Genomic DNA, 288,358 nt, shown 5'->3' on the forward strand with positions numbered 1-288,358 from the left:
AGAGAGAATGAAAGAACAAACAACAAAATCTCAAGTTTTACCCTTTTCAAAAGGTGTGTAGGCTCTGATGCACTGATTTGCAGACTGTGTCCTGGGCACTCCTAGGACTCTGCTGCAGGAGGTGGAGGCCTGCGAACAGCTTGGCTTCTTTTTATGTATTTTTTATGTTTATACTTTTGGGTAAGATTTCTTTCAAATTAATGGTTCAAAATGTAAAAAGTTTGAAAGCTATAGATTAGTAGACCTCTAAGTTCACTAGTACTATTTTCAGACAAGTGATTCAAAATGAATCTTGTTCCTGCCTCTGCTTTTTTATTTGAGAAGTAAGTGTCCTGATTCACTGCTGCTTTCTTAAAAGAACCATCTTGCTAGCCTAAATGAGAGAATGAGTAACCTCCTGAGTTAGGGTCCCTCCTGCGCTTCATGGCTCTCCCGATTCCTGGTTGACATCTGTGTGGTTAAGGCCATGTGGCGTCAGATCACTTTCTGGTTCCAGCTCCAGAGGAGGAGCTGGTAAATAGCTGTTTTAGGCAAGGAAGAGGTTGAGGCACCTTAAGGCCAATGACTTCTTATCTTGCTTTTATTAGCAGTGGTGTCAACATGCACTAAAATGTTTAGCAAAAGCAATCTTGAGAAAGAAAAATGGAGCTGGAGGAATCAGACTCCATGACTTCAGACTATACTACAAAGTTACAGTAATTAAAACAGTATGGTACTGGCACAAATACAGAAACATAGATCAATAGAATTGGATAGAAAGCCCAGAAATAAACTCACACATCTATGGTTAATTAATCTATGACAAGAGAGGCAAGGATATAAAATAGAGAAAAGACAGTCTCTTCAATAAGTGGTGCTGGGAAAACTGGTCAGCTACATGTAAAAGAATGGAATTAGAACATTCTCTAACACCATACACAAAAATAAACTCAAAATGGATCAAATATCTAAATGCAATGCTAGACATTATAAATCTCTAAGAGGAAAACATAGGCAGAACACATAAATCACAGCAAGATGTTTTTTGATGCACCTCCCAGAGTAATGAAAATAAAAATAAACAAATGGGACCTAATTAAACTTTAATACTTCTGCACAACAAAGGAAACCATCAACAAAATGAAAAGGCAACCCACAGAATGGGAGATGATATTTTCAAATGATGTGGCTGACAAGAGATTAACCCCCCAAATATACAAAGAGCTCATGCAGTTCCATGTCAAGAAACAAACAACCCAATGAAAAAAATGGGCAGAAGATCTAAATAGACAGTTTTTCAAACACATACAGATGGCCAAAAAGCACATGAAAAGATGATCAACATCAATACTTATCAGAGAAATGTCAATCAAAACCACAATGATGTTTCACCTGGCACCATTCAGAATGGCTATCATCATCATCAAAAATTCTACGAACAATAAATGCTGGAAAGTTTGTGTAGAAAAAGGAACCCTCTACACTCTTGGTGGGAATGTAAATTGGTACAGTCACTATGGAGAACAGTATGAAGTTTCCTTAAAAAACTTAAAATAGAACTACCATGTGATCCAGCAATCCAACTCCTAGGCATATATCCAGAGAAAGCCATGGTTCAAAAGGATATATGCACCCCAATATTAATTGCAACACTATTTACAATAGCTTAGACATGGAAAAAATATAAATATTCATCGATAGAAAAATGGATAAAGAAGATGTTGTACATATATATATAATGGAATATTACTCAGCCATAAAAAAGAATGAAATAATGCCATTTGCAGCAACATGGATGGACCTAGATATTATCGTACTAAATCAAGTAAGAAAGACAAATATCATATGATATCACTCATATGTGGAATCTAATTTAAAAAAAGATACAAATGAACTTATTTACAAAACAGAAGCAAACATAGATACTGAAAACAAACTTATGGTTATCAGAGGGTAAATGTGGGGGGAGGGACAAATCAGGAGTTTGGGATGAACACATGCACACTACTATATATAAGAAAGATAACCAACAAGGACCTACTGTATAGCCCAGGGAACTCTACCCAATATTCTGTGATAACCTATATGAGAAAAGAATTTTAAAAAGAATGAATATATGTATATGTATGACTGAATCACTTTGATGTACACCTGAAACTAACACAACATTGTAAATCAACTATACTCCAATAAAATTAAAATATTTTTTTAAACTAATAAATAAATAAAAAGATTTAAAATGTCCTTGACCATATATCCAAAGAGAAGTGTGCAGGTGATGAAAGTTACAAGGATAAATTTGTGGAAGTAACATCATTGATCTGTGGTCTGGCTGGAGATGCAGATAATCCAAGTGTGGGAAGCTTGTGGTCAGGGTCTTGGGATCTACTTCCTAGGACAATGAAACTATCAGTCAAAACAAAAGTCAGTGTGAGGAACTTGGTTTCTTTAGATTTGCAATAGTTCCTCAGTTACCAAAAATTGATTCTCAAAGCCACTTCCTGGAGAAATTAAATAGAGGGCATAGATAAAGTTACTGGAAACCTGGGTGAATAGTTTAAACCAAAATGAACAGCTGGACCAACTGAATGAAGAGAGAAAGATTTGCACTTTCACTCCTCTTGACCTAGAAAAGGAGATGAAGCAGGTCCCACGAAATAGCCTGAGACCCCCAGAAATAAGGACCAAAAAGATTTTATAGCACATATGGAAACCTTCCTGTTATAATTTTACCACCTAAGTTTTCATCTAAGTTTTGTTACTTCTGACCATAGGACATTTATGCTACCAAACTAAATAAGTGAAGGACACATTTATTGTAATATTTAATTTTGTTATGAATTCTCATCACTTAGCAGACCTGCCAATCTCACCTTTCCATTAATATTTCTCAAAATTCTCAATATTATTGACTGTAGACAAAGAAAGAACAAAATATACAAAAATCAAGCTCAAACAGAGAAATAAAAGAAGCAGATGGCAAAACAAGATTTATTGTGCAAGGATTTTCTTGGGGATGCCTCTATGATGGAAAATAGGGAAAGACCCAGGAAAGGCTGCAAGTGCTGTAAAACTATGATACAAATCAGATGCCAAGTGAAGTATAGAGGAAGGAAATATTGGGTGGAAATATGTTAGGCTGTTATGCCAATCTTTCTTTGCCACAAAGAAGTTGTGGCAAAAGCATCAGGGAATTCCCAAGCCAAAGCTAGTTATCAGGAGGGTCCCAAGTTTCCAAGGAACAGGTCAGCCTCAGTATAGTCCTTTTGAGGTGCGGTCTTTTAGCAACTGCAGACATAGATTCCAGAATGAAACAGCTGCGGCTCTTGGTCAGTTATACTCCATAGAGTTGGAAGTCAGTGAAGAAGGAGAGTGAATTTTCAGGGCTCCCACATAATAGTTTATTTATATATAAGTTTCCCTGTGCAAAGTTTTCAGACTTTAAAGGATCCTTTTTGAGATCATAGGGAAGTCAGAGGTTCTTCATCACTAAATTCCATCTTCAACAAAGGAAAGAACTAGGGTTGAAAGATGTTACTTAATTTTCTCAACAGCACACCATGAGCTAGTTTTAAACCTAGGACATGAACCTCATGCCTGGCTTCCCATGTTGCCTCATTTCCATGCCAGCTGCCTCACTTTATACCTGACACATGAAATTCTGATTTCTGGATTAAAATGTATACACCCTTCACTCCTACTCTTTAGCAGAGTAATCAACCTCGACATCATTAACTATTAACCTTTTCTGTTTGCCTGGTAGAGCAGGTGAGAGAGGGTAGCAGGCAATGAGCTCTTAGGATGCTGGATAGGTGCCAATACAATTATGCTCCTCTGGCTCTCTGAACCGGCAGCTGTGTCTGAGGTTGACAAGAAGTGTGGGTGAGGCATCCCTGGGCACCAAGCTGCATGAAGACTTCACTCATCTCCTGGTTAGCCGGGGCTGGCAACCTGACAATCAGCACAGTCAGTTCAGCCTGTTATCCTTTTGTGTAGAGGACAGACTTATTGGGAAGCCCCAGTCAGATGAGAGCTACCTTCCTGAATCCTACATTTGGAGTGTTGTCCTCCAGCTGTCTCTCTTCTTATTATTGTGAGGAGTATTGTGGGGATGATTAAATAGTGATGGCAAGGCTGCCACTTCCATAATCACATCTTCTGACTTCTTGATGAGACGGCAATGATTGCAGATCGATTCCCACAAACACATAACAATGTGATATGATATTTTTAAATGTGATATTGTCTTTCATGAATATATAGATTAATCATATTATTTTTTCTATTATATAAATTCTAGCTGAAAATTGGAATAACTTGCCTATTCTACTATTCTATTTCCACATACTGAAATAAATATCTCTGTACTAAATGCAGTCTTGTGATAGACTCAAATCCACACAAATAACGATATGCTGAGAGTTCTGACCTGTTCTAGGAGCAGGTTGGTTTTTATGTACCATATATTTGTCTGCACTTAACATGTATAAAACCTAACTGAGATGTTAGAGCACAAATGATAGGAAAAATTGAAGTAGAATATCATAAAGTATTAAACTAAATATACAGATCCAAAATATATAGTAATAACCACTAAGATAATGTTATAATAATAGTATTATTTGTCATATGTATAATGCTTAGGAATGTCATGGCCATTTCACATAATTTTCTTCACTAGAGCTTTTGGAGATGAGTAGAGCAAGAATTATTATTTCTACACTAAAGATAAATTAACCTGCTCTTAATACAGGTTAAGAGATAAATAATTTTGTGAAATTTCATATAACTACAACATAAGAGACTTTGGACAAGAACTTTGTTCGATTCCTATTCTAATAATATATTTCATGGTCAATCATACAGTTACTACTGGATGGAGTTATCAGAATTTTTCATGTCAATGTTAGGAGTTGAGAAAGTAAAATCAATCAAAAAATATTACAGAACACTTTTATTCTGGGTCATTTCTGTACCAAGAACACTGCAAAACACAAGAGAAAGAGAACATAGAGAGGATCTCCATTGGCTGTCACTGAGGTGGCTTCCCATAGAGAGCACACCTAAGAGTCATTTTCCTAGAGGTAGTAGGTTATTATTTGCCCTAACTTCCTAATAGGCTTGTTCACAATGCTATTTCTTGACAATTCCACAAGCTCCTGATAGGATATTTTAAAGGTATAAAAATCTGAGTTTCCTAGAATTCTAGTGAGACTCTAACTAAATTCCATAAAATAATTAGAAAAAAAAGAGAAAACATGGTTTATTCTTAAATCTTAAGTTTGTAATCAGGAATGTGGAGCTATAGAAATCTAGATAATCCATTGTTTTGTATTCAATAAATGCCTCATAAGAGATGTGATGTCGATTTAACCTTAAACAATAGGTAAAATTTAGACAGGGAGGAAAAAAAAGGTATTCATGAGAGAAAGCTGTGTTCATGAGATGTGTTTGGTACCTGGTGTGTGCTGGGTTTAGGAGATTATTTAAGTTAGAAAATTTTAGAGAAAGTCATCTTCTGAGAGTGGAACATCAATTCTTACTACTAATCTTAGAAATACAACTTTTTCTTCCTTTAAAATATTCTATTGAAAGCTTGGGCAATTGTCAAAGAATATCTCTGTGGTTGGCCTATCAGAAAATTAGGACCAATAATCAACTTACCACCTCTAGGAGAATGACCTAAATGTATATGCTCTGCCTGTGTGGGGAGTTACCTCAGCAAATGCCAATTGAGAGAGAAACCCTCAATACTAAGAGCATTCCTCTTTCATATTTCTGTACATGATTATTTTTTCCAAAATAAAGGAGAAAAAACAAAAAAGGGAAGGATAGAGTACTAGCCCCATTAGTTAACACTAAATATAATAATTGTGTAATAGCCATATGTTTGATTCAAAAGCATCCCACTTGCACTGGTCACTAACTCACCACTCCAGACTAGATGCCTAATGTGTTCTACATAGCCCTTCTCCCAACTGCAGAAGTCATGGTCTCCTTTTATATCTTGTAAAGAATCTGATAAACAAATTACTCCATAGATAGCTCTGTAAGGTTGTGGGAAAATGTTACTGGAGTTAAAAATCAAAGGTATAAGATCCAGTATTACTAACTACTTATAAGATTGTGAAAGAAGAACAAAGAGCATTGCTCATCACTCAGTTCTGCAAGGGTTAAGTCACTACCCACTGACAGTGCACCTTGAGAGGAATTCAGAATGAAAAACAAGATGAAGCACTTAGTGCTTTGGATAAATGAACCCCTAGGTAGTTAAATGTATATCTCAGGAAGAATTTTAATGACTCCAGATTGTTGCATCTTCCCATAGATAGAAAAGCACTAAAATAATTAAATTGAGATGTCGGTTCATTGTGATTAGCAGTAATGTTTTACCAAGATGTATGCTAGACTACATGTATTTCCCAGCCAAAAAAAAAATTATACATAAACTCTCCCTTATCTCTTCAGAGCAGCTCTTTGGGGCTGAGTGCCTGTTTCCCAATCTATAGTTCTCTGTAAGAGCCTGAATAAAACTTAAATTCACAACCCTTATATTGTGTGTTTTTATTTAAGTCAACAGGATTTTAGCTAAACTAAGATCTCTTTGGATTTTAGTAAATGCAGGTGTTGGAGAAATGATCTCTAAGTAATTTTCCAACTCTAATATTTTATGATATTTACTTAGAGATGTAAGTTCCAAATGAGTGAATAAATACAGAAGTGCTCTGAATAGTAAACTGTATTCAATAAATTAGTATTATGAAAATTATCCCATGAAGTGTACTTGCTATATTCTGAGAGGAACAGAACCCTGGGAAAAGAATGGTCAGATATTTTGTTGCTTGTTGGCATCATTTGCTCCTTGGTTTTTTGCATTCCACCTGCCCAGCCGTGCATATTTCTTATTTCACCCATTTCTGCCTTCTGAACTTGGGGGGTTAATCCCCATGTTAAGGTCTCCCCATGTTAAGGTCTCATGTGGCCACAGAGCTCTACCTCCAAAGAGACTAAAGCAGGAGTTTTTGACAAACTGCCTCCAGCCATGGAGATTATAGAGCAATCCTCAGACTGATTTGCTTTTCAATAAAAAATGGAAATTCAAGCATCATGTTACAAGCACTATGTCTCCACACCACCACATACACTACCTCCTTCCTTGTTATCTGTCTCTGTCTTGCCTGTTACTTCCATCATAATTAATCAAGGTTAACAATGCAGGCATAGTGCCAGCTCTCATCACTCTCAGGTGTTCTAATGGGCTTGGATGTATGCACATGTTGAGGGGATATTTAAATGATGTTTGTGTGCTGCACAGTCAGAATAAACATTTCTGCACTGGCTTCTTTGGTCTCCTAAAAGCCACCTATCACAGTACAAGAATATTTTTTGAGTGGATATAAATAAATCCAGGTGGTTCCGCCCTATCCCACAAGGCCTCATGTGTCTCAATGGCTCATCTCAGTTTGTCTTTCCACAGATTTTAGTGGGCACAGTTATCACATTTCAAATAAGCTTGGGTTCCAACCACAGAATTAAAGACAAAAATGAAACCCTTTCTAAAAGGATTGTAAGGGGTTATTGCTAGAGCTGGGGAAAAAAATAGAAAGGGGAATCAGTTTCTCCCATCAGAAAAATCAAGGAGAGATTTCTGTGTCGTGCATTATTAGCAACTTTAGGGTAAAACAATAGATGTTCTTGACTCTAGTTTGAACCTGGTGCCAGGGTCAAAATGCAGATAGAACAAGTTGTAAATACTTTCAAATTGCCAAATTTATTTGAAGCAAATTGGAAGTGGGGGTAATTCAGAAGGGAGTTAGAATTAGAAAAGACTTCACAAACGAGGCATTTGACATGGAGAAAAAGAACATTTTAACATAGGAGAATCCATATAAGAAAAGGAAAGCAAACAAATCCACAACATATTCTGGGAATTGTGAAAAGATAATATGCTGGAGCACATATTGCATGAGGTGGGGGTGAATAAAGAAGAGGTAAAAGAAACTAGTAGGAATATATGGAGTCAGACTGAGAAATGATGAGGACCTTCAATAAAGATGCCCTTGAGAATGTAGATGACAGAAGAGTAAATCATTTGATATTTCTGTGAGGAGTAGGATCAGTGGAACCCAAGTTACAAATAACTATAAAAACTCTAGCTGGAGTTATTGCATGAAAGATAGGATCAAAATTACAAAAGAAAGTGATTTGATGAAAAGTTAAGTTTCATGTATACTGTGTCATATATACCCATAAGACATAGATATGGAATATCTAAGCAGTTGTTGGAAATACAGGCCTGGATGTGAGGAGAGAGAAAGGAGATGAAAATTTGGTGACAAGAGAAATACAAGGATTGGAATTTAAAATTTGTATAGTTTGGAAAGTGTTGGGAAGTCCCAAGGATAGATTAGGAAAGTGATCAGTGTGGTAGGAAATAAGTCAGAAATAAGTAAAAACCAGAAGTGTGTAGGGCTTGAAACCTAAGACAAGAGTTCATGTTGTGTACTGGACATTGCAAAAGTCAAAAGAATTACAGTATGAGAAATAAAGAGGATTGTTGGAGTGGGCAATTAAGTACAAGTGTAAGTAATTACAGAAGAGAAGGAAAAGCAAAATCCCAGAGGGAGAGTAGATGAAAGGTTAACTATGGATTTAGAGTGTAACTAATCGAAAAAAAAGTTTCAAAGTAAAGAGGACAGCAGTAGGATGATAATTCTGTGGTTTGAGAAGATTACAGGTGAGGGGAAGTGAAAGGTAAAATTGAATTATATCACAAGTGTCAGTTCCAACCGTCAAGTCTGATCACCTCTATGCCGATATTTTGGAAGAGAAGGTGTCTCAAGGGTTCTAGGTTATCACCTGGCTCTCATTTATCAATTGGCCCTTTTAGCTGTTAGAAACTACCTAGAACTCTTGAGCACATTTCCCCTCTATATTATGCTGCAACTTTGGCCCAACACTTAAGGGGGGAATGATGCAATTTTTCTACATGGCCAGAGGCTAAATGGGTGAACCAGTCTCCATTAAGATGTTGGAGTAACAAAAACAAAAAGCAAAAACCAAAAAACCGCCACTAAAAACAGGGAAACAAGGAGGGAAATCAGAATCTCAGCTGATGGGAGCAAGTAACATGACTGCTAAGAAAATTAATGTTGCATCTGAGTTGCCACGATGTACTCAATAAAAACAGAATGGAAGAGAAGAAGAGAAGATATATAGAATGTAGGGTTTGGGATTGAATTAGGATCCTGGAGCCAGAGAGAGGATTAAAAACCAAGATGTCTGGCAAAAGAGAGAGACAGACAGGCAAGACTGGAACAAGCAGGTAGAAGACTGATTTTGAATCAAAGAAGTGGGTTTATTAGGAAAGGGTACAAAATCTCTATGGGTACCAACCCAAATGAGGAAATAAGTAGTAATTAACACAGGTATCCAATACATTTTCTTCTGTAGAACTGTGGTTGGTCAAAACATCAAGAAATCATTTAAAGTTGCAATCATGGAGTCTCTAATTATAACTCTAGAAGCAAGTCGAATATACCCAAAGTAAGTTAGGAAAAGCTGGTAGTGGAGACAAATACAGGCAAGATGGGAATTAAGATGGATGAACTTTGAATACAAATACCTCTGTGCTTTTGAAGAGTGGTGACACAGACATGACCAATGGTGGGATTTTTGTAATAACATCACCTTTAATTTGTACACATTTTATTTAGTTAAGCTTTCCTCTCAACTGATCCACACAACAACGTTAGCAAAAACAAGGTTAGAAATAAGAATCACCATTTGTAGATAAGAAGCATATTAAAGTAATTATCTCAAGGTCTTGAAATTACTGGCAAAGTCAAACCAAGAACTGGTGAGTCTTAGTCCAGTATCTTTGTGTGTGTGTGTGTGTGTGTGTGTGTGTGTGCCCTATTTCTTTATAAATTCCAATAATTTTTTTTAATTTCAGATTAAAACAAAATGATTAAGGAGGCTGATGATAATTCTAATAATTCTTTTAATTTCTTTTTTCTTGGCTCCTTTCTTTCTCAGGTTCAAGACGTGAATGTGAGAGATAATTCTACATTTTGAAAAAAGTGAAAAACAATTTCCTTTCTTTTGCTATCTAAGATTCTTAATGATGGCCTATGGGATCAGGAAATATTTGAAAAACTGAAACAAACCTCATGAGAATAAGATGTGACTGCTTTTCTCCCTGAACACACTCTCCTTGATCTATAAACATGCCACACACAAGGACAGCAACTAAGTCACATTTCTCCCTTGTTCAGCCTTACTCCCTCCTTATTTTTTTAGAGTATTTTGTCATTTAGGAAATTAGACTAAAATAATGAAGCATTCCTTTGTGAATAATCTTGTAAAGCTGTTGGTCTAGTTGCTTAGGGTAATAGCTCTTCATCTCTGTGGAAAAAATAAAGAGTGAGTTGAAGAGGGATTGAGGAGACAATGAAAGTGACCAGTTAAATCTCAGAATATGTTTTTCATTACCAAAAAGAAAAGAAAAAAATAAGATGAACTGTTCTCTGGATGGTGGAGCTTTCCAGGAGACCAAGTAAGTCTTCTATAGACTGTTTTATCTTCCTGACTGTGATTTACCAGACAGACACCAAATTTGTTCTGAGCACCATTGATGCCTCAGACACAATGGTGGATGACAGCCCACATAACCTCTCTTTCAGCTTTCATCTCATATATTCCATTTGAAGTTGAGTCCTGACAAGAGAAAGGCATGGAATTAATATTACCTTGTATCAGCTCAGTCTCCAGAGAGAACAGCAAGGTTTTTCTGGAAACAATAAACCCTTTAAATATGACAGGGGAAATGGAACCTTAGGAGGTCTCTAAAAGTATCCATTATTAAAGAAAAGGGTGACTTTGATTTGTTTTTTCTTTTCAACAAAAACAGTGAACTAGTGCCAGTTTTACATACAAATTTAAAGATGTGGGATGATTTATGTTAAAAATCTCTTTACCCTCCCCTATAACACATGCAGTGGAGAGAAAGAATTCATTATGACCGTGTTTCTTATGACACTGATATTCCTTTCTTTTTTAAACTTTACCAAATAAAATTAAAATAAAACTGATGACAACTTTGAAAATAAAATCCAGAGGAAAAACATTATATCTGATCACATATGTAAAGGTCAGATTTAATAGCCCAAATATGCAGTCAAGAACATATGTGTCCATCTCAAGCACTAGAAAAATTGTTAAATGAAACTTAAATGTGTGGATTTCCACAAGATTTAAACAGGGAAAAAGAAATTACATACATGCACACACAATTGCATATGTGTATGTACATATGTGTATATTAATACAATATCTTACTGTAATAATTTATTACAATTAAAAATACATATGTGAACTCTATCTCACTAAATTTTTTTAAAAAATGAAAGTACTTAAAAATAAGAACATTCCATCCATATGCAGCAGAATACACATTCTTCTAATGTACACATGGAATATTTTCCAGAATAGATCACATGCTATGCCATCAAACAAGTCTCAATAAATTTAAGAAGATTGAAAACATAGCAGGCAACTTTTCCAAACACAAGGCTATGAGCTAAAAATCAACTACAAGAACAAAACTGAAAGAAACCACAAATATGTGTGAGACTAAAGAGTATTCTGTAAACAAATCAAAGAGTAAATTTAAAAATACCTGGAGACAAATGAAAACAAGAACACAATGATTCAAAACCTATGGAATGTGGAAAAAGCATTTTAAGAGGGAAATTTATGGTGGTGTAAGGCTACCTCAGGAAACAAAAAAAATCTCAAATAAGCAACTTAAACTTACACCTAAAGGAACTGGGAAAAGTAGAACAAAGCCCAAAATTAGTAGAAGGAAGTACTGTAAATAATAAAGATCAGAGCAGAGATAAAAGATATGGAGACTATAAAAACAGTAGAAAATATCATTGAAACTAAGAGCTGGTTCTTTGACAAGATAAACAAAATTGATAAATCTTCAGCCAGACTCATCAAGTGAAAAAAAGGGAGAGGTCTAAAATCAATAAAATCAGAAATTAAATAGAAGTTACAGCCAACAAACAAAAATACAAATTTAATAAGAAATTACTATGGTAATTTTATGCCAATAAAATGGACAACCTAGAAGAAATGAACAAATTCCTAGAAATATACCCTCTCCCAAGACTGAATCAGGAAGAAATAGAAAATAGGAACAGGCCAATTACCAACAATAAAACTAAATTTGTAATAAATAAACTTCCAACAAACAAAATTTGAGGACCTGATGCCTTCACAGGTGAATTCACCAAATATTTAAAGAGTAAACACCCATCTTTCTCAAACTGTGCCAAAAAAATTAAGGAGGAGGGAACACACCCAAACTCATTCTACAAGGCCAGAATCACCCTGATAATAAAATCTAATACATTACAAAATGAAAGTCACAGGCCAATATTACTGATGAACATACATGCAAAACTTCTCAACAAAATATTGGCAAACCAAATTCAAGAATACATTAAAAGGATCTTACACCATGATTAGGTGGGATTTATCCCAAGAATGAAGGGATGTTTCAATATCCACAAAGCAATCAATGTGATACACCACATTAAAAAACTGAATAATAAAAATCATGCAAACATATCAACAGATGCAGACAAAGATTTTGACAAGATTCAACATTCATTTATGATAAAAACTCTCAACAAAGTGGGTATAGAGGAAACATACTTCAACGAAATAAAGGTCATATATGACAAGCCCACAGCTAACATCATACTCAATGGTAAACAGCTGAAAGCATTTCCTTTGAGATCAGGAACAAGGCAAGGATGCCATATCATTCCACTTTTATTTAACATAGTATTGGAAGTCCTAGCCACAGCCATCAGACAAGAAAAATAAATAAAAGTGATCCAGGTTGGAAAGGAAGAAGTCAAACTGTCACAGTTTGCAGATGATGTGATACTATACACAGAAAATCCTAAAGACACCACCCAAAAACTATTAGAAATTATCAATGAATTCAGTAAAACTGCAGGATACAAAATGTACAGAAATCTGGTGCATTTCTATACACTAACAATGAACTCTCAGAAAAAGAAATTTAAAAAAGTCTCATTTACAATCACATCAAAATAATAAAATATCTAGAAATAAACCTAACTATGGAGGTATACAACCTATACTTGGAAAACTATAAGACACTGATGAAAGAAATTTAGGACAACACCCCAAAATGGAAAGATATACTGTACTCATGGATTAGAACAATTAATATTGTTAAAATGACCATACTACCCAAGGCAACCTACAGATTCAGTGCAATCCCTATCACAATCCAATGGCATTTTTCACACAAGTAGAACAAATAATTTTAAAATTTGTATGGAAACACAAAAAACCCCAAATAGCCAAAATGATCTTGACAAAGAACAAAGCTGGATGTATCACAAGTCCTGATTTCAAAGTATACTACAAAGCTACAGTAATCAAAGCTATATGGTTCTGGTACAAAAGCAGACATGTAGATCAATCAAACAGAAGAGATCCCAGAAATAAATCCACACTTATATGGTCAATTACTCTATGTCAAAGGAGGGAAGACTATACAATGGGGAAAAGATAGCCTCTTCAATAAGTCGTGTTGGGAAAACTGGACAGCTACATGCAAAAGAATAAAACTGGATTACTTTTTTACACCATGTAGAAAAAATTAACATGAAATGGATTAAAGACTTAAATATAAAACTTGAAACCATAAAACTTCTAGAAGAAAACATAGACAGTATGCTTATTGACATTAGTCTAGCAATGTGTTTTTTGTATCTGTTTCCTCAGGCAAGGTAAATAAAAGCAAAAATAAATGACATAGCTACATCAAACTAAAAATCTTTTACACAGCAAAGGATACTATTGGGTTGGCCAAAAATTTTGTTCAGGGGCTTCCCTTGTGGTGCAGTTGTTGAGAATCTGCCTGCTAATACAGGGGACACGGGTTTGAACCCTGGTCTGGGAGGATCCCACATGCCACAGAGCAACTAGGCCCGTGAGCCACAACTACTGAGCCTGCACGTCTGGAACCTGTGTTCCGCAACAAGAGAGGCTGCAATAGTGAGAGGCCAGTGCACCACGATGAAGAGTGGCCCCCGCTTACCACAACTAGAGAAAGTCCTTGCACAGAAACGAAGACCCAACACAGCAAAAATTAATTAATTAATTAATAAACTCCTACACCAACATCTTAAAAAAAAAATTCGTTCAGGTATTTCCATAAGATGTTACAAAAAACTTAATGAACTTTTTGGCCAACCCAATGTCAACAAAATGAAAAGTTTACCTACTGAATGGAAGAATATATTTGCAAATAATATATCTGATAAGGGGTTGATATTCAAAATATATAGAAAATTCATACAACTTAACATCAAAACAAACAACTTGATTAAAAAATGGACAGAGGAGCTTAATAGGCATTTTTCCAAAGAAGACATACAGATGGCCAACAGGCACACAGAAAGATGCTCAAGATCACTAATCATCAGGGAAATGCAAATCAAAACCACAATGAACTCTCATCTCACACAAGACTGAATTCTCATCTCACACCTGTCAGAATGGCAATTATCAAAAAGTCAACAAATAACAAGTGCTGGCCAAGATGTGGAGAAAAGGGAACCCTCATGCAATGTTGGTGAAAATGTAAATTGATGCAGTCTCTATGGCGTAAATTGATGCAGCCACTATGGAAAACAATATGGAGGTTCCTCAAAAACATTAAAAATAGTACTACCATGCAATCTAGCCAAAGAAAACAAAACAAAAACACTAATTCCAAAGGATACATGTATTACTATGTTCATTGCAGCATTATTTACAGTAAGCAAGATATGGAAGCAATCTAAGTGTCTATTAATAGATGAATGGATAAAGAAGATGTAATATATACATGTAAAACCCTTCCAAGGTCCATACAACACAGATGGACCTTGGAAGAATTATGCTAAGTGAAATAAGTCTGAAAAAGAAAGACAAATACTGTATGATTTCACTTGTATGTCGAATCTAAAAAACAAAAGAAATGAGCAAATATAACAAAACAAAAACTGAGTCATAGCTGAGTCATACAGAGAATAAACAGATGGTTGTCAGAGGGGAGGAGGGATAGAAGAGGAGAGAAATAAGTGAGGGAGATTAAGAGGTATAAACTTCCAGTTACAAAATAAATGAGTCATGGTTATGAAGTGTACAGTGTGGAAATATAGTCAATAATTATGCAATATCTTTTTATGGTGACAGATGGTAACTAGGTTTATCTTGGCTATCATTTTAAAATATATCAAAATATTTAATCACTATGTTGTGTACCAGGAACTAACATAGCGCTATAGGTGAACTATACTTCAAAAACAAACAAATAAGCAAACAGAGAAAGAGATCAGATTTGTGGTTATCAGAGCCAGAGTGTTGGGGAGAGAGAGAACCAGATAAAGGTAGTCAAAATGTACAAACTTCTCTTTATAAGATAAATAAATGCTAGGAATGTAATATATAACATGATAAATATAATTAACACTGTTGTATGTTACATATGAAAGTTAAGAGAGTAAATCCTAAGAGTTTCCATCACAAGGAAGAAATAATATTTTTATATTTCTTTAATCTATATGAGATGATTGATGTTCACTAAACTTATTGTGGTAATCATTTCATGATATATGTAAGTCAAGTTATCATGCTGTACAATTTAAATTATACATTGCTTCATGTCAATTATATCTCAATAAAACAGGAAAAAAGAAAAAAAGTACATTTACTCACTTGGCATTTAGCAAAGATGGTCTGATATTTTTCAAATCTCTTTTTGTTGAATAACTTGTAATATCTTCTCTAACTAGATATTGAAGAAAATAAATCTGAGTCAACACTGTATGTTGAACCTGGAGTCCAAAATACTAAACTTCCTACTTGTAAAAGTAGCTTATTTTTTCTGTGTGATAAAACCATTAACTGTAAAATGGGTATAATAATATTTATCTCACAACATTCTTTGGAGGGACAATCAAGTGGAATCATTTACATGAGTAGTTATAAATAACTAAAAATCCCTTCTGGGAATTCTGAGAAGCACTGGGGCTCCAGTTTAGGATGTTTACAGAATAAGGTTGAGCATGGGATTGACTAGGACTAAAAGAGAGAACAAGTAAGTCTTGAATTCCAGGTTCATTGGTGCTTATCTAGGATTGTAAGGATGAGGGCCAGCACTGGTGTCCCACTGGAATTGGGGAGACTGTTTTAATTATCTATTGTAGTATCACAATTTACCTCAAAATTCTTTGGCTTACTATCTCACAATTTTTGTGGGTCAGGAATCCAAGCAGTATGTTGCTGGGAGCCTCTAACTCAGGATCTCTCATAGTCTGTAATCAAGGTAATGGCCTGGGCTGAAGTCATCTCAAGGCTGGGATGAGAAGGATATGTTTCTAAGCTCCATCATTTGGATGGTGGCGGGCCTCAGAAGATTCTCTTCCAAGTTCATTCAGGTGACTGTTGACCTGCTTTAGGAGCACTGCAAACAAGAAACATCTGTTCCTAGCTACATGGGGCTCTCCATAGGGCTGCACAACATGGTAGCTTGTTTACGAAGAGCAATGGCTCAGAGAAGAAGCCAGTCTTTTTGTAACTTAATCTCCAAATTGACATCCATAACTTCTTATGTATTCTATTTCACAGAAGGGAATCACTAGGTCCAGCCTATACCCAAGGGAAGGGAGTTACCCAGGGCCATAAATACCAGGGACAGGGATCTATGGGGTCCACTTTAGAGGCTGCCTGCCAAACTGGGAGACAAGGAAAGATCTGTAAGAACCTGATGGAAAGCACCCTAGAAACCCCAGGAAAGGTCTACTCACAAAAGAAAGGGAAAGGAAAGCACATAGGTTCAGAAGTTAGGGCTTGGGAAATCCCCTGTCACCATAGTACACAAAGGAAGAAGGGTGTTTTGAGCCCCTGGAACTCAGAAGGACATATTAACAATTTTACATTTCCAGGGTCCCTCACTGTGACTAGAAGACTTGATGTTTGGGGATCTTTTTAAATTTGATTTTTAAGTTAAGTCATGGAGATATGTATTCCCTAATTGAAAGCTGAGGAGAGAGTCTCTGAGTTAGCCAAACACTGGCCTACAGCCCTGGTCACTGGTTAAACCAGGTCTGGAACGAAGTGTTATGATTTCCAACCTGTATTCTTCTGAGGTTGCCACCTTCTCCTTGGTGTAAAAGACACATGACAGTACAGAGCAGAATATTCCATGGCACGTGTGTCTGTGCCGATAATTGGTGTTTATTCATCAAGCAAAGGGGATCATAGCAAAGATGCTTTTAAGATCTCACTTATCTCGTTTTCCCCATGGGACAGGTAATTTAATACAAAGAGTTGCTCCAAGAAAAGCACTGCAATTTACCTTCACTTACCAGGTGCAAGGAAACTGCAATGAACAGGAACACAGCTGAACTCAATTAAGCACTCTTTTTTTTTTTCCCCCTCTCCCACCGCCAACCACCACCATCACCAGAATGTTCCTTTAAGAGGGAAGAGGTGAGCTACAGTAAGTGACCTAATATTTGTTAGCAATTTCTCTAAAAAAGCCACTTCCTAAGTATGTCCTGGGTCAGAACACACTAATTTAATTTGAAATTTTTATACATTGTTAATTGATGTCCCTGAGGGATCACAAACTTATTTATTCAAGGAAGATTCAGTGATATTCATCAGACAGGAGTTAATGAGGTAAGCACATAGAACCACACATTAAGAAAATTTTCCACAGCCAAATGGGATTAAAAGTAACTGGGATCTGGGGGCAGATCTTTGTGTCCCAGAATAAAGTGAAATAAAATAACCGGAGACTACTATAACAAATGACCTGTATGTAAAAGGTTGATCTCTTAAATATATTTAATAGTTTAATTTCTATAGGTTAAAAGTGATATCATTAAGAATTAAAAATTTAGTTAAATTAAATTAATGACATTTTTTTAAAAACGACACCTTCCATTTTATAAAACATTTTCACACACATTATCTCCAGCTAACTTCAATCATTTGTATTTGCCCATTGCAAAAACTGCCCCAGGTGAAAAGCTTTATCTAGATTTCCCTTTCTCAATACTATATGTTGTTGTTGTTGTCAACAACAATACTAATATTGTTACTACCTAACAACATTCCTCCCAACACATCAATAAGCACACTTCACCTGACCAACTCCTCCTTATCTCCTCCTTTGATCTCAACTTAATCTTCACTTCCTCTAGGGTCATTCCCATCCTAGACTGAATTTTATAATCCATCGAAGGCCATCCCCACACCAATTACTTCAAGATCACTTGAGACAGGGCCAAGCATCCATAAAGTTTTAAAGCACTCCAGGTGATTCAAATGTAATCATGAATTTGAGAAAATAAACCAGAGTTAAAAGGTTTTGCATGGGAGCAGTGTTGGTTTTAGTCAGACCCAGGCAAACAAGAATTCAAATATACTCTATCTTGTGACAAGTATCCAGAGTCATTTATCTGGACTGTGAATAGTGAGAAGATAAGGATTTACTGTAAGCCTTTTTGTTTATAATATCCCTATAACATGTAGCTCCTACATAGCTATGCAGTGAGCAATAGTAGACCTTAACAAAACTATCTGTACATCAGAATCTCTAGGGAAGTTTATGAAATGTGGAAATTCTTAGGTCTGACTCCACACCTATAGAATCAAAGTTTGTGGATTTAGATAATTCTGATACCATAGATTGAGAAGACATTAGTCTAAAGTGAAGGGACCTTGGAATTCATTTTCTTTGAAAATATATCCAAGAGCAGGAATCGCAAGTAAAACCTCACAACAGATGCTTGAACATTTCTAGTGACATGATGTTCACTATTTCTCCTTCAAGTCCACTTCACTGTTAGACCACTATGGTATTAGCCCATTCTTGCTGATCGATATCCTTTCAAAGTCTTTTTCTTTATAATGAATATTTGTTAGTCCTTGCTGTCTCTTTCAAAAATTTTAAGGAGTATGAGGTTATAGTAGTAAACATAATAAATTGCCTGGCCATAGAAACTGAAGGGTATAAACAAGTAAAAATAAATTAAGATAGTATGTTAAGTACTACCAAAGGAGTTCCAAACAGGATGATGACATGAACTTGTACAACAGGCATATAAGTCAGTCTTGGGGGAGTCCAGGAAGGTTTCCTAGAAAAAATGTGGACTGAGATGAGGCCTGGAAAGTTAGTAGGGATTATCTAGGGGAAATGTGTGACTAGAAGGGGAAGGGCAGAACAATATATAAGAGTATTGTAGAGCAGTATTCTAGGCAAATACTTTTTCCAGGGATTAAGGTGACCAACTATCCTGGTTTGTCCAGGACTTTCCTAGTTTTAGCACTGAACGTTTCATGTTTTGGTAAACCTATTAGTCTCAGGTTAGTAACCACAGAGGTTTAATGGACATTGCTGTGGTGAGATGGCCAAAATGATTTCATTTAAAAGAAGATGGTTAATAAAGTTTATCACTGATGCTCAGTCTCCAGTGTGCATGCAGAGTTTAAGGAAGGACTTCAGAAAGTATGGAAAAGATGATTAAAGAGATTCTAGAATGATAATAAAGACACATAACCCATTTTACAATTTTTCTTGCATTATCCTGTTCATATTTTCAAAATGACTCTGTGTGTCATCTCTAATACATGTGTGATAGATAGAGACCTGACTCCTATGCTAGTTATGTCAGGCCTTAGTCTTTGGACAGATCTTAGAGAAATACTCATCATATAGGAACTTATCAAGTCCAGAAATTGGTTTCACCAATATCAACTGATAAGAAAAGAGTTTTTTAAATTGCTTGGTCAATTTGAAGATTTAAGAGAAAAGATTACCAGGAAAAGAATACTCTGATCTCAGACTTAGAAAGAAGGCAGATGTGATGTAAGAAAAAAGACAGATATGAAATGATGCCCTAGAATTTCTTAGAACAGAGTTTAAGGCAAAGTTCTCTTTTAAGTGAACATGCTAGTGGAATTTTTTAAGTTAACTAGTTGACAAGACTACTTAGCATATTAGAACATTGTATACGCCAAAGTTAAAAGATTAAAAATAATTTTTTCTCCTACTGTCTCACAATCAATTGCTTTCTGCAGCTTGCCTGAAACAGCTGTTTCCTTATTCTTTCTTAATGAGGCTTGACCACTGACATGTAATATTCAATGCCAGTTTTCAAATGTGATTCGTGGAAAATTAAAAATCCCCTTTTCTATATATTTTTTCTGGTTTGCATGAGGAATTTGGAGATGTTAGTCCAAGAGGAAACATTAGGAACTCACACCTGGGAGCTCCATGCCCTAAGAGAAAATGTGAATCTCTTTGTACAGTTTAGCATTAAAGCAAGAGGGACTTATTCTGTTATTCCTTTAATGGATATTTGCATTTTAAATGAGACTTACAGACTTCGACAGTGTTTAATCTAAAGGAATTATTTTCATACTCTAGCAAGTTGGGAAGCGCTGAAGGAACTATTTCAGGTGTGGGGGTTACATTATGTCATAACAATATGGTATGACTAAAGAAGATGTAATCTTAGAGTCCATTATATTTATGATTTTTGCTGTTACTAATGTATAATAATAATAATTGCTATTATCACTAACACTCAGCATTGGATATGAGCCAAGCACTATTCAAGGAACTAAGGATGCAACAGGAACAAAGTCCATGCACTCATGAAACTTTTAATCTAACAGATAACTAATGAATGAACAAACCAATACTCAAACAAGAAAAATGCCAGTTGATGATAAATGTTAGTGATGGAGAGGGACTGGAATACTACTATTTTATTTATTGCCATAATTTGGTTGCCATAATCATAATTATGTTTACTCAGGATATCTGAAATCAGGTAAACTGAGAATAAAGGAATACATTATCTCACCATTCAACAAATATTTGTAGAGCTTTTCCCATATTGCAGGTAATGTATTAGATGCTAGAAACAACACTTTCTATTGAACTGTGCATCAATGATTCAGGTCCTCACCTCCTTTTGGGAACCAATTATTCTGGCAACATATGGAGGTGGTATGAGACTCTCCCTTACACTATCTCATGCTAGTTCCCTATATCCTTATTTTCTCTTTTTTTTTTTTTTTAACATCTTTATTGGGGTATAATTGCTTTACAATGGTGTGTTAGTTTCTGCTTTATAACAAAGTGAATCAGTTATACATATACGTATGTTCCCATATCTCTTCCCTCTTGCGTCTCCCTCCCTCCCACCCTCCCTATCCCACCCCTCCAGGCTTTCACAAAGCACCGAGCTGAAATCCTTGTGCCATGCGGCTGCTTCCAACTAGCTATCTACCTTAAATATATTTAATATCACACACTTTGTTAGTGTGTACATGTCCATGACTCTCTCTTGCCCTGTCACAGCTCACTCTTCCCCCTCCCCATATCCTCAAGTCCGTTCTCCAGTAGGTCTGTGTCTTTATTCCTGTCTTACCCCTAGGTTATTCATGACATTTTTTTTCTTCTTAAATTCCATATATATGTGTTAGCATATGGTATTTGTCTTTTTCTTTCTGACTTACTTCACTCTGTATGACAGACTCTAGGTCTATCCACCTCATTGCAAATAGCTCAATTTCATTTCTTTTTATAGCTGAGTAATATTCCATTGTATATATGTGCCATATCTTCTTTATCCATTCATCCGATGATGGACACTTAGGTTGTTTCCATCTCTGGGCTATTGTAAATAGAGCTGCAATGAATATTTTGGTGCATGACTCTTTTTGAATTTTGGTTTTCTCAGGGTATATGCCCAGCAGTGGGATTGCTGGGTCATATGGTAGTTTTATTTGTAGTTTTTTAAGGAACCTCCATACTGTTCTCCATAGTGGATGAACCAATTCACGTTCCCACTAGCAGTGCAAGAGTATTTCCTTCTGTCCACACCCTCCCCAGCATTTATTGTTTCTAGATTTTTTGATGATGGCCATTCTGACTGGTGTGAGATGATATCTCATTGTAGTTTTTATTTGCATTTCTCTAATGATTAATGACGTTGAGCATTCTTTCATGTGTTTGTTGGCAGTCTGTATATCTTCTTTGGAGAAATGTCTATTTAGGTCTTCTGCCCATTTTTGGATTGGGTTTTTTGTTTTTTTGTTCTTGAGCTGCTTGTAAATTTTGGAGATTAATCCTTTGTCAGTTGCTTCATTTGCAAATATTTTCTCCCATTCTGAGGGCTGTCTTTTGGTCTTGATTATGGCTTCCTTTGCTGTGCAAAAGCTTTGAAGTTTCATTAGGTCCCATTTGTTTATTTTTGTTTTTATATCCATTCCTCTAGGAGATGGGTCAGAAAGGATCTTGCTGTGTTTTATGTCATAGAGTGTTCTGCCTATGTTTTCCTCTAAGAGTTTGATAGTTTCTGGTCTTATATTTAGGTCTTTAATCCATTTTGAGTTTATACTTTTTTATGGTGTTAGGGAGTGATCTAATCTCATACTTTTACATGTATCTGTCCATTTTTCTCAGCAACACTTGTTGAAGAGGTTGTCCTTTCTCCACTGTACATTCCTGCCAACTTTATCAAAGATAAGGGGACCATATGTGCGTGGGTTTATCTCTGGGTTTTCTATCCTGTTCCATTGATCTATCTTTCTATTTTTGTGCCAGTACCATACTCTCTTGATTACTGTAGCTTTTTAGTATAGCCTGAAGTCAGGGAGCCTGATTCCTCCAGCTCCTTTTTTTTGTTCTCAAGATTGCTTTCGCTATTCGGGGTCTTTTGTGTTTCCATACAAATTGCGAAATTTTTTGTTCTAGTTCTGTGAAAAATGCCAGTGATAGTTTGATAGGGATTGCATTGAATCTATAGATTGCTTTGGGTAGAAGAGTCATTTTCACGATGTTGATTCTTCCAATCCAAGAACATGGTATATCTCTCCATCTATTTGTATCATCTTTAATTTCTTTCATCAGTGTCTTATAATTTTCTACATACAGGTCTTTTGTCTCCTTAGGTAGGTTTATTCCTAGATATTTTATTATTTTTGTTGCAATGGTAAATGGAAGCGTTTTCTTGATTTCACTTTCAGATTTTTCATCATTAGTGTATAGGAATGCCAGAGATTTCTGTGCATTAATTTTGTATCCTGCTACTTTACCAAATTCATTGATTAGCTCTAGTTGTTTTCTGGTAGCATCTTTAGGATTCTCTATGTATAGTATCATGTCATCTACAAACAGTGACAGCTTTACTTCTTTTCTGATTTGGATTCCTTTTATTTCCTTTTCTTCTCTGATTGCTGTGGCTAAAACTTCCAAAACTATGTTGAATAAGAGTGGTGAGAGTGGGCAACCATGTCTTGTTCCTGATCTTAGTGGAAATGCTTTCAATTTTTCACCATTGAGGATGATGTTGGCTGTGGGCTTGTCATATATGGCCTTTATTATGTTGAGGAAAGTTCCCTCTATGCCTACTTTCTGCAGGGTTTTTATCATAAATGGGTGTTGCATTTTGTCAAAGCTTTCTCTGCATCTATTGAGATGATCATATGTTTTTTCTCCTTCAATTTGTTAATATGGTGTATCACATTGATAGATTTGTGTATATTGAAGAATCCTTGCATTCCTGGAATAAACCCCACTTGATCATGGTGTATGATCCTTTTAATGTGCTGTTGGATTCTGTTTGCTAGTATTTTGTTGAGGATTTTTGCATCTATGTTCATCAGTGATATTGGCCTGTAGTTTTCTTTCTTTGTGACATCCTTGTCTGGTTTTGGTATCAAGGTGATGGTGGCCTCGTAGAAGGAATTTGGGAGTGTTCCTCCCTCTGCTATATTTTGGAAGAGTTTGAGAAGGATAGGTGTTAGCTCTTCTCTAAATATTTGATAGAATTCACCTGTGAAGCCATCTGGTCCTGGGCTTTTGCTTGTTCGAAGATTTTTAATCACTGTTTCAATTTCAGTGCTTATGATTGGTCTGTTCATATTTTCTATTTCTTCCTGATCAGTCTTGGCAGGTTGTGCATTTCTAAGAATTTGACCGTTTCTTCCAGATTGTCCATTTTATTGGCATAGAGTTGCTTGTAGTAATCTCTCATGATCTTTTGTATTTCTGCAGTGTCAGTTGTTACTTCTCCTTTTTCATTTCTAATTCTATTGATTTGAGTCTTCTCCCTTTTTTCCTTATGAGTCTGGCTAGTGGTTTATCTATTTTGTTTATCTTCTCAAAGAACCAACTTTTATTGATCTTTGCTATTGTTTCCTTCATTTCTTTTTCATTTATTTCTGATCTGATTTTTATGATTTCTTTCCTTCCGCTAGCTTTGGGTGTTTTTTGTTCTTCTTTCTCTAATTGCTTGAAGTGCGAGGTTAGGTTGTTTATTTGAGATGTTTCCTGCTTCTTAAGTGGGCTTATATTGCTATAAACTTCCCCCTTAGAACTGCTTTTGCTGCATCCCATAGGTTTTGGTCCATTGTGTCTCCATTGTCATTTGTTTCTAGGCATTTTTTGATTTCCTCTTTGATTTCTTCAGTGATCACTTCATTATTAAGTAGTGTATTGTTTAGCCTCCGTGTGTTTGTATTTTTTACAGATCTTTTCCTGTAATTGATATCTAGTCTCATTGTATTGTGGTCGGAAAAGATACTTGATATGATTTCAATTTTCTTAAATTTACCAAGGCTTGATTTGTGACCCAAGATATGATCTATCCTGGAGAATGTTCCATGAGCACTTGAGAAAAACGTGTATTCTCTTGTTTTTGGATGGAGTGTCCTATAAATATCAATTAAGTCCATCTTGTTTAATGGATCATTTAAAGTTTCTGTTTCCTTATTTATTTTCATTTTGGATGATCTGCCCATGGGTGAAAGTGGGGTGCTAAAGTCCCCTACTATGAATGTGTTACTCTCGATTTCCCTTTTTATGGCTGTTAGTATTTGCCTTATGTATTGAGGTGCTCCTATGTTGGGTGCATAAATATTTACAATTGTTATATCTTCTTGGATGAATCCCTTGATCATTATGTAGTGTCCTTCTTTGTCTCTTCTAATAGTCCTTATTTTAAAGTCTATTTTTTCTGATATGAGAATTGCTACTCCAGCTTTCTTTTGGGTTCCATTTGCATGGAATATCTTTTTCCATCCCCTTACTTTCAGTCTGTATGTGTCTCTAGGTCTGAAGTGGGTCTCTTGTAGACAGCATATATAAGGGTCTTGTTTTTGTATCCATTCAGCCAATCTGTGTCTTTTGGTGGGAGCATTTAGTCCATTTATATTTAAGGTAATTATCGATATGTATGTTCCTATTCCCATTTTCTAAATTGTTTTGGGTTCGTTATTATAGGTCTTTTTCTTCTCTTGTGTTTCTTGTCTACAGAAGTTCCTTTAGCATTTGTTGTAAAGCTGGTTTGGTGGTGCTGAACTCTCTCAGCTTTTGCTTGTCTGTAAAGGTTTTAATTCCTCCATCAAATCTGAATGAGATCCTTGCTGGGTAGAGTAGTCTTGGTTGCAGGTTTTTCTCCTTGATCACTTTCTGTATGTCCTGCCACTCCCTTCAGGCTGGTAGGGTTTCTGCTGAGAGATCAGCTGTTAACCTTATGGGGATTCCCTTGTGTGTTATTTGTTGTTTTTCCCTTGCTGCTTTTAATATGCTTTCTTTGTATTTAATTTTTGACAGTTTGATTAATATGTGTCTTGGCGTATTTCTCCTTGTATTTATCCTGTATGGGACTCTCTGTGCTTCCTGAACTTGATTAACTATTTCCTTTTCCATATTATGGAAGTTTTCAACTATAATCTCTTCAAATATTTTCTCAGTCCCTTTCTTTTTCTCTTCTTCTTCTGGAACCCGTATAATTCAAATGTTGGTGCGTTTAATGTTGTCCCAGAGGTCTCTGAGACTGTCCTCAGTTATTTTCATTCTTTTTTCTTTATTCTGCTCTGCAGTAGTTATTTCCACTATTTTATCTTCCAGGTCACTTATCCGTTCTTCTGCCTCAGTTATTCTGCTATTGATCCCATCTAGAGTACTTTTAATTTCATTTATTCTGTTGTTCATCATTGCTTGTTTCATCTTTATTTCTTCTAGGTCCTTGTTAACTGTTTCTTGCATTTTGTCCATTCTATTTCCAAGCTTTTGGATCATCCTTACTATCATTATTCTGAATTCTTTTTCAGGTAGACTGCCTATTTCCTCTTCATTTGTTAGGTCTGGTGCATTTTTATCTTGCTCCTTTATCTGCTGTGTGTTTTTCTGTCTTCTCATTTTGCTTATCTTACTGTGTTTGGTGTCTCCTTTTTGCAGGCTGCAGGTTTGTAGTTTCCACTGTTTTTGATGTCTGTCTCCAGTGGCTAAGGTTGGTTCATTGTGTTGTGTAGGCTTCCTGGTGGAGGGGACTAGTGCCTGTGGTGTGGTGGATGAGGCTGTATCTTGTCTCTCTAGTGGGCAGGTTCACATCTGGTGGTGTGTTTTGGGGTGTCTGTGGCCTTATTATGATTTTAAGCAGCCTCTCTGCTAATGGGTGGGGTTGTGTTCCTGTTTTGCTAGTTGTTTGGCATAGGTTGTCTAGCACTGTAGCTTGCTGTTCATTGAGTGAAGCTCAGTGCTGGTGTTAAGTTGGAGGTCTCTGGGAGATTTTCGCCATTTGATATTATGTGGGGCTGGGAGGTCTCTTGTTGACCAGTATCCTGAAGTTGGCTCTCCTACCTCAGAGGCAGAGCCCTGACTCCTGGCTGGAGCACCAAGAGCCTTTCATCCACATGGCTCAGAGTAAAAGGGAAAAAAAGTAGAGGGAATTAGTAGAAGTATGAAGAAAGAAAGAAGGAAAGGGGGGAAGGAAGGAAGGAAGAAAGAAAGAAAGAAAGAAAGAAACAAAGAAGGAAAGAAGCAAAGAAGGAAAGAAAGCAGGGAGGGAGGGAGGGAGGAAGGAAGGATGGAGGGAAAGAAGGAAAAAAGACAGAAAGAAAGAAGATACAGTAAAATAAAATAAAGTATAATGAAGGTATTGAATTAAAAAATACTTATTTAGAAAAAAAAAAGGACAGATAGAACCTTGGGACAAATGTTGGAAGCAAAGCTATACAGAGAAAATCTTACACAGAAGCATACACATACACCCTCACAAAAAGGGTAAAGGGGAAAAAATCATAAACCTTGCTCTCAGAGACCACCTCCTCAATTTGGGATGATTCGTTGTCTAAAGGAGGGAAGGAAGGAAAGAAGGAAGGAAAGAAAGAAAGAAAGAAAGAAAGAAAGAAAGAAAGAAAGAAAGAAAGAAAGAAAGAAAGAAAGAAAAGTATAATAGAGTTATTAAAATTAAAATTAATTATTAAGAAAAAAACTTTTAAAAAAACCCATGGACGGATAGAACCCTAGGACAAATGGTGGAAGGAAAACTATACAGACAAGATCTCACTCAGAAGCATACACATACCTATTCACAAAAAGAGAAAAAGGGGAAAAAATCATAGATCTTGCTCTTGAAGCCCACCTCCTCAATTTGGGATGACTCGTTGTCTATTCATGTATTCCACAGATGCAGGGTACATCAAGTTGATTGTGGAGCTTTAATCCGCTGTTTCTGAGGCTGCTGGGAGAGACTTCCCTTTCTCTTCTTTGTTCTCACAGCTCCCAGGGGCTCAGCTTTGGATTTGGCACTGCCTCTGTGTGTAGGTCGCTGGAGGGCGTCTGTTTTTTGCTCAGACAGGACCAGGTTAAAGGAGCCGCTGATTCGGGGGCTCTGGCGCACTCAGGCTGGGGGGGAGAGAGGGGCACTGCGTGTGGGGCGGGCCTGTGGCGGCAGAGGCCGGCGTGACGTTGCACCAGCTTGAGGTCCGCCGTGCGTTCTCCCGGGCAAGTTGTCCTTGGTTCCCGGGAACCTGGCAGTGGCGGGCTGCACAGTCTCTGCGGAAGAGGGGTGTGGATACTGACCTGTGCTCGCACACAGGCCCCTTGGTGGCGGCAGCAGCATCCTTAGTGTCTCCCGCCCGTCCTTGGGGTCCGTGCTTTTAGCCGTGGCTCGCGCCCGTCTCTGGTGTCAGCGCTTTTAGCCGCGGCTCGCACCTGTCTCTGGGGTTCACGGTTTTAGTCGCGGCTCGTGCCCATCTCTGGAGTTCCTTTAAGCAGCGCTCCTAAACCCCTCTCCTCGCATACCAGGAAACAAAGAGGGAAGAAAAAGTCTCTTGCCTCTTTGGCAGGTGCAGACATTTTCCCGGCCTACCTCCCGGCTAGGCGTGGTGCACTAACCCCTTCAGGCTATGTTCAAGCCGCCAACCCCAGTCCTCTCCCTGCGCTCCGACCGAAACCGAAACCCGAGCCTCAGCTCCCAGCCCCGCCCGCCCCGGCGGGTGAGCAGACAAGCCTCTCGGGCTGGTGAGTGCCGGGCACCGATCCTCTGTGCGGGAATCTCCCCGCTTTGCCCTCCGCACCCGTTGCTGTGCACTCCTCCGCGGCTCCGAAGCTCCACACTCCGCCTCCCGCAGTCTCCGCCCACGAAGGGGCTTCCTAGTGTGTGGAAACTTTTCCTCATTCACAGCTCCCTCCCACTGGTGCAGGTGCTGTCCCTATTCTTTTGTCTCTGTTTTTTCTTTTTTCTTTTGCCCTACCCAGGTACAGGGGGAGTTTCTTGCCTTTTGGGAGGTCTGAGGTCTTCTGCCAGCCTTCAGTAGGTGTTCTGTAGGAGTTGTTCCACGTGTAGACATATTTCTGGTGTATCTGTGGGGAGGAAGGTGATCTCCGCATCTTACTCTTCCGCCATCTTCAAGGTCCCCCCAATTTCTCTTTCTTTTGTTTACTTTTTCCACAATCTCTGGGCCATAATCTTGATACCAACTGTCCTTTGGCTAAAGGTTTTATATTTTGACTTTCTTTACATATGTCTCTACTTCCTCTAAAATTTTAATTACTCAGAAGGACAGTGTTCTTCCCATAGTTAGAGGGAGCATCTTAACTGAAAATATCCTTCTAATCGTCTGTTCCATAATATGACCCCGAACTGGCCAGTTGCTCTGCCTGAGTTCTCAGAAGATGGTCAGTATCCTTGTTTAGTGACAGTTATTTTCATACTCTGGTTTGGGAAATATATATTTTCTAGTGATGAGAGTTCATGCAGATGCCTCGAACCATAAAGTGTTTTCTTGACCATAGTTTTATGAAAACAAAAATCATAAAGGATTTATTCATGAAGGATTTATTCCTCCACCAAATACGGTGTTGACTATATGCTAGAAACTGATCAAGGCACTTGGGATAAAACAATAAAACTAACAGAACAACCAACCAAGTCCCTGCCCTCATGGAGTTTACTGGTCTGCCAGTGAAATCTATATGGATGAAATATTTTTCTTAGTTTTAAAAGTGTTTGTAAAATTTATTTGCTTGCTTGTTTATTTTTTTTTAGATTCTCAGAGAAATCTGAGAGCACTGTGTAACAAAAAGGACATTTCCCATAGTTTTGGTCAAAACCTGCTTCTTATTTTAATGCTAAAGGAACAAAACTGCAATATTTATGATGATATTAAAAGAAAGGTTCATTCAGTCCTCTTTCTAGACAAATGGTGGAGTTAAAAGAACTGGTGACTTCTTGTCTATGCATTAGACTATCTGTGTATGTATATACAAGCTTGTATAAGTATGCGTGTGTGTGTACAGATGTGCATATGTGTTTGCCTTCAGTTGTCCCTTATTAAGTGTCCAGCCATTATACTATAGTCTTCTGAAAGCTAAAAGGAAACTCTCAAACTCACATGATTGTCTCCCAAACTCAGTTAACATAATCTCAGGACTAGAGTCTTGCAAGTGTTGTTAGTATTCCTGCTATGAGATGTGGTTTTATATATATTTCCAATGGTTGGTTTTTCAACACATATTTATTCTATATTTCAAGTACATTTATTCAGTTACAAAACTAAGGTATCTATGTACTATTTTACCATAAAGTAATTAAGTTGATGTAGCTGCTAAACAAGGAAATTCTTTTTCATGTGTGAGATATCTTTGATTAGAAATTTGGCATCTAGGATATTTCCTTATTTTTATCACCTGGGCACCATTGTTTCTGTATTATCTGGTTACATTCATTTGGAAGAGTGAGTATAACAGAGGAATATAAAGCTGATCTATGATTGCCTGTTGCCAAGAGCATATATTCAATTGCTAAATCATTGATGGTCAACAATCTGCTACTTATATTACCTTTATAGGTCCCTCAGTTTTAAAGCATTTACCTTAGTTTCCTCTTACCTTAGTTTCCTCAGACAGAGTCAGTCTGATACTTATAAAGAGTAAGAAGTTCCCTGAGGGAGAAGTTTTTAAAGCACTAGGATGACTGAGCCCTACGTAAGGGCTCATCACCTTCTGGTGCATGAATGATGACTACAATTATTTTTAATAAAAATACAGTCTCTCTTTTCACCATTAGAAGTGAGTCTAAAATGAGTTCTTCCACGAGGGATAATGGAGTGACTCACATTCATTTTGGGGCACCAGGGGCCACATACCAGGTCTTTTCTTGACAGTGTATTTTTATGTTTGAGAAGGCAGCAATAGTAAGATGAATACATATTTCCAAAACACCAAAATTTGAAAAAATATTCCTTAAAAGAGCAGAATTAGAGCATATGTGACTTCTTCACTAGTGTTTTATTGATATCTGGTTGATTGCCCAGACTCATGTGTGGCCTTAATGAGTAGGACAGAGACACAGAGAACTTGGCTGGAATTGGGGGTGGTTGGAGGACTATGAGGGAACCACTGTACTCACCAGTAAGGAAAATGAAAAATGAGTGACTTCTGCCAGGTGACATTAGACTGTCAGTGGGATTTCTTAAATGTATAATGTCACACTTTCAATGATTTATTTATAAAAATAAACTGTTCCTTCACCTTCTGTTCATGACATGGACAGATTGACTCAGATATCATACACTCAGCACTTTTTAAATGTAGGTCAATTAGGTTTTCTTTAGCTTAATATACAAATAGCTGTTCATTTTAGAAAATCATTTAAAAATGGAAATAATAAAGAAAAATTAAACAAAATAAGTGGTTTTCTCTGGAGCCCAAGAACCTAAATATATACTGTGTCTACCCACCTGCCTAGAAGTAGATATATATGTAAGTGAGAGAGTTGGGTCAGAATGGGAGAGTACTGAGAAGGGGCCCAACTGTCTATTTCCCAAGCCTTAAGAAGTCCTGGAGGTAGGGTTTAGTGGAAACAATAGAGGAAGTGTGGGAGTGGAATAAAAGAGACCTAGAATACTCTTCCCTGATGTAGTGCTGGGAGGTAGCAAATCTTGAGAGTTTCAGAAGCTATTCACAGTGAGGACCAGTAAACTAGGTGTGGCTATCGCTGGGCTGTCTTTTATTTTAGACTGGATTATTGGTCCCAGTTTGTTTCTCTCCTATAATACTATTTTATGTTTACATGATTCCCATGGTCTCATGGAGGTTGAAAGATACTGAATTTGACCTTGGCTGTGAAAATTGCTTTTTCCAATGAGATGTTAGCAACTACAACCTGAACAAATGCTTGAAAATGAAACTTCTGGTTGAACATATCCTCTTACCGTGCTTCCTTTTGCTATGAGAAGAAAATTCCTTGGGTAGATGCACAGAGATTCTCTGTACTCTGAAGCTGAACCCAGCCTCATCTGAATTAATTAAACCTCAGTGGACTCCCACACACATGCAAGAAATAAATGCTCATCATTGTAAGCCACTGAGCTTTGCGGTGGTTTGTTGTACAGCACTGTTGCAAAACTGACAAGTACAAATGTCCAGTCAGTTGAGCTGAAATCATCTCCAAGTTCTCTAGCCACTAGTGAAGTGAGGGAAGAACCACCCATATGTTTCTCTATAGCCAAGAAAGATAAATATGAGGAACAGGGGAATAAGGCTTATAATAGGAAAACAATGTAAGTCACTTTTTTGTGTGTGTGAACTGAGAAACCTAAAGGCTTCCTAACAACAAAATAATTACAGATTTGAATTAGTGCTCTAAAACAAATATAAAATTTGGTATAATAGAAAAAGTTGGGGCAGACCAATTATATAAAATTAGGGTATAATAACCTTCAAAGTAAGCTGGTCCTCACATTTTCTGTCTTTGGAGTATGAGAGTGAAGGAACCACTTTACTCCTATATTAATGCAATTCAGTCAATGCAGCAAACTGGAGCTAAAATTATGGCAAGCTGAGAGCCCTGATGAAGGTCAAAGTTGTGATGGAGCAAAAATAGTGAGTTGGCAGAGATAGTTGGTTAGAAGGTATTTGAACACAGAAAAAAATCAGATATGCAAAGAAGAGACTTAATTATTAATCTGTATACCTACTTGGGTCCCTGTTAGTTTCATGTTATTTTTCTGAATCTTTTGATATTTATTCTGTCTATAAAAATCTCCATTACTTAAGTGAAGTTCACTGGTTCCTCATTATTAGAAACAACAACAAAAAAGTCTATTATTATGTAAGCACCTGAAACTTTAAAATAAGGCTAAAAACAATAACTTACACATTTCTATACTCAATAAGCTTTGATCATAAAACAAAACATTATATTACATAAGTGTTCTGTTCTGGGTAGCCGAGGGAACTCTTTATCTCATTATAAATGGCACCAATTTGTTCCAAGTGTCTCTCTTCATGAGGGGGTCTGTGTGAGTTTCTCCAAATTCCAATCTAACTCAGAATTGCAGTAATTTTATTTGGGCCTCATCCAAGGACTGTATATCATTTCTAGGAGAAATGGCAAACCCATATCTAGGAGATACTATGCTTAGAAAATTATCCTTAATTCAGTTCATGTTTTCCCACTCAGCAGACTGGAAATGCCCAAATCTATTTGCTAGTACCATTCACTCCTTAATTATGGGAGGCCTAATTTCCACTCCTCTGTGATATAACAGGCTTCTAAGTTCCCATTTCTAAAGCCCAAAATGGGAACTTGACCGTGTAACTGAACAACTCATTTAATTGGAGTGGAATAGAAGGGGGGAAAAAGAGAGAGATTGCACAGACTGCCTATAGAATATAAGCAAGTCAGATTAATTTACATATGTAAATTTAGCCAATTTTAGGCTTCTAATAAGCTTTCTTCCTTCCTTTAAATCAGCACTTTAGGGGAGACCATCAATATGGCAGAAGAGTAAGATGTGGAGATCACCTTCCTCCTCACAAATACATCAGAAAGACATCTACCTGTGGGACAACTCCTACAGAACACCTACTGAACACTGGCAGAAGATCTCAGACTTCCCAAAAGGCAAGAAATTCCCCACTTACCTGGGTAGGGCAAAAGAAAAAAGAGAAAACAGAGACAAAAGAATACGGATGGGACCTGCACCATTTGGAGGGAGCTGTGAAGGAGGAAAAGTTTCCACACATTAGGAAGCCCCTTCACTAGTGGAGATGGTGGATGGCAGTGGGGAAGCTTCAGAGCCACGGAGGAGAGCGCAGCAATAAATGTGCAAAGGGCAAAGTGGAGAGATTCCCGCACAGAGGACCGGTGCCAACCAGCACTCACCAGCCCAAGAGGCTTGTCTAATCACCCGCCGGGGCGGGTGTGGGCTGAGAGCTGAGGCTGGGTCTTCAGAGGTCAGATTCCAGGGAGAGGACTGGGGTTAGCTGCGTGAACACAGCCTTAAGGGGGCTAGTGCACCACAGCTAGCCATGAGGGAGTCCAGGAGAAACTCTGGACCTGCCTAAGAGGCAAGAGACAATTGTTTTGGGGTGCGTGAAAAGAGGGGATTCAGAGCACCACCTAAATCAGCTCCAGAGATGGGTGCAAGCCACAGTTATCAGCACAGACAATGAGACAGACATGAAATGCTAAGGCTGTTGCTGCAGCCACCAAGAAGCCTGTTTGAAAGCACAGGTCAGTAACCACACCTCCCCTCCTTGGAGCCTGTGCAGCCCACCAATGCCAGCGTCCTGTGAACCAGGGACAACTTCCGTGGGAGAACACACGGTGAGCCTCAGGCTGGTGCAGTGTCATGCAGGTCTCTGCCGCAGCAGGATCTCCCGGCATTCCATACCCCTCCCTCCCCCAGGCCTGAGTGAGCCAGAGCTCCCTAATTAGCTGCTCCTTTAGCCCCGTCCTGTCTGAGCGAAGAACAGATGGCCTCAGGAGACCTACACGCAGAGGCGGGACCATATCCAAAGCTGAACCTCAGGAGCTGTGCTAACAAAGAAGAGAAAGGGAAATTTCTCCCAGCAGCCTCAGAAACAGTGGCTTAAATCTCTACAATCAACTTGATGTATACTGAATCTGTGGAATTACTGAATAGACAAAGAATCATCCCAAAATTGAGGTGGTAGACATTGGGAGCAATGATATAAATATTTTTGTGAGTGTGTATGTGTAGGCTTCTGTGTGTGATTTTGTCTGTAAAGCTTTGCTTTTGCCATTTGTCCTAGGATTCTGTCTATCCTTCTTTTTAATTACTTTTTAATTTTAATTTTTAAAAATTAATTTTTATTTTAATAACTTTATTTTATTATATTTTCTTTCTTTCTTTCTTTCTTTCTTTCTTTCTTTCTTTCTTTCTTTCTTTCTTTCTTTCTTTCTCTCTTTTATTCTGAGCCATGTAGGTGACAGGATCCAGGTGCTCAGGCCAGGTGTCAAGCCTGTGCCTCTGAGGTGGGAGAGCCAAGTTCAGGACATTGGTCTACCAGAGATCTCCCAGCTCCACATAATATCAAATGGCAAAGTTTTCCCAGGGATCTCCATCTCAACGCTAAGACCCAGGTCCACTCAATGAGAGCAAGCTACAGTGCTGGACACCCTATGCCAAAAAACTAGCAAGACAAGAACACAGCCTCACCCATTAACAGAGAGGCTGCCTAAAATCATAATAAGCTCACAGAGAACCCAAAATGTATCACCGGACATAGACCAGCGTATGAGAAAAACAAGATCCAGACTCATCCACCAGAACACAGACACTAGTTCCCTCCATCAGGAAACCTACACAACCCACTGAACCAACATTAGCCACTGGGGGCAGACATGAAAAACATTGGAACTATGAACTGCAAACTGCAAAAAGGAGACCCCAAAAAACAGTAAGGTAAGCAAAATGAGAAGACAGAAACACGCAGCAGATGAAGGAGCAAGGTAAAAACCCACCAGACCTAACAAATGAAGTGGAAATAGGCAGTATACCTGAAAAAGAATTCACAGTAATGATAGTAAAGATGATCCAAAATCTTGGAAATAGAATGGAGAAAATACAAGAAACGTTTAACAAGGACCTAGAAGAACTAAAGAGCAAACAAACAATGATGAAAAACACAATAAATGCAATTGAAAATTCTCTAGAAGGAATCAATATCAGAATAACTGAGGCAGAAGAACGGATGTGACCTGGAAGATTAAATAGTGGAAATAACTACTGCAGAGCAGAATAAAGAAAAAAGAATGAAAAGACTTGAGGACCTCTGGGACAACATTAAAACAACATTCAAATTATAGGAGTCCCAGAGAAGAAGAGAAAAAGAAAGGGACTGAGAAAATATTTGAAGAGATTAGAGTTGAAAACTTCCCTATTATAGGAAAGGAAATAGTTAATGAAGTCCAGGAAGCACAGAGAGTCCCATACAGGAAAAGTCCAAGGAGAAACACATCAAGACACACATTAATCAAACTATCAAATATTAAGTACAAAGAAAAAAATATTAAAAGCAGCAAGGGAAAAACAACAAATAACATACAAGGGAATCCCCATAAGGTTAACCACTGATCTTTCAGCAGAAACTCTGCAAGCCAGATGGGATTGGCAGGACATATTTAAAGTGATGAAAGGGAAAAACCTACAACCAAGATTCGTCCAACCAGCAAGAATCTCATTCAGATTCAATGGAGAAATTAAAAACTTTACAGACAAGCAAAAGCTAAGAGAATTCAGCACCACCAAGCCAGCTTTACAACAAATGCTAAAGGAATTTCTCTAGGCAGGAAACACAAGAGAAGGAAAAGATCTAAAATAACAAACCCAAAACAATTAAGAAAATGGTAATAGGAGCATACATATTGATAATTACCTTAAATGTAAATGGATTAAATACTCCAACCAAAAGACATAGACTGGCTGAATGGATACAAAAACAAGACCCATATACATGTTGTCTACAAGAGGCCCACTTCAGAACTAGGGAAATATACAGACTGAAAATGAGGGGATGGAAAAAGATATTCCATGCAAATGGAAGTCAAAAGAAAGCTGGGGTAGCAATTCTCATATCAGACAAAATAGAGTTTGAAAAAAAGAGTATTACAAGAGACAAAGAAGGACATTACATAATGATGAAGGGATCAATCCAAGAAGAAGATATAACAATTGTAAATATATATGCACCCAAAATAGGAGCACCTCAATACATAAAGCAAATGCTAACAGCCAGAAAAGGGGAAATCGACAGTAACAAGATAATCGTAGGGGACTTTAATACCCTACTTTCACCAATGGACAGATCATCCAAAATGAAAATAAATAAGGAAACACAAGCTTTAAATGATACATTAAACAAGATGGACTTAATTGATATTTATAAGACATTCCATCCAAAAACAACAGAATACACTTTCTTCTCAAGTGCTCAGGGAACATTCTCCAGGATAGATCATATCTTGGGTCACAAATCAAGCCTTGGTAAATTTAAGAAAATTGAAATCATATCAAGTATCTTTTCTGACCACAATGCTATGAGACTAAATATAAATTACAGGAAAATATCTGTAAAAAATACAAACACATTGAGGCTAAACAATAGACTACTTAATAACCAAGAGATCACTGAAGAAATCAAAGAGGAAATTAAAAAAATACCTAGATACAGCCACTATGCAGAAGAGTATGGAGGTTCCTTAAAAAACTAAAAATAGATCTACAATAAGACCTAGCAATCCCACTACTGGGTATATACCCTGAGAAAACCATAAATCAGAAAAGAGTCATGTACCACAATGTTCATTGGAGCACTATTTACAACAGCCAAGACATGGAAATACCCTAAGTGTCCATTGACAGATGAATGGATAACTGAGATATGGCACATACATACAATGGAATATTACTCAGCCATGAAAAGAAATGAAATTGAGTTATTTGTAGTGAGGTCGATGGACCTAGAGTCTGTCATACAGAGTGAGGTAAGTCAGAAAGAGAAAAACAAATACCATATGCTAACACATATATATGGAATCTAAAAGGAAAAAAAAAAAAGGTTCTGAAGAACCAAGGGGCAGGAAAGGAATAAAGACACAGATTTAGAGAATGGACTTTAGGAGAGGGGGAGGGGGAAGGGTAAGCTGGGACAAAATGAGAGAGTGACATGGACATATATACACTACCAAATGTAAAATCGATAGCTAGTGGGAAGCAGCCGCATAGAACAGGGAGATCAGCTCGGTGCTTTGTGACCACCTAGAGGGGTGAGATAGGGAGGGTTGGAGGCAGGGAGATGCAGAGGGAAGAGATATGGGGATATATGTATATGTATAGCTGTTTCAGTTTGTTATAAAGCAGAAACTAACACACCATTGTAGAGCAATTATACTCCAATAAAAAATAATAAAATTTAAAAAAAGATAAATAAAAAAAAATCAGCACTTTAAAGGGACTTGCAAAGAGGTTCCCTGAAGTAAAATTGAACTTGAGAGTAAACAGTGAAATATGCTTATGTTTTCTCACTTGAATATTCTGAAGACATTTAGCATATACTTTTAATCTATAAAGTACACTTAATGATATTTTATTAGTTACATGAATTAATACAAGATTTTGAAATTAAATACTATTAGCCTCCAAGAATTATAGACACCATAAAGATTTATATCACTGGCATACAGGATACGGTTATGGCAGATAATTCAGATAAATTATGCCTTAAATCCTTCATCTACTTAATTATATGAATATTTCAGTCAAAATGGCCTGTATTAGAACATCATGGGCATAATTCTTTTTTTTTTTTAGCGTTTTTGGTTTTTGTTTTTGTTTTTTTTGCGGTACATGGGCCTCTCACTCTTGTGGCCTCTCACGTTGCTGAGCACAGGCTCCAGACACGCAGGCACAGCGGCCATGGCTCACGGGCCCAGCCGCTCCATGGCATACGGGATCTTCCCGGACCGGGGCATGAACCCGTGTCCCCTGCATCGGCAGGCAGACTCTGAACCACTGCACCACCAGGAAAGCCCAGGGACATAATTCTTGAAAGAAAAAATTGACAAGCTTAAATGCATTAAAATTAAAAATGTCTGCCCTGTGAAAGACACTGCCAGGAGAATAAAAAGACAAATCACATTTGGATATCAAATATCCAAACATCCAAAGAAGTTTTAGAATTCAACAGTAACAAAACAGACAACCTGATTTTAAAAATGGGCCAAAGACCTTAACAGACATCTCACCATAGGGCCACAGATGTCAAATAAACATATGAAGAGATGCACCACATCATATGTCACCAGGAAAATGCAAATTTTTAAATGAGATACCACTACACACTTATTAATATCACCAAAATGTAAAATACTGACAACACCTAAGTCTGGTGAGGATGTAGAACAATAGGAACTCTAATTTGTTGCTAGCAGAAATGTGAATTGTATATCCACTTTGGGAAACAGTTTGGTGATTTCTTAGAAAACTAAGCATACTCTTCCTTTATGATCCAGCAATTGTGCTCCTTGGTATTTAGACAAATGAGTTGAAACTCCTTTAGTTTCAGACAGAATTATGAACTTCACACAAAAGTCTCATGGATGCTTATAGCACACACCTGTAAACACACAGTTGTTTATAGCAGATTTATTCATAATTGCCAAAACTCAGAAACATCCAAGATGGCCCTCAGTTGGTGAACAGATAGGTAAGTTGTGGCACATCCAGACAGTGGGATATTATTCAGTTCTAAAAAGACATGAATTATCAAGTCACAGAAAGACATGGAAGAAACTTAGATATTTATTACTAAGTGAAAGGAGCCAATCTGAAAAGACTACAAACTGCATGATTCCAACTGTATGACATTTTGGAAGAGACAAAATTATGGAGACAGTCAAAAGATAATTGGTTTCCAGGGAATAGAGACAGAGGAGGGGGAAAGGATGAATAGATGGAGGACAGAGGAATTTTAAGGCAACTAGATTTGTCTGTCTGATACTATAACTGTGGAGACATGCCATTATACATTTGTCCAAACTCATAGAATGTACAGCACCAGTAGTGAACTCTAATGTAAACTATGGACTTTTGAGTTATGATGCATCAATGTTGGTTCATCAATTGTGACACAGGTTATCATGCTGCTCCTGGATGTTGATAATGGGAGAGGCTATGCATATATGGTAGTAAGGGGTAGGTGGGAAATATCTGATCCTTCCTCTCAGTTTTGCTGTGAATCTAAATATTCTCGAACAATTAAAGTTTATTTTTTAAAAAATGGTGTGGATTAAGAAGGCACAAATTTATTTTTCAATTATGTATATATTTGACCAATATAAGTAGAATGCCTAAATATGTTTTGATTATTGCTTATCTCTTCAGTTCACTGTTTGAGTGAATAGGCAGCTCATTCAAACATCATGAGTAGTCCGATCTTTGGAGAGAAAAGGCCAATGCAGAGAAGTCCTGTAAGTGGGAAGTTATCTGTTTAAATATTCTCTCATCATTATTATTCTTTTAATGAAGTGGAACTGGGGTGAATTTATTGCATGTAATAAACTCACCCACTCCCAGACTCCGTCCTTTGAGAGCATCTAAAGGCATTCCCTCCACAAAGTCATGAGAAGTGAACTGCTGAGAGGAGTCCTAACATCTTTGAAAGGTATTGTATTCATTCTCTGTAGGCTACAGATGAAAGTAAAAGAGGCTGCCATTGAGATAGGTTTCCTGATTGTGGGGCAGATGATGAAACTCCTAGGAGGTAGAAGGCAGTAGCACTTAGCTGCCAGAGACAAGGGCGGTAATCAGAATGTTTTGACACAAAGAAATCTTTGATGTTGTCTCATTGATCATGAGGTCCCTAGAAGAAAATCCTACTTAATATGATCAGAGTCATTCCTCCTCAACCAATTCTCCTCCACCAATATCTGTACCTGAAACAGTAAAGACCAGTTTCTCTTATGCTGGAGAGGCTTAAGGAAGACCCTTGCAATAATGTCCTGAGTATGTGCTCAAATTTTCCTCTGTGGTCCTCTCCAAAGTAATTGCTATTACATGATGCATGTTACAGGCATAATGAGATGGCTGTAGACTGGGGAAAGAGAAATACCTAGAATGTTTTGAAATAATTGAATCCTGAATCTGAGATACTGCTAACCTTTGGGGACCTGGAAAGCCCTAGTAGTCCACTGGTCAGAGTGAGAATTTATGGGGTTAGGTGGTAAAATAGAATTTTGTCTCAAATTCACTTCAAACTAAAATTACCACACGGTTATTCCCCAGTCCTTATGTATATGGTTAGACCAGATATACTCAGAAAGTTGCAGAATTCTTATATTGATTCTCTGACCCATTAGGTTTAATCTTTGAAAAAGGCCAAGTTAAGAAACAAAATAAAACAAAACAAAAAACAAAAAAACCCCAGGAGTTCCCCTGATGTTTTGAAAAACAGTAATACTTCATAGTACTTTCTTGGAAATTAGTGCCATAACCATTTAAAAGATATGGGTGGGCTTCCCTTTTGGCGCAGTGGTTGAGTCCACCTGCCAATGCAGGGGACAACGGGTTTGTGCCCCAGTCTGGGAAGACCCACATGCCGCGGAGCGGCTGGGCCCCTGAGCCATGGCCGCTGAACCTGTGCGTCCGGAGCCTGTGCTCCGCAGCGGGAGAAGCCACAACAGTGAGAGGCCGGCGTACCGCAATAAATAAATAAATAAAAGATATGGAGAGGTTATCCTTATCACATCCCTTTTTAGCTTGCTAATCTGGACTGTGCAGAAAATAGATGGATATTGAAGAATGAGAAGGATTATCATAAATTTAGTCAGTTAGTGACATCAATTGCTGTTGAATCACATTGAGTGAGTTGAGTGAGTAACCTCCTCACCAGAGCAAACCAGCACTCTCAGAGAAATCTGATATTAAGCTACGGATATTTTGTGTGCATTTTCCTCTATATAAATAGGCATAATTTAGCACTCACCTGACTTCATTCTCTCATATCAGGGTTATATTAACTCTGTACAATAATTAGTCTGCAGGAAATTTAATTCTCTCACATCCCTCAGGACACATTGTTCTACTACATTGATTTTCTCATGCTGATAGGACCTTGTAAGCAGAATGTAGCAAGAAGTATCATGTCTTGGTAATTTGCATTTTTTACATCCAGAGGTCAGAAAATAAACCCCATAAAAATTCAGGGGTCTGGACAATAAAAATCTGGTGAAAATTTTAGAAATCATTCAACTTTTAGATATTCCCTTTAAAAGGAAAGAACAATTGTATCATCTTGCAACCACAACTTCTAACAAAGTGTAAATTTTCTGGAAAGGATCTTAGAATTTTAGAGGCCACTTATAGACTAGTAGGTTGTTCTACTCCTAGCTATTTATTTATTTATTTATTTTTAAACATCTTTATTGGAGTATAATTGCTTTACAATGGTGTGTTAGTTTCTGCTTTATAACAAAGTGAATCAGCTATATATATACATACATCCCCATATTTCCCTCCCTCCCCCCCTCCCTATTCCACCCCTCTAGGTGGACACAAAGAACCGAGCTGACTTCCCTGTGCTATGGGGCTGCTTCCCAAAGCTATCTTTTTTACATTTCAAAGTGTATATATGTCCATGCCACTCTCTCACTTTGTCCCAGCTTACCCTTCCCCCTCCCCAAGTCTTCAAGTCCATTCTCTAGTAGGTCTGTGTCTTTATTCCTGTCCTGCCCCTAGGTTCTTCATTACCTTTATTTTTTATTATTTTAGATTCCATATATATGTGTTAACATACCGTATTTGTATTGCTCTTTCTGACTTACTTCACTCTGTATGACAAACTCTAGGTACATCCAACTGACTACAAATAACTCAATTTTGTTTCTTTTTATGGCAGAGTAGTAGTTCATTGTATATATGTGCCACATATTCTTTATCCATTCATCCAATGATGGACACATAGGTTGCTTCCATGTCCTTGCTATTGTAAATAGAGCTGCAATGAACATTGTGGTACATGACTATTTTTTGAATTATGGTTTTCTCAGGGTATATACCCAGTAGTGGGATTGCTGGGTCATATGGTAATTCTATTTTTAGTTTTTTAAGGAAGCTCCATAATGTTCTCCATAGTGGCTATATCATTTTACATTCCCACCAGCAGTGCAAGAGTGTTCCCTTTTCTCCACACCCTCTCCAGCATTTATTCTTTTTTTTTTTTTCCACATCTTTATTGGGGTAAAATTGCTTTACAATGGTGTGTTAATTTCTAATTTATAACAGAGTAAATCAGTTATACATATACATATGTTTCCATATCTCTTCCCTCTTGCGTCTCCCTCCCGCCCTCCCTAGCCCACCCCTCCAGGCGGTCACAAAGCATAGAGCTGATATCCCTGTGCTATGCGGCTGTTTCCCACTAGTTATCTACCTTACGTTTGGTAGTGTGTATATGTCCATGCCTCTCTCTCGCTTTGTCACAGCTCACACTTCCCTCTCCCCATATCCTCAAGTCCATTCTCTAGTAGGTCTGTGTCTTTGTTCCTGTCTTACCCCTAGGTTCATCATGACATGTTTTTTTCTTAAATTCCATATATATGTGTTAGCATACAGTATTTGGCTTTTTCTTTCTGACTTACTTCACTCTGTATAACAGACTCTAGGTCTATCCACCTCATTACAAATAGCTCAATTTCATTTCTTTTTATGGCTGAGTAATATTCCATTGTATATATGTGCCATATCTTCTTTATCCATTAATCTGATGATGGGCACTTAGGTTGTTTCCATCTCTGGGCAATTGTAAATAGAGCTGCAATGAACATTTTTGTACATGATTCTTTTTGAATTTTGGTTTTCTCAGGGTATATGCCCAGTAGTGGGATTGCTGGGACATGTGGTAGTTCTATTTGTAGATTTTTAAGGAACCTCCATACTGTTCTCCATAGTGGGTGAACCAATTCACATTCCAATCAGCAGTGTAAAAGTGTTCCCTTTTCTTCACACCTTCTCCAGCATTTATTGTTTCTAGACCTTTTGATGATGGCCATACTGACTCATGTGAGATGTTATCTCATTGTAGTTTTTATTTGCATTTCTCTAATGATTAATGATGTTGAGCATTCTTTCATGTGTTTGTTGGCATTCTGTATATCTTCTTTGGAGAAATGTCTATTTAGGTCTTCTGCCCATTTTTGGATTGGGTTCTTTGTTTTTTTGTTATTGAGCTGCATGAGCTGCTTGTAAATTTTGGAAATTAATCCTTTCCCAGTTGCTTCATTCGCAAATATTTTCTCCCATTCTGAGGGTTGTCTTTTGGTCTTGTTCATGGTTTCCTTTGCTGTGCAAAAGCTTTGAAGTTTCATTAGGTCCCATTTGTTTATTTTTGTTTTTATTTCCATTTCTCTAGGAGGTGGGTCAAAAAGGATCTTGCTGTGATTTATGTCAAAGAGTGTTCTGCCTATGTTTTACTCTAAGAGTTTGATAGTTTCTGGCCTTACATTTAGGTCTTTAATCCATTTTGAGCTTATTTTTGTGTATGGTGTTAGGGAGTGATCTAATCTCCTACGTTTACATGTACCTGTCCAGTTTTCCCAGCACCACTTATTGAAGATGCTGACCTTTCTCCACTGTACATTCCTGCCTCATTTATCAAAGATAAGGTGTCCATATGTGAATGGGTTTATCTCTGGGCTTTCTGTCCTGTTCCATTGATCTATCTTTCTGTTTTTGTGCCAGTACCATACTGTCTTGATTACTGTAGCTTTGTAGTATAGTCTGAAGTCAGGGAGCCTGATTCCTCCAGCTCCGTTTTTCGTTCTCAAGATTGCTTTGGCTATTCGGGGTCTTTTGTGTTTCCACACAAATTGCGAAATTTTTTGTTCTAGTTCTGTGAAAAATGCCAGTGGTAGTTTGATAGGGATTGCATTGAATCTGTAGATTGCTTTGGGTAGAAGAGTCATTTTCACAATGTTGATTCTTCCAATCCAAGAACATGTTATATCTCTCCATCTATTTGTATCATCTTTAATTTCTTTCATCAGTGTCTTGTAATTTTCTGCATACAGGTCTTTTGTCCCCTTAGGTAGGTTTATTCCTAGATATTTTATTCTTTCTGTTACAGTGGTAAATGGGAGTGTTTTCTTGATTTCACTTTCAGATTTTTCATCATTAGTGTATAGGAATGCAAGAGATTTCTGTGCATTAATTTTGTATCCTGCAACTTTTCCAAATTCATTGATTAGCTCTAGTAGTTTTCTGGTAGCATCTTTAGGATTCTCTATGTATAGTATCATGTCATCTGCAAACAGTGACAGCTTTACTTCTTTTCCGATTTGGATTCCTTTTATTTCCTTTTCTTCTCTGATTGCTGTGGCTAAAACTTCCAAAACTATATGAATAAGAGTGGTGAGAGTGGGCAACCTTGTCTTGTTCCTGATCTTAATGGAAGCGCTTTCAGTTTTTCACCATTGAGGATGATGTTGGCTGTGGGTTTGTTATATATGGTCTTTATTATGTTGAGGAAAGATCCCTCTATGCCTACTTTCTGCAGGGTTTTTATCATAAATCGGTGTTGAATTTTGTCAAAAGCTTTCTCTGCATCTATTGAGATGATCATATGTTTTTTCTCCTTCAATTTGTTAATATTGTGTATCACATTGATAGATTTGCTTATATTGAAGAACCCTTGCATTCCTGGAATAAACCCCACTTGATCATGGTGTATGATCCTTTTAATGTGCTGTTGGATTCTGTTTGCTAGTATTTTGTTGAGGATTTTTGCATCTATGTTCATCAGTGATATTGGCCTGTAGTTTTCTTTCTTTGTGACATCCTTGTCTGGTTTTGGAATCAAGGTGATGGTGGCCTTGTAGAATGAATTTGAGAGTGTTCCTCCCTCTGCTATGTTTTGGAAGAGTTTGAGAAGGATAGGTGTTAGCTCTTCTCTAAATGTTTGATAGAATTCACCTGTGAGGCCATCTGGTCCTGGGCTTTTGTTTGTTGGAAGATTTTTAATTACAGTTTCAATTTCAGTGCTTGTGATTGGTCTGTTCATATTTTCTATTTCTTCCTGATTCAGTCTTGGCAGGTTGTGCATTTCTAAGGATTTGTCCATTTCTTCCAGGTTGTCCATTTTATTGGCATAGAGTTGCTTGTAGTAATCTCTCATGATCTTTTGTATTTCTGCAGTGTCAGTTGTTACTTCTCCTTTTTCATTTCTAATTCTATTGATTTGAGTTTTCTCCCTTTTTTTCTTGATGAGTCTGGCTAATGGTTTATCTATTTTGTTTATCTTCTCAAAGAACAAGCTGTTAGTTTTATTGATTTTTGCTATTGTTTCCTTCATTTCTTTTTCATTTATTTCTGATCTGATTTTATGATTTCCTTCCTTCTGCTAACTTTGGGGTTTTTTTGTTCTTCTTTCTCTAATTGCTTTAGGTTTAAGGTTAGGTTGTTTATTCGAGATGTTTCCTGTTTCTTAAGGTGGGCTTGTATTGCTATAAACTTCCCTCTTAAAACTGCTTTTGCTGCATCCCATAGGTTTTGGGTCGTTGTGTCTCCATTGTCATTTATTTCTAGGTATTTTTTTATTTCCTCTTTGATTTATTCAGTGATCACTTCGTTATTCAGTAGTGTATTGTTTAGCCTCTATGTGTTTGTAGTTTTTCCAGATCTTTTCCTGTAATTGATATCTAGTCTCATGGTGCTGTGGTTGGAAAAGATATTTGATAAAATTTCAATTTTCTTATATTTACCAAGGCTTGACTTGTGACCCAAGATATGATCTATCCTGGAGAATGTTGCATGAGCAGTTGAGAAAAATGTGTATTCTGTTGTTTTTGGATGGAGTGTCCTATAAATATCAATTAAGTCCATCTTGTTTAATGTATCATTTAAAGCTTGTGTTTCCTTATTTATTTTCATTTTGGATGATCTGTCCATTGGTGAATGTGGGGTGTTAATGTCCCCTACAATGAATGTGTTACTGTCGATTTCCCCTTTTATGGCTGTTAGTATTTGCCTTAGGTATTGAGGTGCTCCTATGTTGGGTGCATAAATATTTACAATTATTATATCTTCTTCTTGGATCGATCCCTTGATCATTATGTAGTGTCCTTCTTTGTCTCTTCTAATAGTCCTTATTTTAAAGTCTATTTTTTCTGATATGAGAATTGCTACTCCAGCTTTCTTTTGGTTTCCATTTGCATGGAATATCATTTTCCATCCCCTTACTTTCAGTCTGTATGTGTCTCTTGGTCTGAAGTGGGTCTCTTGTAGACAGCATATATATGGGTCTTGTTTTTGTATCCATTCAGCCAATCTGTGTCTTTTGGTGGAATCATTTAGTCCATTTACTTTTAGCATAATTATCGATATGTATGTTCCTATTCCCATTTTCTATATTGGTTTGGATTCATTATTATAGGTCTTTTCCTTCTCTTGTGTTTCTGGCCTAGAGAAGTTCCTTTAGCATTTGTTGTAAAGCTGGTTTGGTGGTGCTGAACTCTCTCAGCTTTTGCCTGTCTGTAAACTTTTAAATTTCTCCATCAAATCTGAATGAGATCCTTGCTGGGTAGAGTTATCTTGATTGCAGGTTTTTCTCCTTCATCACTTTCAGTATGTCCTGCTACTACCTTCTGGCTTGCAGAGGTTCTGCTGAGAGATCAGCTCTTAACCTTAAGGGGATTCCCTTGTGTGTTATTTTTCCCTTCCTGCTTTTAATATGCTTTCTTCGTGTTTAATTTTTGACACTTTGATAAATATGGGTATTGGTATATTTCTCCTTGGATTTATCCTGTATGGGTCTCTCTGTGCTTCCTGGACTTGATTAACTATTTCCTTTCCCATATTAGGGAAGTTTTAATCTATAATCTCTTCAAATATACTCTCAGTCCCTTTCTTTTTCTCTTCTTCTTCTGAGACTCCTATAATTCAAATGTTGGTGCATTTAATGTTGTCCCAGAGGTCTCTGAGACTGTCCTCAGTTCTTTTCATTCTTTTTTCTTTATTCTGCTCTGCAGTAGTTATTTCCACTATTTTATCTTCCGTATCACTTATCCGTTCTTCTGTCTCAGTTATTCTGCTATTGATCCCATCTAGAGTCTTTTTTGTTTCATTTATTGTGTTGTTAATCATTGTTTGTTTCATCTTTAGTTCTTCTAGGTCCTTGGTAAATTTTTCTTGTATTTTGTCTATTCTATTTCCAAGATTTTGGATCATCTTTACTATCATTATTCTGAATTCTTTTTCAGGTAGACTGCTTATTTCCTCTTCATGTGTTAGGTCTGGTGGGTTTTTATCTTGCTCCTTCATCTGCTGTGTGTTTTTCTGTCTTCTCATTTTTCTTATCTTACTGTGTTTGGGGTCTCCTTTTTGCAGGCTGCAGGTTCGTAGTTCCCGTTGTTTTTGATGTCTGTCCCCAGTGGCTAAGGTTGGTTCAGTTGGTTTTGTAGCCTTCCTGGTGGAGGGGACTAGTGCCTGTGTTCTGGTGGATGAGGCTGGATGTTGTCTCTCTGCTGGGCAGGTCCACATCAGGTGGTGTGTTTTGGGGTGTCTGTGGACTTATAGGCAGCCTCTTTGCTAATGGGTGGGGTTGTGTTCCTGTTTTGCTAGTTGTTTGGCATAGGTTGTCCAGCACTGTAGCTTGCTGTTCATTGAGTGAAGCTGGGTGCTGGTGTTGAGTTGGAAATCTCTGGGAGATTTTCACCATTTGATATTATGTGGAGCTGGGAGGTCTTTTGTTGACCAGTGTTCTGAAGTTAGCTCTCCCACCTCAGAGGCAGAGCCCTGACTCCTGGCTGGAGCACCAAGAGCCTTTCATCCACATGGCTCAGAATAAAAGGGAGAAAAAGTAGAGAGAAAAAAATTAGTAGAAGTAGGAAGAAAGATAGAAGGAAAGAAAGAAAGAAAGAAAGAAAGGAGGGAAGGAAAGAATGAAGGAAGGAAGGAAGGAAGGAAAGAAGGACAGAATGAAGAAAGAGAGAAAGAATGAAGAAAAGAAGGAAAGAAGGAAAGAAGGAATTTAAGAAAAGAGGGAGGGAGGGAGGGAGGAAGGAAGGAATGAAGGTGGGAAGGAAGTAAAAAAGAAAGAAAGAAAGAAGATACAGTAAAATAAAATAACGTAAAATATAATAAAGTTATTAAATTAAAAAATAATTATTAAGAAAAAAAAAACAGACGGATAGAACCTTAGGACAAATGGTGGAAGGAAAGCTATACAGACGAAATCTCACACAGAAGCATACACATACACCCTCACAAAAAGAGGAAAAGGGAAAAAAATAATAAATCTTGCTCTCAAAGTCCACCTCCTCAATTTGGGATGATATGTTATCTAAAGGAGGGAAGGAAAGAAAGAAAGAAAGAGAGAAAGAGAGAAAGACAGAAAGAAAGAAAGAAGGAAGGAAGGAAGGAAAGAAAGAAAGAAAGAAAGAAAGAAAGAAAGAAAGAAAGAAAGAAAGAAAGGAAGGAAGGAAGGAAGGAAGAAAGAAAGAAAGAGAGAAGATAAAGTAAAATAAATTTATTAAAATTAATTATTAAGAAAACAATTTTTTAAAAATGGACGGATAGAACCCTAGGACAAATGGTGGAAGAAAAGCTATACAGACAAAGTCTCACACAGAAGCATACACATACACACTCACAAAAAAAGGAAAAGGGGAGAAAATGATAAATCTTGCTCTCAAAGTCCACCTCCTCAATTTGGGATGATTTGCTGTCTATTCATGATTCCACAGATGCAGGTTACATCAAGTTGATTGTGGAGCTTTAATCCGCTGCTTCTGAGGCTGCTGGTAGAGATTTCCCTTTCTCTTCTTTGTTCTCACAGCTCCCAGGGGCTCAGCTTTGGATTTGGCACTGCCTCTGAGTGTAGGTTGCTGGGGTGCGTCTGTTTTTTGCTCAGACAGGACCAGGTTAAAGGAGCCGCTGATTCGGGGGCTCTGGCTCACTGAGGCCGGGGGGAGGGTGAGGCGTGGAGTGCGGGGTGAGCGTGCAGCGGTAGAAGCCAGCATGACGTTGCACCAGCCTGAGGCCCACCGTGCGTTCTCCCGGGGAAATTGTCCCTGGATCCCGGGAACCTGGCAGTGGTGGGCTGCGCAGGCTTCCCGGAAAAAGGGTGTGGATAGTGCCCTGTGCTCGCACACAGGCCCCTTTTTGGCGGCGGCAGCAGCCTTAGTGTCTCCTGCCCATTTTTGGGGTCCGCACTTTTAGCCGCAGCTCGTGCCCGTCTCTGGGGTCCGCACTTTTAGCTGCGGCTCGTGTCCGTCTCTGGGGTCTGCGCTTTTAGCTGCAGCTCATGCCCGTCTCTGGAGTTCCTTTAAGCAGCACTCTTAATCCTCTCTCCTCGCGCACCAGGAAACAAAGAGGGAAGAAAAAGTCTCTTGCATCTTCAGCAGCTCCAGACCTTTTCCTGGACTCCCTCCCCGTGGTGCACTAACCCCTTCAGGCTGTGTTCACGCAGCCAACCCCAGCCCTCTCCCTGTGCTCCACCAAAGCCCAAGCCTCAGCTCGCAGCCCCGCCTGCCCCGGCGGGTGAGCAGACAAGCCTCTCAGGCTGGTGAGTGCTGGTAGGCACCAATCCTCTGTGTGGGAATCTCCCTGCTTCGCCCTCCGCACCCCTGTTGCTGTGCTCTCCTCCGCAGCTCCGAAGCTCCCCCCTCTGCCTCCCGCAGTCTCCACCCGCGAAGGGGCTTCCTAGTGTGTGGAAACCTTTCCTCCTTCACAGCTCCCTCCCACTGGTGCAGGTCCTATCCCTATTCTTTTGTCTCTGTTTTTTCTTTTTTTCTTTTGCCCTACCCAGGTACGTGGGGAGTTTCTTGCCTTTTGGGAGGTCTGAGGTCTTCTGCCAGCCTTCAGTAGGTGTTCTGTAGGAGTTGTTCCATGTGTAGATGTATTTCTGGTGTATCTGTGGGGAGAAAGGTGATCTCCACACCTTACTCTTCCGCCATCTTCCCCCAAGCTTTCCAGCATTTATTCTTTGTACATTTTTTGATGACGGCCATTCTGACCAGTGTGAGATGATATCTCATTGTAGTTTTGATTTGCATTTCTCTAATCATTAATGATGTTGAGCATTTTTTCATGTGTTTGTTGGCAATCTGTATATCTTCTTTGGAGAAATGTCTATTTAGGTTTCTGCCCATTTTGGATTGGGTCGTTTGTTTTTGTGATATTGAGGTGCATGAGGTGCTTGTAAATTTTAGACATCAATCCTTTGTCAGTTGCTTCATTGGCAAATATTTTCTCCTATTCTATGGGTCGGCTTTTTGTCTTTTTTATCATTTCCTTTTCTGTGCAAAAGCTTTTAAGTTTCATTAGGTCGCATTTGTTTATTATTCTTTTTATTTCCATTTCTCTAGGAGGTGGGTCAAAAAGGATCCTGCTGTTATTTATGTCATAGAGTGCTCTGCCTATGTTTTCCACTAAGAGTTTGATAGTGTCTGGCCTTACATTTAGGTTTTTAATCCATTTTGAGTTTATTTTTGTGTACGGTGATAGGGAGTGTTTTAATTTCATTCTTTTACATGTAGCTGTCCAATTTTCCCAGCACCACTTATTGAAGAGGCTGACCTTTCTGCACTGTATATTCTTGATTCTTTATCAAGAATAAGGTGACCGTATGTGCATGGATTTACTTCTGGGCTTTCTCTCCTGTTCCATTGATCTATATTTCTGTTTTTGTGCCAGTACCATACTGTCTTGATTACTGTAGCTTTGTAGTATAGTCTGAAGTCAGGAAGCCTGATTCCTCCAGCTCTGTTTTTGTTTCTCAAGATTTCTTTCACTATTCAGGGTCTTCTGTGTTTCCATACAAATTTGGAAATTTTTTGTTCTCTTTCTGTGAAAAATGCTAGTGGTAGTTTGATAGGGATTGCATTGAATGTGTAGATTGCTTTGGGTAGTATAGTCGTTTTCACAATGTTGAATCTTCTAATCCAAAAACATGGTATATCACTCCATCTGTTTGTATCATCTTTAATTTCTTTCATCAGTGTCATATAGTTTTTGGCATACACGTCTTTTGTCTCCTTAGGTACGCTTATTCTGAGGTATTTTATTCTTTTTATTGCAATGGTGAATGGGAGTGTTTCCTTAACTTCATTTTCAGATTTTTCATCATTACTGTATAGGAATGCAAGAGATTTCTGTGCATTAATTTTGTATTCCACTACTTTACCAAATTCATTGATTAGCTCTCATAGTTTTCTGGTAGCATGTTTAGGATTCTGTATGTGTAGTATCATTTCATCTGTAAACAGTGACAGCTTTACTTCTTCTTTTCTGATTTTGATTCCTTTTATTTCTTTTTCTTCTCTGATTGCTATGGCTTAAACTTCCAAAACAATATTGAATAATAGTGGTGAGAGTGGTCAACCTTGTCTTGTTCCTGATCTTAGTGGGAATGGTTTTAGTTTTTCACCATTGAGGATGATATTGGCTGTGGGTATGTCATATATGACCTTTATTATAAGTTACCTCTCTGCCTACTTTCTGGAGAGTTTTTAACATAAATCAGTGTTGAATTTTCTCAAAAGCTTATTCTGCCTCTATTGAGAGGATCATATGGTTTTTCTCCTTCAATTTGTTCCTATGGTGTATCACAGTGATTGATTTGCTTATATTGAAGAATCCTTGCATTTCTGAGGTAAATCCCACTTGATCATTGTGTATGGTCCTTTTAATGTGCTGTTGGATTCTGTTTGCTAGTATTTTTTGAGGATTTTTGCATCTATGTTCATCAGTGATATTGGCCTGTAGTTTTTATTCTTGCTGACATCTTTGTCTGGTTTTGGTGTCATGGTGATGGTGGCCTCATAGAATGAGTTTAGGAGTGTTCCTCCCTCTGCTATATTTTGGAAGAGTTTGAGAAGGACAGGTGTTAGTTCTTCTCTAAATGTTTGATAGAATTCACCTGTGAAGCCGTCTTGTTTAGGCTTTTGTGTGTTGGAAGCTTTTTAATCACAGTTTCAATTTCAGTGCTTGTGAATGGACTATTTATATTTTCTGTTTCTTCCTGGTTCTGTCTTGGAAGGTAGTACTTTTCTAAGAATTTGTCCGTTTCTTCCATGTTGTCCATTTTATTGGCATATAGTTGCTTTTTGTAATCTCTCATGTTCCTTTGTATTTCTGCATTGTCAGTTGTTACTACTTTTTCATTTCTAATTCTATTCATTTGAGTCTTCTCCCTTTTTTTCTTGATGATTCTGGGTAATGGTTTATCAATTTTGTTTCTCTTGTCAAAGACCATCTTTTAATTTTATTGATCTTTGCTATTTTTTCCTTCATTTCTTTTTCATTTATTTCTGAACTGACCCCTATGATTTCTTTCCTTCTGCTAACTTTGTGTTTTTTTTGTTCTTCTTTCTCTGATTGCTTTAGGTGTAATGTTAGGTTGTTTATTTGAGATGTTCCTTGTTTCTTAAGGTAGGGTTGTATTGCTATATACTTCCCTCTTAGAACTGCTTTTGCTGCATCCCATAGGTTTAGGGTCGTCGTGCTTTCATTTTCATTTGTTTGTAGGTATTTTTTGATTTTCTCTTTGATTTCTTCAGGGATCTCTTGGTTATTAAGTAGTCTATTGTTTAGTCTCCATGTATTTGTATGTTTTGCAGATTTTTTCCTGTAATTGATATCTAGTCTCACAGCATTGTGGTTGGAAAAGATACTTGATATGATTTCAATTTTCTTAAATTTACCAAGGCTTGTTTTGTGACCCAAGATATGATCTATCCTGGAGAATGTTCCATGAGTACTTGAGAAGAAAGTGTATTTTGTGTTTTAAGTGGAATGTCCTATAAATATCAATTAAGTCCATCTTGTTTAATGTATCATTTAAAGCTTGTATTTCCTTACTTATTTTCATTGTGGATGATCTTTCCATTGGTGAAAGTTGGGCGTTAATATTCTTTACTATGATTGTGTTACTGTCAATTTTCCCTTTTATGGCTGTTAGTATTTGCCTTAGGTATTGATGTGCTCCTATGTTTGGTGCATAAATATTTACAATTGTTATATCTTCTTCTTGGATTGATCCCTTGATCATTATGTAGTGTCCTTCTTTGTCTTTTGTAATAGCCTTCCTTTTATAGTCTATATTTTCTGATATGAGGATTGCTAATCCAGCATTCTTTTGGTTTCCATTTGATGGAATATCTTTTTCCATCCCCTCACTTTCAGTCTGTATGTGTCCCTGGGTCTGAAGTGTGTCTCTTGTAGAAAACATGTATATAGGTCTTGTTTCTGTATCCATTCAACCAGTCTATATCTTTTGGTTGGAATATTTAATCCATTTACATTTAAGGTAATTATCAATATGTATCCTCTTATTACCATTTTATTAATTGTTTTGGGTTTGTTATTGAAGGTCTTTTCCTTCTCTTGTGTTTCCTGCCTATAGAAGTTCCTTTAGCATTTGTTGTAAAGCTAGTTTGGTGCTGCTGAACTCTTTTAACTTTTGCTTGTCTGTACAGGTTTTAATTTCTCTGTCAAATCTGAATGAGATCCTGGCTTGGTAGATGAATCTTGGTTGTAGGTTTTTCCCTTTCATCACTTTAATAAGTCCTGCCACTCCCGTCTGGCTTGCAGAGTTTCTGCTGAAAGATCAGCTTTTAACCTTATGGGGATTCCCTTGTATGTTATTTATTGTTTTCCCTTGATGTTTTTAATATTTTTCTTTGTATTTAATTTTTGATCAATTGATTAGTATGTGTCTTAGTATGTTTCTCCTTGGATTTTTCCTGTATTGGACTCTCTGTGCTTCCTGGACTTCGTTAACTATTTCCTTTCCCATAATAGGGAAGTTTTCACCTATCATCTCTTCAAATATTTTCTCAGTCCCTTTTAATTTCTCTTCTTCTTTTTGGACCCCTATAATTCGAATGTTGCTGCATTTAACATTGTCCCATAGGTCTCTGACACTGTCCTCAAATCTTTTCATTCTTTTCTCTTTATTCTGCTCTGCAGTAGTTATTTCCACTATTTTATCTTCCCTGTCTCTTATCTGTTCTTCTGCCTTAGTTATTCTGCTATTGATTCATTCTAGAGAATTTGTAGTTGCATTTATTGTGTTGTTCATCATTGTTTGTTTGCTCTTTAGTTCTTCTAGGTCCTTGTTAAACATTTCTTGTATTTTCTCCATTCTTTTTCCAAGATTTTGGATCATCTTTACTATCATTACTGTGAATTCTTTTTCAGGTATACTGCCTATTTTCACATCATTTGTTATGTCTGGTGGGTTTTTACCTTGCTTCTTCATCTGCGTGTTTCTGTCTTCTCATTTTGCTTACCTTACTGTGTTTGGGGTCTCCTTTTCACAGGCTGCTCATTCGTAGTACCTGTTGTTATTGGTGTCTGCCCCCAGTGGCTAAGGTTGGTTCAGTGGGTTTTGTAGGCTTCCTAGTGGAAAGGACTAATGCATGTGTTGTGGTGGATGAAGCAGGATCTTGTCTTTCTGGAGGGCAGGTCAACGTCTGGTGGTGTGTTTTGGGGTGTCTGTGGCCTTATTATGATTTTAGGCAGCCTCTCTGCTAATGGATCAGGCTGTGTTCCTGTCTTGCTAGTTGTTTGGTATAGTGTGTCCAGCACTGTAGCTTGCTGGCTGTTGAATGGAGCTGGGATTTGGTGTTGAGATGGAGGTCTCTGGGAAATTTTCATCATTTGACATTACATGGAGCTGGGATGTCTCTTGTGGAGCAATGTTCTGAACTTGGTTCTCCCTCCACAGGCCCAGCCCTAATGCCTGGCCAGAGCACCAAGACCCTGTCATCCACATGGTTCAGAATAAAAGGGAGAAGAAAAGAAAGAAGGAAAGAAAAAATGAAATAAAATAAAATAAAGTTATTAAAATAAAAAATAATTATTAAAATTTAAAAAGAGAACAACGCAACCAAAAACCACATCCACCAAAGATAAGAAGCTCTAAAAACTATACATAAAAAAAAAGGACAGACAGAACCCTAGGAAAAATGGTAAAAGCAAAACTACAGAGACAAATTCACACAAAGAAGCATACAGATGCACACTCACAAAATAAGAAAAAGGAAAAAAATATATATATCTTTCATCCCAAAATCCACCGCCTCAGTTTGGGATGATTCATTGTCTATTCAGTTATTCCACAGTTGCATGGTATATGTAGTTGATTTTAGAGATTTAATCTACTGCTCCTGAACCTGCTGGGAGAGATTTCCCAGTCTCTTCTTTGTTCGCACAGCTCCTGGGGTTCAGCTTTTGATTGGCCCCCACCTCTGCGTGTAGGTCGCCTGAGGGCAACTTTTCCCCCCTCTTAGACAGGATGAGGTTAAAGGAGCAGATGCTTCCGGGGCTCTGGCTCACTCAGGCCAGGGGGAGGGAGGGGTACAGTATTTGGGTCAAGCCTGTGGCAGCAGAGGGCAGTATAATATTGTAACAGACTGACGTGCCGTGTGTTCTCCTGGGGAAGTTGTCCCTGGATCATGGGACCCTGGCAGCGGCAGGCTGCACAGGCTCCCTGGAAGGGAGGCATGGACAGTGACCTGTGCCTGCACACAGTCCTCCTGGTGGCTGCAGCAGCAACCCTAGCATCTCATGCCCGATAGATAGATAGATATCTCAGGGATATCTATCTATCTATCTATCATCTGTCGATTTTATTATTTCACTTCTATGCTGGTTCATTTGGCTCCTGAAAAAGAGATAAATTGTTTGTGTGTTCAAAAACAAGTATGATCCTTAACAAGGTCAATCTTGATACTACTACTGAATACCCAATCTATCAACATATCTGGGGAGATCACCCAGTCATCTGTTGCCAGAACAGTTGTATTGGAAACCATCCATTATGGGTTGGAGAATGGTTTGTCCTCTTTTGGACTTTGCTTATATTGGATATGGATTTGAATTAACTTTCAAAGACATCTGCCAGCAATAATATCTATGAACTGCCAGAATGCTTTATTCGCCACTGTAATATCCCAGACTACATTGCTTTTGATTAAAAAAATACTTATTTGGCAGCAAAAATGTGTAGCAATGAGCTTATGTTGAAGACATTCACTGGCTTTACATCACTCAGAAAAAAATTGTACTAATACACAGTGGACTGACCTTTTGAAGAATCAGTTACAAAGCCAACTAGGAATTGATTTCCAATATACAATGCTCCTTTCCCATAACAAAAGTACAATGATAGAGAAACATAGGATGGAAATGTGATGTGCTCCTCTAAATATTAGTACATAATGAACTATTTATGAAAAGCATGTTTACTAATAATTTGACTTTAGGCACTTCAGGCTTAGAGGTTTTGTACCCAAGAAAGAAGATGATACAATACTTCATTTTAAGTGGAGATTTGGATTGCCACTTAGCTATTTTTGGCTCCTCATGATATTGAACAATCCAACATAAAAAGGACAACTATTCTGTGCACTCTATGTTTGTTAGGGCACTCAATATTGACTATTATACAGAAATTGATGTACTGGTACATAATGGAAATAAGGAGGAATGGGTATGGAACACATGGGCTACTCTAAAGTTTCTCCTAGTACAGCCATGTCCATCAAAAAGATTTAATGGAGTAATGTAGAAACCCACATGTACAGAGGGCAACCAAATGTCCGGGTTTGCCTGAGACTGTCTTCGTTTATACACCTTATACTAGCATAATTATTAATAACCCTCTCATACTCAAAACGGCCTCAGATTAAAATGCAAAGTATTTTAGTATCTATATATCTATCTATCTATCTATCCATCTATCTATCATCTATCATCTCTCTGGTGATTTTAATCACATTGTGAACCATCAGAGACTTAGATTATTCAGGGTTTATGACATGAATTGTCCCTCCAGTAGAATATTCCTGACAAACTAGATGCTGGTTAAGGGCAAGAGGAATATTGAAAGAGCAGTGGAGAAAATAAGTTAAATATACTAACCTAGCTTTGTGGCCAGCTGTGAAAATGAGAACTCTAGAACCTACCCATTTTCTTGTCTTGCTCCCTATTATCTGTATGTATGTATGTATCTATCAATCATCTATCTATCTATATATATCTATAGATACATATCTCCATCTATACCTATATATAGAGTGTGAGATATATACATATAATATCTAGATTTTATATATATATAATTTAAATATACAGATCTAGATATATAGATAAACCTAAATAATATCTATTTATCTAATATATATCTGTGTATGTGTATAATTTATTTTTTCTTACCATTTTTATAGGGTAATAGTGATTATGATTAACTATAAATTAATGCAGATTTTATTGGCTTATAAAGATAAGCTTGAAGTTAATTCTAATTCCTGGAAAGAATAATAGATTTGACTTGGGCCATTTCATTTGTAGGAGAAGTTAAGTACCTTTTCATTTGTTTGAGGAAGATTTATGCTCTGTAAAAAAGCAGGTCCTTGCTGCTAATGTTCATTATCGAAAATAATGTATGGGAGAAGTGTGGGGGACATTCTTAAACATGTAGATCCCTTGGTACACTTTCATACTGGATTCAGTAGGTCCCTCAGTAGGACCTGAGATTTTGGATATTTAACAATCTCTGCAAAAGATTGGAAAACAGGCAGTTCCCAGGTTACAAATTGAGGAACCCTATGTTAGAAGGAGAAAGCAAAGTTAAGCAGAATTTGTCAAAGTTAGGATTCCTGATTCAGTGGAAAGCCAAACTTACAGGAGGGTTTTAGGATTCTCCCAACAGTGCTGAGAGTATAATAGGTATGTATCCTGGTGACTGCAAACCACTTCTCTTTCCTCCTGTGACATCTGATTTCCTGGGCTGAGATGTCATCTGCACAGAGGCTTTGATGACCCATCATGGAGGTATACTCAGTGCTTGGGGCTAAACAGAACTCAGACTATACATTTTTCTCCAAGCAAAAGTTATCCTTTCTCATTGGGGGCAGCCCCATCAAGATTTTAAGTTTTTGCTACAAGAGTAGACCAGATCAAACCAGCTATGTGTCACCACTTAGGCTGTTTTTAATTCAAGCCTGGAGCATAATTGAGGCTCCGGGAAATAGTAGATCCATTTAATTTAGTTTTGATCCTCTTTACTGCCTGCTGGAACAGAACCTTTGGTGAGAAAAAGATAAAGGAATCATAGGAAAAGAAAAAGTAATTCCTATATACGTAGCTGAATGAAGCTGTCATTTTGACTCTTCAGCAACCTGTTGAACATTTAAGGACAGACTATTTATTGTGTAACCACTATTACCATTTCATATGTTGGCTTTGCTAGTTGAAATGCACTAGGGTTGGGAAGGAAGAGACAAAAAAGTGGAGCCTCTGATTGATTTGGATTACTTTGGCTAAATTCTTGCTGGTCACTGAGGTTTTTTGTAATTTATTTGGTTAAATTTTTTCATCCTATTTTATTGACCTATAATTGACACATAACACTGTATAAGTTTAATCAGCATAATTATTTGACTTAAATACATCATGAAATGATTACCACAACTTTAGTGAACATCCATCATCTCATATAGACACAAAATAAAAGAAAAAAAATCTATTTTTCCTTGTGGTGAGAGCTCTTAAGATTTACTCTTTTTATTAAATAAACATTTTTATTTTTCCAGTTTTATTAATTAATTTGTATTATACAAATTAAATTGTATTTATTATATTGTATTGTATTGATTTGATTTGATATATGTGTGTATTGCAAAATGATCAGAACAATAAGTTTAGTTAACATTCACCATCTCACATAGTTACAATTTTTTTCTTATAATGTGAAGATTTAAGTTCTACTTTCTTAGAAACTTTAAGTTCTACTTTCTTAGAAACTTTAAAATATACAATACAGTATTTTAACTTTAGTCTCCATGCTGTACATTACATCTCCATAACTTATTTATCTTATAACTAGAAATTGGTGCCTTTTGACCACTGTCATCCACTTCTCCTACCCCCCACAAAATCATTGAGTTTAATGATTGCACAAAGTGGTTCAAGGTTAAAAAAAAAAATCTCAGTAATCAAAACTAAGCAGACTTTGTAACAACAGGTGGTAAATTTTTCATCCAAAGTCCTTCTTTGATCATATAACAAGGACTTCAGTAAGGGAATGAGGGGTAACAATTATTTTTGCTCTTAGTTTCTCCCCCAATAAGCTAGACAATGTAGAATTGTAGAATCATAGTGCCCTATTTTCAGAACTAGGAGAGATATCTGAGAACATTTGCTCCAGGTTTTATTTCATTGGTGGGAAAATGAGGCCTAGAGTAAAAAACATCATTTGTCCAAAGTAAAATAGCTAGTTAGAATAAAGTAAAATGAGAAAAAACTATGATAACTACTGATAATCTTGATATTTCAACCATATTTTAAAGAATTATTTTTCAGAAAGATATCATGTGTTAGTTTAAGTGAAGGTTCTTTGCTTTAACAAAAATAGTAACTCCATAGAAACTTTACTAGCATTGAAGCTTTGGGAAGATACGAAATATGTATATATGGAAATAGAAACATGTGATCTTTTCTTCTCTCACAGTTACTTATAAACCAAATGAACTAAACAGAATTAACTAAAACAAAGATAATTATTATTAATGGCATACATTTTTTATTCATCTTAACAAAGAATTTGCTAGTTCTTTTTTATTCTATGGTAAGGCACATAAAAATGTGCATAAAAGATGTCATAAAAACTATGATGGATAAGGGAAGGAGTAAAAAAGGAGACATACAAGTAACAATTTTTCTCTAATGGTTGAAGTTTCCACAAAAGAATTCAAATTCCATTATGGATTTTAAGTAATATAGAGCTGGATATGGACTTAAAAGCAATTGGAACATCCTGTGTGATTACAGTCACACTTAAGGTAAGCCCCAAAATGCTCCATTAGAATGTAATGTCTTTATTATTTATTGCTCTATGGAGTGAGGGATGAAATATAAAGAGTACTGTATCACTACAAACTTAGCTGGACATAGCTAAGGGGAAAGAAACTTGGTTTGAACGTTGATATCAGAACTCAACTGGACTAAAATGAGATGCTGGGTAGGGTAGCATTCTGGTGAGTGCTGAAAGTAGAAGGCAGAGTATAGAGCTTAGAATTCTGAAACAAAAAGCAACGACTCTGAATTATATTTATGATTAGATAATAATATAGTTTCCATAAAATCCAAAGAATTAATATTATACAGAGTAGTTCTCTTGAGAAAGCAGAATTAAATGTTAAATTAATAAGAAGGGGATATCTGAAACGTCCCCAAACATTTGGGGAAAAAACCCAAAACATTCCTAAATATACACTGGGTCAAAGACGACACTAACAAAAAAATATTCCAAAATATTTTCAACTGAATTACAGTGGAAAAATTCCTTTTATTTTTATTTTTATAATTCTTATTTTTGATAAAGAATGCTTATTTTATTTAAGCTACCTTGCATTTACATACAAAATGTCAGAATGAATGATGAAGGCTTTTTTGCTCACAGAAAATGCTCCAAATAAAAATGTATTTAACAAATATATTTTTGCATGCAGATGCACTTATAAATATGATATCATTGGTTTTGACCAATAGGCTCTATAACAAAGAGACACTGGGAATCTGTACCTGTAATTACTGTAAAAATATTGAGAACAAGGGCCACTACATCTATACCATCTTCGAGAAGCTCCATATGACACTTTTTTTAATATTCTTTTTGTTTATTTTTTTAACAGCTTTACTATAGTATAATTGATCAATAATGTGTTAGATGAGACCCAGAGCAGTATTTCCACTATTGATGTAAGTTCTTTCTGGGTTTTCTACCCAATGCCCTGTGAAGCATGAAAATTTCCAGTATAAGTTGTGGAAACAGGTATTATTTCCCCACCTGTGTCAGTGCCAACCAGTCTTACATCCCTGGGCTTGGATAGTTTTCTCACACAATTCACTGAGCAGCTCTTTACTGAACACTTTAAGGAAGGCCCTTGCAGATCTCCAGAGTTTTCCCTTTGAGTTCTGTTTTCTTTGGTGTGCTGTGAACTTTATCCACCTTGATCTCCCTGGACACTCAACTCTGTCTCTTCAACCCAAGGAATCCACTGGGTTTGGCCTGAGTTTCACTTCCTTGTGCTGTGTTCCAAAAACTCTCTTTAGTCAGTCAGGTAGGACAATCATAGGGTTTAGCTCATTTATTTTCTATTTCACAGGAATCATTGACCTTCACTGCTGATATGTAGTGTTCTAAAATCTATTTTTAATATATTTTGTCCTTAGGATGGGGGCAGGTGCAGTTGTTTCAGATGGTAAGATAAACACAGTCCCTGTTATATTACTTTAAGTTGGTCAGATGCAAAAGTCCACCTTCCATTAGTTTTAACTAAATAAAAAATGAATTGCTAACTACACATTCTGTATTATGTGCTTCTGATTCAAAAAAAATATTTAAAATAAATTTGATGAGATTACTCTCTTGTAGGGAATGTAAAACATGAAGGTTAATCATTGCAATAAAAATGCAGAAAAGGATAAGCACCTATTCAGTGGATAAAGGGCTGTGAAAGTCTGGATTTAAGGGCAGTGATACCTTCTTCTCAGCTCACGATATTAAGGTAAGTTTAATAGAAGAAAAGACTTTTGAGTTGGATGGGGACTGTAGAATAACTGGGAGAGGTAGAATAGTACAAAGTGAAGGTAGAGTGGTATAAAGCCAGGAAGAATGTTGGTCGCTAGACAAAAGAGCAGTAAATTCTATCAAACATTTACAAAAGAAGTAAAAATGTCTTTAAAAAACTCTTTTAGAAAATACAGAAGGAGGGAGCCCTACCCAACTCAATTTTTGTAAGTTGATCATAACCCTGATACCAAAACCTGACAAAGATATTGAAGGAACAAAATAATATTACAAATCAATATATGTCATGGATAGTGATGCAAAGATCCTCAAAAGAATATTAGCAACTGAATCCAGTAACGTGTAAAAAGAATACTACTTGGTCAGAAATGCAAGACTTGTTCAATCTTTGAAAATCAATGAATATAATCCACTGCATTAATATAACATAAAGGAAAATTTTATTAGTATCTTGACAGATCCAGAAAAAGCAGTTGACAAAATTCAACACATATTCATGATGAAAATCCTCAGCAAACTGTAAAAATACCTCAGTCTGATAAATGGCATCTAAAACTCCTTTAGCATACAACATTCTAAGGAATATAAAACTGAACTCTTTACCTATATGAAAAGAAACAAGGAAAGCATGAATGGTCATTAAACACATATAAATGTGTTCACTATTAATTGTTATCTGGGAAATCTAAATTAAAATCGCATTGAGGTACCATTACACATCTGCCAGCATAGCTAAAATTATAAAGAAACACAAACCCAAATTTATTGAAGATATGATGAAATAGGCACTCTACCTGTGATAGAGTTGAAACTCTATCAGTGGCAAAACCACTTTGAAAAAGAGTTTGCTAGTGTTGACTTTAAACAAATAGACTGCCAGTTATTTCTCCAGCAAAGATGGGTTTCCTCAGGATCAGCAAAGAATTGCAATTTGGGGTTGGACAACCAAGGTGAGCCAGGTGCAAGTTCCTATGCCACAAAGAGTGAACTCTTTATGGAGGAGAAAGGGAAATTGGGAGGGCTATAGTAAACAAAGAGTCCATTGGAGGATGTGAAAGTTCAAAGTAAAGTGGCTTTTCATTGACTGAGTTGTGACAGCCTCTCATTAGCTGAATCCCGGCCAAGAAAGGAATGGAATTCTTTCTTCTTCCTGTTGGGCTCTGCTATCATCATTGGACATGGGAGCTCTCAGTTCTGGCCTCCCAACTCTATTTTAAGTGAAGTTTCTGTTTATTATATTTTACACTAGTTTCTTATAAAGTTACACATACTATATGATTCAGCAATTTCATTCTCATGTATTTACCTATGAGAATTAAAAATGTTTGTTTATACAAAGATTTGATCACAGATGTTCACAGCAGCTTTATTTATAATAGACAAAAACTGAAAACAACTCAAATGTCCATCAATAGGGGAATGGATAAACAAGTTACAGTATATTCATACAAGGGAATAATATTCAGCAATAAAAATAAATAACTTACTGATAACTGAAACACCAAGCTGAGTAAAAGCAGCTGGACACAAAAGGGTACATACTTTAGTAACCCTTTTGTATGAAGTTTAGAACAAGCAAAACTAATTTATGGTGATAGAATTCAGAGGAGTGGGGATCCTGGGAGGGGAATATAGGAACTTTCTGAGGTGATGGAAATGTTATCTTATTAGTGGTGTAGATTACACAGGTGTATGTATTTATCAAAATGCATTGAATTATACAGTTAAAACCTATGTAACTCATTTTGTAAACTGTATCTCAGTTAAAAAAATAACTAACGGAAAGAATGACACAAACTTTTTCATGACAGCAGTAATAAATATGATATTCTCAAGAAAGTAAGGAAGAAGTTCTATATTCAGCAGGAGTCTGTGAGAGTACTTTCAGAAATAAGAACTGGAGGAATGGCACATTTTGTTGATAGAAATCCTTGAGAACCAAGCAGAAGGTGTATATTATGATGCTTCATCAAAATAAGACCCACATATATGTGTAACTGATTCACTTTGTTGTAAAGCAGAAACTAACACACCATTGTAAAGCAATTATACTCCAATAAAGATGTTAAAAAAATAAGACCCACGGATGCTTTTTGAACAGCAAGTATCAAGTTAAAGCAGTGTTTTTTTAGATAAGTATGTGCAAGGATGTGTGTAGAGACTAGAATTAGGTTGCTGTGGTAGAAAGAGCTCCCTGCTTTATAAAACCAAGCACATGGTTGTCTCTAAAGGAAACCAGGTTGTTGGACCATCACAAGCTGCAAAGGGAAGGGAACAGGTCAAGGGAACAGTGCAGTGTATAAGCATAAACAAGTCCAAAGACATTCTTTCAGTGAATGAAGGACTCTAATTCATTATTGGAATCTGGGAACAAGATGGATAATGGACTAAAGCCAGGAAGTATTCACATAGAAGCAGCCGGTCTATATCTTAACAGCATAAGCATTGAATTAGCCAGAAAGCACAGAGTCAACACCCAATTACTGAGGAAAGTGCAAAGAGAAGAGACATTGCAATGCATTGAATTTAAGTGCCTAACAAATAGAGATCCACTTGCCTTTCCTAAAGATGCAATTAAGGACCTTCAGTTCCAATAACCACATGATCTGGAATTAAAATGTTGCTTGGTATTTTTTCTACAGATGGTAGATGTTCCAATACAAGTTTCAACACAAGTTTCATTCTAGTACATGTTAAAAAGATTCAGTTCACCATTCATTCTATGTGTATACAGGAATAAGAGTGTGATTAAAAAGGAAACTACTCAACATTGTTTCTCCCTTAAAATACAGAATTTATTTTTAGTTCAGGTGGCAACTAATACAATAATGTGTTTTTTTAAAACAAACCAGAACTTACATATCCAAATGAATTTGTCCTTCTAACAATCTCTTGCTGTGTATCTGTTTTATTATTGGCCCTTTATTGAACACTTTTAATCATTGTGTTCAGAACCTATTATGTATGATTTTACTATGAATCCTAAAGAATGATAAATCTTTTCTTTTTGAAGGTGTATTCATTTTTTTTTAAGTTGAAAATTTCTTTGAAATATATGTTTCAAATAGAGGGTGGGAATACAAGGTAATTCCACTATGGTTTAAAAAAAAAAAAGAAAAAGAAGGTATTGACAGAAACCAGTTTCTTTGTATGAAATATGCTCTGGCTCTGAAGAGAAATCTATTTAAAAAAATAGGAACTGTGCTATTAAATGTCTGGATATTTCCAAATACCCAGCTGTTTAGTATTATGCAGCTCCTTTATCCAATTGATTGAACAGTGGATGTTTCACTTTACATCTGCCTGTTTGCTGCTGCATAAATACTACCATTAACTTTATCATCACTGCTGCAATCTGACCATGTAAAGCATCTCTTATACAGTTCATTAATGTTTTATACTTTTCCAAGGATTACTTATCTTCTGGGTCCTACATTCTTATTAGGTAAGTATGTCAGGTATGACTTGACCCACTTTCCAAATGAGACACAGTCAGTGCCTTGATCTCACACACTGGCAAGTTGTGCAGATTAGGAAAGAGGGCAACAGGGTTGATTTCTGCTCTGTGAGGAAGGAGGACCTCCTGTCTGCTAATTTTTGTATTTTTCCCTAGGACTCTCTGAGTGTGTCCTTTTCTGCACTTGTGCTCCAGGTATTTTTCTCCATCTCTTTAAGTTTCATTCCACTCATTTCAAGAACTAATTTTTCCCTTTGTGTGAGACAGAATTAGATAAAGAATATTCTCACCTCTATCTCCTATAAGCAGATGAACCATCTGGACTTTTTCATATTCTGATATATTTTAAAATATCTTCCTGTCTTTTTGACATAGGTATCTTTTTCTTTTCAGCACATGAATCTAAGTAAACTGACATCCAGTTTATTGTTCTACTTATGTGAGGAATAAAAATCAAGAATATGTATAGGAGTTACTTCTATAGATTATAAGAGCACCATGCTCATCTAAGACACAAAGATTTTTGCAAGTGAAATCATAAAACAGACTACATAAGTAGCCTGTTTAATTAAATTTTAATTTTGCTAAACTTGACATATCCATCTAGTAAATATTCAATTTAGTTGTCTAGGGTATTTTAGTTTACCATTGTAATTTTCCATTAATGCATAATTATTTTGCCTAAATTTGCACTTAAACTTTCACAAAAGGGTATCCTGTACATCATATAAAATCTTTCAAAAATGGCATGGCAAAATTTAATGAGAGGGTGAGGGGATTTAGTTCTAATCCATGTCATTAGCTGAATATACATATAAACTTAATTGCAAAATATAAAGTGCTTTCCAACGAGCCACCCAGTGATAAAACATAACACTTCCCACCTTTACACAAAAACAGTACACCTCAAACTACTATGAACGTACGAAGTCCTCAGTGATTTCACACTGCATCTGATGTGTGGAGCTTAAGGAAATAAAATTATTTCTAATGATAGTAAAATAACTGAGTTTATGAACACTGACTATAAGAGACTAACTGTCCTCGTGATATACTTACCCTTTCTTAACAAAGAGGAAAAGCAACATGCCCAAGGTCAAGCTGTTGTTTGGTGGTAACATAGTCTATCTTCCAGACATACACTCTGACGTACAATGCTACACGGCCTCCTACTTAGAAAAGGGAATGCTACCAGTACATCTGCTCAGGTTCTTATCCATTTCTAGTAACATTCCCATGAAGTTTCTGTTTAAATTCATAGAGCTTCTCCCTGGTGCCAGAGTATGGATCAGAGACAGAGAATTCAAATATAATTTATGAATTGACTAATGCAACATTTTGCTTATCCATTTGAGAAACATTAAGTACACTGTATGTTCCTGGCACATGTAGGTGAACATTCCAGAAAGGAAAATAGATTTACAAATAGTCACAATACAGTGGGTTACCACAAACTGGTGAGGAACTTCAGGAGACTATGGAATGAACTCTGGACCCAGCAGTGGGGATGAAATGTACATCAGGGAGGCTTTATGTCCCCATTCAGTGACTAATTTCAATCCCTTTATCATGCTTTCCAAACTATCTCTACCTTCTCCAAGTGGGCAAAACTGTCTCTACTCTTTTTTTTTTCTCACTTCATTTGTAAAGATCTAGGTCATCTACTACAAGCCTTTCAATTATCTTCTTTCCATTTAACTATCACTCTGTCTCACCATCAGTTATTCTTTCCCATTTTTAAAAACATATCTCTCCTGCTATCCAAAGTTAACTATTCTACCCCTGTTCTAAATAATAGTTTTGCCCATCTCCTCCAGGTCCTCCAGGGTGTGGCCTCATAATTGTTTCTTCTGATTATTTTTCCTTAAAGTAGAAATGTGCCCAAGTATCCTATATAAAAACAGAAGACAAAACAGCAACAAGAAACATTCATCTAACCAACTGAGCTAAGTTATTTTTTATGTATATATTTTTTCTTTTCCAATAAGCATACCCAAAGAAGGCCTGGGACATCTGCTGCCACTTCCCTGTCTCACTACACTTTTTAATTCAAATTAAGCTACACCAAGCCTCCTTATTTTTTATCAGTTAATTTGCAATGGATTGCTCTCAGCCTCCATTCTGTTTTCTGCTTCATCAACATTTGACTGACCAATTCCTTCCTTCTACTGCTTCCTTGTTCCTAAATTCCATAAAATTTCTCCCAAGCAGCATTTTCCTGAATATGCTTCTAATATATCCTCTGCACTCTTTAAATATCCTTCTAAATATTTTTCTTTACCTCAGATCAAATATTGCCTCTGTTTGGAATGACCTTCCTCTTATATGTCTGCTGAAATTCTGTGCATAATTAAAGATCTAAAGTGAGTATCATCCACTGCAAAATCCCCCTGTTTTCTCTTAGACAAAATTTAGTGCTTTCTCCTCGGCTTCCATAGGAGTTAGTAATATTTTTCACATTCTGACTTTTGCTGTTATTGTTTCTTAAAATTATGACATTTTGCAAAAGTAGAGGGAAAAAATATAACAGACACATGCTCCAACAAATATTAACATTTGCTATACTTATTTCAGATATATTTTTAGCTTAAAAAGTATATGTATGACTGTGCTTTCCCAAGGAAAATCATCATCCTAAAAGAATTCTACCTGAATAGATTATCTGTTCTATGTTTTAATTGCCTATATGTATGTATGTATGTTTATGTGTGTATAATATGAATACTCTTAAAATATATAATATTGATGTTTGTATTTAATTTTCTCATAAATTGTTTAGGTACATAGTGCTTTGCTACTGGCTTTTCACTAAACAGGGTATTTAATAATTTGTGTATATTAATATATAGGGTAATATGGCAAAATGGGTCATAAATTTTAAATCTACATATGAATTCAATCACATCTATCCATTTGCTATTGGACATTCGGGAGTCCATTGTTTTTGTTTGTTCTCTTTCAATATTACAAACACTGCTAGGATTTCTTTGTGCATATGCACAGATGTTTCTGCATAGTATATGTATGGTGGCCACAAAGTCTTTATATCCTGATAAAATGTATGTTCTGTTCTATTCTTGGCATAGAGTTGATTTTCTTACCTGGTAATGTAGACATTCTTTTGGGAGTCAGGGAGTCATTAAGACAGTCCCCTATAGATCTTTTCAAATCACTGCAAGGGTATTATGCAGAGAGACTATGTAGTTGCTCTGTACATGGTAAGGCATTGCTGAATCATTAATACATATTTCCAAAGGAATCTCCAAATAGGTTGGTCCTATTCATACTCCCACAATAAATACATAAAAGTTTCCGTTACTCCAGGTTAGTGCCAAGAATTTGTGTTTTCAAACTTTTGTTTTGTCTGATGAATAATACAGTTAATTAGTCTCATTATTTTGATACAAATTTCACTTGGTACAAGAGATGATTATCATGTTCTTGTATATATATTGGTAATAACTATCTCTATACTGAGAATAGCCTATCAATAAACTTTGCCCACTTATATTGTACTATCATTTACTATTGACTTCCAGAACTTCTATTTTCCATGTCCTGTATGTTTAATTTACATTTTAAAAAATTGTTATTGAGGTATAGTTGATTTACACTGTTGTGTTAGTTTCAGGTGTACAGCAGAGTGAATCAGTTATACACATACATATAACTACTCTTTCTTAGATTCTTTTCCCATATAGACCATTACAGAGTATTGAGTAGAGTTCCCTGTGCTATAAAGTAGGTCCTATTAGTTATCTATTTTATATATAGTAGTGTATATGTGTCAATCCCTATCTTCCAATTTATCCCTCCCCTCCTTACTTTCTGGTAACCATAAATTTATTTTCTACAGCTGTAACTCTATTTCTGTTTTGTAGATAAGTTCATTGTGGCCTTTTTTTCCCCTAGATTCCACATATAAGCATTATTATATATTTGTCTTTTTTCTGTCTGACTTACTTCACTCATTATGACAATCTCCACATCCATCCATGTTGCCACAAATAGCATTATTTTGCTCTTTTTTATGACTGAGTAATATTCCATTGTAGATATGTACAACATCTTCTTTATCCCTTCCTCTGTTGATGGACATTCAGGTTGCTTCCATGTCCTGGCTATTGTAAATAGTGCTGGAATGAACATTGGGGTGCATGTATCTTTTTGAATTATGGTTCCCTCCAGATATATGCCCAGGAGTGGGATTACTGGATCATATGTTAGCTCTATTTTTAGTTTTTTAAGGAACCTCCATACTGTTCTCCATAGTGGCTGCACCAGTTTACATTCCCACCAACAGTGTAGGAGGGTTCCGTTTTCTCCATACCCTCTCCAGCATTTATTGTTTGTAGATTTTTTGATGATGGCCATTATGACTGGTGTGAGTTGATACCTCATTGTACTTTTGATTTGCATTTCTCTATTAATTAGTGATGTTGAGCATCTTTTTGTGTGCTTTTCAAACATCTGTATGTCTTCTTTGGAGAAATGTCTATTTAGATCTCTGCCCATTTTTTGGTTGGGTTGTTTATTTTTTTGATATTGAGCTGCATGAGCTGTTTGTATATTTTAGAGGTTAATCCATTGTTGGTTGCTTTCTTTGCAAATATTTTCTCCCAGTCTGAGGGTTGTCTTTTCGTTTTGTTGATGGTTTCCTTTGTTGTGCAAAAGTTTTCTAATTGCAGCAAGATCTTTTCCAATCCACCTCCTAGAGTAATTAAAGCAAAAACAAACAAATGGGACCTAATTAAACTTAATTTACATTTTTATTGACCTTTTTCTCAAAATAGTGTATATTTCATAATCATTCTCATTGTAATGTGCTCATATGACATGCTATCCCTAATTTATTATAAATGTTAGTTATATAAAGTCAAATAGATCTTTTGCTTTTAAAGGTCATATCCCCATGCAAAATTCCCTCATTTCACAAATATCTTTCAATATAAGTTCATTTATTCATATAGATCTGACCAATTATTACAACAGAGAGACAAACACACCCAAACAGGCTGTTTACAATATAAAATCAAGAGTGAGTTATTTGTTGCACTCTCGGGCTGTCTTCATATGTTTGCTTCTGATTGTTTCCCCAAACTCAATGAGAATTTTCTGTTAAATACTAGTAGCTGGAGTTTAACTACATACCAATTTAGAAACACAAATTATGCAAAGATAGAATTACTATGTTTTTATCCATTGAATAGTTCATCCTCCTCTCTTAGCCACAAAATATTAGAAGGAAAAAAAAAGAGGAATTTTTTACAGACTGAAATTCCTTCATAAAGCACCCCATGATTCCTCAGATTCTTTTATACTATTGATGAAATATTATTTTAAAATGTTTCTTATGTTCTTTAACATACTTATATAAAATTTTATGTTGATTTTAAGTGACATAGAAATGGGCCATTTTATTTTAGAGTATTAGGAAAAGAGTTCTATAACATTTAACATAAAAAAGAAAGTGTTTTCTTTCCTTTGACAAAAGAATACCTTCATGAATGAAGAGCTACAGTATGTTCAAAAATAGAAAGGCTTAGTGTCTTAAAAATATTTTTTACTAAATTAATCTAAATTTGATGCATACCAAAAATAGTTATTAATCTGTATGAAAATCAAGCAGTTAATTCTAAATATATTATAAAAGATCAAGAAACCTTTCCAATGGAGGAAAGGAAGAAGGAAGGACTCCACAACATATCAAGACTTAAACACTAAAGCTGCATAAATGAAAATACTGTGTTATTGACACCAGGAAGCAAAATCAAGCACTGAAAAAAAGTGAAGGGCATAATAGCAGCCCCACATATTTTTAGATTTTCCATATATGACAAAAAATAATTTTCCAGCTCAGTGGGGGGAAGTAATAGACTATTCCTGATAAAATAGATTAACCAATGGGGAAAATATTAGTATATCCTTCCACTGAACCATATGTATGAATAAATTCAGATGAATTAAATACTTAAATATGAAAGTGAAAAATTTAAGGAGACAATATGGAATAACTTTATAACTTTGTGTGGAAATGGATTTATGAAAACAAGATGCAAAATGTTACAGAATATAATGCACAATTTCACATATTTTATTACATAAAAATGTAATTCTTAAGTACAAAATAATAACATACATCATTTTAAAATGCAAGCTACATGAATAGGAAATGAATTTACAACACACCTATATGACAAAATATTAGAATCTACAATATATAAAGAGTGTCAACAAACCAATAAAACATACAGACACTGAATATAAAAAAAATAATAATAAGTAATGGAAGATTCAAGACAATTCCAAGAAAATTAATTACTGAGTCAATAAATACGAGTAAAGATATTCAACTTCACTTGTAATCTCTAAATGATCATAAAACAAGACACCATGTTTTATTCATTTGTTAGGCTAAAGTGGAAAAGAGAGAAATAGAAGATCAACAGTGATAACTTGCAGACAAGATCCACTGATAGATGCTAAAATTAGTAGGTGAAAAGTTGAAGAGAAACAGATTTTTGGATAGTCTCAAAGTATCTTCCTCAAGATATTTATTAACTACAAAGTGAAACAGAGTTATTTTACTGTGGAGAAACCCAGACAAACACCATTTTAACCAAGTGATTAAGGTTAACAACACCAGTAATGTTGTGTTGTTATCATGAATCCTTTGATACCATGCACCGTACATCATGTTTATAGCATTGTTGCCAAAAAAGCAGAATCTCATTTCAGTCTTGATAAAACATAAGATAAACCAAAATTGAGGAACATACTATAAAATAACAGATTAGTTTTCTTCAAAACTATCAAGACAAAAAAAGACTGAGGAAACATTAAATGTGATCCCACATCACATTTAGTTGCTATTTTTCCTTAGGTTTTTTCAATCTTTAATGTAACATGGTCACCAATTCATTTATGTATTATATACAATTGTTTTTACCCTATAAAGGCAGAGTTGAATGGTTACCACAGAGACTGTATGACTTAGACTAAAATATTTACTATTTTGTGCTTTATAGAAAAAGTTTTCTGATCTATGTTAAATAAAAATTACTAAAGTAGAACTACATATATCCAAATGGTTAAATCTCAAAAATATAATGGCCCAGAGGAAAAAGCTGCAGAATTCTATGCTGTTTACAAGAGCTTTAAAACATTTGATATAGATATATAGTTTTAATGTTAAAACTTATGTAATTTTTTCTATTGCTGCATAACAAATGACCACAAACAGTGGCTTAAAACAAAACCCATTTATTCGCTCACAGTTCTGCAGGTCAGAGGTAAGATTACTGGGTGACTGGGTTCTTTGCTCAGGGTCTCACAAGAGTGGCATCAAAGTATTGACAAGGACTGGATCTCATCAGAGGCCTGAAGTTCTCTTCCAAGTTCATTTATATTGTTGGAAGAATTTGGTTTCCCGTAGTGTAAAACTGAAGCACTAGTTCCCTTGATGTCTGTTAGCTGGGGTCACTCTAAACAGCTAGAGGCTGCCTGCATTACTAGCCACATGGCCCTCTTCAAAGCCAACAGTGGAGAATTCCCTTCCACTCCCCACCCCCACCTCTAACCCCTCCCCAACGACGCTGAATCTCTCTTATGCTTTGAGGCTTTGAATCTCTTTCACCAGGAACAGTTATTTTAAGGGCTTCCTGATTAAATCCAATCACAGTAGTCCCTATATTAATGTTGGATTGAAAACTAAGAGAAGGTATGTGTATACCAATGTTGGGAATCTTGGGAACCATCTTAGAATTCTGTCTTTCCATGTAGTAGAATGACAAATCCCATTTAATAATATTTACTCCAGAAATGGAGAAATGCAGAGATATTTATTCTAAGAGGTACACAGATGTCTTAAAAAAAAACTGTAATATTTTCTTTCCTCAAATAAACCTAAAACAAATGTGACAAATTTCTGAACTACAATGGTGCTAGATATTTAACACATAGATGTGCATGATAGTATTCTTTATATCTTTTGTATATATGGATTTTTCCAATTAGATTAAAAAATGTATATATCTTCAAGTTTCACTTCAAATTCACCCTTCCAATGGAAGCATTTTTCAGCATTTTCTGCATTGTTTTTTAACCACAGATCCTTTGCATTATCATAACTCTATTCTCATTATAGTTAATACAACCATTCCTGAACATAAAATATATGTCATGGACTATTTTGTGCAATTTACGCATACTACTGCTAATCAATATATGAAACCTGTAAAAAAAGGTAAGAGTATCTGCAGGCCAAAGATGAAAAAAATGTAACCCAGTATGTTGAGTTTCTGATATTTTTACAAGTGGGGGAGTTTGGCAGAATTGAAACACCTTGTAATTTTTATTTCATCTAACTTTGTTTTTAATTTTCTCATGTCTGCCTTGGTACTAAACTCTAATACTTGAAGACAAAAGTCCCTTGCCTTATTTATTTTTTATGACCCATTGGTTCCTGAAAGAATAATTTCATGTAGTAGCTATTCTTAAAATAAATGATTCAATTGATTAAATGTTATAGAAGGTTCCCAGCATCAGATGAGAGTATGATTTAGAAGACTTAAATTATTTTATAAACATGAAAAGAGTTTGTGTGTGTGCATGGGGGTGTGTTAGGTGTGGGCAGGAGTTAGATATAGTCCCATTTTTACATTGAGAGTCTATGATAAAATTCTACTCTAATTCTGATGCTTGGAATCACCCCTCCCCAAGATTAGAACTTTGCATTACCCTTTAATGATGAGGGATTCCTTTCCCTATCCTAGAGGTTCACCAGCTGTAACTTTTTGGTTCCAACTTATATTACCTTATTGATTTGCTAGAATCTCAAATACTTAGATATAAATATTATGTTATTAGCCATTCATATTAACAACAACATTTAACAAATTCCTCTAAGAATCGGAATTTCAAAACAGCACACCAAAACTCTCACTGTGGAAAGTGTGCTAACTGTAAATATATATTTATATCTAGAGATATTCAAACATATTCATTTTGCTGAAGCAGAAATAGTCATGTAGTGGTCACAGATGGAATTAGACTTCCATTTACGTAGAACAAATTATAATGTGATGAGCTGTTGGAACGCCTAGTCTTTAATATAAAATTTTCTCCAAGCTACCAGTAAATTCCCAAGGAGGTACTCCCAATAGTATTCCTATTTTCCATATGAACAAGTTTGTCTGAATTATAAATCCTACAAGTTTTCCTAAAGCATGATATCTCCTATACAGACTTCATTAAATGTTACAGGCATAATGTAGATAGCAAGAGTAATGAACCAAGTCTCAAAAACATGGATTCTAGAAATGTCATCATGTATATAGATTTCTATGACCTTGGACAGATGAAATAAGTTACCCAGATCTCATACGATTCAACTGTAAAATCAGGATAATGTATATTAAGTATTAAGTTATGAAAGAATGCTTCAAAAAATAAGTATGACTATAAGTAAGGAAGATAATTTTTTGTTTGATATTTTTTCTGCTCTCTTTTTTCCTTATAAATTAAGTCTGGAGCAAGGCTTTTCAGAACCAATGTATGGCTTCAGGAGTTTGTCAGGCACACAGGCTTCTTACAAATCTAAAATGGTCAGTCCATAGTCCTCAGTGTAAAAAATATTGTTTAAGTTCCGGAATTGACATCTGCATTCCAGGTTGCAGGACAAAGAAAGGGAACATAAAAATGTGTAAAGTAATCCAGCTATATGTTAATGTGGTTTCTCAGAAGCTTTTACACAAAATTTCTGCTTACATCAACCTGTCATTTTGTCATTCTATTTGTTTTTCTTAAGTATATATTTGTTAATTTATTAAAAATAACAATTCCATCATATCTTAGCATAACATTTTAAACATTTAATTTAATTTTTATTTTATATTGGAGCATAGCTGATTTACAATGTTGTGTTAGTTTCAGGTATACACCAAAGTGATTCAGTTGTACATATACATATATTCATTCTTCTTCAGATTTTTTCCCCATATGGTTATTATGTAATATTGAGTAGTTTCCTGTGCTATACAATAGGTGTTTGTTGATTATCTATTTTATATACAGTAGTGTGTATGTATTAATCTGAAACTCATGATTTATCCCTACTCCCACCTTCCCCTTTGGTAACCATAAATTTTTATTCTATGTCTGTGAGTCTGTTTCTGTTTTGTAAATAAGTTCATTTGTATCATTATTTTTAGATTCCACATATAAGTGATATCATGTGATATCTGTCTTTCTATCTCTGAATTAATCCATGTAGTATAACAATCTCTAGGTTCATCCATGTTGGTGGAAATGGCATTATTTCATTCTTTTTTGTGGCTGAGTAATATTCTATTATATATATGAACCACACCTCCTTTACCCATTCCTCTGTTCATGGACATTTAGGTTGCTTCCAGGTCTTGGCTATTGTAAATAGTGCTGCAATGAACGTTGGGGTGTATATATCTTTTTAAATTATGGTTTCCTCTGTATATATGCCCAGGTGTTGGGTTGCTGGATCATATGGTAAATCTAGTTTTAGTTTTATAAGGAACCTCCCTAGTGTTTTCCATAGTGACTGTACCAAGTTACATTCCTACCAACAGTGTAGGTGGGTTCCATTTTCTCCACACCCTCTCTAGAATTCATTGTTTGTAGACATTTAATGATGACCATTCTGCTTGGTGTGAGTTGATACCTCATTGTAGTTTTGATTTGCATTTCTCTAATAATTGACGATATTGAGCATATTTTCATGTGCTTTTTGACAATCTGTATGTCTACTTTGGAGAAATGCCTATTTAGATATGCCCAGTTTTTTATTATGTTATTTGATTTTTGATATTGAGCTGCATGAACTCTATATATTTTGGAGATTAATCACTTGTCAGTCACTTCAATTGCAAATATTTTCTCTCACTCAAAGTGTTAATTGTCATCTTGTTTATGGTTTCCTTTGCTGTGCAAAGATTTTAAGTTTAATTAGGTCCCATTTGTTTATTTTTGTTTTTATTTTCATTACTCTAGGAGGTGGGTCAAAGAAGATCTTGCTGTGATTTATGCCAAAGAGAGTTCTGCCTATGTTTTCCTGTAAGAGTTTTATAGTGTCTGAACTTACATTTAGGTCTTTAATCCATTGAGTTTATTTTTGTGTATGGTGTTAGAGAATGTTCCAAATTCATTCTCTACATTTAGCTGTCCACTTCCCCAGCACCACTTATTGAAGAGACTGGCTTTTCTCCATTGTATATTCTTACCTCCTCTGTTATAACTTGATTGACCATAGGTGAGTGGTTTTATCTCTGAACTTTCTATCCTGTTCCATTGATGTATATTTCTGTTTTTGTGCCAGCACCATACTGTTTTGATTACTGTAGCTTTGTAGCATAGCCTGAAGTCAGGAAGTCTGATTCCTCCAGCTCTTTTTTCTTTCTCAAGATTGCTTGGCTATTCAGGGTCTTTTGTGTTCCAATATAAATTTTAAATTATTTTGCTCTTGTTCTGTGAAAAATGCCATTGGTCATTTGATAGGTATTGCATTGAGTCTGTAGATTGCCTTGGGTAGTATACTTATTTTGACAATATTCATTCTTTCAAACCAAGAACATAATATATCTTTCCATCTGTTTGTGTCATCTCCGATTTCTTTCATCATCATCTTATAATTTTCAGTGTAGAGGTCCTTTGTCTCCTTAGGTAGGTTTATTTCTAGCTTTTTAAAATTATTTTTGATGCAATGGTAAATGAGATTGTTTCCTTAATTTCTCTTTCTGATCTTTTGTTGTTGGTGTATAGAAATGCAAAAGATTTCTGTGTATTAATTTTGTATCCTGCAACTTTACCATTACTGGTAATTGGTCTGTTCACATTTTATATCTCTTCCTGGTTCATTCTTGGGAAATTGTACCTTTCTTTGATGCTGTCCATTTCTTGTAGCTTGTCCATTTTATTGGCATATAGTTGTTTATAGTTGTCTTTTATCATTCCTTGTTTTTCTGTGTTGTTTGTCACTTTACCTTTCTCATTTCTGATTTCATTGATTTGGACCCTCTTTTTTTTTTTTTTTCTGATGAGTCTGTGTAAAGTTTTATCAATTTTGTTTATCTTTTCAAAGAACTAGATTTTAGCTTCATTGATTTTTTTGTATTCTTTTTAGTCTCTATTTCATTTATTTCTGCTTTAATCTTTATGATTTTTTTTCTTTCCACCAACTTTGGGCTTTGTTTTTCATTCTTTAGTTCCATTAGGTGTAAGTTTAATTTGTTTATTTGAGATTTTTCTTGTTTCCTGAGATAAGCTTGCATTGCTATAGACTGTCCTCTTAGAACTGCTTTTACTGCATCCCATAGGTTTTGGGATGTCATGTTTTCATTTTCATTTTTCTCTAGGTACTTTTTAATCCACTTTAATTAATTCAGTGATCCATTGATTGTTTAGTAGCATATTGTTTAACCTCCATGTGTTTGTGCTTTTGCAGTTTTCTTGTTGATTTCTAGTCTCGTAACATTGTGATCATAAAAAATGCTTGATATGATTTCACTTTTCTTAAATTTACTGAGGAATGTTTTGTGGTTTAGCATGTGATCTATCCTGGATAATGTTCCATGTACAGTTGAAAAGAATGTGTATTCTGCTACTTTTGATGGAATGCTCTGCAAATAACAATTAAGTATATTTGGTTTAATGTGTCATTTAAGGCCTGTGTTTCCTTATTGATTTTCTGTCTGGATGATCTGTCCATTGATGAACATAGGACGTTAAAGTCCCCTACTATTTTTGTGTTACTGTTGATTTCTCCTTTTGTGGCTGTTAATACTGAGATGCATCTATGTTGTGTGCATATATATTTACAATTGTTATATCTTCTTCTTGGATTGATCCTTTGATCATTATGTAGAGTTCTCTGTCTCTTGTAACAGTTCTTATTTTATAGTCTATTTCATCTGACATAAGTATTGCTACTCCAGCTTTCTTTAGATTTCCATTCACGTGGAATACATTTTTCCATCCCTTCACTTTTAGTCTGTATGTGTCCCTAGATCTGAAGTGGGTCTCTTGAAGACAACATATTTGTATCCATTCAGCCAGTGTACACCTTTTGGTTGCAGCATTTAATCCATTTACATTTATTAAATGTAAATTTAATAAATGTATGTATGTTCTTATTGATATGTATGTTCTTATTGTCATTTTGTAAATTGTTTCAGATTTGTTTTTGTTGGTTTGTTTTCTTCCCTTATTCTTTTGTTCTCTTGTGATTTGATGACTATATTTAGTGTTGTGTTTTGATTGCTTTTTCTTTCTTTGTGGTTATCATGAGGTTTTGTTATAGCAGTCTCTCTCTCTCTCTCTCTCTCTCTCTCTCTCTATATATATATATATGCTCATTTTAAGTTGCTGGTCTCTTAATTTCCAATGTATTTCCAATATCCTGCATTTGTATTCTCCTCTTCTCAGGATTGTTGGTTTTCATATCATATTTGTGTGTGATTGCTTTTCTACCTTCACTGTATCTTTGCCTTTACTGCTGAGCTTTCCCATTTGTAGTTTTCTTGTTTCTATTTGTAGCCATTTTTTTCCACCTAAAGAAGCCCCTTTAGCATTTGTTGTAATGCTGGGTTAGTGGTGCTGAATTCTCTTAGCTTTTGCTTATCTGTAAATCTTTTGATTTCTCAATTGAAGCTGAATGAGAGCTTTGCATAGTATTGTATTGTTGGTTGTAGTTTTTTACCTTTCATCTTTTTAAATATATCATACCACTCCATTCTGGCCTGTAGAGTTTCTGCTGAAAAATCAGGTGAGGACCTTATGGGGATTCCCTAATATGTTATTTGTTGCTTTTCCCTTGTTGTTTTTACTATTTTCTCTTTGTCTTTGATTTCAGTTTGATTAATATGTGTCTCAGCATGTTTATCCTTGGATTTATCCTGTATGAGACTCTCTGTGCTTCCTCAACTTGAGTGTTTCCTTTCCCATATTAGGGAAGTTTTTGGCTATTATCTCTTTAAATATTTTCTCAGGCCCTTTCTCTCTCTCTTCTCCTTCTGGAACTCCTATAATGCCAATGTTGGTGCATTTAATGTTGTCCCAGAAGTGCCTTAGACTATCTTCATTTTTTTAAATTCTTTTTTCTTTATTCTGTTCTGTGGCAGTGATTTCCACCAATTTGTCTTCCATCTCACTTATTTGTTCTTCTGCCTCATTTTGTCTGGTATCAATTCCTTCTAGTGTATTTTTCATTTCACTTATTATATTGTTCAATTCTGTTTGTTCTTTACATCTTCTAGCCCTTTGGTAAACACTTCTTGTAACTTCTTTTTTTGTTCCTCCATTCTTTTTCCAAGTTGTTGATCAACTTTACTATCATTACTCAGAATTCTTTTTCAGATAGATTGCCTAACTCCACTTTACTTAGTTGTTCTTCTGGTGTTTTACCTTGTTCCTTTGTCTGGAACCTATTTCTCTCCATCTCATTTTGTCTTTCAGTATTTGTGTTCTCCATTCCTTAGGCTGCAGGATTGTAGTTCCTCTTGCTTCTAGTGTCTGCTTCCTGGTAGGTGAGCTTGATTCAGGGACTTTGTGCAGGCTTCCTGGTGGGCAAGGCTGGTGCCTTCCCACTGATGGATGGAGTTGGTTCTTCTCCCTCTGGTTGGCAGTGCCATGTCAAAGGGTGTGTTTAGAAGTGGCTGGGGGCTCAGGATGACTTTAGGTAGCCTGTCTGCTGATGGGTGGGGTTGTCTTCCCACCATGTTTGTTGTTTTGCCTGAGGCATCCCACGACTGGAACTGCAGTGGGTAGGGCCAAGTCTCAGTCCAAAATGGCAACCTTCAGGAGATCTCATGAAAATGAATGTTCCCTGGGGCCTCGACCACCAGTGTCCTTGTCCCCACAGTAAGCCACAGCTGATCCCCCTCTAGGAGACCCTCCAAGACACACAGGTAGGTCTGGCCCAGGATCCTGTGGAGTCACTGCTTTGCCATGGTTCCCAGTGCACATGAAACCTTATGTGCATCTTCCCAGAGTATAATCTGTGTTTCCCCCCAGTCCTGTGGAGTTCCTACACTCAAGCCCTGCTGGCCTTCAAAGCCCAATGCTCACTGGGATCCTTCCAATGCCAGACTCCCAGGATGGGAAGTCTGATGTAGGGCTCAGTACTCTCACTTCTCTAGGAGAACCTCTGCAAGATAATTATTTTCCAGTTTGTGGGTCACCCACCTGGTGGGTATGGAATTTGATTATATCTTAAAAGTTCACCTTCTACAGTCTCATTGTGGCTTCTTCTCTGTCTTTGGATGTAGAATATCTTCTTTGGTAGGTTCCAGTCTTTTTTGTTGATGGTTGTTCAGCAGTTAGTTGTGAGTTTGGTGTTTTTGTAAGAAGAAGTGAGCTCAAGTCTTTCTACTCTGCCATCTTGTCCTTGTCTCCTTTCAACCCACTGGCAAGGGATTCCCTTTCCAAACAGGGTCAGGGCTGTTGTCTTGCCATTCTATTTGTAAAGGAAGTGAGTAATATAGTCATAGGAGACAATATGTCTGACTCAAAGTCAGTTATCCTATCTCTAAGAAAGATGGGGAAGGAAGATATTAGTGTACATGATGAACAGTTGCAACTACATTAGTAAATCCAAGGTTTGAACAGATAGTAAGATGTAGCTTCTATGTCTGAGAGTTATAATTCTATAATCGTTGTATATGCATACATGTAAAAAATCTTCACCATACGCACATGCACACACATATTTAACCTTCCTGTGAAATTTATAAATATGAACATCTAGCATAAAATACATTTTTTTCTGATAGGCACAGCTTTTTAAAAGTAACATTTTCATGAGGCACTTAAACTTTACTATCTACAACATTTCTAAAAAGAGAAAAAACATACATACACTACAGGGCTTAGAACCTCCTATCAATTCCTTTCACAGAGGTAGAATGGCTCTAATAGCAAAGATATTTATGAGTTGTAAATTGCTATTTATAAATTCAGTGTTTGGTGTTCATGTCAATGGACAACATAGGGTCCCAACATTTCCAAATAGCCTGAACTGATAAATAGGCCACTGAAGTGGTTCATCTAACACATTAATTCCTGCAGGAGCCAGGTTGTAGCGTTGCATCTGAAGTATTGATCACTGACTTTGAGATTGCAAGATGCTTGTTTTGGAAACTGGGTCAGAATTTATGAAATTATTTTTCATCATGATTTATATGAGTCTCTGTGGAGAGACTTAGTGATCCATCAAGAAGAACCCTACTCACTTACCTCACATTTAAGAATGAAACAGCCCCCAATACTAACAATGTCTTCCTGTTCATGTTGAGCTACTACTGAGCTATATCTAGTGGACATAATTGGGGGCCAGGATGTTTCCATATATTTTAATCCAAATTAGTGATGTCCTTTAGCCTTTCCAAGGGGAACAAGAAGAACCAGTCGAGAGATGTCTGACCTACAGTTAGCACATATATATTAAAAATTAATTTAGAGGGTCTGACATGTAAGGAACTAACAAGTAAATAACTGAATAAACTGAAAAAACAAAAAACAAAACAAAAAAATCAGTGTCACATTTCCCAGGAAGACTTAGAAAGTAATTTTTCTCTCTTGAAGGGTCTTGTCCCCTGATAAAAAGATTATGCACATTTGATAAGAAGCATTTGTAGGGTAAAGGGTTGTCTCTGTAGCCTTGAAATCACATTACAGAGAAGAGTTTTTCTATCTTCTTTTCTAACTCTGAGAATTTGCACTCACCTGAAGATTTGAAAATATATTAAATTCCTCACGGCCTAGTATTGTCTTCTTCCCAACCCCCAAATTGTTCCTAATGGTCTCTGTTTGCAGAGAAGAAATCATCAGGTGGATAGATGTGGCTTCTAGCTGTGACTGATAGAAGTAAGAAAGCAGTTGGTGAAGAGAGGAGTCTTCAAAGTCATAAACAAATGGAGTCATTTTATAAAAAATCAGGTGCTGACTGTGTTCAAACCCCAGGGCAGTAATTTAAATCTCAGGTGGCTGTGGGCAGATTTGGTAAGGAGAAATATGATCCTAAAAATAGAACTTAGCAGAAAGGGTCAGGACAAGGGACGAGGAGACTTAGGTTCCAGTCTCGATTATGTCATGCATTAGTCAAGTGGTCTCAAGCAACTCATGTCAATTCTTGAATTATAGATACATGAAGGATGGATTTCTGAGAAGATTAAATCATAATATGTATAGACATGATTTGGAACCTGCAGAAAAAAATTTAAGGCAATAATATTTTTTCTTTAAGAAAGTATTTCTTCCTATTTGAAAAATGGGCAGAGGTAATTTTTAATTGAATAGGCCTTTCCTATGTGAGAATAAATTACTACTACTACTCATTATTATAGCAGTTATAATTCTTACTTGTTCTCTAACTTTCAGAGTCTTTTTCTATATGTTCATTCATTCTACACATGTCCTAAATGCTTTCTGCCCCATAGCCATCACCCATATAGTAGGAACTTATTTCTCTCTTTTAGTTGTGTTATGTAATGATGTTTAGAACATCTCTAAAGGGAAAATTTACACAGAACCATTAACTTTATTTTTTTAAAAAAGAGACTTTATTTTTTAGAGCAGGATTAGGTTCACAACAGAGTTGACCAGAAAGTACAGAGAGCCCTTGAATATCCCCTGCCCCCCCAATTGCAGTCTTCTCCGTATCAACATCCTCAATCAGAGTGGTACATATGTTACAATCAATGAATCTACACTGCAGCAGCATTATCATCCAAAGTCCATAGTTTACCCTGAGAACCAATAACTTTTAATCTACTCCAATCTCTTTGCATCATTACCCTCTTTTATGCTCTCCTAGTCCCAGTCTGATGCCTGGAGGCCACTTGGAGACATCTAAACACTGACCTTGCCTATGGAAAAGATACTCATGTAGCTGGATTTGTTGCTGGCTCTGGATGCCTCAAATGTTCTAATATTCTGGGTGACAGAATTGTGTCAGGTCTGAGAAGAAGCACCAGAAGAAGCCTGCTCCCCTAATCCTGTATTAAATTTTGTCCCTCGAGCCCAGAAACAACACTTCTTATGTTTAGAATCTCACAAATTTTATATTGAACATACCTCACTATCTGTATCTCCACCATCTTTCCATGGGAATCAAAGCTTAAAAACCTGATAGAGGACAGACATTTTATTTCCTCTTGGTTTTACTGTCTCTTTACCCTCCTACTATATTCTGCCATTTTTTTAACTACAAAAAAATTCCCCATGCATAGGAAGGGAAACAAATATACACTTGAGAACAGAGCTGGGTAGGAAGAGGGTATATTGTTAAACTAATAGTAGAAAAGCCAAAAATATATAAGCATGTATATCATAGATGCAAATATACATAAACATTTATACCAAATACAAAGGAAAGGTGACTTTATTTATTTATTTTTTCTTTAACTGGCCTAATCTTCCTTACAAGCTCCTTCCATCAACCCTCACAACACTTAACCAGTCAGCAAGAAAGGTTGAATTTGTCCAATAATGTTATTCAAATTATTCCTGGATTAAATGATTTATTTGTTTAAATATTCAATGAATTAAATGAATTCAGAATTCCTTTCTATCTCAGAGCTGGTTTAATATTTTTTCTTTTTGGTTTGATCAATGCTCAGTCTTTTAGATTCTTCTGCTTCCTCTGTTTTTCAAGATGGCAACTGGGCATATGAGAGAGAAGGTCAAGCACCTTTTTTTCTGGATGAGATGAGACCACGGATCCAGTGTTGTTTCCTGAACCTCTTATGCTATTGTGGAGTGCCTGGTTTAATCCTGTTCCTAAAGAGGTGACAGAGTATAGTTAATCCATTTGGTCCTTAGAAGTGTCATGGTTGATCCACCAAGCTCAACAATTCAGTGGTAACCACTTATCACATATCAACTTCTTTATTGGTTAAGGATGTTTTCTGTGAATATAGAATTCTGAATTGACAGGTTTTGGCATTTAAAGTTATCTCAGGTATTATTTCATTGTCTTTAATTTCTTTCATTCCTTTCATTCTTCCTTTCTTCTCTCCTCCCTCTTTCTTTCTTTCCTTCTTCTTTCCTTCCTTCCTTCCTTCCTTCCTTCCTTCCTTCCTTCCTTCCTTCCTTCCTTCCTTCCTTTCTTTCTTTCTTTCTTTCTTCTTTTCTTTCTTTCTTTCTTTTTTTCTTTCTTTCTTCCTCTCTCTCCTTTCTTTCTCACTTTCTCTCTTTCTTTCTGCCTGCACCCTCCTGTCCGAGATATCCATATTTTTATAAAGATCCCCATGTGATCTTTAAAATGTGAAGTCAGGACTGGAAAGTAAAAATGGATAAAATTTTCAGGAGAAATAACAGGAAAGAAAAATTGGAAAGATTAATATTTCAATGGAGAAATTAGCTCAAATGGAATAGTTGGTTTAGCATAGGTAGAGAGAGTAAAACTGAGGTTGCATTTTCAAATTTTGCACCAATTCCATTAAAGTTTATTAATTCCAATTCTACCTTGACTCCAAAATGTGAACTCATCTGAATGTCATAATTATTGGTTTAAGGAGGAGGAGGCCAAGAATATTCTGACTACAGTCTTATTTTATCTTTACTCCCCACGCTTCAGAATTTTGATTCTTTTATCTCTTTGTAATAATTGTATTCTGATAGAATTTCTTATGAAAAGTCAGTGGATTTAAATCGATATGTCCCTGTATATAATGTGTCATTATTTTCTGGCTGTTTTCAGGATTTTTTTTCTTATTTTTCGATACCAATAACTTGACTATGATATATCAAGGTGTGTTCTCTATGCTTATCCTGCTTAAAGTTTCTGACCTTCTCAAATCTATAAATTTATGTCCAAGCCAAAATTTGGGAAATATTTGGCCATTATTTCTTCAGGTATTTTTCTGTCCCTTCCTCTCTGTATTATCCCAATGTGCCTCTTGAATACATGTATTTTAGATCTTTCTATATTACCTCATGGGCTCTTGAAAATCTTTTTCATTTTCTTTTTTGAATATTTTTTCTCTCTGTTCTTCATATTAAAATATTTGAATTGATCCATCATCAAATTAGAAAACTCAGGGAAGAAAACATTTTCCTTCTTCCCTTCTGAATTCTTTGGCTGGTCTAATAAGTAAATTGACATAAAACAGGTTAATAGGAGAAAAACAAATTTAATTTTGTATATATGGAAGTCCAAAAATATGAAACTCAAAGAGTGACCAAAGTAGGTAGGCTTTATACCTTTTAGAAAAAGAAACAATTATTTATGAAGATTTGATGAAACAAAAGGATTTGGGCTTGGGGTAGCAAATTAAAAAAGAAATAACATAGTTTCTACAGCCTTCTTGGCCTTGAATTCCCTATCTCTAGTGATAAGAATGCTTTCTACTTCCCAGGTATAGGGAGGATACCTTCACATATGAAATTTATTTCCTCCTTTCAGGAGGACAAACGAGGGTCAGAGGGTCCTTGCCAGTTGTTTCTTAAGTAATTTTAATTCAAAATAATCAATTTGACAATGTGGCATACTTTGGGTAAGTTATCCTGCCTTCCTTCTGTATCCATGTCATTCATGCAAGTTTCAGTCATCAGTAAGAGATTTGGGAAGAATGTACACACAAAATTTATAGATTTCCTTCTCTGGCTTTCCCCTTTCCTGGATTTCTACCCTCAATTTCCATTGACTACTGATGTCTCTTATTCCGTTCTCTGGTGTTACACACCAGAAAAACTGTGTTTTCTGAGTTGTTTTCTCCTCTAAATGGTGCAAACTGAGCCCTCAGTATAAAAACTACGAAGCTAAAAAACTTTTCCAGTGTGTAGACTCTAGTCCATTATTTGTCTGTTTTTGGTAACTCTCCCCTGTTTTCAGGTAGGTTTTGTTTTATATGTGTGTGTTTCTTCCAAACTTTAGAGTTGTCTACAAGACAGCTGGATCCATAAAAGCCACTTATTCATAATGGAAAAATATATTTTCTTAATGTCAGTATTTCAGTTCTTCCTTATTGTATCTTATAATATCCTCCAATGCTGTTGTTTTTCTACTATTTTTCCTATAGCTCTTCTTTCAGTTTAATTAAAATATATAATATATTAAGTTTATTTATCCCATCTAGTAGTCTTTGAAAGTTTGTATTCAGATTCTTTGACTTAAGATTTATTCTGAAATGACCTTTTTTTTTTTTTACATGCTATGTGCTTTTATTTCATTCTCATTTTCAATTTTTTTCCTAAAATGTTTGGATAGTTGCCATGCTCTTGTTTTATTATTTTCATATTTCATTTGGGTAATCCAGTCTAATATTATTTATTCTAATAGAATATAATTTACTTCACTTTAGGAAATCACTGTATTATATCCCAAACTTTAAATTGAGGACTGGAATGATTTTGTTCACTCAACTTTTTAACCTGAAAACAAAAAAAAAATAAGAAAAAAGAAAGAAAGGGGAGGTACATTCCCCTAGGGCACTGTGCAGCCTTTGTTGTAGAGCCTGGCTCTTTGTCTCTTCTAAAGTTTGTCTAAATATTTTCTACTGGGTTTCATCCAATGGGGGAGTGTGGTAAGCAGAATATCATTATCTGATGGGATGGGACAACCCAATCTTTTATATTATCCCACAACTTTACTGTAAAGCCCTGGAAAATGGAGAGTCCTGTAGGATTTTACTGATTCTGATGAGGTCAAAGCTATTATAAGTGAAAAAGTTGTACTCGAAAGGATTTTCTATTATTATTCCATTGACTGTGTAATCATACCCATTCTACTTAATTGCATTGTGGGAGTAATTAGTGAGCAGTCTCAGAATTTTCTTGCTTTATTTCATTTCTTCTGTGTTTCTTCATGGGGATAAGGGGAGTAGGTATAAGATGCATAGTACTTTAAGCTGTGCTTGAATCTTCACTTTATTTCCTAGACTGAAACGTTTAAAAGTGTGTTGTATGAGGTATGAGGTATGGTTATGTAGGGAAACAAATTTTGCCACCCCAGAGTGTATCTCTTTGGCTTGAGAAATATTTTGCACTAATTGTCTTTAAGAAACAGAACTCTCATGAAGTCTTTCATTTTACTCCCCCCTTAACTGCCTAAAAGAATTTAGATAAAGGGCCTGGTCCAGGAAAAGCACTATGGAATAGAGGTGGTCAGGGGAAATCAGCAGGGTCTGGAGACCAAAATACTTTCTGCTTCCCACTGTCTCCGCATGGCATAACAAACATTTGTTTACCAAACATTTGTTTTTTCATCTCCGTGTGAATTGTCTTTCTCTTCTTTAAAGTCCGAAACCTCTACCTCCTCTCCTTCTCTCAGGTGGCACAGAGCCTTAATTGCCTAAATTGTACTTGGGCTTCATATTCTTATGGATTTCTCACACATATGTAAATTTGGTTTTTCTCCTGTTAACCTGTCTCATGTCAGTTTAACCTAGAAAGGATAGAAGGGAAGTTTTTTCCATCCCCACAGTTGCTTTGTACAATTTTTTTCTGATTTTATTTTTTGTTATTTTGGAAGTTTATATTATAAGATATTGAAGGTAAGGGGAGGGGAACTTGCGGCTCTTCTATCGGCTTTCTTACCCACAAGCATTTTACCATTTTTTAAAATACACCTTTATTGGAGTATAATTGCTTTACAATGTTGTGTTAGTTTCTGTTGTACAACAAAGCGAATCACCTATATGTATACATATATCCCCATATCTCCTCCCTTTTGAGCCTCCCTCCCTATCCACCCTCTGGGTCATCACAAAGCATTGAGCTGATCTCCCTGTGCTATACAGCATCTTCCCACTAGCCATCAATTTTACATTTGGTAGTGTATATAGGTCAATGCTATTCTCTCACTTCATTCCAGCTTCCCCTTCCCCTGCTGTGTCCTCAAGTTTGTTCTCTACGAGTGTGTCTTTATTCCTGCCCTGATCCTAGGTTCATCAGTACCCCTTTTTTTTTTTTAGATTACATATATATGCATTACATATGGTACTTGTTTTTCTCTTTCTGACCTACTTCACTCTGTATGACAGTCTCTAGGTCCATCACCCTCATTACAAATAACTCAAGTTTGTCCCAATTTATGGTTGAGTAATATTCCATTGTATATATGTGTCACATCTTTATCCATTCCTCTGTTGATGGACACTTAGGTTGCTTCCATGTCCTAGATATTATAAATAGTGCTGCAATGACCATTGTGGTACATGTATCTTTTTGAATTATGGTTTTCTCAGGGTATTTGCAAAGTAGTGTGATTGCTGGGTCATATGGTAGTTCTATTTTTAGTTTTTGTAAGGAAACTCCATACTGTTCTCCATAGTGGCTGTATTAATTTACATTCCCACAAACAGTGCAAGAGTGTTCCCTTTTGTCCACACCCTCTCCAGCATTTATTGTTTGCAGATTTTTTGATGATGGCCATTCTGACTGGTGTGAGGTGATACCTCATTGTAGTTTTGATTTGCATTTCTCTAATGATTAGTAATGTTGAGCATCCTTTCATGTGTTTGTTGGAAATCTGTATATCTTCTCTGAAGAAATGTCTATTTAGCCCTTCTACCCATTTTTGGATTGGGTTGTTTGTTTTTTTGATATTGAGACACATGGGCTGCTTGTAAGTTTTGGAGATAAATCCTATGTCAGTTGCTACGTTTGTAAATATTTTCTCCCATTCTAAGGGTTGTCTTTTCATCTTGTTTATGATTTCCTTTGCTGTGCAAAAGCTTTTAAGCTTCATTAGTTCCTCTTTTGTTTATTTTTGGTTTTATTTCCATTTCTCTAGGAGGTGGGTCAAAAAGGATCTTGCTGTGATTTATGTCATAGAGTGTTCTGCTTATGTTTTCCTCTAAGAGTTTTATAGTGTCTGGCCTTACATTTAGGTCCTTTATCCATTTTGAGTTTATTTTTGTGTATGGTGTTAGCGAGTGTTCTAATTTCATTCTTTTACATGTACCTGTCCAGTTTTCCCAGCACCACTTATCGAAGAGGGTTTCTTTTCTCCATTGTATATTCTTGACTCCTTTATCAAAAATAAGATGACCATATGTGCATGGGTTTATCTCTGGGCTTTCTATCCTGTTCCATTGATCTATATTTCTGTTTTTGTGCCAGTATTATACTGTCTTTATTACTGTAGCTTTGTAGTATAGTCTGAAGTCAGGAAGTCTGATTCCTCCAGCTCTCTTTTTCTTTCTAAGATTGCTTTGGTGATTCAGGGTCTTTTGTGTTCCCATGCAAATTTAAAATTTTTTTGTTCTAGTTCTGTGAAAAATGCCATTGGTAATTTGATAGGGATTACATTGAATCAGTAGATTGCTTGGGGGAGTATAGTCATTTTCACAATGTTGATTCTTCCAATCCAAGAACATGGTATATCTCTCCATCTGTTTTTATTGTCTTTGATTTCTTTCATCAGTGTCTTATAGTTTTGGCATACAGGTCTTTTGCCTCCTTAGGTAGGTTTATTCCTAGGTGTTTTATTTTTTTGTTGTTACAATGTTAAATGGGAGTGTTTCTCTTTCTGATATTTTGTTGTTAGTGTATAGTAATGCAAGAGATTTCTGTGCCTAAATTTTATATCCCACTACATTACCAAATTCATTGATTAGTTCTATTAGCTTTCTGGTGGCATCTTTAGGATATTCTATGTATAGTATCATGTCATCTGCAAAGAGTGATGGTTTTCTTCTTCTTTTCTAATTTGGATTTCTTTTATTTCTTTTTCTTCTCTGATTGCCATGGCTAGGACTTCCTATTCAAACTATGTTGAATAATAGTGGTGAGAGTGTACATCCTTGTTTTGTTCCTGATCTTAGAGGAAATGCTTAAAGTTTTTCACCATTGAGAAAGATATTTGCTGTGAGTTTGTCATATATGTCCTTTATTATGTTGAGGTAAGTTCCCTCTATGTACACTTTCTGGAGAGTTTTTATCATAAATGGGTGTTGAATTTTGTCAAAAGCTTTGTCTGCAATCTATTGAGATGATCATATGGTTTTTATCCTTCAATTTGTTAATATGGTGTATCACATTGATTGATTTGCATACATTGACGAATCCTGACATTCCTGGGACAAACCTCATTTGATCATGGTGTATGGTCATTTTAATATGCTGTTGGATTCTGCTTTCTAGTATTTTGTTGAGGATTTTTGAATCTTTGTTCATCAGTGATATTGACCTATAATTTTCTTTTTTTGTGACATCTTTTTCTGGTTTTGGTATCAGGGTGATTGTCAACTCATAGAATGAGTTCAGAAGTATTCCTCCCTCTGCTATATTTTCGAAGAGTTTGAGAAGGATAAGTGTTAGCTCTTCTCTAAGTATTTGACAGAATATGCCTGTGAAGCTGTCTAGCCCTCAGCTTTTGTTTGTTGGAAGAATTTTAATCACAGTTTCAATATCAGTGCTTGTGATTTGTCTGTATTTTCTATTTCTTCCTGGTTCAGTCTTGGAAGGTTGTACTTTTCTACAAATTCGTCCATTTCTTCCAGGTTGTCCATTTTATTGGCATATAGTTTCTTGTAGTAGTCTCTCCTGATCCTTTGTATTTCTGCATTGTCAGTTGTTACTTCTCTTTTCTCGTTTCTAATTCTGTTGATTTGAGTCTTCTCCCTTTTTTTTCCTAATGAGTCTGGTTAACATTTTATCAATTTTGTTTATGTTCTCTAAGAACCAACTTTAAGTTTTATTGATCTTTGTTACTGTTTTCTTCCTTTTTCATTTATTTCTGATCGGTTCTTTATGATTTCTTTCCTTCTGCTAATTTTGGGGGTTTTTTTGTTTTTCATTTTCTAATTGCTTTAGGTGTAAGGTTAGGTTGTTTATTTGAGATTTGTCTCGTTTCTTGAGGTAAGATTGTATTTCTATAAACTTCCCTCTTAGAACTTCTTTTGCTGCACCTCATATGTTTTGGGTCATCATATTTTCATTATCATTTGTTTCTAGGTACTTTTTGATTTCCTCTTTGATTTCTTCAGTAATCTCTTGGATATTGGTTATTTATTTATTTATTTATTTATTTTAGAACATCTTTATTGGGGTATAATTGCTTTACAATGGTGTGTTAGTTTCTGCTTTATAACAAAGTGAATCATTTATACATATACATATGTTCCCATATGTCTTCCCTCTTGCGTCTCCCTCCCTCCCACTCTCCCTATCCCACCCCTCCAGGCTGTCACAAAGCACTGAGCTAATATCCTTGTGCCTTGCGGCTGCTTCCCCCTAGCTATCTACCTTACTACGTTTGTTAGTGTGTATATGTCCATGACTCTCTCTCGCCCTGTCAAAGCTCACCCTCCCCCCTCCCCATATCCTCAAGTCCATTTTCTAGTAGGTCTGCGTCTTTATTCCTGTCTTACCCCTAGGTTCTTCATGACATTTTTTTCCTTAAATTCCATATATATGTGTTAGCATACGGTATTTGTCTTTTTCTTTCTGACTTACTTCACTCTGTATGACAGACTCTAGGTCTATCCATCTCATTACAAATAGCTCAATTTCATTTCTTTTTAAGGTTGAGTAATATTCCATTGTATATATGTGCCACATTTTCTTTATCCATTCATCCGTTGATGGGCGCTTAGGTTTTTTCCATCTCCGGGCTATTGTAAATAGAGCTGCAATGAACATTTTGGTACATGACTATTTTTGAATTTTGGTTTTCTCAGGGTATATGCCCAGTAGTGGGATTGCTGGGTCATATGGTAATTCTATTTGTAGGTTTTTAAGGAAGCTCCATACTGTTCTCCATAGTGGCTGAACCAATTCACATTCCCACCAGCAGTGCAAGAGTGTTCCCTTTTCTCCACACCCTCTCCAGCATTTGTTTCTAGATTTTTTGATGATGGCCATGCTGACTGGTGTGAGATGATATCTCATTGTAGCTTTGATTTGCATTGCTCTAATGATTAATGATGTTGAGCATTCTTTCATGTGTTTGTTGGCATTCTGTATATCTTCTTTGGAGAAATGTCTATTTAGGTCTTCTGCCCATTTTTGGATTGGGTTTTTTGTTTTTTTGTTATTGAGCTGCATGAGCTGCTTGTGAATTTTGGAGATTAATCCTTTGTCAGTTGCTTCATTTGCAAATATTTTCTCCCATTCTGACGGTTGTCTTTTGGTCTTGATTATGGTTTCCTTTGCTGTGCAAAAGCTTTGAAGTTTCATTAGGTCCCATTTGTTTATTTTTGTTTTTATTTCCATTTCTCTAGGAGGTGGGTCAAAAAGGATCTTGCTGTGATTTATGTCATAGAGTGTTCTGCCTATGTTTTCCTCTAAGAGTTTGATAGTTTCTGGCCTTATATTTAGGTCTTTAATCCATTTTGAGCTTATTTTTGTGTATGGTGTTAGGGAGTGATCTAATCTCATACTTTTACATGTACCTGTCCAGTTTTCCCAGCACCGTTTATTGAAGAGGCTGTCCTTTCTCCACTGTACATTCCTGCCAACTTTATCAAAGATAAGGTGTCCATATGTGCGTGGGTTTATCTCTGGGCTTTCTATCCTGTTCCATTGATCTATCTTTCTGTTTTTGTGCCAGTACATTACTGTCTTGATTACTGTAGCTTTGTAGGATAGTCAGAAGTCAGGGAGCCTGATTCCTCCAGCTCCTTTTTTCGTTCTCAAGATTGCTTTGGCTGTTTGGGGTCTTTTGTGTTTCCATACAAATTGCGAAATTTTTTGTTCTAGTTCTGTGAAAAATGCCAGTGGTAGTTTGATAGGGATTGCATTGAATCTGTAGATTGCTTTGGGTAGTAGAGTCATTTTCACAATGTTGATTCTTCATATCCAAGAACATGGTATATCTCTCCATCTATTTGTATCATCTTTAATTTCTTTCATCAGTGTCTTACAATTTTCTGCATACAGGTCTTTTGTCTCCTTAGGTAGGTTTATTCCTAGATATTTTATTCTTTTTGTTGCAATGGTAAATGGGAGTGTTTTCTTGATTTCACTTTCAGATTTTTCATCATTAGTATATAGGAATGCCAGAGATTTCTGTGCATTAATTTTGTATCCTGCTACTTTACCAAATTCATTGATTAGCGCTAGTAGTTTTCTGGTAGCATCTTTAGGATTCTCTATGTATAGTATCATGTCATCTACAAACAGTGACAGCTTTATTCTTCTTTTCCGATTTGGATTCCTTTTATTTCCTTTTCTTCTCTGATTGCTTGGCTATAACTTCCAAAACTATGTTGAATAAGAGTGGTGAGAGTGGGCAACCTTGTCTTGTTCCTGATCTTAGTGGAAATGCTTTCAGTTTTTCACCATTGAGGATGATGTTTGCTGTGGGCTTGTCATATATGGCCTTTATTATGTGGAGGACAGTTCCCTCTATGCCTACTTTCTGCAGGGTTTTTATCATAAATGGGTGTTGAATTTTGTCAAAAGCTTTCTCTGCATCTATTGAGATGATCATATGCTTTTTCTCCTTCAGTTTGTTAATATGGTTTATCACATTGATAGATTTGCGTATATTGAAGAATCCTTGCATTCCTGGAATAAACCCCACTTGATCATGGTGTATGATCCTTTTAATGTGCTGTTGGATTCTTTTTGCTAGTATTTTGTTGAGGATTTTTGCATCTATGTTCATCAGTGATATTGGCCTGTAGTTTTCTTTCTTTGTGACATCCTTGTCTGGTTTTGGTATGAAGGTGATGGTGGCCTCATAGAAGGAATTTGGGAGTGTTCCTCCCTCTGCTATATTTTGGAAGAGTTCGAGAAGGATAGGTGTTAGCTCTTCTCTAAACGTTTGATAGAATTCACTGTGAAGCCATCTGGTCCTGGGCTTTTATTTGTTGGAAGATTTTTAATCACAGTTTCAATTTCAGTGCTTGTGATTGGTCTGTTCATATTTTCTATTTCTTCCTGATTCAGTCTTGGCAGGTTGTGCATTTCTAAGAATTTGTCCATTTCTTCCAGATTGTCCATTTTATTGGCATAGAGTTGCTTGTAGTAATCTCTCATGATTTTTTTTATTTCTGCAGTGTCAGTTGTTACTTCTCCTTTCTCATTTCTAATTCAATTGATTTGAGTCTTCTCCCTTTTTTCTGATGAGTCTGGCTAGTGGTTTATCTATTTTGTTTATCTTCTCAAAGAACCAGCTTTTAGTTTTATTGATCTTTGCTATCGTTTCCTTCATTTCTTTTTCATTTATTTCTGATCTGATTTTTATGATTTCTTTCCTTCCGCTAGCTTTGGGGTTTTTTTGTTCTTCTTTCTCTAATTGCTTGAGGTTTAAGGTTAGGTTGTTTATTCGAGATGTTTCCTGCTTCTTAAGGTGGGCTTGTATTGCTATAAACTTCCCCCTTAGAACTGCTTTTGCTGCATCCCATAGGTTTTGGGTCGTTGTGTCTCCATTGTCATTTGTTTCTAGGTATTTTTTGATTTCCCCTTTGATTTCTTCAGTGATCACTTCATTATTAAGTAGTGTATTGTTTAGCCTCCATGTGTTTGTATTTTTACAGATCTTTTCCTGTAATTGATACCTAGTCTCATGGCGTTGTGGTCAGAAAAGATACTTGATACAATTTCAATTTTCTTAAATTTACCAAGGCTTGATTTTTGACCCAAGATATGATCTATCCTGGAGAATGTTCCATGAGCACTTGAGAAAAACGTGTATTCTCTTGTTTTTGGATGGAGTGTCCTATAAATATCAATTAAGTCCATCTTGTTTAAAGTATCATTTAAAGCTTGTGTTTCCTTATTTATTTTCATTTTGGATGATCTGTCCATGGGTGAAAGTGGGGTGTTAAAGTCCCCTACTATGAATGTGTTACTGTCGATCTCCCCTTTTATGGCTGTTAGTATTTGCCTTATGTATTGAGGTGCTCCTATGTTGGGTGCATAAATATTTACAATTGTTATATCTTCTTCTTGGATCGATCCCTTGATCATTATGTAGTGTCCTTCTTTGTCTCTTGTAATAGTCCTTATTTTAAAGTCTATTTTTTCTGATATGAGAATTGCTACTCCAGCTTTCTTTTGGGTTCCATTTGCATGGAATATCTTTTTCCATCTCCTTACTTTCAGTCTGTATGTGTCTCTAGGTCTGAAGTGGGTCTGTTGTAGATAGCATATATAAGGGTCTTGTTTTTGTATCCATTCAGCCAATCTGTGTCTTTTGGTGGGAGCATTTAGTCCATTTACATTTAAGGTAATTATCAATATGTATGTTCCTATTCCCATTTTCTATATTGTTTTGGGTTCGTTATTATAGGTCTTTTCCTTCTCTTGTGTTCCTTGTCTAGAGAAGTTCCTTTAGCATTTGTTGTAAAGCTGGTTTGGTGGTGCTGAACTCTCTCAGCTTTTGCTTGTCTGTAAAGGTTTTAATTTCTTCATCAAATCTGAATGAGATCCTTGCTGGGTAGAGTAGTCTTGGTTGCAGGTTTTTCTCCTTCATCACTTTCAGTATGTCCTGCCACTCCCTTCTGGCTTGTAGGGTTTCTGCTGAGAGATCAGCTGTTAACCTTATGGGGATTCCCTTGTGTGTTATGTGTTGTTTTTCCCTTGCTGCTTTTAATATGCTTTCTTTGTATTTAATTTTTGACAGTTTGATTAATATGTGTCTTGGCGTATTTCTCCTTGTATTTATCCTGTATGGGACTCTCTGTGCTTCCTGGACTTGATTAACTATTTCCTTTCCCATATTAGGGAAGTGTTCAACTATAATCTCTTCAAATATTTTCTCAGTCCCTTTCTTTTTCTCTTCTTCTTCTGGAACCCCTATAATTCGAATATTGGTGCGTTTAATGTTGTTCCAGAGGTCTCTGAGACTGTCCTCAGTTCTTTTCATTCTTTTTTCTTTATTCTGCTCTGCAGTAGTTATTTCCACTATTTTATCTTCCAGGTCACTTATCCGTTCTTCTGCCTCAGTTATTCTGCTATTGATCCCATCTAGAGTACTTTTAATTTCATTTATTCTGTTGTTCATCATTGCTTGTTTCATCTTTATTTCTTCTAGGTTCTTGTTAACTGTTTCTTGCATTTTGTCCATTCTACTTCCAAGATTTTGGATCATCCTTACTATCATTATTCTGAATTCTTTTTCAGGTAGACTGCCTATTTCCTCTTCATTTGTTAGGTCTGGTGCATTTTTATCTTGCTCCTTCATCTGCTGTGTGTTTTTCTGTCTTCTCATTTTCCTTATCTTACTGTGTTTGGGGTCTCCTTTTCGCAGGCTGCATGTTCGTAGTTCCTGATGTTTTTGATGTCTGTCTCCAGTGGCTATGGTTGGTTCAGTGGGTTGTGTAGGCTTCCTGGTGGAGGGGACTAGTGCCTGTGTTGTGGTGGATGAGGCTGGATCTTGTCTCTCTAGTGGGCAGGTTCACGTCTGGTGGTGTGTTTTGGGGTGTCTGTGGCCTTATTATGATTTTAGGCAGCCTCTCTGCTAACGGGTGGGGTTGTGTTCCTGTTTTGCTAGTTGTTTGGCATAGGTTGTCCAGCACTGTGGCTTGCTGGTCGTTGAGTGAAGCTGGATGCTGGTGTTAAGATGGAGGTCTCTGGGAGATTTCTGCCGTTTAATATTATGTGGAGCTGGGAGGTCTCTTGTTGACCAGTGTCCTGAAGTTGGCTCTCCTACCTCAGAGGCAGAGCCCTGACTCCTGGCTGGAGCACCAAGAGCCTTTCATCCACACGGTTCAGAATAAAAGGGAGAAAATGTAGAGAGAATTAGTAGAAGTATGAGGAAAGAAAGAAGGAAAGGAGGAAAGGAAGGAAGGAAGGAAGAAGCAAAGAAGGAAAGAAAGGAGGGAGGGATGGAGGGAGGAAGGAAGGAAGGAAGGAGGGAAAGAAGGAAAAAAGACAGAAAGAAAGAAGATACAGTAAAAATAAAATAAAGTATAATATAGTTATTGAATTAAAAAGTATTTAGAAAAAAAGAAAAAGAGACAGATAGAACCTTAGGACAAATGTCGGAAGCAAAGCTATACAGAGAAAATCTTACACAGAAGCATACACATACACCTTCACAAAAAGAGGTAAAGGGGGAAAAATCATAAATCTTGCTCTCAGAGGCCACCTCCTCAATTTGGGGTGATTCGTTGTCTAAAGGAGGGAAGGAAGGAAGGAAAGAAAGAAAGAAAGAACAAAGGTAAAGTATAATAAAGTTATTACAATTAAAATTATTAAGAAAAAAAATTAAAAAAAAAAAACCATGGACAGATAGAGCCCTAGGACAAATGGTGGAAGCAAGAGTATACAGACAAGATCTCACACAGAAGCATACACGTACACGTATGCACAAAAAGAGGAAAAGGGAAAAAAATCATAGATCTCGCTCCTAAATTCCACCTCTTCAATTTGGGATCATTCCTTGTCTATTCAGGTATTCCACAGATGCAGGGTATATCAAGTTGATTGTGGAGCTTTAATCTGCTGCTTCTGAGGCTGCTGGGAGAGATTTCCCTTTCTCTTCTTTGTTCTCACAGCTCACAGGAGCTCAGCTTTGGATTTGGCCCTGCCTCTGCGTGTAGGTCGCTGGAGGGCGTCTGTTTTTTGCTCAGACAGGACAGGGTTAAAGGAGCCACTGATTCGGGGGCTCTGGCTCACTCAGGCCGGGGGTGGGGGGCAGAAGGAGGGGCACTGCGTGCGGGGCGGGCCTGCGGCGTCAGAGGCGGCGTGACGTTGCGGCAGAGGCCGGCGTGACGTTGCACCAGCCTGAGGCCCGCCGTGCGTTCTCCCGGGGAAGTTGTCCCTGCTTCCCGGGAACCTGGCAGTGGCGGGCTGCACAGGCTCCGCGGAAGAGGGGTGTGGAGAGTGACCTGTGCTCGCACACAGGCCCCTTGGTGGCGGCAGCAGCAGCCCCAGCGTCTCCCGCCCGTCTCTGGGGTCCGCGCTTTCAGCCGCGGCTTGCGCCCGTCTCTGGGGTTCGCGCTTTTAGCCGCGGCTCGCGCCCGTCTCTGGGGTTCGCGCTCTCAGCCGCGGCTCGCGCCCGTCTCTGGAGTTCCTTTAAGCAGCGCTCTTAAACCCCTCTCCTCGCGCACCAGGAAACAAAGAGGGAAGAAAAAGTCTCTTGCCTCTTCGGCAGGTGCAGGCTTTTCCCCGAAATCCCTCCCGGCTAGTCCTGGTGAACTAACCCCTTCAGGCTATGTTCAAGCCGCCAACCCCAGTCCTCTCCCTGCGCTCCGTCCAAAACCGAAACCCGAGCCTCAGCTCGCAGCCCCGCCCGCCCCGGCAGGTGAGCAGACAAGCCTCTCGGGCTGGTGAGTGCCGGTCGGCACCGATCCTCTGTGCGGGAATCTCCCCGCTTTGCCCTCCACACACATCGCTGTGCACTACTCCACGGTCCCGAAGCTCCCCCCTCCACCTCCTGCAGTCTCCGCCCGCGGAGGGGCTTCGTAGTGTGTGGAAACCTTTCCTCCTTCACAGCTCCCTCCCACTGGTGCAGGTGCCATCCTTATTCTTTTGTCCCTGTTTTTTCTTTTTTTCTTTTGCCCTACCCAGTTACGTGGGGAGTTTCTTGCCTTTTGGGAGGTCTGAGGTTTTCTGCCAGCCTTCAGTAGGTGTTCTGTAGGAGTTGTTCCACGTGTAGATGTATTTCTGGTGTATCCGTGGGGAGGAAGGTGATCTCCGCGTCTTACTCTTCCGCCATCTTCAAGGTCCCCAGTTATTGGTTATTTAGTAGCATGTTGTTTAGCCTCCGTGTGCTTGTATTTTTTATATTCTTTTCCTTTAATTGATATCCGGTCTCATAATGTTGTTGTTGGAAAAGTTGCTTCATACAATTTCATTTTATGTAAATTTACCTAGGCTTAATTTGTGACCCAAGATGTGATCTATCCTGGAGAATGTTCCATGTGCACTTGAGAAGATACTGTATTCTGTTGTTTGGGGATGGAATTTCCTATAAATATCAGTTAAGTCCATCTGGGGTCTTCCCTGCTGGGACAGTGGTTATGAATCTGCCTGACAGTGAAGGGGATATGGGTTCAAGCCCTGGTCTGAGAAGATCCCACATGCCATGGAACAACTAAGCCCATACACCACAACAACTGAGCTTGTGCTCTAAAGCCCACCAGGCACAATTACTGAGCCTGCATGCCACAACTACTGAAGCCTGTGTTCCCCAAGTCTGTGCTCTGCAACAAGAAGCCACCACAGTGAGAAATCCACACACCACAATGAAGGGTAGCCCCTGCTCGTCACTAAAGAAAGCCCACACACAGCAATGAAGACCAAAGGCAGCCAAAAATAAATAAATAAATTTCAAAATAAATAAATAAGACACTGATGGAGTAAATTATAGATGATACAGATCCATAGAAAGATAGCTCATGTGCATTGATTGGAAAAATTAATGTAGTTAAAATGTCCATTCTACCCAAAATAATCTACAAATTTGATACAACCCCTATCAAAATACCCAGGACATTTTCCCAGAACTGAAACAAATATACCTAACATTTACATGAAACCACAAAAAAAAAACCAAATTGCCAACACAATCTTGAGAAGAAAGAACAAAGGCAGTGGTGTCATGCTCCCTGACTTCAGACTATACTACAAAGCTAGAGTAATCAAAACAGTATGGTACTGGTACAAAAATCAAACACACAGATAAATGGAACAGAATAGAGAGCACAGAAATAAACCAATGTACCTATGGTAAATTAATCTATGATAAAGGAGGCAAGAATATACCATGGAGAAAAGATAGTCTCTTCAATAAGTTGTGCTGAGAAAACTGGAGAGTTACATGTAAAAGAATGAATTTAGAACATATTCTCACACCATATATAAAAATAAACTCAAACCAAATCAAAGATCTAAATGTAAGACCAGAAACCATAACATTCTAGCTGAAAACATAGGGAGAACACTCTGAAATAAATTGTAGCAATAATATTTTGGGTCTGTCTGCTCAGGCAAAGAAAATAAAAGTAAAAATAAACAATTCAGACCTAATTAAACTTAAAAGATTTTGTACAGCAAACTATCAACATGAAAACACAACCCACTGAATGAGAGAAAATATTTGCAAATGGTATGACCAGTAAGGGGTTAATATCTGAAATATATAAACAGCTCATACAACTCAATATCCAAAATACAACAACTCAATTAAAAAGTGGGCAGGAGACCTGAATAAACATAAACATGGGAGCTGACACTGGACCTGGATGAAAGGGGAGTTGCCTCCCTGATTAATAATGCTTTATCGCAATTAAAAACACCCTGATAATCACAATTGCAACATGCCATACTGATATAGGAAAACTTTTAACTATTCTAGTAATCACACAATGTAAGGTACTATTTCTCTTGCCTTTATATATAGTTGTACTTGCTTTTGATGAAACTTTGCTTTTATTTCAGTGTTACAAATTAACTCACAGAGGAATTGGGGATAAACTTTTTCCAAACAATTGTTTGGAGTATTCACTTGGAAATATAACTGGGTATGCAGAAACTGAATAAGCACGTAGTCTATCACCTGTAAACAAAAGCCAAATGCCCTCTGAAGAGAAAGAAATCATCAAGTAAATGAACATTACATTTGGCAACAAAATGAACTTAATCTTTGTTTGGTTTTCAAGGAAATATATCCTGTTTAGGAACATTAGCAAAAGAAATATCCCCGGCATCCAACTTATTAAAGGAGATGCATGTGCTGATCATTTCTCTGCTATGCTCACTGCCCTAGGCAGGGGAAGGATTTTCCTGCTGTCCTTTTGCCTTATCTCTTTCAATTTTATATCTTCATTCTCAGTAGATTTCAAGACCCACTGTAATGAATATAAATATGTTTGCTACATTAGGACTGTAAAACCACAGCTTACTAGTTTCCTCTATCTTTCTGCCCCAGTGAAATATATCTAACATGCAGCTATTCAATAAGTATCATCTTTAATAGTAGAAAAACCAGCCTGGAATTCAGCCATCTTCCAACTACTAATAAAATATTTCTCTCTGTAATACTGAAGTAGGCTAATGAGAGGTATATTTGCAGTAGAAGTTAGTTTTGTTTTTAATGTATGAGCTCAGGGGAACAACCATTTCTGAACAATTGAATTAAAGCAAGAAACTTGTTTACTACTTTGAAATCATAGTGTTTTTTTTCTTTCTCCTTGTTAACGCGATTGTTTAATTATTAATTGTTGCAGATGCACTATAGTACTCAAGAATGAAAAAAGATTGAGGAAGAGATCCTAGACAAAGGAAGAGATAAAAAAGTAATGGAATCTGTGACCTCTGCTCTTGTGAATGTCTTTCTAAACATTTTTTGATTCCCATTATAGTCCCACCATCCAATTATTTATTAAAAAATATTAAATTCCCCAAAATATAAAGCCATGTACTAGACCTTGGGGAGTCATCATTTAAAAGACAAACACAATCCTCCTAAAGGTATTTACATTATGAGAAATGACAAATGTTATCAAACAGGACTCATTACCTAATTAATTATTTTATAGTTGCCCTGTAAATAAAAGTAAGATAAGTGCAATGAAATTGTATAATAAGAAGCTTAGAACCAGTCAGGGAAATTTTATTTAAGAAGTACAGTTGGAACTGACCTTTGAAAGATGTATACCTAAATGAGTAGTATCATAGCCAAAGGTAATATCATTGCCTTAACCCTAAGATGGAGGAAAAAAATGGCATATTCAAAAATTGAAAAAATGCCAATGTGGCAGAAACAAGAAAGCAAGTGGAATAACTGCTAGAAATGAGCCTATGAAGTAGGCAGTTGATACACCCCACATACATTCTAGATACTTATTTTTGGAACAATGAATACCCATTGGAGGATGTTAAACAAGGCAGTGACATAAGCATATTTTCTTAAATTTCACTGTGTGAATAACAAATTAGAGAATGACAAGTTAGGATTCAGTAAGAAAAGCTAAAACTTGGGAGAGGATTGTAATTCTTACTGTGATGGTGGCAGGGAAATTGATAAAAGTGGATCAGTTTGAGAAATATTTATTTATTTTTATTTATTTAACACCTTTATTGGAGTATAATTGCTTTACAATGGTGTATTAGTTTCTGCTTTATGACAAAGTGAATCAGTTATACATATACATATGTTCTCATATCTCTTTCCTCTTGCCTCTCCCTCCCTCCTACCCTCCCTATCCCACCCCTCTACGGGGTCACAAAGCACCGAGCTGATCTCCCTGTGATATGCGGCTGCTTCCCACTAGCTATCTATTTTACGTTTGGTATTGTATATATGTCCATGCCACTCTCTCACTTTGTCACAGCTTACCCTTCTCCCTCCCCATATCCTCAAGTCCATTCTATAGTAGGTCTGTGTCTTTATTCACGTCTTGCCGCTAGGTTCTTCATGACCTTTTTTTTTCGAAATATTTATGTTTCATGGCCAAAGAAGGATGAGGGAGAAACCATAGTCAAAAGCAACCCCTGAGTTTCTGCTTAGAGCAATTGCAAGGGTGGTAGTAATAGTGTTTGTTGAATCTTACAGTCAAAGACACTTGAATCCCAAAACAGCATAAGAAAAAAAAATTAGAATTAAGAAATTTATTGACTTGAATAACCAAAAGTTTGGAAGAATAGAAGTAGAATTAGATTTATGGTTGTTTGGAAGGCAATATTATAATCAATTAGGCATAAGGAGCTTCTCTCTGCCGCTTTTAATTTGGTAAGTCTCAAGAAAGAATTATCTTTGCTTGTTTTCTGTGTTGTCTTCCTGTGGTCAGAGGTTTAAAATGGTTACCTAAGAAGGAAATGAGTGGACAAGCCTGCTGGATGATTCACTATGAACCTTAAAGTCACCATAGTAGTATTTGCCAACATGGAATCATTGAATATCTGAAGAACATCAAACTGGAGGGTTGGGAGAAGGTGAGTTCTGGAAATATTAACGTTTAGAACCTGTAAGCATCTAATTGGAAAGTGTTGACTAGGCACTTAGATTATCAGGTCTGTAGCTCAAAGTTGAGATCTGATCTAAAGATAAAAACTTTAGTATAAGTATGATAATATATTATAAGATAACTTATTATTATAAGATATAATAAGATAATAACTTTATCATAAATTATGAATGAATCATAAGTAGATGGCAATTGAAGCCATGACATTTATGGAATAACAAAGAGAGAGAGTATACAAAGAAAAAAATATAGTTAAAATAAACCTTGAGGTAACATTTAAACTATCAGGCCAAAGAGACTGAGAAGTATTAACCAAAAAAATACGGGGAAGCCTAGGAAACAAAGGAAGAACTGTTTCAAAAAGAAAGATGTTGTAAATGAGTGGATGCTGCTAAAATCACAGAGTAAAACCTGAAACAAATCCATTTAAATAGTAAAATGGATGGCATTGTTGGCAATAAGGAGTGTCATTTTGGTGGAATGGTAGTAGTGGGGAAGCCTGATTAGAAAATGGAGAAAGTGAGAGCAAGCAACTCTACCAAGAGGTGACTATGCAGCAGAACACGGACAATTGGGCTTAATTGGAGATGAACAATGATCAGGATTTTTCTTGTGATTTTTATCATATATATATGTACATATATATAATATATATGTACATATATATATGTTTGTGTGTATGTGTAATACAGGACAGTGGATATACTTAATTGGTAATGGGTCTGTGCATATTTTGTTCTTCATTTAAAATTTTACATTAAGAATGCCAGTGGGAAGGTGTACAATGCAAGATGCTGGAAGAAAGATATAGGACAGACATAAAGATGATTAAAAATTGTAATGAAAAGTTTTCCTTTCTGGACTTTAAATAAATTTTTATGTCAGCACTATAAAGTTTGACATTCAAATATTCTGTTTCATTAATTTTTCTTTTGTCTCTCTCATATTCTCAATAATATTTTCAGTTAAGAGTCTGTATGAGAAGGCCCATTAGAGCACTTAACAGGGCAGGGCACAGAGCAAACATTCTATAATTTACATTGGACATTTAATTCCAGTTTAATGGAAAATCAAGACATACAATAATTTGTGCAAATTTCTACTAATCCACCCTGCATGGTTATAAAGGGGTGTTCACTCAAATGAAATGATCATATGTTCTATCCTCTTATTAATATTGATAAGTTTCATGTGTATTTTAAAAATATCAATTGTATGGATAATTATGGAGCTGAACCTACAATTTTCACACATGCCCAAGCAAGGAAAATCTAGTAATAGATTTTTGTTTGGGGATTTTTTTGGCAGGGACTCATGCTTGGGCATTTTAGATAAGAAAGTTAGCCTCCCAGACTATGCTCCCTCAATATTTATGGAAAAGAGTTCATCTTAATGTCCTTAGAAATTGCACCATTAGGGGGAAACATGCCAGGAGGAAGATAGTTGAGATTCAGGTAGGAAGAAGAAAGTAATAATAGTCACAAATACAGACAGGACATGATGTGGTTTTTATAATGAAGAGATTTGAAGTCTCCAACTATTAATGGTTAAGTTTCCTTTCTGTGCCTTAACATTTTCCCAATTTCCCAGTCCTACTCTGTACTCCCTATTTCTTCCCAACACACATCCTGACTTGAGAATTAAGCCACAAGAATTCTATAAAAGTGACTGCAGTTGCATTTCTCTGGAATTCACCATATTATTTTTCTCCAGTGCTGAACATCCAAGGCATTGGAATCCTATAGTTCTTGCCTTTACAGCTTGGTTCTCTTTCATTCCTCTTTCCTTACTTGGATTTGGAAACCTGTGTATGTAGTCAAAAAATTCCAGAACATCTATAACACAGTAAATAATGTATAATAAAGTACTCAAAAATAATTTTGTCCATGATCTTCAGCAGTTGCTTTAGGTCCTCATAGAGTTCAGAAACTATGAGGCTGGGCATTATATATTTTCAGATGACAGGATCATCTCAGCCTCAGGCCAAATCTGCTTGTATTAATAGGGATCCCTTATTTCTTCCTTCAGAGAGTACGCATGGCTAGGAAGTTTTTCTTTTGAAACCTCTGGAGAGAGGGAGAAGTCCATATTATCATTTCTATGAAATATATCAGCTGAATGAGAGATATGAGATGACAGTGGGGATATTGTAAACTGAAAAAAAAAAAGAGGTTACATAATCACAGAAGATCAACTTTTAGAAAAAATACACTGCCACTAAAATTTTATATGAGGAGTAAATGCAGAATAAAGGCATGATCTAAAGAAAAGCGGGAGTGACCAGGTAAATCTCTCAATAACTGGCAAACAGAAATTCTCACCACGTACTGTGTTGGAAAGGAAATATGTCAAAAAGTTCAGTGCAGGTTCAAATTGAGAAGTGAATCATCAGGAATGATTAGAATAAAATACTTATTATAGAGACTCAAACTTACTCAACTCTGAGAGTTGGTAAAGCAGCATTGGCTCAGTTTTGTCTTCTGCTTTTGCATCTGACACTGAACCTGAAGTTACAGAGCAGGCAGTCAGGAAGAGAAAGTGAACATGAAGCAGGGACACCTGGAAATTATGTCTATCTCTTACCAGAACCCATGTTGGCTTTTCCCCATTTCCAAGTCTCCAACTTAACTGCCATGGGGATCTGCAGGAAAAGCTGACAGCTTTCTGGTGGAGTTACACTCACACCAGGCCCAGAAGGTGGAGACGGTGAAATAAGAGACCTTATGGGAGTGAGAGGAGGCATGTGGCCTGTTGCTGCCCTCACCAGCAAGGTGAGTCAATAGAAGTGCAAAAGCATGTGGGAGCTACAACAGGGTCTGAACTGCATCCACCTCCAAGGAATAAACAAAGTTTCTGTTCAGTTCTGCTCATCTTGTGTGACTTCCTCTTGTGGCCTACCTTAATCAGGGACATATGGGGTAGTAAATTCTGGGAAAGATTGTTCAGCTTTATCAAGTTGAAACATTACAAAGATGTTAGTATCTTTTACCAAAACTGTTCAGGTCAATGACTTATTTTTTATTGAAAAACAAAATCAGATCTTCCTTGCCAGAATACACTATTATGCAAGGGATGCCTGCAGGCTCCAAGTCCTCTTACCTTGACCTTCTCCATGTGAGTGAAGTCCTGATGAATTATGGCTAAGTCAAGGAAACCAGGAGTTTTGAAGAGTCTGACCTTTAAGGGAAATATACTATGACTATTTTCAGTTTAACAGGCAGGAGTTCCAATATTTGGAAACCAGCAGCCATTTTTTTTGCTTACAAATCTCAGGCTAATAAGTATTTACCAAACCAGCCTGTTTTATGTAATTACTTAGTTCTGTTTACTCTCACTCCATTTTTTTATGATAAGCATTTTCGAACATTTCAAGAGGTGACCAGGAAGACACTTACATATGTAGTTAGCCCAAAATTATCTAAATAATGGGAATTGGGAGACACTAGGAAAGCTACTCTTATGTAGTATTTTTCTGTTGCCTGAAATTCCACTGCTGTTAATCCCTCTCTTTTCTAAGACTATTCCACTTCCTGCAACTTCCTTTTGAAATAAGGATGAGGTGTTCCAATAAGACAGTGAGATTATCTTATTGTTCATCATATGGATTTTTTCAACTAAGGGAAAATGAAACAGGAAAGGAAACTAGCTGTCTGAGAAGGAAAGAGACAAAAGCACTAGATATAATTGTATTAAAGGTAAATGTCTCTAAGTTCAGAGTTTCCCCATGTAAAGTATTATGTCAACAGCGATACTTTCTGTCAAAAGACTTAAGAAGAGCACATTCCAGCACATCAGAAGCTCACCACTCAGTAATAATAACCAACATTCTGTGAGTACACAACGTGTGCTTGTCTTTGGCACTGGTCCAAGGGCAGACCTGCAGTTAATGAGGTATAACTCTTACCAACCCTATGAGGGAGGCACTATGATTACCCTTATCTGATACAGGATGAAACTGAGCGACAAAAGTGTTAGGTAACTTAACTCAGACTTATATACCCAGTAGAATGCAGAGTTGGAATTTGAGTTTAGAAAGTCAAAGTCTGATAAGGAATTCTCTAAGTTAATCTTAGTAATTTCAGTAAATAAATTCATACAATCACAATCAAAGGGGAAAAAAAACTTAAGTAATTAGGAATGAAGAGAAAAGGGTTTTCGTGTAGTAAGATATTTAAAACTAGAAAATATTGATGACATATTCACATATGACAGGAATTCAAAAAAGTTGAATGATTTTTAAATGAGGTCTGAAGGTGACAGTACGTTATTAGAAATGAATGCGTCAAGTACATAAAGTACAGTTGCATTCATTTGACCCATTGATCTTCCACTTGAAATGTTCTCTCCCTATCTCTCTACTTTTCCAAATTTGATTCATTTATCAAGGTTCAGTTTGAGAATGTGGACACAAGCTTCACAATCAAGTTACTAGTGATGTTAACCAAGCCAAAGAACATAGGTGTTCCCAGTTATAGAATGAAGATTTGTGGCTAGATGTAGAGTGACAGGCACTCTCAGCTGATTAACTGATACCCCTGCTTCCTGGCAAATGGAATCCCACTTTTGTCCAGGGCTATAAGATACACAGTACTAGCTGAGATAACTTACTTTCCCAGTTGACTTGGTAGATAGGGATGGTCATGTGACACAATTATAGCCAATGAGGTATAAGAAAACATCTACTGGTTGTTCTGCACATATTTTTGCTTTTTTGTTGTGGAAGAGACAAAAAAACACATGTCTATGGCATTACTACTTTCCCCTTTTCTTGTCCTCAAAACAGTTGTTATATCCAGAGATGCAGCAGCCATATTTTGATGGTCAGGCAAGAAAAAGTTCCCAATATGTTAAGAATTGCAAAAATAAAACAAAAACCTTGCATTGTTGATGGAATTGTTGAACATCTGAATCAATTCCAGCAATGTTCCAGGCTTATTTGTAAGGGAGAAATACTATTACCCTTGTAAAGTTATTTGAGCCATATTTAATGTTAGTGGTAAATGAGGCATTTCCAGTTTTTATTTTCAGGGATCTTAAAACTGGACTGAGGAAAACTCTGATGCTGCAGAGAGTTGTACTAAGAATGCTGTGAGGGGTGGGCGGAGTAAGTGATTGTGAGGCACTGAGAATCATACCCTTTCCCCTAACTTCACCCACTTTGTAACAGTTACATGTTAAGTTTCTGCTTAAGAGTTTATTTAAAGATAAATTTAAATGTATTAGAAAATGTTTAAAGCCTTTATCTGGCTGATTTCTAACTTCCATTTCAGTTTTAAAATCTCAATTTCTGAATTCTTTCCTGAAACTTTCCCTAATAATTCAAAGTCTTACTTATTTTTGACAAGTCAGGGTGCTTATTATCTATATTATCTTTTGACAGTTTACTCTGGCAACTTATAATTTACATTATTATTTACACATAATGCCTGGAAATTTTTATTTGTATTAGTCTTATCAGTAGAGATTGTCAGTTAAAAGCTACAGAGTTTGAAATACCTTTAGGAATGTGGTAGAAGTCCTGTACATATACATACATAGTAAGGGTCCAGTACATGTGCATTCAGTTGGATTATGAGCCATCTAAAAACCTCTGATCCTTGTTACCTCTATGTCAGAGATTTCAGGTTACATTACTCACCACATTCAAAGTACAATGGAAGAAAATTACAAACATTTGAGACCCATGTTTCATACCCTAAAGGCATCATCATAAACGTAGAAGGGGCTTTTCTTTGAAGAAAAGGACTTCTTTACGTTCATCTTCATCTATGTTTCCCTCTGCCTCTAGTCTGATCTGGCATTTATTCCTGACATAAAGTTGCAGCATGGAGTTGCTAGGATGATTCTAGCATACTAAGAGTGTTTTTTTCAGATTGCAGAAGTAGTGTGTCATTTTTCTTCACAGCTTCTGCCTTAATTTCTGTTAATGTTGCTGATCATTGGTTTCACAATGAAATTCATTCTAATGAGTTAGTGGGTTTCCACCTTTACACTGATAGAACAAAATGCTGGATAGGTAATGTCAGAGTATCTGCAGGAGGCAAATAAAGCAAGAGATTGATACACTTTGTAAATAGCTTTCACACAGAATTTTATTTTATTGTATTTTATTATATTTTTATTGCTGAGTTGGTACAAGCACAACTGTGTGTGGGTCAGAGGGGAGCACAATAAAGCTACTCACAGTTGAGATAATCAATATTATTTTGGAAAAGATACCCAATCAGTAGCAGGAGAGGTTACCTATTCTGGAATTCAAACTTTTATTCATTTGTGTATTTGAAGAATGTTTATGGAAAACAACTTTGCTTGGCACAGAGGAGACAGAGGTTTACAGGATAATTCCTGCCTTCCAGAAACATGCAAAGAAAAATAAAATAATAAGATAAAATAAAAGTAATATGTGTCTAGCACAGTTATGGCACAAGGGAGAAGCTTAATAAAGATTAAGCAAAATTGTTATTAGCGGCAAGAATACGTTCGCTTCAACTCACCCATTGAAGTCCACAGATGCACTCAAGCCTTCCTTCAAAGTATAAGTGCTCATTATTTCAAAGGTAGTTCTAACAAGTGAGTAACTTGTTTCTTAAACTTTCAGAAGATTAGAAGAGGCTAATTAAACAGAAAGGGGAGGGTGAACAAATAAAAAAGGTGAAAAATAGGTATGTCAAAAATTATAAAAGCTCACATGCAATAACAACAAACAGACAAATACAAAAAACCTATATTATTCAGAAGCTTTTAAGTGTGGGACAAACAGAATGCATAGTTTAGGAGCCTGCACAGTAGACTATAAGGGGCATACAGTATAGACAACAGTCAAGTAGCATTTGAGCACTAGGTTTTCTTCACAAGTTTATGTCACTCATTCTTTACAAAAACCCTGCTGGAGTAACTTGTTCTAGTTAACAAAAGAAGAGATAAAGGATTCAAGTAGTCAAGAAGCATATTCACCATGAATCATGAATATGAAGTTCAAGATGTTAAGGTAATTTAAATATGTAATTTTGATTGCATCTTTGAGTTTTAGAGTGCTTGGGAACGAATCCGTTGAGGGGATACATAATTATAAATTTGTAAATGAAATTTAAGAGTTTCCTAATGCTCTAATCTTATTAGAGTTAAATATTCCTAATTCAGAGAACAATTAACATGGCTACATTCAAATACATAAAGAAATCAAGAACTTTCTTCAAAAACAGTATGTCAAATGTGCTACTGACCTGATCAAGGATAGAAAATCTTGCTAATTTCACTCCTAGATCCTTAAGACTCAGCATAATTCCAAGTAAAAAATTAATATTCAATTAGCATGATTTAGAAATTGTTGATTACTTTCTGTTTTTTTGTTTGTTTGTTTAATTGTTGCCACACCCAGTTGCTTAAAGTGATGAACAGTGATCACAGTGGATTCTTTCCCTCTTTTTTCTTTATTCTCCACATCAACTACTCCTACTCTTTTCTCCTCAGATAGATCATCATAACATTCTTTTCCCATGTCCTATCCATCAGAGTGGTAATAGACAAACACTTTCTGTCCCAGTTACTTTTCTATGGCAGAACTCCCCTATATGGTAAAATCAGTCAAGAAATCCTCTGCATATCTCATATTCATGGTAAATAACACTTAGATATTCTCTTTGCACCATTCCTTTAAAAAGTTAACCCAAAATAATTTATCTATCTCAGTGCTCAATGTGACATAATAAAATGCTTCTTTTTACATAATTTGCTTTTTAATGGTCCAATCATATTAGACATTGAAATTCATGATTACTGTGTTTTGATCTCCTTTATTTTCATCTTTCATCTACTTTATTTCTGAGTATCTTGCAGTGGTATTTGGACTTGTTTGTACTTCATATGTATGTTCTAAAAGCCCCTAGAAGGAGTCAGGGGCACCCTATCTTCTTCATGTATTTGTCTTTACAGTATTTACATATATATTTACAGCATGTGGTATGGGGCTTAGAGTGACCTGTGCTATTTATAAGTTTAAGATCTTGGACAATTTGCTTGACATTTCCAAGCCTCAGGCTTTTCATTTATGGAAAGGGGATAATAATAGTTACCTCATGGTTGACCATAAGATTACATGGCATAAGTTATTTAAAGCAGATACTGACGTTTCAGTAAAAGAGTACTAAGCATTATCACTTTTATTATCTAACACAGTGCCTAAAATATAAAGGACTCAAAGACCTATTGATGATGACACAATCTCAAGAGAGATTAAAATTCCACTCCTTGTTCCTTACTGTATTAATTAATAATACAGTCTCAATTCCCCAGAAAACTCCACGTTTGTTTTTGAGTTTTGTGTGATCCAGTTGGCTCTCTAACTATTAAATAGTGGTAAAATAATTCAGTTCATTTCATTTTTCCTCATTTCACATTCCAGTCTCCTGCCTCTTATACACCCGCAACCCAGCTGCTCAATACCTTCCTGAAATTAAGGTGACTGCCAAGAAACCCCACAAAATTATCCCTTCCCCTATGTCAAGCATAAAAAGGTGGTAGGCTTACCGTCAGAAAACATGCACATGATCTTCATCTCTACCATAAGTAGCTCTGTAACTTTACATAAGACCGGTAACCTTTCTGTGCCGTAGTTTATATAGCTGCAAAATGGGGTGAAAATCCTCAATTTTTTCACAAGCAATTTGTAAAGATTGAATGTGGTAAACGTTTTTTTGTTTGTGAATACACGACATCTATGGTGATGTCTAAATGTTAGGCATTCTATTATACTACATGCTCCAGATTATGCTTTCATGAATATTCTTCTTTCAAAATGACTCACTTCTATGTGCATTTCTTCCATCTCTGACTTAATTAGTTTTATCTATCACATAACTAGCTAACAGTGTTATTAGTGTTAATTGGTACTTAATGATCAGTAATGTAACCCAGGGGAAATATTTGGATTTTGATAGAAGGCTTCAAGGTACAAAATATACCTATCAGGAGTGGATCTAGTGAAAACAATAGTTGTCTCTGAGCTCATATTGGAAAATTCTGGGAAATATATTTGACATAAGTTGGACTTTTGTGTTATAACACAGTTTATTATCAGTTTCCTATAGTCAGGGATGACTCCCGATTGGGTATAAAAATTAAAACATTCTCCCTTGCCTTAAACTTACATCTCATTCAATATCAACTGGGAAAAGAGGCAGTTTTGATATCATGGTTGTCTATTTTATGATAGGTGGATTAAAATGCACACCACATCATGAACCAGTGGGGGGAGGTTGAATTCCAGTCAGATTTAGATGAGAAAATTAAAATGAAAGAAAGTAAAGTTAGCTGTTTGGTACATGGTGATTTGTGAACATGTTAACTGAAGTGTGTCTAGATGTATCCTCCTTAGCCACTAGGGGTCAGAATTACACAGCACACTCACAGAACATGGATAACTAGTGGGCCTGAAAGGAGGGACCAGAAATCACCATTTGGAAATGTTTTTGAGCATTGTGTGCAGAGTACACTGAGAGAGCATTTGCCATATGCCTACCAGGTCTAATTATATGTTAAAGGGTAGGAACATGCAATTGGCACATCGACTTGCTCAGCCTATTTTTCCAGTCTTGTTTTACTGTATTCCCTTATAAGATACCACTTGGAACTAGATTTGAAAGAGACTCTCCCCAACTCTAGAGGTCAGATTTCTGTCAGCCACCATGGCAGGAAAATTTGACATTGAAGAACTTAAAATCTTCTGTGGGGAATAAGATTAAGAGAGGCAGTATGTATGGTTAACCTATTGAAAATCATTATAAATGTCAGCTACCTTCCCCAAAACAAAATAATAAAACAGCATAGAAAAAACAATTAAATAGGAAAATGTCAATGCGTTTTTATGTATTTTAAAAAGAATAGTGGACAGAACTATACATTTCTAACTATTATCTCTTGGCTCATTTGTTTTTCATAATTGCCCTACAACTTCAAAGAGGTCCATATAATTGTTTATTTGTTGCAAATAAGTAAGACATGAAGACATGAGGCATATTTGTCTGTCTGATCCTTAATATTTTTTGGTTTTATTACTGGAGAGCCGATCCCTCCTGTTCCTCGAATTCCACTATGGGCCCTAATGCCAGCCCTCCCAGGTTTCCTCTGCCACCTCCTGTGCATTGCTTCAGCTCTCTCTCTCCATACAACAATCAGTCACAGAGAGCTCTTGTGATATCTAAATTTATTCAGCTCATCTTCCTTTTCCTTTCTTAAGGCTTTTGGTAAAAACCTAACTTTTTGACATTGGTTTATCTCCCTTCTCTATTAACAATGAACAGTTTCCTTTTTCTCCAACTATACTCAAATAAATCACATTTTGTATATAGTGGAACAGATTTTCACAGTTGCCAAAAAGTGTGCAGACATAAATTCACATAGCCAATTTGGTGGAACTTGTGTTTGCTAATGAATATATAATTTATTTTATAAACGTGTATATATACATAATTTATTATATAAATGGCTGGGAATTTATATACATATAATTTTTTCAAAAATATCTGCAAAAAAATGTGCATAAGTACAGATTATACCCTTCTGGAAAGAACAGCATGGCCAGGGCATAGCAGTTTACAGTACAGTGGAGGGAGAGGAGGCTTGCAGGTTGAACCACACCACATCTACTCTTTCAACTGATAGTGGTCCCTGTAACTATATAGAGGGTGGGGAGGGTGCTGTACAACTCATTCGCAGTAAGATGACTTCACCAAGCACACCTGTCAGGATATAAGTGTGTATATATATATAAATATATATTAATTCATACATAATATATGTTCATAGATGTATGTACATATGAATATAATTTATATCATTAATATAAATAAATTATTTTATTATTAATATCATATTAATGTAAGTAATATAATATATTACTACTATTATTATATTTAATTAGTATTTATATTATTATATTATATAAATACAATTATATAATATATAATATATTCATATATAACATGAATATATATGAATATATTATAGTGAATATTATATATAATATATAGTGAATATTATATATCATTATAATATATTCATATATAATATACATTCATATATTATGTATTCATTCATATATAATATATATTATATATTCATATATATGTGTGTATATAAATACTCATTTCTCATGTCTGGTATCTTATGTGATCATAACTCTAAACTATTAAATACGGGCTGGAAAAATTGATTAAATGTATTTGCGTTCTCTTTGGATGAAGATAAGACATTACAGAAACAACACAAACAGGGACTTCATTTGTGCAGATGTATAGGCAGTGAGGTACAATGATATAAGCACAGACAGGTGAACAGGTGGCAGAGCAAGTAAATAGCTTGTGTTTAAAAATCCACAATAGAAAAAGAATCTCTGAAAATCACTGACAAATAAAAAGTTTAAAAAAGAAAAATAGCCCAATAGGAAAGGGGACAATGAATATAAACACAGACAATTTATAAGGCAAGAAGTGCTAAGACCAATATTGGAAAGAAGGAACTTCATTGGTAATTGAGAAATGAAAATTAGAACAGCAGTTAAATAATATTAATGCTTTTGTATGTCTTCAATTACAAAAGAAATAATACTCGTCTAAAGTAGTATACTCTGTAGTACTTCCCCCAAATTTAACTACTTTTTCAAGTATGGAAATTATTCCTCTGGACTTTTATCTATGAACAAATAGATAACACTGAGATTCTTAGATTTATAGTATGGTGACTATTCTTATTTTTTTAAGGGGAAAGGTTTATTTGTTGTCTTTTTTCTCTCACAGGTCATAGAAGTCATTCTTATGGGGTCTTTTTACGTCATCCATTTATGTTTTATAAAATTATATATCAGAGATGTTATTTGTAATTTCATTAACTATTCCTTTATTGATAGATATTTAGCGTCTCCATAACGTTTTATTATAACAATGCTGGAACAATTTTTACACATTACCATTTGAGATAAATTTTTCACCCTTAAGACTGCCAGTAAATGTAAGTAATTGATGATGTCTGGCATGACATGGACATAGGCAAACAAATACCTTTTTACACATTTATGGGAAAATAATTGGTAATAACTTCTTTTGATGGCAACTTGGCAGCACCTAGGAAAGAACGAAATCTTGGGAGGTAGCACACTAAATTTTTAACTGAGGTTATTTCTGGGAAGAGCAGTTAGATTACAGAAGATGGAGTAATTTAGAAAGAATTTAACATTTTACTCTATATAATGCCTTACTGTTTGAATTTTTACAATAATTGTGTATCTCTCTGCAAAAAGAATAAAATAAGAACTAGGAGAATTCCATGATCAAATACTCTTTCATTCCATATACTGTCTTTCCCTCTTAGACATTTACAATGCTCATTAGCACATTTAAGCCCTGATAAGTCTCAAGTTATTCAAATACTGTGTCATTTATTCAAATAACTCCTATTAATACATCCACAGTTAAGTATTTCCCTTTAGAAAACTATGCTGATTTTTGAAGAATAGGTATAAAAAAGAGGTCTTTCCAAATACCAATTTGCTCACAATCAATCACTCTTGAGTTTTCCATAAGAATCAGCCTCATACTTTTAGGTTCAAGGGCGAATAACCTCTAAGGGCAAATGACATCTCCTAGGTTGGTTTCAGTAATTAACTCTGTGTTTGATGAATTTTGTGTTTCCAGGCAGTGTATACTCCTAACTTCAAGTATGTGGTCCTCACAGCAAGCCAAGGAACTCTAAAGTCCAGTACAATAAAAAAGAAAAAAATCCACTTATTTATTTATCATGTTTAAATATAGCTTGAGTGTAAGGCTTTAAGCATGAGCAAGATACAACACAGTTTCTTCATTTTCTCAAACCACAGCTTCTTTCAGTTTGCCTCCCCTACCTCAGCTGCTGACATTCAAATTGACTTTTCATATTTATAATAGGAGTTTTTCTCTTGTTTTTACCATTGTCCTCTGAGACCACTGCTGTAATTTTCTGCTGATGCACAAGATGGAAGAAGGTGCCCTGGAAAGTACACCACTTATTCCAGTCATTTTGCTGAAGGATGCTCAAGTGTGGACAAAGTCGTCAGAGAAAATGACAGGGAGCTACATGCTGCTGTCGGGAATTGCTTCCTCATCAGTTGCCCAATTTTCAGAAATGAGACCAAAAACCACGTACTCTCCAGCTTTCAGACAAGAAGGAATTGAGATGTACAACATCTAAACTAAAGGAATGAGCCAGATTATTTTTTAAAAAAGCAACAAAAAGGAAAAAGAAAAAGAAAGAAAACCTCAGTGATGCATACCCCTGGGCAGAAACACCAGCATTTTGAAACACAATATTAAACTTGATACAAAGTCAATCCATGACACTCAAATATTTACTGAGTGCTTTGTGCTCTGTCTGTTAAGTGAGAAAAGGTGGAAATTCAGGGTAAAGAATGCAGAAAGAGGAAAAGAATAGGAGCTATGATTTTCAATCATAAGAAGTCTGTGACTCAGAAGATAAACACAAATAAGAAATAGAGATGGAAGGGTGGGACAGTAGTTCTATATTTTTCAAAATATGTTTCATGAAACAACATTTTCATGGTTGTTAATAGGTATAATGACAAAAATCTAAAACAAAGCAAAATGGAATCATCAAAAAATGACTCTCAGGTAATTAAATGTCAAACTTCTCAGAGCTGGTACTGAGTAAATGAGTTTCCTGATTCAAAAAGAGGGAGATATAATTTGCTACATTTGAGAATGGAATGGCTTTTATTGACAGCAATTCTATTAACTTTAAAACTACCTTTTTGGAGAAAAGTGATTAAGAGACATCAGAGGTCTCTAGTTCTATTTCTGCTGCTGTCTAGTTACGTGACTTTGACAAATATCCATCCTTTCCTGAATTTTAGACTTCCCATCTGTAAAAAAACAGAGTTGTCAAGATAGTCCCAGAGGCCTAAATATACTATGTTTACATGATAGTACATCCACAGGTCCTCACATATGTAGCACAAACTAGAATATTACTTGATTGCTTAGGTAACATTTTCTCAGGCCACACCTTCTGAGAGAGTTATAATAGCAATGAAAACAAACAACAAAGTCTTTGGCTCTGAACCTTTATTCTGAAGACCCAGTGGATTTAATATGAAAATTCAGGTTTGATAATTGGTGGTCATTAAACTCGTCTAGTTGTAGTTGTTGGAAGTCTGTGATCAACTCTCCAGTAAACTATAGGTCACTACCAAGGCCATGTAGCCCTGCCAAGTGCATAGGCCTCTTTCTGTGAAGTTGTTACATTTATTTCATCTTAATGGGAAATATCAGCATGAAAACACATGGTACTTCATGTTTTGTCTTCAACATTTGAAGAGCTTAGAGGCTGTCACTTCTGTCCTTACAACAAGAAAAAGCTAGATATATTGAAAATTAATTATTTTTGACTGATCAGAAAATTGAGTTTGTAGGACAAACTGCAACCAGGAAATCTGGAGAGACAGGTGCATCCAGAGAGTCAAATTTGGGTAAGTTGCTAGAGGCATAAACTGGTGGGAGCACAGTAATACCTTTGACAAATTGCTGGAGGCTGAGTTTGGACTAGGGTGAGTCAGAAACACGTGGCGTCCTGGTCTTTGAAGGGCTCCACACTTTCATGACCTTTACCATCAGAAACCCCACCAGGCTCTCACAGTGAAGATCCAATAAAGAATCCTTCATGACTCTGGCAGGGGACAGGGGAGAATAATCTTTGTGAAACACATTCTTTTTACATAACAAAAAAGAATTTTCCTTACAGGGGAAAAGACTTTATCAGAGCCTTATTCCTGATGGGGGAAAGGCATTCTTTCTATTCCCATTCCAGCCCAATCTCTTGTTTCACTTAAGGGGAGAAAAGTACACAGTGAACAGGAGCCAGGGCTTCAAGGATATAGATTTGGGACCCAGTGGCCAAGGAAGAGTATGTATGGCAGGAGGGAAAACTAGACCTCTTTAGAAACTGTTGTGAAAGTCTGAACTGATGGGTAATGTAAGCAAAAAAAAAAAAAAAAAACCAACATGATAAGACTGAAATTTAATCAGAAGATCATTAAACACTTTCCCTACTTCATTTCTTATCACCACACCAACAGAACTTCAGTTGATTACAGTTGAGAGAGTTGAAAGAAAAAGACTCTAACTGAGGAGTTTCTAGGGAAGTCCAAAGGCATTTTGGGGGTACAAAACAAGTGAACTGTAGGAATTTGAAACCTCTGATACCTACAGCTACAGCAAACAATAAACACAGTCCAATTTTTAGCCAGAGTAACATAAAATCTCATGCTAAATGCCTATTTATCTTACTTCCTATTACTCAATGTATGTGCAGATTTCAACAAAAAATTAGAAGGTATTTCAAAAGACAAGAAAAAGCACAATCTAAACAGGAATAAAAAAGGATCAGAACAAGATTTCATTATGACACAGATGTTGGAATGATCAGACATGAAATTTAAAATAACCAAAGTGGAAATATGGAGGGGAGGCATAAATTATAAGTTTGGGATTAACAAATACACACTACTATATATAAAATAGATAATCAACAATGATGTACTGTATAGCACAGGAAACTCTACCCAATATTCTGTAATAACCTGTATGGGAAAAGAATCTGAAAAAGAATGGATATATGTATATGTATAAATGAATCACTTTGCTGTACACTTGAAACTAACACAACATAGTAAGTCAAATATACTCTAATATGAAATATTTTTTTAAAAAAAGTAACCATCATGCTTCTTACAGGCATGTGTAGCTCTGTGATGGAATCTAAACAATAAAGACTTAAAGGAGGAAAATAAAATAATACTGTAATTAAAAATATTAAGGTCTTAATTGGAAAAAGTAGGCAACATACCAGAATAGATGGATAACATAAGCAGAGAAAATAAAAAATGATAAGAAAGAAACAAAATAAGAATGTACTTTAATAGAGGAGTCAAGATGGCAGAATGGAGGATGTGGAATTTGTTGCTCCTCACAAGTACCTCAAGAATACATCTATAAATGGAACAATTCTAAAAGAGCACCTGCTGAACATTAGCAGAAGACTTCAGACACATAAAAGGACAAGAAAAGTCACCACAAACCAGGTAAGACAAAAGAAAGAAAAAAAGAAGAGAGGAATCAAAATAGGGAGCAGCCAACCTGGTGGGAAGCTGAAGGTGAGCAGAGACCCCTGCACTCAGAAAAAAAACCTCATGGTGGGGAAATCAGCTGGGACAGAAAGGGACTTTGAGGGATCAAAGGAGAATGCAGCAGACTGTCTGTGGAAGGCAGCACAAAGTAAGAACTGTGTGCATGGTCTGTGCTGCAGCCCTGTGCACCCCAGCCTGAGTGGTGTGGCTCATGTTGTGGAAAGAGGCTGGGTGCTTGTAAGTGGGTTTGGAGCATGGACCCAGGGAGGGGACAGCTGTTGGTTGTGAAGACAGCCTGAAGTGACAGGAGTAAGGAGTTCCACAATGGGGAAAGTTTGTGGGAAAAGCCTGGCACACCATAGTAGCAATGCATCATTGCTGAGTGGAGTGTAAGGGGCAGGGCCAACTTACAGGGCAGGTTGCAAAACCTTTCTCCACCTGCCAGCTTCTTCAGACTTCTGTGGGCACTGTGCCCCACAGTGCCCACAGAAGATCCAGAGACCTACCTAGAGGTATTGGAGGGTCCCCTGGGTAGGCAGGCATTGGATCTGGCTCACTGTGGGAGCAAGGACACTGACAGATGAGGCCCCAGGAAAATATTCTTATTACTGTTATTCTTTTTTAGCTTCATTTTGTATAGGTGTTGTTGTTGTTGTTTTTATTATTTTATATATATATTTAATATATCTTTTTATTTTTCTAGTTTTACTTTACTTTTTTTTTGGCTTGTGTTTTTTCTTGTTTTTGTTCTTAGATATTTTTACTTTTTAATTTTTTTGATCATTTTTAAATGTTTTATGTTTTCTTTATTTTTTCTTTCTGTTTAGTTTGCTGTCTGTTTTTGTTTAATTTTTCATTTTTTGTTTTTTTTAGTTTAGTCCTTATCAATTGTTCTCATTTTTGAGTTATATTGTTTGTTCTCGTTTTTTTGGAGGGAGGGTTACAGGTTTTTTTTTTTTCTTTTCTGTCTACTTCTTTGTTTACTTCAGTTAGTTTTGTTATGGTTTTCTAGTTATCATTTGTCCTGGATTTGGTGTATCTGCTTGTTTGTCTTCTGTGTTTTTGTGTGTGTGTTGTGTTGTTGTTGCTGTTTGTTTGTTTTTGCTATTTGTCTTGGGTTTCATTTGTTTGTTTTCTTTTCTTTCATTTCCTTTTTCTTTGGCCATGCTGTGTGGCTTGAGGGTTTTTTGTTCCCTGGCCAGGGGTTGGGCCTGGGCCTCCAGGGTGGGACCACCAAGTCCAGGACACTGAGCTACCAGAGAATTCCCAGACACAGGAAATATTAATTAGCACATGCTCTCCTGGAGATATCTATCTCAACAAAAAGACCCGGCTCCACACAACTGCCTACAGGATTCAGTTCTGGACACCTGATGATGAACAACCAGCAAGAGAGGAATGCAGCCCCACTAATCAGCAGACAGCTTTCCTAAAGTTGTACTAAGCTCACAGACACCCCAAAACACACCACTTGTGGTCCAGCTCACCAGAGGGAAAAGGCTCAGCTCCTCCCACCAGAGAGCAGGGACCAGTCCCTCCCACCAGGAAGCCTATTCAAGAACCTGGACCAACCTCACCCACAAAGAGACACAACAGAAACAAGGGGAATTATGATGCTGCAGCCTGTGGAAAGCAAACCATAAACACAGTAAGTTAGACAAAATGAGATGACAGAGGACTATGTTGCAGATGAAGGAGCAAGGTAAAAACCCACAAGACCAAATAAATGAAGAGGTAATAGGCAATCTGCATGAAAAAGAATTCAGAGTAATAATAGTAAATATGACTCAAGATATTGGAAATAGAATGAAGCCATGGATCAAGAAAATAAAAGAAAAAAAAAGAACAGAAATGTTTCACAAGGAACTAGAAGAAATAAAGAACAAACAGTGATGAACAAACCAATAACTGAAACTAAAATTACACTAGAAGGAATCAATAGCAGAATGACTGAGGCAGAAGAACAGATAAGTGAGCTGGAAGATAGAATGGTGAAAATAACTGCCACAGAACAGAATTTTTTAAAAAATCAATGAAAATAAAACAGGACAGTCTCAGAGACCTCTGGGCCAACACTGAATGCACCAACATTTGAATTATAGGGGTCCCAGAAGAAGAATACAAAGAGAAAGGGTCTGAGAAAATATTTGAAAAGATTATAGTTGAAAACTTCCTTGACATGGGAAAGGAAATAGGCAATCAAGTCCAGGAAGAACAGAGTCCCATACAGGATAAAACCAAGGAGGAACACATGGAGACACACATTAATCAAACTAAAAACTTAAATACAAAGAAAAAATATTAAAAGCAGCAAGGGAAAATGAACAAATAACATACAAGGGTATCACCATAAGGTTATCAGCTGATTTTTCAGCAGAAACTCTGCAGGCCAGAGGGAGTGGCAGAGTATATTTAAAGTGATGAAAAGGAAAAACCTACAATCAAGATTACTCTAACCAGCAAGGATCTCATTCAGATTTGAAGGAGAAATCAAAAGCTTTACAGACCAGCAAAAGCTAAGAGAAATACATCACCACAAAACCAGCTTTACAGCAAATGTTAAAGGAACTTCTCTAGGCAGGAAACACAAGAGAAGAACAAGACCTACAAAACCAAACACAAAACAATTAAGAAAAAAATGGTAATAGGAACATACATATCAATCATTACCTTAAATGTAAATGGATTAAATGTTGCAACCAAAAGACAGAGACAGGCTGAATGGATACAAAAACAAGAGGCATATATATGCTGCTTACAAGAGACCCACTTCAGAGCTAAGGACACATACGGACTGAAAGTGAGGGGATGGAAAAACATATTCCATGCAAATGGAAATTAAAAGAATGTTGGAGTAGCAATACTCATGTCAGAAAAAATAGACTTTAAAATGAGGTCTGTTACAAGAGAAAAGGAAGGACAGTACATAATGATCAAGGGATCAATCTAAGAAGATATAACAATTGCAAATATTTATGCACCCAATATTAGAGCACCTCAATACATAAGATAAATGCTAAGAGCCATAAAAGGGGAAATTGACAGTAGCATAATAATATTGGGAGTCTTTAACACTCCACTTACAGCAATGGATAGATCATCCAGACAGAAAATTAATAAGTAAACACAAGCCTTAAATGACACATTAGATGAGATAGACCAAATTAATATTTATAGGACATTCCATCCAAAAGTAGCAGAATAAACTTTCTTCTCAAATGCACATGGAACATTCTCCAGGATAGATCACATCTTGAGTCACAAATCAAGTCTCAGTAAACTTAAGAAAATTGAAATTGTGTCAAGCATCCTTTCTGACCATGACACTATGATATTAGAAATCAATTATGACCAAAAAAAAACCCTGTAAAACACACAAATACATAAGGGCTAAACCATATGCTACTAAATAACCAAGAGATCATTGAAGAAATCAAAGAGAAAATTTTAAAAATACCTAGAAACAAATGACAACAAAAACTTCATGACCCAAAACCTATGGGATGAAGCAAAAGCAGTTCTAGGAGGTAAGTTTATAGCAATACAATCCTACCTCAAGAAACAAGAAAAACCTCAAATAAAAACCAAAACTTATACCTAAAGCAACTAGAGAAAGAAGAACAAACAAAACCAAAGCTTAGTAGAAGGAAAAAAATCTTAAAGATCAGAGCAGAAATAAATGAAATAGACACACAAAAAAATAGCAAAGATCAATAAAACTAAAAGCTGTTCTTTGAGAAGATAAACAAAATTGATAAACCTTTAACAGATTCATCAAGAAACAAAGGGAGAGAACTCAAATCAATATAATTAGAAATGATAAAAGAGAAGTTACAATGGACAAAACAGAAATACAAAGGATCATAAGAGACTACTACAAGCAACTATACACCAATAAAATTGAAAACCTGGAAGACATGGACAAATTCTTAGAAAAGTACAACCTTCTGAGACTGAGCAAGGAAGAAATGGAAAATATGAACAGACAAATCACAAGTAATGAAATTGAAACTCTGATTAAATATCTTCCAACAAATGAAAATTCAGGACCAGTTGGCTTCACATATGAATTCTACCAAACATTTAGAGAAGAGTTAATACCTATGCTTTTTGAACTCTTCCACAAAATTACAGATGGAAGAACACTCCCCAACTCATTCTACAAGGCTGCCATCACCCTGATACCAAAGCCAGACAAAGATATCAAAAAGAAAAATAAACTATGTGCCAATATCACTGATGAGCATAGACTTAAAAATTCTCAACAAAATACTAGCAAACTGAATCAAATAACACATTAAAAGGATCATACAGTATGAACAAGTGGGGTTTAACCCAGGGATGCAAGGATTTTTCAATACACACAAAATAATGAATGTGATGCACCATATTAAGAAATTGAAGGATTAAAACCAAATGATCATCTCAATAGAGACAGAAAAAGCTTTTGACAAAATTCAACACTGATTTATGGTAAAAACTCTTCATAATGTAACATAAGAGGAATCTTCCTCAACATACTAAAGGCTATATAGGACAACCCCACAGAAAACATCATTCTCAGTGACAAAAACTGAAAGCATTTCCTCTAAGTTCAGGAACAAGACAAGGTGTCCACTCTCACTACGATTATTCAACATACTTTTGGAAGTCCAAGCCATGGAAATCAGAGAAGAAAAGAAACAAAATGCAATTGGAAAAGAAGAAGTAAAACTGTCACTGTTTGAATATTACATGATACTTTACATAGAAAATCCTAAAGATGCTACCAGAAAACCTCTAGAGGTCATCAATGAATTTGGTAAAGTAGCAGGATGCAAATTAATATACAGAAATCTTTTGCATTCCTATACACTAATGATGAGAAATCTGAAAGAGAAATTAAGGAAACAATCCCATTTACCATTGCAACAAAAATAAAATAAAATACCTAGGAATAAACCTACCTAAGGAGGAAAAAGACCTGCAGAAAACTATAACATATTGATGAAAGAAATCCAAGGTGACCCAACAGGTGGAAAGATATACCATATTCTTGGATTGGAAGAATCAATATTGTGAAAATGACTATACTACTCAAAGCAATCTACAGTTTCAATGCAATCCCTATCAAACTACCAATAGCATTTTTCACATAATTAGGACAAAAAAATTTATAATTTATATAGAAACACAAAAGACTTCAAATAGCCAAAGCAATCTTGAGAAAGAAAAATGGATCTGGAGTAATCAGACTCTCTGACTTCAGACTATACTACAAAGCTACAGTCATCAAATCCATTATGGTACTGGCACAAAAACAGAAATATAGATCAATGGAACAGGATAGAATGCCAGAGATAAACTCACATACCTATGGTCCCCTAATCTGATAGAAGTGGCAAGAATATACAATGGAGAAAAGACAGTGTCTTCAAAAAGTGGTGCTGGGAAAACTGGACAGCTATATATAAAACAATGAACTTAAAACACTCCCAAACACCATACAGAAAAATTAACTCAAAATGGATTAAAGACCTTAATGTAAGGCCAGATAGTATAAAACTCTTGGAGGAAAACATAGGCAGAACATTCTTTGATGTAAATCACAGCAAGTTCTGTTTTGATCCACCTCCCAGAGTAATGAGAATAAAAACAAAAATAAACAAATGGGACTTAATTAAACTTAAAAGATTTTTCACTACAAAGGAAACCATAAACAAAACGACAACCCTCAGAATGGGAGAAAATATATACAAATGAAGAAACTGATTAAAAGGGTTGATCTCCAAAATATACAAACAGCTTATGCAGCTCAATATCATAAAAGCAAACAACCCAATCAAAAAAATGGGCAGAAGATCTAAATACACATTTCTCCAAAGGAGACAGACAGACAACCAAAAAACACATGAAAATATGTGTAACATCACTAATTATTAGAGGAGTGCAAATCAAAACTACAATGGAGGTATCATCTCACACTGGTCAGAATGGCTATCATCAAAACATCTACATAACAATAAATGGTAAAGAAGATGTGGTACATATATACAATGCAATATTACTCAGCTATAAAAAAGAACAAAATAATGCCATTTGCAGCAACATGGATGGACCTAGAGATTGTCATACTGAGTGAAGTAATTCAGACACAGAAAGAGAAATATCATATGATAATGCTCATATGTGGAATCTAAAAATAAAGGGTACAAATGAACTTACCTACAAAAAAGAAGTACAGTCATGGATGCAGAAACCAAACTTATGGTTACCAGGGGATGGGAGGGAAAGATAAATTAGGAGATTTGGATTGACATATATACACTACTATATATAAAATAGATAACTAATAGCAACTTGCTCTATAACACAGGGAACTCACTCAATAGTCTGTAATGGACTATATGGGGAAGAATAACAAAAAAGAGTGAATATATATATAACCAAAAAAAGTGACTCAGTTATATATATATAACTGATTCACTCTGATATATATATAACTGATTCACTCTATACACCTGAAACTAACACAACTTTGTAAATAAACTATATTCCAACAAATTTTGTTTTTAAAAAGTAGACCTTGATATTTAAGAATGTCTGTTATAAAGTGTGGGAAAATCACTAATTTTTTTTATTATTATATATTGATAATGGTAAATTAAGAGAGAAAATTGTAATATATAAAATGCTCAATTAATATTAGAGAAGGCAGAAAAAGAGGGAGAAAAAAGAAACACAGAAAATCTCAGTGAATAGAAAATAGTTACAAATATGATAGATGCTAATCCATCAATATCAAAAATCACTTTAAATGTAAATGATCTAAATAACAACTTAAAAGACAGTGATTGTCAGAGTGGATTTAAAAACATAAATTACCTGTTGTCTGCAGAAAATCCTCATTAAATATAGAAACTCAGATAGCTTAAAAGTAAAAGGAAGGAGGAAGATATACAATGCTAACACTGTCAAAAGAAAACTTGAGTAGCTATACTAATTTCAGAACAAGGAAGATAAACAGAGATAAAGAGAAGCACTACATAATAATAAAGACATCAATTCTCAAAGAAGAAATACCATGTATGGAGCTAAAAAGAGAATATCAAAATACATGGGGCAAAAACTGATAGAACTAAAAGAAAAATAGACAAATCCACTATTATAGTTGGATGCTTCAGTATTACTCTGTGAATAACAAATAGACAAAGTAGACAGAAAACTAGTAAAGATATAGATGACCTGAACATCAATGTCATTCAATTTGGTCTAATTACATTTTATAGAATACTCCATCCAACAATAATAAAACACACATTTCCCTCAAGTTCATATGGCACATTTATCAATATAGACCACATTTTGTTCATTAAACACACATTAAAAAATTTAAAAGTACAAAAATCATACAAAGTAAGTTACTAGACTACAGTGAAATTATACTAGAACTTCATAAAAGAAGGATACCTAGAAAATTCCTAATATTTGGAAATTAAAAACATATTCCTAATTAGAAGATGGATCAAAGAAGTCTCAAGATAAATTTTAAAATATATTTTAAATTAAATTAAAGTGAAAATATAACTTATCAAAATTTGTGGGCTACAGCCAAAACAGTGCTTAGAGGAAATTTTGTAGCATTAAAATTTATAGCATTAAAATACATCTATCATAAAAGAAGAAAGCTCTAAAATCAATAATGTAAGCTTCCATTTTAGAAAACTAGTTTAAAATAAGTAATCTTAGCCTAAAGCAAGTGGAAGAAAAGAAATAACAAATTTTCATTTTCAATGCACCTGAAAACCAAAAAACAATAGACAAAATCAACAAAACTGAAAACTGGTCTTTAAAAAAAGCCTGTGAATTCAATGAGACTCTATGGATGAATAGATCTTGGGGGTAGGTCAAACAAAGCAAATAAAATGTATACTATTCATAAACATCACACTAACTTCATAAAGTAAGGCTTGTAATTATTTCCCATTACCTCAGGTAATATATTGATGGTTAACCATATCATTCTTTTCTGAAGTACGTATCAAAGGAATAAATAACATTAAAAGATGAAGACAAATATAATTTCATAAAGGGGACCAATATTTGTTATGTTGTGAAGGCCAGGTTATGTGTGATCTCAAGCTAATCACACATGCAATGAAGAAAAATTTTATCCCTGTTCTTTGGCCCATTAGATATTTTTTCTGGTGATTTTTTTCTTGGTACTGAGAGCTGTTTCTATCCCGTTTGTCATCATGTAATTTAAACATGAACATTTAATGGAAGTGCATGTCTGGGGTCATACAATGCTTAACAGGAAATAGGCACAGATATCTATCAACAGAGGTAAACTATGCAATTCCAGGTAACTCTCATGCTTTTTGGCTGCAAACAACCAAAATCAATAAAGGGACTAAATCATATGGTGAAAGACATCTTACAGAATCCTTAGGAAGTTGAACCCTAGGCTTGGTATCTACTTTGTCAGGATAAATATGAAGTCATACCACAGAGTGAGTCTAGAGAAAACACTAAATGTACAAAGTGTATATTATTTATATCTTCACCAAAATGTATTCAGTCTATTTTCTCCTTTTGACATCCTGGCATCCAAATCTTGGTAGGGTATGGTACAGAAGAGGACTTAGGGCATATACATTCATGCCCTAGATGGAAAGGAGGATGAACCAGTGAGTATCAGGCATATTTAGTCTCTGCATAGGGATGTAGACTCAGCTGCTTAAGTGGAGAAATTCCCAAACATAGGAATGGAGTTGAAGTGTTTGGAGCCCAGTAGTATTGCAAATGTCACTACAATTCTAATTTTATTAAGAGTATAATTCTTTTTTTAAGAGTTAGATCACATAATTATGTCATACTGAAGCTGAAAGGGACAACTGCATTGCCAATGGATACATAAATGCATATATTTTATGTCTGTCATATATAGATTTATAAAATATACATGAAATGTTAAATGTGTGTTCCTGTATGTATGTATATGAGTACATGCATGTTACCATTCTGACTACTGAGCGCACTGGAGATAGAGCTAATTGAAACTGAATTTTTTCTGTCCAGCTCAGATAAAACATTTATGAATACTATAATCTAAGTATCTGATACTAATCAATCACTTAAGGTAAAATTCTACTGCAAACATAAAGCCACATTATTGCAAAAGAAAGAAATCAGAGACTGAAAGATCATAAAGACAATTATCAAGTCCAAAACAGAAAAGCCTTGGAAAACTCAGGGTTAATGGCTAATAGCTAATATCTGGCTCCTCAATCTAACAGTCACTCTTCTGAGAGCTTTATGTGTAATAATGCATTTAATCCTCATAACAAACATGTAAGATAGGCATTATCATAATTCTCATTTTATGGATGTGACAACTGAAGCACCGAGAAATAATTTGCAGATATGAGATTTGAACCCAGATAATCTACATCCAGAATCCATGCTGTTTACCAAGATGCTAAGCATCTCACAAAATTTAACCAAGAGTAGACATTCCAGCTATAAAAACTATTCTTATCAAATTTCAAAACTACCTAAAAATTAATTTTCTTTTTCACTCAGAATTTGTATTTTATAACATCTTGAGTACTGAAATATGTTTCTTAATCTTCTAGTTAATTATGATGAAAAATTTTGCTAGTTACCTGTCGTTTAACTTCAAATGTGCAGACAGAGGAACAATTCATTAAAGACCATGAAGAACTGCAGTAACACCATATTACACATACACAAAAAAATCACAATTCTCCAGAAACCAAACTTAAAACCATACAGTAGTGCAATCTACCTGATACAGATTTTAAAAAACTGTCACAAGGAAACTAAGACAGTAAGTTTAATGAGCTCAGGGATAAAATTAATGAACAGAAAGAATACTTTATCAAAAGAAACTGAAACTCTAAAAAGGGTCCAACCAGAAAATCTGGAGCTAAGAACTTAATAAACAAGATGAAGAATGCTTGAGAAAACATTGGAAATAGAGCAAACCATATGGAAGAGAAAATCAGTAAGCTTGAAGATAAAAATCCAGAAATAATACAAGTAGAAGAGGAAAGAGAAATAAAATATAAGTAAATGGGGAAATTATATGAAAGCTATCCACCTCTTTTTAGGATGGGTAACATTAGAGTAATGAGTATCCCAGAAGTAGAAGAGAGGAACAAGGGAACAGAGAGTTTATTTAAAGAAATAATAGCTGAGAACTTCCTAAAACTAGGGAAGGAACTGGATATACAAGTCCATGAAGCTAAGAAAACACCTAATTACCTCAATGCAAAAAAAATCTTCTTCAAGAGACATAACATTAAAATTATCAGAAGTCAATGACAAAGAAAGAATTTTAAAGGAAGCAAGGGGAAAAAGTGGAGACCTACAAAGAAACCCTCAATGGCTATCAACAAATTTCTAACAGAAATCCTACAGGCCAGGAGGGAGTGTAATGACATTCTCAAAATACTGAAAGATACAAACTGTCACCCAAGAATACTCTATCCAGCAAAGTTATCTTCTTCAGATAAGAAGAGATACTTTCTCAGAAAAACAAAAGCTGAGGGAGTTCATCAACACTAGATCTGACTTACAAGAGATGTTGAGAGGAGTTCTTCTACCAGAAACAAAAAGGCACGAATACAGAAAACTTTGAGCAAGTTTATAGAGAGAATCAGAAAATTGCCACACTTTATGAGAATAGGTTATTAAATGCTCTATTATAACATAAAGATTAAAGGGAGAAAAAAAGTAGAAAAATAACTACAGCTATTTCTATTTCAATATATTTATAATATAAAATGATAATTTGAGATAAAAAAGAACAGATCTCATATAAGAAAATGAAGATAAGGTGACAATAGGAAAAAAGTATACTTTATCTACAAGACGTTTCATATAAACCACAGGGTAACCACAAAACATAAATATAGAGCAGAGAAATAAAACATTTTTAGAAAGGAAACTAAGAAAAACATTATAGAAAACCAGCAAACCAAAATGGCAGACAGAGACATAATGAAAAGGAAAAATGGAGCTATAGAAAAAACTAGAAAATAAAAGATAAAATGGAAGTACTAAATCTTCATTTTCAATAATCACTCTAAAGTCAATGGATATAATTTACCAATCAAACCACACAGAGTGGCTGGATGAATTAAAAAGCAAGACAGAAATATATGTTGTCTCCAGGAGATATATCTCAGTTTTAAAGACAAATATAGACAAAAAGTGAAGGGATGGAAGATGATACTCCAAGCAAATGGCAACCAAAAGAAAGTGGATGTAGACATACTGATATCAGACAAAATAGACTTCAAGCCAAAAATGTAACAAGAGACAAAAATGGATGATAATAATAATAAAGGAGGCAATTCACCAAGCATACATAACAGTTATTATGCACTTAACGTAGGAGCATCAAAATATATAAAGAAATTATTAACACACCTAAAGAGAGATATTAATAGCAACACAATAACAGCAGGAAACTTTAGAACTGCACTTACATTAATGGGTAGATCATCCAGGCAGAAAGTAAACAATGAAAGAGCAGCATTAAATAAAACATTAGCACAGATGGATTTGATTTGTACAGGACATCCCATCCAAGTATGCAGCATAATACACATTCTTCTAAAGTGCACAAAGAACTTCCTCAAGGATAGACAATATGTTGGGACACAAAACCTGTCTCAATAAATTTAAGAAGACCGAAATCATATCAAACAGCTTTTCTAAGCACAATGGTATGAAACTAGAAATCAACTATGAAAAGAAAACTGAAAAAAATCACAAATGTGTTGAGGCTGAGCAACATGCTACTGTAACAACTATTGGGGCAATGAAGAAATCAAAGAAAAATTGAAAATTTCCTGAAGATAAATGAAAATAAAAATAAATCATACCAAAATCCACAGGATACAACAAAAGTGGTACTAAGAGGGAAGTTTATAGCAGTACAGGCCTACCCCAAGAAAAAAAAAAACTCAAACAATTTAACATAACACATAAAGGAACTAGAAAAAGAACAAATGAAGGACAAATTATCAAAAAGATAAGAAATAACAAATATTGGTGAGGATGTGGAGAAAAGGAAATCCTCCTACACTGTTGGTGTGAATGTAAACTGGTGCAGTCACTATAGAGGACAGTATGGACATTACTCAAAAAATTAGGAATAGAACTGTCATACTATCCACCTATTCCACTTCTGGGTATTTACCCCCAAACATGAAAACACTACTTCAAAAAGATATATGCATCCCCAAAGTTCATAGCATCATTATTTACAATAGCTGAGATATGGAAACAACCTAAGTATCCGTCAATGGATGAATGGTTAAAGAAGATGTGGTATATATATAATGGAGCATTACTCAATCCATAAAAAAGTGAACTCTTGACATTTGCAACAACGTGAGTATACCCTGAGGGTTTTATGCTAAGTGAAATGAGTCAGACAGAGAAAGAAAAACAAAAACATGATTTCACTCATATGTGGAACATAAAAACTAATAAATAAACAAAAATAAATAAACCAAACTGAAATAAAATAAACACATAAATACAGAGAACAGAGTAATGGTTATCAGAGAGGGAGAGGATAAAAGGGATAAAGGGGATCAACTGAATGAATGACAATTGACAATTCTCAAATTAATTTATAGATTTAATATAATCCCAATCAAAATCTCACAAGGCATTGATGTGGAAATTAACAAGTTGATTCTAAAATTCATATAGAAATGCAGAGGACTAAGAATAGCCAAAACAACCTTGAACATGTATAAAGTTGACAGACTAACACTACCCAATCATAAAAATTAGTGTAAATCTACAATAATGGGAGCAATGTGGTATTGTCATAAAGACAGACAAATGGATCAACAGAGTGGAATAGAAGTAGACTAACATAAATGAATAACCTACTTTCTAGAAGTTATAAAGGTAATTCAGTGAGGAAAGTATAATTTTTAAGCAGGTATTGCTGAAACAATTTGCTCTCCGTAAACAAAAGCAAAAATTTAAGTCATTACTCACACTATATAATAAAATTCAAAGTGGATCATTAAACTAAATAAACAACTTACAACTAAAATACTTGTAGAAGAAACATAGGAGAAGCTCATTATGATTTATGTTAGGCAAAGATCACTTAGATACATCACAAAATGTGCAACCTATCAGAGACAAAATTTATAAAGTCAACTACATCAAAATTAATATCTCTCCATATTGAAAGACACTTATAAGAGAATTAAAAGGAAAACCACAAACTGGGATAAATTGAATGCAAAATATATTTTAAAAACTTTTAAATATCAAAGATAGGAAAATAAATAACTCCATAGTGACTGAACCAATTTACATTCCCACCAACAGTGTATGAGGGTTCCTTTTTCTCCACATCTTCTCCAACATTTGTTATTGTAGACATTTTGATGACAGCCACTCTGACAGGTGTGAGGTGATATATCATTGTGGTTTTGATTTGCATTTCTCTAATAATGAACAACATTGAGGATATTTATATGTGCCTGCTAGTATGTTTTCTTTTGAAAAGTGTCTATTCAAATTTTCTGCTCATTTTTTAATTGAGTTGCTTGTTTTCTTGATGTTGAATTGCATGAGCTCTGCATATTTTGGATATTAACCCCTTGTCATTCACATCATTTGCAAGCGTTTTCTCCCATTCCATAGGTTTTTTTGTTTTGTTGATGGTTTCCTTTTCTATGCAGCAAACTTTTAAGTTTGATTGGGTCCCATTTGTTTATGTTTGCTTTTATTTCTTTTGCCATAGGAGATTGATCTAAGAAAATATTGCTACTATTTATATCAAAGACTGTTCTGCCTATGTTTTCTTCTAGTCTCTTATGGTGCCTCGTCTTACATTTAGGCCTTTAAACCATTTTGAGTTTATTTTTGTATATGGTGTGAGAGAATGTTCTAATCTCATTGTTTTACATGTGGCTGCCAAGTTTTCCCAGCAACATTTGTTGAAGAGGCTGTCTTTTCTCCGTTGTATATTCTTGCCTTCTTTGTCATGGATTAATTGACCATAGGTTCATGGGTTTATTTCTGAGCTCTCTATTCTATTCTGTTAATCAGCTTGTTATTTTTGTACCAGTCCCATGCTTTTTTCATTACAGTAGCTTTGTAGTATAGTCTGGAGTCTGGGAAGGTTATACCTCCAGCTTTGTTCTTTTTTTACAGGATTGCTTTGGCAATTCTGGGTCTTTTGTGGTTCCATATATGTATGGAGTTTCTGTAAAAAACTAAAAATAGAACTACCATATGATATATCAACTCCACTCTGGAAAAAGATACATACACCCCTATGTTTATAGCAGCACTATTTTTAGTAGCCATGGCATGGAAGCAACCCAAGTGCCCATCATCAGACAATAGGATTAAGAAGATGTGATATATATAATATTACTCAGTCATAAAGAGATACTGCCTTTTGCAGCAATGTGGATGAACCTGGAAAATATTATTCTTAGTGAAATAAGTCAGGCAGAGAAAGACATATATGATATCACTTATATGTGGAATCTAAAATATGATACAAATGAATGTATATGCAAAACATAAACAGACTCAAAGATATAGAAAACAAACTTGTGATTACCAAAGGGGAGAGGGAAGGGTGAGGGAAAAATTAATAGTATGGGATTAGCAGATACAAGCTGCTATATATAAAATAGATAAGCAACATAGCACAGAGAATAGCACAGAGAATTATACCAATTATCTTGTAATAATCTGTAATGCAATGTAATCTTCAAAAATACTGAATCACTATGCTATACACATGAAACTAACACAATATTGTAAATCAACTATACTTCAATAAAAAAGAATACAAGTATATAAATAACTCAATTATAGATAAAGATTTAAACAGTTACTTCAGCAATGTGAATATACAAATCAGAAAAATTTCATGAAATGATTCCCACCATCATTAGTCATTAGGAAAATCCATATTTAAACCACAATGAGATAACACTAAACACTTATCAGAATGCCAGTAATTTAGTACTATACCCAGGGTTAGTGAGAATATGGATCAACTAGAAGTTTCATGAAGATATTTGCTCAGATATTCACACATTAGAGAGGGCCTCCTCGACCACCCTATATCAACTTATTTTTCATATATAGAAACTTTGGCCTAAGTTTTAGCAACTGACAGTCAGATACCTTCATGAAACCTACTACAATCTTCCAGGTGATCTTTACCTAATAATTCTCTCTGTGCAGTCTCAGTCTTAAATAAGTGGAAAGGAATTGTTTACTGCTATTTTCCATAGATCTTTTCAGATAAATGAAAATGTATTTCTCATTTCCAGGGCATGCCTGAGAAAGGATTTTAGTCTATTATTTCTGCTAAACTATCTATATAAATTAAAATATATGCCACTTTATCTTGATAAATGCCTTTTATATAAGTAGGATTCATGACTGATATGCATAATTGTTTATCTATGACAACCTTAAAGGACTAAGGGTCAGGATGGCCTATACCTTTTCTGGCAACATTCTTCAACTTTCCCAATTTCAAATGAGTCAAGCTAGTTATCCTTCATATAGGTCTATAAGTCATCAGCTGAACATATCCATGTTTTTATATCTAATTATTTTTTATCTTCCTAGGTAAAGGTTTCTAAACTCCTACTATTCACCTTAATGGTTTACGTCAATGAAGAACTTTAAGAACTTACTGTATGTAAGAACTATATGGGAACCTAGGGATGAATCACCTTTATTGAAGAAATCCTTAAACAAAAATAAAAACAGTAAGATGCTTCTGATTTTGTTTTTTGTTTGTTTGTTTGTTTGCAGGGAGTGGGAGGTATGTTACTCCTAGTCCATCTGCTTGAAATTCTCCTGAAAGGCCACATGATAGTTTAAGTAATTCTTGGAGCACAGTTTGAAAATACACATTAAATACAATCTTTCATTTCATAAACCCAGTAAAATGACTTATAAATGTTCACAGAGCTAGTGGTAATTTTTCTAACAAGTTGTCTTCCACAACAAACCTTCTCTTAACTTTCAATGGAATGGAATTAGTTTCTATGTAGACTCTGACTCTCAAGACTCAGCTCACTTCCCACTGATTCTGAGTATCTCATACTACCAAAATATCATATACCTACCTCTATAAAAAAGAGAAAAACAGGACTTATCAAGATGGCAGAGGAGTAGGAGGACATGGAGTTCATCTCTCTCCACAAATGCATCAAGAATACATCTACAGATGGAAAATTCTCACAGAACACCAGTTGAACACTAGCAGAAGAACTTGGACACTGTAAAGACAAGAAAGATCTCCACATAACCAGGTAGGATGAAAGAAAGAAGGGAAAAAGAAGAGGAGAGGAAGGAGGACAGGATCTGCACCCCTGGTGGGTAGCTGAAGCAGAGGCATGGTTCCTGCATCTAGGGAAGCCCCCTCACTGATGGGGAAATCAGTTGGGACAGAAGGGGAGCATCTGAGGCTATTGGACAAGGGTGAAACAGCTGTTCTGTGGCAGACAGAACAGAGTAAGACCTACACAGATTGTCTGTGCCACAGCCCTGTGTGCCCCAGACTGGGATGTGTGTCTGCCAGTGCACACAGGTGCTGAGAGTTGAAATGTGGGAATTGGAGAGCAAACCTGGAGGGAGGAGTGCAGTTGGCTGTGATGAGACAGCCTGAAGGGATGGGAGGGAGGAAATTCATAACTGGGAATGCTTGTGGAGGAAACCCAGACTGCCATAGAAACAAGGCACTACTGCTGAGTGATGCAAAGAGGTGGAGTTGCCATTTCAGCCTCTCTCTCCATGCACTGGCCCCCTGATCCACCAGCCACTAAGAAAATCCTCCTCCAGGACTGACCTTCTCATGCCTACCACTAGACTCTAAGAAAAGTCCCCCAAAGGGTTGACCTTATAATGCCAGCTGCCAGGCACTAGGGTCAGATCTATCGCACACATGGCCTCTGGCTTTCCTGCATACCAGTCACTACCAGGGTCCCCACAACCTAGACAGTAGTGCCACCTCTGTGCCCTGTCCTCACCAGGGCAGACCAAAGTGTCCTGGGCAGCATACTCCCATAAGAAAAGGTGAAGCTAAAACCACAGCTGAGCCCCAGGGGCAGGTTGAAAAAGGAAGAGGAACAAAAGTCTTCCCATGCAGCTGCACCAGCTACAGATTAAGTCCCGGAAATCAGCTTGGTAAACCCTGCATCTATGGAATATCTGAAAGGACAATGAGTGTTCCCAGAAATGATACTTGTCTAGCTCTAGCATCTGTGGACTTTGGGGAATAGTACACACAGGAGTTGGGTCAGGTCAGAGTCTGAGCTGCCCCCACAGTGCCCAAAGGTGTACCAGAGACCTACCTAGAGGTTTTGAAGGGCCTCCTTTGGAGGTGGAGGTTGGCTGTGACCCATGGTGGGGGCAAGGACACTGAAAGCTGAGACCCCAGGAAAATATACAATAATAATTATTATTTTTAATGTTTCATTTTCTTCTGTTGTTGTTGTCTTATTATTTGTTTTTATTTGTATTTTCAGTTTTCTGGGTTTTTTAATTTTTAAAATATATATTTTTTATTTTTTATATTCCTATTTCTACATTACTTTTTCATTGTTCTGTGTGTTTTCCTTGTTTTCTTTTATTTTCTTCCCTTTGTTCTATTTTGTTTATATATTTTTTCTTTGTTCTATTTGTTTTTATCTTTTTAATCTTTTTTTAACATTTTTGTGTGCTTGATTTGTTTTCTTTGCTTTTTTCTTCAGTGTGTATTCTGCTTTTGTTTTGTTTTTATTTTTGTCAGTCTTGTTTTTAATTGTTTGATTTCATTTTGGGGTTCTTTTGTTTGTTTGTTCTCTTGGTTTTCTTGTTTTCCCTGTTTTTTTTTTCTGTTTGTGTGTGTGTGAATTTTGTTGTTTTGTTGTTGTTTTTGTTTGGTTCTGCTTTTACCATCTGTCTGTGGTTTTGTCTGTTTGTTCTTTTGTTTCTCTGTTTGTTCTTGATTGTTGTTACTGTTTGCTTGTCATTTTGTTTAACTTAATTTTTTTTTTGACTGCATTGGGTTTTCGATGGGCTTTCTCTAGTTGCAGCAAGTGGGGGATACTCTTCATTGCTATGCACAGGCTTCTCATTGCAGTGGCTTCTTTTGTTGCAGAACACAGGCTCTAGGCATGTGGGCTTCAGTAGTTGTGGTGAACAGTCTCAGTAGTTGTGGTGAACAGTCTCAGCAGTTGTGGTGAACAGGCTCTAGAGGACAGGCTCAGTAGTTGTGGCACACGGGTTTAGTTGCTCCATGACATGTTGGGTCTTCCCAGACCAGGGATTGAACCCATGTCTCCTGCATTGGCAGCCAGATTCTTAACCACTGCACCAACAGGGAAGTCCGCGTTTGATTGCTTTTGTCTTTGCTGTTTACCTTCGGTTTTTGTCTGCTTGTTTTCATTTGTTTCCTTCCTGCATTTTCTTTTTTTTTTTTCCCCCTTTTATTGCCAAGCCGTATGGCATGTGGGGTATTGTTTCCCAGGCCAGGGCTTGGGTCTGAGCCTCTGGGGTGGGAGCGTCAAGTCCAGGACACTGGAACACCAGACAATTCCTGGTCCCAGGGAATATTAAACAGTGAGAACTCTCCCAGAGATCCTCATTTCAACTCCAAGACCTGGCTCCACCCAACTGCCTACAGGCTGTAGTGCTGAATGCCCATGCCAAACAAAAAGCAAGACAGGAACACAAACACACCCATCAGCACAAAGACTGCCTAAAGTCATACTAAGCCCACAGGCACCCTAAAACACACCACCTGACATGGCCCTGCTCATCAGAGGAGCCAGAACCAGCTTCAACCACAAGAACGCAGGCACCAGTCCCTCCAACCAGGAAGCCTACACAAGTCACTGGACAAAGCTCATCCACTGGGGGCAGACACCAGAAGCAAGAGGAAATAAGACCCTGCAACTTGCAGAAGGGAGACTTCAAACACATTAAGTTAGAAAAAAATGAGAAGAGATATATGCTGCAGACAAAGGAACAAGATGAAAACCCACAAGACCAAATAAATGAAGAAGAAATAAGCAAGTTACCTGGAAAATAATTCAGGGTAATGATAGCAAAGATGATAAAAATCTTTGAAATAGAATGGATAAAATACAGAGAAGAGACCAGGAAGGACACTACATAATGATCAAGGGATCAATCCAAGTAAAAGATATAACAATTATAAATGTATATGCACCCAACATAGGAGCACCTCAATACATAAGGTAAATGCTAACAGCCATAAAAGGGGAAATTGACAGCAACACAATAATAGTGGGGGGCTTTAACACCCCACTTACACCAATGGATAGATCATCCAGACAGAAAATTAATAAGGAAACACAAGCCTTAAGTGACATAATAGGCCAGATAGACTTAATTGATATTTATTGCACATTCTACCTGAAAGTAGCAGAATACACTGTCTTCTCAAGTGCACATGGAATAGTCTCCAGGATAGATCACATCTGGGGTCACAAATGAAGCATCAGTAAAGTTAAGAAAATTGACACCATACCAAGCATCTTTTCTGACCTCAATGCTATGAGATTAGAAAACAATTACAGGCAAAAAACCAAAAACACATGGAAGCTAAACAATATGCTAGTAAATAACCAACAGATCATGGGAGAAATCAAAGAGGAAATTAAAAAATAGCTAGAAACAAATGACAATGGAATCACAACGACCCAAAACCTATGGGATGCAGCAAGAGCAGTTCTAAGAGGGAATTTTATAGCAATACAGTCCTACTTCAAGAAACAAGAAAAATCTCAAATAAAAAAAAACTAACTTTACACCTAAAGCAACTAGAGAAAGGAGAACAAACAAAACCAAAAGTTAGTAGAGGGAAAGAAATCATAAATATCAGAGTAGAAATAAATGAAAGAGAAAAAAACAAACAAACAGAAAATAAAACTAAAAGCTGACTCCTTGAGAAGATAAACAACATTGATAAACCTTTAACCAGACTGCTCAAGAAAAAAGGGAGTGGACTCAAATCAATAAAATTAGAAATGAAAACGAAGTTACAACTGACACTGCAGAAATACAAAAGGAGTACTACAAGCAACCATATGCCAATAAAATGGACAACCTGGAAGAAACAGACAAAATCTTAGAAAAGTACAACCTTCCAAGACTGAACCAGAAAGAAATAGAAAATATGAACAGGCCAACCACAATTAATGAAATTGAAACTGATTTAAAATCTTTCAACAAATGAAAGTCCAGGACCAGATGGCTTCACAGGTGAATTCTATCAAATATTTAGAGAAGAGCTAGCATCTATCCTTCTCAAACTCTTCCATAAAATTACAGATGGAGGAACACTCCCAAACTCATTGTATGAGGCCACAATCACCCTGATATCAAAAGCAGACAATGATGTCACAAAAAAAGAAAGTTACAGGTCAATATTACTGATGAACATAGATGCAAAAATCCTCAATAAAATACTAGCAAACAGAATCCAACAGCACACCATGATCCAGTGGGGTTTATTCCAGGGATGCAAGGATTCTTCAATATATGGCAATCAATCAATGAGATACACCACATTAACAAATTGAAGAATAACAAGCATATGATTATCTCAATAGATGCAGAAAAAACTTTTGACAAAATCCAAAACCCATTTATGTTAAAAATTCTCCAGATAGTGAGCATAGAGGGAAGCTACCTCAACATAATAAAGGCTATATATGACAAACCCACAGCGAACATTATTCTCAATGGTGAAAAACTGAAAGTGTTTCCTCTAAGCTCAGGAGCAAGACAAGGGTGCCCACTCATACCACTATTATTCAACATAGTTTTGGAAGACCTAGCTACAGCAATCAGAGAAGAAAAATAAATAAAATGAATACAAATTGGAAAAGAAGAAGTAAGACTGTCACTATTTGCAGATTACACGATCCTATACATAGAAAATCCTAAAGATACCATCAGAAAACTACTATAGCTAATCAGTGAATTTAGTAAAGTCACAGGACACAAAATTAATACACAGATATCACTTGCAATCCTATACATTAACAATGAAAGATCAGAAAGAAAAATTAAGGAAATAATCCCATTTATCATTGCAACACAAAGAATAAAATACTTAGGAATAAACCTACCTAAGGAGACAAAATAACTGTACACAGAAAACCATAAGATACTAATGAAAGAAATCAAAGATGATACAAACAGATGGAGAGATGTACCATTTTCTTGGATTAGAAGAATCAATATTGTGAAAATGACTATACTACCTAAACCAGTCTACAGATTCAATGCAATCCCCATCAAATTACCAATGACATTTTTCACAGAACTAGAAAAAGAATAATCATACAGTTTGAATGGAAACACAAAAGATGTCGAATAGCAGAAGCATTCTTGAGAAACAAAAATGGATCTGGAGGAATCAGGCTCCCTGACATCAGACTATACTATAAAGCTACAGTAATCAAGATAGTATGGTGGGCTTCCCTGGTGGCGCAGTGGTTGAGAGTCTGCCTGCCAGTGCAGGGGACACGGGTTCGTGCCCCGGCCCGGGAGGATCCCACATGCCGCGGAGCGGCTGGGTCCGTGAGCCATGGCCACTGAGCCTGCGCGTCCGGAGCCTGTGCTCCGCAACGGGAGAGGCCACAGCAGTGAGGGGCCTGCGTACCGCAAAAAAAAAAAAAAAAAAAAGATAGTATGGTACTGGCACAAAAACAGAAATATAGATCAATGCAACAGGATAAAAAGCCCAGAGATAATTCCATGGACCTGTGGTCACCTAATCTATGACAATGAAGGCCAGAATATGCAATGGAGCAAAGATAGCCTCTTCATTAAGTCGTGCTGTGAAAACTGGAGAGCTACATGTAAAAGAATAAAATTAGAACCCTCCCTAACACCGTACACATAAATAAATTCAAAATGGATTAAAGACCTAAATGTAAGGCCAGACACTATAAAACTCTAAGAGGAAAACATAGGCAGAACATTCTTCGACATAAATCGCAGCAAGATCTTTTTTAATACACCTCCTACAGTAATGAGAAAAGAAACAAAAATAAACAAATGTGACCTAATGAAAATTAAAAGCTTTTGCACAACAAAGGAAATCATAAACAAACACAACATAAAGATAACCCTCAGAATGGGAGAAAATATTTGCAAATGAAGCAACTGACAAAGGATTAATCTCCAAAATATACAAACAGGTTATGCAGCTCAATATCAAAAAACAAACAGCCCAATCAAAACATGGATGGATGATCTAAATTGACATTTCTCCAAAGAAAACATGCAGATGGCTAAAAAGCACATGAAAAGATGCTTAACATCGGTAATTATTATAGTAATGCAAATAAAAACTACAATCAAGTATAACCTCACACCAGTCCGAATGGCCACTGTCAAAGATCTACAAACAATAAATGCTGGAGGGGCTTCCCTGGTGGTGCAGTTGTTGAGAGTCCGCCTGCCAATGCAGGGGACACGGGTTTGTGCCCTGGTCCGGGAAGATCCCACATGCCTTGGAGTGGCTGGGCCCGTGAGCCATGGCCGCTGAGCCTGTGCGTCTGGAGCCTGTGCTCCACAACGTGAGAGGCCACAACAGTGAGAGGCCCGCATACCACAAAAAATAAATTAATTTAAAAAAAATGCTGGAGAACATGTGGAGGAAAGGGAGCTCTCATGCATTTTTGATGGGAATGTAAACTGATACAGCTACTATGGAGAACAGTATAGAGGTTCCTTAAAAAGCTAAAAATAGAACTACCATATGACCCAGAAATCCCACTCCTGGGTGTATCCCCAGAGAAAACAATAATTTGAAAAGATACATTCACCCCAGTGTTCAGTGTAGCACTATGTACAATAGCCAGGACATGGAAGAAACCTAATTGCCCACTGACAGACAAATGGGTAAAGAAGATGTGGTACATATATACAATGGAATATTACTCAGCCAAAAAAGGAATGAAATTGGGTCATTTGTAGAGATGTGGATGGACCTAGAAACTGTCATACAGAGTGAAGTAGGTCTGAAAGGGAAAAACATATTAACGCATATATGTGCAATCTGAATAAATTGGCATATGTGATCTATTTACAGAGTACAAATAGAAACAGATGTGGAGAACAAGCATATGGGTACCATGGGGAAAGAGGGGTGTGAGGTGAATTGAGAGATTGGGATTGACATATATAGAATATTGATACTATGTATGAAATAGATAACTAAGAAGATCCCACTGTATAGCACAGGGAACTCTACTCAATGCTCTGTGATGACATAAATGAAAAGGAAATCCAAAAAGAGGGGGTATATGTATACATACAGCTGATTCACTTTGCTGTACAGTATGAACTAACACAATATTTTAAAGCAACTGTACTTCAATTTTAAAAAAAAAGCAAAGGAAAGAAAAGAAAAGAAAGATTAAAAAAAACTAACAAGAACAGACTGTCCACCCACCAAGCAACTAAGGCTTTAGGTCAATCTTATATTTTCTAGGTTATGCTAATCATTAACCCTGAGTCTTTGTTCATAAGATATCCCTAGCTGTATCTTAAGCTACCCAAATATATCCAGTTGTTCCCTAAGATTAGTCCAAGACTTTTGTTTTTGTATTATTAAATACTGTTACTAAGTAAGAATGCAAATATGTCTTGACTGAGAGGTCAACTACAACCTGTTGGAAATGTTTACACAGTGCTGTTTTTTTTTAATAATAATTATGAGGAAAAACTTTTATGACTGATTAGCAAAGTATGCCATGAGCTGTAGAGTGTTAGATTTTGACACTCATGCCATATAAATGCTATACCTTTCTTGAATTTTATGAGAAGTCCTAGATGACAAAGCCATAATATCATATCACTGCTTTCCCTGATTAAGTAAAAACAGTTACCTGAACTTTCACAACGACTGCTGGCTCTCCACTAGTTTTCTCCTAGATTCTGTCTTTCTCACTCCCTACTTCGCTCCACTCTCCTCTGTCTTAATTTTCAGCCTGCCTACTGATGTTTTTTCCTGTGCGTTTTTGTAGCTTTAGCTACTTGATCTGTTTCTAAGTGTCTGGCCTCTAGAACATGGTATTCAACTATTTCTGCATTTGAATAATGTGTAAACGTCTTCCAAGATACACATTCCCAAAGAATCTGACACGTTAGGTTTATGACGTAGCCAAAGAGTTTTATATTTTTAAGAAGTTGCCTAGGACTTCCCTGTTTGCGCAACGTTTAAGAATCTGCCTGCCAGTGCAGGGGACAGGGGTTTGAGCCCTAGTCTGGGAAGATCCTACATGACACAGAGCAACAAAGCCCACGTACCACAACTACTGAGTCTGCATGCCACAAATACTGAAGTCCACGCACCTATAGTCCGTGCTCTGCAACAAGAGAAGCCACCTCAATGAGAAGCACACACACCACAATGAAGAGTAGCCCTGGCTCACTGCAACTAGAGAAAGCCCAGGTGCAGCAGCAAAGACCCAATGTGGCCAAAAATAAATAAATAAATACATTTATGTTTAAAAAATGTTGCCTAGATAAACCAGTAACATGAAAAAAAAAAAAGCTACCATAGGCCATATTTCTATTAATAATTTCCTCAAATTCAGTTATTTTTAAACCTTTTGGCTCCCACTGAAACTTTGGACAGTTTTGAAGCTAAGACAGAGAATATGGATGTCATCTCAACCTTCCTTTAAAAATAAAGGATAAAAATATAATCAAACTTCACCTATGCAAATCAACTGGCAAAAAAGGGGTGGAGCTCTGTATCACTTGAAATTTATCCAGATGAAAAATTATATTTGCTCTAAATAAATTTCAGGGGCTTCCCTGGTGGCACAATGGTTAAGAATCCACCTGCCAATTCAGGGGACATGGGTTTGAGCCCTGGTCCAGGAAGATCCCACATGCTATGGAGCAACTAAACCCATGTGCCACAATTATTAAGCCTGTGTTCTAGAGCCCACGAACCACAACTACTGAGCCCATGTGCCACAACTACTGAAACCCATGCACCTAGAGCCCATGCCTTACAGCAAGAGAAGCCACTGCAATGAGAATCCTGTGCACCATAGAAAAGAATAGCCCTCATTTGCCACAACAAGAGAAGGTCTACATGCAGCAATGAAGACCCAACACAACCAAAAATAAATAAATAAATTTCAAATGAAATCTGTTCTAGATTCAGTTGTTTAGAATAACTTTGAAGGTATGCATATATATATATATATATATTACTTTCATGATACACACAGAATAATTTGAAAGGATTTATTAGGGTAGTAGACCTTCAACAAATATATTTTAAATAAAAAAAAATAGAGTTTTACTTAGTAATGATCAGACTGAGCCTTTTGATAAATAAGCAAGAATAATTACAATTGAAATGATTGAAATAGACTTAGCCTACTTTGATAAATAAGCAAGAATAATTGCAATTGAAACAGTTCTAGGAAAATAGTCTAAAGTTCTTGGAAAACAGACTAGTTTTCCCAAATTCCATACAAAACCAGAGAGAGTAATAAAATAGAAAAGCAATAACAACATCAAATGGATAACATTTATGACAAAACAGGGTAATAAGATATCCTTTTGGATCTAAAATAGTAGATAGGAGCAAATTACCAAATGTGAAAAAGTCTGCATTCTCTAAGCATCTTCACAGATGAGAGAAAGAGAAAGCAATGGGATGTCTAATGTACATGAGACTATAATAACCCCAAAATAGCCAACAAGTATTCACTGAAAAGCATGACAAACCAAGAGAGAACTGTGGTTGAAAATGGAAGGATTATTGCACACACCAGTAATGGGTAAGGATAGAGCCTGCAATCTGGTTCCATGTACTTTTTAAACTGTGTGACCAGGCGCTCCCCTCCCTTGGGTCTTGACACCACATTAAGGAGTAATTGAGCATAACAGGGAAAATATATAGGAAGAAAACTGAAAGTCCAAATAAAAGTTGGATTGTGGAAAGAATGAAAAAAAAAAAACCTCAAAAAATAAAAACCTATATTTTAAATGATGATCAAGCAATAGAAGGAGCTCATTTTGGATAGAAAGGCAGTATTGAAGCTTACTTCTTTTTAATTTTTTAAGAAAACTGATTTAATATAACAAATAAACACCAGAAAGTTATTAAGGTAAAATTCCATAAAAAGTATTATAAAAAAACAAAGACAGTAAGGAACAGAAAATATTCTTATAAAAGTAAAGGTCAAAAAGACATACTGCAATGTACTGTTTTATTTTATTTTTTATTGATATATTTGACATATACATTGTATAATTTTAAGGTGCTGCAATGAACCATTAAAATGTAGGATTATAATTGCAATGTGCTATTTCAAAATTAGCTTTAAAATTATATAAAATTAGCAGCATAAATCATAATTTGAAGAACTCAGACACAATTTAACAGCATTCAGGAAATAAAAATAAAATTTGACTCCCTTTAAAAATGAAGACTAAACTGAAAGAAAAAGCACAAAAGAATGAATAAATACATCAAATAATACTTTGAAATATATGGAAGGTGAAAAGAAGAAAGTTTTTAAAAGAAAAAATAATAAAGAGATAAAAAGTATTTGAGAGAAGGTGACAAATATTGAAGGCAGACAATAAATATCCAACATACAAACAATAGGAGTCTTTGAAGCAGAAAACCAAGACAAAACAAACAAAAACAGAAAAAATACTGAAACAATAAATCAAGAAAATCCACAATAAAAAATAAATCCACCTATAGAAATGGCATACAGTGTACCTGAAAATATTAACCCAGAATGACTATAAAAATGTTAAGAGAATGGGGAAATCTGAGCAAAAAAAGAACAAAAACAAAAATAAAATTTTTAAAATGTTTTAAGAATTATTATTAATAGCGGTAATATTAGAATTATTCAGTCTATTTTGTGTGAAGAGTTAGATAAAGCAAATGCCTTTCAGTGAAATAATTTGTTCTTGAGACTCTCTGTGTAGAAGAAAGAAAATGTAAACTAGAAAAAGTTAAATTAAAAATTCTGTTGTTCTGAACTTGAATTGAGAATATCAATCTGAATTCATAATATGAATATATAGCTTGACTCTATCCACCCAAAAGACCTAGTAACAATAACCAACCCAGTGGCAATGAATATCTCTAAGGTCTTAAAAATAACTAGAAGTTGAAATGAGGGAAGGGAAGAAGAAAGAAAGGAAGGAAGGGAGAAAATAAAGGAAGGAAGGAAGGAAGGAAGTGGGGAGAGAGAGAAGAAAGGGAGGGAAGAGAGGGAGGGAGAAAGGTATGGGAAAGGAGGGAGGGTATGGGGAAGGGAGGGAGGAGGGAAGGAAGGGAAACAAGGAGGGAAGCAGAACTTTGTGGAGAAATTTTAATTTTGGTTTCTAGAATATTTTTACTTCAATACTGGTAAGCACTGCAGTGTATTGAAACTCTTCAAATATGTTTAAATCCATGAATTCCTAATGATATATTTAAAAAATCTTGCATTATAAGAAAGACAGGGAATTATGTAAATTTAAAAAACAAAGATTAAGCATTTATTCTGACTTTTCTATGTGTATTGTACTAACAGGTGACCAAATAGTAGAGGCAGGAGGTGAGGGAAACATTTTCTAATAAAGTTAATACAATTTGTAAGGGAAAATAAAATGATATCATTAAAATGTCACCATTTTGCAGTTCCCGAAATGGATGCTGACATTGCTTGTCAACATTTTCTAGCATCACTGAAAGAGACAAAATCTGATATACTATGTTTTTCTTATAGTCTTGAAATACAATACTTATAGTTTTACCGAACAGATTATACCTAAGAGCAAGTCAGTCTCTGCCCTCTTGTGTTTGCTCAAAATCATGCCTAACAAACCTTTATAGCACATAGATACCAAAGAAAGAAGATAGGAGCTACAAAACAGATTTCTAGTTTTAGCTCTATCAGTTTTTGCACTTATGAAATGAAGCATTTGCACTAAATGTTATCTTTCTCTGTGTATGTACATATGTGTGTATTTCCTATTTCTAAACATTCTAGAATTTTACTGTCTTGTCAGTTTTATTCAAATACCAGGTGGATAATAAAAATTTCCGTGTAGAACAATTTTTATCACATTTTGCACTTTCAAAACTATTTTATACATATTATCCCATTTAATCTTTAAATCAATGTTTAGAGATGGGTCAGAGCCAGCATGTGCTACAGGCACACTGGACTTAAGCACCATGGGGAGTAAATTGGTGCAGTAAGGCTTGAAAGTATATCTCCTGTTACTCATTTGGCAGTAAATAAATAAATAAATAAAACACTTTCTTTTCTGTTGTATTTAGAGGAAATAAAAGCACTTGTCCCATCTTTAAAATGGAATTGCTGACCTTCAAGTTTCTAATAACCATAATTACCATTGAGGAAGGGCAAATAATTTTTATTTTATTTATTATTTATTTACAGTTTTTTAAAAATGGTGGGTTTAGGTACCATTTTGTAGATTTGAAACTCAGAATGAGGAAGAAAGAGGAGAAACAAACTTGGCAGGAAAGGAATTCTGAGCAAAAGAAACAGGGTTACAAGATACTGATTGGGTCCCGGGCATTGGATGTCTGGGCCCCATCCTTTAAACTGGACTTATCATTCATTTTTGGCCTTAGGAGTGTCAGATTTAGGACACTAGAGCAAGGAACCTGGGGAAAAGTGCTATCTCAATGCCCAGAGGCCATGTTGGATCAGAAAAAAATCTTACATTTCTGGCCCAAATTCTTCCAACCTTAGCAATCTGCCATTCAGTGAGTTGGGACTTCACTCTGCTTTAAGATTTAAATAATTGAAGGTATAGTCTTTGAGAGGAAACACTACAGTCCTAAACTTAAACCATTTGGCTGTTCAGTGAGGAAGCTGGCCTGCTGCGTACGGCGCACTCAGATACTTAAAAACCTTCAGGTACTACTTAAGAGGGTGAGTGTGGGAAAGGAGCACCATCCATATTCTTTGGGCAAGAATGAGGCAGACAAGCTGAGAATAGAGGAGAGTGTACACCCGTACAGCACAGGGGATGGGCAGTGCTGGGACAGGGATTGGTGAGCTAACTGGGTGAGGTCATGTTCTTAAGGAGAACGCCAGCATTCCAGCTATTCTGAGGGGCTCGGGCAAGATCCAGGAGGCTTCACCATACAAAAGATCTAGCCCTGTAGTTACCTGCAAGGCAACTAGGATCTTTAAGTATGAGAATGTATATAATTAGGTCAGTGATTCTCTTTTCAGAATTACAAAAAAAAAAACAACTTTTTTTTTTTTTATAAAAAGGACCCAAGGGATTCCCTGGTGACGCAGTGGTTGAGAGTCCACCTGCCGATGCAGGGGACACGGGTTCGTGCCCCGGTCCGGAAATCTCCCACATGCCGCTGAGCAGCTGGGCCTGTGAGCCATGGCCGCTGAGCCTGCGCGTCCAGAGCCTGTGCTCTGCACAGTGAGAGGCCCGCGTACTGCAAAAAAAAAAAAAAAAAAGGAACCAAGACAGTGTCTGTGTTGTATAATTTGGGCAGCACTGGGTTTAAAACAATTGCATGGAGTCCTATGCTGAGAAGGATCAGCACTTGGTATAATGCTCTTCTGTGGCCATCTTTAATTTCTTAATAATTTCACAATACCATGTTTTTACTGTTCAGTGAGCCTTACAAATTATGTATTTCCAATTCTTAGAGATAGTGACCTAGTAAATGGCTAATTTGATTTTCAAGCCCTCATGTCATGGGCTAGACATTTGGGCAGTAATTTTGTGCCAGTAGAGAACTAGAATGCAACACAGGTTAGAAGAGAAAACTAATTTTATAAACTTGGCTCACACAAATGAGGTTAAAGAGTAGAATATATTTAGTGGGCTGAGGACATGAAGGGACTCACTAGGTAGAGGACTAAAGGCTACAAAGATGAGTAGTAGATACAGTGTTTCAGATAAGTTGCCTGTCATGAATAGTCTGTTTCAGAGATTAGATGTGGCTCACGTTGCAAATTATGATTGTAAAGTTTTCCAAAATGTGGGCTGTGTCTCATTCGTCTATAATAATCACAAATGGAACTTTTCTAAAGTTTCAGTTGCATCATATTCTTCTGTAAATCTTTAGATGAAAGTATAATGCCTAACACTGGGGAAAGTGGGTGGTGAATGGAACAACACTGAGCTGTAGATCAAAGTCTTCAGTGGCTGCAGCTCTATAATTTTTGTTTTAGCAGAAAATTTCTAGATAGGCAGGACAAATGATAAACAAGAAAATTAGATTAAGGGATCCAGTCAAAGTCACTTTGATGATACTAGCTGTTACCAGAATTCAGTTCTCCAGATTCTAGACCAATTCTGTCATGCTGTCTCCTAAACTAATGAGGTTTTACTGAACTGAAAATACATCCATACAAGACTAATTTATTTGATGATGAGGTCCTGAATGCTATCACTGGCTCTCTGGGAAGAAACTCTTTTACTTTCTTGTAAATAAGCATCTCCAATCTAAGCATCTCCACTTCCATGTCATTGCTATTGGTTAAAATATGCTTAGTTTTAAGTTGGTACACCTGTGGTCGATTGCTTAGATGTGTCCAGTTTGCCCCTAATATAACAGGCCAGACAAAGCAAGGACACTAAAACTCAACTCTTCTCCCACTTTTACTTTGTCTCTCCCACCCCAGCTGTTTTCAACCTGCTTTTCCTATAATTATCTCTCTACCACAATTCAAGAAGCTTTATATTCTCCATGTAGACCAGGATTCCAGCCTCTGCCCTTGCCAAGACTTCTTACTTCTGATCTTACTAGTATTTGACTTTATTTACCCATTTGGACTTTGCTGTGGTTCCATTCAGTGGCACCCATTGTCTCTGAAGATATTTTCTTTCCCTCATGTTTACCAGCAGAGAAACCTATTCCTGACGCTTGCCACATAATCAGCATTTACACGAGTCTCTTGGGGAAATTGTACCAGTTCAGTCCAAAATCCTCTTTAGAGGATCAGCAAAACTAATGGAAGAGAGTTTACTAAGATGGCTCTTAGTAAAGCAAATTTAAAATCTCCTCTGACTTACTTGAATGAATAAAACAGCTAAATCAACAGTGGCCACTTTTGATAAATTTAGTCTTTGAGGTTTCTTTCTTAGAAAGGCCAAGAAAGACAGCCAAATTAAGAAGCTCCTTCAGCAATATGCTCATTCTACCACAAGTAAAATATCCAAGGCTCTTAGCTACAAGACATACCAGAGCTTAAATATCATAGGCCAATGTAAAATAAAAGAAGGTAGTATATACTAGGGACAAGAGATTTATCCTTATGCTGGATCTCTAAAATAGCAGTAGCCAATAATTCATTATAGAGCTTCCAAGGTAAGATAACACCCCTGAGGTATTTGTGAAACTGTTGTCAAGCTTAATGATGTCTAATGTGTTTGGTTAGTTCAAGTTGCTGAAAATAATACTCAGAGCTGTGTGATCAGAAATACAGTCCTCCAGGTGAACCTGTATTGAGTAGTGCCTCAAGATGTGCCTAGGAATATGGGTCACCGGTGCCAAGACCTTTCCTCAGATAAAATAGAAAGAGAATACAAAGTGGCAGATCCTTGGCCAAGTGGAATTTAATTTATGAAGTGTTTCTCCAGCTCCCACTAGAACAGGAATACAAAGCAGGAAGGGAGGCCACAAGTCCAGTATAATTAACTGCAGATCAAATCAGGTGACTAAATCTCATAATGTCCTCAGTGCCTTAACATTTTCTCAGTCTGCTTAGGGTTCAACACACAACATAGGTGCCTCAATGACACTTACTGAGAGATACAAGTCACAGCTGCTTATCATAAAGTTTTGGCTTGTCTCTTTCTCACCACATTTATACAAAGTTTGGCTGCCCTTATGTGAATATGAGCAGATTTATTTGGACAGGCATAGAACTAAAAGGGTGTTACCATTTAGTTAAGTACACAATGTGTTAGACACTTCTAGGTACTTTACTAATATTATACCATTTAGTTTAAGGCGAGGACCTCTGCGCAAAGTTGTTATTTCTATGAAATAACATGAAATAGCATGAAAATACTGAGACAAAGAAATCAAGCAATTTCCCCCAAATCAAATGAGTTTTAACTCCAAGGGTCAAAATTTAATTACAGAAATTAAATGACATAGGAAAATGTCTTGAAGTGAGAAAAAAGCAAGCATGTAATCTAAAGGCATTGATCATTGAATGGCCTTCTCATTGTCTCTTCCATGCTCAGCAAATTGTGACATTCACTTGATATCTTAATGCTTGACTTAGGTCTTTCTCCCAAGAGCAGCAACAAAGATCAGATAAACATTTGCAGTTAGAATGATCCAGTATTATTACCTAAGGGAAAATTACACACAAAGCACACACACACAAACAATGTTTAACACTAAGAGACACTGCTTAAAACAGGTGGTGGAAATGCAGACTAGAGAAGCACAAAATGACTTATGGAACAACTATAACTTCCAAATTCCAGTAAATAGGAGAGGCCAGAATACTGTCCCAGTATTGATTCCAGCCCCTACTGCATTGGTAATGAATTCAATTTAATTATGTATTAAGCACCAACTTTTTGTAAGGCAGTACACTAGGCGCAGATGATAGAAATTCAAGTAAATCTCGGTCCTGTTCTCATTATACTTTCAATCTAATATAGAAGGAAAGATTTAAAAAAGGAAAAGAGATATGGCAAAAAGTATTATATATCGTTAGATATTTGCCAACATCTCTGCAGATCTTGAGAAGAGATGATATCAGCTCAGAAGACTGAGAAAATTAAAGTTTAATTCATGATGACTTACATAGAAAAGAGCAGATTTTGAATGAATAAATAAGTGAAATTCATTTTGGTAAGTGGAATGGGGGTTGGAGAGAATGCCATATAAAAGAATAATTTATGTTTATGAAGACACAAAGATAGAAAATTATAATATATGTGAAAGAAAAACTAAGTTATCAGATTAAGCTGAAACTCTGAGTGTACGCTCAGGAATGATATGTATTTTAGTCCATTTGGGATGCTATAAAAAAATACTAAAAACTGGGTGGCCCGTAAACAACAGGAATTTATTGCTCAGAATTCTGGAGGCTAGGAGTCCATGATCAGGGCATCAGCATGGTCAGGTGAGGGCCTGTTCTAAGTTGCAAACTTTTTGTTATAGTCTCACATGGTGGAAGGGGCAAGCAAACTCCCTGGGATCTCTTTTATAAGAGCCCTAATCCCATTCATGAGGGCTCTACCCTCATGCTCTTTCACTTCCTAAAGGCTCAACTTCCTAATATCATTGCCTTGAAGGTTATGATTTCAACATATGAATTTGGGGAGTTGGGGGGCGTGGGGCAAACATTAAGACCATTGCCATTCAGGTTAAGGCTAAAAAAATAGCTTACTATCTGTTGATCATGCCAGGCAAGCTCCTATCTCAAATCCTTTCCCCTTGCTATTCTCTCTGCCTGGAACTCTTTAACATTTAAAAGTCTCTTGGTTCATTTCAGATGAATTCAAACATTCAGGTGGATTCTTATGCATCATTACCTCCTCAGAGATTCCCTCCTTGATTATCATTCCTGAAGTAAGGCTCTCTATCATTACTTATAATCAGTTATGCTTTATTTTTTTATTATAATCTGAATCGTTTTTGAGTTATCATAGTTTATTTGTTCTTATATCCCTCCTTACTAGAATGTAAGATTCTTGAAAATAGGTACTATGTCTATCACTGTATATATCTCTAAGATCAATGCTAGACATATAGCAGTAGCTTAACAAATATTTATTGAATGCATGAAAGTATCTTTATGATTTTGAGGTAGGGAAGAATTATTTAGGATAGGAAAAGCATACACTATGAGACAATAATATTGATAATTTCATTACATTAAAAATGTTTGAACTAAAAAGCATCTTAAATAAAATAAAAAGAAAAGCTATCATCTTGGAGAAGATTTTTTTTAACCATGTAACTAAAAAAATATAAAAAGAGGTCCTACAAAATGAAAAGACAAATGGATAAGGGAAAAATTAAAGCAATTTATGAACAGACCATTCATAAGAGGAAACAAGAACATCCATAAATGTATTTGATGTTCAACCTCATTAGTATTCAGAGAATGCAAATTAAAATTTTTACCCCCATTAAATTGGAAAAGTGTATCTCTAGACATACAATAGATAAACAAGCAGTGTTAATAAGGATATGGGAAGACAAACTCTTAAAATTACAGAAAAAGTGTAATTGGTACAACTACCTGTGTATCCTTGAGAAACTCCTGCACAAGGTCACAAGATAATGAACATAAGGGTATATACTGGAGAATCTATTAGTATTATACAATGTTAGAACAATTTAAATGCCCCCCAAAAGGCAAATGAGTGTATAAATTGTAACATATTCATGTTCATGTGATGGAATAAAAACAAATGTCAAACAAACTAAAAACGCTAGTAGATGAATGATAAGTTTAAATAGGATAGCATTTCTGTATTATTTGAAAATCTGAAGAATACTAGTAAATACTTCTATTTATACATAAATACGTAATAACATAGAACATTCAAGCAAAGAATAAAAAATATTACAGTGGTTATCTCTGGGAAGGGGGAATTAAATGAGTTCATGAAAACATACATATTGGGATGAATTCTCTAGAAAAAAATTGAGGAAAATAGTAATTTTTTGAACTTGCTATACTTTTTAAACTATTTTATTAAAATTGTATGCATGTGTATTATGAATGTTACTTATTTACACAAACCTTAGGTATTATTAATATACAGTTGATATAATAGATCACTTCTAATCTTTTAAACCCACTTAATTTTTTGCAGCTACCTGATAGTCTGAAATCATGTATGTGGCTGATACTTTTAAACTCTCCCTCTATCCACATTTATACGTAGGGCTCCAACCATATCTCTACATTTGTGTATTGAAGGTACTAAAGCCTTCAACTCTGGGTGATGACTAATGCCCTCTTTTTTAGTGGACTTTACAGAGTTAAGTAGTCAGTTATGTAATATTGTAGTTTGTAAAATGATGATAATACACACTTGCCCTCAAATATTCTTCTTCCTGATGCTTCAAATATCTTAAGTACTACTTTATTCCTTTAAGGTAAGTATCATCCTCTTCATTATTCATTGAAATGCAAATATTTCTGGGTGGTATTTTCATTTTAATTAAGGACCTAATGCTTCAGTGTTAATGAGTTTATGTAACACTTTCTTCTTGACAGAAAGGTACAAGGCTAACTAAAAGGCCTTTTGATCTTTTGGGAAAGTGTTTGGGACATACACGTGTTACTAAAAAAGTGACAAAAAGCACAGATTAGGGACAAAGCTATGCAAAAGATTTGCTCCAGAGACTTCACTATCCCACACAATACTGGATAGAATTCATCGCTTCCCTTTGCTTTCCTACATTTTAGTCTCATTCTTTTCAATCTTGCTTAGAACAGCCTAACCAAGCACTGGACCAATAAACTTACCAACAAAGTGTTGCCATGTGCTTTTTATGACCTCAATAATGTCTCCACTGGCCAACTTAGCAACTTCTGTAGAACGAGCACTGTGATGAAATTCCAAAATCCTGAGCTAAAACCCTAGATATACTTCTTATTTTAGTAAAATGTGATAACCTCTTTGAGCCTCCAAATTCTTATCTATAAAATAAGGATAATAACATCTGTGCATTTAGCTCACAGATTGCAATAAAGGATCAATATAAATAAAGTAACTTATAAAATATAAAATGCTTTACTTAGGCACATTAATTAAAATGTTTGTCATTGCAGGTAATAATAAACTCATATCAAACTTGCTTAAACAAAAGAGGTAGCTATTTGTTCATATTGATAGAAAGTTTAGGATTTATAGTTTCAAGGTTAATTCTGTCAGGGTTTTGACTCCATTTCTCTATTATTCCCTCACTGTCTCTGACATCCTCTGAATGTCAGCTTCATCCTCAACCTGGTGGCCTCAGGTCACAAAGCGGCTACCAGTAGCAAATTGACCCATTTCCCTGGTAAGTAATTTCAGGAAGTGTGGGGAGAGAAGGTCAAGTTTCATAACCATCAAATGTGTCTCTGGGTGTCATGATGATTGTCTACTGTTGAAGCTCACTGAACATCTCTGTGGCCAGAGGAATGTCATACGTTGATCAGCATAGGTCTTCACTGTCACTGCCATAGAAGTGATGAGATTCTCTAAACTGGTTTAGGTCAACCACAACTGGCCTTTGGTGATGGATCAATCCCATCTCAATTACAATTAGGGTGGGTGAAATAGTTATATCATTTATAATCTTCTACCAATTGGTAACTACAGATTATTTTGTTATTTTTTCATTAATAATAACCATATAACTATTATTATCATCACTATGACTGCCGCTTCTACTATACCACTGGTATTATTTCTATCACAATTATTATGTGTTTCTAGGAACTGAAAATTAGTTATAGTTATATAGCATTGTCACTACTTTTCAAGGGCAATGAATATACACTTGATCTGATTTCATTGCAAAATTAGGTTTCATTATCAGTGCATTTTAGAATATTTGTTTTTTAACTCAAAGCAGTTTTTTTCTCCCTATATCTTAATCAATCAGTAGAGCATTTTGTGATGGTATCATTCCATGAAAGTCAAAGTGATTATTTTCAAACTAATTTTACCTCTTGTCTTCATTGACTGATGACTAATTTGTCTTGAAAACTCATTGAAATTGGTTTGATAAACAGTCAAATGAACACAGTAGTGAAATACATAATTTGTGGAATCTGAAGGAATCAGATTTGTTTTTATTGATCACTTTCTTAATAACATAAAAAATTTAATAAAGTGCAATTTCTGGAAGATGATTCACACAGACTTCTGGTTTTAGGGTGTTCAAAATTCCAACATGACCTTTTCCTTAATGAAAATTCTGACTATAAATTTGTAAATGGGGATTATGGGACAACCCATATAAAATGACTTCCAAGTTGCCATAATGTTTCTACTTCATTTTATTTCCAGAGACGGCATGTTAAACTATGTCGGAACTGTCTATTGTCTAGTGCTTTTAATCTAATCAACTGTATGAAATTTTATAATTATATCAATTAATTAGACTTGTTTTGATTAAATGTACAAAGATATAGAAAATATAGCCTCTTCTATGCTGGAGTCTGAAATATAGTTAGTATTAACAGGATATGTGATTTAAAATCATTAATAATGTAAAATTATTAGAACCTTATTCAAGATGGAAGATGGAAGACTATAGATATCAAAACTTCTTGAAGAAAAGATATATCACTGATGGCTGGGACTGTCAAAATAGCCTTTGTAAAAGTCACAGAGCTTCATGTAGGCCTCACCAACTAGGAAAAACTAAAATAGGGAAAGAAAAGAAAAGAGGATATTTTAGATAGGGGGATATTATATGCAAAAGCACAGAATTAACAATGTCCAAGTTGTGTTTAGGAGACTTTGCATAGGTTAGTTGTATCAAGAAGAAAGTTTGTATAAATAAATAGCAAGAAAAAAAGCTGGTGAGCAATTTGAAGAATTAGGTTAAAACCTTGAATATTGATATTAATAGATATCATTTGTAAAGCACAAATACGGTGCTAAAACCCATAAACAATAAATTTGGAAGCATTTAATCTTGATAGCAGCCCTATGACATAAGAAAAATGAACTTATAACTTATTCTATATCAAGGAGCTAAGTCTTTAAAACAGGAATTATTCCATTTACCATTCCAGAGTCTATAGATGGTAGTGACTTAGTCTTGAATTAGAGAAGATGATACATGTAACCTGCCTAAACAACAACAAAACTAATCTAGAACTGATATGTGTCTAGAGTCTTTTGAATTGAGAAGGGTCTGAATATGGAAGACTTATTACACAACCTAAGTAATTCATAAATGAGTGATGAAGGCACAAGTAGAATTATAAAATTATGTAATATGGAAAAGAATAAAAAATTAAATTTTTAAAATATTATGATGGAAGCATTAATAGAGTTTGGAGACTGACAACATGTGAAAGAGTCAATAATGACTTGAAGGCAGTGGGGGAGTGTATACTGTCATATACAGACAAAAATAAATTAAATGAGAATGCTAATTTTAATAGAAAACTGGAGCTACAGTTTTTAACTAGGGTGATTTTAAGGTGACAAAGGGTTTCAAGGTAAATCATTCTAGCAAGCAGAAATTCTAGAAGAGATTTGACAATAATATATATTTGGGATTCACTCATTTTAAAAGTTATAGTCGACACCAGTTTTTTTGTGTGTGGCCATTTTTCTCTTCTACAATCACTTTTATGAGGACTTCCCATTAACATACATGGCTTTACAGGAGTAGCCATGTTTGTATAATATGAGATTAATCTCACACTACACTTGTGTTCCAAGAGTGGGAAGCTGTCAAAAGTTTGGCCAATCAACATTTTTGTCCAGATATTTTGAGTTAGACTAAGCAGTTCCTAAAAGAGGAGACTAAAATAGTCAGTAATATCTACTTAGCATGACTGGCATTGGTAAATAAAGAAAATTTGCCTGGAGCAAAAGCCAAGAATAAAGCAGATATATAAAGAGAAACAGAGATGAGAGAGAGAGAAAGAGGATTCTGTGCCCTGAATCACTATTTTAGTCTATTTCTGAGGCCAAGCTACAAGTCCATCTTTTGAGTTCCTGGAGACATCATACATCCTAATAACAAATGGCTCTCTTTACATAAATAGGTTTGTCAGATTTGATAATATATAGAACTCCTAGTTACATGTGAAGTTCAGATAAACAATAAATACATTTATTTCAGTATAAGTATGTCACATGCAATAATTGTGGCATACTTATATTTTAAAAAAATATCTCTACTAGTTGTTTATCTTATTAAAAGAAAAACTGAGACATATTAAAAATTATGAGTTTATTTGAGCAAAAATCCATTTGAATCAGGCAGCATCCAATCTAGCAGATAGATGGGATCTCTGAAGACTTTTATAGGCAGAAAGGAGAAGAAACAGATATTATACAAGGCCAAAAAAGAAAAAGTGGGTTGGTTATTGCAAGGTTACTGTCCTTTAGGGGATGGCAGGAGTCTATCAGGAAAATTATATAACTTGTGCTGATCAGGTGATTCCTGATTGGTTTAAGATTCCATTTCTGGGAAAGCTAAAATGGTAATTAAGTCTGTGTTTGGTGATGCGAGGCTTAGCATGAGCAACTCCACTTGGGGCCTGTTGTCTTGTTTTTAAACAGTCTGAAATTCACATTTAACTGGGTACCCTGCATTTTATCCAGCTGCTGCAGGAGAGAGAAATGTCACATCCCAGGACATGCACTAGTGCCTGGGACAGCTCACCAAGTGAGGATCCTTGGCTTCACACAGGAAAGAATTCAAGAGCAAGCCAAAGTAAAGTGAAAACAAGTATATTTAGAAAGATACGCATTCCATAAGCAGAATTCGGTTGTTTCAGAAGGGGAGAGCGGCGGCGGGGTGTGGAGGTGGTTAGTTTTAACGACTGGGTAATTTGAGTGGGAGGAATAGACTATTTGAGAGAAGGGGTGGGGATTTCCAGGAATTGGGCTCCTTCCCACTTTTTCCCTTTTATAGTAATCTTTGTAGGTGTCATGGCATGAGGGGGAGAGACTCTTACTATTATAGTGAAGGTATAATGAGCTAATGACCAAGCCATCCTTGATGCCATTTTGGTTTTATCTGATTCCAGCCGGTTTTTGTTGTATCCTGATTCTTTTCAACAGCTGTATCCCCCCTCATTCTTTTAGTGGTTGTGCCCTGCCTATTTCCTTCCTGTCTCATAGCAACCTTATATGCGAGCCATTTAGAGTTAGTTGGTTACTGTTTTTTGTAGCCAAAATACTCCTAAAATCGGATCATCGCATTTCTGAGGAAATAAGATAAGTATGAGATATGAGTCTTAGGAGAGACCCATAATCAATTCCGTGGTCTAATTTACTGATATCCCAAAGCATTGTAATGCCCATCCTTGGTCAATAATCATATCTTCAATTTAAAAAAATGTTTATTTTTCATATAACTTATACTTGGATCATTCATCAGAACCAAAGACTTTGATAGCAGAGACCATGTTGTGTGTGCATTTCCCACAGCACTTAACTCGGGCCTGGTCACGAAATGAACACTAAATAAATAAGAGTGAGACTGAAATTTTCCTTATATAGATTATAGGCATAATTAGCTCTCTGTTTTCTAAACTGTTTTTTGCTCCTTATGCCCTAAATTACATTTGAGACTCTTTGAAAGTTGAGAAGGCTTAGAGAACCCACAGTGTTATATTAGCATTAAAATGAAGAGGAAGAACAAGTCTGGGGAGGGGTGGGAAACAAAAGCAAAAGAAAAACCTGAAAGAAAGCTCAATATTTCCACTAAACACTTCTCGGTCGCCCACTTCAGCCTCTGCAGGCAGCAATTACATTCTAAAGAAAAATGTTTTACAATTGTAATTACACATAATAGGAGGAATGTATTTTTCCTTCATTCTACTCCCATGGCAAGTCGATTTAATTTTTAAATACAAGAGACATAATTGATTTTAGCCCTAGATTAGCGCTGAAAATGATCTATATGTGTTCTTGTTAATGGAACAAGAGAGTTGGTCTTCCTTAGAGACTTTTACCCAAACCTGTTCAAGCAACAATTACTACTGTCTGACAGGTTGGTGTGCAAGGAGAAGGATGCATGAGGGAAACACCCCACTGATTAACAATTGAGCAAAATAATTAATATTATGCTCTTCCCAGTTAATTATGGATTCAGCACAAATATATCTTTATTTATCTTTATAGAGGCCACAAAGTGATGAGACTGCTTGGAGGAGACTTGTCCTGTTCACCAGAAAATGGGTTTTCTTTGAGGGTTTCAGGGCAAACCTATTTATAAATAGGGCTCTCTCAGAAGGGGATGGATAGGGGTGGACTCATTTTCTCCAGACCTATCTGTTATCTGGCAATTGATTTTCCATCTGCTCCTCTACTAGGCTACAACACAGCTTAGGGAGTAGCAATAGGTCAAGGCAAATTTATGAAATAGGTAGTTTATACTCTGCCATTTTGAAACAGGAGGGAAGGGGGCAGGGCACAACACAACCTTTAAAAGAATGACATAGCCATAAGATATGACAAAAACTGGTTAGAACAAACTAGGTCCAAGATGGCAGAAGATTTGACTTTCAGTGGACATTGACTTTAATTATATGCTTATTGTAATACATTAGCATGCTAAAACGACACACCCACCAGTGCCATGATTGTTCTGAGGCTAACCATAAAAGATCAAAAATTGGGCAGTGGCCAAGTTCCTGGAAATCACCCCCCTTCCCAAAAATGGTGGGAATAATCCTCCCACTCATTAGCCTATGTAATTACCTAGTCCGTAAAAACTAACCATGCCATAATTAGGGCCTCTCACCTTCTGACATGGCCCACACTCTACCTGTGGAGTGTGTTTCTCTCTAAATAAATCCACTTCTTACCTATCACTTTGTCTCTCACTGAACTCTTTCTGCAATGAGACATAAAGAACCTGAGCTTCATTAAGTCCTGAGACCAGGTGTGTGATCTCAATTAAAAGACTGTGGGTTCAAGTCCCATCTGGGTTCTGTCCTGGCTCAAGTCCTGGCCTGTGGGTTCAAGTCCCAATCTGAGTTGCACGATTTCAATTTTACCATCAAAATCTGCCTTAAACACAACTTCAGAGTCCAATTCTTACTCTCACTGAGTTGTCAGCTAATCCCCCCTAAAGCGGAATTAGTAACTGAGGTATTAGCTTCTAAGACCACAATTCTCAGGTGTATTTGCATTTTAATCAATGATTCTAGAGAGGGAGATTTTGTACAGATCTATCACTGGAACGGTAGTGTAGACATAGGTTCTTGTCTACATTCCTCCATTTACCAGCTAGGTAATTTCCAAGTGTAAAATAGGATTTTATCTATCTTATAAGATTGTTGTGATAATTAAGTAAATTATATAATATATTGTGAAATTCATTAGCATGGTGCTCAACATCTTTGAATGTGTCTCACGGTTGGGCAGGGGAGTCTGCCAAATCCCCAAATCATGAAACTACCATGGTGATGTTGTGTGATCCTAGAAAAGTTACTTCACCGGTTAGGGCTTCAGTTGCATTGCTTTTACAAGAAGAATGCTTATCTATATGATAGCTAAGATCCTTCCCCTTTATAAAGTTTTAAGATCTCATTTCTGCAAATTAGTAGAACTCTCATTAGTAGAATGCAAACAAATGAGGACATGCAGGTGCAAAGAGCCAGCCCTTCAGTCATGAATGTAGACAGTCTTTCAAGGCATCTATTCAAATATGACTAGCTCTGGAATACAGACTGTTTCAGGGTTCAGGGCATTGAAGTTGGCAGTTAGAAATAGTATAAGCTGGTGTGTTTTCCTGTGGGGAAATGGAACAAGGAAAGAGCTGAAGCAGTAATAAACTCTCTCAACTTCAACTGGCTAAAAAAGTAATTTTTAAGTCCTGCCTCTATTTTATGGTTCAACAGCCCAAGCCTCTGACAGATTGAAATATATAGTAAAAGCTCACAATCAATTGATCTTTCACCTGTGTGTGATGTCACACATAACCCTACCTGATGATTTTATATCACTCAAAGCAAGTCATTCTGAGAAACAGAAAGAAAGCATGTGTTTGTATGTGTGTGCATTTGTCTCATGTTTGTGTGCATGGCCATGTGTCTGTATGTCTATGTATTTTGTCTGTTTGTATTCCATGACAGACTATCTCTGGTAGATGTAGAAATCATATAGCTTGTCTTTAATAATATTGGATGTGCAATATATGCAAAATTGTCTGTATTCCTAAGAAAGCATTGGAGCATATAGTTCATTGACTCACTAAAATGCTCATGAGTGTTTTGACATACCTTCAATGCTCAAACTCACACATCCAAGAACACACACAAGAGCTTCAGGTGGCAGTAAGCCAGGCCCATGAACCTCATTCCAACCACTAGGGCAAGTGGGAGGCCATAGAAAAAAATTGTTCTCATCCCAGTTCACATGACCAGATCCTTCAGTATCAACTAACTAGTACAAAAGCCCATTGCTTTTGTGTCTTTTTTATGTGTGTGTTTATGCTTATAGATTTCATTCTTTTTATAGTATAACCAAACATTTCTATATGTAATCAATTTATATATCCATTTCTATAATTTCTTTTTTATTGAAATATTGATGATGTACAATATTATGTTAGTTTCAGGTGTACTACACAGTGATTTGACATTTGCATATGAAATTATCGCCACCATATGTCCAGTAACTATCTGACCCCATATGCAATTTTATATTATTAACCATATTCTTTATGCTATTTATTATACCCTTGAAAATTATTTATTATATAACTAGAGATTTGTACCTCTTAATCGCCTTCACATGTTTTGCCTGCCATCCCCACCAAGACCTTCCTTCTGGCAACCACCAATTTATTATCTGTATCTATGAAGCTGTTTTTGTTTTATTTTGTTGGGTTTTGTTTGTTTTTTAGATTCCACATGTAAATGAGGTCATGTGGTATTTATTTTTCTCTGTCGGACTTATTTCACTTAACATAATGTACTTGATGTCCACCCATGTTATCAAATGGCAAGATTTCATTTCTTTATGGATGAATAACATTCCATTGTATGTATATATGCTTTTATATATATAATATATAAATATCTTCTTTATCAATTCATCTATTAATGGACATTTAAGTTACTTCTGTATGTGACCTATTGTAAAGAATGGCACAAGGAACATTTAGTGCATGTAAATTCTCAACTTAGTGTTTTTATTTTCTTTGGATAAAAAAACAGAAGTGAAATTGTTAGTTCATATGGCAGTTCTATTTTTAATTTTTTGATGAAATTCCATAACATTTTCCACAGAGGCTGACCAATCTACAATCCCACTAGCAGTGTACAGGGGTTACCTTTTCTCCACATTCTCCCCAATACTTGTTACCTGTCATCTTTTTGACGATAGCCATTCAGACAAGTGTGAGGTGGTATCTTGTTTTGATTTGCATTACCTTTAGGATTAGTGACATTAAACATATTTTTATGCACCTGTTGGCCATATTTATGTCTTATTTGGAAAAATGTCTATTCAGTTATTCTCCCTATTTTTAATCAGGTTGTTTAATTTTTGATGCTGTGTTGTATGAATTCTTTGTATATTTTCAGTATTAACCACTAATCAGATATCTCATTTGCAAATATCTTCTCCCATTTTCTTTTGTTGCTAGTTTCCCTTGCTGTGCAAAAGATTTTTAGTTTGATGTAGTCCCATTTGTTTATTTTTGCTTTTGTTTCCCTTGCCTGAGGAGACATAGGTAAAAATATATGGCTAAGACCAATGTAAAAGAGTGTACTCCCTATGTTTTCTTCTAGGAGTTTTATGGTTTCGGATCCTACTTTTAGGTTTTAGATCCTACTTTTACTTTAAACCATTTTGAGTTTATTTTTGTATATGGAATGAAAAAGTAGTCCAGTCTGAATTTTTTGCATGTAGCTGCCCAGTTTTCCCAAAAGCATTTATTGAAGAGGCTGTTTTCCCCCATTGTGTATTCTTGCCTACTTTCTCATAGATTGACCGTAAATGTGTGGGTTCATTTTTGGGCTCTATTCTGTTCCATTGATTTATGTGTCTGTTTTGTGCCTGTATCATACTCTCCTGATGATGGTAGCTTTTAGTACATGTTGAAAGCAGGGAGTGTGATACCCCCAGCTTTGTTTTTTATCAAGATTGTTTTGGCTGTTAGGGTCTTTCGTGTTTCCACACAATTTTTAGAATAATTTGTTCTGTGTCTCTAAAAGAAATGTCATGGGTATTTGTATTTCTAAATCTGTAGATTACTCTGGGTAGTATGATCATTTTAACAATATTAGTATCTTCCAATCTATGAGCATGGTATATCTTTCCATTTCATTGTGTCATCTTCAATTTCTTTCATCAGTCTTACAGTTTCCTGAGTACAAGTCTTTTACCTCAGTACTTAGATTTATTTCTATGTATTGTATTCTTCTTGATGAGATTGTAAATGGGATTGTTTTCTTAATTTCTGTTTCTGATAGTTCATTGTTATTGTATAGAAACACAACAGATTTCTATATATTAATGTTGCATTCCACAACTTTACTGAATCCATTTATTAGTTCTAATAGTTTTGTGGATTTTTTTAGGATTTTCTATATATAGTATCATATAATCTGCAATGACAGTTTTACTTTTTCCCTTCCAACTTGGATTCCTTTTATTTCTTTTTCTTCTCTGATTGCCTTGGCTAGGACTTCCATTATTATGTTGAAATAAGTGTCAAGAGTGGGCATCCTAGACTTGTTCCCAAGTTCAGAGGAAATGCTTTCAGCTTTTCACCAATGAGTATAATGTTGGCTATAGGTTTGTCACATAATGGCTTCTATTATGTTGAGGTATATTCCCTCCATACCCACTTTGTTGAGAGTTTCTTTAATCATAAATGGACGTTGAATTTTGTTGAAAGCTTTTTCTGCATCTATTGAGATGATCATATCATTTTAATTTTACATTTTTTTATATGGAGTGTCACATTGATTTATAGATATTGAAGCATCCTTGCATCCCTGGGATAAATCTGACTTAATCATGGTGTATGATCCTTTTAATGTATTATTGAATTCAATTCACTAATATTTTTTGAGGATTTTTGCATATATGTTCATCAGTGATATTGGCCCATAATTTTATTTTATTGTGGTGTTTTTGTCTTGTTTTGGCATTGGGGTGATGACTCATAAGAATGAGTTTGGAAACATTCCTTCCTCTGCAATTTTTTGAAATTGTTTGAGAGGGATAGGTGTTAAATCTTTAAATGTTTGGTAGAATTCATCTGTGAAGCCATCACGTCCTCAACTTTTGTTGTTTGTTATTTTATTACTGACTCAGTTTCATTACTAGTAATTGGTCTGTTCATATTTTATATTTCTTCCTTATTAAGTCTTGGGAAGTTGTACATTTTTAGGAATTCATCTGTTTCTTCAAGGTTTTCCATTTCGTGGCATATAATTATAGTCATCTCTTATGATCCATTGCATTTCTGTAGTGCCAATTTAAACTTCTCCTCTTTCATTTCTGATTTTATTTATTTGGGCCCTCTCTTTTTTTCCTGATGAGTCTGGCAAAAGTTCTATCAATTGTGTTTATCTTTTCAAAGAACAAGCACTTAGTTCTGTTGATATTTTCTATTATTTTTTAAGTCTATTTCATTTATCTGTGTTTTGATCTTTATTATTTCTTTCCTTCTACTGATTTGGGGCTTTGGTAATTCCTCTTTTAGTTTAAATTGTTTATTTGAGATTTTTCATTATTAGTGCAGTAGACTTTTAGCACTGTAAATTTCCCTTTTAGAACTGCTTTTGCTATGTCTCATTGATTTTGGATTGCTGTGTTTCCATTTTCATTTCTATTTCCATTTGTCTCAAGTATTTTTTAAATTTCCTGTTTGATTTCTTCAGTGACCTATTGGCTGTTTAGCAGTATATTGTTTATCACCCATGTTTTATGCAGTTTTTTTTTTTCTTGTACTTGCTTTCAAGTTTCATAGCATTGTGGTTGGAAAAGTTGCCTGATATAATTTCAATATTCTTAAATTTATTGAGACTTGTTTGGTATCATAGCATGTGATCTAAACTGGAGAATGTTCAATGGGTACTTGAATATAACATATATTCTGCTGCTTTTGGATGGAATATTCATATATATGTATATATATATATATATATATATATATATATATATATATATACACACACACACACATTAAGCTCATTTGCTTTAATGTGTCTTTAAAGGCCAGTATTTTCTTGTTGATTTTCTTTCTGGATAATTTGCCCATGGATGTAATAAGGGTGTTAAAGTTCCTTACTATTACTGTGTTAATGTCAATTTCTCCCTTTTTGTCTGTTAATACTTGCTTTATGTATTTAGGTGTTTGTATGTTTTGCTCAAATATATTTACAACAGTTATAGCTTCTTCTTGGGTTGATACCTTTTTATTATGTAATGTCTTTCTTTGTCATTTTTTACAGTTCTGTGTTAAAGTCTACTTTGCCTGATACAAGTATGGCTACCCCAGCTTTCTTTTCATTTTCATTTGCATGAATACCCTATTTCATCCCCTCACTTTCAGTCAGTGTGTGTCTTTAGATTTGAAGTGTGTGTCTGGTAAGCAGAAAATATATGTCTTTTTTTTTTTTTAAATTCTTCAGCCAATTCATGTTTTTTGATTGGAGCATTTAGTTCAATGACATTTAAAGTAATTATCGATAAGTATATACTTATTCCCTTTTGTTCATTGTTTTGGGGTTTCTTTTGTAGTTCTCTTTTGGTCCTTTCTTCTTCTTATGCTCTCTTCCTTTTTGTTTTGATAACTATCTCTAGTGTTATGTTTGGATTTGTGTGTGTGTGTGTGTGTGTGTGTGTGTGTGTGTGTGTGTGTGTATCCATTATAGGTTTTTTTCACTTGTTTCCATGAAGTTTATATAAACTATGTATATAGGATTATTTTTAGTTCATGATCTCTTAAGCTCAAACACAGTTTAACAACTCTGCATTTTAACTTCCACCACCTATTTTTAATGTTTTTTGATGTCTTATTTTACATTACTTTTTTTTGTGAATCCCTTAACTACTTATTGTGAGTATAGATGATTTTATTTCTTTTGTCTTTTAATATTCCTAATAGCTTTATAAGTGGTTGGTCTTTCCTACCAATTATATATTCCCTTTTGTAATTTTTATATTTCTAGCTGTGGCCTTTTCTTTTCTGTTTAGAGAAGTCCCTTTAATGTTTCTTATAAGGCCAGTTTAGTGGTGCTGAACTCTTAGTTTTTTCTTGCCTGTAAAATTCTTTATCTCTATTTAAAATCTGAATGGTAGCCTTGACAGGTAGAATATTCTTGGTTGTAGGTGTTTCCATCACTTGGAATATATCATGCCACTACCATCTGGTCTGCAGAGTTTCTGATGAAAAACTAGCTCATTGTTTTATGGGAGTTTCCTTGTATGTAATTAATTGCTTTTCTCTAGCTGCTTTAAAGTTTTCTCTTTATCTTTAGCCATTTGAATTCTACTTTGTCTTGTTACGGACCTCTTTGAGTCCATTTTTTTTGAGACTCTCTGTGCTTCCTGGACTTGGAGGTCTGTTTCCTTCCCCTGATTAGGGAAGTTTTCAGCTATTATTATTTCAAATGCATTCTCTGTCCATTTCTCTTTCTCTTCTCTTTGTGGGACCCCTGTAATGCAAATGTTAGCATATTTGATGTTGTCCCAGAGGTCTCTTAAACTACCTTTATTTTTTTATTTTGCGGTACACAGACCTCTCACTGTTGTGGCCTCTCCCGTTGCAGAGCAACAGGCTCCAGATGCGCAGGCTCAGCAGCCATCGCTCACTAGCCCAGCCACTCCATGGCATGTGGGATCTTCCTGGACCGCGGTACGAACCCGTGTCTCCTGCATTGGCAGGCAGACTCTCAACCACTGCGTCACCAGGGAAGCCCAAACTACCTTTATTTTTTAAATTCTTCTTCTTCTTCTTCTTTTCCTGTTCAGCTTGGGTGATTTTTCACCACTTTGTCTTTCAGTTTACTGATCTGTTCCTCTCTATCATCTAAACTACTATTTATTCCTTCTAGTATATTTTTATTTCAATTTTCAGCTCTGTTGGTTATCTTTATATTTTCTAAATTTTAGTTCAAATTCTCATTTTGTTCATCCATTTTTCTCCTGAGCTCATTGAGCATCTTTATTATAGTTATCTTGAACTCTTTATTAGGTAGATTGCTTATTTCCAATTTGTTTAGTTCTTTCTCTGAGGTTTTGCCTTGTTCCTTTGTTTGAAACATATTTCCCTGTTGAGTCATTTTACCTAATTTTCTGTGTTTATATTTATGTAATAGGTAGGTTGGTTACATTTTCCAAACTTGGAGAAGTTGCCTATGTAGGATCCATAATATGGGGCCCAGCAGCACACTCAGCTCAGGTCACCATATCTATCTAGGGGTGCTCCCAACGTGGGCTGTATGGGCCCTTCTTTTGTGGTAGGTCTGACTTCTTCAGTGCACCAGAGGCCCAGTTGGCAGCCTGGTGGGCTGCCAGGCCTTGACCTGTGTGGTGTCTGTCAGTATACTGATAGATGGGGCTGGGTTCCAGGGAAGCTGGCTACATTACAGGTAGGTCACAGGACTGGTGTTGGCCCACTGGTGTGTGGGTAAGTCCCCAGCACTAATAGACTAGAGGAAGTACTCTAAAATGGTGCTTACCAACACCAGTGTCCTTGTGGTAGAACAACCCCCAAAATGTCTGCCACCAGTGTCTATGTCCCCAGAGTGAGTCCCAGTTGTCTCCCACCTCTCTGGAAGGCTCTCCAAGATCAGCAAGTGGTCTTTCTCAGAGTCTTTTCAAATTACCAGGTCTGCATTGGGACTTGGACTGTGTGAGATTTTTGCACACCTTTTAAGAGTGATGTCTTTTTCTCCTACAGTCCTCTGGCTCTCCAATACACAAGGCCCTCTGGCCTTCAAAGTCAGATATTCTGGGGACTCATGCAGGACCTCTGGGCTGGGGAGCACAATGTGGGTCTCTGACTCCTGGGTCCTGGGAGGGATCTTTACAATTGTCATTATCATCTCACTTGTGGATTACCTACCTAGGGGTATAGGTCTTGACTTACCATGTCTCTGCTCCTCCTGTCATCTCGTTGTGGCTCCTTGTTTATATATTTAGTTTTGGAAAATCTTTTCATGTAGTTTTTAGGTCATTCTCCTTGATAGTTGCTCTGTAAATAGTTGTAATTTTGATAGGAGGTGAACTCAGTGTTTTCCTACTCCACCATCTTGGATACACCTCTTTTGGTTTCTTTATATAAACGGGTTCCTAAGAAATTTAGTAAATTCTGAGGGTTAAAAAATTCTAAGAGGGGCTTCCCTGTTGGCGCAGTGGTTGAGGTTCTGCCTGCCAATGTGGGGGATGCAGGTTTGTGCCCCAGTCCAGGGGGATCCCGCATGCCGCAGAGAGGCTGGGCCCGTGAGCTGTGGCCACTGGGCCTGAATGTCTGGACCCTGTGCTCCATGGTGGGAGGGGCTGCAGCAGTGAGGTGCCCACGTACTGCAAAAAAAAAAAAACATTCTAAGAGTAGCAATTATATACATTCTGGTCAAACTACTCAAATAGGCATAAACAGTGGTCATTTATGTGACATGGCAGGATATTAGAAACAATTGTCTCCCTGAAGAACCTGAATTTCCCATCTTTCTCACTTGATGAAAAAATAGGCTTTAAGGATATTAATGTATCTTTAATGAGTTAGTATTGAAATTGGATGTAAATATGAATTATTTGTGGAAAAATTCAACATTTTCCCATTTTGCTGAAGAAAAAAAATAAGATTTCAAATAAATCAATTAAATGCTTCCTTTCCAGGAGTGCAGCATTGATCCTTATAACCATGAACTCTTCATTTTAGAAAATCCTGTGACTAAACAAAAAATTAACAACAGGGTAAGTGTTTTAAATCTACATTTGAAGGAGGATCAGGGATCCCTGAGTATCTGGAGTAGAATTAAAGATTGGGTGCATCTTTTGTATCACCTATAACAAATTAATTAAAATAGGTTTGCCTTATAAACATAATTTGGATGGCGAGTTTAAAGTTTGTGTAAAAGGATTACTGAATTGAATTGAGAAAAGGGGGGTCTGTGAATGGATGTCAATCTGTCATGGGCATGAAGTCCTACCTGATTTCCTTGAATGGGTATTCCAGAAGTAAATTTCAGGATCACCTATGGCTTTCATTTATAATATAACCACTTCCAGACTCAAAAGAATCACTTCCTCCTTTAAATGTTTTTTATTCTAGCTTGTTGGCATCTGCAACATTGACATTTCCTGTATAGCTATTTTTCTTTGGCATCTAACTTCCTAGGTAAGAATATTTGAAGCCCTGAGGGTGTTTAAAATGACTCCAGTTGGTGATAATTTCCTTTGTATTTCTTTTTCTAATGGAATACAAGCTTCTTAAGTAATAAGACTTATGTCTTATTTTAATTCTCCATAGCTCTTAACATGATGTCATTTAGATGAGAGGAAATCAATAAATATTAGTTGAATCAATGAATTTATTAAGAGTGCAAGAAAGCATTAGTGGCAAGTGAGTGAGAGAAGCCTGCTTCTACAATGGTGGAAAGTGGATTATTGGTCTTATTAACACTTGAATGGTTGGACTGATTGCTAGCTATCAAAATTAGAAACTCTTCTTTGTCTCAGGCACTTCTTATAAATTATATAGTTCACAGGAAACCAAAAACTAACTTACCTATTTTACAGAGAAAGAAACTCAGTGACAGAATGATTAAGTAACTAGACCAAGATCACATGGCGAGCAAGTGTCAGTGAGAATTTCTACCCTGAACTTTTTCGATGACAAAGCAGTTATCTCTATCACATCACCTCTATGAAATTTCTGCCCAACAAGACCTAATTCAGTTTCCCCATTGTGTCAGTATTGCAAAAATAAAGAAATATACTCCAATTGGATTAATTTTAGGACACTTTAATTAATAAACAGTTACAAGTCACTTAAGAAATAGGGGTAGGGAAACCATAAACAATGCTTCTCCCCTCTGCCTTCTCCTCCACTGTCTGGAAGAGTGACTAGCAGTTGAGTGTTGAGCAACAGTGAGGAAACTAGAGGAATAAATTCTGATCTCTTGCTGGTGTTTCCTGTTCATCAAATCCAAGAAGAAACTATAGAGCAAGGGGATCTATTTGGAGAGGTTGTATAAGTCAGTCTTCCAGTCTACAGAGCAGATAGAAGGAGAAAACAGAAACTTTCCAGCCAACAGATCACATAAAATAAGTAAAAATTAGAATCATGCTTTCAGTAATTTGAAGTCTTTGGAGGCAGGGAAAACTATAAAACAAAAGTAAGTCTTGACTAACTTTAAAAAAAAAAGGACTCTATAAAGTTATCAAAAGGTATTTGTTCACTTCTGCGTTCAGTTTAAGCCAGTTTTTTAATCTGATGACTGACATCAAGCATAAACTTATAATGCATCCAAGATATTAATTGGAAAACAGTTGTAACCAAGAATGAGGGCATGGAATAATGGCAGCACATTTAGCACAGTGGGTAGCTCTGTTTTGTCAGATCAAAATGGCTCTCGGCCTGGGAGTGGTGCATTACTTTTTTTTTTTCTTTAATTGGAGTATAATTGCTTTACAATGGTGTGTTAGTTTCAGCTTTACAAGAAAATGAATCAGTTATATATATACATATGTCCCCATATTTCTTCCCTCTTACGTCTCCCTCCCTCACACCCTCCTTATCCCATCCCTCCAGGCGATCACAAAGCACCGAGCTGATCTACCTGTGCAATGTGGCTGCTTCCCACTAGCTATCTACCTTACGTTTAGTAGTGTATATATGTCCATGCCTCTCTCTCGCTTTGTCACAGCTTACCCTTCCCCCTTCCTATATCCTCAAGACCATTCTCTAGTAGGTCTGTGTCTTTAGTCCTGTCTTACCCCTAGGCTCTTCATGACATTTTTTTCTTTAAATTCCATATATCTGTGTCAGCATACAGTATTTGTTTCTCTATTTCTGACTTACTTCACTCTGTATGACACACTCTAGGTCTATCCACCTCATTACAAACAGCTCAATTTCGTTTCTTCTTATGGATGAGTAATATTCCATTGTATATATGTGCCACATCTTTGTTATCCATTCATCCAATGATGGGCACGTAGGTTGCTTCCATCTCCGGGTTATTGTAAATAGAGCTGCAATGAACATTTTGGTACATGACTATTTTTGAATTATGGTTTTCTCAGGGTATCTATCCAGTAGTGGGATTGCTAGGTCATATCGTAGTTATATTTGTAGTTTTTTAAGGAATATCCATACTGTTCTCCACAGTGGCTGTATTAATTTACATTCCCACCAACAGTGCAAGAGGGTTCCCTTTTCTCCACACCCTCTCCAGCATTTATTGTTTCTAGATTTTTTGATGATGGCCATTCTGACTGGTGTGAGATGATATCTCATTGTAGTTTTGATTTGCATTTCTCTACTGATTAGTGATGCTGAGCATTCTTTCATGTGTTTGTTGGAAGTCTGTATATCATCTCTGGAGAAATATCTATTTAGGTCTTCTGCCCATTTTTGGATTGGGTGGTTTGTTTTTTTGTTATTAAGCTGCATGAGCTGCTTATAAATTTTGGAGATTAATCCTTTGTCAGTTGCTTCATTTGCAAATATTTTCTCCCATTCTGAGGGTTGTCTTTTGGTCTTGTTTATGGATTCCTTTGCTGTGCAAAAGCTTTGAAGTTTCATTAGGTCCAATTTGTTTATCTTTGTTTTTATTTCCATTTCTCTAGGAGGTGGGTCAAAAAGGATCTTGCTGTGATTTATGTCATAGAGTGTCCTGCCTATGTTTTCCTCTAAGAGCTTGATAGTTTCTGGCCTTACACTTAGGTCTTTAATCCATTTTGAGCTTATTTTTGTGTATGGTGTTAGGGAGTGATCTAATTTCATACTTTTACATGTATCTGTCCAGTTTTCCCAGCACCACTTATTGAAGAGGCTGTCCTTTCTGCACTGTACATTCCTACCTCCTTTATCAAAGATAAGGTGACCATATGTGTGTGGGTTTATCTCTGGGCTTTCTATCCTGTTCCATTGATCTATCTTTCTGTTTTTGTGCCAGTACCATACTACCCTGATTACTGTAGCTTTGTAGTATAGTCTGAAGTCAGGGAGCCTGATTCCTCCAGCTCACTTTTTCGTTCTCAAGATTGCTTTGGCTATTTGGGGTCTTTTGTGTTTCTATACAAATTGTGCAATTTTTTGTTCTAGTTCTGTGAAAAATGCCAGTGGTAGTTTGATAGGGATTGCATTGAATGTGTAGATTGCTTTTGGCAGTAGAGTCATTTTCACAATGTTGATTCTTCCAATCCAAGAACATGGTATATCTCTCCATCTATTTGTATCATCTTTAATTTTTTTCATCTGTGTCTTATAATTTTCTCCATACAAGTCTTTTGTCTCCTTAGGTAGGTTTATTCCTAGATATTTTATTCTTTCTGTTGCAATTGTAAACGGGAATGTTTTCTTGATTTCAATTTCAGATATTTCATCATTAGTATATAGGAATGCCAGAGATTTCTGTGCATTAATTTTGTATCCTGCTACTTTACCAAATTCATTTATTAGCTCTAATAGTTTTCTGGTAGCATCTTTAGGATTCTCTATGTATAGTATCATGTCATCTTCAAAAAGTGACAGCTTTACTTCTTCTTTTCCGATTTGGATTCCTTTTATTTCCTTTTCTTCTCTGATTGCTGTGGCTAAAACTTCCAAAACTATGTTGAATAAGAGTGGTGAGAGTAGGCAACCTTGTCTTGTTCCAGATCTTAGTGGAAATGCTTTCAGTTTTTCACCATTGAGGGCGATGTTGGCTGTGGGTTTGCCATATATGACCTTTATTATGTTGAGGAAAGTTCCCTCTATGCCTACTTTCTGCAGGGTTTTTATCATAAATGGGTGTTGAATTTTGGCAAAAGCTTTTTCTGCATCATTGAGAAGATCGTATGGTTTTTCTCCTTCAATTTGTTAATATGGTGTATCACGTTGATTGATTTGCGTATATTGAAGAATCCTTGCATTCCTGGAATAAACCCCACTTGATCATGGTGTATGATCCTTTTAATGTGCTGTTGGATTCTGTTTGCTAGTATTTTGTTGAGGATATTTGTATCTATGTTCATCAGTGATATGGGCCTGTAGTTTTCTTTCTTTGTGACATCCTAGTCTGGTTTTGGTATCAGGGTGATGGTGGCCTCGGAGAATGAGTTTGGGAGTGTTCCTCCCTCTGCTATATTTGGAAGAGTTTGAGAAGGATAGGTGTTAGCTCTTCTCTAAATATTTGATAGAATTCACCTGTGAAGCCATGTGGTCCTGGGCTTTTGCTTGTTGGAAGATTTTTAATCACAGTTTCAATTTCAGTGCTTGTGATTGGCCTGTTCATATTTTCTATTTCTTCCTGATTCAGTCTTCGCATGTTGTGCATTGCTAAGAATTAGTCCATTTCTTCAAGGTTGTCCAGTTTATTGGCATAGAGTTGCTTGTAGTAATCTCTCATGATCTTTTGTATTTCTGCAGTGTCAGTTGTTACTTCTCCTTTTTCATTTCTAATTCTATTGATTTGAGTCTTCTTCCTCTTTTTCTTGATGAGTCTGTCTAATGGTTTATCTACTTTGTTTATCTTCTTAAAGATCCAGCTTTTAGTTTTATTGATCTTTGCTGTCATTTCCTTCATTTCTTTTTCATTTATTTCTGATCTGATTTTTATGATTTCTTTCCTTCTGCTAACTTTGGGTTTTTTTTGTTCTTCTTTCTCTAATTGCTTTAGGTGCAAGGTTACGTTGTTTACTCGAGATGTTTGCTATTTCTTAAGGTAGGATTGTATTGCTATTAACTTCCCTCTTAGAACTGCTTTTGCTGCATCCCATAGATTTTGGGTCATTGTGTATCCATTGTCATTCGTTTCTAGGTAATTTTTGACTTCCTCTTTGATTTCTTCAGTGATCACTTCATTATTAAGTAGTGTATTGTTTAGCCTCCATGTGTTCGTATTTTTTACAGATCTTTCCCTGTTATTGACATCTAGTCTCATAGCATTGTAGTTGGAAAAGATACTTGAAACAATTTCAATTTTCTTAAATTTACCAAGGCTTGATTTGTGACCCAAGATATGATCTATCCTGGAGAGTGTTCCATGAGCACTAGAGAAAAATGTGTATTCTGTGGTTTTTGGATGGAATGTCCTATAAATATCAATTAAGTCCATCTTGTTTAATGTGTCATTTAAAACTTGTGCTTCCTTATTTATTTTCATTTTGGATGATCTGTCCATTAGTGAAAGTGGGGTGTTAAAGTCCCCTACTATGAATGTATTACTGTCGATTTCCCCTTTTATGGCTGTTAGTATTTGCCTTATGTATTGAGGTGCTCCTATGCTGGGTGCGTAAATATTTACTATTGTTATATCTTCTTGGATCAATCCCTTGATCATTATGTAGTGTTCTTCTTTGTCTCTTCTAATAGTCTTTATTTTAAAGTCTATTTTATCTGATGTGAGAATTGCTACTCCAGCTTTCTTTTGGTTTCCATTTGCATGAAATATCTTTTTCCATCCCTTTACTTTCAGTCTGTATGTGTCTCTAGGTCTGAAGTGGGTCTCTTGTAGACAGCATATATATGGGTCTTCTTTTTGTATCCATTCAGGAAATTTGTGTCTTTTGGTGGGAGCATTTAGTCCATTTACATTTAAGGTAATTATGGATATGTATGTTCCTATTCCCATTTTCTAAATTGTTTTGGGTTCATTATTGTAGGTCTTTTCTTTCTCCTTTGTTTCTTGCCGAGAGAAGTTCCTTTAGCAGTTGTTGTAGAGCTGGTTTGGTGGTGCTGAACTCTCTCAACTTTTGCTTGTCTGTAAAGATTTTAATTTCTCCATCAAATCTGAATGAGATACTTGCTGGGTAGACTAATCTTCATTGCACGTTTTTCTCCTTCACTTTCAATATGTCCTGCCACTCCCTTCTGGCTTGCAGAGGTTCTGCTGAAACATCAGCTGTTAACCTTATGGGGATTCCCTTGTGTTTTATTTGTAGTTTTCCCCTTGCTGCTTTTAAAATGCTTTCTTTGTATTTAATTTTTGACAGTTTGATTAATATGTGTCTTGGTGTATTTCTCCTTAGATTTATCCTGTATGGGACTCTCTGTGCTTCCTGGACTTGATTCACTATTTCATTTCCCATATTAGGGAATTTTTCAACTATATTCTCTTCAAATAGTTTCTCATTCCCTTTATTTTTCTCTTCTTCTTCTGGGACCCCTGTAATTGGAATGTTGGTGCATTTAATGTTGTCCCAGAGGTTTCTGAGAGTGTCCTCAGTTCCTTTCATTCTTTTTTCTTTATTCTGCTCTGCAGTAGTTATTTCCACTATTTTATCTTCCAGGTCACTTATCCTTTCTTCTGCCTCAGTTATTCGGCTATTGATCCCATCTAGAGTATTTTTCGTTTCATTTATTGTGTTGTTCATCATTTGTTTCATCTTTAGTTCTTCTAGGTCCTTGGTAAATGTTTCTTGCATTTTCTCTATTCTATTTCCAAGACTTTGGATCATCTTTACTATCATTATTCTGAATTCTTTTTCAGGTAGACTGCCTATTTCCTCTTCATTTGTTAGGTGTGTGGGTTTTTATCTTGTTCCTTCATCTGTGGTATGTTTTTCCGTCTTCTCATTTTGCTTACCTTATTTTGTTTGGGGTCCCCTTTTTGCAGACTGCACGTTCGTAGTTCTCATTGTTTTTGGTGTCTTTCCCCAGTGGCTAAGGTTGGTTCAGTCAGTTGTGTGGGCTTCCTGGTGGAGGAGTGTAGTGCCTGTGTTCTGGTGGATGAGGGTGGATCTCGTCTTTCTGCTAAGCAGGTCCACGTCTGGTGGTGTGTTTTGGGGTGTCTGTGGACTTATTATTATTTTAGGCAGCCTCTCTGTTAATGGGTGGGGTTGTGTTCCTGTCTTGCTAGTTGTTTGGCATAGTATGTTCAGCACTGTGGCTTGCTGGTCGTTGAGTGAAGCTGGATGCTGGTGTTGAGATGGAGATCGCTGGGAGATGTTTGTCATTTGATATTATGTGGAGCTGGGAGGTCTCTTGTGGACCAGTGTCCTGATGTTGGCTCTCTCACCTCAGAGGCACAGCACTGATTCCTGGCTGCAGCACCAAGAGCCTTTCAGCTACATGGCTCAGTATAAAAGGGAGAAAAATTAGAAAGAAAGAATTAGTAGAAGTGGAAAGAAACAAAGAAAGAAAGAAGAAAGGAGGGAGGGAAGAAGGAAAGAAGGAAGGAGAAAAAGAAAGAAGGTAAAGTAAAAAAAATAAAGTAAGATAAAATATAAAAACGTTATTAAAATTAAAATTATAATTATTAAGAGAAAAAAAAATGGACAGAGCCCTAGCACAAATGGTGGAAACAAAGCTATACAGACAAAATCTCACATAGAAGCATACACATGCACACTCACAAAAAGAGGAAAAGGGGAAAGAAAAATAAATCTTGCTCTCAAAGTCCACCTCCTCAGTTTGAGATCATTCATTGTCTAAAGGAGGGAAGGAGGAAAAGAACAAAGATAAAGTAAAATAAAATAAAGTTTTTAAAATAAAAAGTAATTATTAGGAGAAAAAATTTTTTAAAAAAACAAAACCGGACGGATACAACCCTTGGACAAATGGTGGAAGCAAAGCTATACAGACAAAATCTCACAGAGAAGCATACACATACACACTCAAAAAAAAAAGGAAAAGGGGAAAAAATCATAAATCTTGCTCTCAACGTCCACCTCCTTAATTTGGGATGATTCATTGTCTATTCATGTATTCCGCAGATGCAGGGTACATCAAATTGATTGTGGAGCTTTATCCTGCTGCTTCTGAGGCTGCTGGGAGAGATTTCCCTTTCTCTTCTTTGTTCGCACAGCTCCCAGGGGCTCAGCTTTGGATTTGGCCCTGCCTCTGCGTGTAGGTCGCTGGAGGGCGTCTGTTCTTCGCTCAGACAGGATGTGGTTAAAGGAGCAGCTGATTCGGGAGCTCTGGCTCACTCAGGCCAGGGGTAGTGAGGGGCACTGAGTGCGGGGCCAGCCTGCAGCAGCAGACGCCAGCGTGACATTGCACCAGTCTGAGGCGCGCTGTGCATTCTCCCTGGGGAGTTGTCCCTGGATCCCGGGACCCTGGCAGTGGTGGGCTGCACAGGCTCTCCAGCAGCGGGGTGTGGAGAGTGACCTGTGCTCGCACACAGGCTTCTTGGTGGCAGCAGCAGCAGCCTTAGCGTCTCATGACCGTCTCTTGGGTCCGCGCTTTTAGCTGCGGCTCACCCCCGTCTCTGGAGCTCATTTAAGCAGCGTTCTTAATCCCCTCTCCTCGCGTACCAGGAAACAAAGAGGGAAGAAAAAGTCTCTTGCCTCTTCGGCAGGTCCAGTCTTTTCCCCGGAGTCCCTCCCGGCCAGCCGTGGCACACTAACCCCCTGCAGGCTGTGTTCACGCCGCCAACCCCAGTCCTCTCTCTGCCTCCGACCAAAGCCCGAGCCTCAGCTCCCAGCCCCGCCCGCCCCGGCGGGGGAGCAGACAAGCCTCTCGGTCTGGTGAGTGCTGGTCGGCATTGATCCTCTGTGCGGGAATCTCTCCGCTTTGCCTCCCGCACCCCTGTTACTGTGCTCTTCTCTGGGCTCCGAAGCTTTCCCCCTCTGCCACCCAGAGTCTCTGCCCACGAAGGGGCTTCCTAGTGTGTGGAATCCTTTCCTCCTTCACAGCTCCCTCCCACTGGTGCAAGTCCCGTCCTTATCCTTTTGTCTCTGTTTATTCTTTTTCCTTTTGCCCTACCCAGGTACGTGGGTGGTTTCTTGCCTTTTGGGAGGTCTGAGGTCTTCTGTAAGCGTTCAGTAAGAGTTCTGTAGGAGTTGTTCCACGTGTAGATGTATTTCTGGTGTATCTGTGGGGAGGAAGGTGATCTCCGCATCTTACTCTTCCGCCACCTTCCCGGAAACTCCCAAGGGTGTGGTGCATTTCAATTCCACTTTAACAGTCATGGCACCCTGGAGGAGGAGTTCGAAAATGGCAGTTAACATTTTTTAATTTAGCTCTCTAGAGTCAGTAGATACACTTTTTCTTTCAACTCTTTGATTCTCTGCTCTACTCAGCATACAGGCTTTAAATGTTCTTACCAACCCAAACCTTAATTAATATTACTTTCTCAGCTGTGATACCAGATCTGTTTCCGCTGACCTTAGAATGCCCCTTACTTTGCATCCTGGGAGTTCTTTTACTCTTCTCTATCTACAACCTACACCCTGGGTGTTTAGCATGGGTCAAAGTGACTGGCATGGATTGGATAGTGAATTGACAGACACACTTAATAAGTGAATAAATAGCTAAATAAATAAGGAAGCTGGAAATAACATGTCTCCCTCCAAGTGAAGCCAGGCAGAGAGCAGGAATGAAAGGAAAATAAGAGCCAGCTCTTTGATTTGAGAATGTATTGATGTACAATGTAAAACCTATATTTTTTAAGTCGGCTTTTAAAAAAAATGTATTACTTACATTTTCCTAGTGTTACTGAAATATCTGAGGACAGTGCAAATGGAAAAATGTGGGAAGAGAAGGTGAGGGAGCTGGGCATGCATGGGAACTGGGGGGAGAGGGACAATGACTATTGTCATTATTTACTTAACTTCCTTTGGTATAACCTACTGTTTTGTAGGTTTTAAAGTTTATAATACCCCCTTCCTCTTGTAAAGCACCTGGCAATTTTCAAACCACTTTTATATTTATGATCTCACTTCATATTCAGGACAGACCTACAAAATAAGTAGGGAAGGGATATATATGTATACCTACATATATTTTGCACCTTAGAAAGTGAGGTGTAAAGAGATTGCTACTTTCCCAAAGATGCAGCTAATAAGTGATGGAAAGAGATTAGAACAAAAGTATTCAAAATTCTAACATGGTGTTCTTTTTACAACAATATACAAAGAAGGCAGTGTTATTTGACGGAAAGTAAGAGAGCAGAGGATACGAAAGAAGAAGAGAGAGGTTTTAGAGGCACTTATCAGACAAAAGTAATGATCAGCCTCCCCTGTCTCTAAATATTCTTCATGCTAACCTACCCACTTGTTATTGCTATATTATTCTTGTTCCAGAGCTAGTCATGTCCCATCACATATATAAATTTTTTAGCTTATTTCAAACTCCATTTAGGACCCTCTGAACTTGGTTAACATTTTTCACTTAAATGGAAATAGTAATCCCTGCTCATGGGTCATTTGCATGCGTATTCTTTCAAGTTGTTATTTATAGTTTCATATCTCCATGATTAGATGATAATCTTCTTGCCAGCCTGTAGCAGAAAAATAAACCATTCTGTTCCTTTAAAATTCTTAGAGATATACAAATAGCAATATACAGAAGGGAAAGTACCCCTTTAAAAGAGATCTCACAAAAGCAGAATACTTGAATTTATCCTGAGCTGTTGCCTATGTTTCCTAGATACATTTATTGTGCTACTACATCAGCGTAGAGCTACACTGTCAAATTCAGTAGCCACTAATAGTTTGAAGCTATTTAAACAAAATTTGAAAATATTTATTGAGGCATAATTGACATAGCTTGTGCATAATTAAAATTTACAATTTGATAACTTTTGACATATGTGTATACCTGTAAAACCATGGCCATAACCAGCAAAATGAACATATCCATTCCCCACAAAAGTCTCTTCACACCCTTTGTAACCCATCCCCCAGGCAACTTTTCAAGACTTTGGTGCAGTGTGTCTACTCTATCTACATCCTTAACAAGGTGGCTGATTCTGGCCTATGGGGATCCCTCAAACTTCCATTCTGCCAGCTGTTCTTCCTGGGTACCCTGACAGTTAAAAGACCCGGCCATCGCCTATGTGTGTGAGAATCAAGCCTGCTGAAATGTCTATTAATGAACCCTGCAAATTGAAAACAAACAAAACAAAACTGCTACATCAGTGAGTGCCTTCTCCCCTTGGGCTGGGTCAGAAGATGGAGCTTCCCAACCTACCAGAGAATCAGGCCCTGCAGGGCCTGAACTTGCAGCCATCCTTCAGCAGCCTATCACCAGGTAACCTCTAATATCCTCATTGCCTCTCCATGGGCACACACTCTTCCTGGAATAAACTTAATGGTGTCCAGTGGTAAAGAACAAAATGAAACAGCAACAATGCATTGATCTTTCTGGCATTATAGATTAGGTTGCATTTTCTAGACTTTTATGTTAAGGGAATCATATAGTATGCATTCATTTTTGAGGGGGATCTGTCTTCTTTCAGTAGGTATAATTATGTTGAGGTTCTTCCACATCTTTGCATGCATCAGTAGTCATTTGCTGTTGTTGCTGAGTTGTATTCTACTATATGGATGCATTACAATTACTTTAATCTCCTCTTGGTGGACTATTGAGTTGTGTCCAGTTTTTGAGTATTACAAGCAACACTGCTATGCACGTTCCTGCACAGATCTTTGTATGGCCATTTGCTTTCTTTTTCTTCTAGTTTTTAAAAAAATTTATCTGGAGTATAGTTGACATGTCGCGTTAGTTTCAAGTGTACAGCATAGTGATTCAGTTATACATATATTCATTCTTTTTCAGATTATTTTCCCATATGGCTATTACAGAACATTGAGTAGAGTTCCCTGTGGTATACAGCAGGTACTTGTTCATTATCTATTTTATATATTTTATATATAGTAGTGTGTGTATATTAATCCAAAGCTCCTAATTTATCCCTTCCCTCTACATTTCCCCTTTGGTAACCATAAGTTTGTTTTCAAAATCTTTGATCCTGTTTCTGTTTTGTAAATAAGTTCATTTATATTATTTTTAAAAATTAGATTCCACATATGAGTGATATCACATGATATTTATCTTTCTTTTTCTGACTTACTTCACACTGTATGGTAATCTCTATGTCCATCCATGTTGCAGCAAATGACATTATTTCATTCTTCTTTATGGCTAAGTAATATTACATTGTATATATATTCCACACCTTTTCTGTCCATTCCTCTGTGGATGGACATTTAGGTTGCTTCCATGTCTTGGCTATTGTAAATAATTCTGCTATGAACATGGGGTGCATGTATCTTTTTGAATTATGGTTTTCTCCAGATATATGCCCAGGAGTGGGAATATGTGGTATTCTGGATCATATGGTAGTTCAATTTTTAGTTTTTTAAGAAACCTCCATACTGTTCTTCATAATGGTTGTACCAATTTACATTCCCACCACCAGTGTAGGAGGTTTCCCTTTCCTCCACACCCTCTCCAGCATTTATTGTTTGTAGACATTTTGATGATGGCCATTCTGACCAGTGTATGGTGATACATCATTGTAGTTTTCATTCACATTTCTCTAATAATTAGTGATGTTGAGCATCTTTTCATGAGCCTATTGCCCATCTGTATGTCTTCTTTGGAGAAATGTCTATTGCCCATTATTTTGATTGGGTTGTTTGTTTTCTTGGCATAGAGCTGTGTGAACTGTTTGTATATTTTGGAGATTGATCCCTTGTTGGCTTCTTCATTGGCAAATATTTTCTCCCATTCTGTGGGTTGCTTTTCATTTTATTGATGGTCTCCCTTGCCATGCAAAAGCTTTTAAGTTTAATTAGGTACCATTTGTTTATTTTTGATTTTATTTTCATTACTCTAAGAGGCGGATCCAAAAATATCTTGCTGTGATTTATGTCAAAGTGTTCTGCCTATGGTTTGCTCTAAGAGTTTTATACTGTCTGAGCTTACATTTAGGTCTTTAAACCATTTTGAGTTTATTTTTGTGTATGGTGCTAGAGAATGTTCTAATTTCATTTTTTAAATATGTGGCTGTCTAGTTTTCCTAACACCTCTTATTGAAGAGACTGCCTTTTTTCCATTGTATATTCTTGCCTCCTTTGTCATAGATTGATTGACCATAGGTACATGGATTTATTTCTGGGTTTTCTATACTATTTCATTGATCTATATTTCCATTTTTGCTCCAGTACCATAATGTTTTGATTACTGTAGTTTTGTAGTATAGTATAAAGTCAGGGAACCTCATTCAGTCAGCTTCGTTTTTCTTTCTAAGATTGCTTTGACTATTCAGGGTCCTTTGGGTTTCCATACAAATTTTAAATTTCTTGTTCTAGGTCTGTGAAAAATGCCATTGGTGATTTGATAAGGATTGCATCGAATCTGTAGATTGCATCAGGTAGTATAGTCATTTGGACAATGTTGATTCTTCCAGTCCAAGATCACTGTATATCTTTCCATCTGTTTGTGTCATCTTCAAATTCTTTCATCAGTGTCTTATAGTTTTCAGAGTACAGGCCTTTTGCCTCCTTCGGAAGGTTTATCCCTAGTTTATTTTATTATTTTGAAGCAATCGTAAATGGGATTGTTTTCTTAATTTATCTTTCTGATCTTTCATTGTTAGTATAGAACATGCAAGTGATTTCTGTGTATTAATTTTGTATCCTGCAAATTTACTGAATTTATTGACAAGCTCTCATAGTTTTCTGGTAGCATCTTTAGGATTTTCGATGTATAGTATCATGTTGCCTAAAAACAGTGACAGTTTTACATCTCCTTTTCCAATTTGGATTCCTTTTATTTCTTTTTCATTTCTGATTGCTGTGAATAAGACTTCCAAAACTATGTTGAATAAAAGAGATGAGAGTGAACATCCTTGTCTTATTCCTGATCTTAGAGGGAATGTTTTCAGCTTTTTATCCTTAAGAATGATGTTAGCTGTGGGTTTGTCATATATGGCCTTTATTATGTTGAGGTAAGTTGCCTCTATGTCCACTTTCTGGAGAGTTTTTATCATAAATGGGTGTTGAATTTTGTCAAAAGCTTTTTCTGCATCTATTGAGATGATTGTGTGGTTTTTATTCTTCAGTTTGTTTTTGTGGTGTATCACACTGATTGATTTGTGGATATTGAAGAATCCTTGCATCTGGGGATAAATCACACTTGATCATGCTGTATGATCTTTTTAATGAATTGTTGCATTCAGTTTGCTAGTATTGTGTTGAGTATTTTTGTATCTATATTCATCAGTGATATTGGCCTGTAATATTCTTTTTGTGTGGTATCTTTTTCTTGTTTTGTTATCAGGGTGATGGTGGCCTCATAGGATGAATTTGGAAGTATTCCTTTCTCTGCAATTTTTTGGAACAGTTTTAGAAAGATTGGTGTTAACTCTTCTCTAAATGTTTGATAGAATTTGCCTGTGAAACCATCTTGTCCTGGACTTTGGCATATTGGAAATTTTTTAATCACTGTTTCAATTTTAGTACTTGTGATTGGTCTGTTCACATTTTCACTTTCTTCCTGGTTCAGTCTTTGAAGGTTGTACCTTTCTAGGAGTTTGTCCATTTCTTCTAGATTGTCCTTTTTATTGTCATATCATTTTTTGTAGTAATCTCATAATCCTTTGCATTTCTGTGCCATCCATTGTACCTTCTCCATTTTTATTTCTAACTTTATTGACTTGAGCCCTCTCCCCTTTTATATTCATGAGTCTGGCTAAAGTTTTATCAATTTTGTTTATCTTTTCAAAGAACCAACTATTAGTTTCATTGATCTTTTCTATTTTTTTTTTCTCTATTTCATTTATTTCTGCTCTGATCTTTATGATTTTGTTCCTTCTACTAACTTTGGGTTTTGTTTGTTCCTCTTTCTTGAGTTGTTTTAGGTGTTATGTTAGGTTGTTTATTTGAGATTTGTTTTTGTTTTATGAGGTAAGATTGTGTTGCTACAAACTTCCTTTTCAGAACTGCTTGGCTGCATCCTATATGTTTTCAATCATTGTGTTTTTGTTGTCATTTGTTTCTAGGTATTTTTTAATTTCCTCTTTGATTTCATCAGTGATCCATTGGTTTTTTAGTAACATATTGTTTAGATTCAATGTGTTTTTGTTTTTTACAGTTTTTTTCCGGTAATTGATTTCTACTATTATAACATTATGGTTGGAAAATGTGATTTATATGATTCACTTTTTTCAATTTACAAAGGCTTGACTTGTGGCTCACGATGTGATCTATCCTGGAGAATGTTCCATGTGCACTTGAGAAAAAAAGTGTATTCTGCTGTTTGCAGATGGAAAGTTCCATAAATGTTGATTAAGTCCATCTAGTCTACTGTTTCATTTAAAGTTTGTGTCTCCTTATTTATTTCCCCTCTGGTTAACTTGTCCATTGATGAAAGTGGGCTATTAAAACCCCCCATTATTATTGTGTTACTGTCAATCTCTCCTTTTATGACTGTTAACCTTATATATTGAGTTGCTCCTTTGTTGGGTGCATGTAAATTTACAATTGTTATATCTTTTCAGATTGTTCCCTTGATCACTATGTAGCGTTCTTCTTTGTCTCCTTTAACAGTCTTAATTTTAAAGTCTATTTTCTTCTGATATGAGTATTGCTACTCCAGCTTTCTTTTGATTTCATTTTGCATGGAATATCTTTTTCCATCCCCTCACTTTCGGTCTGTATGCATCCCTACAGATGAAGTGGGTCTCTTGTAGACAGCATATATATGGGTCTTGTTTCTGTATCCATTCAGCCAGTCTATATCTTTTGGTTGGATCATTTAATCCATTTACATTTAAGTTAATTATTGATATGTGTGCTCCTGTTGCCATTTTTTAAATTGTTTTGGATTTGTTTTTGTAGGTCTTTTTTCTTCCCTTCCTCTTTTGTTCACTTCTCTTGTGATTTGATGACTATCTTTAGTGTCGTGCTTGGTTTGCTTTTTTGTGTGTTTTTATCTATTGTAGATTTTTGGCTTGTGGTTCCCATGAGGTTTTTTTATAGAAGTCCATATATATATATATGGACTTGTATGTATATATGTATATATATACATACAAGACTGTTTTAAGTTGCTAATCTCATAATTTCCTATGCATTTCCAATATCCTGCATTTGTACTCTACTCTTCTCATGATTGTTGGTTTTGATATATTTGTGTGTGGATGATTTCCTACCTTTACTGTATCTTTGCCTTTACTGGTGAGCTTTCCCATTTGTAATTTTCTTGTTTCTAATTGTGGCCTCCTTTTCTTTTCCACCTAGAGAAGTTCCTTTAGTATTGGGTTGGCCAAAATATTCATTCAGCTTTTTTCCATAAGGTGGCTCTAGTAGTGCTTAGTTTTCTTTAACTTCATTCAAAACAATTTTTTTTAGATTTTATTGTGACAGCTATCATATCAGCTTACATTAAAAAACTTTACCAAAATTGGTGAATTTTTGTGTAGCCATTTTAATATTGAAGAAGGAAGATAAAAAACAATATTTTTGGCATATTATGATTTATTGTTTCACTAAAGGTAAAAATGCAACTGAAACACACAAAAAAAGATTTGTGCAGTGTATGGAGAAGGTGCCGTGACTGATCAAACGTGTCAAAAGTGGTTTGCAAAATTTTGTGCTGGAGATTTCTCGCTGGGTGATGTGCCACAGTTGGCTAGATCAGTTGAAGTTGATAGCAATCAAATTGAGACATTAATTGAGAACAATCAACATTATACCACATGGGAGATTGCTGACATATTCAAAATATCCAAATCAAGTGTTGAAAATCATTTGCACCAACTTGGTTATGTTAATCACTTTGATTTTTGGGTTCCACATAATTTAAGAGAAAGAAAGCTTCTTGACCACATTTCCACATGTGATTCTCTACTTAAACATAATGAAAATATTCCGTTTTTTAAAAAAATTGTGATGGGCGATGAAAAGTGGATACTGTACAATAATGTAGGAGGGAAAAATCATGTGGCAAGTGAAATGAACCAACACCAACCATACCACAGGCCAGTCTTCAACCAAAGAAGGTGATGTTGTGTGTATGGTGGGATTGGAAGGGAGTCCTCTATTATGAGCTCCTTCCGGAAAACCAAACAATTAATTTCAACAAGCACTGCTCCCAGTTAGACCAACTGAAAGCAGCACTCTGTGAAAAGTGTCTGGAATTAGTCAACAGAAAATGCATAATCTTCCATAAGGATAATGCAAGACTGCATGTTTCTTTGATGACCAGGCAAAAACTGTTACAGCTTGGCAGGGAATTTCTGATTCATCTGCCATATTCACCAGACATTGCACCTTTGGTTTTCCATTTATTTTTGTCTTTACAAAATTCTCTATGGAAAAAATTTCAATTCCCTAGAAGACTGTAAAAGACACCCAGAAGAGTCTTTTGCTCAAAAAGATAAAAAAATTTGGGAAAATGGAATTATGAAGTTGAAAAATGAAAAATGGCAGAAGGTAGTGGAAGAAAAGAGTGAGTATGTTGTTCAATAAATTTCTTGGTTAAAATGAAAAATATGTCTTTTATTTTTACTTAAATACAGAAGGAACTTTTTGGCTAACCCAATATTTGTTGTAAAGCTGGTTTGGTGGTGCTGATTTCTCTTAGTTTTTCTTGTCTATAAAGCTTTTGATTTCTCTGTCAAATATGAACAAGAGCCTTCCTGGGTAGAGTATTCTTGGTTGTAGTTTTTTCCCTTTTGTCGGTTTAAATATATTGTTCCACTCCTTTCTGGTCTGCAGACTTTCTGCTGAAAAATCAGCTGATGACCTTATTCCCTGGGTCCTCTGCCACCAGCATCCTTACCCCCACCCCAGTGAGACATTGTCAACCCCCACTTCCCCACAAGACCCTCCAACATCTGCAGGTAGGTATAACCCAGGCTCCTATGGAGTTACTGCTTAGTGTGGTGTCCCAATGTACATGAAACCTTGTGCACCCTCCAAAAGTGAAGGCTCTGTCCTCCCCAGTCCTGTGGAGTTCCTGCCCTCAAGCCCTGCTGGCCTTCAAAGACAACTGTTCTGGGGGGATCCCTCCTCCCAATGTCAGACACTCAGGCTGGGGAGCCTGACATGGGGCTTAGAACCGTTACTCTTGTGGGAGAACCTCTGCAATATAATTATTTTCCAGTTTGTGGGTCACACACCCAGCAGATATTGGGTTTGATTATGTCGCAAAGGTGCCCCTCCTACCATTTTATTGTGACTTCTTCTTTGTCTTTGAATGTTAAAGATCTTTTTTGGTAGGTTCCAATCTTTTTTGTCAATGGTTGTTCAGCAGTTAGTTGTGATTTTGTTGTTTTCATGTGAGGAGGTGATCTCAAGTCCTTCTAGTCCGCCATCTTGTCCAGAATTGAGGGGCCGCTTTTAGTTTGGATGCTTGCTGCCTCTTTCCTCAATGTGTGCTGGCTGCTATCCCCTTGATATGGGGTGTGTAGGCATAGCAGTCCTTGGGCACTTCCAGGACAGCAGGTGCTGTGCTTTGGCCATTTGTTTTCATTTCTCTTGGAAGGGTATCAAGAGTGGAATGACTGGATTATATGGCAGTTATATGTTTAACATTTTAATAAACTCCAATATTTTCCCATTAGCATGATTCTGGCTTTGAGGATAAGATGGATATATTAAGACAACATTCATCTTTTGCTATTTTATTGAAATTTTTTATAAGAATTTTTGGTGTCAAATGCTTTTTCAGCATCTGTGCAGATGCTCACATAATTTTTCTCCTTAGATTTTTGGTAAAATAAATTATATTAATAGGCTTATCAATATTGAGTTACCATTATATTCTTAGAATAAACACTCCTTCATCATCAGTTTTTTATGTTTTGTTGGATTCTGTTTTTCTGTGTTGTACTTAATATTTTTGCACAAATACATAAGTAAGGTTGGTGTGTGGAACTTTTGCAATTGTAGAGTTTCAATATTAATATTATACTTTTTTCATGAAAAGAAATTGATATATTTGCTTTTTTCCCTACTTTTCTGGAGCATTTTACATAACATTAATTTACCCTTTCTTTAAATGTGAAACCCGTAGACGACATTGCCTTTTCCCTATGGTTTCTTGTTCAGAGTTGGAAAGGAGTCTGGTAAGAAGTTTTCTCTTTTCTGGGACAGTTTTGGTTAACAATTGAATCCACTTGCTTCCACATAGTTAATTACCAGCACTGAGAACCAAGACCACTTGTGTCAGTCTGACTTTACTATTGGTATAAGAAAATTCTTTCCCAGGAAGATAAAAATATAAATCAATAAATAACTTGATTATTAGCTTACAGAAATGCCTGAAAACCATTTTATCCAGTTTACTCACCTTGTCAAATAGCTATTCTGATAAACAATGGATTGTTTATCTAGGCAAGCATTTTGCTTAATAAAGAACAGTTTACTGATCAAGACTTGTTTCTCTACTCTCATTGCATTGTGCTCACCAATCCTAATATATCACATCATGAATTTACCCCAATCTTAATGAGTTACCTACCTTGATAGACCCATCTTAAAACACTTGATCCCAGACTCCAAAACCCTAGGCCTCTCCATTGTGAGATACTACAAAGCCTCCCTCATGGTTGTGTTCTTCCTTACTGCAATCATTTAACAAACTTAGCTTTGCTTAATCAACAGGTTATTCAGTGGTCTTTTGTAGGAGTTAGCAGTTGACATAGTAAAGTAAATTATATTTTCCTCCAATATTATCCATTTTTTCCAGGTCTTTGAATTTATTTACATACATTTGAGCATACAGTATTGTATGGTATTTTAAATTATCTTAGTTTTTATTTGAATTTTTCTTTTCTAAAAATTGCTGCCCTTGGGCTTCCCTGGTGGCTCAGTGGTTGAGGGGCCACCTGCCGATGCAGGGGACATGGGTTCGTTCCCTGGTCCGGGAAGATCCCACATGCCGCGGAGCGGCTAGGCCTGTGAGCCATGGCCGCTGAGCCTGTGCGTCCGGAGCCTGTGCTCTGCAACGGGAAAGGCCACAACAATGAGAGACCTGCATACTGCAAAAAAAAAAAAAATTTTCTTCCCTTGAAATATTTCCACTTTGTTTCTTGACTAGGTAACCAACTTGTCATTTATCATTTATATTGTTACCTGTTTTTTAACAACAAAACTATTTTTTTAGTACCTTCAAATCCACATTTGATAGACACTAGTATTTAATGCTTTTAATACATACAACAATTTTTTAGAAACTTCACGAAGACAATTTCTTCTTCCACTTTGACCTAAGAGTTGAATAGTTATTTTTCTAAACATAATTTATTGATTTCTATTTGAGGATCTTATTGGCTTTTTGATTCTGTTAATTTCAATTTTTATTTTCCTTTGAATAGATAAGATGATATTTAATATTTCTAATTTTTAAAATTTTCTTTGTGGTATAATATATATATTCAATTTTTATCATGTTCATGAAATTTGAAAAGACAAAGCTGTCTTTTCAGGGTACAGAGTTTGTTACATATAATGATATGCATATATATTTATTACATGCAATTTTATTTATATAAAATAAATGTACATATCATAGATGTTTATTATACTACATAATATAATTTAAAACTTATAGTATTATATATTATTAGGTTGTATAAATTTAGCTTATTAATTACATTATTAATACTCACCTTTTAAAATTTTTTTTCTTTTTACTATACATGTTCTGTCATGGACTGAAAGATGTGACATAAGTGGTCTTGGTTCTCAGTGCTGGTAATTCAGACTACCAGTGCAATTCTCCCTACATTTCTATTTCTCCCTGTGTTTCATGTAGTTTAGCATTGTGTGTGTTGCTGTTGTTATTTGGTGCAGTGGTAGTCATAATTTAGTTTCTATAAAGTGTCTTTTTTTCTTGATTAATGCTTTTTTATGTGAATTTTAATTGCTAGCTATTTTTAAAAATCTTATTTACTTGTGATAGTATTGCCTTGTATAAGTTTTTCCATCACTTTATTTTTATACATCCATAATCACTTTATTTTAGATAGGTCTTGTGAGTATATCAGGGAATTGGGTTTTGTTTTATTATTACTGGATAACTTTCATTAGCAACTATTTGTATAATCATAGATTTTTTATTCATTAATTATATTGGTAGCCTTCTAGACACAGGTTCACTGTGTCTATCACAGGATTTACTCCTAGAATAAATCCTCTTTTTGAAATGTTATTCTTTGATATCTGTCTGGATTCTATTTGTCCATTTTTAGTGGGAATTTTACATATATATTCCTAAATAAGATTGATGTATACAATTTTTTTAATATATTACTTTTATTAAGGTTTGATATCCCACTCATGGTGTGGGATAATTTATAGAGCAATAGAATTTTCTGTTCTTCAATTGTTAGAGTTCAGCTGTGAAACTTTGGTTCTAGAATAACTTTGGGGTAGTGTTAACATTTCATTTTGATTTTTAATTTTATGTTTCATTAATTTTCATCTTTAAAATTTTTATTATCTTTATGGTGCCTTTTGATTTATATATTGCACTGTTTCAAAAATTTTAGCATGAACTTATTAACTTTAAATTTATAAAATTTAAAAGTTTTACATGTTTTCTATCGGTTGTGGTAAGCTTTATAAATATTTTGAGGTGTCTATGAAACACACATATGAAACACCCATTCTTCCATTAGACCCATTTAACCCAGTCAAGTCATCCTAATTACTGTCAGTAAATTGTGGATCAAATTCACTTTAACCTGTGATTAGTCTGTACTTGGGCATATGACCAAATTCTTGGTAAGGAGATGTGAATGGATATCTACTAGGGGATTATAAGCAAAGGTTTATTCTTATAAAGAGACATTTTAAAAGAAATGCTCTCTTCACCCAATGGATGGTGACATATTTGAATACCGTACCTAGAAATGAAGCTGCCCTCTTGTAAATATGAGGAGAGAGGACTGAGAACAAATCCAGCAAACAGAGAATGGCATGGCAGGTCAATTGGAAGAAACATAGTGCCCTGATGAGGTACTTGAGCAGCTGAGGTATCCCTTGAAACATCACATTTCAGGGTTCCTTGTTAAAACTCTTGAAATGTCACAACTCAGGATTCCTTGTTATAGGAGATTATTATTATTATTATCATCATCATCATTATTTACATCTTTATTGGACTATAATTGCTTTACAATGTTGTGTTAGTTTCTGCTGTACAACAAAGTGAATCAGCTATATGTATACATATATCCCTTCCCTCTTGAGACTCCCTCCCACCCTCCCCATCTCACTTCTCTATGTCGTAACAAAGCACCGAGCTGATCTCCCTGTGCTATGCAGCAGCTTCCCACTAGCTATCTATTTTACACTTGGTAGTGTATACACATCAATGCTACTCTCTCACTTCGTCCCAGCCTCCCTTTCCCCCCCTGTGACCTCAAGTCCATCCTCTATGTCTACATCTCTATTCCTGCCTGCAGGAGATTATTGTTAAAACAGTTTGACTCTAAGCTCTCTGATACTTATCTCCAAATAATCCTAACCACCATAGAAGTGCTTATTTGCCTTTTCTTCATTTCCTAGACTGTTTGTAACTTTAGTTTTGAATTTTCTTCAGCCCTAAGAATTATGAAGGCAGACAATCTTTAATTAGTAAGAATTAATATTTGAAAATTTTTATATTAAAAATTACACTGGATTATGATCAGAGATTGTAGGCTATAAATTTTCTCTTTTTGAAAATATTTTAAGATTATTTATGGATAGGATGTGAATAATTACAGCAAATATACCCTGAATATAAGGAAAATTGTCTTTTCTTTTCTTGCAGGATGCAATGATGTACATATTGTATGTCTGTATACCCACACATAAAATCTAGTTTATTGACTATTATTCTATGCCTCTATGCCCTCACTTACTTTTTGTCTATTATATCTGTGCAATTCTTGAGTGTGATGTAATAAAATCTCCCATAATTTCATTTTTATCAAGGTCAATGTGCATTTCTAATATTTTGCTTTATATATTTAGCTGCTATCTTCCTGGTGTATGCAACTTTATGACTTTTATATATTCTTTATAAATTGTTCCTTTTATCTTTGTGTAATGTACGCCAGTATCCTCTTCAGTACTTTTAACCTTAAATCCCACTTTCTCTGGTATTAAGTCAAATACTCCTTCTTTGTTTTGTTTGCATTTGTCTAGTATGTATTTTTCCATCCTTTGTTTTCAAACTTTTTTATTGCTTTGTTTAAAGTGTTTTTGCAAGTAATATATAACCAAATGTTTACATTTTGTTCAGTCTGAAAGTTCTATCTACTTGCAGGTGGTATGAACATTGATACCACACTATTTAGTGTCTGCCAGTTAATTTATTTGCTATGTCTTCATTTATTTTTCCTCATTTTAACTTATTTCATTTATTTACTATTCATTCTACTCTTCCCCTTGTTAAGTTAGAAATTGCACTGATTAATTGACATACCATTCCTGTGGTTGCTTTCCTTGCACAACTAATCACACTCATTTATCTATTATTACATATAACAAAAGCCTTTTATTTTTCCCTATCATGACTCTCATCCTGTACACAGTTTAGAATGTTTTTATATCCCCCCCTTTCTTGATAGTTTACAGCTCCTGGGTTTTGCTGAAATATTTCAGCTCTTTTATATAACAATATTATTATTATATTTCTCCTTGCAATATGTCTTTTCTATTTCACAAATCTATATTTAATAATTATATTATATATAGTAATATCTTATAATCAGTATAGATTTAACTATATCTTAATCTATGATTTCCTGCTGGTCTAATTCTTTCCCTGCATTGAGATTTCAGTTTCAATTCATTTGATGTTTAATGTTCTTCCTCAGGTCATTTCTTCTTATGGGCACTTGATTATGAATATCCCATATTTTTAAATCCTGTATGTGAATGATATCTTGGCTGGGAATAAGATTCCAAGTTCAATGTCTTTTTAGTTCAATAGAGCAAACCTCATTTTTCCATTAACTATCAGCAATATCTTTATGTAAATGTACAGATAATAATAAGTTTGGATTTGCAGATCAGTCTCTCTTTTTACTATTCACACTGCAGTTGTGGCCCAAAAGCAGTCATAGATAATATGTAAAAGAATAAATGTGCTGTGATTCAATAAAACTTTACAAAAACAGGCAGCAATAGGATTTAGCCCATTAGTCCATTGTTTTAAATATTGGTCCAATGCTCATCTGATTATTTTAGCTTTATATGAATTTTGGGTTTTTTTTAATGTTTTTGCAAATTTTTCTTTCCACTATTTGATTTAGAATATTGACAGGACATGCTAAGGCATATGTCTTTTTCTTTACTGCTACTTTGAAATTAAACGATATTTCAAACTGAACACAATACTTTTTCAGTTTTGAAGAACTATTTTCTATTATTTAGATAAGCATTACCTTTTCTTCCTACTTTTTCTCTTATTTAATAATAGGAACTCTTATTATAGGTGTTTAGGGCTCCTGAATATATGCCCTCTACATTTCTTTTCCTCATGATCTCTATAATTTTGTGGAGTTGTTTTTCCACATTTTCTTCCACTTGATCTTCTAGGCCACCCATTCATATATCATATCAATTATCTACCACCAATTTAATGCTGCATGATAAAGAAAATCAGTCATAATACTTCAGTGGCATATAATACAAACATTTATTTAGCTCACAATTTTACAGTTCAGTGATTTAGGCTGGGCTCAGTTAGGTAGTTCCTCTGGTTTCACTTCTAAATGTCTGATAGTCAACTGTGACTTGGCCAATCTAGGATGATCTTGGCTAAAATAACTGGTGGGACTCAGCTCTGCTCTACATGTTGCATTTTCCAGCAGGGCATATTCTTATAGTGAATGTAGAGGCACAAGTGGAAACTCCTCAGCTTCTTCAGACCTCTACTCAGAACTAGCACACTATCACTTTTGCCTTATTTGGCCAGTCAGAAGCCCAGCCTGGAGACACACATATGGTAAATGGCAAGAATACAGGAAAAGAAGATGACTTGGGGCATTGATACAATCAAATAAGCCACAAGTCTCAAAACTGACAATTATTTGCTTACATTTATGTAATGAATGTTTTTACTATAAACAACCACCCCACTCTTCTGGAAGACTTTCTGTTTAACTGTTTAATTTTCTAATTGATTATTAATGCTTTATTATTATTATTTATTTATTTATTTTTTAGTGTTTAAGGAAATGCCCACATTTTATAGTAATTTTCTTTTAAGCTGTCTGTTCTGGATGCTGTAATTGTTTTTCTCTCCAATTCCTGATTCTTTTTTTGTTTTTCTGAGTCAGAATTTTCTTCACTTTTTGGAGCCAATGGCTGGAGAGAAAATCCCATGAGTGTTGAGAGGATATTCAGTAATCTTGGCCTCTGTAGGGAAGTGATTTGCCAGATTACAAGTTGCTGCTTCCTTGTCAAGACACTAAATACCATGCATCTTCTCAAGGGCCATAGCTTTACATGACCCAACTCTCTACAGGAGTCAGAGAGTTCAGATGCCTGACTAGGAGTCTTTATTCCAGATTCCCATATGTCATTTTACAACTACTTTGATCCTGGCACAGCTGTAAGCTGGCTTCCACTTGTGGACTCAGCCTGCCACCAATGCCACACTTTATCTGGATGCCTGAAGTGGTTGGTAGTTTTTTTTGTTGTTAGGAAGGGAGAAGAGCAGAGATGAGTGTTCTGATCAATCTTCCAGGATCTCCTGAGTCATAGCATTTAACCACTAAATAATACTGACTTTTCTTTATAATGTGGATTTGTGAATTTGGCTCTGGAAGAGATGACCCAACCAGGGATCCCAGGAAATGCCTAGTCACCAGAAATTCACATCCTTGGAGGACCCACCCATGGGTTACCTCTGCCCTTAACTGGTAACTAGAACAGTCATTAGGAACTCTCTCTACCAATTAGGGCCAATGATAAACCATGGGTTAGTCCATTCAGTAGATGTCCAGACCTAATATACAAATGACATATTGTTTTATATAATGATAATAATTACCTAGAAGAATTTTATTTTAACAGAGTCCTAAGAATGCTCATCACAAATACTTTATGATGCAAATTATATTTCCACACATCAGTACTTCTCAGTCACAATCTCTTCTTACTGTTTCCTTAATACAAATACCTATTAGCAGGTAGTAGCAGGTTCTTTGATCCTTCACCATAACAGCTACTATCTTAGTCACTACCGTCTATGTTTTGATTGTATCATTTCTCTAGATCTGCTGTTTTTTTAATGATAATTCCATTATTTGCCAAGAGACCATCTTACATGCACCTGTCAGCTTAACATCTTTTACTAGTATGGAGGAAAAGAATCTGGATGCCTTACAGAAGCATTTGGTATGTTTACCAAATCAAAATAAATTTCAATATTTGACTTAGGGTAAGTGTTGGCCAGAGGATTGGTCATATCATCTGCCACTCTGTTATTCAGAACCAAAATATTTTATCACTGAAACTTAGATTCCACTCTACTTTTTGGTTATGTGGAGAGAAGTATGGGGGGAAAAGGTAATTAAGTCTTATCAATCAGTGTATGCCATTAGTTAATTTATTAGTTAAATTAGTTAATTTTAATATTTCTCTCAGTTTTAATTTTAGGTAGATATATAGATATAAAATGCAGTTTTATAAAAGATAATTTTCAGAAAAATGGTAAAATTATGACTCTCATACAAGTATTTTAAAAAACGTGTCAAAGGATTTTTTTTTTTACTCACATGATATGAGGGAATCAGGCAGGTGTTATAATTAGTTCAAAGGACAATTCAAATATCACATATTTTACATTGAGTAATGTTGAAAAGAATTATAAATAGAGAAAATCTTTCCCCACAGTGGGGAGAGGAAGTCAAATAAAATCATTTTTAGACAGAACAGCATTTACACATCTATTAGTTTCAATTTATGGAAAGTTGCTAAATATTTCAAATACAATGAACTTGACTTGAATCTGACAACCTGATAATCTGATAAAAATCATGTAGTTTTCCACTGAAACATGTAATAAATTTTTAAGATTAATTTTTGTTAAGGTGGAGCACAAGGTGTCAGATGGTCAGATGTAGTTCAACAAAAGATCACAAAAAATTAAAATAGAAAAGTTTTTTTCAGCTTTTTCATTGAAGTATACTTGATTCACAATCATAATTTCAGATGTACACCATAGTTATTCAGTATTTTTAAGATTATACTCCATTAAAAGTTGTGACATAATGGCTGTAATTCTCCATGCTATATAATATATCATTGTTGTTTTTCTATTTTATGCATAGTAGTTTGTATCTCTTAATCCCATACACTTAATTTGCCCCTTCCCCTTTCTCTCTCCCTTTTGGCAACCATTAGCTTATTTTCTATATCTTTGAGCCTGTTTCTGTTTTGCATTCTCTTGTATTAATTTTAGATTCAACATATAAGTGATATCATACAATATTTGTCTTTCTCAGTCTTACTTATTTTACTAAACATATATCCTCTAGGTCCACCCACATTGCTGCAGATGGAAGAATCCAATTCTTTTTTGGGCTGAGTAATATTCCACTGTGTGTGTGTGTGTGTGTGTGTGTGTGTGTGTGTCTGTATACCACATCTTCTTTATCCATTCATCTGTTGATGGACACTTCGGTTGTTTCCATGTCTTAGCTATTGTGAATAGTGATGCTATGAACATTGGAGTGCATGTATCTTTTTGAATTAGTGTTTTAATTTTTTTCTGGATATATACATAGGAGTGGAATTCCTGAATCATATGGTAGTTCTATTTTTAGTTTTTTGAAGAACCTTCATACTGTTTTCCATAATGACCACACCAATATACATTCCCACACTCAGTGTACAAAGGTTCCCTTTTCTCCACATACTCTCCAACATTTGTTATTTGTAGGCTTTATGATGAAAGTCACTCTGACAGGTCTGAGGCAATATCTCATTAACATTTTGATTTGCATTTCTCTAACAATTAGTGATATTGAGCATCCTTTCATGTGCTTGTTAGCCATCTGTATATTTTCTTTGGAAAAATGTCTATTCAGGCCTTCTACCCACTTTTTGATTGGATTTTTTGTTTTTTGATATTAAGTTATATGAGCTGTCTATATATTTTGGATACTAACCCCTTATTTTTCATATCATTTGTAGGTTGTCTTTTCATTTTGTTGATGGTTTCCTTTGATGAGCAAAAGCTTTTAAGTTTAATTAGGTCTCATTTGTTTATTTTTCTTTTATTTCTTTTGCCTTATGAAACAGATCCAAAAAACAGTGCTGTGGTTTATGTCAAAGAATGTTCTGCCTATGTTCTTTTCTAGGATTTTTATGGTTTCAGGTTTTACATTTAGGTCTTTAATCCATTTTGAGTTTATCTTTGTATATGGTTTGAGGAAATGTTCCAATCTCACAGGTCCTAGAGGATGTACACAGAATACCACAAGGGGTCACATGGGGAGGTTAAGGTAGGGTACAGGCAGAAAGAGAGAAACATGCTCAGAAACATGCCTTTATTAGGGTCTGTGTGTAAAGTGCTTTGAGGTTCCCAAGCTAAAATCAGTCAATTCAAACCAAAGAGAGTTGGGTTTTGGTAAATTACATGAGGGTCTTATTTAAGGGGTATACAAGGGAAAGACCTAGTGAGGTAGGGGAAACTGTTGATCACAGGGGCTGTTGGGGAAGCCATATTAGGAATTTACATTTACTTGTGACTCTCCAGGCTGTTTTCTAGAGTGTGCTCTTACATTAGGGCTACTGTCAGTTTAAGGTCCCAAAAGGCCACTAGGCCAAACAAAATGGATGCTGTGGCAGCAATACTATGGAGTAGCTTTGCTAAAATCTTGACAAAACACAAATTTTTTTCCTACAATCTCCCCATTTTGATCAAAATCAATTTTCAAAAAACTATTATTCTTGATCACAAAATTAAAACTGATCTCATTAGATTTGGCCTATTATTTACATAAGTGCAACAAGAGCATTCATTTGTCATATGAGCTTTCTTAAATTTGATTTGCTGAAACTTTTCATAAGGAATATCAGATTGAACTTTTAAAAGCCACTTGAGACTAGGAAATAAAGGCAAATATTCGCTGTAAGATTTCACTGGCATTCCTTATTAAGTTGGGTAAATTTCTCTTCTTGAGGTCCTCAATAATCTAGGTTTCCTATGCCTTCCAGGAAGAGACACTCCTTACTCACCTGTAGGCTGAGGACCCTGTAAGCCAGGCACCAGGTAAGTTTTCCTATGAGAACTTTGTAAGCATTAAGTCCATAAAGTAAACCTTAGTTCCCTAAAAGTATTAAATGAGCATGTTTCTCAAATATGGCATCAGTGGCAAGGCTTTCATTGCAGTCAATGTTTCCAATTAGGTCCTAGTGAAAAGAAGGATAGATATTATTGAACCCATGTAAAAAACTACATTCCCATGAAAATTGAAATAATCAGTAGGAGTTTCTGAATTAAGATGAGAATAAGGGAGAATAAGATATCACTTACAAATTCTTCATTTTAGTTTACAAAGTAAAGTCTTCTAAATTGTAATGAGTTACAGATAGCTTAAGAAGAAAGAGCAAAGGCTTCCTTATATATCTAGAAAATAGAACATTAAAATAGTATCACCACTATTCTAAACAAAATTACATTTATCCCTCATCAGTTCATTTAGTTCTATGTAATTAAGTTTTATTCACCTGACTCTTGGATCAGCAATCTCTTGAACTCATCTTCTCCAGTAGAGTTCTGGAAATCCTGATTCAGTTTGCTATCAGTGACTCATATCATGGTCTAAAAGTTGTTAAAGTGATGCCATCAGAAGACTGTATTCAAATGTACCTTTTAGCACTTCCCTTGTGGCATAGTGGTTAAGAATCTGCCTGCCAATGCAGGGGACACAGGTTCGAGCCCTGGTGTGGGAAGGTCCCACATGCCATGGAGCAACTAAGCCTGTGCACCACAACTACTGAACCTGCACTCTAGAGCCCTCGAGCCACAACTACTGAGCCTGCATGCCACAACTACTGAAACCCACACACCTAGAGCCTATGCTCTACAACAAAGAAAGCCACCACAATGAGAAGCCCATGCAACACAATGAAGAGTAGATCCTGCTCACTGCAACTAGAGAAAGCCCGCATGCAGCAACAAAGACCCAACACAGCCAAAAATAAAGTAATTAATTTTAAAAAATTGTAAAAAACAATGTACCTTTTGTAGTCCTTTTCCATGGGACCTGGGATCTGGGACACCTTCTTTGTTGAAGATAAAGCAATCTGACCTGTAACACATTGCAAAATCTTTCAGGAAGCATCAGAGTAAAACTAACAAAAGATAATCTGTAGATGACAAAAAACTCTAAATGCTGTGGTCAATTTATTGCTGATTATTTTCTAACGTGAAAGAGCTCATGTGAGTTCATTACAAGAATAAGGCAACTGACAAGAGACTTTGTTTCTATAGACTGCAAAACAAAATTAAAAAGTCAATTCAAAAAAACAGTCCTACACATTTTTTATTTTTGTTTTTATTTCCATTACTCTGGGGGACAGATTGAAAAAGATGTTGCTGTGATTTATGCCAAAGGGTGTTCTCCCTATGTTTTCTTCTAAGAGTTTTGTAGTATCCAGTGTTATATTTAGGTCTTTAATCCATTTAGAGTTTACTTTTATATATGGTGTTAAAGAATGTTCTAATTTTATTTTTCTTATATGTAGCTGCCCAGTTTTCCCAGCACCATTTGTTGAAGAGACTGTCTTTTTTTCCATCATATAGTCTTGCCTCCTTTGTTGTAGATGAATTGACCATAGGTGCATAGGTTTATTCCTAGGCTTTCTATCCGATTCCATTGATTTATATTCCTGTTTTTGTGCCAGCACCATACTGTTTTGATGATTGTAGCTTTGTAATATAGTCTTAAGTGAGGGAGCCTGATTACTCCAACTCCATTTTTCTTTCTCAAGATCACTTTGGCCCTTTGGTGTCTTTTGTGTCTCCATACAAATTTTGAGATTTTTTTGTTCTAGTTCTGTGAAAAATGCCATTGGTAATTTGATAGGGATTGCATTGAATCTGTAGATTGCCTTGGGTAGTATAGTCATTTTGACAACACTAATTCTTCCAATCCACTTTGCTGTACACCTGAAACTAACACAGCATTTTAATCAACTATATTCCAATATAAAATAAAAAATAATCACTGAATAAAGAGTAATTAAATAAAACTCCAATCTACTATTAATACAAAGTAGTCCATAACTTTCTAGATTGTGTTTTACTTTTATGTTGTTTTTCACTCAATGGCATATCATGGATATTCTTTCCTGTCAATAAATATATTTCATAATTCTTTAAAAAAGTCTTAGAATTATTATACACACAACGATTAACCCCATTCAAATAATAGAGCAAACATTATATCTAATTTATAAAAGTGGATGAAAAATATACATTTCAGAGAAAAAAATCTTATAACATGTAATAATCCTGATATAATATACCATCAATATACCAAGCATATAGTAAAAGCATATCTAGAATAGATACAAATTATTGAGTACAGAAATTAAGAATGGAATGGTTTCTAAACAGCTATTTCTTCTAGAAAAAAGTGTTTTCCTTTACTTTACACTACACTTCACTTCTGACACTAAATGTGTGTTTTCCACATATCAAGAAATTATCTGACACCAGCTGCATGTCATACAATCCAATACAATTCCAACACCATCTGCCTGGAATTAGTGTCACATTCTATAAGTTAAGGGCTCAGTTCCACAAGACTACTCACATTTTAGATAACTATTGTCAAGTCCCAGGTTGTCACCTATACTTCTGACCTATCAGATAGAAACCAGGATTTCCATGACTGCTTTTTAGGCTCAATAATTTGCTAGAATGGCTCACAGAACTTAGAGAAACACTTACTTTTACTAGTTTACTATAGAAGGTATAAAAGTACACAAAAGAATAGTCTGATGGGGCTTCCCTGGTGGCGCAGTGATTGAGAGTCTGCCTGCCGATGCAGGGGACATGGGTTCGTGCCCTGGTCTGGGAAGATCCCACATGCTGCGGAGCGGCTAGGCCTGTGAGCCATGGCCGCTGAGCCTGCGTGTCCGGAGCCTGTGCTTCGCAACGGGAGAGGCCACAACAGTGAGAAGCCCATGTACCACACACACACACACACACACACAAAAAGAATAGTCTGATGAAGAGACATATAGGGTAAGGTATGCAGAAGGGGCATGGAACTTCCATGCCCTCTCCAGGTGTGCTATCATCTCAGGACCTCCATGTGTTCAGGGACCTGGAAAATCCCTAAACTCCATATTTTGGAGATTTTTATGGAGACTTTATCTCATAGGCAGGATTGATTATTAACTCCATTTCCAGTCCCTCTCTTCTCTCCAGAGAACGGGGGTGTGTGGCTGAAAGTTCCAAGCTTTTAATTGTGTCTTGTCTGTCTAATGACCAGCCCCCATCCAAAAGCCCCTCATCCCAGTTGCCTAATTAGATCAAAAGATAATCTGATCACCCAGGAAATTCCAAGGGATTTAGCAATTCTATGTCAGACACTCCTATTCCTCAGGAAATTACAAGGGCTGTCAGGAACTGGGGTCAAACACACACACACACACACACACACACACACACATTTCTTATTATTTCACAATATATTAAAAAAACTCACAGGTAAGTGGTGTGAATGAAAATCATTGCCTAAAATATATTGGATTCAAAGTGAAGAAATAAAAATGAATTAACATGTTAAAAAACAACTGAAATTATGACTAATAGCATACCAATTTTTTCTAATATTATGCAAAACAGCAGCAGAATTCTGATAATTGGAAACTTGTCAGGGAAAGTGAAGGCATTTTTTTAAAAAAAATTATTGAAGTATAGTTGATTTACAATGTTGTGTTAGTTTCAGGTGTAGAGCAAAGTGAATAGTTTATACCCACATATGTATCCACTATTTTTTAGAATCTTTTCCCATATAGGTCATTACAGAGTATTGAGTACAGTTCCCTGTGCTATACAGTATGTCCTTATTAGTCGTCTATTCTATATATAATACTGTGTATGTGTCAATCTCCCAATTTATCCCTCTCCCCCTTATGCCCTAGTAACCATAAGTCTGTTTTCTATATCTGTAACTCTCCATTTTGTAGATAAGTTCATTTGTACATTTTTCTTAGATTCCACATATAAGTGATATATGATATTTGTGTTTCTCTGTCTGACTTACTTCACTCAGTATGACAATCTCTAGGTCCATCCATGTTGCTGCAAATGGCATTATTTCATTTTTTTAATGGCTGAGTAATATTCCATTGTATATATGCACCACACCTTCTTTATCCATTCCTCTGTTGTTGGACATTTAGTTTGCTTCCATGTCCTGGCTACTGTAAATAGTGCTGGAATAAACATTTGGGTGCATGTATCTTTTTGAATTATGGTTTCTCCAGACATGTGCCCAGGAGTGGGATTGCTGGATCATGTGGTAGCTCTATTTTTAGTTTTTTTCAGGAACCTCCATACTGTTCTCCATAGTGGCTGTAGCAATTTACATTCTTGCCAACAGTTTAGGAAGGTTCCCTTTTTTCCACACCCTTTCCAGCATTTATTGTTTGTATATGTTTTGATGATTTTTTTTTATTATAACCAGTGTGAGCTGATACCACACTGTAGTTTTGATTTGCATTTCTCTAAAAATTAGTGAGGTTGAGATTCTTTTCATGTGCGTTTTAGCCATCTGTATGTCTTCTTAGGAAAAATGTCTACTTAGGTCATGCAGTCATTTTTTGATTGGGTTGTTTTTGAATTTTCTTTTGTTTTATATTGAGCTGCATGAGCTGTTTATATATTTTGGAGATTAATCCCTTGTCAGTTGCTTCATTTGCAAATATTTTCTCCCATTCTGAAGGTTGTCTTTTTGTTTTGTTTGTTTATGGTTTCCTTTGTTGTGCAAAATCTTTTAAGTTGCACTAGGTCTCATTTGCTTATTTTTTTTTATTTTCATTACTCTAGGAGACGGATCAAAAAGATCTTGGTGCAATTTACGTCAAAGGGTGTTCTGCTATGCTTTCCTCTAAGTGTTTTATAGTATCGGCCTAACATTTAGGTCTTTAATCCATTTTGAGTTTATTTTTGTGTATGGTGTTTGGAAGTGTTCTAATTTCATTCTTTTACATGTAGCTGTCCAGTTTTCCCAGCACCATTTATTGAAGAGACTGTCTTTTCTCCATTGTATATTCTTGGCTCCTTTGTTATCGATCAGGTGACCATAGATGCTTGAGTTTATGTCTGTGCATTCTATCCTGTTCCATAGATCCATATTTCAGTTTTTGTGCCAGTACTATACTCTTTTGAAAACTGTAGCTTTGTAGTATACTCTTTTTTTTCTACATCTTTATTGGAGTATAATTACTTTACAATGGTGTGTTAGTTTCTGCTTTATAACAAAGTGAATCAGTTATACTTATACATATGTTCCCATATCTCTTCCCTCTTGCATCTCCCACCCTCCCACCCTCCTTATCCCACCCCTCTAGGTGGCCACCAAGCTGATCTCCCAGTGCTATGCAGCTGCTTCCCACTAGCTATCTATTTTACGTTTGGTAGTGTATATATGTCCATGCCACTCTCTCACTTTGTCACAGTTTACCGTACCTCATCCCCATATCCTCAAGTCCATTCTCCAGTAGGTCTGTGTCTTTATTCCTGTCTTACACAAATGTTCTTCATGACATTTTTTTTCTTAAATTCCATATATATGTGTTAGCATATAGTATTTATCTTTCTCTTTCTGACTTACTTCACTCTGTATGACAGACTCTAGGTCCATCCACCTCATTACAAATAGCTCAATTTCATTTCTTTTTATGACTGAGTAATATTCCATTGTATATATGTGCCACATCTTCTTTATCCATTCATCCAGTGATGGACACTTAGGTGGTTTCCATCTCTGGACTATTGTAAATAGAGCTGCAATGAACATTGTGGTACATGACCACAATGAATTTGAATTATGGTTTGAATTATGAATTTGAATTATGAATTTGAATTATGGTTTACTCAGGGTATATGCCCAGTAGTGGGATTGCTGGGTTATATGACAGTTCTATTTGTAGTTTTTTAAAGAACCTCCATACTGTTCTGCATAGTGGCTGTATCAATTCACAATCCCACCAGCAGTGCAAGAGTGTTTCCTTTTCTCCACACCCTCTCCAGCATTTATTATTTCTAGATTTTTTGATGATGGCCATTCTGACTGGTGTGAGATGTTATCTCAGTGTAGTTTTGATTTGCATTTCTCTAATGATTAATGATGTTGAGCATTCTTTCATGTGTTTGCTGGCAGTCTATATATCTTCTTTGGAGAAATGTCTATATAGGTCTTCTGCCCATTTTTGGATTGGGCTGCTTGTTTGGTTTGTTATTAAGCTGCATGAGCTGCTTATAAATTTTGGAGATTAATCCTTTGTCAGTTGCTTCATTTGCAAATATTATCTCCAATTCTGAGGGTTGTCTTTTGGTCTTGTTTACGGTTTCCCTTGCTGTGCAAAAGCTTTGAAGTTTCACTGGGTCCCATTTATCTAGTTTTGTTTTTATTTCCATTTCTCTAGGAAGTGGGTCAAAAAGGATCTTGCTGTGATTTATGTTATAGAGTGTTCTGCCAATGTTTTCCTCTAAGAGTTTGATAGTCTCTGGCCATACATTTAGATCTTTAATCCACTTTGAGCTGATTTTTGTGTGTGGTGTTAGGGAGTGATCTAATCTCATACTTTTACATGAACCTGTCCAGTTTTCTCAGCACCACTTACTGAAGATGCTGTCCTTTCTGCACTGTACATTCCTACCTCCTTTATCAACGATAAGGTGATGATATGTGTGTGAGTTTATCTCTGGGCTTTCAGTCCTGTTCCATTGACCTGTATATCTGTTTTTGTGCCAGTACCATACTGTCTTGATTACTATAGCTTTGTAGTATAGTCTGAAATCAGGGAGCCTAATTCGTCCAGCTCCATTTTTCGTTCCTAAGATTGCTTTGGCTATTCAGGGTCTTTTGTGTTTCCATACTGATTGTGCAATTTTTTGTTCTTGTTCTGTGAAAAATGCCAGTGGTAGTTTGATAGGGATTGCATTGAATCTGTAGATTGCTTTGGGTAGTAGAGTCATTTTCCCAATATTGATTCTTCCAATCCAAGAACATTGTATATCTCTCTATCTTTTTGAATCATTTTTAATTTCTCTCATCAGTGTCTTACAACTTTCTACATACAGGTCTTTTTTCTCCTTAGGTAGGTTTATTCCTAGATATTTTATTCTTTTTGTTGCAAAGAGAAATAGGACTGTTTTCTTGATTTCACTTTCAGATTTTTCATCATTAGTGTATAGGAATGCCAGAGATTTGTGTGCATTAATTTTGTATCCTGCTACTTTACCAAATTCATTGATTAGCTCTAGTAGTTTTCTGGTAGCATATTTAGGATTCTCTATGTATAGTATGTCATCTGTAAACAGTGAGAGCTCTACTTCCCCTTTTCCAATTTGGATTCCTTTTATTTCCTTTTCTTCTCTGATTGCTGTGGCTAAAACTTCCAAAATTATGTTGAATAAGAGTGGTAAGAGTGGGCAACCTTGTCTTGTTCCTGATCTTAGTGGAAATTGTTTCAATTTTTCACCATTGAGGACGATGTTGGCTGTGGGTTTGTCATATATGGTCTTTATTAAGTTGAGGAAAGTTCCCTCTATGCCTACTTTCTGCAGGGTTTTTATCATAAATTGGTGTTGAATTTTGACAAAAGCTTTCTCTGCATCTATTGAGATGACCATATGGTTTTTCTCCTTCAATTTGTTAATATGGTGGATCACATTCATAGATTTGCGTATATTGAAGAATCCTTGCATTCCTGAAATAAACCCCACTTGATCATGGAGTATGATCCTTTTAATGGGCTGTTCCATTCTGTTTGCTAGTATTTTGTTGAGGATTTTTGCATCTATGTTCATCAGTGATATTAGCCTGTAGTTTTCTTTCTTTGTGACATCCTTGTCTGGTTTTGGTATCAGGGTGATGGTGGCCTCATAGAATGAGTTTGGGAGTGTTCCTTCCTCTGCTATATTTTGGAAGAGTTTGAGAAGGATAGGTGTTATCTCTTCTCTAAATGTTAGAAAGAATTCGCCCATGAAGACATCTGATCCTTGGCTTTTGTTTGTTGGAAGATTTTTAATCACAGTTTCCGAGCTTGTGATTGGTCTGTTTATATTTTCTATTTCTTCCTGCTTCCGTCTTGGCATGTTGTGCATTTCTAAGAATTTGTCCATTTCTACCAGGTTGTCCATTTTATTGGCATAGAGCTACTTGTAGTAATCTCTCGTGATTTTTTGTATTTCTGCAGTGTCAGTTGTTACTTCTTTTTCATTTCTAATTCTAGTGATTTGAGTCTTCTCCCTCTTTTTCTTCATGAGTCTCATTAATGGTTTATCAATTTTGTTTATCCTCTCAAAGAAGCTCCTTTAAGTTTTCTTGATCTTTGCTATCATTTCCTTCATTTCTTTTTCAATTATTTCTGATCTGATCTTTATGATTTCTTCTGCTAACTTTGGGGGTTTTGTTCTTCTTTCTCTAATTACTTTAGGTGCAAGTTTAGGTTGTTTATTATAGATGTTTCTGGTTTCTTAAGGTAAGATTGTATTGCTATAAACTTCTCTCTTAGAACTGCTTTTGCTGCATCCCATAGGTTTTGGGTTGTCCTGTCACCGTTGTCATTTGTTTCTAGGCATTATTTGATTTCCTCTTTGATTTCTTCAGTGATCACTTCATTATTAAGTAGTGTATTGTTTAGCCTCCATGTGTTTGTATTTTTTACAGATCTTTTCCTGTAATTGATATCTAGTCTCATAGTGTTATGTTCGGAAAAGATACTTCATACAATTTCTATTTTCTTAAATTTACCAAGGCTTGATTTGTGACCCAAGATATGATCTATCCTGGAGAATGTTCCATGAGCACTTGAGAAGAATGTGTATTCTGTTGTTTTTGTATGGAATGTCCTATAAATATCAAAGAAGTCCATCTTGTTTAATGTATCATTTAAAGCTTGTGTTTCCTTATTTATTTTCATTTTGGATGATCTATCCATTGGTGAAAGTGAGGTGTGAAAGTCCCCTACTATGAATATGTTACTGTCAATTTCCCCTTTTATGGCTGTTAGTATTTGCATTATGTATCGAGGTGCTCCTATTTTGGGTGCATAAATATTTACAATTGTTATATATCCTTCTTGGATCGATCCCTTGATCATTATGTAGTGTCCTTCTTTGTCTCTTCTAATAGTCTATTTTAAAGTCTATTTTTTCTGATATGAGAATTGCTACTCCAGCTATTTTGGTTTCCATTTACATGGAATATCTTTTTCCATCCCCTCACTTTCAGTCTGTATGTGTCTCTAGGTCTGAAGTGGGTCTCTTGTAGACAGCATATATATGGGTCTTCTTTTTGTATCCATTCAGCCAGTCTGTTTCTTTTGGTTGGAGCATTTAATCCATTTACATTTAAGGTAATTATCAATATGTATGCTCCTCTTCCCATTGTCTTAATTGTTTTGGGTTTGTTATTGTAGGTCTTTTCCCTCTCTTGTGTTTCTTGTCTAGAGAAGATCCTTTAGCATTTGCTGTAAAGCTGGTTTGCTGGTGCTGAACTCTCTCAGCTTTTGCTTTTCTGTAAAGATTTTAATTTCTTCATCAAATCTGAATGAGATCCTTTCTGTGTAGAGTAATCTTGGTTGTAGGTTTTTCTCATTCATCACTATAAATATGTCCTGCTAGTTCCTTCTGGCTTGCAGAGTTTCTGCTGAAAGTTCAGCTGTTAACCTTATGGGGGTTCCCTTGTGTGTTTTTTGTTGCTTTTCCCTTGCTGCTTTCAATATGTTTTCCTTGTATTTACTTTTTGACAGTTTGATTAATATGTGTCCTGGCGTGTTTCTCCTTGGATTTATCCTGTATGGGACTCTGTGTTTCCTCAATTTGATTAATTATTTCCTTTCCCATATTAGGACAGTTTTCAACTATAATCTCTTCAAATATTTTCTCAATCCCTTTCTTTTTCTCTTCTTCTTCTGGAACCACTATAATTCGAATGTTGGTGTGCTTAATGTTGTCCCAGAGGTCTCTGAGACGGTCCTCAGTTCTTTTCATTCTTTTTTCTTTATTCTGCTCTGCAGTAGTTATTTCCACTACTTTATCTTCCAGGTCACTTATCTGTTCTTCTGCCTCAGTTATTCTGCTATTGATCCCATCTAGAGTAATTTTAATTTCATCTATTGTGTTGTTCATCATTGCTTGTTTCATCTTTTATTCTTCTGGGTCCTTTGTAAATGTTTTTTGCATTTTGTCTATTCTATTTCCAAGATTTTGGGTACACTGTCTATTACCTCTTCATTTGTTAGGCCTGGTGGGTTTTTATCTTGCTCCTTCATCTGCTGTGTGTTTTTCTGTCTTCTCATACTGTGTTTGGGGTCTCCTTTTTGCCAGCTGCAGGTTCGTAGTTCCCGCAGTTTTTGGTGTCTGTCCCCAGGAGCTAAAGTTAGTTCAGTGGGCTGTGTAGGCTTTCTGGTGGAGGGGACTAGTGCCTGTGTTCTGGTGGATGAGGCTGGATCTTGTCTTTCTGGTGGGCATGTCCACATCTTGTGGTGTGTTTTGAAGTGTCTGTGGACTTATTATGATTTTAGGCAACCTCTCTGCTAATGGGTGGGGTTGTGTTCCTGTGTTGTTAGTTGTTTTGCATAGGGTGTACAACACTGTAGTTTGCTGGTCGTTGAGTGAAGCTGGGTGCTGGTGTTGAGATGGAGATCTCTGGGAGATTTTTGCCCTTTGATATTACATGGAGCTGGGAGGTCTCTTGTGCACCAGTGTCCTGAAGATGGCTCTACCACCTCAGAGGCACAGCACTGACTCCTGGCTGCCGCACCAAGAGCCTTTCATCCACACAGCTCAGAATAAAAGGGAGAAAAAGTAGAAAGAAAGAGAGAAAGAAAGAGGATAAAATAAAATAAGGTAAAATAAAATTTAAAAAATGTTTAAGAAAAATTTTTTTAAAGTTAAAAAAAAATGGATGGATAGAACGTTAGGGCAAATGGTGAAAGCAAAGCTTTACAGAAAAAATCTCACACAGGAGCATACACATGCACACTCACAATAAGAGGAAAAAGGGAAAAAATAATAAATCTTTCTCTCAAAGTCCACTTCCTCAATTTGGGATGATTTGTTGTCTATTCAGGTATTCCTCAGATGCAGGGTACATCAAATTGATTGTGGATATTTAATCTGCTACTCCTGAGGCTGCTGGGAGAGATTTCCCTTTCTCTTCTTTGTTTGCACAGCTCCTGGGGTTCAGCTTTGGATTTGCCCCTGCCTCTGCATGTTCGTTGCTGCAGCACGTCTGTTCTTCGCTCATACAGGACGGGGTTAAAGGAGCCGCTGATTCAGGGGCTCTGGCTCACTCAGGCGGGGTGGAGGGAGGGGTACAGAGTGCAGGGTGAGCCTGCAGTGGCAGAGGCCAGCATGACATTGCACTAGTCTGAGGCGCACCGTGCATTCTCCCAGGGATGTTGTCCCTGGATCCTGGGACCCTGGCAGTGGTGTGCTGCACAGGCTCCCCGGAAGGGAGGTGTCAAGAGTGACCTGTGCTCACACACAGGCTTCTTGGTGGCGGCAGCAGCAGCCTTAGCATCTCATGCCCATCTCTGTGGTCCGTGCTGTTTGCCGCGGCTCGCACCCATCTCTGGAGATCCTTTAAGCAGCGTTCTTTATCCCCTTTCCCCACGCACCAGGAAACAGAGGGAAGAAAAAGTCTCTTGCCTCTTCTGCAGGTTCAGACTTTTCCCTGGACTCTCTCCCGTCTAGCCATGGTGCAGTAACCCCCTGCAGGCTGTTTTCACACTGCCAGTCCTCTACCTGCACTCTGCCCAAAGCCCGAGCCTCAGCTCCCAGCCCCGCCCGCCCCAGTCAGTGAGCAGACAAACCTCTCGGGCTAGTGATTGCTGGTCGGTGCCAATCCTCTGTGCGGGAATCTCTCCACTTTGCCCTCCGCACCCTGGTGGCTGCATTCTCCTCCTCAGCTGCGAAGTTCCCCCACTTCGTCACCCGCAGTCTCCTCCCGTGAAGGGGCTTCTAGTCTGTGGAAACCTTTACTCCTTCATGGCTCCCTCCCACTGGTGCAGGTCCTGTCTCTATTCTTTTGTCTCTGCTTATTCTTTTTTCTTTTGCCCTACCCAGGTATGTGGGGAGTTTCTTGCCTTTTGGGAGGTCAGCGTTCAGTAGGTGTTTTGTAGGAGTTGTATTTCTGATGTATCTATGGGGAGTAAGGTGATCTCCACGTCTTCCTCTTCCACCATCTTAATAAATCTCTCTGTAGTATAGTCTTAAGTGAGGGAGCCTGATTCCTCCAGCCCCATTTTTTTCTCATTGACAAGTATTTAGGAATTTCCCATATATCGTAAAATTTCTGAAGTATTTATATTAATAACATTTTACCATTACAAATTTAACCTAGGGAAGGCTAAGTATTTCTCCTGATATGACAACTCTTCCCATGCAATTCATTAATAGTAACATATCAAGTAAACCTTATTATTTCTAATACTTCTGATTTTATGAGATGAAACAAATATATATCTATGTGACTTTCCAGGGGCTCTTTGGCAAATCTAGTAGACACTTCTAGGTGCAAAAAATATCCTAAAAGCATATTTTACTTATTTCACTTTACATTTAGGATGCCATTTTGGGGAGGCAAAAAATCAAAATTGTCAGAAGATTTTAACACCTAAGATAGAGATCAGATAAGGAATGCCTGAGAAACAATAGTTGTCACATTTCCAATTGACAACAAAATATTAAAAAATAAACATGGAAGATAACATGACTGTAAAGAAACTTAGCTTTTTATCAAGTGAGAAAACTTTGTTTTCTTAAATAATGTGAGATATAGTAAACAGAAAGAAAATTATAGAAGATTATTCTGGTAGGACATTGAATCTGTTATCTAGACAGATTGCATACAATTAAAAAAAAAACCCTTTTTACATGGAGGTGGAAGCATTTGATAGTAAACAAGCAACAACAACAACAACAAAAAGCCTATCAAAATTGAAGCACTTTGCCAAGATTTTAACACATGTCATAGCCTTTCAGACTCAGGTATTATGAACCAGGGTAAATAAAATATACATAAATGTTTTTTTACTTCATTATGCCCCTTCATATTCTGGAACAAAGAAACAATTTACCTTAGGATCAATTGCAGGGTTTGAAAGATGAAAACTAATTTCATATTATTTTTAAGTTGTTAACATGCAGTGCATTCATCTTGGTTATTTTCAAACGAATCAATAAACAAATATTTTTAAAACTCTGTTTCAATTTCCAATATGGTACAAATCAATACCTACAGCCCACAAAAACTCTCTGGGTCCTCAATAAGTTTAAATAGCATAGAGGTGTTTGGAAACAAAAACAGCAACAACAGCAGCAAACAGAACAAAACAAAATGTTTCCTCCTTTAGAGCAAAACTACTCTTTCCTTGAAAACAGAAGTACACACAATTGTTTTTCTCCAAAACTATTACTCCTAAGAAGAAACTATTATCCAAAGTAATCCCTATGTTATAGAGGAAACTATGGACAACCATGAATGTCACACACCAACATTCTGGCAGCCCAGCAGTGCTCATGGGTACACACAATATGACTTTCAGTCATACTTTATACAGCTTCTCAAAGTAGCAAAAATAAACATTAATTAAGAGACTCAGAGATATAGTCTGACTATATTATGTGAAAATACAAAGCAAAAGCTTATGAATTTAAACTTACTGCTTAGTAATCAATGTTTCAGTATTTTATCTTAAAAATTATCTAGATATTTAGTGGATATCTCTTAATTAACTCATTTAATATTCATGAAAGTTTTAAGTTACCTAATGGTCTTGGATATTATCCTCAAGCAAACATGCCAAAAGCATAATTACTGTGGAGATCGAAATTTTACCAGAATAATTAATCCAGTTGTTTAAATTTAATTTTTTTTATAATCTTAAACATTAAGTAGAAGTACTGTTAACTATTTGATTAGTAAACCTGTGTAAGTTTAGGAAGAAAATACTCAACAAAATAAATACAGGATTTTATTACAGTTAATGATGAAAATATACAATTTTACTAAACTAGTTTCATTTGCCAAATATTTACCTAAATTATGTGAATTTGAATTCTTAAAATATTTTTGAGTTAATTTTCATCAGAATACTTAAAAATTCTAGCACATTAAAAGTATTAGGGCTTCCTGGTGGTGCAGTGGTTGAGAGTCCGCCTGCCAATGCAGGGGACATGGGTTCGTGCCCCGGTGCAGGAGGATCCCACACGCCGCAGAGCGGCTGGGCCCGTGAGCCATGGCCACTGAGCCTGCGCGTCTGGAGCCTGTGCTCCTCAACAGAAGGGGCCACGACAGTGAGCGGCCCACATACCGAAAAAAAAAATGTATTAGAAGTTCAACTTCCTTTTTGGAGGTGAAATATATGAGCATTCAATTTATATAAGCACTTATATTTATCTCTCTAAGACAATCAGAATAGAATTCCTTAAAGAAGCTCTATAAACTTGATAATTAATACCATATAAATGTAGAAATCTATTATACACACAAGGGCCTTTCTGAATTACAGAAACATAAACAGACATACAGACACTAATAGAGAAAGCTTATATCTTTAATTCTAAGATTTCAGCCATGGGCCAGTCAAGAGTAAACACAAATTACAGAACTCAGCATTCTGTACCAAAGAGCTAATCTCTTCCCCTTGGGTAGGAATTCTTACTTGATTTGATTTAAAATAGACATATAAATAGAAAAGACTAACAGATTATCTGACATCTTTCACCCAGATACAAGATTTCTATAAACCATTAACCCATTTACAGATATCACCAAATGGTCAGACCATAAGTCTCACTGGGGAATAACTTATCAGCTGTAAACAAACTAAAAACAAATTAAGACAAACCTAGTAGACAGCAAGATTAAAATTAGAAACAGAGAAAGTAAAATTCTCTTGTCACTTTGATTTCATCTTGGGGAGTCAAGAAAGATGCACCTGGACTTAAATAATGCATGAATTGCACTTTGCTGGCAACAAAGTTTATCTGGCTCTGGTAAATAAAACCATTGCACATCTCAGTGGAATCCTCATACTGGAAAACTGTTAAAAGTTCATTCTCAGGAAAAGGTAAAACCATGCCTCTCTTAATCAAATACTGTAGAAGGCAAGGCTCTGAGTAAACATGTACTCACTACTTTAAAATATTTTAGTCATACTAAGGAGTATAATGGGATTGTGTGATTGCTCCTAACTGTGCTGGAGAAAATGGAGAAAAGAAGAGAATGAACTCAGGCTTTAGACTCCCAGTTCAAGCTCCTCATAAGTGACCTGGAAACTTCTATATCTGCTCAAAAAAAAAAAAATTCCAAAATTATTTCCTCCTATAGCTACATGGCTGAGATTTCTGAAAACCAAACCCAGAGTTTCATACTGTACATGGCTGAATTACAGTTCAAATTGAATCCCCAACTTATCAGGATATCTTCTCTTAAAGCAAGGAAATTATTGTGAAATTATGGGGTCCTGATCATTGGAATGGGGACGTGTAAGGATATTTCAATGAAGCTAGGAATATTGAACCCCTAAATTTTTACTAGTTTTCTCTGCCCATTGATGCAGTCCTTTTATTCCTGCCTGAGGAGGTTAACCCTCCTTTGCCTGAAGAACCTATAATGGCCTACCCTGGGATAGTTGCCTTGTAAGATACTGCTGATTTTGCCCAAGTCATCCTGACATTTGCTTCTAGCTCCATATCTAGACTCAAGCCCCAGAGGCCCCAAAGTTTGTTACAAAGCATGATCCACAATGAAGTACACTATATGCCAAAAGAACTGCATGGTTGTTCTAATATATACAGACAGAAATATGTGTGGAAATGTATATTAAGGGTGTGGGATAATGGTAGAAGGAACTTCAAATTGGATCTTCTTAAATTTTTTAATATGGGCATAAGCAGAAATTCTGGATTCAATGTTTTATTTTAATGGGTTAAAAAGAGCTCTATCAGTGTAGTTGGTTAAAATATGCTCCTGAAGGTGACCTACATTAAACGAAGTTGAAATGCCAGAAGTTCCTTGTTTTGCTATAGAGGAAGGTATTCAAATGTTTAGGGACATTGGAATATTAAAGCAGATTTTTCATGGAAGAACTGTTTATCTACCCTGGGAAGGTCCACAGGACATGCCTTTCACCACTATGAGAAATAAATTTGTGAAGGGAGACCCACATCCTTGAAGATCTCTGTGAGTGCATTTTTCTGTAGGTCGGAAATTACAGTGGGACTTTTACCATCTAATTGGTGTCCCTAAATAAAATTGAGATAATTGAATCCCAGAGTGACAGGGGCCCAGTAGTTAACACCTAATTTTCCAAGGCAAAGTAGATGTGGCTACTGTAATGAACTTCAGAATCAAACCAGTAATCAGAATACTCTGATTTGCAGAAATCTATGGCACTGACTAGTTGATCATGTTGTCCCTAGACAAGAAATAGATGGACAATTTATTCTTTTTTTTTTTTTTTTGCGGTACGCGGGCCTCTCACTGTCGCGGCCCCTCCCGTTGCGGATCACAGGCTCCAGATGCGCAGGCTCAGCGGCCATGGCTCACGGGCCCAGCCGCTCTGCGGCATGTGGGATCTTCCTGGACCAGGGCACGAACCAGTGTCCCCTGCATCGGCAGGCGGACTCTCAACCACTGTGCCACCAGGGAAGCCCAACAATTTATTCTTATCTGATCTAAGTAAGAAGAAAAGTTCTAGGTCATGAACTTAAATAACCAAAGCAGAAAGTCACTGCCCCTCAATCAATTCTCAGACTTGAGCCAGTTTACACAACCAAAACAACTAGAAGAAAAGAGAGGCCTGGTTCCCTCAAGGCAGGACCTGCTACACTGAACAAAATGTATAATGTTAATCTTATTCTCACTTTCCCCAAAGGCGTTTACAGCCATTTACCAAGGTGATTATATTTTGGGTAAAGGTAAATAATCAAATTCCAGGGATTACAGGATATTGGCTCTGAATTAACACTGATTTCTGACTACCCAAAATGTCACTGTGGCCTATCAGTCAGAGTAGGCTGCTGGAGGTCAAGTTATCAATGGAATTTTAGCTCAGGTCCATCTCACAGTAGAACCTTTGGTCCCAAAATGTATCCTGTGGCTAATAACACACAACTCAAATGCATAATTGGAATATTTATATACACAACAACTGGCAGAATTTCCACATAGGATGCCTGACCTGCAGAATAAGAGCTATTCTGATTAGAAGGACCTACTTCAACCTCCAAAAAGAGGTATGTAACTTACTAGGACTCTAGACTTGTGAGGTAACTTTGGATTTGAGGTGGGCTACTCTGGTCCATTTACCTAGTGATTTGAATAATTTCAAGTTCTGAATATATCCAGAATAAGAAAAGGCTCTACAAGTTCAACTTCTGCAAAAATGGCTCTGCCACTTGGGCCATATAATCCAGTGGATTCAATGGTGCTCTAAGTGTCAGTGGCAAATAAGGATGCTGTTTGGAGCCATTGCAGACCCCTAGAGATGAATCATACCTCAGGCATTTAGAATTTTAGAGCAAAATTCTAATGTTGGGGGTAGATAAGTACTCATTTTAGAGAAAACGCTTTTGACTTATTTCTAGGGCTTAGTAGAGACTGGAGACTTAACCATGGACCACCAAATTACCATGTGACCTGAGCTGCCCATCATGAACTACATGTTGTCTGATCCACTAAGCCATAAAGATGGGCATGCACAGAAGCACTTCACCATCAAATAGAAATGGTATAAATGAAGTGAACTTGAGCAGGACTTAAAGGCATAAGTAAATTGCATGAAGAAATAACCCAAATGCCCACGACCCCTACTCCTGCTACATTATCTTCTCTCTCTAAACCTATGACCATATGGAAAGTTCCTTATGACCAGCTAATGGAAAAATAGAAAACTTGGTTCTGGTTTATAGATAGTTCTGCATGATATTCAGGCATCACCTAAAAGTGGACAGCTGCTTCACTACAGTCACTTTCTGAGACATCCCTGAATGACACTGGTAAAGGAAAATCCTCCCAGTTAATAGATTTTTCCAGTAGTGCCCCTGTTGACTTATTTTTCCTGGAAGAAGACATGACCAGATATACGAGTCTATACAATTAGCCACATGTGCTGTGGCCAATGATTTGGTTGAATGGTGAGGGACTTGAAAAAACACAATTGATAAATTATTGAGAAGGAGGTCTTGGGAAGAGGTGTGCAGATAGACCTCTTTGAATGAGCAAAGAATGTGAAGATATTTCTGCCCCATGTGAATGCTCATGAAAGGGTGGTCATAGCAGCAGGTGATTTTAATAATGAAGTGTATAGAATATCCCATTCTGAGGATACCAATATGTTTCTTTCTCTAGCCACTTCTCATTGTCCAATGGGGTCATAAACAAAGTGACCACAGTGGTAGATGGAGGTTATGCGTGGTCTCAGCAACATCCACTTCCACTCACCCATACTGGCCTGGCTACAGCAATTGCTGAGAATCCAAACTGCCGGCAGCAGACACCAAACAGGGTCCCTGGTATGACATTATTTCACAGGGTTATCTGCCACTTAGTTGACGGCAGATTGATTGAATTGGAATGCTTTCTTCATGGAAGAGGCAGTGCTTTTCTCTTACTGGAATAGATGCTTTGGATACAAATTTGTCTTCTGTATATGCAATACTTCTTCCAAAACTACTATCTATAGACTTACAGAGTGCCTCATCCACAGCACTGTTTCTGATCATGGAACTCACTTCATAGGAAATAAAGTGTGACAATGGGCCCATGCTTGTGGAATTCACAGGTCTTACCATGCTTTTCACCATTCTGAAGCAGCTGGATTGAATGGTGAAATGGCTTTCAGAAGACCCAGTTATAGTGCTAGCTAAGTTGTAATACCTTGCAGGGATTATACAATATATTCCAGCATGCTTTATGTGCTCTAAATCATGGTCTAATATATGGTGCTGTTTCTACCAAGATTCACAGGTCCCCGAATCAAGGGGTAGAAATAAGAGTAACTTCATACACTTTTACCTTAGTGATCCACTAGCAAGAATTTTGCTTTCCAATAGCATGACTCTATTATTCGCTGGTCTGGAGATCTTAACTCCAAATGAAAGAATGCTTCTTGGAGACATATTAATCATTCCCTTGAACTGGAAGTTAAAACTGCCATCCAATCACTTTGGACTTTCCTTTTCTCTTAATCAACAGACAAATTTTGTGGTTATGGATTGGCTGGGGTGACTGACACTGACAACCAAGGGGAAATTTGTTTTCTTCTATAAAATGGAGGTAAGAAAGAGTATGTCTGGAATACAGGTAATTCCTTAAAGCACATTTTAGTACTAACTATATCCTGTGATTAAAAGTCAATATAACAACCCAATTCAGGCATTACTGCTCATGGCCTATACATTTTAGGAATATAGGTTTGGTCACAAAGAACCACCACCAGCTGAGGCACTTGCTGAATGCAAAGGGAATATAGAATGGGTAGTGGAAGAAATAGTTTAAAATACCAATTAAGACCACATGACCAGTTACAGAAATGAGAGCTGTAATAGTTATGGATATGTCTTCCTTATTTTGTTATGAATATATTTGTATATATAATATACAATGTATTATAATAATAATGCATCCTATATAGTATATAATAGTATAATAATAATAGTATATAACGGGATAATTAATAAAATATTTTTTGTTCTTCCCTCTCTTATGCCTTTGCCAGCTAAGTTGTTTTAATAATAGTTAATTTTATAACACAGTGTTTATGTTACAGAATATTAAGAACAAGACTGAGCATCATCCAAGGATTTTGCATCCTCTTCAGGGGAAAGATTTAGCATGTATTGGTTGTATGCAGGACAGTTGTTTCATGTTAGGTGGAATAATTAATTTGCTGTCTTTATTAGGAGATTAAGTATGGTTTAAGGAGACATATATAGGTACCAGGTTTTAAATTTAGGTGGTTAGTTTTATGTGTCAATCTGGGTAGGCTACAATACCTAGTTAATCAATCAAACACTAATTCAGGTGTTGCAGTTAATGTATCTTGTATATATGATTGAAGTCCATTGGAGATTGGTAACCTGATCAGAATGATTCAATCAGTTGAAAAGCCTTAAGAGCAGGGCTGAGACTTCCCTGAAAAAGAAGAAAAAATTAAGCCTGTGGACTTCAGCTTATACCCAAGTGTGCAAATCTTTTCCTGATGGCCTTGTTCTATGAATTTTAGATTTCCTAGCCAATTCATTGCAACAAATCACTTAATGTGTATCTCCTACTATTTCTGTTTCTCTGGTTGAACCCTGACAGATACAACCTTATATATTGTTTAGCTTTCATTAAAATATTTCCTTTGGTTGCATTAATTGTTGGCAACAATTATACATTATATTTTCTTTTTTATGTTAGTGAGAAACTCCTGGAGCCACAAGGCCTTAATCCAAAGAGGTAGTTGGGATTTCTTATTTCTGGGAATACATTTGGGTACAAGTCACATTTTGACAATAGTCTTTCCATTATTACACAGGAGCAAATTTACAACTAAAATAAGACGAAGGTTTTCCCTTTTTAATTTTGTTTGTTTTATGTGTTTATTTTTTTATGGCTGGAGTATTTTTCCAATTTCTTGTTCTGACTGTTTCCATTGGAGTGTTCCTATATTTCCTCAGATTTCTGGATATATATTTCCATTATCAATCCAAGAGGAATCCACCTACCATACTCGTTCTGTAAGTATAGGTATCTTTCAAAATATCCCATAATAATGACTGAACAGGACAAGAATTTGAATGTTAATTTTCTCTTTGTTTGTTCAAGATTAGCTGATGTGAAAACAAAGTCCAAAGTCCATTATCTAATTTAAAATAAATACTGAGATTCTGCTTGTGGTAGTCAGAATAACTGCCCCCACCACACACACACACACACACACACACACACACACGCAAATGTCTACATCCTAAGTGCCAGAACCTGTGAATATGTTACATTACTTAACAGAGGGGAATTAAACTTGTAGATGGAATTAAGTTTACTAATATGCTGACTTTAAAATAGGGAGATTATTTTGGATTATCCAGATTCACAAAATGCCATCATAAGAGTCTTTAAAACCAGTAAACTTAAGTAGAAGAGAAAGCCAGGGTGATGTCATAGGAGAAGATCCCACCATTGCTGACTTTGAAGATGGAGGAAAGGTACAAAGACTCTCTAGAAGCTGGAAAAGGCAAAGAAATATATTCTCTTCAGCGCTGCCTACATCTTGATTTGAACCCAGTGAGATGTGTGTTGTATTTCTGACCTCTAGAATTGTAAGATAATAAATTTATGTTGTTTTAAGCCACTATGCTTGTAGTAATTTGTTATAGGAGCAATAGAAAACTAATGCACTGCTCATTTAGAAGTTATCATCCAACTTTACTTTCTATATCACCACTGGGTTGAAAACACATTGAGAAAACAGACATTATGTTTTATTGTTTTTTGTATAAATCAAGGTCTAGCACTATGCCTGTTACATAGTAGATAATCAATGACAGTATTCTGTCTTGCGCCACACTGAGAAGAGAGGGCTCAATATTTTCATCTCTAAAATCTAGACTGACAGAACTGTTTATGGATATTCTGTCTTATATGGTAGCTGACTCCATCTTTTTTCTTTCTTTTTCTTCCTTTCTTTCTTTCTTTCTTTCTTTCTTTCTTTCTTTCTTTCTTTCTTTCCTTCTTTTCTCTCTCCCTTGAAACTCCGTTTTGGAATAAATTTGGATTTCCTCTGTTTTTTCTACTAGGACTATGCTTAGTCAATTACAATATAATGAACTTAACAATTAAATAATAATTGAATAATAATACCATCTAACATTTCTAAACATTTACTATGTCTGTGTTTTAGTGAATTAATTCATTTAATCTTTTCCCAAATGGTTTACTGTTTAGTTTCCTCAAATTTTCTAACTGGCTTGGTTCCTCCATTAATTCATCCATTTATTCCACATAATTTGAATACTGATTTTGTGGCAGGCACTGTCCTCAATTTGGAGAGCACAGTACCTAAAACAATGCTCAGTTCCTGTCCCATCCTATATTGCCAAACTCATTTCTTGTACTATGCCCCATGAAATTTCTGATTCAGGTACTCTTTTTGTTCCTTTGAGTAGACAATTCAAGGCTGATTAGATTATTCTTTGCTTAATAAGAGTCACCATCATGGCTGTAGTCTGAAGAATATTCCTTAATTAGGTAATAAGCATATCACTATACCATTAAAAGAAGGATCTCTGCATGTATAAAATGATGGTTTTTAATTATAATCAGGATGGTCTGTCAATCACTGATTAATACAGTCCTTGGAAATATAAAAAACTAAAGGGAAAAGCTGGGAATATTCAAGAAAGTGAGTGAGAAATACTCATTAGATGTTACTAAATAAATGACCATAAGAAGCTCATTTTTAATAATAGCCAATGTTTCAAACACATATTTATTCAACTTTATAGCAACTATGTTAGATACAAGGGTAAGGACAAGTCCAGAAACAGAGAAACAACGAATCTCAGGTATATGTTCATGCCTCGAAAGACACTTAACTGCCAAAATGTTCACATCTGAATGGGCAAACTCTTCTTCAAGTGGTTGAACAGGGAGCAGTACTTGGATATACCCTGACTTATTTGATATACCCTGTTTTGTTTAATCATTCACAGCAAAATATCTGATTTTAATGTTTCTGTTACTTAAGCTCTTCAAATTAACATTAGCTGTATTACAGATCCTTTCCCCTTATGCTTGGCCTCATTAGACAAGCTCACTGCAGAAGTCATCTTTCCTATATTATTTATTAAAGCATGATAAGGTGACATAATTATATTATCAGATATCTCTGTCATATTTGATCAATAAGCACCATAATAATAGTATAAAACATCTTGGAAGGAGGGTATAATTACCACAAGGAAATCACACTCCTGGGGATTATAGGAGCTTGGATACATCTCTTCCCTTATAATGCCCTAATGATGTGATTATCTCAAAAGAGTCAGAGAGAAAAAGAAACTCAATGAATAATGCTGTATCCAGCTGCACAGAATTTATAGGAAAGTATTTCAGATAAGGATGTCATGTGGCAGCTTAGAAAATTTGAACAGCCATTTCAAATGAGCTGAGCTATTCATGGAAGTTAGCCTGTCTATTCAGAAACAAGTAGGCCACTCTAAGTAAGTTCATAAAACTAATGGGCTCAGAAATGCATTAGGATTTTAGCATGGTTTAAGTGTTGAGAAAGTGATCTGATAGAGCTACTCATTTCTAGCTGGCTCGGGGCATCAAACTTTCCTTTCTCTGGCTAACTGGTAAGTGAGAATCATCAATCAGATTGCTATTGACATTTGCTGCCTGGTGGCACCAAAAATGGAAAACAAAAAGTGCTTTTAAATTATTCAACCAAATCTGAGGAAAACATGTTTTAGTTGTGATTAAATTGAATTTCCAGGCTGAAAGAAAAATAAGGAAAGAGTAAACTAAACGTCAACCAGCCTGGGATCATAGCTAAACCTTTGAATGCTCCAGTTGAACTCAACTGAGTCTTTTATAGCTAAACTATAAGCTATAAAAAATTCAAGAATTTTCTGATCTATGGAGAAATGAAAATAAAAATTTCTGCAAACTGACATTAACGCGATTTCTTGAAGAATACTCTTCAGAAATTCAAGATAGAATAACAAGGTCTAAGAAGAATAATTGGAATAAACTTTTGTCTTATTATAAAATTATTTCAATCAGCAAAAGACATAACCTTTTGTAACAAAAATATTTAGATAAAAAATGGAGAATTCTTTTACCAAACAGGTGTTCAATCAAGGAATCCAAAACATATGGTTAGACAGAAACATCTAGCTATTGAATGATGACTTCATTCTGGACACATGTTCTCTGACACCGAAACATCTAACAAGAAAGTAAATGTTTTAGTAAACTATTTTTGTTTGGACTAATATACAAAATTTTTATGTCTAAAATCAGATAAAAATTAGGTAGCTTTATTAAATCGACTTATTTTAGTGTCATCCAGATTCAGATATGGATTTGGCTTCATGTAGTATCACTCTGCATCATATTTATCTATTATGTATAAAATATGGGCTCAGTGAGCAGTGAGAAAAGTAAGAAAGAAATTGGAGTGCGGGGACTAGTGAATAAGAAAGGGTCATTAAATCTCTAATATTGAGGAGTTTCTGGTGTGATGAATTCTGGTGGATTATGGTCTTAAACTACATGCTTAGAACACAGTAGGAATTCAGATACTGTCCTTGCCTTCAAGAGTATCAATATTGCATTTATTTCTCTTATATTTTTCAGTTCTTATTCCATGACAAGTTCTTTACATGAATAAATTCATTTAATTATCACAACATCTCTATGCCATAGGTATTATTACTTTCATTTCAAAGAAGATGAAGAAATATAGGTGGAGAGAGTTGAAGAAATCGTGCCCAAGTTTGCAAAGCTCATAAGTCAGGGATGGGGCTATGAACAGCCCAATATAGATCTGGAACTCATATTTTAACCACACATCTCTCTACTGCTTCTAGTTGAACAGAATATTTTGTTCTGTATTAAGAAGGTAGTTAAATTGTTTTAGGTGTGTGATAAACATGTGTAAAAGACACAGTGAGCACTTATACTCAATTTTATAGGGAGAGAATGGAGAACCAGACTTCATAAAAGCAATAATTATATTTCCTTCTATGACAAATTACAAAATTGATAGATAAAGAAGAGGAAAATATGTAGCTGGACTTCAGCATAATATTTCACTTAATATAGTTTGATAGTATCATCACACAGGTAAATATATTTGTGTTTCATGGTCCTAAGTCTCTATTTCCTGTTGAGTGGGTGATGTAAAAATAGAAAGTGTACTACCAGAGTCTTCTCTATTGAGGCCTATTGTGGAAAGGGAATCACAAACCAGCTAACATTTCTGACAATTTACAACAATAACTCTGATGAATGTGTCATAGGTTGCATTACTTGCACTGTTTTGTAGCTAAAGGACTTCTGCATAATGGAGTCAGATGCAAAGGTCAATGAAAAGGTGAAAATCTAACAGAAGACCTTCATATTAGGAGTAATAGAAGGTACTTTTTCATTTATGCATTGAATGAAAAATATGTGTTGCAATGATATCATGCTAAATACTGTAAATAAAACTGGGATTAAGGTCCATAAGGACTGTAAAATTATTCATCCCTGCACTTGAGAGGCAAAGGAAGAACTGAGGAAAGAGTGGGGTGGAGAATATTTTGAAAATGGTACTAGAATCAGGATTGCCTTACTGCAATAAGAAGAAGGTTTCAAAAAAGAATGGAATATCAACATTATCACTTGCTGAAGAAAAGAAAATGAACCCCCCAAATATTCTGAGGTGACTGAGTAGTGATTAACAAAGTATACCACAATTTCCAGGATTTTTGTGGCACAGAATCCAGATCATAATCATTAATAGATTCAGTGAGACTGACACTCAGAAAAAGTTAAGCTGCCCCAGGACAATGGTTTTGTGAAAAATGTTGAGAAATAAATTCTCCTGGCTTTGGCTTTCTTGGATTCTTGAATGAATAAATGAGTGACATAAATCTGTATCATAATTTTTTTGCAAGATTAATTTCTATAAGGAGAATTCTGAGGGATTAATTTGATATTTTTTCCCTTCAGATTCCAATAAGAGGTCTTTTATCATGATTACATGCCTGAACATATTTCCAGGCACAATATGATACTCAAAGGCTATTTTCAGAAGAGAAAAATGTCTTCTGTAAACTCTAATAAGAAAAATAATTATTTGAAAAAATATACTAACCATTCATAATGTGTAAGGCAAACTGCTAAGTTTTATGAGAAATATGAAGATGCTTATCTCTAAGATTTATTTCCTATTCACTCTTACAATGAGGGTGTGGCCTTTGATGATCTCAGCTTTAGTTTTTTTTAATTTGCATACTTATTGTATATTGAAACAGTTTTCATCTTATTTTATTTTTATTTTATGGCTGATTCTGGTGTCATTCTTTTTTTTTACATCTTTATTGGAGTATAATTTCTTTACAATGTTGTTTTAGTTACTGCTGTACAACAAAGTGAATCAGTTATGTATACGTATAACCCCATATCCCCTCCTTCTCGAACCTCCCTCCCACCCTCCCTATCCCTCTAGGTCATCAAGAAGCATCAAGTTCATCTCCCTGTGCTATGTAGCAGCTTCCCAGTACCCATTCATTTTACATTTTACACTAGCATTGACATATATAAATATGTCAGTGCTACTCTCTCACTTCATCCCAACTTCCCCTCCTCCCTCTCTGGTGTCCTCAAGTCTGTTCTCAATGTCTGTACCTTTATTCCTGCTCTGCCACTATGTTATCAGTATCACTATTTTATATTCCATATATATGTGTTAGCATACGGTATTTGATTTTCTTTTTCGGACTTACTTCACTCTGTATGACAGACTCTAGGTCCATCAACCTTACTACAAATAATTCAGTTTCATTCTTTTTAGGACTGAGTAATACTCCGTTGTATACATGTGCCATATCTTCTTTACCCATTCATCTGTTGTTGAACATTTATGTTGCTTCCAAGTCCTGGATATTGTAAATAGTGCTGCAAAGAACATCGTGGTACATATATATTTTGAATTACGGTTTCTCAGGGTATATTCCCAGTAGTAAGATTCCTGGGTCATATGCTAGTTCTATTATTAGATTTTTAAGGAACCTCCATAAAGTTCTCCAGATTGGCTGTATCAATTTACATTCCCAAAAACAGTGCAGGAGTGTTCCCTTTTCTCCACACCCTCTCCAGCATTTAATTTTTGTAGATGTTTTGATAATGGTCATTCTAACTGGTGTGAGGTGACACCTCATTGTGGTTTTGAATTGCCTTTCTCTAATTATTAGTGATGTTAGGCATCTTTTCATGTATTTGTTGACCATCTGTATGTCTTCTTTGGAGAAATGTCAACCTAGGTCTTCTGCCCATTTTTTGATTGGATTGTTTGCTTTTTTGATATGGAGCTGCGTGAGCTGCTTGCATATTTTGGAGATTAATCCTTTGTCAGTTGCTTTCTTTGCAAATATTTTCTCCCATTTGGAGAGTTGTCTTTTTGTTTTGTTTGCTTATGGTTTCTGTTGTTAGTGCAAAAGCTTTTAAGTTTCATTAGGTCCCATTTGTTTATTTTTGTTTTTATTCTCATTACTCTAGAAGGTGGATCAAAAAACATCTTGCTGTGTTTTATGGCAAAGAGTGTTCTCTCTGTGCTTTCTTCTAAGAATTTTATACTGCCTGAGCTTACACTTATGTTTTTAATCCATTTTGAGTTTATTTTTGTGTATGGGGTTAGGGACTGCTGTAAATTCATTCTTTTACGTGTAGCTATAGTTTTGCATCACGACCTATTGATGAGGCTGTCTTTTCTCCATTGTATATTCTTGCCACCTTTGTCAAAGATAAGGTGACCATATGTGTGTGGGTTTATCTCTGGGCTTTCTATCCTGTTCCATTGATCTCTATTTCTGTTTTTGCATCAGTACCATACTGCCTTGATTACTGTTGCTTTGTAGTATAGTCTGAAGACAGGGAGCCTGATTCTTCTAGCTCTCTCTGTCTTTCTCAAGATTGCTTTGGCTATTCAGGGTCTTTTGTGTTTCCATACAAATTGTAAATTTTTTTGTTTTAATTCTGTGAAGAATGCCATTAGTATTTGTTTTAACATCTTTATTGGAGTATAATTGCTTTACAATGGTGTGTTAGTTTCTGCTTTATAACAAAGTGAATCAGCTATACATATACATATATCCCCAAATCTCCTCCCTCTGGCATCTCCATGCAGTCCTCCCAATCCCACCCCTCTAGGTGGTCACAAAGCACCAAGCTGATCTCCCTGTGCTATGCAGCTTCTTCCCACTAGCTATCTCTTTACATTTGATAGTGTATATATGTCCATGCCACTCTCTCACTTCATCCCAGTGTACCCTTACAATTCCTGTGTCCTCAAGCCCATTCTCTACATCTGCATCTTTATTCCTGTCCTGCCCCTAGGGTCTTCAGAACTTTTTTTTTTTTTTTTAGATTCCATATATATGTGTTAGCATATCGTATTTGTTTTTCTCTTTCTGACTTACTTAACTCTGTACGACAGTCTCTAGGTCCATCCACCTAACTACAAATAACTCAATTTCGTTTCTTTGTATGGCTGAGTAATATTCCAATGTATATATGTGCCACATCTTCTTTATCCATTCATCTGTTGATGAACACTTAGGTTGCATCCATGCCCTGGCTATTGTAAATAGAACTGCAATGAACATTGTGATACATGGCCCTTTTTGAATTATGGTTTTCGCAGGGTATATGTCAGGTAGTGGGATTGCTGGATCGTATGGTAGTTCTATTTTCAGGTTTTCAAGGAACATGCATACCGTTCTCCATAGTGGCTGTATAAATTTACATTCCCACCAACGGTGCAAGAGGGTTCACTTTTCTCTGCACTCTCTCCAGCATTAATTGTTAGTAGATTTTTTGAAGGAAGTCACTCGGAGTGGTTGAGGTGATACCTCAATGTAGATTTAATTTGCATTTCTCTAATGATTAGTGATTGTGAGCATCTTTTCATGTGTTTTTTGGCAATCTATATCTTCTTTGGAGAAATGTCTATTTAGGTCTTCTGCCCATTTTTGGATTGGGGTGTGTTTTTTTTGTTATTGAGCTGCATGAGCTGCTTGTAAATTTTGGAGATTAATCCTTTGTTAGTTGCTTCATTTGCAAATATTTTCTCCCATTCTGCAGGTTGTCTTTTCATCTTGTTTATAGTTTCCGTTGCTCTGCAGAAGCTTTTAAGTTTCATTAGGTCTGATTTGTTTATTTTTGTTTTCATTTCCGTTTCTCTATGAGGTAGATCAAAAAGGATCTTGCTGTGATTTACGTCATAGAGTGTTCTGCCTGTTTTCCTCTAAGAGTTTGATAGTGTCTTGCCTTAAATTAAGGTCTTTAATCCATTTTGAGTTTATTTTTGTGTATGGTGTTAGGGAGTGCTCTAATTTCATTCTTTTATATGTAGCTGTCCAGTTTTCCCAGAACCACTTATTGAATAGCCAGTCTTTTCTCCCCTGTATATTCTTGCCTCCTTTACCAAAGATAAGTTGACCATATGTTTGTGGGTTTTTCTCTGGGCTTTCTATCCTGTTCCATTGATCTATATTTCTGTTTTTGTGTCAGTACCATATTGTCTTGATTACTGTAACTTTGTAGTATAGTCTGAAGTCAGGGACCCTGATTCTTCCAACTCCATTTTTCTTTCTCAAGATTGCTTTGGATATTGTGGATCTTTTTTGTTTCCATATAAATTGTAAAATTTTTTGTTCTCATTCTGTGAAAAATGCCAGTAGTAGTTTGATAAGGGTTGCATTGAATTTGTAGATTGCATGGGTAGTATGGTCATTTTCACAATGTTGATTCCTCCAATCCAAGAGCATGGTTTATCTCTCCATCTATTTGTATCATCTTTAATTTCTTTCATCTGTGTCTTATAATTTTCTGCATACAGGTTTTTGTCTCCTTAGGTTGGTTTATTCTTAGATAAATTTTTATTCTTTTTGTTGCAGTGGTAAATGGGGGTGTTTTCTTAATTTCACTTTCAGGCTTTTTACCATCAGTATAGGAATTCAAGAGATATCTGTGCATTAATTTTGTATCCTGCTACTTTACGAAATTCAGTGATTAGCACTAGTAGTTTTCTGGTAGCATCTTTAGGATTATGTATAGTATCATGTCATCTGCAAAGAGTGACAGCTTTACTTCTTCTTTTCCAATTTGGATTAATTTTATTTCTTTTTCTTCTCTGCTTGCTGTGGCTAAAATTTCCAAAACTATGTTGAATAATAGAGGTGAGAGTGGGCAACCTTGTCTTTTTTCTGATTTTAGTGAAAATATTTTCAGTTTTCCACCATTGAGGATGATGCTGGCAGTGGGTTTGTAATATATGGCCTTTATTATGTTGAGGAAAGTTCCCTCTATGCCTACTTTCTTGAGAGTTTTTTATCATAAATATGTGTTGAATTTTGTCAAAAGCTTTGTCTGCATCTATTGAAATGATCATATGCTTTTTCTCCTTCAATTTGCTAACATGGTGTATCACATTGATTGATTTGCGTAGATTGAAGAATCCTTGTGTTCCTGGGATAAACCTCACTAGATCATGGTGTATGATCATTTTAATGTACTGTTGGATTCTGTTTGCTATCATTTTGTTGAGGATTTTTGCACCTATATTCATCAGTAATATTGGCCTGTAGTTTTCTTTCTTTGTGACGTCTTTGCCTGGTTTTGGGATCAGGGTGATGGTGGCCTGTAGAATGAGTTGGGGAGTTTTCCTCTCTGCTATATTTTGGAAGAGTTTGAGAAGGATAGGTGTTAGCTCTTCTCTAACTGTTTGATAGAATTCGCCTGTGAAGCCATATGGTCCTGGGTTTTTGTTTGTTGGAATATTTTTAATCACAGTTTCAATTTCAGTGCTTTTGATTGGTCTGTTCATATTTTCTATTTCTTCCTGGTTCAGTCTCAGAAGGTTGTGCATTTCTAAGAGTTTGTCCATTTCTTCCAGGTTGTCCATTTTACTGGCATAGAGTTTCTTGTAGTAGTCTTTTATGATCCTTTGTTTTTCTGTGGTGTTAGATGTAATCCCTCCTTTTTCATTTCTAATTTTATTGATTTGAGTCCTTTCCCTTTTTTTCTTGATAAGTCTTGTTAAAGGTTTATCACTTTTTTTTATCTTCTCAAAGAACAAACTTTTAGTTTTACTGATATTTGCTATTGGGTTTTTTTCATTTCTATTTCATTTATTTCTGCTATTATCTTTATGATGTCTTCTTTCAACTAACATTGTGTTTTCTTTGTTTTTCTTTTTCTAGTTGCTTTAGTTGTAAGGTTAGATTGTTTATCTGAGTTTTTTCTTGTTTCTTGATGTGAGTTTCAATTTTTTTGTCACGTAATTTTTTTTTTTTTTTGATGGTTGGGGCTGTATTCCCATCTTACTGGTCCTTTGGCCTGAGGTGTCCAGCACTGGAGTTTGTAGGCAGTTGTGTAGAGCCAGGTCTTGGTGCCGAGATGAGAACCTCCAGGAGGCCTCACTCCAATTAATATTCCCTGAGGTTTGAGGTTCTTAGTCCAGTTGTTTGGACTTGGTGTTCCTACCACAGGAGCTCAGGCCCAACACCCAGTGTGGGAAACAAGATCATGCAAGCTGTGTAGCACAGCAAAAGAAAAGAAAAAATGGAGTATACAATAACAAAGAATAAAAATATAATTGGAACAACAACAAGGTAAATCAAAACCACAACAGAAAAAAGAAAGATGATTTAAAAAAAAAGGGAACAAGCCCAAAGGAGCAGAACAATAATAAACTATGAAAAATAAATTAAAGTTAGACAAATAAAAGATTTATTAGATAAAATAAAACTATAAATCGATCAACAAAAAGGTAACACAGAATCCCAACCTAGAAGAATAAAACAGAAAATGACCATAAAAGACCTTGGATATGGTGGGGTAGAGCTTAAGCAAAAGGTGGGACTTAGGCAGGGATGGGGTTTAAGGTGGGGAGAGACCTAGGAGGGGTGATATTCAAGTGTGGGGTAGGGCCTAGGTTTAAGACTTCCATGGAAGGGGAGCGACAGCACAATCAGAGGGGACCTCTGGAGTGTGGAGTTCTGGAGTTTGGAGGTAAGGCCTTGGGTGAGGGTGTGTGGTTGGAGTTTAAACCCAATGCTGTTGGAGTGGGTCTCAGATGGGGTCTCCAATTGCTGTGTGTAGAGGTAGGGCCCTGGGTGGGGATGTTGGGTGGGGGCTTGGGCTCTGCATGGCAGCAGGGAGGGCAAAGAGCTAGGCCTGGGAGCCCAACAGGCTCCCCAGTGCTGAAGTGGACAGGGAAAGCGCTGGCCACACTCCCTTCCATTCCTCTGCCCCCCTAAGTGTCTCCCCTGTTCTTCCTGGACTCCTACACCTGTCCTGCCATGTGTAGGAACTCCTCTCCTCCCCCAGCCACCCCTCAGGGGTGCTGGTCCCATAGGCCCAGCTTTTACTTTTGCTCCCCCTTCCATTCCTCCCACTCCCTCAGGACCTGCATGGCTGTAGGGAGCCTCTATGGGCAGAGGATAAGGCACAGGATCTCAGCAGGCTCTCAGAGGCCCAAATGGGCAGGGGAAACACTGGCCAAACTCCCTTTTGATCCTCTGCATCCCCAACGGCCTCCCCCTTTCCCTCTCCAGGAGAGGGATCCCTTCCCTTCCTCCAGCTGCTCCTCAGGGATGCCAGTCCATCCTGCCTCCACTTCTCCCCTCCCTACTCCCACGTCCTACCTAGTTGCTGGGGGTTCCTCCCATCCCCTTAGGTGTCTGAGGTCCCCCACCAGTGCCTGGTAGGTGCCCTAGTTGTGTGGAGATGCAAATTCTTTGTCCTCCTAGTCTGCCATCTTGACTATGCTCTTTGTGGTCTCAGCTTAATACAAGGGATCTTCTATTTCATCCCTATGAAAACTTATGCTGATATTCTTAAATTTCATTGAAATGAAATGTTGGTTATTTGGGGTTCTCAGGGATAAATGCATATTCTTATTTCTTTGAAAATCTATTTATCTATCTATCATCTATCCATCACAACTATCTATTATATTTAGCCCAGCATCTAACTCTTCCTTAACAGGATAATGGGAAAAAAGGGCAGAAGGAAGTCCTAGATCATCTCAAGATAAGACTAAAGCAAAACTCACCAAATTTTAGAACAAACCTTCCTTATGTAAATGGAATTAAAATAGCATGCAACATTTTCATATATAAAGGCAGAATATAATTTAATCATACAAATAATATGAGGACAATAACCAAGGAACAAAAATATTACATAAATTGCTTGATTTTAAAAATGACCAAAAGTATAATATATGTTAAAATAAACTAAAATTCTCCCTTTCTAACCTGATCAATAATGAGAGTTAATACAGAAAGAAACCAAGCATGTCTATATTAGGTCTTTTTTCCCCTGAGGCAACCTCCAGCTGCTTCCCCACAGGGAAGAGCACTAGAAGTTAGGAAATTCCACACTTCTAGAAGCCAGAGTCCTCTGAAAATACAAATCAAAATATAGTCTTCTCTAGGATACTGCTTCTTAAGACTCAAGAACCAGGAAATAATTTTCTGCATTCCAAGAACCAGGAGAGAAGGTAGGAAATGCATCCAACCATACTTCTTCATTGATCGTTGAGAAATTATAAGAGAGAGGAGGATCTCATTGTAACATGAACATCAAGGATGATCACTCTTGTCCATTCATGTGATTTCTAAATATTTGAATATTTATTACCTTTGTTAGCATCTGGCCTAGTTTATTGATGAATTTACTTTTGGTTTGAGGTTCTATTCTTTTGCTTTGTTAAATATATATGCAAACTTGAATGTTGGTGGTAATGAAGTGTTAAAATTTTCATTGTAATTATACTAACTAAAGATTAGACAACATCTTGTAAGTTAGATGTTTCAAGCTTAAGCAGGCACCCAGATAAAATCCTGTTATGACTTTGTACCCAATGTTCCAATGAATTGTTTATATTAAAATGTATACATTTGTACTGGCAGGTTAAAGATTTTGAATATTTATGATTTTGAGAAAACAAAGACGTACTGGTTAAATCATACACATATATTGTTAAAGCATGCTTGGTGTCCCCCTACCGTAAGAGAAAGCCTTATGAAATTACAAGTGCTTTACTGAGCAGCCAGTATTATTTCCTCAGCATGAGTTGTAATGACTGTAATCCTATAGTCAGTGAAGTCATCATGTATCTGACCAGGGATCTATCAAAGATTTCCAGGGCCCTGGAACTTTTACCTCATCCTACTTGCTCATGCCTAAATTTCTCATCAAATTTTGATCTGTGTTCAATTTCTTTTGAGAGTAAATGTAGTCTAGATTTTTATAAGCTTCTTCTTATACCTTGAAATTAATCAAATCTCCAAAAGCAATTTTTAAACCAAAGAAGGATGAGGAAATGGCCCAAATCCTCCAGGACTGAGGAAAAGTAAACATGGGCAGAAGGAACAGGCTAAGACAAAAGAAGTCTAAGACAAACCTGCATTTAGCCTAGTGGTTCTCCCTGGCTTTGCTTCATATTCACCTGGAGATTTGAAAACAATACTGATGCGTGGGCCCTTCCTCTGTCTAGAGCGCTTTCAACATGTCACATAGATGCTTCTGATACATGGCTAATATGAGAATCACTGCTTTACATACTGAATCCTGGGCTTCTCCTGAGGTAAGCCAAATGATTTGGCATTTATTCCCACTCCACATGGTGAGCTTCACTTACAGTTCTCTAACCATTTAATAAATATTTCATGTAAAATAAATTTGATGCAGTTCTTTTGAGAGAAAATTACTTTTTACCCCAAAAATGTCATTCAGTAAGCATCAAGGTTGGTGAAAACATGAAGAATGTAAACATCACCAAAAGCATGCATGAACTGTCACTGTCACTAAAGTGGAGGGATCCAGCTGATATAATTCCACAACCGAAAATGCAAGGGATTTTTTTTTCCCCTGAATGCCCAAAGTTGAGGAAGAAGAAGCTGAAAATGCAAGTCTTTGTATCCTCCAATACATGTTATGAAAACCCTTGGAGTTTTTTGGAGCCTTTGTAATAGAGGGAGAGAAAAAGAAAGAAAAAGATAAATAAAGGGATCTGACAACACAACTATAAAGATGGCAGATGCTGAATGTAACATGTACTGCAAGAGTATTTATCAGAGCAAAGTTAATGTTTTAACAGATAAAATGTTCTCATTAAACTCTAATAAAATTTTCCTTCCTAAAAGAAGTAAAGCCATTTATATCTCCCTAAGTCTTCAGAGGAAGTTCTGTTATCAGAATCAAATTCTTCTAATTCAGCTACTCCACAGAGAAATCTAAAATTCCAAAGCAAGATTTTATTCCTGTGAATACATTTTTTCTTAGAAGTTATTTTTACATGTTAAAGACAATAGTATGGTGCAAATGCAGTTGGAAGCCTTGAAGAATGGTCTGTTATTATTCAGCATTGTCTATAATTAATATCAATTAGAATCTATTAAATTTAATAGACTTTGAGTTATTGAGTTTAATTCAATTTCAATAAATTTCAATTAAGTGCAATTTGTTTCCATTACTTTTATTAATTCTAGTCACTTTCAATTACCTTCAATTAATTTAATTTACTGGCAATATATGTTCAGGTAATTACTTTCAATTTGTTTCTATTCATTTCAATGGGCTTCATTTGCTGCTAACTGATTTCATAAAAATAAATGTGCAGCTATGATATAGTTTCTATATTCTACAGTCATACAAACTAATTAGCTCTGCATTCAAACTTACCGTAACACATTTAGACCACTATTCAATCTGCATACAATCAGTATTAACTTCTACTCATCTTCTCCCTGGGTTGATGCATCTGAGAAGCCTAGCCTCCTATGGAGAGTCTGGCATTTGCAGAGATGTCAGAACTTTCAATTGATTGATTCATTGATCAATTGTCTCTGCTTTGTATCTAGAATCTGTGAGGTACTGGAGGTAATAGAGGAAAAAGAAAGTACATTTAGGAGATTACAACAGGACTTCCCCCAAACAATTACACTGATGTTTGATGGAATGGTCTGGATATGTCTTATTCACTATGGTACTCACAGCATGAACACAACACTTCACAGACTAGGTATTCAACAAATCTCATGAATATTTTCTGAAGCTGTCAGTAAAATCAGTATTTAGGTGGAGAAGCAGGGTAATCAGGACAAATTCTGAGTCTCACACTTAGTTATGGACATGTTCTCTCTATGGAAGGAAAAACTCATTAAATTATCAATTACTAGTGTTAGAGGAAAAAATAAGACATCTTTTAGTCTAATATTCTGCCATTTAAGTTTCTGCAGTCAAGTAAGTGATTTATTTAATGTGTATATTACATTACTAATTCTAAAGGTAACAACCTTACCTGTTCAACCTAGGGAGCATCTGCATTGAAAAACTATCAACACATAGCTTGCAGAGCACTTTAGCCTCTGTGAACATATTTCATGCTTCTAAGAAACTTATGAAGGAGACAGTGCAAATTTTGTTATTTGCTTTGAGAAATTAAACTATATTGTGGTGAAATCGTTCATTCAATAATGGATAACTAGGCAATGGTGGCGTTCAGGCAAAAATAGTCATAATGACAGAAAAATCCAGACATAGGGTAGTTTTGTGTGCTACTATTTAGGAACAGAAGCATTTCATATCTGTAGGTAAAAAAATCCAGATCACTCTCCCTAAGATGATGAATAAGTTCTGTGGTCCAAGCTATGCAAAGCAGGCAGCTTACGTGCCTTGGTGAGACACATAGAACAAATGACTCACTTACTAGGCCTCCTGTTTTCTCCATTCAAAGCTTCCCTAGAAAAATGTACCTGCCTGAATGATAGTGGCTGGTTGTGTGACAGCTGGATAAAGCACATTGCATGAGTGGAGCATAACACCCTTCCAGAGGAGTACCTGTTGCCTGTTGCCTGCAAGAAGAGATGGCTTTGAGCAGAGTTATTTGGCAGCAGGGCAATGCTCAAGCACAAGAAGACTTGGCGGATTCCCAACTTATCTCTGACAGAAAATTCACTGTGAGAACAGAGAGGAGGCTGAATCCAAATCAAGTTGTCAGAGCCCTTCATCTAAGATGTGGGAGGTCATGAGATGGAAACCAGGGACTATTAAGGTCAAAAGGAAAATTGACTAGAGAGAATGACAGAGTCATTTTAAATGAGCTTGGAGGAATCTCATCCTGGGAGATTCCCACTGGCAGGGATGACTCTTCCCCATAGTCGCTTGCTGAAAGCAAAAATGGAGACAAGAGAAGGTGTAGACCATCAAAAAGCCAAACATTTAACAAATTGGGTCAGTGACTATATACAACTAATCTATAATCACTTTGCCATTTTATATTCTATTTCTCTAGACCTATCCTAAGTTAACATAATAAATATTTCCATAAATGTTCAATGAGTGTCCCTATGGCTCCCCAGGACATATTCTTTTCCCCATGTAACTGCTCCAAATAATTCAAACACCATTCCCACCATGCCCACATTGCCTCCCTCTCAACTCTCCACCAATCTGAATGCTGCTCATCCTCCAAGGTCTGTAGATATCAAGTGTTAAGTCTTTCAAAAAGTCTCCATCACTGATATCAGTGAACTTCAATGCACATAAAGTTATAAACATTTATTGAGCTCTGAGTACATGCCAGGAAAATGAGAATTAAATTGTGTCATCAACTCTGTTATGCTCTGGATTTCTCAATATAATAGAGGTAGTAATATAAAAACTTTCCATTACTTTCTAAATATTCATTTTATTTCCATGTATAGTTGTTAAGTTTTTGATCATTTTAATCTAAGTATACATTCATGTGGTCTGCCATGATCATGGTTTCTTCTTTGTATGGGGTGAGGGGAGATACCCATGAATTGTCAGAGCCAAAAAATATGAGAGCATTTCTTTATGTCAAATAAACATAGTTCTGTCAAATGATGATGAAAGAGCATAACATTGACCTTCGGAAAAGATATCAAAACTAAATGAAGTATATCAGGGACCTGTAAATTTTGAATCCAGAGATGTCTTTGGTTTCTTAGAAAAGTATAAGATGGAACTCACAATGTGAAGGCAAAGAGTCAGAATAAAGTAACCAGAGATGCAGACATTGTCCAACTCTCTGGGCCAAGTAAGTGTTCAGTTACCTCAGGATTAGAAACATGAACTTTACAAGCTTTTCTGCTGTGGGTAATTGCCTTCATTCTGTTAGTCTTTGGTATTGGGTCAAGTTTATATTTATGTTTGCTTTCCCCTGTTTCTAATTTTGGAGCTCATCTTAACTGTAAACATAGGAAGACAGAAAAGGGTATATGTCTCTGCTTGGCCTAGTTTTAAATCAGGAATAGAAACAATATCAGGAATAGAAACAATGTCTTCCTGAAAAGTGTTATAGACAGTAGCAGCAGAAATCACAATAAGAGAACCTCTAGGAGAAGGTGGAGCCAAAAGAAGAGGCTAGGGGCTATTTATTAAGACCCTTCTCCCTACCTGGATTGTTCTTTGACCAAGCATTGGAGAAAAATGAGTGTGTAAGTTTAATGTGACGGACTTTCCATTATGAAGACTTCTGCCGCCTTTTAAAGAAAATGAGACCTTTGTGATATATGGATGATAGAAGCATACATGTGTTTAAGGGTTTACAATTCATTTTTGTGTGTATTTAAGCCATGAAGGGTGGTTATTATAGAGGCTCTCAGTTGACCTCCCTCCCTTCTGGCACTCTCTCCTCTAGTCTTTTCAGCAAACAGTTGGTGGACTCATCTCCATTAATAGTGCCTTTGACATGTCACTGCCAAAATCATAAACTTCCATTTGGCTTTATTTCTTACCACTTCACTTTCAAAAACTCCTACTAGACTCATTGGGTCTTTTCATCCTTCTCATCTATCCATTGCTTCTCATCTCTGAATTCACAGACCCATCTTCTCACTCTCACTCTCACATCTTTCCATTCACTCTAAATGTTTTATCTCATCCATTCTTGCTTCTTAAGCTCTATGAATCTTCTAAAATTGTACAAAAATTTGCTTTATCTTAAAGCTGATTATGACTATACAACCTTCCATTCTTGGGACCATCCCTACAAGCACAGATGATAAAGCACTGGTATAATAATGTCAATATGCCATGTTGAATTCTTTAATTACAAGGAGATTGATAACTGCCACAAAAAGGATCCTTGACTTATATAACTTCTGCATACTCTTCAGACCATATCAACAATGAAAGATGGCAGAAGGCCTCTCAGTATCTTCTGAAATACCTGCTTTCTTCCCTCTCAAGGTGGGTAAGGCAATGTGTTATTGAAGTGATTAGACTAAAATCTGGCATGGATCAAAAGGCACCTGTGTTTGATGAGAAGGGATCAGTTAGCTTGAACGTCCACATCCACTGGATATAAATTTGTATTTGTTTTTTTCTGCTGAGATATCTAAAATATATTCCAGATAAGTGAAGCCTATGATTTTCTCAAGTTTCAGAAATCTTAATTCTTTTTGCATCAGTATAAAACAAAACTTTCCAAATCTTTCAAATCATTGAGGGTTAGATTAATCTGAGTTTCTAGAATTTTGCACTTTGTATCCATGTCTTTGTGTAATCATTTGTGGGCAAAGTGTTTTTGTTTCCAATGAACGCGTCTACAAAACCCTGCATAGACTGCTCTTTTCTTTCCGCAATCTTAGTGGAGAATTTATGCCCCAGGGCTTGAGACCTCCTCACATACTTCAATAAAACACCATCCTATTGATTCCAAATACCTCAGAAACCTCAAGGTCTCTGATAGTCTCAGAAGAATAGCTGACCAAGAGACAAAGGAAGGTAGATTTTAACTACTTGTGGTAAGAAATTAGATCAATGCAAAGAAGACAACTTCACATGTAGACATAATTCAGCATGTCCAAGGTCTTCATTGCATCTGTACAGCAAAAGTTTCAACCAGGACCTTAGGCAAGACCTCTCTGACACTCTGGGTCCTGATTTATAAAACAAAGAAATTGGACCCAATTTTACTTGTTTTTCTTTTAATTCTACCACTCTGTATTTCTATAATATGCAGGTTATGCTGTTTTCTTCCCTTCACTACCACCAGATGCATTTTAAAAACCTTCTTTGCTCTTTGAGACACAAGAGGGAAAAATTTACAAACTCAACCACCTCGCCTTGCCCTTTAGCTTTTAGTTCATTTTGGCTAATGGGAGGCCTTGGCAGGAGTTCAGAGGAAGGGAAGAGAGCTAGGTTGTTATATGTCTTCCCTACACTCTGCCTCTTCAGGGCCATGTTTTCTAGTAGTAGCCAGTAGCCACGTCTCTCTGCAATTACAACTCATGTCAATTAGCAGATCTTCCCCAACTCTTATCTCTCACAGGGCACTAGGTAACACTAGCTTCTCCCCTTGCTCCTTCAGGCCCAAGCTTGACAATAGCTTCCAATTTTTTCTAATCTCTAGGTCAATTCTCTTAACTCTATTTACATTTTGGTAATTAATTCCTTTTACAGTCACATGAGCCACCAGAGTTGAAATTGCGTTTCCTGCCAGGACCTTGACTGATATGTATGATTAGATAGTATTGATAATATTTTTAAAGGTAAAACAATGAAAACACTATGACATAAATCATTTGAATGGAGTGGATAATAGAAAGTTTTATATTCTTTCCCTAATAGAGACTGAATCACTGAACTATGTAGGAATCAGGAGAAAGATCCCCTTTCCTTTCTTTCCTTGACATCCAGATTGATCTGTGATAGAAAGGAATTGGTAGGCAGGGGATGGGGATGGAGCAGTAAATAAGATGCAACATATTTCCATAAAATAAATAACATTATAAATGATACACAGTATTACTTGCTGTTGCTTCTATATAATAAAGTATATTAATGTCCTATTGCTCCTTTAACAATTTATAACAAACTTGGCAGCTTAAAACAACATACATGTATTCTCTTATAGTTCTGGAAGCAAGAAGTCCAAATCCATTTCACTGGGCTGAAATCAAGGTATTGGCAGGGCTATGGTCCTTCCAGTGGATCCAAGGGGAGAATCCCATTTCTTTGCCTTTACAGCTTCTAGAGTTGCATTCCTTGTATTTCTTGGCTCATACCCCTTCCTCTATCTGAAAATCTTGCAGCATAATGTCTTCCTTCAGTGGTCATATTGACTTCTACTCTCGTACTCTACTCTGTCTCCCTCATAAGAACACTGGTGACTACATTGAGGGCCCATCAAGATAATCTATGATAATTTGTCCAGTGCAAGATCCTTAAGTTAATCATATCTGCAAGGTTTCCTTTGTTTTATATAAGGTAATATTTATAGATTCAAGGGGATAAGATGCATATATCTTTGGAGACTCTTATTCAGCTTACCAGTGTGATGGTTGATTATTTGTGTTGGCTTGACTGGGCCACTGATTTTCCAAATATTTGGTCAAACAGTAATTTGATTGTGTCTATGAGTGGGTTTCTGGATGTGATTAACATTTGAATGGGTAGACAGAGTAAATCATATTGCCCTCCTTAATGTAGGTGGGCCCCATCCAATCAGTTGAAGGCCTGAAAAGAACAAAAAGACTTACCCTTCCATGAGTAAAGGGGAATTTTCTCCTGCCCAACCACATTGAGTGGGGACTTCTTAGGGGTTTTTTTTTTTTTTACAGTTTTGACTCAAATTGAAACATCAGCACTTCCTGGGTCTACAGCCTACCAGCATTTGGACTGCAGTTACACCATCATCTCTCTTGAGTCTCAAGCCTACATACTTAAATGGAAACTTACACCATTGGGTCTACCCAGCTTGCTGACTACAAATCTTGGGACTTGTCAGCCTCCATACCCACAACCTCATACATTCCTTATAATCAATCTTTCTTTCTTCCTTCCTTCCTTCCTTCCTTCCTTCCTTCCTTCCTTTCTTTCTTTCTTTCCTTCTTTCTTTCCTTTCTTTCTATCTATCTTTCTTTCTTTCTGTTTTATTTATTTATTTTTAACACCTTTATTGGGGTATAATTGCTTTACAACGGTGTGTTAGTTTCTGCTTTATAACAAAGTGAATCAGTTATAGATATACATATGTTCCCATATCTCTTCCCTCTTGCATCTCCCTCCCTCCCACTCTCCCTATCCCACCCCTCCAGGCGATCACAAAACACCGAGCTGATCACCCTGTGCTATGCAGCAGCTTCCCACTAGCTATCTACCTTACGTTTGGTAGTGTACATATGTCCATGCCTCTCTCTCGCTTTCTCACAGCTCACCATTCCCCCTCCCCATATCCTCAACTCCGTTCTCTAGTTGGTCTGTGTCTTTATTCCTGTCTCACCACTAGGTTCTTCATGATATTTTTTTCTTAAATTCCATATATATGTGTTAGCATACGGTATTTGTCTTTCTCTTTCTGACTTACTTCACTCTGTATGACAGGCTCTACGTCTATCCACCTCATTACAAATAGCTCAATTTCGTTTCTTTTTATGGCTGAGTAATATTCCATTGTATATATGTGCCACATCTTCTTTATGCATTCATCCGATGATGGGCACTTAGGTTGTTTCTGTCTCTGGGCTATTGTAAATAGAGTGGCAATGAACATTTTGGTATATGACTCTTTTTGAATTATGGTTTTCTCAGGGTATATGCTCAGTAGTGGGATTGCTGGGTCATATGGCAGTTCTATTTGTACTTTTTGAAGGAACCTCCATACTGTTCTCCACAGTGGCTGTACCAATTCACACTCCCATCAGCAGTGCAAAACTGTGCCCTTTTCTCCACAACCTCTCCAGCATTTATTGTTTCTAGATTTTTTGATGATGGCCATTCTGACTGGTTTGAGATGATATCTCATTGTAGTTTTGATTTGCATTTCTCTAATGATTAAAGATGTTGAGCATTCTTTCATGTGTTTGTTGGCAGTCTGTATATCATCTATGGAGAAATGTCTATTTAGGTCTTCTGCCCATTTTTGGATTGGGTTGTTTGTTTTTTTGTTATTGAGCTGCATGAGCTGCTTGTAAATTTTGGAAATTAAACCTTTGTCAGTTGCTTCATTTGCAAATATTTTCTCCCATTCTGAGGGTTGTCTTTTGGTGTGTTTATGGTTTCCTTTGCTGTGCAAAAGCTTTGAAGTTTCATTAGGTCCCATTTGTTTATTTTTGTTTTTATTTCCATTTCTCTAGGAGGTGGGTCAAAAAGGATCTTGCTGTGATTTATGTCATAGAGTGTTCTGCCAATGTTTTCCTCTAACAGTTTGATAGTTTCTGGCCTTATATTTAGGTCTTTAATCCATTTTGAGCTTATTTTTGTGTATGGTGTTAGGGAGTGATCTAATCTCATACTTTTACATGTACCTGTCCAGTTTTCCCAGCACCGTTTATTGAAGAGGCTGTCCTTTCTACACTGTACATTCCTGACTCTTTTATCAAAGATAAGGTGACCATATGTGCGTGGGTTTATCTCTGGGCTTTCTATCCTGTTCCATTGATCTATCTTTCTGTTTTTGTTCCAGTACCATACTGTCTTGATTACTGTAGCTTTGTAAGATAGTCTGAAGTCAGGGAGCCTGATTCCTCCAGCTCCGTTTTTCTTTCTCAAGATTGCTTTGGCTATTCGGGGTCTTTTGTGTTTCCATACAAATTGTGAAATTTTTTGTTCTTGTTCTGTGAAAAATGCCAGTGGTAGTTTGATAGGGATTGCATTGAATCTGTAGATTGCTTTGGGTAGTAGAGTCATTTTTACAGTGTTGATTCTTCCAATTCAAGAACATGGTATATCTCTGCATCTATTTGTATTATCTTTAATATCTTTCATCAGTGTCTTATAGTTCTCTGCATACAGGTCTTTTGTCTCCTTAGGTAGGTTTATTCCTAGATATTTTATTCTTTTTGTTGCAGTGGTAAATGGGAGTGTTTTCTTGATATCACTTTCAGATTTTTCATCATTAGTGTATACGAATGCAAGAGATTTCTGTGCATTAATTTTGGACCCTGCAACAAAACCAATTTCATTGACTAGCTCTAGTAGTTTTCTGGTAGCATCTTCAGGATTCTCTGTGTATAGTATCATGTCATCTGCAAACAGTGACAACTTTATTTCTTCTTTTCCAAGTTAGATTCCTTTTATTTCCTTTTGTTCTCTGATTGCTGGGGCTAAAACTTCCAAAACTATGTTGAATAAGAGTGGTGAGAGTGGGCAACCTTATCTTGTTGCTGATCTTAGTGGAAATGCTTTCAGTTTTTCACCATTGAGGACGATGTTGGCTGTGGGCTTGTCATATATGGGCTTTATTATGTTGAGGAAAGTTCCTTCTATGCCTACTTTCTGTAGGGTTTTTATCATAAATCGGTGTTGAATTTTGTCAAAAGCTTTCTCTGCATCTATTGAGATGACCATATGGTTTTTCTCCTTCAATTTGTTAATATGGTGTATCACGTTGATTGATTTGCGTATATTGAAGAATCCTTGCATTCCTGGAATAAACCCCACTTGATCATGGTGTATGATCCTTTTAATGTGCTGTTGGATTCTGTTTGCTAGTATTTTGTTGAGGATTTTTACATCTATGTTCATCAGTGATATTGGCCTGTAGTTTTCTTTCTTTGTGACATCCTTGTCTAGTTTTGGTATCAAGGTGATGGTGGCCTCGTAGAATGAGTTGTGGAGTGTTCCTCCCTCTGCTATATTTTGGAAGAGTTTGAGAAGGATAGGTGTTCGCTCTTGTCTAAATGTTTGGTAGAATTCGCCTGTGAAGCCATTTGGTCCTGGGCTTTTGCTTGTTGGAAGATTTTTAATCACAGTTTCAATTTCAGTGCTTGTGATTGGTCTGTTTATATTTTCTATTTCTTCCTGATTCAGTCTTGGCACGTTGTGCATTTCTAAGAGTTTGTCCATTTCTTCCAGGTTGTCCATTTTATTGGCATAGAGTTGCTTGTAGTAATCTCTCATGGTCTTTTTTATTTCTGCAGTGTCAGTCGTTACTTCTTCTTCATTTCTAATTCTAATGATTTGAGTCTTCTCCCTTTTTTTCTTCATGAGTCTGGCTAATGGTTTATCTACTTTGTTAATCTTTTCAAAGAACCAGCTTTTAGTTTTTCATCTTTGCTATCATTTCCTTCATATCTTTTTCATTCATTCCTCATCTAATTTTTATGATTTCTTTCCTTCTGCTAACTTTGGGGTTTTTTTTGTTCTTCTTTCTCTATTTGCTTTAGGTGCAAGGTTAGGTTGTTTATTCGAGATGTTTCCTGTTTCTTAAGGTGGGCTTCTATTGCTATAAACTTCCCTCTTAGAACTGCTTTCACTGCATCCTATAAGTTTTGGGTTGTCGGGTCTCCATTGTCATTTGTTTCTAGGTATTCTTTTATTTCCTCTTTGATTTCTTCAGTGATCACTTCGTTATTAAGTAGTATATTGTTTAGCCTCCATGTGTTTGTATTTTTTACAGATCTTTTCCTGTAATATCTAGTCTCATAGTGTTGTGGTTGGAAATGATAATTGATATAATTTCAATTGTCTTAAATTTACCAAGGCTTGATTTGTGACCAAAGATATGATTTATCCTGGAGAATATTCCCTGAGCACTTGAGAAAAATGTGTATTCTGTTGTTTTTGGATGGAATGTCCTATAAATATCAATTAAGTCCATCTTGTTTAATGTATCATTTAAAGCTTATGTTTTCTTATTTATTTTTATTTTGTATGATCTGTTCATTGGTGAAAGTGGGGTGTTAAAGTCCCCTACTCTGAATGTGTTACTGTCGATTTCCCCTTTCATGGCTAGTACGGTTAGTATTTGCCTTATGTATTGAGGTGTTCCTATGTTGGGTGCATAAATATTTACAATTGTTATATCTTCTTCTTGGATCGCTCCCTTGATCATTATGTAGTGTCCTTCTTTGTCTCTTCTAATAGTCTTTATTTTAAAGTCTGTTTTTTCTGATATGAGAATTGCTACTCCAGCTTTCTTTTGGTTTCTATTTGCATGGAATATCTTTTTCCATCCCCTTACTTTCAGTCTGTATGTGTCTCTAGCTCTGAAGTGGGTCTCTTGTAGACAGCATATATATGGGTCTTGTTTTTGTATCCATTCAGCCAATCTTTGTCTTTTGGTGGGAGCATTTATTCCATTTACATTTAAGGTAATTATCGGTATGTATGTTCCTATTCCCATTTTCTAAATTGTTTTGATTTCGTTATTGTAGGTCTTTTCCTTCTCTTGTGTTTCTTGCCTAGAGTAGTTCCTTTAGCATTTGTTGTAAAGCTGGTCTGGTGGTGCTGAACTCTATCAGCTTTTGCCTTTCTGTAAAGGTTTTTAATTTCTCCATCAAATCTGAATGAGATCCTTGCTCGGTAGAGTAATCTTCTTTGCAGGTTTTTCTCCTTCATCACTTTCAATATGCCCTGCCAATACCTTCTGGCTTGCAGAGTTTCTGCTGAAAGATCAGCTGTTAACCTTATGGGGATTCCCTTTTGTATTATTTGTTGTTTTCCCCTTGCTGCTTTTAATATGCTTTCTTTGTATTTACTTTTTGACATTTTGATTAATATGTGTCTTGGCATATTTCTCCTTGGATTTATCCTGTATGGGACTCTCTGTGCTTCCTGGACTTATTCACTATTTCCTTTCCCATATTAGGGAAGTTTTAAACTGTAATCTCTTCAAATATTTTCTCAGTACCTTTCCTTTTCTCTTCTTCTTCTGGAAACCCTATACTTCGAATGTTGGTGCATTTAATGTTGTCCCAGAGGTCTCTGAGACTGTTCTCAGTTCTTTTCATTCTTTTTTCTTTAGTCTGCTCTGCAGTAGTTATTTCCACTCTTTTATCTTCCAGGTCACTTATCCATTCTTCTGCCTCAGTTATTCTGTTATTGATCCTATCTAGAGTATTTTTCATTTCATTTATTGTGTTGTTCATTGTTGTTTGTTTCATCTTAACTCTTCTCGGTCCTTGTTAAATGTTTCTTGCATTTTGTCTATTCTATTTCCAAGATTTTGGATCACCTTTACTATCATTATTCTGAATTCTTTTTCAGGTAGACTGCATATTTCCACTTCATTTGTTAGGTCTGGTGGATTTTTATCTTGCTCCTTCATATGCGGTGTGTTTTTCTGTCTTCTCATTTTGTTTATCTTACTGTGTTTGGTGTCTCCTCTTTGCCGGCTGCTGGTTCGTAGTTCCCGTTGTTTTTGGTGTCTGTCCCCAGTGGCTAAGGTTGGTTCAATGTGTTGTGTAGGGGCTTCCTGGTGGAGGGCACTAGTGCCTGTGTTCTGGTGGATGAGGCTGGATCTTTTCTCTCTTGTGAGCATGTCTATGTCTAGTGGTGTGTTTTGGGGTGTCTGTGGACTTATTATGATTTTAGGCAGCCTGTCTGCTAATGGGTGGTGTTGTGTTCCTGTTTGGCTAGTTGTTTGGCATAGGGTGTTCAGCACTGTTGCTTGCTGGTCGTTGAGTGAAGCTGGGTGCTTGCGTTGAGATGGAGATCTCTGGGATATTTTCACCATTTGATATTATGTGGAAATGGGAGGTCTCTTGCTGAACAGTGTCCTGAAGTTGGCTCTCACACCTCAGAGGCACAGCAGTGACTCCTGTCTGCAGCACCAAGAGCCTTTCATCCACACGGCTCAGAATAAAAGAGAGAAAAGGTAGAGAGAATAATTAGTAGAAGTAGGAATAAATGATGGAAGGAAGGATGGAAGGAAGGAAGGAAGAAAGAAGGAAAGAAGGAAAGAAAGAAAGAAAGGAGGGAGGGAGGGAGGGAGGGATGTTGGGAGGAAGGAAGGAAGGAAGGAGGGAAGGAAGGAAACAAAGAAAGAAAGAAGATAAAGTAAAATAAAATAAAGTAAAATTTAATAAAGTTATTAAATTAAAAAATAATATTTTAAGAAAAGAAATTAAAAAAAAAAGGATGGATATAACCTTAGGACAAATGGTGGAAGCAAAGCTATACAGACAAAATATCATACAGAATCATACACATACACAGTCACAAAAATAGGAAAAGTGGATAAAATCATAAATCTTGCTCTCAGAGCCCACCTCCTCAATTTGAGATGATTCATTGTCTAAAGGAGGGAAAGAAGGAAAGAAAGAAAGAAAGAAAGAAAGAAAGAAAGAAAGAAATAAAGAAAGAAGAAAGAAAGAAGAAAGAAAGAAAGAAAGGAGATAAAGTAAAATAAAATAAAGTTATTAAAATCAAAAATAATTATTAAGAAAAAAATTTTTAAAAACAAAAAAGGACAGATGGAACCCTAGGACAAATGGTGGAAGCAAAGCTAAACAGACAAAATCTCACACAGAAGCATACACATACACACTCACAAAAAGAGGGAAAGGGGAAAAAATCCTAAATTTTGCTCTCAAGGTCCACTTCCTGAATTTGGGATGATTCGTTGTCTATTCTTGTATTCCACAGATGCAGGGTACATCAAGTTGATTGTGGAGCTTTAATCCACTGCTTCTGAGGCTGCTGGGAGAGATTTCCCTTTCTCTTCTTTGTTCTCACAGTTCCCAGATTTGGCCCCTCCTCTGTGTGTAGGTCACCGAAGGGCGTCTCTTTTTCACTCAGACAGGATGGGGTTAAAGGAGCTGCTGTTTCGGGGGCTCTGGCTCACTCAGGCCAGGGGGAGGGAGAGACACGGAGTGCAGGGTGATCCTGCGGTTGCAGAGGTCGGCGTGATGTTGCACCAGCCTGTGCGTTTTCCCTGGGAAGTTGTCCCTGGATCTCAGGAACATGGCAGTGGCGGGCTGCACAGGCTTCCCGGAAGGGAGGTGTGAATAGTGACCTGTGCTCACACACAGGCTTCTTGGTGGCAGCAGCAGCAGCCTTAGTGTCTCCTGCCCGTCTCTGGGGTCCGCACTTTTAGCCGCGGCTCGCGCCTGTCTCTGGAGCTCCTTTAAGCAGCACTCTTAATCCCCTCTCCTTGCGCACCAGGAAACAAAGAGGGAAAAAAAATTCTCTTGCCTCTTCGGCAGCTCCAGACATTTTCCTGGACTCCCTCCCAGCTAGCCGTGGTGCACTAACCCCTTCAGGCTGTGTTCACGCCACCAACCCCAGTCCTCTCCCTGTGAACTGACCAATGCCCAAGCCTCAGCTCCCAGCCCCACCCACCCCAGCAGGTGAGCAGACAAACCTCTCTGGCTGGTGAGTGCCGGTCGGCACTGATCCTCTGTGTGGGAATCTCTCCGCTTTGCCCTTCGCCTCCCTGTTGCTGCGCTCTCTTCCATGGTGCCGAAGCTTCCCCCCTCCGCCACCCGCAGTCTCCGCCCACGAAGGGGCTTCCTAGTGTGTGGAAACCTTTCCTCCTTCACAGCTCCCTCCCACTGGTGCAGGTCCCGTCCCTATTCTTTTGTCTCTGTTTTTTCTTTTTTTTTTTGCCCTACCCAGGTACGTAGGGAGTTTCTTGCCTTTTGGGAGGTCTGAGGTCTTCTGCCAGCATTCAGTAAGTGTTCTGTAGGAGTTGTTCCTCGTGTAGATGTATTTCTGGTGTATCTGTAGGGAGAAATGTGATCTCCACATCTTACTCTTCTGCCATCTTCCCCTCGTCCTCTTTCTTTCCTTTCTTTCTTTCTTTTCTTTCTTCTTTCTTTCTTTCATTGTTTTCCTTTCTTTCTTCTTTCTTTCTTTCTTTCTTCTTTTCTTTCTTTCTTTCTCTCCCTTCTTCAATATACAACTCTTATTTTTCTGTTTCTCTGGAGAACCCTGACCAATATACACAGATGGCCTTTTAATCTGTTATCTAAGTTCTCCTCATGTCTTGATTAGTGTGGAACTCATTTAAAAATCTAAGAAAAGGATGGAAATTTGAGAATATCTTAGAAATATAGAAATTAATGGTACAAGAGCATGAGGAAGTATATGTCAACAGCTGAAGTATAAACTCCAAAAAAGCATACAATATAAGCTGCTTTAAAATCTTCAGGATAAGGATTGTGTGCAGTGGTTTTTCAGCAAATATAATGACTAGAGTATTAGAGTGTTATGATTAATTGGATAAAGTTAATGGCCAGATATATAGAAACTTCTCCCATTGCATCAAAAGGAATGAAATGCCCAGCAATCAACCTATGTAAGTTGGAAAAAGATATGTACTCTGAAAATTATAAGATGTTGATGAGAGAAATTGAAGGTGATGCAAACAGATGAAGAGATATACCATGTTCTTGGACTAGAAGAATCAATATTGTTAAGATGACCACTCTACCCTAAAGAATCTACAGATTCAGTACAATCCCTATCAAATTACCAATGACATTTTCCACATAACTGGAAGAAAGAAGTTTAAAATGTGCATGGAAACACAAAAGACAACAAATAGCCAAAATAATCTTGAGAAAGAAGAATGGAGCTGGAGGAATCATGCTCCCTGACTTCAGACTATACTATAAAGCTCCAGTAATCAAATAGTATGGTATTGGCACAAAAACAGATACATAGAACAATAAAATAGGATAGAAAGCAATGCACTTATGGTCAATTAACCTATGACAAAAGAGGCAAAAATATACAACATAGAAACGACAATCTCTTCAATAAGTGTGGCTGGAAAAACTGGACAGCTACATGTAAAAGAATGAAATTAGAACATTCTCTAACACTGTATTCAAAAATAAACTCAAAATGGATTAAAGGCCTAAATGTAAGAGTGGATACTATAAACTCTTAGAGGAAAACATAGGCAGGATTCTTTCTGACACAAACTGCAGCAATATTTTTTTGGATCCATCTCCTAGAGCAATGGAAATAAAAGTAAAAACAAACAAATGGGACCTAATTAAACTTAAAAGTTTTTGCATAGCACAGGAAACCATAAGCAAAATGAAAAGACCACCTTGGGAATGGGAGAAAACATATGCAAACAATGTGACTGACAAGGGATTATTTCCAAATTATACAAAAATCTCAGACAGCTCAATATAAAACAAACAAACAATCCAATTAAGAAATGGGCATAAGACATCTGTAGACATTTCTCCAAAGATAACATACAGATGACCAGCAGGTATTGAAAGCATGCTCAACATTTCTAATTATTAGAGAGATGCAAATCAAAACCACATGAACTATCACTTGACACTGACCAGAAGGACCAGTATCAAAAAGTATAGAAATAATAAATGCTGGAGAGAGTGTGGAGAAAATGGAAAACTCCTGCACTGCTGGTGGAAATGTAAATTGGTGAAGCCACTATGGAGAACAGTATGGAAGGTCCTCAAAAAAACTAAAAAAAGAGCTACTATAGGATCCAACAATCCCATTCCTGGGCATATATATGGAGAAAACCATAATTCAAAAAGTTACATGCACCCAAATATTCACAGAGCACTATTTACAATAGCTAAAACATTGAAGCAACCTAAATGTCCATCAACAGAGGAATGAATAAAGAAGATGTGGTATGTATATATATATATATATATATATATATAAAAAATGGAACATATATATTCCATTATATATATATTCCATTATGTGTATATATATATATACATAATGGAATATATATTATATAAAAATAAACATGATATATATTATATATTATCAATATATATATCTTTATATATATTATCAATTTTATCAATATTATCAATATTGATAAATATTATCAATATTATCAATATTTTATCAATATTATCTATATATTATCAATATATATATACACATAATGGAATATATATTATATAAAAATAAACATGATATATATTATATATTATCAATATGTATATATATACATATATATAAAATGGAATATATATATTGTATGTGTATATATATACATAATGGAATATATATATAATATATATTATCAATATGTTTCTAATATATAATGTATATTATGTATATTATATGTATATTATTAATGTATATTATATAATATAGAATTATAGATTGTACTATTATATTATATATGAATATAATGATTGTATATATATTATATTCATATATAGTATAGTATATTATAATAATATAAAAATTTTCATATTACATAATAAAATTATATATAACATATAATGTATGATATATATTATATTTATATATAATACATAATATATAATATATTAGGTAATATGTATAAATATATATTATTATTATATTATATGTAATAATATATAATATAATATATTATACAATATAATATACTATATTATTTATAAATATAATATAATGTCATTGTATAAATATAATAATGTGTATAATGTATATAATTATTTAATTATTTAATAATTTATATAATCTTTTATATACTATAAATGATTTCATGTTACATAATATATATTAAATATATTATATATATTATTGTATTATTATATAATATTTATTATAATATTATATAATACTTATTTTATATTATATATAATGTAATATATTTTATTATAATTATATAATATATTTTAATTATTTATAATTTATAATAATGCATTAATTTTAATATACATATTAATATACAAATATTAAAATATTATATTAACAATTATATTATATTATAATGTAGTAGTTATTATATAATAATGTGGTAATAATATTGTATTATATAATAATATTTATTCTATAATAATAATTATGATATATTATGTAAAAATATAATACAATGTAATAATATATAAATATAATATAATGTTATGATAATATAATATATTTTTATATTTTATAATTATTATAGTATTACATTGTACACAGTAATATATAATTTTATAATTTTTACGTTTTATTACATTTATTTATAATATAATAGAATATATTATTATAATATAATATTTTATAATATATAAGCACAGTATAACAATAATTATATTTATTATAAATTATATAATTAATAATTATATTTATTATAAATTAGTTTAATTATAAATATTACAAAGTTTATATGAGTATAATATAGAGTGTGATGATTTTATAAATATAATATATTATGTTATGATTATATAAATATTTTATAATTTTGTATGTTATTGCATTTTATTATATTTATATTATATGATAATATGATTATATATAACTTATATATATTATGTAATGTGAAATTATTTGTCTTATATTCTATATTATACACTATACATAAATATCATACGATATATATTATACATTATATATTATATATATTATAATATGTAGTATATAATATATAATATTTATTATGCAATAGATATATATTTATATATTATAAATTGATAATATATCTTACATATAATTGTATTATATTGTAATTTCATACATAATAATATTTTATAGACATTTTCATACTACTTGAAGAAAGTCAGAGACAGACAAAATCATATGATGTCACTTATATATGGAATGTAATAATATGATAGAAATAAACTTATTCACCAAACAGTTATATACTTATAGACATAAATAAACTTATGGTTACTAAAGGGTAAAGCAGAGGGGAAGGGATAAATTAGGGATTTGGGCTTAACAGATACACTCTACTATATGTAAAATAGATAAACAGTTAGAACCTACTCTAGCACAGGGAACTCTTTTCAAATCTAGTAATAACCTGTACCATTATCTGAAAAAGAATGTATATATATATATATAACTGAATCACTTTTCTGTACACCTGAAACACTGTAAATCAACTACACTTCAATAAAAATAAAAGAAACTTCTCTTATATTCAGCTCAAAAGAACCTTAGGACAATAGCTTTGGAAATAAGAGAAAAACAAAAAAGTCATGTTTCTTTCATTTTCTTGGGTTTAATATTTCTTTCATTTTCTTTCATCTTATTTTTATTGTAAGCATGTGAACAGGGATGTAAATGTGTTTTTGAGTTGTTGAAATCAGTTTAAAAGTTTTCATTCTGTATAAACATTATCTGTGACTCCAGCCTTTCATCAGCTATGTCTATACATCCCAAATTAACTATTGCTCTCACCAATTATTTGGTTAAGGTGGTTCCCAAACCTGGCTAATCATCAAAATTATCTGAGCAGCTTTTTGAGTCTTGAGCTTCGTAAGCAGATTTCTAAGTTTGTCCCTGCCTTCTGGTTATTCCATCAAGTACTCATCTAAATATTGCTCTGAAGAAACTCTGAAAAGGCAGTTAGATGACCCTAAAATAGAAAAAGTAACCTGTATTATAAACCCTTAAAGAAAGGGAAAGGAGGGCCAAAGAGCAATAAAAGAGGAAAAGCAAAAGAGACAGCAAAAGGGAGACTCAGAGAGATTTGAAACACAAGAAAGAGTTGATGTGCGATTGATGGCTTGGAAGATGGAGGGGATTTGGAGCCAAGGAATCAAGAAACGTGGGCAACTTCTAAAAGCTGATAGTTACCTCTGACCAACACTCAGAGAACAGGGATCTCTGTCCTACAACCACATGGAAATGAATTGTGCCAACAGCCTAAATGAGCTTGAAAGTGTATTCTTCCCGAGTCTCCCAATAAGAGCCCAGTCAGCCACAACCTTGATTTCAGCCTCCTGAAACCCAAAGCACAAAACTCATCTGAGCCAACTCAGACTTCTGACTTATAGAGCTATAAGGTAATAAATTTGTGTTTTGAATAAGGATAGGAAGGTACCTGACAAAATTTTTTAAATTAAGTGTTTTGAATATTATTCAGTTGTCACACTTGACCTGGTAACAACATTATCTGTCATGAGGTATCAATCAATGAAAATGATTTACACTTCCTACTGTGTCCAAGGCCATAGATAGGTATAGTACAGGATATAGACATGGTGAAGGATATAGGTTTTTGTTTTTGTTTTTTTGCTTTAAGAAATGTTATTTTTGATTAGGATGAGAAGGTTTAAGCACATTAAACAGTTATTGAAGCTTATTTGACTATATAGAAAAATTTAGGAAAAACCACGTGGAAGAATTGAGGTAGGTTAACTTCTAAAGGTGGGGTGGAATTCATACAGATGATGGAAAGGAGAATGGAGGTCCATCTTGTTTTGGGGGTAAACAGCATGCATGTTATAAAACAGAGCTGAAGGCAGCTTTCAGTGCATTCTCCCACCTTCAATGAAGGTAAAATCTCTCTTGATTTATATCCATGAAGAACTTATTCCCCGTATATTTTCTCCAGAAAAAATCTTTGGCAGACTGAGGTCTAAACCAGAAATGTATTATTTCTAATAGTTTCAACTTGTGGCTGTTCAGGAAAGTGTGTGAATGTAAGCTGTTCATGTAAGATTATATGTTCAAATAGATTAAACTGCTTTTACTGGGGACGTGGATTGAAATGGTAAGAAGGAAACCCTAGGGTAATGGACATGGTGTTTCAGAAGCTGGCCATTATTGGTAATAGAACCCGGTGTGGAAAGCCTTGTCTTGCTCTTTAAACTAGACTAAAAAAAACCTAAATTGATACGCAAGGAGGAATTTTTTTTAAGCTAATTCTTATATAAACATATGATTTTAAAGCCTGGGGGTATGGTAGGGACGTTAAACACTTTTCATGTAATCTAATTTTACTATGAACAGGAGTTAAGTTTTAGAGCTTGGGAGTTGTGTTTTTAAACACTCTCAGGGACAGAAAATATCATTTTGAAAAGACATATATCCTCTTGAATATTGAGTTGTTTTGTGCCATCAATGCTAATTTAAAAATCCCATGTGGGTCGTATAACACTAAGAGATTACTCATGTCAAAGGAGATTATTAGATCTAGTTTTTAGACACCTAGGAATGAAAAAGGAGACAGACCAATACAGATGATCATGATTTTATATAACAGAGTGTGGTTAGAGGAATGGTAGAAAAATATTTAAAACTGTAGATGGGTAGAGAAAGGACTTGAGAAAAATTAGCTTATGACTCCAATACTTCAAAAAGTTATGTCAATTTCAGATTTAAAGTACATTTTTAGTTCATCCAGTTCCCTCTAACTTTAGGGCCACCACTCAAATCTAAGCTACCATCATCACTTCATTACTTGCTCAGACTGACACAATACTGGTCCTGAATCCACTCTTGTCTTCCTCTAAACAATTCTTAAAATATCAGCTAAGAATGATATTTTTAAAAATCTGTTAATATCTCCTTTTTAAAGTCAGTCAGTTGCTTCATTTTATTCTTAGGCTAAAGAAGGAGTCCTACGTCAACACTTTCTTCTCACTTTCTACATTCACGCTGCCCTAGCCTTAACTGAGTTGCACTATCACAGCTGTTCCTTTGCACATGCTGTTCTCTCTTATTAACCACTTACTGCTAGCCCTTTACTAGGCTAACTCTTACTCATTCTCTAGATTTTGTTCACAGATTCCTTCCTCAGAGAAGTCTTCCTCACTTCACATCTACATTAGTCCCCCTTAGTGTCTTCTTTCACAGTCCCTTCTGCCTTTTCTTCATGAACCTTATCACAGTTTTTAATCATACATTTATTTTGGCATTTAACATTTGTCAGAAATTCCCACATGCTAAGCCCTGTAATGCAGTTACTGTGTGTGTCAGTCACTAACTTCTTTCACCAACTCCAATACCTGACATATTAAAGGCATTTAATACATGTGCATGAAAAGAGGGAAGGAACAAAGAAAGGAAGAGAGGTTGGAAGGAAAGTAAGGCGGTATCAATTAAAAATATGGTCAAATCCAATGCTGTTGGAGTGGACATTGCCCCATGGTAATGCTTGAAAGAGAATTAAGAATGAAGAAAATTATTAGGAAATTTGGATGATGAAACATTAAATGAGAAACCTGGAGCAAGACTAGGCTGTTAGTGTTGATCAATTCACTCTCAAGCCTACCTCTTATCTGTCAATCATCAAATTCACTTCTGGAGAAATATGTAAACCAATGCAAGAGATTCACCTTAACTATACTATTCCTCAAAAAACCAGGCATGATAAAGCTCTGTTCCCTAATCCGTAATCTAGAGAGAACATGGGTTTCTTGTCTACTTAATTATGGTTTTAAAGAGTGATTGTGAGCTTTGACTTTTGTAAAGAGGAGAAACTAAAGAACAACTCTGATTCAAAGACACGGATGGGACTCATTTCCAGCCCAGTCAATTCTATGCTCCCCTTTTTGGGACTGGAATTGGAGGAAAGTCTCCACAAGGGGAAATGTTTTAGATCCCTGCTTTGGAAAGTGTGATTTAATTTACATGGATAAATCTTAATTAAACAGGTATAAGCAAAAAGACTTTATGTTGGGACACTATGTTCAGAAATAAGTCTGAAAAAAATGAAAATCCATATTCAGGAAGTAGACAAGCTGATCTGGTCATCAAGTGAAATGTGCCAAAATAACAATTCTAAGAGCTGTCACTCTATACCTATAAATCTACCATGATCTCAAAAATCTATAGAAAAATACTGCTGTTCTTTGATACTGTTGAAATAACTTCAGATGAAGTTGACACCTTACATTTTATAACTCTACAGGTTACAAAATCATTTTTATACATAATCTCATTTAATCCTACAACAAACTGATACAATTACTTTTATTTTATTCTTTTTCTTCCAGGCTTATTGAGGTATAATTGACATAGCACTGCATCTGTTTAAGGTGTACAGAATAATGATCTGACTTACATACATCATGAAATGATGACCACAATAAGTTTAGTGAACATCCATCATCTCATATAGATACAAAATTTAAAAAATAGAAAAAAACTTCCTTGTGATGAGAACTCTTAGGATTTACTCTCTTAACAACTTTCAAATATAACATACAGCAGCATTGATTATATTTATCATGTTGTACATTACAACCCCAGTACTTACTTAACTTACCACTGTAAGTTTGTACCTTTTAACTATCTTCATCCATACCTCCCTCCCTCACACCCACCTCTGTTAACCACAATACAAATCTTTTTCTATGAATTTGTTTGTTTTTAGTATAATTGACCTACAACACTGTGTTAGTTCCTGTTACACAACACAATGGTTCAATTTTCTGTATATTTCAAAATAATCACCATGATAACTCTAGTTACTATCTGTCACCATACAAAGATATTGCATAGTTATTGATTATATTCCATGCCCTGTATATTTTATACCCTTGACACATTTATTTTGTAACTGGAAGTTTGTTCCTCATAATCTCCCCCACCTATTTCTCCCATTCCCCCCCACCTCACTTACTTCTGGCAACCACGTTTTGTCTTTGTATCCATGATTCTGTTTTATGTTTGTTCATATGTTTTGCATTTTAGATTCTACATATGAGTGCAATCATACAGTATTTGTCATTCTCCATTTGAATCATTTTACTTGGCACAATACACTCTAAGTCCATCCATGTTGTTGCAAACAACATGGATTGACCTAGAGTGGCAAGATTTCACTCTTTTTATGGTATAGTAATAGTCCATTATATATAGATATATATCATATCTTCTTTATCAATTTACCTATTAATGGGCACTTACCTTGCTTCCTTATCTTGGCTATGGTAAATACTGCTGCAATGAACATTGGAATGCATATATTTTTCAAATTAGTGTTTCCATTTTCCTTGGGTAAATACCCAGGAGTAGAATTGCTGGATGATATGGTAATTCTATTTTTAATTTTTTGAGGAAACTTCATACTGTTTTCCATTAGTGGCTGCACCAACTTACATTCCTACCAACATTGCATGAGTGTTCCTTTTGTCCACATCCTAACCAATTGGTATTTCTCATCTTTTTGATGATAGCCATTCTGACAGGTGTGAAGTGATATCTCACTGTACTTTGGATTTGCATTTCCCTGATGACTGGTGATGTTGAGCCTTTTTTCATGTGCTGGTTGGCCATTTGTGTGTCCTCTTTAGAAAAATACATTTTCAGGTCCTTTGCGCATTTTTAAATCAGGTTGTTTTTTTTATGCTGAGTAGTATGAGTTCATCATATATCTTGAATATTAACCTTTTATTGGTTATATCATTTGCAAATATCTTTTCCCATTCAGTAGGATGCCCTTTTGTTTTGTTGATAGTTTCCTATGCTGTGCAAAAGCTTTTTAGTTTGATTTGTTCCCATTTTCTTATTTTTGCTATCCCTTCCCTTGCCTAAGGATACATATCCAAATAAAATAGATTGTTAATATCAATTAGCAATAAGATTGCCTGTGTTTTATTATTAAAGTTTTAAATTCTTTTTGAATTTATGTTTGAATTTATTTTTGAACATGGTGGAAGAGAGTAGTCCACTTTGATCCTTTTGCATATGGCTACTCAGTTTTACCAATACAATTTATTGAAGAGGCTGTCTTTTCTCCACTGTATATTCTTGCCTTTTTGTCATCAATTAGTTGCCCATATAAGTATGGGAATATTTCAGGTCTCTATTCTCTTCCGTTGATCTATGTGTCTGCTTTTAGTCCAATGCCATACTTGTTTGATTACTCTAGCTTTGTATAATGGTTTGAAATCAGGTAGTGTGATACCTCCAATTTTGTTCTCTCTCAAAATTATTTTGTCTATTTGAGGTCTATGGTATAACCATATAAAATTTTAGAATTTTTTGTTCCAGTTGTGTGAAAAATGACATTGGTATTTTGATAGGGATAACATTGAATCTATGGATTGCAGTGGGTTGTATGGTCATTTAATTCATGAGCCTAGTTTATCTTTCCACTTTTTTGTTGTCTACAATTTTTTTCATTAGTGTCAGATTTCTGAGTATAGGCCTTTTATCATCTTAGTTTGAATTATTCCTAAGTATTTTATTATTTTTGATGTAATTTTATGTGGGATTGTTTTCTTAATTTCTCTTTCAAATAGTTCATTGTTAGTGTACAGAAACAGAACATATTTCTGCATACTAATTTTATATCTTGCAACTTTACTAAATTCGCTGAGCTCCAGTCGTTTTTGCTAGTGTCTTTAGGAATTTCTCTGTGCAGTATCATGTCATTTGTAAACAGCAACAGTTTTACTTCTTCCTTTCCAGTTTGGGTTCCTTTTATTTTTCTTTTCTGATTACTGTGGCTAGGACCTCTGATACTAGGTTAAATAAAAGTGACAAGAGGAGTTTCCTTTTCTTGTATCTGATTTTAGGGAAAATATTTTCAGTTTTTCACCATTGAGTATGATGTTAACTCTTGGCTTTTCATAAATGACCTATATTTGTTAAGGTATGTTCCCTTTGTACCCATTTTTTTGAGAGTTTTTATCATGAATGGATGTTGATTTTTGTAAAAAGTTTGTTATGTATCTATGGGGATGAACACATCAGTTTTTATTCTTCAGTTTATTAATGTGGTGTATCACAGTGATTGATTTGTAGATATTTAACCATCCTTGCATCCCTGGGATAAATCTCACTTAATTCATAGTGCATGGTCCTTTTAATGTATTGTGAATTTGGGCTTGTTAATATTGCATTGAGAATTTTTGCATCTATATTCTTAAGTAGTATTGGTCTACAGTTTTCATTTTTTGTGATATCTTTTTTTTTTTTTTTTTTTGCAGTACACAGGTCTCTCACTGTTGTGGCCTCTCCCGTTGCAGAGCACAGGCTCCGGACATGCAGGCTCAGTGGCCATGGCTCACAGGCCCAGCCACTCCATGGCATGTGGGATCTTCCTAGACAAGGGCACGAACCCGTGTCCCCTGCATCAGCAGGCAGACTCCCAACCACTGTGCCACCAGGGAAGCCCATTTTTTGTGATATCTTTTCTTGGTTTTTATATCAGGGTGATGCAGACATCATAGAATGAGTTCAGAAACATTACTTCCTTTGCAAATTTTTGGAATAGTTTGAGAAGAATAGATGTTAACTTTTCTTTAAATATTTGGTAGAGTTCACCTGTGAAGCCATCTGGTCCTGTACTTATGTTTGTTGAGAGTTTTAACATTACTGATTCAATTTCATTACTCATAATTAGTCTGTTCATATTTTCTATTTTTTTCCCGATTCATTCTTGGAAGATTGTATATTTCTAGGAATTTCTCCATTTCTTCTAGATTGTCCATTTTACAGGCATATAACTGTTCTTAGTAGTCTCTTAGGATCCATTGTATTTCTGTGGTGTTTGTTACAACTCCCCTATTCATTTCTGATTATATTTATTTGGGCTATCTATTTTTTTCTTGATGAGTCTGACTAAATGTTAATTAATTTTGTTTATCTTTTCAAAGAACCAGCTCTTAGTTTTATTGGTGTCAATATTTTCTATTGTTTTTCAATCTCTATTTCTTTTAGCTCTGATCATCATTATTTCTTTTCTTCTTCTAACTTTGGGTTTTGCTCTACATTTTCTATTTCCCTTAGGTATAAGTTTAGGTTTTTTGAGATTTTTTCTTGTTTCCTGAGGTAACCTTATATTGCTGTATACTTCCCTTTTAGCACTGCTTTTGCTGTGTCCCATAGATTTTGGATCATTGTGTTTTTATTTTCCTTTGTCTCCAGGTAGTTTTAAATTCTTTCTTTGGTTTCTTCTTTGATCCATTAGCTGTTTAGTAGCATATTGTCTAACCTCTACACATTTGTGGTGTTTTTTCCCAGTTTTTTTTTTTTCCTTGTAGTTGATTTCCAGTATCATAGGATTGTGGTCAGAAAAGATGCTTGATATGATTTTAATCTTAGTAAATTTACTGAGATTTGATTGTTGCCTAGCCTGTCATCTATCCTAGCGCATGTTCATTCAAAAAGAATGTGTATTCTTTTTTTTTTGCGGTACGCAGGCCTCTCACTGTTGTGGCCTCTCCCGTTGCGGAGCAACAGGCTCCGGACGTGCAGGCTCAGCAACCATGGCTCACGGGCACAGCCGCTCTGTGGCATGTGGGATCTTCCCAGACCGGGGCACGAACCCGTGTCCCCTGCATCGGCAGGCGGGCTCTCAACCACTGTGCCACCAAGGAAGCCCAAGAATGTGTATTCTGCTGCTTTTGGATGGAATGGTCTATAATATATCTATTAAGTTAATCTGCTCCAGTGTCGTTTAATGCCATTGTTTCCTTATTGATTTTCTGTCTGGATAATCTATCTATTGATGTAAGTGGGATCTTAAAATTCCCTACTATTATTGTATTTCTATCAATTTCCTCCTTTATGTCTGTTAATATTTGCTTAATGTTTTAGGTACTCCCATGTTTGGTGTGTATATATTTACAATTGTTATATCTTCTTCTTGGATTAATCCCTTGATCATAATTTAATGTCCTTCATGGTCTCTTGTTACAGCCTTTGTTTTAAAGTCTATTTTGTCTAATATAAGCATTGCTACCCTGATTTTCTTTTTGGTTACATTTGTAAGGACTACCTTTTTCCAGCCTTTTGCTTTCAGTCTGTGATGAGGTCTGAAGTGAATCTTGTAGGGAGCATACATATGGGTCTTTATATTCATTCAGCCATTCCATGTTTTTTACTTGAACATGTAGTCCATTTGCATTTAAAGTAATTATGATAGGTATGCATTTATTGTCATTTTGTTCACTGTTTTGTGGGAGGTTTTTTGTCCTTCCATCTTCTTTTACCCTCTTCTCTTGTGATATGATGGCTATTTTAGTGTTATGTTTGGATTCCTTTCTCTCTTTGTGTGTGTGTGCCTATTATACATTTTTGGTTTGTAGTTACCATAAGTTTATATACAGCAATCTATATATGTATATGCACATGATTTTTTAAGCCACTGATTTATTAAATTTGAATGCATTTTAACCCTGCATTTTTACTCCCCACTCACCTCACATTTCCTGGTTTTGACATATTTTACATCTTTTTTATTTTATTTTGTGTATCCTTTAACTGCTTATTGTAGATATAGATGACTTTACTACTTTTGTCTTTCAACCTTCCTACTAGCTTTACAAGTGGTGGATATATTACATTTATTGTATATTTGCCTTTACCAATGTGATTTTTCCTTTAGTAATGTTCATATTTCTAGTTGTGGTCTTTTCTTTTCTGCTTAGAAAAGCCCCTTTAACATTACTTGTAAAGCTGGTTTCATGGTGCTGAAGTCTTTTAGCTTTTGCTTGCCTGTAAAATTATTGATCTTACCATCAAATCTGGATGATATCCTTGCCAGGTAGAGTATTCTTGGCTGTGAGTTTTTCCTTTTATCACTTTAAATCTATCATGCCACTCCCTTCTGGCTTGCAGAGTTTCTGATGAAGAGTTAGCTCATTGTCTTATGGGAATTCCATTCTATGTAGCTAGTTGCTTTTCCCTTGCTACTTATAATATTATAATGTATCTTGGTATGGTCTTCTTTGTGTTGATTTTTGGGAATCTCTGTTCTTCCTGGACCTAGATGTCTGTTTCCTATCCCATTTTAGGAAAGTTTTTATCTATTATGTCTTCAAACACATTCTCTGCCCCTTTCTCTCCCTTTTCTCCTGGGACTCCTATAATTCAAATATTGGTATGCTTGATGTTGTTTCAGAGGTCTTTAAACTGTCCTCGTTTCTATTTAAATTCTTTTTTCTGTTCAGCTTGAGTGATTTGCACTACTCTGTATTCCAGTTCTCTGTATTCCTCTGTATCATCTAATCTACTATTGAATCCTCCTAGTGTATTTTTTTTTAATTTCAGTTATTGCATTCTTTAGCTTTGTTTGGTTCTTTGTATTTTCTTACACTTTGTTAGAAACTTTTATCTTCTCACTGTGTTCATCCATTCTTCTCCCAAGTTCTCTGACCATCTTTATGATTATTACCTTGAACTTTTTATGGGTAGATTACTTATCTCCACTTCATTTAGTTCTTCTGATGTTTTATCTTGTTCCTTCATTTGGAACATATTCCTCTCTTGCTTCATTTTGCCTAATTCTCTGTTTTTATTTCTGTGTATTTTGTAGGTTGGTTATGTTTTCTGACCTTGGAGAAGAGGTCTTATGTAGGAGACATCCTTAGGGGCTCAGTAGCACATTCCCCTCTCATCAACAGAGGTCTATGCTGTAGGGGTACCCTTTATATGGGCTGTGTGGACCCTTCTTTTATGGTTGGCTGACTACTGTGGGTGCACCAGTAGGCATGGCTTGTCCCCAGTCTTGGTGTCTGTCAGTGTTTGTGTAGAGTGGAGGCTGCCAGCCACTGGTGGGCGGGGGAAAGTCTTAGCACAGCTGGCTGCACAACCTAAGGAGTCCCAGTCCTGGTGCTGACCAGCTGGCGGCATGAGGCCAGGTCCCAGTGTGGTTGGTTGTGGGGTCAGAAGTTCCAGAGCTAGAGTTGGCTTGCCAGTAGATGGGGCCATGTCCTGGGGGTTTTCCTTGAGCTGGAGGTGGCCTGCTGGTGGGTAGGGCTTGTTTCTTATATGTCTGGCTGTGAGTTCCAAGGTGTCTCAGAACTGGTGTCAGCCCACTGGTGGGTGGAGTTGGATCCCAGTGTGGCTGGTTGAGGGGCCCAAGGTGCCCTGGAGTTGATGCTAGCCCACTGGTGAGCAGGCACAGGACTCAGGGATACCTAGGGTGATGCTGGCCCTTTGATGGGTGGGGTCAGATACTGACAAGGCTGTCTGCAGGCTTCCAGGTGTTCTGGGGTTAGTTCTTAGACTTTCTGGTAGATGCGGTAAGGTCCCAGGGCAGCTGGGAGCTCAAGGGATCCTATGACAGCTTTCTTGCTGGTAGGTGGGGATATATCCCTGCCTGGCGAGGACTGGTGCTGACAAGCTGGTGGTTGGGACTGGGTCCTCATACCAGTAAGCTAGAGATAGAATTCCAAAATTGTGCTCACCGATACCAATATCCTTATGGTAGAGAGAGCTCCCAAAAAAGGCTGCTGCCAGCATCTATGTCCCCAGGGTAAATGTTACCTCTGGCTTCTCTGGAAGGCTCTCCAATATCAGCAAGTGAATTTGACCCAAGCTCCTTTCAAATGACTGCCTCTTCCCTGGGTCTCAGAACATGTGGCATTTTCTGTGTGCCTTTTAAGATTGGAGTCTATTTTCAACAGTCCTGTGGCTCTCCCAAATGTAAGCCATGCTGGCCTTCAAAGCCAAATGTTCTGGGGAATTATCTTCCTGGTGCAGGAGCCTGATGTGAGGCTTGAACCTCTCACTTTTTGGGGAGAAAGTTTGCAAATGTAATTATGCTTTTGTTTGTGGTTTCCCACTGGGAGGTATGAGTCTGTAGTGTATCATGTCTCTGACCCTCCTACCCACATCGCTATGGTTCCTTCTTCAAATGTTTAGTTATATAAGATCTTTTCTGCTAGTCTTCATGTCATCTTCATCAATAGTTGTAATTTTGGTGTGCCCATGGGAGGAGGTGAGCTCAGGGTGTTCCTACTCCACTATCTTGGCCACTCCAAGTTTAGTTTTATTTTAAAGATGTAAATCTAATGCTACCATCCATGAAGTGACCTAGATAAATTATGTAACTTGTAAGTGGTCTATCAATTAAACCTAAGAGTCTCTATATTAGAGCCTCCTTTGAACATCTCTAATTATTCAAAGAGTTTAAAATAGTTTTGAGAGATGGCGGATCCACCAATTCTCACCACATATAATCCAATCAGGAATTTCATGACCCTCACATTCATAATATCCACACTTACTTTAATACTCTTTGGTGCACAAAACGCTATTTAGTGTCAGTCCATCATGTGGATATGGAGAAATATAATGAGCATCCTCATAACTGGGAAGATTTTATAGCCATACTCAAGAGTTTGTATTGAACCTTATTGATTTCCATTATTTAAATTATCCTCAAATATTGTATGACTTAAACTTTTTTAAATACATTTTTTCCAATGTAAAAGACCAGGAAAATAAGAAAAGTATAAATGCAAATATGCAAAACACAGTAAATCCTTAAACATTTTTAGCTGTGTGTGTATATATACTATATATTTTGTTAATTTATCTAACACTTTTAAATAAACTGTGTAAGTTGCACAGATAACCCTAATTCTTCCCCTTCTACACTCTTTTACATATAACTTTTTCCTTCCACCAATAGGTGGAGTCTGTTTCTCCATGCCTTGTCTATTTCTCCACTCCTTGTCACAAATCTTACCTTGTGACTTTATGTTACCAAAGGTATATTGTTCCAATTTTGAGCATGGGCCTTAAGGAGCATTCCATCTTCTGCTCTCTTGCTGGGAACTATGTCAAACTTCCATGTAAACAGTCTTGGACCAGTCTGCTAGATGAGAAGAGACACATGGCTTCCTTGCTCCCTGGGAATGACAGTCAACTAATACCCAAAAGCAGAACCACTAGATGACCAGCAACTGATCACAAATGAGTGAACCAAGCCGTGACTGGAAACCAACCCAATGAATAAAACTTAAATTTCTGAGCTCCCAAATCATAAGCTAAATAGTGTTGTTGAACGTCACTAAGCAACAGATATCTCATACATCAATCTTGCTTCTCTTGCAAGCACTTTCTTTGAAAAATAATTCATACTTGACCCTGCTGTATAAAGCACAATGCAGTCAAAAGAACGCTGAATTAGCATCAGGTGATCTGATTTAATTCCTAACTCCCTCAATGAGTAGAGGTATTATTGCAAACACATCAAATATATTCTGAACTTCAATTTCTATAACTATAGACAGATATCATGTTACATACACTTTCTACCTTGATGCTTTGTAATGAACAAATAAGAAATTAAATATGAAAATGTTTTGTCTGACTTCATGCCCATTTTCCTTTCTCTGAACTCTGGTTTTCCCATTTAGAAAAATTCAAGAATCAATATAGCTCAAAATGTCTATAATATTATAATTGGTTGATGGTGTTTTCAGAGAATCTAATTCAAGATGCATGCTCTGTTCCATATCTCTGTGAGGATCATTACTGAATAACACATTGAACCATAGCTTAGATACCTACTGGGGGCTCTCTTAAAATTTACACAATGAGAAAATCCTATTTTATCCTCCACATTGAAATGGTAGTAGTTGGAAAGTAGAGTGGAGTTCAGGCATAAATTTTGTGAGTAATCCCTTCTCCAGTACAATTTTAAGAAAGGAAACTCTTACACCTAATTATTTCTTCATATATTCTTTCAGTTGTAAAGCACCATCTTTGAATTTGGCAGAAATTATCAAAGTACTGATCAAAGTCAAAATTAAAATGATGTAAAAGAGACTATAAAAATATGTAAAAAGGTGAATCCTCAGCCTTTTGTCCAGTTTACTAAATTAAAATTTCCAGAAATACAGTCCAGAATGAAACAAGCACTGTAGGTGATTCAGGAGGAGGCCAAAATTCAGAACTGTTTGTTTTTCCTTCTCCCCAGAATCAAGAAGGGACTTAGCACTAACCTGTTTCTAATCATTTTCATATCTGCTACTTTGAGTAAGCTAACTTTTCTTATTTCTTTTAATACTTAATGAGAATCTTAAGCAAATTGTCATTTTAATTTAGTAATTCAAGGGAGAGATAAATTTTTACCCTGATGTGAAGACCAAGAAAAGTCTGAGTGAGGATTCCAGGCAACAAGAGAACTCTGCAGTCTTGGAAGGGACAAAGGCAGAGAGAGAAACAAAGAAAAGGGTTGTAGGAAAACAAACATCTCATGTTTTCCTAGGGATAACTCATGTTAAAGTCTCTGGGAATCATGCTGTTTGGATTAGTATGGCTTAAAAATAATTGCTCTCAGGACTTACTTCCAATTTGAGGTCTCTCTAGGCTAGATAGACTAGCAAGTATAAAATACAAAGCAAACAGGAGATCCTATAACTTCTCGGCATTGTTGCTGTCCAAATCCACAAATATCATTTGCTCTTTTCTCTGCCACATTTGCTAGTAAGATTTTTCTTGCGTCAGTGGCTGAGAATATTTCCTTTGTTTCTTTCAGTCTCTAACTGACAGCCTCATTCATAAAGAGTTGGCCTTGTTTTTTGGCAAATGGAATCACCATTAATACTGTAAGCATTATACCTTTAATTCTAACCATTCTAGGTTCAATCCTCTAGGTAACTAAAACACTGCTTTCTTAAGAAGTAAAGAAGGAAGAAAGAAAAAAAAGAAAAAGAAAATGAAGCTAGTGGGAAAGAAGGAGACCAATATATATTGAACACCTAAGATACGCACATTCACAAACATATTGTTACATTAACTTTCACAATAGCCAACGAAGTAAGCAAGATTTTCCCTGTTTGCAATTGAAGAAACTAAAACTCAGAGATTTTTATGAATCCTTTCTCAAATACATAGGATTCAAACCTGGTTAAATCTAACCCTAAAGACCATAATTCTTCAACTCACTTAGAATCAAGTTTGAAAACAAATATTCCTGTGAGTACAAGAGAATTCTTTTCAGTAAACATGCTTATGTGAATATATAAACCTCTGATTCTTCAGGAGAGGTGTTTTGAAGAGAAAACTCTTGTTTATGTTAATGTTTTTTCTACTATATATATTTTCTCATTGGTGAATACTGACAGCAATTGGGTATCGACCAATAATATTTAATAAAATATTACACAATGGTATAGAATCAAAATAATTTCATGGAGTATCATATGTCATAATGACAAGAATTTTTCTAGAAATCTCTTTTCTATTACATAGATGTGTATATGTGTATGTCTATATTGATTCAGAATGTAAAATTTATTTTTAAACATTATTTGTTGCGAAAAAAATGTTTGAAAGTTACTGGGCTAGGTGATAGGAATATTGCCCAAGGCAACTGTTATTGGGAAGCTGTCTTAGAGAAAGGCCTCAAGAGAGGGCTCAGAAAGGAGAAGAGCAGCATTACAGAAAAGTTTGTCAAGTGTTAGAGTTTCACAGAATGTGAAATAGTTGTTCTCATTTTTCAACTAATAAAGTCATTTAAATGCAGAGGTGAAAAGTTCCTGTAGTAAAGTCATGTTGAAGTCTGCAGACACCCATCACCTGTGAGTAACTGGGTCCTCAATTAAACTCCTATCATATTTTTCCAATGTTATTCCATATTTGTAGGATCAACATTGATTTCCGTTTTATCATGCATTGTCCAAAATGCATGAGGCATTTCTCATTATCTCTTCCTTGAAGAACATACTTATTATTTATTCAGAACTTGCTGAGATATAGTATACTCTTTATTTTATTACTTGTCTAGGAAAAAAATCCTGCTACATTTTCTCCCCCTATATGGATCACAAAAAGGTAATAGATAAAAATCAGCCATTGTTCTTCTTTCTTGGTTATTACTCTTGCCAGTCAAAGAGACCAAGGAGAAGTGTAATGTGGCTTAACATATGGAATAAAAACGAGTGCACTTGTCTAGCCATTCAGAATATCATTCTAGCCTGAGACTGTCACAAAAAAAGGAGAAACGTTCAATGGAATTGGTATGACTGCTTCTATTTGGCCACTGACAACCATTTGTTGAACCTGAGGACATGGGAATTATCACTAACAATAATGCCTATTATCTGTGCAATGATTGCAAGACCACTTCAAAGTAAGTTTACATATTTATCTCCTTTTAATTCTTATAACTGCTCTGTATGATTAAGGAAGTATTATCTCCATTTTAACAAATGAGAAAAGTGAAGCCAGTATGAGTTAAGTGATTTATCTTAGAACACACAAGTTAGTTGCAAAATTGGAACAGATGCTATAACTGCTAACTCCAAGTCCTGCATTCCTGCCAACAGATAGCAGTGCCCACATTAATTTTGCCTTGTAATATACTCTTTTCTCTTTCACTAGCTAACTTGTTTCACAAAAGTATGTTTTATAGTTTACATTTAAAAAGAGAGAAGAAAAAAAAAGAAAATGGAAGGTGGGGTGATTATTCTGTCACATCTGCTGAATGCAATTAATTCATTGGTTTCATGAATATGAAGTGGTTTAGAGGAATATGTATTTATATAACAATTACATATGCTGGGAAAATGTAGGTGGTTGATACAGATACATTTGTTTCAATTCTAATATTGGTTTAAGTAAATTATATGTTGGCCCCAGCCAACAAATATATCCATTACATTTAATTTCTCTAATTTGGTTAAAGGACTCTAGATTTATTCAGCAGTGTAAGTATATCAGGTTATATAAAATTAATAGCTTTAGTTCATTCATATGGCCTTAATTAGGATGCATAGATTGAGATGAAAAGAATCAAGAGAGAGCTCTGCATTTGATTATAACTATATCTGCTCTAGTATCAGTTTCTACAAAGGCAAATACATGTTGGCTTCATTTAATACGTGCTTGTTCAAAGAAACCAAGCAATGGCTTAATTATATTTTGAAGGCTTTCATTAAAATATATTGTTTGTCTAAATACCAGTTTAGTTCAATTTATTTAATAATCCAACAGTATTTACAGGGCCAGGAATACAATTGTATACATTGAAAAAAACAGTTGATTGTGTTATGTTTCAAGGAAAATAAATTCATTTTCGTGAAGACTTCTTGGAACTTTGAAAACCGTCCTGTTTCCAATCTGTGTACTTGTCTCAAAAACTTGGCTTTGGGAATCTAACTCGTTTTCTTCCCCAGGAAAGAACTCTTTAGAGAGAAAAGAATTCCCTGATGGACAATAATGTTCTTTTCATGTGGTTGCTGAAAATTCCTACCGAAATCAGGGTGATAAATGAGTTTTATAGTCAGTGACTTCTTTTACATTTGCCCACCTTGCCAATGGAGATAGAGTGGCATAGCTGTGTATATTTAGAGAACTTCCAAGAAAGAAAGTCAGACCACTCAATTTAATTTTTTTCAGACCTCAGTTTTCCTTTCCATTCTTTCTTTTTCTTCTTCCTTTTTCTTCAAATCTTATTCCTTTGCTTAAGGTCTTGGCTCCAAACCATATGGCCAAGAACATAATAAGAAAAAGAATTGTGTCTTCTGGCCATCAGTCCAGAAATATCCTCCTCACAAATTATCTTGGTGCCAGAAACCCACCATAAAATATTCATTGCTTTTGATCCTGAAGTATTTTTAGTCTGCAAAATGTCTTCTACTAAAATGAAAATGTCTCTTGGGGGACAGAGAAAATTTTAAGCAATTATGAGTTAAACTCATAGTAGGTTTATGAAAATTGAGATTATATAATATCTTCAAGAACTGAAGGACACAGAATATGTTTCAGGCAAAAAACAGGAAAAATCCACAAGTAGAGAGTGGCATAGAAAAGATAATTGGAGGATGTCATATCTCCCCTCTCTTTTTTTTCCTGAAATTTGGTTCTATCCTTGAGTCACTTGTCCTTCTATTTCTCTTTTTTCCTCTCTCTTCCACTCCCACTACTCTTCTTGATGCAACACATCTTCTCTCTACAAGTGAAAACTGAACAGGTAGTTATTGGTCAAGACTGAGGGGACAATACAGGAGAAGTAAATATTGGAGATGTGAACAACATTACTGCATTTTGAGTTTAAAAATCTTCAATTTCTGACCTTATAGTAGAGTTGGTTAAGAACATGGATGTTGAGGCCCTGGTTCAGATCCAAATGCTGCCACTTATTATCGGTGTGATCTTGGGCATATTATCCTTATATCTTCTCTGAGTTTCAAATTTCTTTTCTAAGAGAAAAATCTAACTTAAGGTAGTTGTGAGGATTATTGAAATAATTAGCAGAGTGACTGGTGCATAGTTCCATATAAGGCAGTGTTTGATATAGGGAAGCTGATAATAATAAAGTGCTAGTATAACAACAAAAACTAAGGTAGGAGGGGCCTCTGCTTAGGCCCTGCTGGGAAGGGGAGAGGCAGCCTCGAAAGGAGGGCCTCTGGAGCGTGGAGTTTTGGAGTTTGGAGATACAACAGAAACACATCTACACGTGGAACAACTCCTGCAGAACACCTACTGAATGCTGGCAGAAGAACTCAGACCTCTCAAAAGGCAAGAAACTCCCCACGTACCTGGGTAGGGCAAAAGAAAAAACAGAGACAAAAGGATAAGGACGGGACCCACACCAGTGGGAGGGATCTGTGAAGGAGGAAAGGTTTCCACACACTAGGAAGCCCCTTTGCAGGCGGAGACTGCGGGTGGCAGAGGGGGAAAGCTTCAGAGCTGCGGAGGAGAGTACAGCAACAGGGGTGCGGAGGGCAAAGCGGTGAGATTCCCGCACAGAGGATCGGTGCCGACTGGCACTCACCAGCACGAGAGGCTTGTCTGCTCACCCGCCAGGGCGGGCTGGGCTGGGAGCTGAGGCTCAGTCTTCGGTCAGAGCGCCGGGAGAGGACTGGGGTTGGTGGCGTGAACACAGCCTGCAGGGGGTTAGTGCACCACGGCTAGCCGCGAGGAAGTCCAGGGAAGTCTGGAACTGCCGAAGAGGCAAGACACTTTTTCTTCCCTCTTTGTTTCCTGGTGCGCCAGGAGAAGGGATTAAGAGCGCTGCTTAAAGGAGCTCCATAGACGGGCGCGAGCTGCGGCTAAAAGCGTGGACCACAGAGACGGGCATAAGACGCTAAGGCTGTTGCTGCTGCCACCAAGAAGCCTGTGTGCGAGCACAGGTCACTATCCACACCACCGTTCCGGGGAGCCTGGGCAGCCCGCAACTGCCAGGGTCCCAGAATCCATGGACAACTTCCCCCGGAAAACGCACGGCTCGCCTCAGGCTAGTGCAATGTCCTGCAAGCCTCTGCTGCCGCAGGCTTGCCCCACATCCGCACCCCTCCCTCCCCCCGGCCTGAGTGAGCCAGAGTCCCTGAAGCAGCTGCTCCATTAACCCCTTCCTGTCTGAGCGAAGAACAGATGCCCTCTGGCGACAAACATGTAGAGGCAAGGCCAAATCCAAAGCTGAGCCCCGGGAGATGTGAGAACAAGAAGAGAAAGGGAAATCTGTCCCAGCAGCCTCAGAAGCAGCGGATTAAAGCTCCACAATCAACTTGATGTACCCTGCATCGGTGGAATACATGAATAAACAATGAATCATCTCAAATTGAAGAGGTGGACTTTGAAAGCAAGATTTATGACTTTTTCCCCTTTTCCTCTTTTTGTGAGTGTGTATGTGTATGCTTCTGTGTGAGATTTTGTCTGTATAGCTTTGCTTCCACCATTTGTCCTAGGGTTCTATCTGTCCGTTTTTGTTTGTTTGCTTAATTATTTTCTTAATAATTATTTTTTAATAACTTTATTTTATGTTACTTTATTCTATTTTACTTTATCTTCTTTCTTTCTTTCTTTCTTTCTTTCTTTTCTTTCTTTCTTTCTTTCCTTCCTTCCCTCCTTCAGACAACGAATCATCCCAAATTGAGGAGGTGGACTTTGAGAGCAAGATTTATGATTTTTTCCCCTTTTCCTATTTTTGTGAGTGTGTATGTGTAAGCTTCTGTGTGCGATTTTCTCTGTATAGCTTTGCTTCCACCATTTGCCCTAGGGTTCTATCTGTCCATATTTTTTTAATAATTAATTTTTATTTTAATAACATTATTTCATTTTATCTTAATTTATTTTATTTTACTTTATATTCTTTCTTTCTTTTTTGCCTTCCTTCCCTCCTTCCTTCCTTCCTCCCTCCCTCGCTCCCTCCCTCCCTCCCTCATTCCTTTCTTTTTTCATTAATTCTTTCTACTTCTACTAATTCTTTCTTTCTACATTTTCTCCCTTTTATTCTGAGCCCTGTGGATGAAAGGCTCTTTGTGCTGCAGCCAGGAGTCATTACTGTGCCTCTGAGGTGGGAGAGCCAACTTCAGGACACTGGTCCACAAGAGACCTCCCAGCTCCACATAATGTCAACTAGCGAAAATATCCCACAGATCTCCATCTCAACACCAGCACCCAGCTTCACTCAACGACCAGCAAGCCACAGTGCTGGACAAACCATGCCAAACAACTAGCAAGACAGGAACACAAACCCAAACATTAGCAGAGAGGCTGCCTAAAATCATAATAAGTCCACAGACACCCAAAAACACAACACACGTGGACTTGCCCACCAGAAAGACAAGATCCACCCTCATCCACCAGAACACAGACACTAGTCCCCTCCACTAGGAAGCCTACACAACCCACTAAACCAACCTTAGCCACTGGGGACAGACACCAAAAACAACAAGAACTACGAACCTGCAGCTTGCAAAAAGGAGGCCCCAAACACAGTAAGATAAGCAAAATGGGAAGACAGAAAAACACACAGCAGATGAAGGAGCAAGATAAAAACCCACCACACCTAAAAAATGAAGAGGCTATAGGCAGTCTACCTGAAAAAGAATTCAGAATAATGATAGTAAAGATGATCCAAAACTTTGGGCATAGAATAGACAAAATGCAAGAAATATTTAACAAGGACATGGAAGAATTAAAGATGAAACAAGCAACAATGAACAATACAGTAAATGAAATTAAAAATACTCTAGATAGGATCAGTAGCAGAATAACTGAGGCAGAAGAATGGATAAGTGACCTTGAAGATAAAAGAGTGGAAATAACTACTGCAGAGCAGAATAAAGAAAAAAGAATGAAAAGAACTGAGGACAGTCGCAGAGACCTCTGGGACAACATTAAACGCACCAACATTCGAATTATAGGGGTCCCAGAAGAAGAAGAGAAAAAGAAAGGGACTGAGAAAATATTTGAAGAGATTATAGTTGAAAACTTCCCTAATATGGGAAAGGAAATAGTTAATCAAGTCCAGGAAGCACAGAGTCTCATACAGGATAAATCCAAGTAGAAATATGCCAAGACACATATTAATCAAACTGTCAAAAATTAAATACAAAGAAAGCATTTTAAAAGGAGCAAGGGAAAAACAACAAATAACACACAAGGGAATCCCCATAAGGTTAACAGCTGATCTTTCAGCAGAAAATCTGCAAGCAAGAAGGGACTGGCAGGACATATTTAAAGTGAAGGAGAAAAACCTGCAACCAAGATCACCCTACCCAGCAATGATCTCATTCCGATTTGATGGAGAAATTAAAACCTTTACAGACAAGCAAAAGCTGAGAGAGTTCAGCACCACCAAACCAGCTCTACAACAACTGCTAAAGGAACTTCTCTAGGCAAGAAACACAGGAGAAGGAAAAGACCTACAATAATGAACCAAAAACAATTTAGAAAATGGGAATAGGAACATACATATTAATAATTACCTTAAATGTAAATGAACTAAATGCTCCCACCAAAAGACACAGATTGGTTGAATGGATACCAAAACAAGACCTATATATATGCTGTCTACAAGAGACCTGCTTCAGACCTAGAGACACATACAGACTGAAAGTAAGGGGATGGAAAAAGTTATTCCATGCAAATGGAAACCAAAAGAAAGCTGGAGTAGCAATTCTCATATCAGACAAAATAGACTTTAAAATAAAGTCTATTAGAAGAGACAAAGAAGGACAATACATAATAATCAAGGGATCGATCCAGAAGAAGATATAACAATTGTAAACATTTATGCACCCAACATAGGAGCACCTCAATACATAAAGCAAATATTAATAGCCATAAAAGGGGAAATCGACAGTAACACACTGATAGTAGGGGACTTTAACACCCCACTTTCACCAGTGGACAGATCATCCAAAATGAAAATAAATAAGGAAACACAAGCTTTAAATGATACATTAAACAAGATGGACTTAATTGATATTTATAGGACATTCCATCCAGAAACAACAGAATATACATTCTTCTCAAGTGCTCATGAAACATTCTACAGGATAGAACATATCTTGGGTCACAAATCAAGCCTTGGTAAATTTAAGAAAATTGATATCATATCAAGTATCTTTTCCGACTACATTGCTATAAGACTAGGTATAAATTACAGGTAAAGATATGTAAAAAATACAAACACATGGAGGCTAAACAATACACTGCTTAATAACGAAGTGATCACTGAAGAAACCAAAGAGGAAATTAAAAAATACCTAGAAACAAGTCACAATGGAGACAGGATGACCCAAAACCTAGGGGATGCAGCAAAAGCAGTGCTAAGATGGAAGTTTGTAGCAATACAATCCTACCTTAGGAAACAGGAAACACCTCGAATAAACAACCTAACCTTGCACCTAAACCAATTAGAGAGAGAAGAACAAAAAAAACCCCAAAGTTAGCAGAAGGAAAGAAATCATAAAAATCAGATCAGAAATAAATGAAAAAGAAATGAAGGAAATGATAGCAAAGATCAGTAAAACTAAAAGCTGGTTCTTTGAGAAGATAAACAAAATTGATAAACCATTAGCCAGATTCATCAAGAAAAAAAGGGAGAAGACTGAAATCAATAGAATTAGAAATGAAAAAGGAGAAGTAACAACTGACACTGCAGAAATACAAAAGATCATGAGAGATTACTACAAGCAACTCTATGCCAATAAAATGGACAACCTGGAAGAAATGGACAGACTCTTAGAAATGCACAGCCTGCCAAGCGTGAATCAGGAAGAAATAGAAAATATGAACAGACAAATCACAAGCAGTGAAATTGAAACTGTTATTAAAAATCTTCCAACAAACAAAAGCCCAGGACCAGATGGCTTCACTGGTGAATTCTATCAAACACTTAGAGAAAAGCTAACACCTATCCTTCTCAAACTCTTCCAAAATGTAGCAGAGGGAGGAACACTCCCAAATTCATTCTACGAGGCCAGCATCACCTTGATACCAAAACCAGAGAAGGATATCACAAAGAAAGAAAACTACAGGCCAGTATCACTGATGAACATAGATGCAAAAATCCTCAACAAAATACTAGCAAACAGAACCCAACAGCACATTAAAAGGATCATACACCATGATCAAGTGGGGTTTATTCCAGGAATGCAAGGATTCTTTAATATACGCAAATCAATCAACGTGATACACCATATTAACAAATTGAAGGAGAAAAACCATACGATCTTCTCAATAGATGCCGAGAAAGCTTTGGAGAAAATTCAACACCAATTTATGTTAAAAACCTTGCAGAAAGTAGGCATAGAAGGAACTTTCCTCAACATAATAAAGCCCATATATGACAAGCCCACAGCAAACATCTTCCTCAATGGTGAAAAATTAAAAGCACATCCACTAAGATCAGGAACAAGACAAGGTTGCCCACTCTCACCACTCTTATTCAACATAGTCTTGAAAGTTTTAGCCACAGCAATCAGAGAAGAAAAGGAAATAAAAGGAATCCAAGTCAGAAAAGAAGAAGTAAAGCTGTCACTGTTTGCAGATGACATGATACTATACATAGAGGATCCTAAAGATGCTACCAGAAAACTATTAGAGCTAATCACTGAATTTGGTAAAGTAGCAGGATACAAAATTAATGCACAGAAATCTCTGGCATTTCTATACATTAATGATGAAAAATCTGAAGGTGAAATCAAGAATACACTCCTATTTCTCTTTGCAACAAAAAGAATAAAATATCTAGGAATAAACCTACCTAAGGAGACAAAAGTCCTGTATGCAGAAAATTATAAGACACTGATGAAAGAAATTAAAGATGATACAAATAGATGGAGAGATATACCATGTTCTTGAATTGGAAGAATCTACATTGTGAAAAATGACTCTACTACCCAAAGCAATCTACAGATTCAATGCAATCCCTATCAAACTACCACTGGCATTTTTCACAGAACTAGAACAAAAAATTTCACAATTTGTATGGAAACACAAAAGACCCCACATAGCCAAAGCAACCTTGAGAACGAAAAACAGCACTGGAGGAATCAGGCTCCCTGACTTCAGACTATCCTACAAAGCTACAGTAATCAAGACAGTAATGTACTGGCCCCAAAACAGAAAGATAGATCAATGGCAGGTTAGAAAGCAAAGAGATAAACCCTCACACCTATGGTCACCTTATCTTTGATAAAGGAGGCAGGAATGTACAGTGGAGAAAGGACAGCCTCTTCAATAAGTGGTGCTGGGAAAACTGGACAGGTACATGTAAAAGTTTTAGATTAGATCACTCCCTAACACCATACACAAAAATAAGCTCAAAATGGATTAAAGACCTAAATGTAAGGCCAGAAACTATCAAACTCTTAGAGGAAAACATTGGCAGAACACTCTATGACATAAATCACTGCAAGATCCTTTTTGACCCACTTCCTAGAGAAATGGAAATAAAAACAAAAGTAAACAAATGGGACCTAATGAAACTTCAAAGCTTTTGCACAGCAAAGGAAACCATAAACAAAACCAAAAGACAACCCTCAGAATGGGAGAATATATTTGCAAATGAAGCAACTCACAAAGGATTAATCTCCAAAATTTATAAGCAGCTCATGCAGCTCAATAAAAGAACCCAATCCTAAAATGGCAGAAGACCTAAATAGACATTTCTCCAAGGAAGATATACAGACTGCCAACAAACACATGAAAGAATGCTCAACATCATTAATCATTAGAGAAATGCAAATCAAAACTACAATGAAATATCATCTCACACCAGTCAGAATGGCCATCATCAAAAAATCTAGTAACAATAAATGTTGGAGAGGATGTGGAGAAAAGGAAACACTCTTGCACTGCTGGTGGGATTGTGAATTGATACAGCCACTATGGAGAACAGTATGGAGTTTCCTTAAAAAACTACAAATAGAACTACCATATGACCCAGCAATCCCACTTCTGGGCATATACCCTGAGGAAACCATAATTCAAAAGGGTCATGTACCAAAATGTTCATTGCAGCTCTATTTACAATAGCCCAAAGATGGAAACAACCTAAGTGCCCATCATTGGATGCATGGATAAAGAAGATATGGCACATATATACAATGGAATATTACTCAGCCATAAAAAAAATGAAATTGAGCTATTTGTAATGAGGTGGATAGACCTAGAGTCTGTCATAGAGAGTGAAGTAAGTCAGAAAGAGAAAGTCAAATACCGTATGCTAACACATATATATGGAATTTAAGAAAAAAAAATTGTCATAAAGAACCTAGAGGTAAGATAGGAATAAAGACACAGACCTATTAGAGAATGGACTTGAGGATATGGGGAGAGGAAAGGGTAAGCTGTGACAAAGCGAGAGAGAGGCATGGACATATATACACTACCAAACGTAAGGTAGATAGCTAGTGGGAAGCAGCCGCATAGCACAGGGAGATCAGCTTGGTGCTTTGTGACTGCCTGGAGGGGTGGGATAGGCAGCGTGGGAGGGAGGGAGACACAAGAGGGAAGAGATATGGGAACATATGTATATGTATAACTGATTCACTTTGTTATAAACAGAAACTAACACAGCAATGTAAAGCAATTATACTACAATAAAGATGTAAAAAAAAAAAGGCAAACAAACAAACTAAGGGAACTATAATCAGATTTCATTTGGGGGGTTCTGTTCACAAATGGATGAAATAAACTAATATATTAAAGTGGTTATAACCTCTGTTAACTGGAAATCTCACTTTAAACTATTATGATCATGCCTAAACACTAAGAAATAAAATTTAAAAGCAGCTTAAATGTATGGATCCCATGCAATGAAACCCCTGTACTTAACTCACAATGCCACAAGGCTGTTAATCAACTTAGATTATCTCATTATAATAAATTCAAAAGAATTGGTCTATGTTCTGTGGTGGATAAAGGCAAATAATTTTTGCAGTAAAGACTGGTGCCTAAATACCTAACTATGAGAAGGAGAAAGGAGAACTTAAAAACTGCAAAGTATGCTGTGAGAATGAGAGAATATTTCTTTAGGAGGAGATAAACAAGAACAGGTTTCCAGGAAACTTTGGTTTGTCTAGAGAGCTGGGCCAAGCTAGGAGAACAAATAACAATGATGATTATGATGATTATGACCATGATAATTAGTAACAACTACTATTCTTTAAATTCTTGATGTGTAGTTAATACCCACAACCATCTAACATGGGAGCTATTATTGTCCTCACATTAAAAAATGAGGAAACTGAGATTTGAAGTGAAGCATATTTTACAAGTGACACAGGTTGAATGTCTCAGAACTGAACTCAAATCTGGTAGATCAAACTTTAAGGGCACACCTCTTTTAATTGTATAATTCTTATGAAAACATCATGACAGAAATCTGCAAAAAGTTGTTCAGAAAGTATTAAGATGGCCTTCCCAGAAGACCAGTTAGCAGAGAAAACCAAGGTACCAACCATGGACTTAATCAGTCCCAATACCATTAAAACCTGACTCCAACATTACATTCTTCAGTCAACTCTTCCCAGAAGTGAACACTCTTTTTATCTTAGAGACCTGGGTCTGCTTTCCCAAACATGTTTGACTGTGTTATGTCCTAACCAGCATTTGGCACAGGCTCTGAAATTAGCAGTCTATGATATAAGTGCAAGGCAAATGCCCTTTCCCACTTTTCTGGGTTAAGTTGGAAGGAACAAAATTTATCTACTTCAAAATTATGCTCGGGACTTGACCTTGTGCATTAATTCTACTTATGGATAAAGCTCAGTCATTGGCAGACAGGGTTTTATTTTGTTTTGTTTTAGAATCTTGCTCTATGAACTTGGAGACCCACATTATATTTCCAGGTAGTATTTTCTAAGGATAGCTTGGACACTTGACACTGTGTTTTCAAGCTGTCAGTCCTAGTTCTATTAGGGATTTTGAAGGTGCTGCATATTCCAGCATGGCCATAATCACAAAACACACTAAGAGAGAGGTGTCCCAGGAAATAGTAGGAGAATTTACATGTCTCTAACATGGATACCACGGGAATGGGGGTAGAGATCATGATACAAGAAGGCTGATGATCATAATCTAAGTTTCATAAATCTATTCTTATTATAGACCAGATATGTGAAGTCTCATCTGGGTATATTTAGTTGTAGGCAGGAAGGAAGAGAGAATTTAAAGGAGTGTGTATATATTGATGGTATAACTTTGAAGGTGCAGAGTAGTGATGGTGGGTGTCTTGGAAAATAAGTAGTCCCATTCCCAAATTCTTTATTTAGCCTGAAAATAACAGTAAGGCTGAAAGGCATGAAAATGATAGTAGGTAGTCACGAGGTAAGAAGATAAACTCAGCCAATTGTCTATTATACAGGATAAATTTACCTGAATTCCAAGCTAAAATAAAATTTTAATTACCCCAGGGGAAAAATTAAGTTACAAATAGTGGAATTGTCACTTTTTGTGTTACAGAACTTCCTGGAATCTCTATCCTTTGGCAAAATAAACAAAAGAAACCAGAGGTGGCTCTACCCCAAGACCAGTGATGAATGGAATACAGGCTGCTGGTGGAGCTTATGGTTCTAGAAGAGGGTTCCCAACTGCTCGGTTGGGATGGGGGCAGTTCAGGAGCTATCCTTTTTCCAGCCTCATGTGGTCACTATCTATATTTTAGCTACTCCCCAGTCTTTTTTCTCTGGGACCTGCCTTTTCAGTTACTCTTGTACCTTATTCTTCCTGCTCATCTGGGTCCTTCTCCCCTGCCAGCTTCCCATCCCTTTCAACAATGCTTTTAACGGTAGGATGTTTCCCCTAAGAGCACATAGGCTGTACCTCTGTGCTGCTGAAAAATTTCTCAACTATCCAACTGGATAGATTAGTCACTTCCGCACTCAAAATGTGCTATTGTGGAGCTGACACCCAGCTCTGTTATCATCCTCCTCTGTGGCCTCATGTGAACATTCTTCACCCATATGTAAAGAAAGCAACGCTAACCTTGCCTACCTCAATTTACCTCCTAGGTATCTTAGAGAATCCAAATTTATATATAAATGCATGTGTGTTTCATTCACCTATTCAACAAATATTTATGAAGTGCTTATCAGATGAACATGATTGGAAAGTAGAAAAAATGCTCTATGAATATTGTGATTCTTCACTTTACTGTGGGACTGTGGGGAGAAAATCTACCACACCAGTTTTTTAAAATTGTTTTTAAAAATGAAATGAACTGCTGATAAGTGGACTGAAATTTTCACACATTATGGATACCACATTCATATGTGAATGAGCAAGAATAATTGTTCTTTATGTTTCCCAAACCTATGGAAGAGAATAGAGAGTGAAGGGAAAGTAGGTGCAAAGCAACTTGGTTTTCAATGGAGGAAGCGATCACCTGGCTCCCCATGGAAAATAAAGCTCTGTAATCACAGCATTCCATACTACTGCCATCCTAAGTCTACCAACCCAGACTGCTAATAACCCCAGTGTTGGACATGCCTCGAATGAATGAATGCTTCTGAGAGTTCCATAGAGGTACTCCATCTTGAAGTTAAAGGTTTGACACAGTATGTTCAACTGAATACTAAGAATGATGAACATCCTTGAGTCCTTGTGGTGAAGAAGATACTCTTCCCTGCCTCTGACGTCAATGCTGCAGAAGACTGCATGCAAAGAGGGAACACCAGAGCTCTCCTACTCCATATGAATTAGTCACAGTGGCACAGTTCTGTCATTAGTAACTCTCATACAGAGGCCAAATTATCTCATCAGCTATTTGCTGCTGCTGCCAATCAACTTCCACACCCCTCTTTCAAAATCAATGGGTAACAGGAGCATAAATATTCAAGCATAGGAAATGAGCAAGAAAAGCGGTAGTCAAGGCTACCTGTGGTTCCAAGACAGCAACAGAAATTCCTCACAGATAAATATTTTAACAAACTTTCATAGAAAACAAGGAACCACTACAGTGTTGTCTGAGAGATATTGGAGCCGGGTACTGGATTGGAATCACTTATTCTCAAAGAGTGCCGGGTAAAGTCCTTGTTAGATCTGAAATAAATATATGTCACCAGATGCATAGAATTTCTTCCCTGCATCCATTAGAACCAAGGCAATTGGGAGTGACAAACTGTACAGGGTAATTTAATGCAGACACTTGCTGAACTAATTTATGCTCTAGAGCCTGTGCTGTCAAAAGGGAGTTGTCTGGCAGGGAGGTTTGAAATATCCTGTAGTTCAGTCAGAAATCCCGAATGCCAAATCTTGACTTTGGAGATCTGCTTCCTGGGATGCTCTCATTTTCTGAGCTTCACCAACCTGTGGACACTGAAGTATATATACAAATATGTGAGTACATATTTGTAAAATATAAGTAAATTGGAGTACATGTGAAATTAAGGTGCTGATGACAGTGTTGTTTCACTCTGACTTTCAACAAAACTATACTTACTTCTCCTCCCACCCTAAATTGTTACAGCATCAGCATCACATTGTGGTTCTGTGATCTTCCAGACTTGGGTTTAAATTCCCATTCATTCATTTAAGAGTTTCTGACCTAGGCATATCACCAAACTTCTTGGTCAAATAAGATAATAATAAGATTAAAAAAAAAAATTTCTAGAGCAGGAAGAACAGTAGATGTGCTTCCAAACAAGTATATTCAAATCAATTCTAACGTGTTTGATGCATATGAATAATAGAGAATACCTTCTGATATCAGTTTTTGTATCCCAAATTATTCTAAACTGCAAGCTTGCTCATATAGAAGAGGTAATATCTTTTCTCTTAAACACTCCTCTCCTGAAAGATTCTTCTCTGGAGCTCTTTATATCAGAAGTGTAAAAGTGTCCAGAGTAGCCCAGCTTCCTTAGAACTGACACAAATTTATCCTTTAGCTCTCCAGAGAATGACAAGAATAGGAGGATTTTCTGTGTAAAAAGTTGCAGGCCTGACCTCTGGTGTCATAGGATAGGGGGCTGATTGATATTGAGGCATATAATTCCCTAATGACCCATTCTACATGCAAGTACAGGAAGTTCTCAGGCCCATTCATATGCACATATCAGTGAGCTACCATTCATTCATTTCAACTTACAATACATTTGCAAATGAAAACAAAACAAAAAACAATACTCCTGAGATTTGTTCTATAATTTTACATTCAATTAGAGTATATATAGTTGGAATAACCTGGAAAGGAAAGGGAGGCTGTTTAATTCAATTTTCTCCTTTAGCTGAGGTTAACTAGAAAACATTTTTGTTTTTAAACTTTTGCTTAAACGCATGAGCATGCTTTCTTCCGTTAGGGGTTATAATATTACCCAACAGTTCATGTTATTGCTAAAGTCCCTTCCATCTTTATGTTTTTGAATCTAACATCAATAGATAAACTAACAGAGGTGGGAGGAGCCCCAACATGTGCTCTACCATGCTTATTAGAAACAATGCTTCCACTGATAGTTTACTTAACAGTTTATTTTACCTTGACAAGTTCCCTCAGCTAGGATGATAGAATAAGAGTTGGAAAAATGTCAGACATGGATCAGCAGAGGCACACAGAAGGTCAGAGGACTCTAACAATTCTTGGTTTGCCAGAGCACCAGAAAATGCCATCTCAGAACCATCTACATCAGAGGAGATTTCCTCTCAGGTTCCTGGTCTGAGGATCAACAGAAACACTTTAATGCATTTGCTTTGACTTCAAAAGGATAGAATGAGTCCTTTAATCAACAATTATCTGATTAGCAGGAACCTGAAACCAGAAAAGAAGATTATCAACCATTTGGATTTTATTTCCAGCCTGACTGCCCTCTTATTTGGTTGTTACTTCCATCACAACAAAGTCAGACAACAGTGCCTAAGATGTGGATACATTTCATGGGTGTTTTGACTCTGGAAGGGGATGGGGAAAGTAATGAAAAAAATTTGGAACTGAGCCTTGCTGACCCCATCCTGAAATGTTGGATGTTTACTTTGAACTCCATTATTCCTTGGATATTTGTCATGGCTCATAAAAGAGATTGACAACACCATTATCTCTGAGATGTCTGTGTGTAATTCTTATTAGTGTGAGCAGGACTTACAACAGCACAATTTGAGCCTATAGTCTTTTGTTTCGCTCTAACGAGTGATGTTGAAAATCAGCTTTCAGGTAAACAATAAGAAGGTCAACCTACCCATAAATAATTGGCAAACGGTTCCCTACCATAGATTTGAAATGTTCATGCTAGTAAGAGAATTGGAAGCAATTAAGTACAACTCTCTCAATTTACAGATGAGGAGACTTGAGTTGTAGAGAGGGCATCATATTTGTGCAACACCATGGAACTAGGTGTATGTGGGAAGTTGTGTTTTATATTCTAGGACTCCTCACTTCTCTTTCAGTGTTTTGTATCTTCAGTGTAATGTTTGACCCTACTAGAAATTAAAGAATCTAATTGTATAACTCCAAACAAAGAAATACAATAGGGATCTTCTATTTCTAGAAATGTTGAAGTAACAAGGATTGGTCTTGACCTTCTACCATAAACAAATTGAAAACTAGACAAAATATATAAAACAATTGTCTTGAGAGATTGGACATCAGGCAGTGCAGGCTGCAAACTGAAGAGAAGAGAAATTGAAAATATAAGCCCTACAACCCTGAGAGAGAGGAGAACCAAAACAGAGCCCTATTGGCTTGCTGATTTAAGGAAATTGAGATTAAAGATTTGGGAGGTTGAGGCAGCTGGACGTTGCAGGGCAGAGTTTTGAGAAGCAGGGAAATATGCAGAAAAATGGAACCCCAGAATTCTACATAGAGGTGACTTGCTTGGTACTATGCTGCACATATATATAGTAAAATTTCAAACATCCAGGTAAAGAAGAAAGAGTGATCCAAAAAAAACATTCCCAGAGCTTACATGGAGTGGAGAGATTTTGAGCACTGACAATGCAGCCCCACTGCTCTTCGATGCTCTGTTCCATTTTTTATTTTTTAATTTGTCTTTCAGTTTTTGTGATGCATTGAAGTACTCTCAAGTTTTCTAATTCTTTCCTCAACTTGGCTGAGTCTACTGATGAGTTCATCAAAGAATTTCTTCATCTCTACTACCATATTTTCTCATTCTAAAATTTCTATTTGCCATTTTATTATAATTTTCATTGCTTGGCCAAAGTTTCTTTTCAGTTTATATATTTTATCCTCCTTTTCAATGAGATCCTTTAACATGTTAATCATAACATTTTTAAAGTTTCTGTCTTTTAATTTCAACATAAGTCATCTCTAATTCTGGTTCAATTGATTACTTTGTCTCTTGATAATGACTTGGTTTCATTTGATGCTATTTTGTAATCTCCTATTTTTAAATTGAATGAAAAACATCTTGTGTAGAAGAGGAGAAACTGAGGTAAATATAATTTATACCCAGACTTTGATATGCTTCACATTTCTTCAAAGATCTTTTGGACTTGGGATGTGTGCTGGATTCAATGACTATTTTTCCCACCCTTGTCTTTCCTTCAGCAACAATGGATTTTTACCTGTGCCTGGGAGCAGTAGCTTAAGTTTCTTGAAGGAAGCATCAAGTTGTGGATGTTTGTCTATTTCCCACAGTGGCAACCGATTTCCTCCTTCACACCTCACTGCTTATGGAGTCTCTCTCCAGCCTTTTGCCCTTTTTCATGAGTTCCTTTGAAAACAACCTGTGAATGGATATAAATCTCTTATCGTAACAGTCCACACTCAGTTTTTAGCAATTCATTAATATTTTAACTGATTTAGTCTTACCCTCTTGTATGGCAATTATCTCATCTACCTGTACTCTGTCATAGGTGACAGAGGCTGACATCCTATCTTTCTCTGTGAAGGGAGGGGAATGGTCTATCCTTGGATTTCAGGCTGTTTGTCTTACAACTTCAGATATCTGATGATTTGGGAGGGAAAATGTGTTTGTGGTTTACCCAGCTTTCATTCACTGTTAGCATACAGGAATGAAAATTCCTAGACTGTGCAATAGGGCAAGAAAAAGAAACATAAAATGTTTGGAAAATAAAAGATAAAACTAACTCTATTAATTTAAAATAACATTGATATGTAGATAATTTTAAATATTCTACAGGCAATTAATGGTTTATAGATGTAAATTTAGCAAGGCCACTCAATACAAGGTCAATATATAAAAATCACTCATCCTTAATACCAGCCACAAATTATGATAAAATGAATAAGTTTATAATTACTGTAAAAACTAAATAGATAGGATTGAATTTAATAAAAGATGCTCATGGTCTCTTTAGATAAAATTAAATTACATTAATAAGTGTTATTCTCATAAATTAGCTGATATTGTTAATTATCACAAAATTGGTCTATACACTCAATAAAAACTCAATCAAGATGATAACAAATTTTAATTTGTGAAAATTTAAAAGCTGATTCTAAAATATATAGGAAAATGCAAAAGACCAAGGATAACTAACACCATATTAAAGAAGAATAGTATTGAATGACACACACTATCAGACATAGGATCTTTTTAAAAACTAAAATAATTAAAACTCTGTGGCATTAGAGCAAGACTGATGGACTAATCATATACAATACAGAGTCCACAAACTATACATACATGGTCACTTGATTTATGTTGAAGATTATTTGAATGTAATAGATCAAGTTTTTTTTTAATTTTGAGATGATTTTAGTTTCACATACAATTATAAGAAATAATAGAGACATATTCCATTATACTCGCTACCAAATTTCACCTGATGCTGACGTATTAGAAACTGTATTATAATATCACATCCAGGATACTGACATTAACATAGTCAAGACACAGAACATTTCCATGACCACAATGACCTCTCCTTTTGCTTTTTTGTAGTCACACACACTTCCCTTCTCCCCACATTCCTTATTCTTAACTGTTGGCAACCATTAATATGTTCTCTGTTCCTTTAATTTTGTTATTTCAAGAATGCTATGTAAATTGAATCATATAGCATAAAAATTTATGAGATTGGCTGTTTTCATTCAGCATAACTTTCTGGAGGTTCATCTAAATTATTGCATATATTAATTGTTTCTTTTCACTGCTGAGTAGTGTTCGTGATATGGATGAACCACAACTTTTTACCCATTCACCCACTGAAGGACATCTGGATTGTTTCTAATTTTGAGCAAAGTGATAATACTTTAGTGGAGGTGGATAAATGTGGACTTTAGATATGTTTTAGAATTCTAGCCAATAGTATTTGTAAATGCATTAGCTGTGGGAGCTGAGGAAAGAATTGATAATTATTAGTTTCTTGAGTACCTGGGAGAAGAGCTGCCTCTGGAGTGTAGAGTTGGTCTTACTGGCAGTAAAGACAGAAAATCAGTCTGGTGGAAAATATGGAGAAAAATTTTTAGTCTTGTTTTGGGTATGTTAAGACTTAGGTGTCCATTATATATCCAAAAGGATGTTTCCACTTTAGGATAATTAATCTAGCTGTTCTCCTTGCTTAGAAGGCACTCTGTTCTTTGCATGGTTAGTTGTTTCTAGTTATTTAGGACTTGGCTTGTACATCACATTCCCAGGCTTTCCCTGACTACTACTCTGAAGTAGCTACTCATTTATTGTCCATTGTAACTTATGTATTGTAACATTCTAGATAGCATTATTTCTAGTAGATATTATCTTGTTATATAATGTAATGTAAGCTGAACAAGATCAGGACCTCAGTGTTTGGAAACTGATAGAAGCTCAACGTACATACTTATACAGTGAATGAGTGCCACTGGAAAACAATAAGCCAGAGAACATTTAGACCAGTAGACCAATAGGTATAACCAGAGGTAGTAATATCTATACCACATATTTATGAGAATTAGCGGTAATACATGTAAATTTCTTGGCAGTGCTTGGCACATGGTAGACACTCTGTGAATTGTGGCCAAAATGATCATTTCCACTAATGTGCTACCTGAACAGTTTTGCTTTCTCAGCAGTACGTTTAATTGGGACCACGCAGCACCACATCAGCCACTTAAACAAAAGGGGATATTTGGTCAGAAGGGGAGAGTGTTGTCTTCTAGTAATAATAAAATCATAATAATTTAACCTTTATTTATTTAACTAAACTCAAATATGTTCATTTTTCCTCTCCTGAGTTCAATAGGAATAATAAAAACATGGCTCATCATAATGTATATTAAAAGTATTAAGTAAACAACAGACTTCACATTAAGACAAACTGGCATTGAGGCATACAACGAAGTCACATACATAACAGCAGAGCAGCCTCCTTCACACAGTGTGCTCAGAGGCCCCCATTAAGCCCTGGTCCTCCATACCTGGGCTGTATTCCTTTCTTATTCCATTGATTTTCTGGGTATTATCACATTCTTTTCAGTTGCTTCACATCTATTACAAAGTATCCCTATGCTGGAAAGGTCTGTTATTTTAGAGGGCTCAAAAGAAATGAAGTGGGCAATTTTGAATGTTGAAGATCGTCAAAGTGGGGCCTGTGTACGGCTGAAGGTTTGCTAGGTCTTTGGTCTTCTGCTTCATAATAACTGTGATTTATTTCCAAGTGTTCTAAATGATTCCATGCAGAACTTGGGGCAGGCACTTTATATTTTGTCATCCAGACAGAATTTTATTTCTGAGGGCATATTTGTTCTGCCTTTGCCCTCCCTTTATTGTTACCCTATGTCTGACCCCCTTAGCTTGTTAAAGGTTGCTTTTGAAATGGAGGTCAGGAACATTTGGTGAAAATCACGTTCTCTCTGCCCTAGAAAAATATAGCTCTCTACAAGGAGGGAGAATCTCTCCAGATACTACGTTTTTGAATTCTGGAGGGGTGTACATTTGAAATGTTAATACAATTTTATGGATGAAAAATTTTACCTGAAAAACATTTCTAAAATATGTGACTGTCAAATATCCTTCCCACCAGGGACAGTCTTTCCGTCACATCAAAGGCAGCTCCTCTCCCAGAGACAGCCTTCTGCAGTGGGAGAATTGGGATCTTCTGTTACACGGAGGCAAGACTCACAGTATTCAATCATTGTAAACTCTAAATTATCCACATTGCTTGGAAAGAGAAGACATAGAGAGAGCAACCCCAAAAGCATCAGTTTCTAGAAAGAATTTTCATAAAATATTTGTACTATACCTTTAGGATCTTAAGAATGTCAATCTCTCTGGTTTAGATAGGCCAAAAATATATTCTTTT

This window comes from Delphinapterus leucas, chromosome 14, assembly GCF_059928025.1.
Source record: "Delphinapterus leucas isolate spDelLeu-1000000601 "Yukka" chromosome 14, BTC_Dleu_Yukka2, whole genome shotgun sequence".
Classification (NCBI taxonomy): domain Eukaryota; kingdom Metazoa; phylum Chordata; class Mammalia; order Artiodactyla; family Monodontidae; genus Delphinapterus; species Delphinapterus leucas.